This window comes from Anser brachyrhynchus (genome assembly GCF_964034855.1).
Source record: "Anser brachyrhynchus genome assembly, chromosome: 25".
NCBI lineage: Eukaryota > Metazoa > Chordata > Aves > Anseriformes > Anatidae > Anser > Anser brachyrhynchus.
This window is the reverse complement of record NC_137718.1, coordinates 2,565,193-2,836,266: the sequence shown is the minus strand read 5'-3', so window position 1 is coordinate 2,836,266 and position 271,074 is coordinate 2,565,193. Positions and strand designations below refer to the sequence as shown.

The following is a 271,074-nucleotide window of genomic DNA, read 5'->3' as shown; positions in this document are numbered from 1 at the left end:
AAGGGACCCAAATCTGCTAACGGAGCTAGGAGCTGTCTGCCAAGCCTAAAGGCTTTGTCTGACGGAGATGTTCCTCCTTCCCCCGGGGCCAGGTCTTCCAGTAAGCCCTGCAGAGAGCAGCTCTCCCATCCAGCTGCTGTGTGGGGAGAACCAGCCTTTAAAACCAGAGCTTTAGTATCACATCTTAAATCACATCTTAAATCTTAAATTATCCACTATCTTTAGCAGTCAGTATAGCTTACAGTTATACAATTTCTAGCCATCAGCATAGCTTATTATACAGAAATTCTAGTAATCGGCATGGTTTTACTATTATCTAGAGTTTTTAGTCACCTCGACCCTCTGCAGATCAGGTCAAATTATTAATAATCAGCACTCTATACAAAAATCATTAGCTATGTACAGAATTGGGTGAAAAGAGCACGAGTCACCGTGTCCTCAGATGGATGCTGGTGGTGATGCTGTCCGTGACCCGCAGGGGACTGCAGGTCTCCTGCAGCAGTTCTGGTTGAAGTCAGACTTGCAGCTGCTAGATTTTTATAGACAATATTTCATGTGCAGGTGTCCCCACATCCTGGACCCCCGGTGCCTGGCCTTTGACAGCTCTGATGGGGAAATGCCTGTGGGGATGCTGGCAGGAGGCTTTCCTCTTCCCCCACAGGGGTCACCACGTTCTGGTGACAAAGCTGGTGGGTGAGTGCTCCTATTGCAGTGCTGAAAATGGAGGAGAAGGGGGTAGTATGTGATTAGCCAGCTTCCTTATAGCAGCTCTTTGCCTTATAAAATGGCAGTGGTGGTTAACCACGCTGGCAGGGGGCAGGAGCAGGGGGTGCTGGTGTCACCATGATGAGCAGCAGGGGTGCAGCATCCCCGTGCTGGGGCATTGTGTGTGGCTGGGTGACACCAAGCACGGTGTCCCCAGGCCCTGCTGCCGCAGGAGCCATGCCCGCCCTGTTTTCTGTGGCTGTGCTGCACGCAGGGAGGGGGGGAGCGCAGTCTCCTCCACCCCTGCTCTGTGCAGCGGTGCCGCGAAGCCCAGGGGCTTCGTATCTGGGCCATGCTCCATATAGCATCTGCGGGGCTTCACCGGGCTCCCGGGGGCTCTGCTGTCTCTACAATCAAGGGCAAAAAGCTCTTCTGCAGCCTCCCTGTCTTTGTCCCTCAAAGACGGGGAGGGCAGGGCCTGGGTTTTGCAGGAAGAACCACACATCCTTCACTGCCTTCGCCAGCTCTGCTGCCATGGAGGTCACTTTTTCCATCTGTGCTGCCAGATTTGTTGGTGCTGGTTCTCAGATGCCCCCTCTCACTCTTCCATCCCTCCACTCCCCAGTTCTAATTACCCTGTGGAGGAGAGGATGCTAGGGCCTCCTGCAGCTGGGGGCTGCTGCTTGGGACAGGCTGTGGTGTGGGCATCCTGCTGGCAGGGTGTGCACCAGCCCCATGGAGTGCTGCTGGGCCGTGATTCATCAGCAGGAGGGAGACGGAGAGAGGGTTTCTGCCTCCCATGTCTGGGGGAAGGATGAGGACAGGGCAGAGATATTCCCCTTGGGAAGGCTGAGCACCCACCTTCCTGCGGGAAGGGCACCTCCTGCAGCAGGCTGTCTTTGGGGCAAGGCCAGCTTTTAATTGCTGCAGCAGCGCCGGACACCCGAGTCATGGTGCTCCTCGGTGCCTCTGCTCCATGCCTGCTGGTGTCTGCCTGCACTGCTGGGCTGCCTGTGCCTGTCTGTCTCTCTTCCTGCCCCCTCTCTGTCTGTAGTTATTAAATTTTTTCCTCCTCACCCCCTTCTTTCCTTTGGCTTTAATCTATAGGGCACCCCTGCATTAGGTGTGACTTGGGGACTCGTTTTCTCTGCTTTGTGGATGGCGTCCAGGCTGCTCTCTGCAGCAAAGGGACCATCCAGCTGGAGAACCTCTGCAAGGAGCCTTCTGCAGACACCTCGGCAGGATGCTTCCTGCCAGCGCGCTGCCCAGAAACTGCACAATCACGCCTGCCTCCACAGCACCGCCAGCCAGAGATTTCAAGGGAGCTGACTTCTCTTGCAATGGTGCTTGAGCAACTGCCTGACTCCAAAAGCAGCCCTTTGAGCCTGAGTTCCCTGGGTTCCTGTGCTCACCAGTGGAGGAGACAGCTTGGGGAGATGTGGGGCTGAATGTAGAAGGGATGCATGTGTGTGCACGCTGCTGTGTGCGCCCCACATCACAGCCGGGTCTGGCTGCAGACCTTGTGCTTGCATTTTTTGTGCTGACAGCACAGAGAGGTGCAGGTAGCGTTTGTGTGTCTGCATTGATCTGTTCCCAGCCCTTAATGGTGGCTTCCTGCACCACTTTGCCATGCTCCTGATCCTCCTCCATCAGTCTGTACCGTCCCACCTCACCAGTGTCACCGTGTTGATGTGCGCATACAGCTGGGTGCGGACCCGTGGTCTGGGCCTGTTCAATACCTGCCTGCCCCAGCAGCCAGGGCCAGGTCTTCACTCTGCTGCTGGCAGCACAGGGGGAAGGCTGGGACCCATTTGGGGCAGCGTGCCTGCAGCCTGCTTTGTGATCAAGCAGCCGGAGGCAAGATTTTGTGGGATTAGCAAAACCCCCCAGCACAGCCAGCTTGCAAAACCTCAGCACTTGAATGTCACCTGGGATCAGGTTCTGCTGGGGCAGAATATGACTTTTCATCTCAACTTTCACTGGGCCAGCCCTTTTTGCAGAGCCTGGCCAGGGGGAGTGGGAGGAGGTGAGGATGGGGCAGGCTGCCCTGCATCCCCTTCTCATTCCTGGGGTGCCTTGGACCCCAAACACCCAGGGCGAGCAGCTCCTTGTGCTGCTGTCACCTCCACATTGCCCAAGAGCAGGGAAGAAGCATTTTGCCAGGCTGCTTTCTGGGTCCAAAGACATTTTGCATGTGCAGAAGCAGATGTGTTTAGCCCCTTCCCATCCGTGTGGTGGTGGGAGGCTGCGTGGGACGAGTCTTTGTTTGCCCCACCAGCTGTGGGGCTAAAACACAAGGTGTGTGGATGGCCAGGGGCATCACAGAGAGCCCCATCCTCACCCCCTGCAGGGAGGAGAGCTGTGCCAGGGGGCTGTGGAGACCTGGTGCAGGGACCCTGACTTCTACACATTAGGGGTGGGGGATCTCTGCTCTTCCCCAGCCCAGGCTGAGCACCCAGCAGAGCACCCCCACATTGCAGGGGGGCGGCAGCTCTTCTGCAAAACGCAGTTCCCATGGCGATGGGGGTGTGCCCCCCCCATTCCCAGCCTGCAGAATCACCCACCAAGGGGGGGCTGCCCGGGGGGCTGCCCTCACCCCCAGCACCCCAACGCGGCGCCGGGATGCTGGGGTCGGGGGGGGGGGGGGGCGGGTTTGAGGCCGGGCTGCCAGAATCAGGGACCCCTCCCCACCCCCTGCACCCCCCTCAAAAAGCACCGCAGGGCCGGGGGCCGAGCCTTGGTGACGCCGCCCGGCCCTGATTTGCTGGGGCCGCCCGGCCGGCCCTTCCCAAACTGCGGGAGCTCCGCACCGCCCCCAGCCCCGCCGGGAGCCGCGGGCAGCAGCGGGCGGCAGCGCCGGGAGCAGCGGGCGGCAGCGCCGGGAGGCGGCAGCGGGCAGCCCCCCCCCCCCCCCCCCCCCAGGTAGGCATCGGCATCCCCAGCATCACCGGTACCGCCAGCATCCCCACCAGTACCGCCAGCATCCCCAGCAAGCGGCAGAGATGCAGCCCCCGCCGGGGGGGTACCCACCGCTGGTCCCCCGGGCGCGCCTTGGGCGCTGCGCTGCAGGGGTTTTGGGGGGCTGGGGGGGCGATGCAGGGGGGTGTGGGGAGATTCAGGGGGTTGGGGGGCGATGCAGGGGGATGCTCTCGGTTTTTCGCAGCGATGCTCGTGCCCCCACCCCCCCATCCTCCTTCTCCTTTTCCCCCAGCCGTCGGGATTGCGGCATCCCTCCGCGGGCACGCCTGCGCGCACCCACGCACCCACCCGCACCCCTGCAAGGGCGGCAGCTCCTGCACCAACCCGCACCCCACGCGGGGCCTCGGCACCCACACCGACCCTCCTCGCTCCTCCTCGCAGCCCCCCGTGCACCCCGCTTTCTCTGTCAGGTTTTTGGGGCTCGGGGTTTCCCGCGTCCCGTCTTTTCCCCCGGTGTCCCCACCCTCGCCATTCCCAGAGCCCCCTCTGCGACCCCACGGAGGTGTCCCCACGGCGTGGCCCCCGTTGTGCTGCGAGGGCTGGAGTCCCTCCGGTGCCACCGCCCTTGTGAGTCCCATCCCCGTGCACAGCCCCTGGGGTCTCGTAGGAGCGAACCTTGCCCATCTGGCTTTGCTCCTGCCGGGGGGAGAGGGGGCCACAGGGGGGCAAAAGGCTGTCAGACCCTAAAACTGGAAGATCTGCGTGCTTTTGCACATGGATGGGAGGCAGCCCTCCTCTTGGGGAGCTCATCTGCGCTGGTTTTGCGGCTGCGACCTGGGCAGAGTCCCAGGATGCTCTAGGAGGAGCAAATCTGAGCTGGGAAATGGTAAATTGAGGGGTGAGGGCCAGCTTGGAGGGTCCTGGAGGAGCCGCAGTCTCCTCTGTCACGCCTTTGTCCCCCCTTTGCAACCCCTTGGGTATCGAGACCATATAGAAGGGAATTTTTCTGCTTGGCCAGGGTTTGGGGTTGTAGATATAAAGGTCTTTCACAGCTATGGAATGAGCACATGATTTTGGCATTTCCCCCTTGAATGTTATGTGAAAGACCCGAAAAAATGCTAAAAAAGAAAAATCCAGCTGGCTGTGGTACAGGCACTTCCCAGCTCTTCCCTGGATGCCGAGCCAGGCTCCGATGGGGCAGACTGGGGCGGGTCTGCTCTCCCCCCCCCCCCCCCCAGCCTGGGGACCCAAAGGGGTGGCAGCTGAGCTCCCCCTCTCGGTCCTGGCCGCAGTCCCCACCCGGGAGGACCGACTGCAGGGCGCTCGGCGTGTCCTTCAGCCCCGGGTTCTGCTCTGCTTCTCCCCCCTCCTCCATCCCCTCCGCATGTCTGTGGCTGGATTCCCCATGCAATTGCTTGGCTGGGCTGCAAACCTTTAATTGATTCCTTTCGGCCGGATCAGACCACCGGCGGGGCTGTGGTTTGGACGGCACGTCCACGAGCCCCTCGCCCGCAAGCAGCCCTCAGGAGGATGGGCGAGGGGGCAGGGACCCAGAGGCTGGATGCTCCCACCCCAAAACCTTTCCAACCCAGTGCCCAGGCGGGTTCCGCTCGGCCCCTGGAGACTCGGTGCCATCCTTTGGCAGCCTGGGCTCCTTCTCGCAGCTCTTGGCCCCTTTCCCTCACTGCATCGCAGTGAGTCATCTCTGCTGAGCTCACCCGCGGGGGGGCCAGGCTGGCGCACGCACGAAGGGTCCCTCACCTGGCACCGCGCCGGGCAGGCACCGGGGCGCATCCTGCTTTCTGCCGCCCGCCTTGGCCGGGCAGCCAGCCTGGCGGGGGCACGGGGGGGGCAGAACATGAGGGGCTGGGCACGAGGGGGCTCCAGGCAGGGAAAAGAGCGTGGCGGGCACCGCCTAAGGACACGGGAAGGTGACGCTGGCGGTCACGCAGCGCTCAATCTCCAGCTCTTCCCTGTGCTGCCAGCTGCAGAGCATCATCTGTGCGGGAGGCGCGTGCCGCACAGCGCAGCCCTGTGCCAGGGTGGGGACCTCGCTGACTGCTTCTCTCCCCCTGCCCAGGCTCATCTCTCGCCGGCAGCCTCCCCCGGGCACCTCATCAGCGGAAAGATGAACCCCACCGTCGGCATCGCTGTCATCCTGACAGGTAGGGCTCTTAGTTCGGGTGGGATGCAGCACCCATGGGGCCGGGAGGCCCCTCGGGTGTCCCCGGTGCTCACCGTCCCCTGTCCCACCCCTGCCCGCCCGTCCCAGTGCTCCAGGCCGCCCAGTGCCAGATGATCAAGGACCTGAGTGCCTGCCTGCTGGGCCAGAGCCTGCGGGTGGACTGCCGCTACGAGAACAAAACCAGCAACCCGCTGACCTACGAGTTCAGCATCACCAAGGACAACAGGAAGCACGTCATCCACAGCACCATCAGCGTCTCCGAGAACGTCTACCGGAGCCGCGCCAACGTCACCATGCACAAGAACCTGGTGTGCCTCTACCTGCAGAGCTTCACCACCAGCGATGAGGGGGTCTACATGTGCGAGCTGAAGGCCACCAACGACTACACCGGCAACCAGATAAAGAACATCACTGTCATCAAAGGTGAGAGGGGCAGCGGCGCCCGGCCTCCAGCTCCTCTTCAGCCCCTCCTCCCCCCCCGCCCCTCGGTTTGGCAGGGCCAGCAAGGAAAGCCCCAGTCCCTGTGATGTCCCCAAAGCCTCCCTGAGCCCCATCGATGTTTCCTGAGCCCTTCCTCCCAGCCAATCCCAGCAGAGGGGGCTGCTGGTGAAGCACACAAGGGATGTGTGGTCCAGAGCAGGGGTGCAGTGGGATTTTGCACACTTGCATCCCCTGGGACCACCCCTCTAGCTGCAGAACCCTTCCTGCTGCCCACCCCCTTGTCCCTGCTCTCAGTTGCGGGCAGGTTTTGGTGTTCCCCAGGGTCTCTACATCCCCAAAAGCCTCCCTGCTCCATGGGCACAAGGTGGGAATGGGCACTGGGGCAGGCTGGGCTCGCTGCATTTCTGTGCCTGGCTCCCAGCCACCATGATCCCTGCTCCCGCGGGATTTCATCTCCTCTCTCCCCGTTCCCCATCCTCGCAGACAAACTGGAGAAATGCGCCGGCTTCAGCCTCTTGATCCAGAACACTTCGTGGCTCCTCCTGCTCCTCCTTTCCCTGCCTCTCCTGCAAGCCGTGGACTTCGTGTCCCTGTGAAAGGAAAAAAAAAAAAACCCGCGCCCCCACGGAGCACCCCAGCCAACCCGCCTCCCCCGCCAGAGCGCAGCCCTCGGAAAGAGAAGATTTGGAAGAAACGAAACCTCTCTCTATGTTATCTCTATGTAGCCGTATATCTAACGCTAACCACCGTCCTGTGCTGAGACCCGCCGGCACGCGCGCGCACGCCCCGCTCCGAAGCATGGTGGCTCCGCTAGGCAGCGTCGCTTCTCCCATCGCGCCCTCCCCGCGCGCTGGTTTTGCTGGTGCTGGGGGCACCGGAGCCTCAGCCCCGCACAGCCCGCTTCTCCCGCCCCTTTTCTTTTTTTTTTCTTTTTTTTTTTATAAATATTTTTCTTTGCCCTGTTCTCAACTGGGGAAAGACAGCCGGACGAGCAGGTAAGGGAGGGGACGGGAGAGCGCGGGGATGGGTCCCGGTGCTGGGAGGAGACGGGGAGGAGACCAGGTGCCAGCGGGGTGACTTGGTGGTTTCTCTTTGTTGCAGCCGGGCTGGAAGCGAGGCCCCCAGACAACGCCTCGTGCCCTGGGGCTGCCCAAGCCCGGGGCCCCCCTGGCCCTCCCCAGGGACCAGTCCTTAGCTGTGACGAGAGAAGTGCCGCCAGCGCCCGCAGCGGAGGCCCGCAGAGCCTCTCCGAGCTAGCCGCAGCCCGGCCAGCGCCCCGTGCCCCCAGGTGGGGAGGGGGCTCCCCCAGGGGACCGCCACTCCTCCGTCCCAGCTCCCCGTCTGCTCCATGGGGACCCCGTCCTTCCCCATGACACGTGCCCCCCTCTTTCTCTGGCTCCACCTTGCTGCTGGGAGGAGCCCATGTGTCCCCCCGCCTCCCCACTCCCTTCCAGCATCCCCCTCTTTCTATTTAAGTGCAGAAAAGTGGGGCTAAGTCAAGCCCAGCTCTTGGACACCACCTCAATGAGAATCACAGAATGTCCCCAGGGGTCAGCAAGAGTGGAGAGAGGGACCCTGAGCACAGCTCCAGCCTGTCCCCATGCCCTACAGGACCCCAGGAGCCTTTGGACCAGGAGACACCACGGGGCTGGCCCTGCACACCCCAGCCCAGGAGCGGGCAGGGGGCTGGGGAAGGCACTGACGGGACCACCTGGCTCTGTGGGGCGAACCGGAGCCCTGCCGAGCTCCCCAGGCTGTGCCGCGATGGCTGAGAGCCCTTCCCAGCAGCTGCTCCCTGCTCCTTGCTTTCCTCCGGACGCCGCGAGCTGCCTCCCACCCCGCTGCCCCTTCCTGCCCGTCCCTGCCCCTCGCTGCCTGCTTGCTTGCTGTCTAGTGCTGCCGAGGCCGTGCGCGGCGGAGGCTCGGCTCGCCCCGCTCCCCGGGCTGGCTGGAGTTCCCCGGGGAGCACCGGGGCAGGGCAGAGCCCGGCCGACCGCACGGAAGCGTCTCCGGTCTCATTTTTTTGGTGAACATTTGTAGTTGTTTCCACAGCTTGTCGTAAAAGAGATTCTGTTAAAAGGAGAAAACGAAAAGCCAACCCTACGAAAAGCAACAACAACAACAAAAACACCTGTCCTCCGGGAGTTTTCCTCCGTCTGCACAATAAAAGCCTAGGTCGTGTGTTGGAGCCGTGGCTCCCGTGTGTGTGGGGTGGGGCGGGGGGCTACGGGGGGCTCAGCACCTCCTCGGCAGCCCCAGCCCTGCGTGGAGAAGCAGGAAGAAGGAAGGCTTGCCTGTAGGGGGGGGGTGACACAGCCCCGTGTCCCCATCCCACCCCATTCCATCCCACCAACCCTATTGTGAGCTCAGGGCTGGGGCCGCCTGCGGTGCCGGGAGAGGGGCGAAGCGGGGTAGGTACCACCATGCACCCTGTGTCCGCATCCCCACGCCACGCACATGGGCTCCTCTGGCACCCCATCTCCATCCTGACCCCATCTCCATCCTGACCCCGTCTCCATCCTGCCTTGCCCGCTGTGGTGGAGCCGTGCCCATGGAGGCAGCCCTGGCCCCAGCATCCCGCGGGCAGGGACCGCGTGTGAGCGGGGCCAGGCGTGCGGGCGCGACCCGGAGCTCCCGGCCCCGGGGCGGTGAGCGTGCCGTGCCAGGGTCCTTCCCGCGTGCCTGCTGACGTGTGTGTTGCGTGCGCCCGTGTGATGCCCCTGGGGATGCCAAGGGCTCCGGCAGCTCCTAAAGCAGCCGGGAGCAGCCACGCGCTGCTCCCTGCACGGGATCCAGAGGCTGCCCCAAGAACCATGGACTGTGGGATGCGCTCACCCCCAGGTTTGGGATTAGGGTCGTGCCACCACCCCTCACGCCGCTGATGACCCCACAGCAGCCTCCAGGAGTCACACCCAGGTGCAGACGCCAGCCTCACGTGGCCCTCCCTGTTTCGGGGCTGGAGCCGGGCAGGAGGAAAATGCCAGCCTAATTGCATCCCGCCTAATTATCGTCAGCAGGTGCTGGCTGAGTCACAGCCACCGAGGTGCCGGCTCACCGCGAGGCCGAGCCGCCCTGGGTGGGTCAGGCGTCAGGGAGCGGTGCTGGGGGCTGTGCCCTGATGTCCCCCGGTGTCCCCCAGTGTCCCCATGGAGCCATGGGGGGCAGAGGGTGGTCCTGGCCCACTCCTGCTCTGCTGCAGGCCAGGGGGGCCTCTTATCCCCGCGGCTTTTCCCAGCAGGGAGCAAAACGCAGACTACATCCCCTCCTTCCTCCCCCTGCCCACCTTCTCCTCCTGGACCTCCACCTCCTTCCCAAAAGCCCCTCTCCCCGCGCTTACCCTCAGGCATCCTCTGTGCTTCCCAGAGCGCCCCGTGCCTCTCCGGCCTCCCCTCCTAGGCTCCCCTTGCCGTGGGCCACCCTGAGGCTCACGTCCCCTTTAAGCCTCGGTGCGGCTGGAATGCGAGAGGAGCATTCGTGTGCCCTGCGAGGTCAGATAAAGGCACTATATTTATCTAGCCGGTAACCTGAGCCCTGAATTTCTGCCGTGGCGTTTTAACGCGGCCCCGCAGCCCTCCGGCACGGCCCCTCCAGCCACTGCGCCCGCTCCCAGCCGGGTGGAGGAGCCGAGCCCCAGGGTGGCCTGACCCTGCCGTCGGCACCCCAAAAACCCCTCGCTCTGCTCCGGCCCCAGGGGAGCGCCCCGAGGAGTCAGCAGCGGCTCCCCCAGCTCGGCGTCGCCCCATGAGCACCACGCCGGCCTCGCGCCCCTGAGCGCACGCCCCGCTGAGCACACCGGTGAGTAGAGGGCCCATTAGGGGAAAATGCCATGGGGAGAGGGCTGTGAGATGACAGCGAGAACCCCTAAGATCCCCCCCATTCTCTCTTCAGCTGGGTGAAGCTATAGGGGAAACATTTGTGCTCTTGCTGTCCCCGGGGAGCGGGATCCTATGGGAAACCCGCAGCATGCCCGGCACCTCCCGGTCCCTGGGGTGGGCAGAGCCACGTCCCGCTCACTTCCCCCGGGTCCCTTCTTTTTTTCTTTTTTTTTTCCACCCGCAGACCTCAGAGCAATAACAGGCGTTGGGTCCTACGTCAGGGTTCCCCCGTGGGGTTGGGGTTTTGCTGCCCGGGGGGCGGCCCGAGAGCGGCGAGCAGCAGGTTCTGCAGCCGGGCGGGGATGTGTCAGCGGCGGTGACGCCCGGCCAGCACACGTGCACTGAGCTGGGAGGGTTCTCAGGTTGGGGAAACCCCCAGCCAGGGACATCCCGGGGGGCTCAGGACCCGCAGCCCCTCGGCCCCAGGGTGCCTCCGGCTGCCTCAGAGGGCCGGGAGCTCGCGAGTAACCCCCGGGCTGGGACATTGTGTCTCAGGGCACGGGGACACAGCTCCAAGCGTGCGTAAGCGAGAAGCAGCTGTGCCGCAGCTCCCTGCATGGAGCCAGGGCCGTGTAAGCTGAGCCTGCCCTGGGGCTCCGCGGCCACCCAGGGGGACAGCGGCCACCGGGGCCACCGGCACCGGGCCTTCAGGAGAGGACGACAGCCTTCCCCGCCTGCCTCAGCCTCCGGGGTGAAGGTTTGCCTCTCCAGCAGACCTGTCACCGTCCCAAATCGAGGCTCCCGTTGGGAGCAGGAGGTTGGGATGTGCTCCCAAGGAGCGGGCTCCCGGGTCCCCTTGGGGTTGGCTCCTGGCGCCCGGGCACGCGGCCGCGGACCGGACATTCCTGTGCCTCAGCTTCCCCGGGGAGGATGATGAGGGTGCAGGAGGCCTGACTCAGCCGTGCCGGCCCCAGGGCTTTGCCAGGCAGCAGGAAAGCTCAGCGTTATTACGGGCAGGGAGGGGCCCAGGAAGCGATGGGAGGAACCGGGGATTTCTCACACCTCCTCGGCTCCCCGGGCTCATGGCACGCTCTGTTCTCCTACAGCCCTGGGGTCCGCTGTGATGTGACATGGGGACGGCACCGCACGGGCACTCCTAGCAGACACAGCGGCCCTACATGGTAAGATTTCTCCTCCTGTGATGCCAGCGGGTTCCCTGCTGTGCCCAGGGCAGGTTCCCCCTCCCGAACCCCACATCCCTCCACCAGCTCCCCACATCCCCAGGGCACGCTGTGCCCTGCGGGGACCGGTCCCGCTGCCAGAAGGCACCCGTTGGAGCCCCAGGGCTCCAGCACCCTCACCCCAATTCCCATGGGGATGCCAGCCCTTGGCTGGGCCCCACATCCCATAGCAAACCCCCCTCGGTGTGTATCGGGTCCTGCCTGGCTGAGCAGCTCTGGGGTCCTCCCGGTGCTGGAGCGGGCGGGCGGCTGCGGCCAGGTCGGGGAGAGCCGGGTGTTCGGTGGCGCATTTGCCTGCGAGCACATTATTCACCCCTCAGCCTTGGTTCCCAAACAGGTCTGTGCGCTCCGGCTTGCTCTTGCTTGTAAATAGTTTCCTCCGCGCTGTGGGACGGCTGCTCCCCGGCAATGGCAGCAGCAGCAGCCCAGGGCCAGGCAGGGAGGATCCCGTGGTGGCCGGGCTCTGGTCCCCATCCCCGAGCCCAGCTGCACCCCACATTTTGAGGTCCGGGCTCCGTCTCCGTCCCCGGCACCTCTGCGCTGGCTTGGAGCGGGGCCAGAGCCCGCCCTGGCGGGGCTGGGAAAAGCCTCGGAGCTGGGGTCATCTCCTGGGTGACTGGGGACTCTCGGAGCCGCATGAGCTGCTGGCCGGACAGGGAAGGGACGCGAGGCACCCGGGGAGTGAGCACGGCCCCAGGACAGGTAGGGGACCGGCCCTCAGCCCGTGAGCAAGCTTTTTTCCAACTCGAATATCCCCTGCTTAAGCTGGTGCGGGTGGCTGGCCGCCCTGTCCCGGCTCCGGGCTGGCTCCCCTTTTTCTCCAGGTGCCTCCGTCCTTGTCCCCCCACGCCCCTCTCCTGCTCCACACATGGCAGAAGCCACCAGTCCCCACGGGGACCCGGTGCTGTGCTGTCACCCAACCCTTTGGGCTGGCTGTGCTCGGTGACAGGGGCCACGAGGGCTGGGTTGGCCTGAATTATTGATGGCAGGCCGGCTGGGCGCAGGCGTGGCGGGGAGACGGGCAGGCTCCTGCAGTGGGGGGACCCCTGGCTGTCCCCACAGCCCCCAGAGCCCCTGGGTGGGTTGTGGCTGCTGCAAGGACTTCGGTGGCTCCCTGACACCAGGCAGCACATGGGGAGCAGGGATGGAGAGCTAGGACTTCTGCGCTGACAGCTATGGGGCAGCGTGGCCGGGATGCCAAGGCTAGGGCAGAGGTGACGGCTGCAGTCCCCTGCCCATGGGTGCCCATCGCCTCCGTCCATGCCCAGCAGAGCCCCAGGGCTCCCTCCTGTGGTGCCAGGTGCCCACAGGCACCCAGGTGGCACTGCCGGCAGTGCCCTGCTGCCCCAAGCTCTCCAGGAGGGCTGGCGGGTGGCAGGAGCCGCGGCCACCCCTCACTCTCTGTCCCCTGGGTCCCCGTTGTTCCCTGCTTGCCCCCCCTCAGGGTCTCTCCAGTGGGTGCCGGTGGCGGACACCCCATTGTAGCCCCCCAAAACTAAGCCCAGGCTCTTCTCTTGCAGCCGATGCCTCCAGCCGAGCCCGCTGAGCCCCAGCCTCCAGCATGTCCCAGCTCTCCTCCACGCTGAAGCGGTACGTCGACTCGTCGCGCTATGCCGAGACCACCTACGGCAAGGTGCCCGGCGGCTACAGCTCCTACACCTCCTACGGCTCCACCCTGACCACGGCCTACGCCGACAGTGACAAAATCGGCTTCAAAGCCAGCTACCTGCCCTCCCCCCGGTACCACCACGCCGGGCTGTCCCCCACCAGCGGCTACGACAGCGGCCGCCTGCCCCTGTACCCCGACTCCGGCATCCGCCTGAGCCCTGCTTACATCCGCACCCAGCCCCGGCCGCCCGGTGGGGGGCTGAGCGGGGGCTCATGCTACACCTTCACGGGGACCCCCAGCAGCCCCCCAGGCTACCTGTCCACCGCAGCGCCCCTCAGCCGTCGCAAATCCATCAGCCACTCGGACCTGGCACAGGAATTTTCGGGGCTGCGCGCCTCGGATAACGCCTACGTGTCCAGCGCCGGTGCCCGGGGCCGCCAGGAGTTCGGCGCCCTGCAGGGTCTGTACCAGGCCGCCGCACACTCCGACTATGTCCGCGACTACCTGGAGAGCTGCGGGAGGAAGAGCAGCCACTGCAGCTTCCCCTGCAGCCCCCCCGGACCCCCCCAGGCTGCCCTCGGCTCTGCCCTGTCCTCTGCCGGCACCCGTGGTGCCAGCCAGCCCTGCGAGAGGAGTGACGGCTACGGCGGCACCTCTGGCCCCGACACCCCGGTACGTGGTGCGCCATGGGGGGGGGGACAGGGCTGGTGGGGTGCGTGGGCCGTGCGGGTTCGTGCTGAGCCAGGGGGCTGAAGGAAATCGTGCGCTCCCCTTTGGGGTCTCCGTCTGTGCTGCTGGTTTTGTGCCGTCTGTATGCAAACCCGCCTGGGTGCGTGCCCCATGCACCGCCACGTGCATGCGCCGTGCTGGAGCCGTGTCCCCAAGCAGCTGGCTGTGCCCAGGGCTGAGCAGGCCCGGTTCTGTCTGCTCCCTGTCCCCAGCGGCTCCAAGGGCCACCATTGGCAGCAGTGGCTGCTCCATCACACTCGGTGGTGGCGCTCGGGGCCCCAGGTCCAAATCGGTGCTGCACCATCCCCAGAGCCTCGGCCCGGGCCGGGAGCAGGCACCACGCACGCAGCCCTGCTCAGGCGTGCACAGCAGCAGCCTGGTAATTTTCCACTTGGCTTCCCTTCCAAGAAGCCATCAGGCTGTGCCCGTGCTGCCTCCCGCTCTCTTTCCACCCCACGCTGAAGGTCGGTCTCCCCCCGAGCAGGGTCTGACCTGCCCGGTGCTTCCCCGCGGCTCCATCCCACCGAGCAGGGAGGATAAGGGCTGGGGGTTCCCTTCCGCTCCCCAAGAGCAGGACGAGGGGCTCTGTCCCTTCCCACCCAAGCCCCCACATGCCCGAGGGGCTGGGAAAAAGGCTGTGGAGCATCCTCAAGGCCTGGCCCCTGCCATGGGATGGAGAAGTTGAGGAGCGAGCAGGGTGCTGGGCAGGGTTGCCATGAGCAGCCAGAAGCACTGGTGGGGCTGGGGAGGCACAGCGAGGTGTGGGGCAGGGAGGAGAGGCCACCGGGAGCTGCAGCTGGTGCTGTGCCGCCTCCTGGCAGTGCTCTCCCTTGCCTTAACCCCTCTCTGCTGCTGCAGCCCCCCGCCAGCATCTGTCAGTGCCCCGTTTTGGGTACCCCCTCCTCGTGCCCACCCTGCCCCTGCACCCCTGCCCACCCTGCCCCTGCCACCCAAGGGGTGCCAAAGGCGAGCGGGGCTCGGCAGCTGGCACAGGGTGCTGGGTAGGGGCAGGGCAGGAGGAAAGGCCCGATCGGTGACACTGGCTTAGGTTTCCCCGGTGCTTTAATGCATACACCTGCTATTTTCCATTCCTGTGCATTTTTCCCCCCCGTTCCCAAGCTGGGAAGCGAACGTACCGGTCGTAAAACGGGCTGCAGGTGCCCGCGGGCATGCCAGGTGCCGGAAACGAGGGCGCGTTGCAGCCCCGGCACTGCCATCAGTTCTGCCCCATTACCCGGCCCCGGGGGCAGCGCCGGCAGCACCCGATCCTGCTGGAGCCAGGGCATGGCAGGGGCTGGCCCCGTGCCTGCTCCCAGCCACCTCCTGCCTTGGCACTGCGGGAAGCGAAGCAGAGGAGCCTGCAGCTGGGACATGAGGGTGCCCACGGCCAGCTGTGCCCCCCCCATGGCCTCGTGCCTCAGTTTACCACTCCACAGGGCACAGGGAGGCTGCAGCCAGCGGCCGTGGTGCCGGGAAGGGTGGGACCGGAGCTGTGCCGCCCCATTAACCGCCCTGCGTGGATGCGGGGTCGGGAGGCCAGAGCCACCCACAGGAACACCGGCAGCTCTCCGCAGCCCCATCCCGGGCTGCTGACGGTGCTGGCTTGTGGCCAGCCCTGTCCCTGCCTTCGTGGTGCCAGCCGGGCCCGTGTCAACCTCTGCCCGTGGCAGAAGGTCACTGCTGGGGAGGGGAGAGCTGAGGACAGGTCGCCGGCTCCTTTGCTCTCCAGCTCCAGCTTGCCCCAGGAGCCCACACGCTGCTCCAGCTGGAGGGCACCGTGCTCCCAGGGCACTTGAAGTCACCAGGGCATGATTTTCGGCACGGGACACGGCCAAATGCCACCCCTCTTGTCGTGGAGCCGGCTCAGCCGGCACATCCCATCCCCGGGGAGCTCTGCACCAGCACCCACACAGCGCCCGGGGCGTGCAGCAGGCCCAATCCTGCCCCCAAGCAGTGCGCTGGGCTGCAGGGCCAGAGCGGAGCCTGGCGTGCACAGCACCCTGGGGTGCTGTGCCACGGTCCCAGGGCCCTGGCAGGGACCCACAAGTTGTGGGGCACCCACGCCACCAGCGTGAGCCCCGTGGGGTGCGCACGCTGCGTCCCTGCGTGTGTACAGCGTACACACCACGGGGGGGGGGTACATATATATATATATACATCTACCCGCAAGCGAGGATTACGACAAGCATCCTGTTGTGATGCAAAAAGCCCTGGCCCTGCAGATGAATAACGCTGCAAGATGCCTCCTCAGATATTTCTGCTGGTGCCAAAAATAGTCTCCTTCCCTCCTCCCCCCCCCCCCCTCCAGCCCCTCCACCGGCTGTGCCGAATGCGCGCCGCGGCGCACAGAGCACCGCTGGCTGCGGGCGGCACGGGGGTGGCACGGGATAAAGCAGCCCCCGCTCGGCGCCTCCGTCCCGGCGAGGCTGGAGGGCTCCATCCAGCCCCGGAGCAGCCCTGCTGCGCTCCCTGCCCGTGGAAATTTCCCCCCAGGACGCCCGGGCACACGCAGCGGGCGCTCGCCCGGCTGCGGTCAGCGGGGTGAAGCGGAGGCAGGCGCAGGACGAGGCCGCAGGAGAGCCGGGCTCCCTGCCAGCCTCCGCACCTGCCCTTGCTGCAGGGGCAGAGCTGGAGCCCTGCCCGCACCGTGCCTCAGTTTCCCCTGCGCTCCGATCACAGCGGGGGGGGGTCTTCGCCCCACGCAGGCTTTGCGGGGGTTTTGCCTCGGTGGAGGGAAGCAGACGGTGAAATACCTCCGAGCCCGGCCCTAAAGCAGCCCCCCAAAGCGGGGGGCTACGCACTGCCTGCTGTTCTCCCCGAAGCAGCACCGCGGGGAGCCTATTGCTGTCCCTGCGGGGAGCGCGTGTGCCCGCGATCCCAAATCCCGATCCCAAATCCCACTCGGCTGCAGCCCCGTTCCGGGCACTCTGGGGCTGGGGGCTGCTCCCCATCAGCTTGGGGAGGCACAGGAGGGGGGTCTGCCGTGTGATACAGACCCCCTCCAGCCCCGCAGCGGTGGCAGGACGGATCCCCAGAGCGCAGGGAGCTGTAGGGCAGGGGGCAGGGGGCTGCTCCCCGCGTCCTCCCCGGTGGTCTCGGCGTGGCGAGAGCGTGGCCGGCGGGCACGGCCGCCCCTCGCGGGCCCCCTTGGCTCTCCGGCTCGCTGTACCACGCGGTGCGGCGGGGGCTGGCCGTCACGGAGCCCTGCTGCTGCTGCCGCCTCTCCACCCATTTGATGTCAGAGCTCTGCTCAGGTGCCGTCAGCCCCGAGAGCCGGCACCGGCTCCGGCACCGCAACCGCGCGGCCACGGCGGTGCCCCGGCAAGGCCGGCCGCCTGACCCCGTGCCCCCGACCTTGGCCGGCCCAAGGAGAGGGGGTCCCCGCGGCCCCCCCCGGCCGCAGCCGCCCCTCGCCGTCTCGGATCACCCGGGAGGGGAGCCATGAGGGACTCGTACACGGTGACGCTGCCCGAGGAGCCCCCCGCGCTCCCCGACCTTCACAAGGAGCTGCGCCCCCGCGCCTCCATGCCGGGGTCCCTGCTGGTCTCCACCTTCGTCGGGCTCGTCCTCAACAAGACCAAGGTACGAGCTCGGAGCCTGGGGGGCAGAGGAGGGGGTGCCGGGAGGGGGTGACCCCTGCGCTCCCCGGGGAGCTCGGGTCCCCCTCGGCTGCCCCTCGGGGTGCCCCTTGCTGCAGGACGGGGGGCGCGGGGCTGGCACCCATGGGTGCCACCGGGTGCTGGCAGCAGAACTGGGGAGCCCGGCAGCCCCCGGCGCTGCCCCAAGCAGGGGGCAGGAGGGGAGGCGGCAGCACGTGTCCGGGGTCCCTGTGCCAGCCCTGCCCCTGCGGTGACCTTGGCCAAGTCCCGTGCCCCAGGCTGGCCGGTGCGAGGAGGCTGCTGGTGGCCACACCAGTGCCGTGGCGGTGCCACCGGGGCGAGCCTGGCTGTCCCCAGAGCCACGCAGCCCACGGTGGGTCCCCCTCCTTGGAGACGTCATGGGGCAGGGGGGCAGGATCTGGGCATTTATGTAAGTACAGCTGCCCCGGCCGTCCCGCTGCCCCGGCGGGTGCTTGGCAAGTGGATGGAGCGCGACAGCCCGGCCCCTGTCCCCCGTCCCCATCCCCTGCGCCCTGTCCCCCGTCCCCCTCCCGCAGTGCAGCCTCGGGGAGTCCCCAGCCGCCGCCGCCGCGTGAGCCAGCTCTCCTCCGCCGCCTCCGAGCAGCGCCGTGTCCTAGATAACACCCAGGCCGGGCGAGGGGGATTAGCTGGAGTTGAGTCACCCAGGGGAGGGAAAAAACTGAGCAGGGGCTGGAATCAGAGCCGGGTGCAGGCGGGCTGGTGCCACGGCGTGGGGGGGTCCAGCTCCTGGGGCTGCTCCGTGCCCTGCGGGGCCAGGCAGCGGGCAGGGGCATGGGGTCTGCGCCCACACCCGCACCCTGGTCCCTCCTGGGGCATGGAGCAGCGGGTGGGCAGCGTCCTGGGGGGTACAACCAGGGTAGCCACCACGAGCTGCTGCCACCCTGCCTGCCACCGTGCCCTTCCCAGAGCGGGGACAGGAGGTGCACAGGCACCTCCGCAGGGATTTAGGGTGCTGGGACACGGGGCCAGCACCCCGCCGGGGCACGGGGCTGCCCTGCAGAGCCGCGTGTGCCCACACAAGGCACCTGGGTGCCCGCCGGTGCCGGTGGCCCTGCGGTGGGTGATGCCTGCACCATCGCTAAGGCGCACGTGTAACTGTATCTGGGTTATTTTGGGCTGCTGTCAGGGCTGGGTGCTCAGCACCTCCCACACACGCACCAGCTGCTGCTATTTCAGAGCTGCTGGGCCCCCTCCTCTCCTCCTCCTCCCCCTCCTCACGCCCGGAGCAGGCAGCCCGGGCGGGCACCCGCGGGAGGACCCGCAGCAACCGGCGGGAGCTGGGTGGGGGGCACCGTCAGCAGGGCTGCCCCGGCACCGACCCGGGGGTGCACCCTGCAGCACCCTCGCTGGATTTAATCCCACAAAGGAGCCGTGCACAAATCCGCGTGGTGCTGGTATGGGGTGTCCTGGAGGGGATGAGCAACCGTGGGGCACCGTGGGGCGATGCCACCCCCAGCTTCCCGGGGCACAAAGGAGGCAGGGGACGGCCAGCCTGGCCCGCAGCCCAGGGCACGGGGTAGCGAGGGGGACTTTGAGCCCCGGGTGTCATCCCGGGACAGGGAGCTGAGCACCAGGACGGGTCCTCGGCCACCGTCCTGCACTCAGCCGGCGCCGGGAGCAGCCGCGGTGCCGGCCCTGCTCTGTGCCCACCTGGGGGCTGCCCCACGCGGGTGCTGGTCACCCCACGGGCTGGTGGCCCTCATGGCCAGCCCGTCTCAGCCCTGCTCCCTCTCTCCGCAGAGCTCCAAGGCGGTGCAGGGGCTGACCGGCCTGCGGAACCTGGGCAACACGGTGAGTGCTCGCGGGGCTCCTGGCTCGCACCGTGTCCTTCAGCGGGCACAGCTGGGGGGTGTCGGGCACCCCGTCCCTTCCCTCGCCCCCAGACCCACGTTCTCGCTCCAGGAGCTCCACACCCCACTCCCAATAGTGCTGGAGGACGGGGGGGTCCCCGCTCTCCGTCCTGCTTTGTCCCCATCCTCTGCCCACCCTCCCCGGGTGTCCCCCCCATCGCCATCCGCCTCCCTCCGCCTCCCGTTGCCATGGTTTTTTCTTTTTCCCTTTGCCTCCCCCAGTGCTTCATGAACTCCATCCTGCAGTGCCTGAGCAACACCAGGGAGCTGCGGGATTACTGCCTGCAGAACCAGTACCTGCGGGACCTCAACAACAACAGCCGCATGCGCACCGCGCTCATGGCAGGTAACGGCACCCCCCCCGCCGGCCGTGCACCCCCAGGTTTGGGGGGACACAGGGGACGGGGACATCCACGGGACACCCATCCCCGTCCCCGTGGCGCTGAGCCCCGTCTCCGCACGCAGAATTCGCCAAGCTGATCCAGCTGCTCTGGACCTCGTCCCCCAACGACAGCGTGAGCCCCTCCGAGTTCAAGACGCAGATCCAGCGATACGCCCCCCGCTTCGTCGGCTACAAGTAGGGGCTGTGGGCGGCGGGGAGAGGGTGCCGAGCCCCCTGCCCAGCCCCTCACCGCCCGTGACCCCCCGTCTCGCAGCCAGCAGGACGCGCAGGAGTTCCTGAGGTTCCTCCTCGATGGGCTGCACGGCGAGGTGAACCGCGTGCTGGTGCGGCCGCGGGCCAGCGCCGACACCCTGGACCACCTCCCGTAAGTGAGCGCTGGGGCAGGGGGCCGGGGGCTGCCCGCGGGTGCCAGCAGCAGCGCTCAGCACCACTCTGCCTCTCCACCTCGCAGCGACGACGAGAAGAGCCGCCAGATGTGGAGGAGGTACCAGGAGCGGGAGGACAGCCGGGTTAGCGGTGAGCAGGGCGCTGGGGAGAGGCGGGCAGGGATGGGTTGGGGGCTGGGGGTCTCATCCTTCTTCATCCCATCCTTCTTCTTCTCATCCTTCTTCATCCCGTCCTTCTTCATCCCGTCCTTCTTCATCCCGTCCTTCTTCATCCCGTCCTTCTTCATCCCATCCTTCTTCTTCTCATCCTTCTTCGTCCCATCCTTCTTTGTCCCATCCTTCTTCGTCCCATCCTTCTTCGTCCCATCCTTCATCCCACCCCTCTTCATCCCACCCCTCTTCATCCCATCCCTCTTCGTCCCATTCCTCTTCATCCCATCCCTCTTCATCCCTCTTCATCCCACCCCTCTTCATCCCACCCTTTTTCATCCCTTCGCCCCCAGACCTCTTCGTCGGGCAGCTGAAGAGTTCCCTGACCTGCAGCGAGTGCGGCTACTGCTCCACAGCCTTCGACCCCTTCTGGGACCTCTCCCTGCCCATCCCCAAGGTGAGGGGTCCCCGCTGCCCCCCCAAGCCCCCCGCCCTGCATTCCCTGCCCCTGACCGCCCCCTGCTCCTGCAGAAAGGCTACGGCGAGGTGACGCTCATGGACTGCCTCCGGCTCTTCACCAAAGAGGACGTGCTGGATGGGGACGAGAAACCGGTACGGGGGCGTGGGGTGGGGGCACGGGGGGGCTTACGGGGGGCAGGCTGAGCCCTCACCCCGCTGCTCGTGTTGTTTGCTGCCCGCAGACGTGCTGTCGCTGCAAAGCCAGGACGAGGTGCACGAAGAAATTCAGCATCCAGAAGTTCCCCAAGATCCTGGTGCTTCGTATCCTTTGCGCCGCAGGCCCGGGGTGGGGGGATGCTGGTGGAGGGAGGGGGCTTTTTGGGGGGGCTCCCCTTTGGCTCCCCACCTCCTTAACCTGCCCCCCCCCAAGACCTAAAGCGCTTCTCGGAGGCCAGGATACGAGCGAGCAAGCTCACCACCTTCGTCAACTTCCAGCTGAAGGACCTGGACCTGCGGGAATTCGCCTCGCAGAGCTGCAGTGAGTGCCGGGGCCGTGCCCGGAGGGGTCCTTGGGAGGGGGCAGAGGTTTGGGGTGGGGGCCGCAGACCCTCGGGGGGGGGGGGGGGGGCAATCCCGCTGAGCACCGCCCTCGCCGCCCGCAGACCACGCCGTTTACAACCTCTACGCCGTCTCCAACCACTCGGGCACCACCATGGGGGGACACTACACCGCCTACTGCAAGAGCCCCGTCTCCGGCGAGTGGCACAGCTTCAACGACTCCCGGTGAGGCCCTTGGGGGGGGACAACGGGGGGGAGCACTGCATGGGACCCCCCGCCGCTCATGGCACGTCTCCCGTCCCTGCAGCGTCACCCCGATGTCCTCCAGCCACGTCCGCAGCAGCGACGCCTACCTGCTGTTCTACGAGCTGGCCAGCCCGTCCTCCCACATGTAGCCTCCCCGGGCATCCCCCCCGGAGCTGGACACCCCCCAGGATTTTGGCTTTTCGCCCCCCCCTGGGTGCAGCTTGGAGTCTCGGAGGGGCTGCAGCAGGAGGCAGCCAGGAGCAAACCCCCCCAGCTGCGGGCTGAGGGCAGGACCCAGGCAGCTCCGGCACCCTCCCGGCGGTTGGTTTTTACCTTGGGGTAGGTTTTTTTTCTTTTTTTTTTTCTTTTTTTTTTTTTGGTCTTTTTTTGCTGTGTAATAAAAAGCACCGAGCGAGGGACTCGGTGGGCGTGGGGCCAGGAGCTGCGCTCCCACGGGGAGCACCCGGCGCCGGGGACCCGCGGTGCCTCCAGCACCCCTCTTGGCACTGCTCGTCCGCCCCGGAGGATCCGTGAGCTGCTCCAAACCTCCCAGCCAAGGACTCCAGCCCTCCGGTGGCCTCCTCCTGTGCTCCACGAGCAGCCCGAGTTCAGGCCCCAACCGATGGACCCCGAGGGAGGAATTTGTCCGGAGCGGTCGGGACTTTTTGCAGCCGGGGATGCTGCGGGTGGGTGTTCACCTGCCTCCTCATACGACGGTGCCTTAAACCATTCGGGGGGCGCCGGGGTGGCACGGGGGCATCCGTCCTGCGGGGGGGGGGACGGGACAGCAGCTCCCCAGGACCGTCTGCAACCGGGGCTTTCTTCCCCCCGAAACCAGGAGCCCCCCCGGGGATGCTCGTCCCCCCGCTCTGGCCCCGCTGCTCCGTCCTCCGGCTAGCGAACGCCAGTGGCCTTTTTTAGCCTTTTCTCTAATTTATTCTCCCCCCCCCATCCCGCCCTGCCCGAGGTCCCAGGCTGGGGCAGCGCTGCTGCTGGGCAGGTGGCTCGTTTACTGTGTAAGCAAGATGGGCAGGATGTGTCTCGTACAAGGGAGACTCGTGCAGGAATAAATTGCAGCTGGAACGGAGCGTCGTGTGCGTGTGCTTGGCTCTGCGCCACCAGGAGAGGGACGGGAGCAGCAGGGAAACTGAGGCAGGATGAGGAGCAACCATGAGCCAGCACCCCACGGGGACACATGGGGAGGTGGTGGCCCCCGGTTCCTGGGGCAGGGGGAGCCTTTCCTTCTCCTCCAGTCGTCCAGCACCCGCGCTCTGCCCCCAAAGCCGCTGAACAAAGGCCCCTTTCTGCCCGGCTCAGGCACGGGGCCGGCACCCGGGCATTAAGGGGCAGCGGGAACAGGGGTGCTGGGGCTCAGACATCCAGCACAAGGAGACGTGGGGGCAGGAGGGAGGTGCTCAGCCCGGGCTCCCCATCACAGCCCCTTTGGGGACAGCTGGGGGCACCAGGAAAACCAAGCAGCGCCTCCGTGCACCCCAAAACAGGCTCCCTAAAGGCTGTGGGACGGGCTCCCAGCTCCGGAGCGAGCACACTTTCCCCTTTAAGATGCTGGATCTCCGTGCCAGGGCCTGACCTCGGCATCCTCAGCTGAGCTGGATTAACGGGGCAGGGGGAAGGGGCCGGCGGAGGGGACGGGGCCGCCCAGGGCTCCCCGCACACGGTTTTGGGGTCTCCACGGGGCGCAGCTGGTGCAGGCTGCCCGGTGTGTGCCATGGGGACAGGCGGGGAGGCGCGGGTGGCACAACGGGTGGCCGTGCCTGGGGACATGGCACAGCAGGGAGGATTTTAACCGTGCTGGGAACCGCCTGCTGCCATGAAGGACTTCACCGAAATCACGCTTTGCCCCGAGGCTCTGGACCACAGCAAGGTAGGGCCGGGGTCGGGGAGCTGCCCGATGGGTCCCCCACGGCCACCTGCGTGTCCCCACAACGCCACCCCTGCGGTGCCGCCCGCCTTTTGTGCAGACCGAGTTCTGCAACCCCGTCTTCGAGGGCGAGGAGCCCCCGGAAACGTCCCCAGACAAGGACAGGATCAGCCCCGCGTCGCCCCGGGATGTCCTCGGTACCTGCCTGGGGTTTGTACGCGCGCCCGTGTCCATGGGGCCACCGGGAGCACCCGTGGGGAGCTCATCACCGGGGTGTGGGGCTGCTTGGGGGTCCCAGGGGGGACAAGAGGGTCCGAGGGGGGACAAGAGGGTCCCAAGGGGGACAAGAGGCTGGGCTCGGCCAGCCGGGCAGGGGGGTGGCAGGGTGGGGGCACGGCAGCACCCTGCTCTGCCCGCTCTCCTCGCCCTCCCGCAGGCCGGCAGCTGTGGGGCCAGGCGGGCTGGCGGTACCGGGCCGACTGCAGGTTCACCTGGCTCTGCGTGGCCCTGATGAGCGCCGTCCTCCTCTTCCTCATCGCCCTCCTGCTGGCCATCGTCATCCACCGTGAGTGCCGGGCCGGGGGGAGGGCGTGCCGTGTCCGTGGGGCTGGGGACACGGAGCTGGCTCCGAGGGGGCTCGGGGCACGGTGAGGACACCCGTCCTGCTCTGCACCTCCCCGGGAAGGGGGGTCCCCACGTGCAGGACCGGGGAGGGTCTCACCAGGACACAGTGAAAGCAGTGTGGGACCCGATACATGGGGCTAGGTGGGCTTCCCAAGCCCCCTCCCCATCCTGCAGCAATTCTTCCCCTGGGCGCAGAGCTCAGGTCCCCACGGCCACCCAGCTCCCCCGCCGCAGCCCTGCCCGCCCGTGGCACCGCCGCCACCACCGCAGCACCCACCCCAAGACCCCCCCCGGCCCCCCAAACAGCCGCCACCCCAACCCGGAGCCAGCTGCCTACAGCCAGCACGCCGCCACCGGGTAAGTCCCGTGCACGCCGGCACGGCGATGTCCCGTGGCGCCGGCTCACCGCCGTGCCGTTTGTCCCCGCGCAGCCTGCGGTGGGACCCTGCGGGGCCCCGAGGGCTCCTTCAGCTCCCCCAACCACCCCGGCCCCTACCCGCCCCACGCGCTCTGCGTCTGGCGCATCGAGGTGGCTGCCGGCCTCGCCATCCAGCTGCGGATGGAGGCGTTCAGCGTGGAGGGCACCGCGTCCTGCCTCTTCGACCGCCTGGAGCTCTATGAGGAGCAAGGGGCCGGCGGCACGGATCCTGCCCCGGCCCGGGGGGGCACCACCAGGTAGGACGCGGGAAGGGGTTCGGCATCCCCCCGGGGGGGGGGGGGGGGGCGAGCGGTGCCACCGCCAGCTGCTGCCCCCAGGTTCTGCGGCAACGTGGTGCCCCCGACCTTCAACACCAACTCCAACCTCCTGCGCGTCACCTTCGTCTCCGACGGCAGCGTGGGCGCCCCGGGCTTCAGCGCCCGCTACCGTGCCGTGGCCCCCGATGAGAGTGAGCACCCCCCCAGTGTGGGATCGCCCCCCAAAACCCCCGGGGGGGCTGGGGCAGGGGGTGCGCAGGGCACCGCCACCAGACACCCGCCTCCCGTGCCGCAGAGAGCTGCGCCTGGGACGAGCACTTGTGCGACCGGGGGCTCTGCATCCACCTGGGCTTCGTCTGCGACGGCTTCCACGACTGCGAGGACCGCAGCGACGAGGCCAACTGCAGCCTGAAGCACAAAGGTGGGCCGGCAGCATGCAGCCCCCTCCGCAGCACCGGGGGGGTTTGAGATGGGGTGGAGGGAGAGGGGACGGGGGTACAGCCACACGGTGTGTGTGTCCCCAGAGTGCGGGGGCCCGCTGACAGCCCTGGAGGGGCATTTCTCCACCCCGAGCCATCCCCAGCCCTACCCACACCAGCAGGTGAGAGGACGGGTGGTGGTGGGAGGAGGAGCAGGAGGAGGGCAGGCGGGGAGGAAGGCTTCCTCCCGTCGGGGAGAGCGGGTGCCCCTGCCCGGCTTCACGGTGTCCACGGCTGCCCCGGTAGCTGTGCCTCTGGCAGATCTCGGTGCCCGTGGGCCACGTCGTCGACCTGCGCTTCCACAACTTCAGCCTGGAGCCGCACGAGGACTGCAGCTTCGACTTCGTGGAGGTGCACGACAGCGCCGGCACCGGGGCCGCCAGCCTCATGGGCAGGTACCCCGACGGATCCACCTCCCGCGGCTCAGCCGGGGAAACCGAGGCACGGGGAGGGCTGGCGAAGACGGGCTGATAGCGAACAGGATTTGGGGATGTGCTGGCTGGCCCCGCCGCCCCTCTGACCCCATCCTTTGCCCCGTGGCCCTGCAGGTTCTGCGGCCACCAGCTGCCACCTGCCCTGACCTCCTCGCGCCACGTCATGACCGTGCTCTTCGTGGCGGACGAGGGAGTAGCAGACGACGGGTTCTTCGCCACCTACCAGGCCCGCAATGCCACGGAGAGTAGGTGGCACGGCAGGGGGCAGGCTGGGCGCTCTGTCCTCGGCGGGGTTTCAAGGCCAAGGCTGAACAAAGCCAGGGCTTTCGCCCCACAGCTGGCCCTGCTCGGGGCAGAGCTTGGGCTGCAGGTCCCCCGGGGCCCTTTCCCACCTGAATTACCCCCAAAAAAATATTGATCCTGATCACAGGGAGGGGCCTGGAGGGGCTGCAGACAGGCAGGACCCGTCACCCGCGGGCTGCCCCCAGATAACCCGGGGAATTCGGGATCCCCCTAAGCTGGCCCAGAGGTGGCCACCCTCAGCCCACGGCTACCAGGGGGCAGCCACTCATCTGCACGTCCCCCGCCGGTGACCGAGGGCAGAGACAGCAGCAGGCACGGGACCTGGCCGACTCCCAGCAGGGGTGGCAGCCAGAATCGTGCCCACGCCCTGTCCCCCTGTCCCCCTGCCCCGCAGAGACCTGCAGCCCCGCCGAGTTCTCCTGCGGCAACGGCGAGTGCCGGGCGCTGGAGTCGGTGTGTGACGGCTGGCACGACTGCCCCGACGGCACCGACGAGCTCAACTGCACTGGGGTGTCCTACCCAGCCTTCGGTGAGTGCCGTCCACGGGGATTTCACCCCGCTCCCCCTAAACCCACGGCCAGGGGACCCCCTGGTAGCAGTCCCCCCCACCGGTGCCGCCGCAAGCAGCGCAGCACCTCTCCCCGTGGCAGGCTCTGTCTGCGAGCCCGTGGAGGTGGAGATGTGCCTGGGGCTGGGCTACAACGCCACCTCCTTCCCCAACATCTGGCTGGCCATCCCGGACCAGGAGGGAGCCGCCGAGGTGCTGCAGGACTACCAGGTGAGCTGAAGGGGCTGGGGACGGGTGCCCTGCCCCGCGCCACGCTCACCGCCGCCGTCCCGCAGACGCTGATGGAGCTGGCCTGCTACCAGCACCTCCGGCTCCTCATCTGCAGCCTCTTCGTGCCCAAATGCACCCCGGACGGGGGCGTCCTGCAGCCCTGCCGTGCCGTCTGCCTGGCCGCCGAGCTGCGCTGCCAGCAGTCCCTCGGGCTCCTCGGCATCCTCTGGCCCATCAACTGCAACATCCTGCCCGACTCCAACGACCCCGTGGAGTGCTTCCAGCCCTGAGCCCGCACCGCCAGAGGAGCGGCAGCACGCCCAGAGCCCCCTCCTGCCCCAAACCTCCCTCCCACCCTCCTGTCGTTGCAAATGCCCAGCCGCAAGGTGTCTTTCTCTGGGGCCAGGGCATCCTCTTGGCGCTCAGTGCCCCAATGCCGTGGGATTTCCCGCAGGACTGAGTCCCTGGAGAGGGGCTGCCCCTTCCCAGCCTTGCTACGGGGGAAGATTTGTTGGGGGGGGGTCTGTGCCCATGGGTTGGGGCTGCGCCCGTGGGTGTCTCAGCATCTCCAGGCTCTGCCCAGCCTCTCCTGCAGCCCTCAGGCAGCTGCTAGCCCAGCAGTGGATGGGTTAATGCCCCCCAAACGGAGGGTCCCCGTGTCCCCCAGCCCCCAGAGCCAGCAGAATAAACAGTGTGAGCTGCTGAGGAACCCGATGGAGCGGGGGGGCGTTTGGAGAGGTCCTGCCAGATCCCCCTGGGGAAACCGAGGCGTGGGCCACGGGAGGGCAGCCAGGGCAGGAGGGGGTCCAGGCAGGAATAGCGGGGTGCAGGGGAGGCTGCCCCTGCTGCAGGGGGACAGGGGCTGCTCGTGTGCCCTCCGTGGGCTGGGGGTTTATGGGGGGAGAGGCGATGGGTGGGTCTCGGAGGGGGTCTCGTGCTGGCAGCCCCGCGGTGCGGCAGGGAGCTCCTGCTCCAGCCAGGGCTGTGGCCCTGCTGGCCGTGCTGGCCCCAGGCCACCCCGCTGGCCACAGGCCCGGCACCGCCCCGTGGCCACAAACCAGCTGCCAGCTAGCCAAAAACAACAGCCCCGTCACACCTGGGGGGGGGGGCAAGGTGCCAGGCGGCCCCCTGCCAGCACCCAGCCCTGGGCACCGGGGCCAGGAGGGGTCAGCCCGCAGTGTTACCCACCCTGCTGTGCCCGCTGGTGTCCCCTGGGTGATCCCGGTGCTGGAGCAGGTTAAAGGCAGCCGGGGGGCTCCCCAAAAAGCCTGGCATGGTCCCAGCACCGCTGCGTGCCCGCGGTCCCCTGGGGATCCCTGCCTGCTGGCACGGCCACCGCCTGCACCTGCCCGGCGCATCCCTGCCCGCTCAGCCCCTCGCTGCCCTGCGCCCCCCAGACGGCTCCTACAGCACCCATGGGTGCTCCTGGGGTGGCACTGCCTACTTGTGTGCGCCCTGATGCCCCACTTCGCCTTGTCCTTGCTGCCAGCCGGGGCACCGAGGGCTCCACCTCCCTCCTCCAAGCCTGCCCGCCTTCGCCGGGCTCCCCTCGCCTGCCCTTTCTCCTGTTCCGCTTTCCCTCGGCCGCTTTCTCCCGTCTCCCTCCCTCCATCCCGCTGCCCGGGTGCCTCCAGCAGAGGTGGTTTTCGCCCCGCGCCTCTCCTCCCCCTGCCCGGCCGTTTGTCTCGCCTCTCCCTTCCCCCTGCTCACCGCGCTTCCGACACCGTGGGGATTCTTTTTTCTTTTTTTCCCCTTGTCTTGTAGCTTTTGGCTCCCGGGGCCCGTGATTTCCTTTGGAGTTTGGGAGGAGAGACGTGGGGAGGAGGGGGGGGGGGGGGGGAGAGGCTGCCTCTCCTAGGGCCTTCGTCAGAGCGAAGAGCTCAGGAAGAGCCGCAGCCCGTCCGAGCCGCAGCGCAGGAGCCGCGGCACCGCGGTGAGTGGGGACCCTCGGGGGTCCCAGCTCCGGCACCGGGACGGAGGAGAGCCACTTTCCTCCTCCTTTTTTCCTCCTCGTTGCAGCCGTCGCGTTCAACAGGGGGAAGAGAAGCGGCTCTGCCAGGGCAAGGCCACGGGGAGAGAGGGCCAACGCTGGCCGCGGGGCTGTGCCGGTAGCCAAAAAAAAAAGGGCTGGGGGCAGCAGGGTGGTCCCGGCCCCAGGGTGGTCCCAGCAGCAGGGTGGTCCCGACACGGCCCCGTAAAGCCGGGGATGCTGCAGCCCCAGCCGGCCGTGCCGCGGGGAGCCAGCCGGGAGCGGAGCGGAGCCGCCGGCCGCGGGGATGCTGCCAAGGGCAGGGCCGCGACGCAGCCCCGAGCTCCCCGAGCTCCCCGAGCTGCCGCACCCGCCACGCACGGCCAGAGCCGTCGTCCTCCTGCTGCAGCACCCCGCCGGCACCCCAAATCTGGGCACGAAGCTGGCACGGCCACTCAGTGCCCACGCACGGAGCTGGCGCCTCCTGCGGGTGTCCCCCGGGTCCACCCCCCCGCCCTGTGCCACCCGCTGGCCACAGCACCCCCGGGAGTTTTGGCTTGCGGGTGGGCAACGGGGATGCTGCGGCAGGTGCAGCCAGCCCTGAGCACTTGCCGAAATGGTGAGGGGGGGGAAAAAAGGGGGGGAGCTGCAGGGTGGTGGTTGCCTGCCCGGTTTCGAGCCCTGCGCACCGGGGTCCGCGGAGCCTTTACGCCTCTCTGCCCCCTTCCAGCCCCCGCACGGCAGACGAGATGAAGCTGCTCCTCCTCCTCTTCCTCCTCGGGCTCCTCGGCAGCTCCGTGCAGATCGAAGACAACAAGATCCCCAGGCTGTGCTCGGGGCAGCCGGGCATCCCGGGGACCCCGGGTTTGCACGGGGGCCAGGGTCTGCCAGGCAGAGATGGACGAGACGGCCGGGACGGGGCCATGGGGATGCCGGGGGAGAAGGGCGAGATGGGCCCACCTGGTAAGGAAGGAGACATCCCACCAGGGGGGACCCTCTCTACGTTGCCAAACGGGGAGCAAATCCCCTAAAAGAGCCCCTTTTTTGCCACCACCACCCCCGCTCTGGTCCTGCCTGCAGGACCCGGTGCTCCGGCAGGAGTCAGCAGCTCCCCACTGCTGGCACTGCCGCATTTCCCCCGTCCCCATCCCTCCCTTCCTCCTCCCTCTTCAGGAACCCAAATGCGGGTGCCTCATCCGTTCTCTGGCTCCTGGGGGGGGGTTTCTCCCACCCTCTCGGGGGGTCTCTTCAGCTCCCCATTTAGCCCACACCCCGTATCCCCACGCAAAGCCCTGCCCACGGCGCGCACCCACCACCCCATACCCACGCGACGCCGAAACCCCGGTGGGCTGGGGCTGGGCTGGGGGAGCTGTGACGGCGCCCCGGAGCTGACACTGTCCCCATCCCCTGTCCCAGGAGCTCCGGGTCCCCGCGGGGAGGCAGGCAGCCCCGGCGTGGACGGCGTGCACGGCGAGAAGGGGGCGCAGGGCGAGTGCGCGGTGGCCCCCCGCTCGGCGTTCAGCGCCAAGCGCTCGGAGGCGCGCAGCCCGCCGCTGGCCGACCAGCCCATCCGCTTCGACGTGGTGCTGGTCAACGAGCAAGGCCACTACGACCCGGCCACGGGCAAGTTCACCTGCGAGGTGCCCGGCCTCTACTACTTCGCCGTCCACGCCACCGTGTACCGCGCCAGCCTGCAGTTCGACCTCATGAAGAACGGGCAGTCCGTCGCCTCCTTCTTCCAGTACTACGGGAACTGGCCCAAGCCCACCTCGCTCTCGGGGGGCGCCCTGGTCCGCCTGGAGCCCGAGGACGAGGTGTGGGTGCAGGTGGGCGTCGGGGACTACATCGGCTTCTACGCCAGCGTCAAGACGGACAGCACCTTCACCGGCTTCCTCGTCTACTCCTACTGGCACAACTCCGCCGTCTTCGCCTGAGCTCGGGGACGGGGATGGGGACAGGGGGTGCGCGCCCCTTCCCCTGCCGTGGGCACCCCCGGGGGGGAGGTGGCAGGGTCCGGCCAAAGGGGAGCTGGGACGCTCAGCATCCTCACCCTGCTCCGCTGCATCGCCTTGAATTGGTCAGGATGCGGCCCCTGGTAGCGCCGTGCAGGATTTAAGCATTTTCCCGGGCACCCAGCTCCAGGGCACGACGCACGAGCTGCAAAAAAAGAAAAAAAAAAGCGTGCCCTGCGTTTCCTACCATCGCCCCCTCGGCACGCAGCACCCCCCCGGGGCTGGGCTCAGCACCCCGGCCCCCTGCTGCCAGCTTCTCCCTGCGTGCAGGGCGAGCCTGGGCTGCCTGGCCGCTGGCACGGCGAGGGGCCCATCCTGCCACGGCCCTGCCTTGCCCCAGGGGTGGCAGCACCCTGCCCGTCACCCCGGTCCCCTGCCCGTCACCCCGGTCCCCTGCCCGTCACCCCAGGTCCCCTGCCCTTCTCCGGCCGCCCCTCTCCTCCTTCCCCCGCAATAAAAGGCTCCTCGTCCCTGCCTGTGCCTGCTGCATCCCTGCCTCGGGGGCTGCCTTGGGGGGGGGGCTTGGGACCCCTCCGGGGGGGGGCTGCAGGGGGCTGCGGGTGGTGCTGAGCCCCTCGCAGGGGCCCAGGAGGGGCGCAGAGCCGGCGGGGAGCCGCTAGGTGGAGGCATCGGCGCCGCTTTGCGCCCTGCGCTCCCTCCGTGCGCCCTTGCCCTGGTCGTGGGGAGGGGACCGGGGTGGGGGGGGCGCATTTCCCAGGCAGCCCCCCCCCGGGTCCCGGCTGCCCGTGGGTCGGAGGAGAAGCCCACCCTGCCCCCGGTGCCTCGGGGGGGGTGGAGGTCGGGGGGCGCGTTGTGGACACCCCCCCGTCCCCCCCTCCAAGCCGGGATGCAGTGGGAGCGCGGTGACCCGGCGCCGGGAGGGGACCCTATTTTTAGCCGGGGAGCCAAGGGCTTCCTCATTCCTGCCCGAAATCGGTCCCGCGGGGATGGGGGCGAGCCAGGGAGGGGGCTTCTGGAGCGGGGGGGCCGACTCCTTCACCCAGCGGGACGAGCAAACCCACGGCCCTACAGACCTGGGGGGCACGCAGGGGTACGGGGTCGGGGGCACCTCGCCCCGCGTCCCACCTGGGGGTCGCACCCCCGGTGGTGCCCGGGGTGTCCCCACCCCACGAGGGCTCGCGGAGGCACTGGGGCCGGGGCTGAAGGCTCCATGGCCGCCCTGCAGCTCCCCGTCCGGCCCCGGAGCAGGACTGGGTTGCGGCGGAAGCGTCTGTTTGGGTTGAAGTTGGCCTTTTCTGTAAGCGGAGCCGCTCGGGGATAAACAGGGCGGCTCGCTGGTCGGAACTGCCTATTCTGGGAGGAGGAAGATGATTTTTTCCTTGGGACCAGGCCAGGGGAGGTTGGGGGGGAGGGGGGGGCTGGGAGCATCCTCTGGGCCCCATCGTGATGGGGGGAGCGCTGAGCACCACGCTGAGCACGGCAGCTGCTGGGCTCTGCTCCCCTGGAGATGCTCTCGATCCGCTGGGAGCTTTGTGGGGTCGGGGGGGACCCCTAGAAACCCCCCCCCCCGAGGAACACAAGGGTGGCGGGGAGGAGGATAAGGGAAGGATTGGGATTAGGGGAGGGGAGACACAGGAGGCCCTGATTTCTGGCAGCTCCTAACGAGCACCCCCAGCTGCCCCCGAGCAAGGAGCGGTCGGAGCCCCGGTCCCAGCTGAGCCCGGGCTGGGGAGGGACCACCACCCCTTTGGCCAGGGCGAGGGTAAACCCTATATAAGAGCCGGGCTGAGCACACAGGTCCTGCAGTGCAGCTGGCAGAGGCAGCGGTTTGTGCAGAAATGTTTATTTAAAAATAAATAAGGAAAAAAAAAAAAAAGTGCTGGCAGCTCTTCCCGGAGCGGCTCCTCAGCTGTGGCGGTGGCACGCCAAGGTCAGGGTCCCCAGCAGGTGCTGGAGCAGCTCTTCCTGCGGTGCTGGGGGGGCTCAGAGCTAGCAGGAGCCCCCCAAATCTCAGCCTGAGAGGGGTGTGCGAGGAAGAGGCCAAGAGGATCACCTCTGAGACCCCGCAGTGACCAGATCCCAAATCCTCACCTGCGGAGAGTGGAAATGCCCCCGATGGCAAAGGCTGCGCCGGTGCCTCCTGGGACCGGGTAAGGAGAGCTTCAAGCTGGGAAAATGGGGGGATAAACCTCAATCGGGTGGGGTGGGGTGGGCCAACAAAGCTTTTTGGGGGGATTTGGGACCGTAGGGACAAAGCAGGGCTGAGGGGGGGGCCTGCAGCACGTAGGTAAGGGGCTTCCTGCACCGGGGTCGTGGGTGAGCTCTTGTGGCTGTGCTGGGAAATGGGCACACGTGGGGGCATCAGGAGCCCCTGCGCAGCGGTGTGGGGCCAACTGGGGGGAATCTGGGGGCTCTGTGCCCCTCCAAGGGGCTGCAGTCGTGTTGGGATGGGGCAGCCAGGAGTTGCCTGGCCAGGGCCACCCGCCTTCCTCATGTGTCCGGGCTCTGGTGCTTTTGGGAACTGGAGCCGCCTCGATGTGTGGGTGCTGGGGAGCACCAGCTGGGTGCTGCCAGCTGAGGAGCGGCGCTCTGACGCCTCGCAGACCCTGATGGATGGGTCAGAGGAGCTCAGGATCCCAAGAGAATGGCACAAGACCAAAGCAGGACCCCAAGCACGGACCTCAGAAGAGCAGACACAGGGCTCTTCAGTGATCCCATTGGGAGAACCCCAATGTCCTGGGGAGAAGAGAGGTCCGAGAGGACTGAAACCACCTCCTCCAGGCTCAGGTGGCCCACCCTGAGGAGATGGAAACCCAAAGGGGCGGCAGGAGGCCTCCACCCGCGGCCACATCCCCGACCCAGCTGGACGCGGTGCTGCGCAGCCTGCTCTGCTCTGCTTCCCCGCGCCGAGCCCCTGACGAGGGAGCAAAGCTGGTGCCGGGGAGCAGCCCAAAGCCCCCCTGTGGTTCTGCTGCTGATCCTCACCTGCTCCCTCCCCGCCGGCCCGGGGTCTTTATCTGTGCCTGCCTGCCGTGCCAGCTCCCCGCTGTCACACGGGCTGCGGCCGCTGTCCCTGGGCTGGCAGCTCATTAGGGCCGGGGCGCCGCAGCTGCGCTGACAAAGGGATGCCGGGGATTTTCCCCAAAGCCTGGGGGGCTTCATTTCCAGCAAGCTGTCAGCCTCCCCCCCCACACACACACACCCAGTGCTCATGAATGTAACCCAGCAGCTCCTCCTGCCTCAGGGTCTGTGTGCTGTGACGGGCTGAAACCATCCCTCCCTCCAGGTGCGAGGCTCCGGAGCAGGGAACGTCCCCAGAAACCCCAAATTTTGTGCCCTGGACGGGTCTGTGAGCATGGCAGCTGCCGGGCAGCCAGGCCCGGTGCCAGCTCCCTGGTGTCACGGCAGTCTCCGGACGCTGCGGCTGCCCGTGGCCGGGAGGTGGTTGCATTTCCCTCCGGTAATTGCTCACCGCTCGGCCTGAGAGCGAGCCAAGTGCGTGCGGGACGGCTCCCGGGGGAAGGCTGTGTCCTTCATGTCCTGTCCTCGCTCGGCAGCACGGCCGCAGCGGGCTGGGGTGGCCGCAGAGCCTCTGAGTCCCCTGTTTCGGGTGGGCTGGGACAGCCTGTCCTTGCTGGGGGCATCTCCTGCCAGGTCCCATCCTGGTCCCCAGCATCTCTGGGGCAGGCTGAGGGTGCCTCAGTTTCCCCTGGTGCCATCCACCCGCGGCCAGACCCCTGCAGGGCTCGGCAGCCCCGTGCTGGTGCTGAGCCTGGCTGGGCTGCGCTCCTGCAGCCTCCCCGCAGTCCCCCTCCGTGACTTTGAGCCAGGACATGAGAGCCTCACGATTAAAATCGGCTCGCCTGCCAGCGTGGCCCTGCCAAGGCAGGTGAGTTCAAGGCGAGGCGAGCCAGAACTCCCAGGGTCTCTGCCCATCGGGGCCCTGAAACGCTTCCCAAGCAATTTGCGAGGATCCTGGAGAAGCCGAGGGTGCTTAAGAGCAGACAACGGCCTGCCAAGAGCTCAGCTCGTGGCCAGGGAACAGCTCGTTACGCAGCAAATCCATCTGCTCACCAGGAGCCCGCCGCGGCTGAGCCTGCCACAGCCTTCCTGCGAGGCAAGGCTGCCCCTGCGCCGCCTGCTGCATCCGTCCCGGGGGAGCCGCGCTCCACGGCAGCCTCCGTCGCGAGCAGCGGGACGTGGATGTGCCAAGGGCACGGCGGAGCAGGGATTATACATCCCGATAAGCGGTCCTGCCAGGGATTATACATCCTCATCATCCTGAGGAGTGGTCCTGCCAGGCTGGGAGGGCTCAGCCCTGCTGCTCCAGCTCTGGAGAAGCCGAGCATGCGTCCCTGCGGCCCGGCAGGGAGAGGAACTGCTCCTGGAAAGAAAAGCTGAGAGCAGGAGCCTCTGCGAGCAGCCCTGGCTTCTCTCCTCCTCGCTCAACAGCTCCTGGTGACTCCCCAAAACCCCACGTGTGCTGTGTCTTCAGCTGTGGATTCAGCTCCTGCTTTTCTGGGCGCAGGCAAGTACCCCTGAGCCTGCTGGGGTCAGGGACAGGCTTCCCCTGACCCCAGGGTGAATGCAGAGCCCCCCAGGGAAACCCTTCCCAAGGACGAGGCAGCAGGCAGCTCTTGCTAAAGGAGACTTTAATCCGCTCAGTATCTAGCTTGTAGTGCAAACAGTTAAACTTAAGGCAAAGCTTTCTCTCTTCTTATAAACAGGCAGCAAACAAACAGGCCCGAAAATAACAAGCGTGACTGCTATAATAATAATAAAAAATAAAGTTTGCAGGGAGGAACTGCAGTCCTGGGAAGGCGCCCTTCCTTCCCTGAACATTGTAGGAAACGTTGCACCCCAAGATCCAGCGGCTGGCCCCAAAGTTCTGCTGCTGCTGGGAGCGTGGCCAGCGCTCCTGTCCGGAGCTGCGCAGGGAAGGGGCTGGGAGCTGCTGGGGGTGGTGAACGCCTGCAGGGCGCTGTGTGTCTGGGGAGGGCTCGGGCAGGGAGCTCTGCAGCCCCCCAAAACGAGGTGGATGTGTCCAGGGAGCCCCCAGCAAACCCAAACAGCCCCGCAGTGCCTCCCGGAGCTGCTCTCAGGCACGACTGCATCCCGCCACAGCTCAGGTTTGCAGCGCAGAGGCGTCTCCCAGCCCGGCCCCTCCGCTGCCTCTGTTTTGGCTAAAATCGCCGATCGATTATTTGTTAGCAGGAGGATGGAGCAGACCACGCCAGCCGCCCTCAGGCTCCTGGCTCGCAGTCGAGGAGTCGAGGCTCCTTCCAATCTGGCTCCTGCCAAAATTGGCTCTGGCGCGCGGCTGACCCCAGGCAAGCAGCTGGAAAAGGAAAAGCTTTTCGGCGCGAGGCTCTCTTGCAGCCCAGCAATTCCTTGGAATGGTGCTGGCTGGCTGAGCTGGGATGAGGCACCTCAGCCCTCCCCAGCGAGGTGTGGATGGCCCTGTGAGACTTCGCGGGCCCCTTTGTAACAAAACAAGCTGCGTTTCACATTTCAGACAGGCAGCAAGACAAAACAGAAGCGTAACCCGCCCTAATCAGATCTAGCTGTGGTCCTGGTACCGCTCCGCGCACGTGGCTGTAGGTCCGCAGCGCTTGTGCCTGGTGCTGGAATGTCTCAGGGGGCTTACAGAGGATTTGGGAGCCCCCTTCCCTCCCAAAGTCACCCCCTGGGAAGAGGCAAGCGCACCCAGCTCTGGGCACTGGGAGCCTGGAGGAAGGTGTGTTATCTGTGTTATCTAGCCAGGAAAGCTGGAGCGTGCTTGCCTAGAGCCTTGCACAAGGGGCACGTTGTTCCCTGCACTGGGAGCTGCCACGCTTTAGTGGCAGAAGGAAGAAACAGCTGTAAATGCAGTCTGCCAGGTAGTTTTTTGGCCAAATCTCAATAGAAAAAAAGAACAACAACAACAACAAAAAAATTCCCTTGCCTTGCACTAGTCCCAGTGATTCCCAGGAGGGCTGAGCCTTTACCCTTTCCATCAGTTTTGGCTAGGAGGGACCAGAGCATCTTTTTGTGCTCTGCTTTGGATCTTGGACCGCTGCAGGCTCAGGCAACGGGCCCTGAAACAGCAAAAGTTGTCAACGACAAAAAAAACCCCGCTCTTAGTTTGCTGCAGAGATCACCTAGTGCGCTTGCTAGCACAACTACAACCTAGTCACGTACTAAACGTGGGTGACAGACGCCCCTGACAGCCTCCTGCTTTTCAACACCCCCTTAGTTCTTTGGAAACCGCTCGGGGCAGCCCTGGGAAGAGCCCTCCTGCATCTGGCCAAGAGGCAGAGCCAGGGGTGCCCTTGACCTCCTGGGAAAACAACCCACACCACCCTCCCCTGGCGTTCACAAGTACACGTTGAGTGTCTGGAGGATCATCTGGCGGCACAGCGGGCAGTTGCGCTGGTAGATGGCCTGCTGCAGGAGGACTTCTGTGCACTCCTGGCACAGGCACAGGTGCCTGCAGGGCAGGAGCAGCACCGTCTTTGTTTGGTCTTGACAGATGACGCATTTCTTACGTTCCTCTTGTTCTTTCAGGAGCATCCAGGGGTCGTCGTCCGGAGCGCCGTCCCCAGCTGCCACGTTCAGCTGCTCTCTCCTCGGAGCTTTCCCCCGGGAGGTGCTGGGCTCCTCTCTGGGTGGCTGGAGACGTTGCCCCGCCGCAGAGCTTCGACCCAAAGCCGGGCGCGCTTGTGGGACCTGCTCCACGTCCGGCTGCTCCTCCTGCCCGGCCACGGCCAGCATCAACCTGCCCAGCGCCGCCGGTCTCGGTGGGGGCACGGCCGCCCCTCGCCGCTCGCTGTCCCGGTTCGTCGTTCTCCCTCCTCGGCTCCAGTTGGTGACCTGCAGGCTCCAGTCCACCATCCTGCGCCAGGCCTGGGAGGTGAGGGCCATGCCCAGCATCAGCACCGCCACCTGGTAGAGCCTCCACGCCTCCCGCTGCAGGCGGCGGTAGGCGGGCAGCGCGTGGAAGTGGCCCGTCAGCACCCACAGCACGCCGGGGTTGAAGACGACGGCGCCGACGCCGATGATAGCGAGGAGCAGCCCCAAGCCGTAAACGTTGACGAAAAACACGCCGACCAGCAGCTCGGCGAAGGAGGCCAGCATCTCGCAGGCCAGCTGGCAGGGCGACCAGAGGAGGATGGAGAGCGCGATGGCGCTGCTGGAGACGTGCGCCAGGCAGGCGGCCAGCAGCTCGGCGAGGCGCAGCGCGGGGCTGACGACGGCGTCCCAGAGGGCCAGCAGCAGGGCGACGAGGCTCTGCGCGCCCAGCAGCCCCATGTTCACCGCGCTGTTGACCAGGTAGGCCAGCAGGCTCCCCGCGATGGCCGCCCCCTCGCACGCCTGCCTCAGCGCCGCCTGCCCCGAGCCCAGCAGCCCCACGACGCCCTGCCTCAGCGCCTCCCTGCCCCGCAGCGCCAGCAGCTGCCCCAGCGCCTTCGCCCCCTCCACGGCTGCCCAGCACCCCCTCAGCACCCCCGCGGCCGCCTGGGCCAAGCCGCCCGCCGCCAGCAGCAGCCCGTGCCAGCAGGCTGCGGGCAAGTTGGCGATGGCGGCCAGTAGCCAGAGCAGCGCGGCGAGCAGCGAGGAGACGAGGAAGAAGTTGAGGTCGAGCAGCAGCAGCAGCACGTCGACGGCCAGGCGCAGGCCGCGCAGCAGCAGCAGCAGCGCCATGGTTGCTAAGGGCCGCGCCTCAGCGGGACGGGGGCGCCGCCATCTTGTTGTAGGAACCGCCGCCGGGCCCCCCGGTGCTGGGCGCCGCCATCTTGTTGCCGGCGCCGCCGCGGGGTCTCTCGCCTATGGGCGCCGCCATCTTGTCGCCCGCACCGCCGCCGGGCCCCCCGGTGCTGGGCGCCGCCATCTTCTCGCGCTGCCGGCCAATGGGAGGGGAGGGAGGGGGCTCGGCTCGCCTCCCATTGGGCGGTTCGTGGGACGCGGAGAGGGGGAGGCGGCTACGATTGGATGGCGGCGGCGGTTGGGCACCTCCCATTGGGGGGGATTTAAAGGGGCACCGGCGGTTAAAGCGGGCAGGCCGTGGGGCCACCCATTGGTGTGATGAGCGCGGCGGTCTCAGCCCTGGCACCTGGTGGCGGTGCCCGGGACGGGGCCGGGCATGGCAGCACCGCTCCCTCCGCACCCAAGGGTCCCCTGCAGGGCTCCCAGAGTAACCTCAAGGCCATGGGGCTGGGCCCAAGGGTCTGCTTTGTGCAGCACGGAGCGGATCGTGCCCTCACCGCCAGCCCCCGGGCTGGGCACCCGCCGTGTCCCTGTCCCTGGTGGTGACAACGAGCCCAGCCCGCAGCCCTGGGGCTTTTTAGGGAAGGGGACCCCATGACCCCAAAGCCATCCGCACCCCGAGGCCCCGGAGCGGGCTGGGGTGGCAGAGCCCTGTCCGTCTGTCCGTCCCCAGGGGGGTCTGTCCCCTCCCAGCCTGGTTGTTTTTGGGGTTCCGGCCCCAAAAAACACCCTGCACCCCCCAGCGGGGTGTGCGCGGTGCCCCACGTGACGGAGCCAAGCTGCTTTGAGCATTTATGGTAATGTTTGGGCTTCTTATTGCCCGGCCAAAAAAAAAAAAAAAAAAATAGAAAAGAAAAAGGGCAGAGCGGAGGGGCCGGGCGGGCTCCATTCATTCCCCGCTGCGGGACGGACCCTGCGAGCCCCATGCACCTGCGGCCCCCTCCCCATTTCCCCTGGGGGCAGCTCCGCAGCCGGGTGCCCCCACCCTTGGGTGCCCCCATCCTTGGGTGTTCCCACCCTCGGGTGCCCCCATCCTTGCCCCCCTTTGCTTGGGGACGTCTGGTCCCAAAGCAGCCCCCTGGGGAGGGTGCAGGGGGTCAGAAACACCTTTTTTTTTTTTTTTTTTCGGCTGTGGCACCCGATATTCGCACCCTCAGGGTGCGGGATCGGGGGCTTTGGGCGCTCCCCCCCACACGGGTGCTGCTGGCGCCCAGCCCTGCCCCAGGGCCGCCGCTGCATGACGGTGCTGAGCTGCATGACGGTGCTGAGCTCACCGCTGCGGGCAGCTGAGCCCCGCGTTTCGGGAATCGCAGCAGCCGGCGTCAGCGCTGGTGGCTGCTGTTATCTGGAAGCGGAGGGACGGAGCGTCCCGGGGACGCTTGTCACCGTTGTCACCGTGCCCGGGGGGGGGGGGGCTCAGCACCCCGGGGGGCGCAGGACCCCGTGCCGGGGGGCCGTGCGGAGCCCTGGCTGGAAGGGGCTGCGGGGGTGGAGGAGGACCGGGAAAACAGGGAGACAAAGGGTTTGGCAGCCAAGCCTGCAGCTGCGGAGGGGGGAAATGGTGCCGGGGGGGGGGCCCCCACCTCCGCAGCGGGACCTGGCCCCTTCCCCGGGCGCTGCCGGGATGCAGGAAGGGTGTAGCTGGGGCGTGGGTGCTGCTGGCACCGTGCCCCCAATCCCAGCCCCGGCCGGGCACCTCCGCAGGGTGCTGACCCCAATCCCGCACGGTCCCACGGCGTGCTGCCCCCAGGTTTAGCTCGGCCACCCTAAATAACGCCCCCTCCGACGGTGATGTCCCCAGGTGATGTCCCCAAGGTGTCCCCTTTCCCTGCCAGCCCCGCAGCCCATGGCGGGGGGGATTTGGGAGCCCGGGGGCTGCCCGCGGTGCTCGCAGAGGGCTCGGGGCTCCCCACGGAGGGAGCTGGGATGTCTCCGGCCCGCTGGAGCCCGGCCAGGCGGCCCTGGGAAAAGCAAGTCCCCGTCCATGGGAAAGTCCTGCGAGGAGAAATCCCTGCCCGGCCCCGCGGCTCCCCAGGGTGCTGCCGGCCTGGCGCCTCCCCAGTGCCTCGGGGACGGGCAGGGGGGTGCCACGGGGACCCCCGAGCAGCACAAAACCCTCGCGGAAGGGCCCCCCTAAATCTCTCGAGGTCCCCCCCCCCCAGGGACATTTCCCCCCATCCTCGCCACGCTGACGTGGGACAAGGGGCAGGATGAGCGCCCCGGGGCCCCGTTCCTCCGGGGTCTGCGGTGTTAGCAGGGGGTGAGGACTCAGCGTGGCCGTGCCCCGGCTGCCGGCCCTATAATCCACCCCATTGTTGGGGCGGGTGCCCGGCCCCGGCCCATCTGGCTCCGAGACAATGGGGCCTTTTTCCGTCCGGCGAGGACGACGACGACGACGAGGGGGGGAAGATGAACTCAGCATCTTCCGAAGGAAAAGGCCAGTTTATAAAAATAGCCGCCCCGAGCTGGTGGCCCCAAAGCCTTCCCCTCGCCGCCGTGCGTGCGTTTGGGGTTGGGAGGGTTGGGAAAGGAGCCTCGGGCACCGCCGGGCCCGGCCCCCGGGCTGGTTTTTGCACAAGTGTGAGCGAGCGAGAGGGCAGGACGTGGCTGTCCGCACGCCCCGCCGGGCTGCACCTGCCCCCGGGACACCGGGGGCCCCCGCCCCACGCCTCGGAGGTGGCCCCCCGGCCGGGTAAGGTTTCCCCCCCAGCCTGTCCCAGCTGTCCTTGTCCGTCTGTCCTGCTTGTGGCAGGGGTCAGGCCCCCGGAGCAGGGTGTAAGGGGATTGCTCCGTGCCCCGCAGCCATCCCCGGGGCTGCCCGGCTCTCCTTTTTGGGGCTTCACCGCCGCTCGGCATCCGCCGAGCCCCCGGCACACAAATCCAGATGTCACCTTCCTGCCCCCCTTCTGCTCACGTCCTTCCTTCCTCCGGCCGCCCGGCCCCTCGCCCGCTCCTGCCCCCCCTACGGAAAGCCCCGTAGCCATGGTTAGTAATCCCCACGGGAAGGAGGAAGGAGAGGGGAGACACAAAGGAGCCGCTGGGAGCCCAGCCCGGGAACGGAGGCGACATTTTCCTGGGACGGGGACATGGAGTAGGGCTCCTGGGGGGGGCCAAGACAAGGTGCAGGTCCCCCCGGGGCAGCTCTGGTCTCCCGGCACAGCTGATGCTCGTCCCTCCCTCATCTTCCACCCAGGCAGGTGCCCGAAATGTGCCCAAACCCTGCCCCCTGCCCCCGGGCTTCTCCCCGCAGGCAGCGAGCCCCCCACGGCCCAACCTCCCGGCCCCGCGCCGGTCCTCATGGTGCTGGGCCACATCCCGGCCATTCCCCAGGGAGCGGGGACCCCTCTCGGCCCTGGCGGTGTTGTGTGAGGAGGAACAGCCCCGGGCACACGCGGCAGCCGGTTTCCATCCCTCTTTTTAGCTTCCTTTTATCTGCCCCGAGCTGTGCCAGCCGGCAGCGCATCGCCCGGTGCGCCATGCACCCTAATCGCCCTTCATCGCCCTTCGTCGCCCTTCGTCGCCCATCGCTCCCCCGGTGCGAGGCTCACGGGGGGGCAGCCAGCACCCGGAGCACCCCACGCACCCCCAAACCCCTCCCGAGCCCCCTGGGCTGCTCTGAGCCCCCCCCCCCCCAGCACCACGGAAGGCCGCCGGGTCGGTGCAGGCACTACCCTCGGCCCCACGCCTGGCCCTACCCGCTGGCCATCGCTCCAGCGGGGGCCGGAGGAGGAAAGCAAACCAAATTTCACCCCGCCGGGTTGTCCCTGCAGCCCGGGGTGCTCAGATAACACCGAGCTGCCCCCCCGGGGTTGCCCCCCACGGCTCGCAGCAGGGGAAGGGACCCGCGCGCCCCGCGCGCCCCGCGCGCCCCGACCTCCCCGCCCCGGCGGCGCTGCCTGCTCGGCGCTGTTTGTTTGCACAGCAGTGAGAGGGGCTGGAGCGGAGGCCTCTCGGCAAGAAAATAAATAATCATCAGGCGCGAGATGAGGCAGAAGAGGGGGCAGGCGACAGCATCCAGCCTCCCGCGCTCCCCACCGAGAGCCCGAGCCCACCAGGTGCCGGGTGATTTCACGCCCGCTGTGAGGCCGGCCGGGCAAACCTTTCAAGCCCTGCCCGTTTTCCTCAGAACCATGAGTTCGGTGGGAGAAAAAAAAAAATAAAATAAAATAAAAAAACTTTTTTTTTCAAAGCAAAGAGCTCCAAAAAACAGAAGCTCCCCAGCCCGAGGCCCGTTCCGGTCACGGGGCTGTTTTCTCCGAGGAGCAGCGTCGCCCTGCCCGAGGGCTGGGAATTTTCTGCGGAGGTTTTCTTAGCGACGTTTCCCTTTCTTTTTAACGGGGATGAAACGCCGGCGGCGGAACGAAATGCAGCAGCAGCGTGCCACCCGGGCTCTCCAGCCCGTCTGTTTGCCTGGCTGGGCGCTTCCTTGCGGGAAAGCGGCACCCCTGTGCCCTCGGGGGGGGGGGGGGGGGGGCACTTATGGGGTTTGGGTGATGGATATCCCAACCCCTGCTCCCAGGAGAGCATCCTGCCTGTAAGGGGGGAGGAAAACGTGATTGTGCCCAGGGCCGGGGGTCCCCGGCTGCCAAAATCCCCCCCCCCGGTGCAGCCGTGAGGCCGGGCAGCGTCTCGCCAGCGCCGTGCACTTGTTCCCTTATCGCTGCCCAGCGTTGCCATTTTAAGCAACCCATCTCGCCGGGGGGGGGGGAATAAATAAATAAATAAATAAAATTTAATCATTTCCGATGAATCATCAGGTCCATTTGGCTCGGAAAGTGGTGGGGTGGGGTGGGGGGTGGGGGGTTGGTCCGGCACGGAGCCAAGGCTGGAGGGGGGCACGGGAAGGGTCAGGGCATGGCACCAAGGGAACCGGAACGGGGATGCCGGGGGGGGTGGTGGCATGGAGAGGGGCTGGGGGTCCCCAAAACGATGCCCCTGCCCTGGGGACACCCCCAGCCTGACCCCACGGGGGTTTGGGGTGGCCTGAGAGGCGCAGCCCCTGCTTGGGGGGGCCCCGAGCTGCAGGAGAAGCCAAGGGAGGAGCAGCCCCCCCCCGACTTGGGTGGACAAAAGGGAAACCGAGGCACGGCCAGGCTGCAGCAGGGGATGGGGGGACGGGACGGGGGGGGGTCCTGAGTGCCTGGGGGGGGGGGGCACCCCGCGGCACCTGGGGTTGTGCTGCTCCCCCAGGACCACGCCGGGGGCTGATCCCAGCAGGGGAGGCCGGGCTGGGCGACTTCCCCGGGGTAACAGCAGCCTTGTGCAGCCCTGGGACCCCCCCGGACCCCCCCCCCAGGGCAGCCCCCACCATCCTTTTTTCCACGGCCGCCCCACGCAGCAGCAGCTGGGGGGGCTCGGGCTGCAGCGTGGCGGGGGGCCCTGCGGCGGGGAGGGGGCTGCAGGTGGGTGCGGGGCATCCCTTGGGGGGGGGGGCGCGACCCCCACATTGCTCACGGGGGGGGTGGGGTGGGGGGGGCTGCTTGGGGGGGGGGGTCCCAGCACTGCTCAAAGCCGGGTGAAACCCACCCCCCCCCAAAAAAAAAGTTTGTGGGTTTGGGGATGGCGGGGGGGCTTTGGGGCGGAGCGGGGTGAATGGGGGGGGGGGGGCTGCTCCCGCATGGTGCCCCCGGGGGGCTGCCCTGCCCCCCCCCCCCCCAGCATTCCCCAACCCCCCCCCGCACCTCTGCCCCCGGGGCTGTTTCCACCTCCAGCGCCTGGCTGGCGGCTCGCAGCCACCGCAGCAAGCCCGGGCAGGCGGGGCCGGGCAGGAATGCACCGGGACCGGCCCCCCCGGCCCCCGGTGGGTGTCGTGTGTCCCCCCCCGGACCGACCCCTGCCCACCCCCCCCTACCGGGACCGGCACCGGGATACTGGAGAGGGGGGGGGGGGGGGACACAGGGAGCGGGGTCTGGGCAGCGCCCTGCGGGGTGGGCGGCAGCCGCTGGGGGGGGATAAGGGGTTGAGGTGGGGGGGGGGGGGGAGGCAGGTCCGGAGCCTTCCTCCTCCCCCGCTCCTCCTCCTCCTCCTGACGTCAGCCCGCGGGTCCCGGTCAGTCGCGGGCGGGCGGCGGCGGCGGCGGAGGGCGATGGCTGGGGGGCGCCGGGGGGGCCCCGCCTGGGGCTGGGGCTGGGGGTGCTGCCTCCTGCTCTGCTGCTGCGGTGAGTCTGGGGGGGGTGGGGGGAGGTTTTTTGGGGAGAGGGGGGACGTTTTGGGGCCGCCCCGGGCTGGGGGGGGAGCGGAGCACCTGCGGCACCCGGGGGTGCGCAGCCGCTGCGGGGCCGAGGGAGGTTTTGGGGGGGGGGGGTTGGGGTTGGGGGGTGCTGGGGGGGTGCTGCTGGACCCCCAGGAGTAGCTGGAGGGGGGTAGATAAGGGGGGGGGGGCACACGGGGACCCTTCCCCTCGTGTGTCCATGCGGCGGCTGCACCCGTGGAGCTGCTGCGCCCCGTGCCCAGCCTCGTTCAGCGCCCGGGGGGGGGCTGAAGGCACTTTGGGGGCGCTCCCTGCTGAGCCCACGACCCCCCCCCCGACCCCCTCCCGGTCTCCCCACGACCCCTTTCCCCGTGTCCCCCCCGTCCCCGTCCCGTCCCCGGGCGCAGAGCGGAGCTGACGCCCTTGGGGCACCGCCCGGTGGGGGCCAGGAGTGCCCAAATCATGGGGGGGGGGGCGGCCTTGGGGGGGAGCAGCCCCCCCAATAACCCCCCCCCCCCCACCCAGACACCCCCTTCCCCAGCCCTGCATGCCCCCAGGCTCCGCTTCAGCCTCCGGGCGTGGAGCTGGTGCCACCCTGGGGGTCCCTTTGCAGCCTCCCCCCCCCGCCACCCAAAAAAAAAGCGGCACAGGGCGAGGGGTGCTCCCTGCTGGCCCCCCGGGGATGCCGGCCCGGTGGCTAGCAGCAGGCGGCCGGCACTAGCCAGGCTGCCGTGGCCACGCTCCGTGGGGCAGGGTGCCGGGGTGCCCCCACGTGCGCTCGGGGTGCGGTGGTCAGGTTATTGGGAAGCATCCACCCCTTGCCTTCTAAGGAGTTTTTCCCCCGGGCGCTGTGTTTCTCTTGGCTTTTCACGCTCTTTCTTTTTTTATCCTTTTTCCAGCCCGTTTCCCCCCCCCCCCTCCCCGCCGGGTAAGTGGGGGGGGGGGTGCGCTTCCTGCCCCTCGCCGAGCTCCAGGGAGGGGTCCCGGTGCTCCGACAGCTCCCTGCCTCCCTCCCGCCTCGTCCCTGCCCTGCGGAGGTGGCCCCCGGTGCCGGGGAAGCCCGCTCCGGCCGAAGGCTCAGCGCCACGGGGGAGCTGAGCGCCGGCTGCTCCCACCCCCGGCCGGAGCTGGGATCCCCTCCTCGCCGCACGCGTGCGGAGCCAGGCGCCTGGCGGCTGCCGGCGGCGCACTGCTTGCAAGCTTGGCCACGGCGAAGGGCTCGACGCTTTCCAGAAGCACGAGGGGCTGCGGCCGAGCCCTCCCCGGGCAGGCTGGGGGGCTCGCCGCGCGCCCCCCAGGGCAGGGGGTGCAGGCAGCGGGGCTGGGAGCTCGGACCGGGGCCGCCGGTGCAACCCCATGCCCCTCGTGCACGGCTCGTGGAGGGGGCTCTGCGGGTGTTTCCACCTGGCTGCGGGGCTGGGGGCTGTGGGGTTTGCTTCTTTACCTGCGCACGGTTCGGGGGGGGGGGGGGGGGCTGTTGGGGGGCGTGGGGTGCCGCAGCAGAGCCTTGGCCCCATCCCCAGCACGGCGAGGATCTGCCTGCAGCTGCTTTCCCCGAGAGGCACCCAGAAAAAGCTGGGAAACCTCAGGCATCCCGCGTGCGGCTCCAGCCCCCTGCGGTGCCCCCCTTCTGTGGCTGCTCCGTGCCGGGGCGGGGTGGGGTGGGGGGACATGACACGACCCCACACCACAGCCACACTTCTCCTTGCCAGCTTCTCGCACACCTCGGCTCCGCGGGAGGCTGGCGGAGGGGGGGGGGGGGCGCACTGCTCCCCACCCCTTTCCCCGGCTCTAAAAGCAAAGCTTTGTTCTCGCGGAGCCCTGGCTGCCGGCCGGCTGTCCGCCAGCCAGATGGAAAGGCGCAGGGGGCTCTCCTCCCTTCCCCGCTCGCTGCCTGCAGGCGCCCGCTCCGGATCTCCCCGCGGGTCCCCCGCTGGAGCTGTGCCAGGCGCTCGGCGCCGCACTCGGGCTGCTCCGCGCGGGGCCAGCGGCTCCCAGCCCTGCCCCGGTGCCCCCCACGGGACTGCAGCGGGGCGTGAGGGTGCGTCGCCGTGTCCCCAGAGCCGAGCCGGTTATCGCGGGGCGCCCGGCGCCTCTCCAGCTCGCCCACGCACGCCGTCAGCTGCGGGTCTTGCCCGGGGGCTGCACGAGGGGCGCTTGTGTCCCCAGGGCTGTGTCCCCCCCCCCGCCAGCTTCCAGCAGCACTTTGGGGGTGTCACTGGGTGCTCTCGGCGGGGCTGGTGAGCCCTTCTCCCTGGTAGCCAGCCTGCCCTGGGGGAGCAGGGAGGGGGCTGCAGCCCCCGTGTCCGCCTCCTCAAGGGCAGCGGCCGGGTAGGAGGGTGCCTTGTGCCAGCCGCGGATGCCAGCCATTCCCCAGCTCTGAGCTCATGGTTTTGCTGCTTTGCCGCCAGGACGAGGGCTCGAGGGCTCCCGCTCCGAGCGGGTCAGCTCTGCGGGCCGGCAGCTCTCATCTCCTGGGGGTGGCTCTGCCCGGGACTGTGCTGGGGGTCTGGGAATGGCGGGCAGCAGGGGCAGCAGCCGGGGGGCGCCCCAGGCGTGCGCGGGGCTGCGGGTGCCCGGCGTCGTGCCCAGGTGCCTCCGGTGCTAAGTTGTTCTTTCCCGTGTGTGCCTGGTCCAGTTTCCTGACCCCGCCGCCTGCTTATCTCTGGGGCTTTCACCTGTTTTTCTGCCTCCTCCTTTCCTGCGCTGCTTTGTTTTATTGTCCCTCTTTGCTTGGTGCCAACTGTGCTGGGCGCACGCAGAGGTGAGGGCCAGGAGCCGGCTGTTGGGGTGCCCTGGCGGGGCTGGCTGCGTGAGCCAGCCCCTTTGCTGTGGCAGAAGGGCTCCCGGCTGCGTGTCGGGGCTGTGCCACCGCGTACCCACTTCAGATAAAGAGCATTTCGCAGGCAGGGCACTGCCCTTTGAAGTTCCCTCCCTGGCGAGGCTGAGCAGCCGATAGCGGCGGCGCTATCAGGGAGCTGTTGACACAGCTGCCTTCCTGCAGCCCTCTCGTCCCCAGCTCCCATACCTGGGCTGGGCTGCGGGTGCTGATCTGCCGGACCCCCCCCGTGTCACCGTCCCCTCCTGGGGGGGCTCTGTGTGGGGCGTGCAGACCCCCTTAACTTAGCACCCGCGGTGCCAGCGTGGAGGCGGCGGCGCTCCCGGCCGTGCCATGACGCAGCCCTTCCCTGCACCGTGCCCGGCCGATGGTGCTCAGCCCCCAGCCCCAGCGCAGGGCAGCTGCTGAGCCTGCTCCCCGCCGGGGATCGATAGCCATTACCTCCCCTGGAGCGTGGCCAGGCGCTCCATTACGGGGCTGCGGGTCCCGGTGCCACCCGTGCTGCGGGCAGGCAGCGCCCGCGCGGCTCGCTGGGCAGAGAGGCGGCGAGGGGCTGCCCTCGGGAGGGAGCTGGGCGTCCTGCTGCTGGGCTGGGGACGGAGCCGGGGGTCCCAGGGTGGTCTCGGGGATGCGGCGGTGCCAGCGTGACGTGCCCGCCCCCAGGTGCAGCCAGCGGGCTGCAGGTCTCCATGCCGGAGGTGGTCGAAGCGGAGAGCGAGTCCACGGCCAGGATCGAGTGCAGCTTCTCCGTCCCTGGGAACGGCTCCTACGCCTTCATCGACTGGTTCTACGTGAGTGCCGGCACGGTGCCGAGGGTCGGGGTGGTGGTGGCCGTCCCCGGGGCCCTCCGTCAGCCCGCCCTCGTCCCCTGGCCCCGCAGGTGGACCGCAGCAGCCGGGTGAAGCTGTTGCGCGTCGTCGCGGGCGGCGAGGTGCTGGAGGAGGAGACGGGCTACAAGGGGCGGCTGTCGGTGGGCGAGGACAAGGCCCTGTCCATCAGCAAGGTGACGCTGCAGGACGCCAGGACCTTCGTGTGCCAGGTCGGGGCGGGCAGCCAGGGCGTGGGCGAGAACAGCACCGAGCTCCACGTCTACAGTGAGTGGCGGGCAGCGTGGCCGTGCCTCCGCCGCGCGGGGACGGGGGGGCGCATCCCGGCCCCGTCGCTCCTGACACGTTGCGGGGGGGGCTTCTTCCAGAGGTCCCCGAGACCCCTGAGATCGAGGCCAGCTCGGCCGGCATCCCCGTGCACAGCAGCACCACCCCGCAGGTGAGGAGGTGCCCCCCCGAGGGTCCCCGGCCGTGCCGGGCTCTCCCCTCTCCCCGCTCCCCACGGGGGCCCCCCGGGGGCCGTGCCGTGCCCAAGGCGCTGTGTGCCGCCGCAGATCGCCCAGTGCGTGAGCGAGAACAGCTTCCCACCGGCCAACATCACCTGGTACAAGAACGGGAAGCAGCTGCAGCCCGAGGAGAACAGTGAGTCGGGGCCGGGGCCGGGGACGTCGTCCTCCCCATCAGGGAGGGACCGGGGCTGCCCGAAGGCGCCCTCCCCGCGTGCCGCAGCATCCCCGCAGGCTGGGAACAGCGGCTGCGTCCCCTGCAGAGGTGAAGATCCTGGCCACGCTGACCCGCAAGTCGAGCGGGCTGTACACGGTGAGCAGCAGCCTCTTCGCCACGGTCACGCGGGAGGACCGCAGCTCCTTGTTCCACTGCGCCGTGCACTACTGGCTGCGGGGCCAGAGGCGCTCCAAGGATTCCCGGCGGGTCAACATCACCGTCTTCTGTGAGTGGGGGGCCGGGAGGTGGGCTTGGGGCTGGGGGGGGGTTGGGGATGACACCCGCAGCCACCCTGCCCGCTCCCTCCTGCCCCAGACCCCACGCAGCACGTGGAGCTGCACATCGTGCCCGCCGCGGCGCTGGTGAAGGAGGGGGACGACGTGAAGCTGGTGTGCGAGGCTGACGGCAACCCGGCGCCCGTCTTCAGCTTCTACAAGAAAGTGGTGAGGCACCTGGGGGGGGGGGGTTGGGTCCGGGTTCCCTCTCCCCCCCCCTCGGCGGGCAGCTCCTGGCCTGCCCGTCCCTCGTTTCGGGGTGCCCGCATGGGGCTGAGGGCTGCGCGCTGCCCTGCCCGCAGCCGGAGGAGTGGCAGGACGTGACGTCCCTGGCCGACACCAGCAGCGGGGTGCTGAGCCTGCACGGCGTCAACAAGAGCAGCAGCGGCCTGTACAGGTGCCAGATCCTGGACCTGGATGACATGACGCAGATGGAGAAGGACGTGGAGCTCGTCGTGAACTGTAAGGCCCCCGGGGTGGGCGGACGGACCCGTGGCGGCGGGTCCCCCGTCCCCCCCTGCTCCCGCTGCCCTGCTCTCCGTCCCCCCCCCCCCCCAGACATCGAAGGGGTCCGCGTGCAGATGGAGCCCTCCTCGCCCCTGCACGAAGGGGACAGCGTGAGGCTGAGCTGCAGCGCCCACAGCCCCGTGGACCTGGACTTCCAGTGGAGGGACGAGAGGGTGAGCAGGGCTCGGGCTGGGCAGAGCCAGGGGCTCCTCCGGGGGGAGGGTTTCCCCCCGGGGTGTCTGCTTCTGCCTCCTCGCCTCGCTGCGGGGGGGTCCCGCCGGGGGGGTTCGGGGGTTTTGGGGGCTCAGCGCCGCGGGGCGTCCCTCCCCAACAGGGCAGGAAGGTGGCGGAGGGGAACCAGCTCTTCCTGAGGAACCTCACCTTCGAAACCTCCAGCAACTTCAGCTGCCGGGTGGTCGCTCGCAGCGTGCCGGGGCTGGAGCAGAGCAAGCAGGTGGCCGTGGCCGTTCAGGGTAAGAAATAGCCCGGGGCGAGCCCCGTGCCGCCAGCGTCAGCCCCGTGTTTTCCCCCCCCCCGCCCCGGGAGCCAAAGGGGCTCGCTGTGCCGTCCCCGCAGGGAAGCCGCGCATCGTGGCCATCAGCTCCCCGCTGTACGTGCGGCAGGACGAGGTGGTGAACCTCACCTGCAAGGCCATCGCCTTCCCCCGGCCCTCTGTCCGCTGGAGCATCAACGGGACGGTGAGAGCCGGGCGGGGGGCTGGGGGGGGGGGCCGGATCCGGGCCGCGGCGTCTCCGGGGTGCTGCGCACGGCCCCGGGGTGCTGAGCCCCGCGCCGCTCGCCCTCCCCGCAGGCCCACGAGTACGTGGAGAACCAGCACGTCGCCAGCAACCTGACGGTGCGCGTGAGCCACGACCTGCTGCGGGCCGGGGCCATGTGCAGGGTCTCCAACGCGCTGGGGGTCAGCGAGAAGCACATCCAGCTGCTGGGTGAGCCCCCCCCCCGCGGGACCGCTCGGCGTTTTGGGAGCCTGCCGCCGGCGGAGCCGTGCTCCTGGCTCCCGCGGCTGCTCCGCTCTCCCTGCCAAGCCGGCAGGCCCCGTCTCCACCTGCTTCTGCAGGGCCGTGGAAGCCTCCTGCTTGGCTCAGCCCCGTGCCCAGCCCCGCGGGGAGCCGGGGAGGCAGCGGGAAGGGGAGTCCCCACGGTGCCTCCCTGGGGAAGGGCTTTCCGAAATAGAAACGGGAGGAGAGGCTGGAGAGCACCGGGGCGGGACGCGCAGTGACCTCCCCTTGTCTCGCCCAGATGAAAAGACCTCGGAGAGCAAAGGCGTGATCATCGTGGCCATCATCGTCTGCATCCTCCTGGTGGCCGTGCTGGGCTCCGTCATCTACTTCCTGCACAAGAAGGGCAAGATCCCCTGTGGCCGCGCCGGCAAGCAGGACATGTAAGCGCTGCCGCCCCGAGGGGCTGCCCGTTTCTTTCTCCTGCTGCCCATTTCTTTCTCCTGCTGCCCATTTCTTTCTCCTGCTGCCCGTTTCTCCTGCTTCCCATTGCTCCTGCTTCCCCCCGCTCCTGCTTCCCATCCCACGGCACTGGCGGGAGGCAGCCGGGGGCACGGCGCTGGGGCCTGGCTTCCAGCTTCCCCGCAGCCCCGGGGTCCGCACGGCTCAGCCCGTCCGCGCAGGGAGGAGAAGAGCAGCCCCGTAGAGCAGCCGAGGGAGCCCTGGCAGGGAGGGCCGGGCAGCCCGGAGCTTCCCAGAGCCAAATCCTCAGCCCCTGGGCACCCTCTGCCCCCGAGCATCCCCCGGGACGGAGCCTCGGGGGCTCGGCCGGCCCCGCTCCCCCAGCCACGCGCCCTCTTCGGTAGCGCGAGCACGTCTCAAAGTTGTCACCTCCCTCCCCTAGCACAAAGCCAGAGGCACGTAAAGACAAGAATGTAGTTGAAGTTAAGTCAGATAAACTCGCCGAAGAGGCCGGCCTCCTGCAGGGCGCCAACGGCGAGAGGAGACCTGCCGCTGACCAGGTAGGACCTGGTGGCCCTGGTGGCCACGGGGGCGTCGGGCGCTGCCAGGGCAGGGCTGGGAGCGGAGCTGAGGAGCCCAGGGGGTGCCCGAGGTAACGCTTTGCTCCTCGCCCAGCGCTCCGCACCCTGCATGGGCACCGTTCATCCATCGGCATCGCTTGGGGCTGGGGGGGGGGGACGGGGAGGCGACGAGGGGAGGCTCAGGGGGAAGGAGGCGGGGGCCGAGCATCGCCGAGCCCAAGCTCCCGGCGCAGGATGAGATGGGGCTCACAGGGTCGAGAGCCACCGGGGGGGCTGCAGAAGCTGTTCCCGGCGTCCAGGGCTGCGGTTTCTGCTCATACCCGCCCTGCCGAGCAGATTTATTCCCCCCAGGGGACAGCCCCGGCCCCGGTCCTGCTGCCCCGCACCGCCGCCGCCTGTCCCACCTGCCGAGGAGCCGTCTTTTATCCATATGCTCCCCCCTAACTTTATTCCCCCCCCCCTCTTTTCTATTTAAGAGCGAGAAATACATCGATCTGAGGAACTAGCCAGGGGATCTCCTAAGTGCTTTCTCCCCTCGACCCTTCCCTGCTCTTGGATTGCCTTCTCCCACCCCTGCTCCAGCCCCCGGGGAGCGCGGCCGGAGGCGAAACCCCGCGGGGGCGCCCCCGGGACCCCCCCCCCACCTCCGTTACCTCAACCGCGGGTTGTCGGCTTGGCAGCAGCGAAGCTGGACTTGCTTTCTGCTACGGGGAAGCCAACAGCAATACTCGAAAGAAATCCCCCCCTCAGCTGCCCGAGGGAAGGAGCCGAGGCTTTTTCAGGAAATCCGTCGCGTGCGGGAAGGTTTCGACGCGTTTTTTTTGGTTTTTTTTTTTTCTCCCCCAAATTTGCTCAGAAAAGCTGGCGGAATTTTTGCTTTTTCGCAGCGGGGCGGCGCGGGCACCTCGGGGGTAGGGCGTGGGGGGGGCAGAGCGGAGAAGGGGGGCGCTGGGGCTTTGGGGGTTTCCCTCTGAGCCCCCCCCCCCCCCCGGGCCTTGTTGCTGAGCCCTGCCTGTCCCCGGGGTGCTGCAGGCAGGGACCCCCCCGAGGGGCCGCGAGGGCAGGGACGGGGCTCTCAGGCCCCTGGGGGATGCAGGTTCTTAAATCCTCCCGGTTGAAGGCTTGCTGCCGAGGGGGAGGACGAACTGAGTTGCTTTTAGGGAGGCTGCGCAGCTGCTGGCACCGCTGGGTCGTGTTTAGCCGTAAACCCGAGGAATGTCAGGTCAGGGCCAGCCGGCGATGTCTCAGGGTTGGATCTTTTTTCTTTTTTTTTTTTTGCTAAACATTTATCAGCCCCAGGGAAAACTGGTTTCTTTCTTGCTTCAGTGACACCTCTGCCCACCCCCCCCAGGAGGAGGCAGCTCGCCCTCCTGCCCCCTCGGGGAGGGGAAAAAAAAAAACCCCGTCCCCAGCCTCCCCCCGCCGCCCCCAGCCCCTTCCCGCTCGGCACCGGGCCCCGCTCGTGAGCTGCAAGTGTCGTCGAAGCAGAAGCTTTGGTTTATATATATTTTTGTTGGGTTGTGTGTACATTTCCGGGAGTTTTGTCTGATATTTGCCAGTTTGTTTTTTTATATATATATATATATGTGAAAATAAAGTACCGAGGTCAAAGGCTGGGCGTGAGTTTGTTGGCGGCGCTTCGCTCCCTCCCCTTCCCCCTCTGCCCGTGTAGCTGCTGCTAATAAGTGTTAATAGGCAATTAGTGGCAGCTAATGGGAGGTACTGATAGGAATTAACGGGAAATTCTGTTAAGATCCTAATAGATGATGGATCAATGTGGATAGTAACAGGTAATTCTGTACAGAGATTCTAATTACAAATGGTGTTAAGAGCTAATAATTGATAACAGATAACTCTATTAATAAGGATTCCGATAGATAATCCTAATATTAGATTGCAATACATAATTATGTTAGTGGGGGCTGCAGATACTAAAAGCCAACCTGTTAATAGAATTTAATAGACCCCAATAATAGAAGCTGTTAGGTAATTGTATTAATAGCTGCTAATTCCTGCTCAGAGGTAACTCGGCAGTAGGCTCTAAGGGGTAAGAAATTAAAATAGCTCCCTGTATTGATAGCCAGTATTAATTAACTATTTATGTAATAGCTAATTAAAGTAATAATATATAATAAAGTAATAATATATAAAATAAAGTTATATATATATATATATATATATATCTGTATATAAAGTTAGACATAAAAGTATATATAAAGTTATATATAAGAATAAAGCTATTAATAGATATTTCTCCTAAAGGATCCTAAGGGATTATAACTGGTGGTCATATCTCAGCTTCTTCAGGTAGTAGCTGATAATTCCTGGGGATAGGGTCTGATACACTTTAATAGCTAACTACTGATAGTAATAATACTAAACTAGAGTAATGTGTTAGGTTTCGCAGTAACAGCTTTTAATAGCTAACTGCAGTAATAGTAACAGCTATTAATGGGTAAACCTAGTGAAAGATAGAGGGAATTTTAATGGGGTGGAGTTAATTTTTGTCACAGGCTCGCATGTGATGCAGGCTCTGGGATTTCTGATGGAGGTGGGGGCAGCACGGGGTGTCACAGCTGTCACAGCAGCACCCCCACAGCGCCCCGACTGCCCTGCCCCTGGCACTGCCCTGCCCCGGGGGTGCTTGGGGTGCACCCAGAGCGGGGAGGGGACCCGGCCAGGACAGGTGCCCCCACCCAGGACATCCCCACCCCACCTGGGGACGTGCTCAGGGAGGACAACGGGGGGGTGAGGATGGGGGAAGGGGGACGGGGGGAGACCTTTGCAGCGCCTCGGAGGCGCTGGGCACTGACGGCACAGCGCTGCCCCCGTGCTGAGCGGGGGGAGGCCACTGGAGGGGGGCAGCGGGTGGGGGATGGAGCCCCCCGATGGGGCTCCTGCGGCCATAAGGGCTGGAGGGGGGGCCCAGCTCAGACCATGCCGCAGCCCCCACGGGACCCCGCTGAGGCCTTTGGGACCATTTCATGCACCTGGAGCCACCGGAGACCGCCGGCCTCAAGTGCCTCCAGTACAACCCCAGTACAGCCAGCCCCAACTGGGAACCAGTACAGCCAACCCCAACGAACCTCGCTCGGCTTCGGGCGGCACGCCACCAGAGTCCACTTGACCTCGGTTGACCCCCATGACCTCAATTGACCCCGGTGTCCTCATTTGACCCCCGTGTCCTCATTTGACCCCCAATTAACCTCATTTGACCTCTCAAGCCATTTTCTTTTGAGTCCCCTTGACCTCAGGTGACCCCGGTGTCCTCATTTGACCCCGGTGTCCTCATTTGACCCCAATTAACCTCATTTGACCTCGCGAGCCATTTTCTTTTGAGTCCCCTTGACCTCAGGTGACCCCCGTGTCCTCATTTGACCCCGGTGTCCTCATTTGACCCCAATTAACCTCATTTGACCTCTCGAGCTATTTTCTTTTGAGTCTCCTTGTCCTCAGATGACCCCGGTGTCCTCATTTGACCCCCGTGTCCTCGTTTGACCCCAATTAACCTCATTTGACCTCTCAAGCCGTTTTCTTTTGAGTCCCTGTGTCCTCATTTGACCCCCGGTGTCCTCATTTGACCCCGTGTCCTCGTTTGACCCCCAATTAACCTCACTTGACCTCTAGCACCACCTTGGTTTGAGTCCTCTTGGCCTCGCTCAACCCCACGGGCCCCCCCCCCCCATAGCCCACCACATGCCCACGGGCCCTGTACGTGCCCCATTACTGCAGCGTCCGCCTCCCCCTCCCAGGCAGCCCCTGCCGGACCCCACAGCCTCTGCCAGCCCCAGGGCCCGCGGTCAGGGCCAGCGGGGGCCCCGAACCCCATCCCCAAGGCTCACAGCTCCAGCAGGGGTCATCGGGCCCCAACAGGGTCTGACGGGGTCGTGCAGCCGCTAACGGAGTACCGGGGGTGTGTTTCGTTATGGATGTGTCAGTAACCTTGAATTCGTTATAGCTCCAATATCTATAAGGGCATGTATTGTTAATTCTATAACGTGATGGATTATATTTTATGAATTATATTCTATATACGTCCATAAATGACAGGCAGTAATTGTTAGCCTTTTGGAGCTGATTTTCTGCCGGGCAGACGGAGGCTAACGGCCCCTCGCAGAGCAGGATTTGGGTTTCAGGAGCCACTCGGCACCGTACGGGCCCTGCAGAACCCAGCAGAAGACGCCTCGGGCCCCTGTCAGGCTCTGTTAAGGTTTGGTAACAACCCTCTTCACCTGAACCTCGGCCTTTAATTATTTCTTTTGGATTACGTCAGCCCTCGGTTGGCTCCAGCAGAGCATGTTGCACTCTAGCAGTAGACTTCCGAGCACAACCGTCATGTAAACCTTTCCTGCTCTCATTTTGTGAGCATCCCTGACGTTAATTAGGATTAGGTAATGGTGCGGAAGCAGGTCCTAGGTCAGTGACATGTGTAAGGGACGCGGGGGATGGACCGAACGTCCCAACTTGGGCACTCTGAGCGAGGTGACGAGCGCGACGCTGCTCCTCCAGGGCTCACAGAACCACCACAACCCAGCCGCTCTGCTACGACAAAGGAAATTTTATTTAAAAATAAAACTTTGTTTTGTTTTCTTTGTACTGACACAGGTGAATGAAATCCCAAAGAAGCTCTTAGTGGGCAGCATACAAGGATGGAAACAATTAATAAATAACATTAGTATAACCTCTAAACATTAACAATGCATTTGCAAACAAAATGAGGACTTTAAACCAAGTGAACCTTAAAGCTCAGCTACTCTCTGTAAGAATATTTACCTTCTGTTTTTCCTTATTCTTTACAGATCTGAAAGGATTAAATACTGCTATTATACTTTATATTAATGACACTATTATATTTTTTTTAAAATATTTTGTGAAAATCTCAACATTTTTAACACTGACATTATACAAATCGGTGTTTGTCACTCAAGAGACGGAACGACTGCTCCTCCCCCACCAGAAATTCCAAAAAAAAAAAAAGATTTCCAGCAGGAACTTTAAAAACACGCGTCCTTATTCCCCAACTCATTTTTTAACGTGGCGCCTTCGGGAAGGCGCCCTGGGAGTTGCATTTTTTCTTGCTCAACTGAAAAAAAAAAATAATAAAATAATAATAATAATAATAAAAAAAAAAACATTTACAGTAATGGCCCTGCCTCAAGGTTTGGCTACAGTAACGAACTCCGGAGGCGACATGCTGCGCCCCGAGGCAAGGCTCAGCCAGGGGCATGCAGGAAAGCGGGTTATGGGGAAAGCAAATCCGCTGCTCGCTGCCCAGCCACCCAGCCTCCCCCTCGGGATACGTCTCGCTGTGGATCCCGCTCGGCCGCGGCGGCTCCGGGCGCCCCGAGACACCGAAACCTCGAGCGAGGCGGCCGCCGGGCGCAGGGACGCGGAGCGGTGCCCGCGTTTTGTGCCCCAGCTCCTCCCGGACCAAGGGGTTTGCTGCTTGCTTTGCGTCCTGGCTTGGCAGGTGAGGGGGTGGAAAACCAGCTTTTTTTTTTTTTTAAGAGCAGAACTCGTATTTTGTTACGAGCCAAACCACTCCCGTCCCACGGCTCTCCTGTCCTCCGCACCAGCCCCGGCAACTCACTGCCGGCACCAGGCCGAGAAGGAAAGCTCCGCAGCCACAATGCTGCAAAACCCAGCAGGAGTGACAGCTGCCCGTCTCTCCCGCCCCTTCCTTTCGCACCTTTCGGAGGCACGCTTGCAGCTGCCTGCTCGGGCTCTTCCCTTTCGCAGGGGGTGCCCAGGCGCAGCCCGGCGGCGCGGCATTCCCCTCGGAAAGGCACGAGACATTTGGCTTCGGCTTTTTGAAAGAAGCACGATCAGTTTAGCTTCTTCAGAATAAAGAGCAAGGAGGTGAAGGGGAAAAAAAAAAAAAAAGAGAGAAAATCACATCAGGCTCACCTTTCTGAAAGAAAAACAAGAAGAAAAATACGCTGCGCAGTGCCTGGGCAGAGCCGGAAAACACGGGCAGACCCCGCTGCACGCCAGCGGTGCAAGCAAAACGCTCCCAGGCCTAAGAAAAGCCAAGGCTTAAGCTTCTTAAATTAGTTCGAGGACCAAATGGTGCACAGACAGGACACATGCAGGGAAGTTAGCGACACACGCCACGAAGGTTGCTCTCCCTAATTGCCAAGACCTGGACAAACACCCGCGGGGACGCCCCAGAGAGGCGGACGAACCCTGAGGGCGGTCCCGCGACAGCTCTGCGAGGCCCGGCTGAACCGGGCACCCCGGGGCTCGCATGGGACAGGGCGCCGCTGCTGCGGGCGCAGGCGCTGTGCAGACCACGAGCTGGGGCTTGCTAGCTGGCCGGACTTGGCTCTTCTGCACGACCCAGCCTCACGCCACACTTGAACTCGCTCGGGCTGAGCTTACGCGGCAAAGACGGCGCCGAAGCGGCTCCGAAAGCAACGCGGAGCTTGGGGAGAACGCGGAGGAGAGGGGAAGGAACAGCAGGGCTCCCTCCCAAAACGACAAAGCCGGGAGCTAACTCGGATACGCTCGGGGCGGCCGGACAGCCTGCAACGCGCAGAGCTGCCCAGAGCTGCCCTGAGCTGCCCCCGTCCCCGCACAGCACCCCCGGTGCTGGACACACCAGGGGCCGAGGCTGCCAGGGCACTTGGACAGCAAGAGCAGGGCTGGTGCGTGATTACTGCCGGCTGTCGGGGGCAGGAGAAAGGAAAACCCTTCCTCCCCGAGCGCAGGATGCGGGGACATCACCTCGTCTGCAGCTCAGCACCTCCAAAAGGCCGGATCCTGCTTCCGGCAGCTCTGCACCGCTGCCGAGCCCCGTGTTGATGGGCAGAAACCTCACCAGCGCGCTGCAGTTGCACGTTTCAGCCCTGGCCCTAAAATAGCAACAGTAAGAGCTGCACTTAAGGGATCTCCTTACAGTTTCAGAGACCGTTTTATTACAGAAAGGAGGGGAGCGAGGAGCCAGCTCGTGCTTTTAAACTGCCCGGACCCCCCCGCATCCATTTACAAAGCTGCAGGTTTAGAGAGAGACCCACGCTGCGCATCAAACAAACGTTTTAGGCTTAATTTCCTTGCTAATATTCTAAGTCCCCCCCCGCCAACCGCGAGCTGTTTCCCCGAAATCTGGGCCCAGCTCCTGGATTCTTTAAAAGGGCTAAACTGCATCCAGCTGCCCCGAGCACGCCGGCAGCGTTTCAAGCTGCAACCCTTCGCCTAGTGACTGCTGCTGCCCTGGGAGTGATGCAAATAATGCAGGACACGCTTTGAAAGGCTGGCAGCCTCGCGGCGTACCCAGAGGGCCGTCCGTCTGTCAGGCTGGGATCTGCGTGTCCCTGCTCGATCGAAAGCCCCTCCAAAGGCACCACGCTGCTCACACACAAGCATATTACGAACAGAGTTAAGTAGCTGAGTATGCTGGTCAGGTTTTGTCCGAGGAACAGCTGAGTCCTGACTCTCAAAGCCCAGTGTGATTGCTTTACGGCTACAGAAGCGTCCCAGATCCGCTCTAACACAAGCTCTGGCGACTCCTCGGAGAAATGGAAACGGAAAGAAGAGCCCCCCCGTGTTGTTGCGACAGCCATGCAGAGAACCGCTGCGTTTATTTTGCTGCAAAGCAGGCACGATACCGACGACGACATCAGCTGCACGCACCGGCTCCACGGGACAGCCTGGCACAAAAGACAACTGGCTCCCACGAAAGCTCTCTGGAGGAGACGACGGAATGTGCGTGAAGGCCACTAGGCTGCGACAGCCACCATGCAGTTAAGATAAATAAAACACCGCGCTTACCAGGTGCAACATTCCTAGAGAAAGAGAGCATGGGAGTGGCCGGCGGCGGCTGCTCGAGCCCGGCAGGGCTGCACTCGAGCCTGAGCACCGCAGCACAAAACGCTCGAGGCTAAAAAAAAAAAAAGAGAAGCAGCAGCCAGTTCTTTGCTCTCCCTCGAATTCTTCCCGCCCTCTCCCACCCCTCAAAGACACGCGGGACTCGCAGCACATCCAGCGCCCTGGAATCCGACGCTGCCGGGGAGAGGACACGTGCGACAGAAATCCAACTCCCAGCGCTGCCGCGAGCAAAGCGCCCTGCAGAAGCTGGGCACGCTAGCTCCAGGCGAAAAGGGATGACATAAATCGTGAGCAACAAACGCTATTATTACAGGTAAGAGGGCAACGCCACAGCTAACGGGAAGCAATCAGAAGATTTCTTCCAAGGTCTCCTGTTTATTCCCAGCAGAACGCGACCGCTCGGCTGCTCCGAAAAGCCTGAGCCAGACAGCCAGCAGCCAGCAGGTCCAAACCTAGTACCATGAACCACAGGACACACCACACTGACCCGGAGACTCGGTTTCTCAGAGCATTCACTTCGAATTCACAGCACAAAACACTCCCCCCAGCCTCCAGGGCATCGGTTCTGGGATCCCTCGTTGCAACACCTCTCTCTACCAGCACCCCGGAAACAAATCCGTTCTCTCAGCCAAGAGGTCGGGGGGAAAGGACTCCAAGACACACACTGTATAAAACACCGCTCCGCTGCGTTTCATCCCACTGCTTTGAAATCTGGAACCACAAAAACCTGATAACTGATTCGGGAAGAGGCAGGGCTGACCTCCGCACGCAGTCTCTAAAGGAACCCCCTTCCCCTTCGGTGCGCAGCCGGGCTGCGGCCGCCCGGGCAGCTGGTCCGCAGAAGTTGCAGGCGTCGGAGGTGATGTGCTATGTGGCCACGTGCGCCGGGGAGGAGACGGAAACAAACTCCCGGAGAATATTCTTGGCCATTTCAATATTGTTATGTGCAATGAGCAGCGCTTTCTGAATGTCCTGATATGAGTAGCCTTGGTTCATGAGGTTCTCGATCTCGCTGGAGAGCTGCAGCGACGCGCTGGTCCCGCTGCCGGCCCCACCTGGCTGGCAGCTCCCGGCTTTTCGCTCTGAATTTATTCTCCGCGGCAGAGGCTTGGGCGGCCTTTCTGGAACTTGAGAGCCATCCGAAAAACCTGGAAGGAGAAATAAACGCGTCGCTTCAAGGAAGGGCAGGGACTCTTTTTTTTTCGGAAGAGAGCAGGACTGACATCAGACTGATAAATGGCACTCGGACACGCGCCGCTATCTCGACTCAGCCCCATCCTCCCGCACCATGGCACCGATCAGCACACGCACAAAATGGAGTTTATTAGTCACAGCTCCCCCGCCACAAGCTCTCCAAAAACCGAGTTCTGTCTCAGAAGGGAACGCTCCTCTTCCTCTGCCAGCCCCTCGGCCAGGGCCACCCACACGAGCTCCTGCTGAAGCCCACCCTAGCCTCCTGGGGAACAAAAAGAGCAGCCAACAAACCAAGCGGGACACCAAACATCGCAGGGATTTAACTAGTGCCTGGCAGAGAAAATGCATTATTTACTGTGTTAATCCGACGTCTGATAATTTTGAGTCCTGACCTCCCATACCACTGCAGAAAACATTTTTTCCTACTTTGCACATGACAAGAAACCCTTCTGCGTGAGTATTTGACATCACCTTAAAGCAAGCTGTGTTTGTCTGCTGGAAAAACCTCTTCGAGGTACTCAGGATAGATTTTCTAACAGCTGAACTGGTGTACAACACGCAAATCCTTAAGCCTGGGAATGTCCAAACAATCGCCCTTTAAGACTGGCACCGCAGCCCCGTTCAGAACAGCAGCAGTCATCGTGGGGCCTTCCTGAAAAACCTCACCAAGAGCGCTAAGCTGGAGAAGGCTCCTCAGAAAACAAATTCATTGAGGCTTCCTCACCAGCCACAAGGCAGCTCATCTCCCCGACCGTCCCAGAACAAGCTCCTGACACATAAAAAGCTTTTTGTACGTTTGAGAAAAAGGACTACCCACTCCTCTCCCCCAAAGTGTCTTTCGAAATAGCTGTTTCAGCCTGAACCGGCTCAAATTTCAGAGACCACAGGTCAATTTGAAAGGGCAACTACCAGCTCAGCTTTTTTGGTAAATGATTAAGAAACTAAATTGTAGGGCACCATGCGTGAGAACATAAATCTGCCAAAAGGCATCCCTCACTAGCCAGGCTTCGACAGTGGCCAATACCCAAAGTTTCAGAAAACTGCAGAAGCTTCCCAGGGCAGTAACAATCAGCATTTCCTCAGCATTTTTCGTTAGCAGATCTCCAGACCCTACAAAGCAGGACAAAAGCACTATAATTTCAGGGTTGTATAAACAAAGAAGGGTCAATGATTAAGCTCCGTAGTTCATCTGGGAGCAGGATGTGAGCTCCCTCTGCCCTCCTTATCCCATATTCTACAGACACACTCACAGAGTGAGGCAGGGAGGAGTGGCAAAAGCTAACAAATCTCTTTGAACTGATAAATTCTTCTCTGAGCTGAAGAAGAGGAAACTTTGGAAACGGGAATCGGTGAAGCAGGTGAGCAGAAGACTCCGTGGGACGAGCAGGCCTGGGTACAGGAGGCTCTGCCTCCTGCCAGCCTCCAGAAGGAACGAGAAACTCGCTCCTCTCACTTGGCAAACGGCCGGACGTTGAGACGTGCTGAATCCTAAAGCCCCCCAACAGGAAGTTTCAGAGCTTCCTCTGGTGCCCCTGAGCGGTTGTAGGGAAGAAGTCAAGCGTTATTTGGAAAGGCTTTCGGAGAGACGAGGCTTTGGTTGTCCCCTGGAGAGTGTGTCTCGCAGCCAGAAGGACAAGATGTCCCCTGCTCCCCGGGGACAAAAAGCTGACCTTGCCGAGCCGCCGTGTCCTTGCTCAAGGAAGCCCAAAGCACCAAACGGGACACTTGTGCCATCTGCTGGCAACAACCGCACCCGAGACAGAAAGAGCGCACGGCCAGCCATCCCGCCTTCAGCTTGAGCAGCGATGAGCGGTAATATCGCCAAGCTCTGTTCCATGCCCTGGCACAAACTCCGGGCTATGCCCTGTATGACACGATGGCCTAGGGAACATCCTTAAAGCTGAGAAAAGGTTTGGCTAACTGTGATTTAAGTGTGATTTACTAGCTCAGTGATTTAAGTCAGTAAGGAAATGTAGTACAAGTCGCAAACCAAACTGAGCAAATGAGGACCAGTGTAATTCCGCCTTGCAAATCTGATTTTACAGCCTCCCCACAAAACCCTGAGTCAGAGACACAAGTTTCAAGCCATCAGTGCGTGCTATAGCATCCGGAGTACAGCTGTTCTCTAACCTGTTACAGGGTCGTTCTCCAAAGACATTCGGCTGAAGGCAGGCGTGGCGTTGGAGATATCAGACAGTGTGCGACGAGCAGTAGCAACTGGTAGTGGTGGTTTGGGGATATCGTAGCCATCTTCTTCATTTTCTGATTCTTCGGGGCCATTGCTGGCAGTGGCTGCAGCCAGATCCCCTTCATCTGGAAGAAGAGACACAGTCCGAGCTCTGGGAGTGAACAGAGCCCCGTCTCTCCAGGCAGACTCTGCTCTGCAGTCCATAAAAGCACTGACAGGACACAGAACTGCTGGCCCTTGCTGCCAAAGGTTCAATGGAAGCTCTTTCCAGAAGGCAGCGCTAGATAAAAATTTCTTACCATAGATGTGGGCTGACAGCTGCTGCAGCTGCTTACAGCAGCAAAGCCCAGAAAACAAAATCTTCAAAACAGCCATTTTTTAAACAACTGTTGAGTATTTTTACAGTGCATTCCAGCCCGGCTGCTCACCAACATCCCCACATGCAGCCTGCAGTACACAGACACAAATGCTTCCACATACACCCTAGCTATTTCGACAACAAAAGCAACATTTAATTTAGCCTAAAATGCTATTCCAACTGGCACTGGGACCAATGCATTGTGTCCCAGGTTTATTTGTTGATGTTTTTGTGTCTTTTTTATCAGCACACCCACTCACCAGAAGCGCTGACAGTCTCAAAAGCAGAGGACACTGCTTGGGAGTGAATGTTGTACATCGCTTCGTACATGCAGCCATCCGTCTGCTGGTCGCACTCCAGAACTCTGCGGGAGAGAACACACATCTCCCTTCACACAGGTGACAGTGGTCAACCATCGCCCAGCTTCTGTCACTGAGATTATCCACAGACACCTGCTTCAAAATGAAACCACCGCTGTTCTGAGAAAGAGCATTTGTTTCTCTAAGCGCTCTAGTGATGTCTGTTGCAAGACAGCAGATCGGCATAGAAGAGTTTAGCTGATACCACCAGAAAAAAACCTTTTCACAGAATTTTGCGCTTCAGGGGCTGCTGCCGTTATCAGCAGAAAGAGGTGGAAGCGGTTATCTAGCCCTTTTAATACTGCGTAAGGATTCTGCAAAAGAGCAGTAGCCACATCTCATTTGCAGTTCGCTACGTTAGTCTAGATCTGGTGAGCATCACTGGGGGAATTCAGCCAACAGAGCAAGCAAAATCTCCACCCTGGTAAACAAATATGCTTCCCCAGAGCTGCGAGGAGGAAGAACAGTACATGCAAACAGCGTCTCACCGCAAACTCTGAGTCATTTCCACAGGCATTTTGATCTCTGGTTTTTGTACAGCAGGACCTGGAGGCACCACTGGCAGAGAGGAAGGTGACATGTATTCAGTGTCTTCGTCGCTTTCAGACTGTTCCCCAGGAGGCAGTTTTGGTACAGGCAGTGGTCTGGAGGCAGGAGAAACAAGATATAAACACCAGAAAAGCATTTACTCTAAATCTAATTAATATCAAAGTGGCCTTTCAAACCCACAGCCGAGGTAACAGTGCTAAATTGATACTGCCTAGAGAAATAACCTGGCTTCAGTACTTGCAGCAGCCCAGCTGCAAGGTCAAGCTGGCATAAGGTCACTATGAAGAGGCAGTTAACAGTATCATACGCATCACCTGCTTCACAATGTACCTTTAGAAAGACCAACTCAGAATTAAAGTTATAGAAGAGCTAAAGGTAACTATAGCCTGATTCCTATCGCCACAGCCAAAGGTAACTGTCACCACCATCCACAGATCTTCGGGATGCTGATTTCATCTACTTTCATCTAGACTGTGTGCTTTGAATAAATAATCCATCCGAGACTGAAACTAAGGCTTGACAGAGTTACACCAAATTCTGTCCCCGGCACCAGCATGCACAGAGACCTACAATGACCCGCCTAGGGAACAACATACCTGGCAGCTAAGGAGTAGATAGCGTTGGCAGAGGAGGAGGGTTTAATTTTGGGGTGCTCACACTCTGAGGTTGCTGGTGGACCACTGTTCAAGCTCTGAAAGAAAGAAGTCCACAAGAGGAATTAGAGGCACCAGGTCTGCCCGTGTAGTTACAAAACTGTTTGCTGGTCATCCAGCTGGGGATGGATGTCAGCCAGTCAGCCAGTTCTTGGGGACGAAGCATCTTCATTTATTCAAAAGCATTTACTGACACCTTAGAAATCCAGAAGTTCTGATGCTTTTCCCTCACTGACAGCACAGGCACAGTTTTTCTCCTGTTGCTTATTGCCTGTTTACACAAGAACTACAGGAACTCTTATCTTTGAGACTCTAATGACTTTGCTAAACTCAGCTGAAATTGGCCAAGAGGCCAAAATGTTAATAGGGAAAAGAGGAAAAGGATGCAGACAAGCGTATATACAGAGACTGAATGACAACTGTGCAACTGTCAATTCCTTAGACGATCTGGCTAAAAATGTACTTGCTTTCAATTTTTCAAGAAAGCTGGGGGTTTTAAAAGGAAAAGATAGGCAAAAGGGATCAAGGAAAGCAAAACTGCCTGTGATTTCTCTTAGAGAACAATATGTTGGGCTACTAAGTTACACATCATGATATTATTAATAATAACAGACCCAAATCTAACTCAGATTTTACCACGTTAAAGTAATCATTGTTTCTGTGTGCACGTTTCACAGGACTGAATCCTGAGAGGAGGAAATTATACTTTTTCAGCACACCGGCTCCTAATGCAAAACATTCTTGGTTTTTCAAAATTCAAAGGTGAATTATGATCATGAAATTGTGGCTCCTGACTGCTCAAAGGTAACTGGCAGATAAACCGAGATTTCAGCCTTGCTCCCAAGAGGCAGGAAAGTACAGCCCTATGAAGTCCTCCCATTATTCTCCCTTGCCTGGCATTCACCAGTTCCTCTCCATCTCTCCCTTGGCACAGGAATGCCCTATTCAGATGCAAATGAGAACAGGGCACCTTGGAAGACCTAATTCCTTAAAACCAACCTTCACCCCCATCAGGTCTACTCACCACTTGGTTGTCCAGGCTGAGCGTGCTCCCAAGCCGATGGCTCTCAGCCCTGGAATCCATCTGAGAGGGCAAGGAGAAGGGAAGCGAGTGCCTGTTCGACAGCTCCCTCCCTGTCCAGTGGTCACCGGGGCTGAGAGCTGCGGAGGGGGCTTTCGGAATCGGCCGGGAGGGCCACGGATCTCCCTGGCGGGTGGAGGGCACGGGGGGCGGCTTGTCTCTGGAAGGACAGTCCCCCGGCGTGCAGGGCAGGGGCCGTCTCTGAGGCCGACCCTCGGTCCCGATGGAGTGGGGTCTGTCCGGAGGCGGCGGCGGCGGCAGGTCACGGAGCGTGGGTGGGATCGGCAGAGGCTTGTCCTTGTGAAGGGTGCCAGGAGCAGCCTGGGAAGCAGAAGAACGCAAAAACATGGCTTAACAAAGGGAGTCCAGCCACAGAACACAGAAAGGTGGGAGGTGGGTGGCAGAAGGGTGAGGTCTGTTTTTGTTTCATCTGTTTTTTACGAGAAATTATCTCAACGGATGTGGAGTGATGCCAAGCTAGCTCTCCAGGGACACCTTCCCTACAAGCTTGTGGAGAGAACACAGTAATTACACGCAGCTACAGCTAGGCACTAAACACCCCAGATTATCTTTCTTGAATTAAAAAAAAAAAAAAGAACAACTCAGGGCATCATTGGATTGGATTCCAAATAAAGGATACTAAGTGTTTCAAAAAACTTCAACTGTGCATTATTTACACAAGTCAATAAGTCATAGGAATGGCTATTTTGCCATCAGGGATGTCACAGAGAACATAAAGGATTTACCAAAGCACTCTCCTTTCTAACTGCCCCACCAAAATCCCACCCGAAAGGGCAAGGCGTGTGTTTTACCTTTGAAGAGGTCCCAGGGCTGGAAGCCCCAGGAGGGTTGGACACTCGCTGCTGCAGAAGATCCAGTCGTGGTGGCACGGGAGGGAGGGTGGCCTGTGGAGCTACCGAGAAAGGAGAAGGAGGACGTTCAACCTGAAAAAGACCAGGAAAATCAACAAATGACAAAATCCAGCAGAGCTCCTCTTCCTTGGAGAGGCTTTCAGGTTCAGTGACTTGTGCTGGCTCCAGTATCACTGCTGGTAACAAATGACTGTATTAATGCCAACCACACAGCAGTAATTTAAGGTAATTTCACAGCACAACTGCATTTGTCTTGCAGCAAGCCTTGAGCATCACTAACTGGCTTAACTGTGGCACAAAACCACAATTGCACACTTAGGGGCACAATAAAGGACAAGCCGTTTTGCTGGAGTAACAAACCCGCCCTGAGCAGCAGCAAGCTGCCTTTCTTTTCGACACGAGAGGGCGTGATCTGCTGCAAATCCTACTCATCACTGCAGGCACCGCTGTGCAAAGTACCTTGACTGGTGTCATGGCTGTTGCAGCAATCATTAGCGTGCAGCAAAACCTCCATTTTTGTCCCTCTTTTTCTACCTGACAGAACTGTGCCTCTTCTCTTTCTTATAAAGCTTATTTCACGAGAAAGGTTAGCACTACGTAACTTTGAAAACCTTTACACACGTCTGAACTCACTGATTGCCAGCAAATACGGCATGCTAGCCCACTGCAAACCACAACAGGATGTCACAGCAAGGAAACTGTGCTTTGCTTCCCCAAGTTATGTATACAAAAACAATCCCCAGGACTACAGTTTACAGTATTTCACAGGGTGGAAGCTAAAGAGAAATCTGACCATAGGTTAACCAGCGCAGAGCATTCCTTGTGACCAGACAAAGCAGCCTATTTTAGTGGATTCAACTATTAAAAATTAGTCAAATTCAAAACCACTTTCCCATGCTGTAAAACAATGCTAACTGTAGATGCGCAAGAGAAGCAATGAGCATTTAGAAAAAAATGTGCAGGGATGCACAAAGAATGCCTGTCACTAATGGCAGAGAGTTATCAGACCTCTGTTTATCAGACACCATATAAAAAGATGACAGACAAACTGACTTGCTCAGCAAAATACCCTGCCCTCTACCCAGTTACTCATCAGGACCTTGGGAAGACCGTACCTGGTTGGCTGCATTCACCGCTGGGGAAAATGGATGAGCTTTTGCCAATACGAGTGAAGTATGGCTAATAAGTGAAAAGCAGCATTGCTAAGCATGCAGAGAAGTGTTCCAGACCCAGACCTTACATTTCAATAGATCAAGGCAGCCTTTTCACCCTTCTAAAGGCCGACAAACACCCAGTCTCTCAAGGCAACGTACAAACGATCAAAGCGTGCTCGCTGCTGCTTAACAGAACAGCGTGAAGTGCACTGACAGCACTGAACCTGAATCCCTATTTACTTCACCCTCTCCATATTGATCAAAATCCCCCGTTATAAGGTCTGCCAACCCTCGCGTGCACAAAGCACTAAGACCACATCCCCTGTGAGGGAGAACACGCGGTCTTTGTACACACTGCCGCATCTCCTAGCACACAATCAGGCGCCCTTACTTTGGTACCAGCGAGTTCTTTCATCATGAAGAGGGAATCATCGGCTCTGTCGTCGTCGTCATCATCATAGTTGGGTGAGGGAGTTCCTTCTGCCCCTTGCCGTGATAATCCTCCTCCTCCTCTGGGGTCAAACGGGTCTACTACAATCGGTTCCGTGCCTTTGATTTCACAGCGGCAAAAAGGGCAGCCCTGGCCTTCTGATTCCTTCAGGGAAGAGGAGAGATCTGTTACAACCACCCCTGAGATGCAGAGGTTAAATACACGGGTAATATACAGAGAGGTTTAGGCCTGCTTATAGGCAGGTACCTTTCAAATGAGGGGAAGAGAAAGACAAACTGTGCTATAAATATGGAAGATTTTCTGTCTGGAGCAGAGGAACAGCTTTTTAGCAAGTCCTTGCACTTCTTGCCTGTTCCTGTACTGAGATCAGGCATCTGACCACCTTCTCCCTGGGCAGGAGAAACCAGCATTTGTATTTCTGAACTACAGGCTTATGTCCTCGGTCACACTCCCTCACCTCCATACCTGAAGGAAACTAAACAGTTTTGGGAAGAGGATATACTGCTTCTGTAAAAAAGCAACTAGCCTCACTCAGATAAACAAGAGCCAACGCCTCACCTGCCACGCAGTGAGACAGGACGTGCACATCAGGTGGCCGCACGGTTCAATCTTCACATCCTTGTCGTTTTCAGCACATATTTTACACAGCTGGAACGTGGAGCCCATCTCACAATACAATTCATATTGTTCCTTGGAGAAAGACAGACAGACATTGTTGATACTGTAAAACAATACGCAAGATTTATCACAGCAACAGGAAATCCAACGCAAGACATGCAGGACAAAATAAATTCCAAACACTAGAACACAGTACAAAAGAGAACAGAAATCTGCAAAAACTTCGTGATTTTAAGTGCTAGATACATCCACCAAGCTCTGAAAAATAAGTGGGCTTCAAGTTATCCCAGATTTTTATTTAGGTTTCCCAAGAACAGCCTGGGAACGCAGGGTTCAAGGGCACAGCCATGGTGGAGAGCACAGGAGAATGAATATTTTGCAGACCATTGTACAACAGCGCTAAAAACAAGCCTCGAAGCCAATGAGCGTGACAGGATAGGACAGAAGACTTTGCTCACCTGCGTAACTTTAATGTGGTCCTGAGGTGTGGGCTCACACAAGCCAGTCAAGTCAGGATTCTGATTCCGGCCATCGGGAAATAAATAACTGTAAGCAGTCGGGGGAAAAAAAGATCTCTCTCTATATATGTACACATATACACACACAAATAAACGTGCATATAAGGTTTCTTTTGGGGGTGGGGGAGAAAGGAAATAAAGAATGAGGGTGAGAACCAAGAGGAGGGAATTCAAGGTACTCTGAGTTCCAAGTAAGTTTTGGAAGAATATTCCTATCAGGCAAAAAACAAACATGCCATTCTTTAAAATAAAAAGAAGCTCGTTTTCCTTCCTGGGAGTAATTATTGTTTTAAACATGAGGTTATCGTCCTAGTTTACTATTCTAAAATCATCCTGCAGTGAAATTGCCATGTCCAGAGTAAGAAAACTGAGCCTGTAATAGTAGTTGTGCTAGCACAGGTTAAGGATCCGACTGCAGAAGAATGTATGACAAGGGAAACGCAGGCATACACTCATCGTCTGCTGCTGCAAAGCACAATGCAGATCTCCAGTGCAAATGATAGCTGAGTACTCTTGAGTGCCAGAACAGTTAAGCATATGAATTATTCCACTGACATCAATGGGGCTATTCACTTGCTTCAAGTGTTTTGCTGAATCAAGGTCTAAATAAAAAGGAAGAGCCGAGAGATGTCCAAAAGGGGGCTCGGTGATGTCAACAGCGATTGCTTGACCTCTGCAACACGCTGCCTCTCCTGAGGAGGAGACAACGTGTGATGAGCCCAGCGGGTGTATTTTACCATTCAAGTGACTTTCAGGCCTTACCACAGGATTAAGATGGATAATTCACAGGAAAAAACGGCGAAAGGACAAAAACCTTGCTATTGATAAGCTACTTACAAGCCTTCCCTGAAGCCATCGATCAGTGCTTGAAAAAGGGGTTTGTTGTGGGGGATTGTCTGAAGGATGTTCCCATCTGCAGTGACGTAGCCAATGGCCCACTGACCGAGTCGTGTGCAGCTCAGCCGGAAAATGTAACTGAAAACACAGAGGAGAAGAAATTTCGGTTCAGACTGGAACGGGCAGAAAAGACTAAATGTCAAGCAGGCAGCCTTTGTCCGGATATCTTAGGACATCAAATAAAAACTAGTAGGAAGAGCTGGATGATTTATACCAGCTTTTCTCACTTTACCCCCAGGCAGATCAAAGGAGAACTTTGCAATCTGATACAAAGTGAGAAAAGCTTCCAAGCACCGGGCTCCATGTGAAATGAAACCCAGGGTCCACAGCAAGAGAACTCAGCATCCTCATAATCATTTGTTTCAAATTATCTTAAGGAAAATAAAAAAAAACAGACCACACAAGGATTTAATTTTTAAAAGCAGCACAGAACTAGAGGTGCACTCTGGTGCACGCCTTGTTCAGGGTCCTGGCCAGCCCCCAGGTTAGGCTTGATCCGGCAGCGTCTGCCTCTGCCTCCTGCTCAAGCCCGAGGCGGCAGCCGGGACGTTTGTGCGGTGGGCTGGAGGTAAGTTGTGATGTGGAGAAGAATGTCTGAGCGCAGGACAAGCTAGAGTTTTTCTCAGTTTAAAATTTCTGAGGAAGGAGGACAAAGACAAACCCAAACCCAGTCTCCTCCGTCAGTGAGTAATCCCCGATGTTATCGAGAGCCATCAAAAGGGCCACTGCTGCCAAGCACCAACCTGCCAGGTTTGTGAATGAATTTCTGAAGCCGGGCTTTCACCTCATCATAGGTTAGGAATGCCATATAACCAGGGTGAGTCACCGCGAGGCTATTCCAGTTCCTGAGCAAAGAGGACCATGGCTATAGAAAGAACAAAGAAGTATATTAATAACACCACACGCTTCTAAGAGGCATCAACACACACAATGTTCCTTAAGAAAAGGGGTCGGTTTTTTAGTTAAAGCGTCACGTTCCTTATCCCACCCTAAATCCTGTAGAGGAACTAGAACCTGTATTTTCCTGCAGTGGCCTTAACATTTGAAATTCTCTCGTCAGTGATAAAAATATCACCGAAGACAGAAGTTAATCAAAATCCCTTTAAAAAACGCCAAGGGAGAGGTCACTGAGGTCACAAAAGGACGGCTCAAGAAAAGCTACCAATATGTGCTGCTTCTGCAGAGAAAATTACTCACTGCTGAGACGGTGATGGAGACAGGAATTGTCTAAGATTATGCACAGGACCAGAAACCATGACTAGTCGGCTGCCTAACAAAAACTTCCTACGTGGCCTCAGGAAAGTGATCTCCCCTCTCTGTCTCAGTCTCACCGTGTGTAAGATGCTTGTGACTATTCCTGAGCCACCTAACCTCACTTGGGTGTGGCAAGGATTGCTGCTTAGGCTGAGGTTTGAATAAATAAACCAGCATATACAAGTTAAATATTCCCAAAAACAATGCCTGAAAAGTCGTAACAACAGTTTGAAAGCTTTCAGTTCTGAGAAGTGCTTGGGTGTCTAAATTTCATTCAATTTTTCCAAATTTCTCAACTTGCCTAAGGTACTAGCTCTCCCCAGGAAGTCTGTATCTCTTGGAAATCACAGCGGCTCTTAACTCGCTCTTTGTGTACTATAGCTGGAAAAAGTGCTGAATGAGATCAGATGCATTGCAACACCAAACATGGGAATTTTTCATCTAGCCGTATCTTAATTACAACCCACCCTATCACAAGGGAAAAGGCAAGTCAGAGCCAAAGAAGTAAGTGTTCGTTCTTGTAAATACCCAGTTGCACCATCAAAAGATGTGTTTTAGAGCTCAGAACTATTAAAGACCGTGGGTTACAATTTTACCTACTATTAATATCCCCGCAGTAACACAAACATTTCTTGCACACGGAACACAGAATGCGTCTGCGACATCCTGGCTGTGTCAGTTCAAAAGCTAGGAAGCACAAATTTCCATGCTCCTCGTGCTCCATCCTGAACATCCCCCCACGGAAAATAAATCTAACACGAAAGAATTGGACGCAAGGAAAGGCAGACTGATAAACTCAGCTTCGCATTTCCTGGCTTACAGAAGTTGTGTCAGGACTTCAGTCTAAAAGTGACCTTTGAAAAGGAAAAACTGATTCATGGGAGGATGCTGGATGTGCCTTACATGCAGTTGCAATTTATATTTAGACAACGTTTTCTTCTTCAACCAGAAGTATCAAACGCCCTTACTGCAAAATAGGGTTCTAACTATTACCAAAACTGGCCAGAGGATGAGGGGCAAGAAGACCAAGTCCTGTACAACATAAATAATGTCATTTTAATGTGAAAAATACGGTTCAGCCTGGGAAAAGAGTCTGACCTGAGGCACTAAGATCCATTCCAAGTGATTCGCATTCCTCAGTTCTTACCTGAAACAGTCGTGTGAAGATATCAAATTCAAACACTGAAATGTAGTCATTGCACGTCAAGTCAATCGTGGACTTCAGGGCCATGGCTTCCAGCCCCGAGCTGATCGGGTGCACCTCATGCAGGGCTTGACGGAAGCTCTTCCAGGGAACGATAGTCCTGGGGAAAACCGAGCCACCTGTAAATGCGGTGTGTCTGAAGAGCACCGTCACGTACCCACCTTGTGCGTTTTATTTGTGAGTATACACCTCATGATAACAGAGGAGAGGAAAATCAGAATTAGCCGCAAGAGGTTTACTCACGTTACGTGAGCAAAACGCTTCTTGGCACTGAAGGAAATTAACAGCCCAGCACACTTTAGCCAATTTTCTCTGCATACACACAATTCTGGGAGCTGATGTCCATCTCTGCTTTCTCCTTCCCCTTTTTCTGCAGTGCTATCACGTCAGTGTTTACATAAACCACGGGCTGTATACGGCACTATCACTTGATAAGAGTTTCATAACGTTCCATTAAGTAGAGAAGGAGTTAGCAGTAAGTAGAGCCCTAGACAGTTAGAACATAAAATAAAAAAGCTGCAAGCAATTCTCTAAACAGGGATTAACTGCAGAAGTAAGATAACCAGAAACCGAAACAGAGGCTCCTGTTTAAAGGAGTAATTTCCTTCTTTTAAAACATCAAGTGGAGTAGAAACCTGTTATGAACACACCTAGCTACAGATAACTATAGTACCCGTGAGTAAATATATCACTGCTTTTTGTTCTGACAGCTCCTAATTAAACTCTGCATGTGAAATGCCTTAGCTAGAAAGCAGTGCCCAATTCCATTAACTTTCATCCCCCAACACTGCTGGGGACACCTCTGAAGTTCATTTAGTCAGCGTTTTATTAGATACAAAAAATTGAAAGTGACATTTCAACAGTTTGCACCTACATATACGTTGCACTCAGCCTTCTCCTTCATTCTATCTTACCAAAGCCATTATGCAAACTGACAAAAGTTCAGAGAAACCAGAAGAAAGGTGACTAAGTGATTGGAAAGACTAATTGGAGGGAAGATGAAAGAATTTAATCGAACGGCTTAGCTAAAGGACAGCTAATACTGGGGGCATGGTAACCTTCGGAAGAAGAAAGCAGATTATTTTGCAGAGCTCGTGGAGCTCACTTAGAAGTTAAGGAATTAAATTAAGGAGAGGAACATTTAGGCTTAATAATCCAGGGAACCTTGTGGCAGTACCACAGTCTCCTAGGGAAAGTGGAGAAGGACCGATCGCTTCGCACATTTAAAACAAGACAGGACAAAGAACTGGAAAACAGAAAGTAGGAACAATCCTGTACCCCACCGGAGAGAGTGGACCAAATGACCTAATGGGTCTCTCCCAGCATTAATTTCTCTGATTAACCTCAATAATGATTCTTCTGAGTCACAAAACAGCACTTCTAGTGGTGTTACATCCGTAACGTCGAGCACAGCTAGAGACTTACTTCTCCCCAAAAGCTTTTCTCCAAAACTCTGCAGCGTCTGCCTTGGTGATCCGGAACGTGTCTCCTTGGAAGAGGCCGCTCGGGAAAATACCTTTGAGTTCTGCCAGCATGTGGCTGAATATCAGGGATAACTTGGTCAGGTTACGCCTGCAAAGGATCACAGAAAGAGAAGTTTCTTTTAGAAAAGACGTGCTTTTGCACCGTGAACAAGCCGGGCAGAAGCAGCCCAGCCTAAAAATCCCCTCCTATCCACTTTTCAAGTGGTCACCCAGCATCCAGGACACATCCAGCACACGGAGCTTATCAGCAAGGTCGGCGTTTGTTAGGGCATTTTCCACTACGACTGCCTTGCAGAACCTCTTTGAGGCAGCCAGGTTATTTCCAAGGCAAATTCCCCCCGTCAAAAGGAAACAAACTCAGAGAAAACATTGAGAAACATCACTCAGACCCTGCCCGTTAAGGAAGAGCAGAATCAGAGCCTAACGCTCACCAAGGCACCTTTGATCTCAGGTCTGAACGTTCGTTCTGAGAGCACACACGACTAATATATTTGACGTCAGGTCTGAAAATTCGTTGTGAGAGCACACACAACTAATACAATCACACCTGGAACCACACAAGCTGAGCATCCTCCCAAGCCCCCCCGTGTCCCAGCAGTACCTTTGCTCAGAGAAAGTCTCCCAGTCACAGAGGGCCCAGCTCCCAAGGGAAGGTCAAAACCCCTGCGGTTTCCTCCCAGAACACCCGCGGTTTCCTTCTAAATGGGTAGTGACCCTCCCACAAAAGCTTGAGGGTCAGGGTGCTGAACCGAATGGCGCTGGCAGGTCCCTCTGCCCGATGAGATCCATGTACCAGGAGGGCTCTGCCCCATCGGGACAGGTCCTTCCCTACACCGCAGAAGGAACCGGTACCTCGGGGAAAGCAGAGCTGCTTCTCCAGTACATCCAAAGCCCCGATCTGGCCAGAGGACTGTCAAGACACCGAGCAACGCGACAGGTTACGTTTGCAGGCTGCAAAACACTGAGCTGCTGAGAGAGGGGTCGGAAGCCCACCCCGTGACAGAGCAGTTTCCCAACACCTCGCTTCCCAAGCCCTCCACCTCCCCGAGGACAGGGAAAGCTGGCAGCAAACGCAGCTCCCCCAGCCCCGCTCCTTCACCAGTTTCTAGCACCCTGCTTGGTCGGTCCCAGCTTGCTTCATCTTGGGCATGTTTCAATCCCCCTCGTGCCACACGCGCCATTCCTAGCTGAAATACCTATCCGATAACCTGCTCCCAGCCTTTCTGCAGCTATTTCCTGGGCTCAGGCCCCCTAGCTCCCTGCCACGCTTCCACAGAGCCTAAACCCACCTGGAGGTGACTTTGCTCACTGTGATATGTGACCATCCACCGCCAGCCCTTTCTGCACGCTGTAACCCAGCCTGGGTAACTAGAACAGACTTTTCGTACCCTACAAAAGGCACACGGGATTCGAAGGTATAAATCACCTCCAGCAGTAGCTTCCCTCTCTCACCCTCGCTTATTCAAGAGCGTGTTGTTTTGTGGCTCAGCACCGAGAGCTGCTCAGTGCTCGCAGGAGGTGCCAGCCACGCAGCGAGGGATCCTGGTTTGTGTTATCTCCCACGTGTCCAACACCAACAGATGCTGAAAACGAACCCAAGTGAAACCACCCGGACGCCCTTCTGGAGGCTGCTCCATTCGGCAGCTCTCCTGTGGACACACGACGTGTTGTACGTGTTGTAAAGCAGCCACAAGATTTGGTCCTTTGGCTCAAACACCGCCAAAAAGCTTTCTTTGTTGTTCACCGGTCTGCGTGAGTTAACAGGAGAGGGGCTGTTAGGAAGCCCCGGTGCACCACAGCTCCAGTCCTACCGCTTCGTCAGCCTGACCTACGGATTGCCAGCGTAATTCCTCACCTGCTGCTTCAGGGAAGTTTATTTAAATACAAATCAAAACACCAGACAGGGACCTGCGTGGAGGAAACGCTACGCAAGTCAAGGAACTGCAATGAGGACAGCGAGATGCCAGCTCCCCACGTGAACACGACCGCACCCGAGCGGCGGCACGGACCCGAGCCGTTCCCTTACCGGGGAACCCGGCCCCGCATTACCCCACACTGCTGCAAGGCCGAGCAACTCAAAGTTTCCTATTCCTCTTCCCAGTAGCAGCAAGCAGCTCTGCATTCACCACGAAGGCTCAGCTGAGGAGGCACAGCCCCAGCTCATCCCTCGGACTTGATGATTTAGTGGTAAGCTCGCAGCCCAGCTGCCCCACTTGGAAGCCCGCATGTTGTTGTCCCAGTCATTGGGTTCCCCTTCTTGTCCCCACAACACATTTGGCTGACAAACACCAGAAAAATTGCAAATCGGAGGTCCCAGCTGCACAGCTCGCTCCCCCAGCCCTCTTCTGAAAGTTCTCACTTCAATAAAATGACAGAGGAGAGGACAGTGCGTGGCCACGCGAGGAGGAAAAGCAAACAGCAGGCTGGTTGGAGTCATTTAATGCATTCGCAGCTCAGGCAGCGAGAGAGAGATGGGAGTTGGATGTACTCAGTTTATAAACATGGAGCTAACATCGCAAATGACTTTTCCGCACTAACACTGAAGCACTTCGCAAGAATTAAACTCTGAACAACCTCCTTGAAGGGCTAGCGGGCAACGTCTGTGTGCAGCCTCAGCAAGGAAAGGGGCAGTAACGCAGCGCTGGGGGATGCCCAGCGGCTTCCACAGCACCAGCCCGCCTGGCATCCTTTCAGTTAGGCAGGCCAGCACTGACACAGTACTCCAGGAGGTGAAAAGTGGCTTATTTCCTCGAAACAAGTGCGTGCAATATCCGGCAGAAGGAAGGAGAGCCAGAGCAGGTAGTGACCCCCCTGCTGCTGCCCAGCACAGCGCGAGGCCCCGGGTGGGATGGGGACACGCACTGAGGAGCGCCGAGCTAAGGGAACACAGCAACCGTGAGCTCTGCAGAAGCCAAAAGGAGATTCCTGGGTTCGGCTGCACATCAATTCTGCCTCGGAGCCCTCCTCCTGCCTGCGCCGTGGCTCAGGAAGCGCCTGCAGGGAGCTGAGCACAGCCCCACACACGGTGAGAGAAGCGCCGACTTCCGCAGCCTCACCGGGGATAAACAAACGCCTCGACGCACACACGCCGCGGGACGGGGTGCTGCCAAAAAGGCTCCCAGTGCCCAACCCGTTTCGGTTCTTCGCTTGAAAAGTCGCCGTCACTTTGTGCAAATACTGAGCTGCATCTACGTAAATAAAAACAGGAAAGCAGGGGGTGTCCACGCAGAAGAGCACGTTGCACAACGCCGTGCGATAGGAGCTGGCTTCCTCATAAAGCATCCAGTTGCCAAGCCTGGGCTAAAAGAATATTTTAACAAGTGCGCTCCTTTATTTTAATGAGCCAAGTTACACATTTGTTAATGAACACAGACCAAATAAACGCTTCCAGTTACAGTGACATTTACAGCCTGCAGTTACAGACACCATTTTTTATTGGCACATCAGTTCGGTTATTATGATGCTATTTTATGTTCAGTAACATCAACCGTCCTCATCCCCATTGCTTCAGCCATACAGAAGCAAGCGTTTTCCAGAAAAAATGGTAATATTTCCAAAGAATGGCTAAATGACCAGAGATTCCCAAATGTTTTGAGCCACCAGCAGCCTTCCCTGTTTCTTACAGACTGCAGTTTGCCCCCTTGGCAAACTTGAACAAGCAAGAACACAAATAACACAAACACCGGCACCGAGAGCTGAACCACAGGCTGGGAATCGCTGACCTGGGCGCCTGAATCCCCCTGGCAGTCAGGACTCAGACACCCATCACACGAGCGTTTTTGGTAACGTTACCCAGGGACCACAAGCCACATCAGTTGCTCCCCTCGCTGCTCGCGACCGAGCCGAAGGCGGCACCTGCAGCAGCTTCAAAGGCGGACCGGTGGCATGCTTCTGTGTCGTGCTTCAGTCCGCAGATGGAGCAGCGGCTACGGTTTGGGTGGGATTTCCTCCGTTCCCCCGAGCGCTTCACACGCACATGCTAAGCACTCGGCACCTTGGCAGATACCGAACCAACCACACACAATGAGGGAAAGCTCAGAAAGCCAACCGTTTTTCCACTCCATACAGTAACCAAATACTTTACTAAGAAACATCTGCAGCCCTAGCACGGAGGCACGATTCCGTCCGCACAGGCGATGTAACGGAGCCATTTCTTCAGCAGAAACACCTCCAGCTGCAGTGACAGCAGCCCCCAACACCGTGCTGCCTTGACACGGGTCTCAAGGAGCTGCCCCAGGGAAGGCGATCCAGCAGGGCTGTGTCTTTGGGTACCCAGCGCTTCGTTGTCAGCTCCCCAGGGTGCGTGGACACGTCCCTCCGTCCTCCCTCTGCTGCTGTGGTCGTGGTGCTTCGCTCCTGGCCGGCCGTGGGCCGTGCTCCACGCGTCCTGGTGAAGGCAGGAGCCAGCCGGGCGCTTCCACTTGCCCCCAGGCTCCTCGCTGCTCTGCTCCTCCCTCCCCCGGACCCCGAGCTGATTTTTCTTTTCCCATTTCCTGTTTGCTGGACAAAAGCTTTTTTTCTATGTACGGGCTCAGTGTTGCAAAGCCGTTACCGGCAGAGGACGGCTTGAATCGCGGCACTGGCTCCTCCAGCTGCAGCGATGCCATTAGTTAAATGGCTTCAAGCAACCAAGTCAGACAGCACCCAACGGGACTGGAGCAGGACTCCAACACCATCCTTACCTCGAGGCCATGGGAAGACAGCGCTGCCACTTGTGCCACCGCCAGCCACAGCTTTTGTTTTCTTCCAGCATCCCTCAACTCATCCCCAGGGCAGTCCTGCTCTTCACATATAGCGAGGAGGAGAACAACCGGGAGATTGATGGGCACAGCACCATGTCATGTGCCACGATTCGAGACGCACCCCACGGCTGTGAAACTGTTTTACTGAAAGCATGCTACAAACACCGCTGTACGGAAGGAATGAGGAGCTGCAACAAGACAACCAACTACGAAATGCTTCACTTTTTTGAAGTTGCGGTGCACACTCCTTATTCAAGACCAGGTTTTCAAATTGATTTTGTATTTGCGCTCCTGCTGGCTTCGGTAAAACCTGTGAACGCGGGGTCTGCACTAATAACATTCAGCACCCCTAGGGATAGGCTGCTGTCAGCAAAGATTCTTCAAGGGAAGCTAGGACTTGAACACAGCCACACCTCCACCATGGCCCTGAAACAAACAACATCACTCAGCTGCCCTGGTTAAAACACAAATGCCACATTCCATACAAACAGCAGCACACAGAGTTAAATTACAAGTCAGTTATGAAGACTAAGAGGGTAAAAAACTCAAATCAGGACACCTGAGTTACTGTAAAACCATCCTACCCGAAACTTAAGTGAAGGCTCTCTATATGTAAACTTGGCTGCTTTAAAGGGCACGACCCAAAGTTCATCTCGCAGCAAGAAATGCAATCTCAGTACGTGGAAAAACGACTACGAGCATTTTTTAAAAAAATGCAAAGCACGCTCATTCAGTCTCATGGAAAATTAAGGAAAAAAAAGCATTAGAGAGGATGTGGGAGGATCTGACAACTTAACACTAACTCATTGACTCAAAGTCAGGGCTTCTAAAAGCGATGACGCACTTTCTAATTGTTTTTGTTTTCACAGAATTAACACATGCACCTCGGACAACGCCGATACACCACTTCCTTTCCTCAGAAATGCTACATTTATATGGTAAAAGAAGGACAGATGACTGCCTTGGAATTGAGACGATTACTCAGACTGAGGTAAACCACCCCAATGCTGTACTATTCCTTGCTATTGTTGAAAATTTGTGTTTTTTCCAACAAATCAGGACCCAAAACAGTTCTTGCAGCACCGCAGCCTTATGCCCCTGTGGCACCCCACGCCGAGCTGCGAGCACACCATAATTATTTCAATAGCAGAGCAATTAATGCTTGCTTCTCTGTAAATCCCACATCAACAACCCTATTGATGGATACAACTTCCTTCAGGACCTGGACATTCTTCTCAATATGAGATCATATTAAGTCTCCTAGAGGCAAAAAAAACAGTAGGTTATTTACTTTATTTTACAGGTGAGGCAGCTGAAGCATGGACAGGCAGTGCTGGAAAGCAGAATTACAGCCAGGGAATTTCTAATCTCCTATCGTGTGCTCATCATTGCAGAATGCCATTCGCTAAGTACTACTGCAAGACATCAGAAGTAAGGAAATATAAGTTTCCTACCCTCTCACTTCTAGGGTTACTGTGTAATTATACAGTTACCAGATGACATTTAGGAGACAGGCTCAGTATCCATACAGGTAACTGGAAGCATATGCTCCCAGTACTTAATAATTTGAAACAAACAAAAAAACCCTCAGCTTTTGGGTTCTGCAAACAGCCAGTATTTTTTCCTGCAACCACTTTCCATATTTGAGTTCAAAAAAAGTCAGCTTTTTTAACAAGCCCCCAACAAGTAAAATGCACGTTTCAGAAACCACAAAGGCAGGAGGTTATCACATAACACATGCTCTTCAGATGTTACCAGCTATGCACCAGACATTAGCAGTTAGCCTCAATTTGAGCAGATAGGTGGCTGCACCTGGCTCCAGAAAGAACAACTGGATCTGATATCCTACAACCACACCAGCAAGAAGTTTGCCGTGTGCTCTTCATGTTAACACGAAACTCCAGCCTGCTCACATCAGCAGCGAGTCGAAATGCTTGAGGTGATCCCAAGCTGACTTTTATAACGCAGACAGCTTCAGAGTCCTCTATGCACAGTAATCAGCTTTAAAAATAGCAACAACGGAACTACTTTCAACAAAACGTGCAAGACAGGAAGCGAATGAAATTCCATTTAACTATTGCTAGCTCAACAGAAGCCGCCCCACAGAGCGGCGCGGGGCCGCTGCTCGCAGAACGGCTCCTCACCGCCTGAATTTGCACAGCAGGGACAGGAGGAACACAGGGGCTGTGGGACGAGGTATCCTCAGCCCTATGTACCCCACAAGAGCACCCGGCTCGAGGCATCGGGAGGCACGATGGCAGCACAGCCTCGTCAGGAGAGCCTGCAAACACCATCTCAGATCCTCACCTGCTCAGCATCTGCTCCAAGCCCATGCTGCTGCTGCTGGGAAGACTCTCCCTTTTTTTTAAAACACAATTAAGTCTTATATTCACTGCCAAAAATGCAATAGTTGACTACTGAAAGGCGGTCTCTGCACCTCTGCATGTAGTATGTCTTTCCAGTCTCTCTTTCCTTCCCATCAGAACCGGTTGCACCTATAAAGCAGCAAGAAATTCTAGAGGCTAATTCCTTTTTCAGTGCACTAGATTTTACAGGTCAAAAAACTATTACATGAAAAATGCTTCCTTACAGTCTTCTGAATCCTGACACCTGCCAACCAACATACAGAGACAGTTAAATACACCAAATTCTGCAAGCAGAGCGTGACGGTCACCTTCAGATGTCACGCACAGCATGCCGCAAGTGACCAGAAAACCTTGGCAGAGTCACACATGGCTGCGATTGATCTGGAGCAGTGACCACCACACTACAGCAGACTGCCCAGGAGCACCAACCTGCCGGCCTTTAAAGGGTCTGCACTTCTTACTCCAGGCACAAATGCTACTTGGACATTTTTAACAAACTAGATGTCTGTCAGCATTGGGAGGGTAAAAACCACCCATGTTTTCCTGGATTTATGTATTACAGAAAGTACTTAAAAGAAAATACTTACTTTGACCTGATTAGTGGTTTTTAAAGAGCTCAACACATCTGATTAGTGGGGTCTTGAAAGCGCCCTGAGGATTGACAAGACAAAGGACAGCCTCGCACCCACGTACCAGCGTCATCTGCTGACCTGATTATGGGGGCTACACAGCAAGACTTCCTGGCCATATATCTGTACCTGGGCTCTTCACACTGGAGTTAAAAGTGCATATTTCTGCAGCTATGTGCTACAATCAAAGGGAAGAAGGAGGCACAAAACCCTCATCTCCAGCCCAGGGGAGACTCCATACTTCGCATTCGGTCTCCGGCCTCAGTTATCACAGAGCAGCCTGGGACTCCTTGGAGGCAGCCTGTGAGCTCCACCATTTCACCCCCAACCAACATCCTGTCGAAACACCAAACCCAAGATATTTCATGACACAAATACCCCAGTACAAACAGCCAACCCCAGAGCAGGCCTGCTCTCCAAGCTGCAGCCACCAGGCCCGCAGCAGACGGCAGCGCTGGCCTGGAGACAACCGAGAGCTGCAGCCAGCTCCCCCCTCGTAACCCCGGTGTCCCCTCCATGGGTGGCAGCGAGTGACATTGTCCCAGCATGTGGGTGACATGTACCGGGGGGGGCAGCCCAACCCTGCTGCTAGACGGGACCAGGCACTGCCAGCAGCTCGCACCAGGCCCCACCACAACACACTGAGGGCCGTGACTACCGTCCCCTTCCCATCGACAGAAACCCAAAACGTGGCATCTTGGCCCTTGGCACACAGGCCAGGCACCCAAGAAACACGGCACAGTTGCCAAGAAGCAGAATCAGATTGTTGCCAGCTTCGAGAAATCTATCCACGCTTTAAAAAATAATTACTACCAGCTAAACAATGCACTTGTACTTTCATCCACAAAAGCAAGTCCGCAGAGTTAGCCCTCTGTACAACTCTACAATTCTATAAGGTCTGAAAGCAAAGAAGCTGACAGGAATAAAAAGTTTACTGCACAATAAGGAAGTGATCTGGAAGGTTACCTTTGTCCATAAACTGATTTTCAAGATAGTGGTCCAATTGGATGCAAAGGCAACTAAAATGAATATGAATTTAAGCCAATTATGTTAAATCTTATCTGAGTTCCATAATTATCACCTAAACCAGCAATTGAAAGCCAAATTAAAGAGAAATAATTTACATTCCTCTCTCCAACAACATTTAAATGATAATGAATTTCTTCTTGGGTAATAAGCAGTTAGTGTTCATATGCTGGAGCCTGGCAAGGAAACCTTTCTTGTGGGCAGCTTTGGAGCTTGTTCTTTTCTTTAAGATGTTCTAATTTAAATGCAGATGCAGACTTCACACTAATGGGTTTTGTTAATAAAAAAGTCCTAGCTGCATTAGAAGGAAGTGACAGAAGGAGGACTCGCATGCACAACTTCAGTTTCATATTCTGTCACATCTTTTTCGCTGGGCAGAAGTGCGTGTGTGTGAGCTCTCCAAAATACACAATCAGAGCACCAACCTCCCCCAGAGGGCATCCCTAGTTCACGCCATAATGCAAGTGTTTTCCAACTTTTTCTCTTTAAATTCCAGTATTTTTTTTCCAAGTCATTCTTCATGCATTTCCTTCCCCTTCAGGGATATGCACGGTCATTTCCAGTAGGCATTAAATATTGGTAGCTTTTTCCTGTGTAAATTAGTAAGTCTTCATACTAGAGCTAGAGAAGGATACGAAATCCTGCTGAGCCAGCATCCTTTTAAGACTGTTGTCAGAAAGACAACAGCTAAATGCAGACTAGCTTCCCAAAACCGTCTGCACTTCCACGTTACATGGAGAGGGCTTATGACATTCCCTGCCTAACCCCATTTTCTCCTCCGCGGATACATTAATTTTGTTAACAGTTTGTTTTCCAAAGTATGCAAGCTGAACGAGCAAAATAACTTGTGCTATTTCCTAAACATCCAGTCTACATCCTGAGTAATTACTTCTTCTCAGCCTTTCACCTACCCCCACCCTCCCGCTTACATAACTGCATTCTCACGTGGAAACATTTGCAACGGGCTGACCTTATTTAGAAAATAACTTCTGAATTTTCCCTCATAACAGGCTGCGTTAACATCCTCAGTATAGTTGATTCCGTGGTGAAAACGAGGTTCTCCCCCCTAATTCATCCTCTCCCAAGGAACAGAGGATTCCTCTCCCAGTCTACTTAAAGCAAGTTATTTCCCTGCCCTGCCGCGTGAAGTATAAATAATCTATCTTGCAGTTTTGTAAAAAGCTGCTGCTATGAGTAATTTATGTAGGGGGGCAAACTGACAAATGGCAGCTCTTCTCTGCAAGTAAGAGATCTGGAGAAATAACAGCTTTCTGTAGCAGACACAAAAAAAGGACAACCACCGAGTCTCTAAATTAAACTGCAATCAAGAGTTTAGGCAAGTTCAGCATGGTCAGAGTAGTGCCACAGCACTGTCAGTCAATGGAACCATCACACTGCAGGAAAAAAGATACACATGTTCGACCAGTTTTTGCTACCATTATTTAAAAAGTAAACTCAGGAAATTCACGGTATTTACAGGGTCACAGAAGTCACATTTACCACTGTAGGCAGCCCAGCAAGCTACTCAGAGCTAAGCTTGGGCACCTTTCTCCTTTGGATACAGACCTGTTAACTGTCCTCTACAGAATTCCTTTTATTGCACTGCTCCAGCTACACAGGCTACAAACGTCACCTCTGGGTGGCATTTTATTTATTTTAAAGTGACAAGTCTTATATGCCTCCTGCATTAGGCAGCAGTAAAGAATACGAGCCAACGGTTTCCGAAATGTTTGTGCTCCTCGAGAAAACCTGCTATTTACTGAATGACTTACCTTTGGCTCATTGCAAATATACGACAGAATATTAAGAATGCTTAACTCTTGAAATACCACTTGCTTCCAATACCAAGCCCTGCAGATGGCCTACCAGATGCCCAAATCTACAGTCTGGTTTTTAGAGCGCACACCGCCATCAGCAAGGGCAACCAAAACAAGCTCCCAAACCGTCAGTGCTCGGAAGAATAACACAGTACCCCCACCAAACAAAAGCTCTACTCGGAAGTCACCAAGTTGAATCATATCTGCTTGCCTACTCGGTCTATAAACAGAAACCAGAAGTTACCACATGTACTTAATTAGTCAGGAAACGCATGCATGGCTTTAGAAGCACCCTCAACAGTGTTAATTTTTAAATAGAAATGCAAGTGAGCTAAAGCAGAATTTGAATAGCATCTGCAAAGCTCTCCTGATACAATAAGCAGGCAGGTTCCCTTCACCAAAACTGCAGTGTGAGTTTGTGCAAGCTCATAGCAATTTCAGGTGAAGGCCTGCACATCAAAACCGCACTGCTACAGAGCCAGCGCGGCCGTTACAGTCCCAGGAAAAGAAAGCAAGCCATCGAGTGCTGACGGCGTTGGAAGTCGTGCTAACTGTGATGTTAGCCACAACAGGAGGACGCTTTCAGCACAGTGACAGTTAAGGTATTACACAGGAGAGCTGAATTCACTTCTAACAGCCCTATGATTGCAACGAGACTCAAATTGAAGGAACAAAGACTCACCCACATCCGCGAGCGTTCGCACGAGCCTCTCCTAGCCCTGCTCTCAGCACCCCTGCTTCTCTGCTCTAGTTTCAACATCAGAGGGTCGTACATCCAGCCTTCTGTTCTGCTCCTTGCAAATACACCCTTAAACTTTCAATACGCAAACGCAATCTTATTTGTACTTCTGGGTTTTAAACTAAGCCTGCCTTAAGCAAACACCAAACAGCATCCATATTACGCTCCCACACAGCCTACCCTGAACACACACAACACAGTGTACCGAAACACTCGACACTGACACACATCTTGCAGCTATTACAAGCTCTTAGGGCAGCACAAGCAGCTACGGGACATGGTGCTCTGCAGCCGTGCTCCAGTTCTGCCTTCGTCCACCACGGAGGTGCATGCTGGAGAATCGCTGAGAAGTTTAAGAGGAAATGCACACAGAGATTTAAAAATAATAAAAATAAAAGCTTGATGCTCAAGAGATCGGGACAAACCTGATCCTACAATCTAAGGAGACTTCAATCATTTTTAATTGCTGGTGTGTTTGCTAGCAGCAAACACCTGCATAGCTTGCACACTAGTTATGCAAACATCAAAATAGTGACTTTTCTTTACAGCAAGAGACCTTTGGGGGAGGAAAACAACAGCACACACAACAGGAAACAAACTGAATGCTAAATCTGGAAGACAGGAAGAAAGAAACTTCAAGGACAACGGGAAAAATGTCAGAAAGTCAAGAAAAAAACGATTATTCAGTACACCAAATTAGATTTTTAAAGGCATGTTTTCAAAACACTGCAGACTAACATTAGCAGTAAGCTTGCATAAGATCAAGAGCAAAACAGATTTTTTATATATACATAAGCGCACACACGCTGCCATGAGTATATTTCCAATGAATACCAGATTCAAGTTATATTTGTTTGCTCTACAGGCTGCTGACAATCTTCCAGAAAGTTTCTCCCACGCTTTGGATATTTGAACTCATTCATTCTTACAAAGCAAAAAAAAGTTTTCCTTCAACTCCTAACAAGGTGAGAAAATCTGTCAAGCTTATTCACTTCTTTATAAACATTTTAAATCTAAAGGTGCATTTATAGCAAAATTTCTTTTAACTAAGTTTACGAAGAAAGAAACAAGTAGCATCTCAAGTCATCAGGTGCCAAAAGCCCACACAAGCAAGCAGCCTGATGCTGGACGTGCTGTAATTATCGGATTCCCAGCTGAAGCAGAAGTGTCATCCTTGGTGCAGAGGTCTCTCTTGAATCAGCATATGATTCATACGCACAGCCTACCCTAACCTCTTCCTTTTCTACAACAAAATTAGAGAATTGAGAAAGTTACCATAGTCATTACCAGCACCGGGAACGGGGCGTCTCGCCCTTGGTGCCAAAACAGTAACTGCTAATTCCTGGGCTGAGCGAAAAGCAAAGGAAGATGGAACAAGACTAGCTGGGATGTGATTCTGATTTCACGCTTACGTTTATAAGTCTCACCACAGTTGCTTCCCTGGTAAGCTGTTTATTCATAAACAGTACAATTAGAAATTCTCCAAAGCCCCGTCACCCCTGTCAGCAAGCATCCTCTACTGGAATCCTCTTTAAGCTTATTGATTTGGATCCCCACCCTCCTCTTTTCACTCAGTTTGACTGCAAACTGAATAAGGAGTTTTTCCAGGGTGATTTAACTCTCCGGAAATATTGCTCCTTGCTCCGCTCTGAAATAACAAGGGAGACGAGGTGAGATGTTGAACTTACTGACACGGCTATCTACCATTTGCTCATCAGATGTTCCTTGTTTATGATCACAACACACACACAGCTAACCAGAACAAAGCTCACAGGCAAGGGTTTCATATACCCTCTTAGCCTATTTCTGGAGGCAATAGTCAACGTTCCAGAAAATAACATCACCTGTATTATACGGGAGCAATGTAGAAATCATGAGTGATAAATGCTCCTTAAACTATTTCAGGAACAACCTGTTGCACTGTAAAATTATTGCCTTCAGTGACAATCTGTGCTGTCACTATCTCAAAGGACAATCCCATAGAATGACCAGTTCCAGCAGAAGACGCAGAGATCAATTTTAATTGGTTTAATCAATTCATTCACAGTAAAAAGTGCTTTTCATACTGTAGCTCACTTGGACCTGAGCGAAGGCACAAAACCCCTCCACAATTTTCCACTAAATATTGCCTCATCCCCAAAACATAGCAGGTTAATGAAGTCTTCCCCCATACTTGTTACACCCATGTGATCTTCTATAATACTCGATGAGAATTCCACCTAGCACCATCGCCCCCAAACTCACCCAAACTTGCAAGAAATGCGTGAGGAGCCAGTTGTGTCTACAGAAACCACATTCTCCCCAAAAGGGGAAAAAGAAACACCCGCCCCACACATCTAACTCTTGGGTCTGCACATTACGCCAAACCTAGTTCCTGAAGGCCTCATACAGAGAACTAAACTTCTTTTAAAAGAAACAAAGATACCGCACGAAGTGCTGTATTTACACTCCCAAACCCTGCCTCAAACAAACTAAGAGGAAGTCTAATCTCACAAAGCGACGCTAAGCAACAATGCAGATATATATATTTATATTTATATATATATATATTTCTTGATTCGTTCTTGAACAGTGGCAGTGAGAAACAAGGCAGCATTAACAATGACTTCCATACCCACTATCGCAGGCTGTTGGAGTTCAGCATTATAGAACAAGCTACAGGGAGTTCAATGCTATACCAGAAACATGTGCCAGCACTTCTTTTTTCTTCCCCCCCGAAATAATTCAAGCAAGTAGTTGCCAGGGCGTTAACCACATATTCTCCCCAGGGCAATTATGCTCAGCTACTGGGTTGTTTTCACTTTCTTCTACTGTTTTTTAATTCGATGCCTACTGCAAAATCCTGAAATGAGTTTAAAATTACAAGCGCATGCTTTGTATCTCTGTCCATTACACCCGGCTGCCAACAGTTAGACAAACACGTTGGATCGGCGTTTCCCAGAGCCTTACCCTTCTCCTAAGCCACCCGAGCTTGCCTTTCCTTAAACTTAAAGGAAGGGAAGCGCCAGCTTTTCAAGTACAGTGTAGTGCTCATCCAATTCACGCTATTTTGAATCAAGCAAAGCTTATTTCCAAATACAGTTGCAGTCTCCTTCTCCACCTGTCCTTTTCAGTAAGCATTTCGCCTTTAAGATATGACTTCTGAACAACAACAAAAAAAACACATTCACAAGACTGCTCGCGCCCTGATCTACCTTAAATAGCAAGTTTTCAATGTATGAAGGTTTAGGGGTTTTAGTACAATGCCTTATTCGCACAAATTGAGGTTATTTTACTTCCTCCCCCTCCCTTGGAAACAGTTTCTAGAAAAAGGAAAAATTCCAACAAAGCCTAAAGATGATTCCTTTGCTACATATAACATAAAATATTCTTCTGTTTCCTAAAATGGCCACAAAGGTTATTCTGAACCTTATCATCCTCTCTTATAAGGTATTCCCTATGGGAGAAGGCAAAGGAGTGCAAAACCTTTCCACAGCAGTGCAAAACCTTTCCACAGCACACTTTATTGTGCTTATTTATATTGTGCTTTATTTATTTTATTTATCAACGGAGCACACCTGAACCAGACAACAGCTAAGGCTACGCAGGCTCTGAACGCTTACTCTGCACTCTGATTCCAATGCAGTTACGTATATTTTACTTAAGACTCCACACTTAGCCTTAAATTTATGCCAAGCCTGCTCTGACGTGCAGACAACATGCCATCCTGCACACATCTGTTCAAGCCCTTGCTCCCTAAAGCAAATTCACATCACGGGTATTTGAAACCATTTCCCCGTTACCTAGGTTGAGAGTTCTCCTCGTACATCCGCTCCTTCCCTTCCTTGAAGAGGCTGATGGTCTGCTTGGTTTTCTTCATCAGGTTCTCCATGAACACCCGGAAATACTCGTTTTCTCCCAAGGTCTCCATCTTCCCCTCGTAGCGCGACAGGATGGTCCGGAGGTGCTGGTAGGTATCAGGCAGCAGGTCGAGGATGTAGGGCGGGCTGTTCTTCAGCGCCAGCTTCGGGTTCTGGCACAAACGCACCACCTACGGTTAATGGAGAACACTCATTTTTAATACTTAAAAAAAAATCAAGCAGTGATCAGTCACTTAAAGACAGCTCAGGGTTACTGACGAACGCAATACACCGAAACCTTCGCTCCCAACAAGCCGCGTTTGGTGCTCGAGTCCAGGCAGGGAACCCAGCCACCATCATATCCACAGAGCAAAACCCCCAGCAGACAGATGGCTATGTTTTATGAGGTTGCTTTTCACCCCACATTCATCTTAAAAAACAAATTCAAGAAGATTCAGTATATTGGGTTTGCAGTGGCAAGGACGTAGCTGACCACCGGCGTGCCTATGACTTGCTGCCACGGGCTCTGAGCACGTCCACAGGCCGAATTTCACCTCGCCAGCTGCCCTAACTTTGGCTACCAAAGCAACCTCTCACCCTGACCCTTATTTCAGGAGGAACACACCCACACAGCGAGGTCCCACTGCTACAGGTAGAGCAGCACGCCAAAAGTTTCTTGAAGGCAGCAGCGCTCGAGGAATCTCCTCTCCTTGCCCTTCAATAGTGCAAGGACTATGGGGAACAGCAGCTTTTCAGGGATAATTATGGCCATCAAGGAAGGATGAAGGCAAAGGAAATCTTCTGTGCAAGAATGAGAAGGAAGCTGTAGCACGATGGACGTGATGTAGGGGAAAGCTTGGTAAAAATTTAGCTCATGAGGATTTCTATTCCCACTTACGCATCAGCCTGGCTTCAAGTAGACAAGCCAACAACTTCAAGTAGACAAGTCTCATAGAAAAACGGAATTCTTCATAGTAATTTGTGCCTTTTTTTAAAAAAGCACAGCATATTCACAGCTCTTCTGGTACGAATAATTAGGTTAAAGGGCCATTAGATGACCATACCCTGTCTGCTGCTTGGCCCACAGCTAAATATCTAACTCCTCTTCCTTCCCAGCCCCAAGTTCTCCTTTTTTAACGCAGTCAGATCACATTCTCAAAGAACCTGAATACGTCAGCCCAGAGTTTTGCCATCTAAAGAGAATTTTTAGGTTGACTGACAGAATAACTGCATTTTTAGGCACTTCTGCATCCTGCACTTCAGGTGTAAGTAACAAGGAGAATACTGCTGTTCAGACCTCACAAGCAAATCGAGATCCAAGCCGAACTTAGCACAGGTCCTTAATGGACACACCAACAGCTCAGGATAATAAGTTTCTGATTGGGGAGGGTAGAAGAAGCCTCTTCACCATCCTGCATTGCCAAAATTTTCTATTACCTACCACAAAAGACAGGGAGAAATGATGGCACAACGGCAGTTAATAACATCACTGGTGCACCGTCGGTTGTAAGAAGTACTGAAACTCTTCTGCCATCTCCATCAGGCTCGAGAGGAAGGCCAGTACAAAATACCCATATTGCTCCCTCAGGTTCATGTTATCTGGCAGCTTAATACCAAAGCACACAAACGAGGTCTCAACTAATGAGGCTTGCAGGCACAAGGGCATCGCGGGTATCGAACAAGGCGGTCCTTGCGCAGCGCGCCATGGCCACCAAGTCCTGCGAGGCCTGCAGGAGCAGTCAGCTGGTTCCCTACAAGGCACGCTTAAATGCCCACTTCCCTTAAAAACCCAAGGGGCGTTGGAAAGTGAAGTAATTTATTCCAAAAAGAGAACTTCAGCATTTCACTCTGTCACTCGGGGTACATGCAAAAAGCAACCTCGTGGGGTTAAGTGGTGGCTGACTCCAAGCAGTGCCCGTATTGAGAGCTGGGGGAGAAGGGAAGGGCACCGGGCTGCTAAAAAATCAAGCAGAAAATCTGCCTGCCCTTTAGGAAAGTCCTTGCTGAAGAAGCCTCCCCAAAAATAGACGGAAGCACATCTACCAACGAGCCCCTGCCCTTGGAGGAGGCGGACGTGCGTTCGAAGTCCCGACCAGGAGACGGGTGGTCACGCCATGACTTATCCGATGGATTTTGGTGCCTCGATCGCTGCTTCCTCGGAGCCTGTGAACACTGTAGAGCCGACCACATGAACACGTCTGTCCCCTGCACGAAGCCAGTTCCCCTGCACAGGGCAGACAGATCCCAACCGCGCCCCTCAGACCCAGCCGCGCTGCGTGCTGGAGGGCGAAATCACTTCTCCCACCGAGGCCGTTTACTGCCCGGTGGGTTTAAAGGCTTCGAAACAGGCGGTACGAGGAAGCCACATAAAACAAGCGTGCAAGTCCTGCTCCCGGGCTCCGTGACAGAAATGGGGTTGGCTGCTGCCCCCAAGCCCCCAGCTGCGGAGGCAGACCCCGAAAGTCAGCGACGGGCCCAACCTCGGGAGCAATCCGAGGTTTCCTCGCAGCAGAAGCACGTCCTGCAAGCCACTCAAAGCCTCGACCGAACGTTTCACAAGCCGTGACTTGCAAGGATACCTAAAATAGCTCGCAGCAGGGCCAGAGCAGCTTTGATTTTATTATCAAACAAGCTTCTCGATTTACCAAGTCGCCCCAAACCAGCTCAGATAAGGGTTTAAACAGAGCTACTTCACAGGAACCGCTGCCTCGTGAGCCCGGCCGCTTGTTCCCCCAGCGGCAGCGGCCCCGGGGCCTTGTGTGCGTCCCTCCAGGGGCTGGCAGCAGGGTGATAGTGCCCAAGGAGATGTCCCCAGCCCCAGGAGCAGCAATGGGGAAGGAAATAGAGCAAGCAGCACATGTTTCGTTAGGTGTGACGGCAGCAAGCACAAGCAACCCGTGGTTTTAAGCTGTCTCAGCTCATCCAAGTTGCCCTGGGTTCTGCTTCGTGCTCTCAGGAGCAAGGCTTCTACGGAGGCTTTGGGGTTTTCAGAGACACCAAAAGTGCTTCCAAAGCTCCTCAAGTTTAGCAAGAAGACTCTAAGAAGGAGACCTGGCAAGAATCCTAAACTTGACTTCAACAGTTTTTCATTTTTCAAAGTGAAGAAGAGAAAATAATAAAATCAGCTTCGGTTCGTTATTGTCCCCATTTTCCCCACAGTTCGGACAAGCTACATTTCTTCCCTGAACAGCTCAATAACCAAGTTCTCTGGAAATCCCATCTCATCTCGAGCCGCCAGGGGAAGGGAAGCCGCCCAAACTTCCCCATCTCCTGCTGAACTTGTGTTTCACCTCCTTCTGCCGCAGCCCAAGTGACCTACAGTGGCACTTGCCTGCATCCGTCCCAGAAACGGAGCAACACCAGGCTGTGCTCAGAGAGGCTCAGCTCCCTATCAGCTCCTCTTCCTCCTCCACGTCTCCCTACACACGCTCCACCAGCCCCTGACACCCCCCGTACCTCACCCTGGGCGTTTCGTGACCACCACCCCTGCCTCAAACACCACCCCGAGCTCCGGCGGCCTGCAGCGCCCGCCGCCCGGATCCCGTTTGCAAGAACTGATTCACAGCTTCAGCCCTTCCCTTAAAAAAAAAACACAAATTGGTTTCAACAGCCGATACACCACCAGTTTTCTGACACCAGGCACCGCTTTATTTGCTGAAGACAGCGATAAGATGAGCGAGCACGATAAAAGCAAACCAAGAGCAGCTGAACCAAGCCGTGCGCTACCAGGTTCCAGCCCAGAAGGAAGCGAGTGCCGCTCTCCGCTGCGAGTTCGCCGGCTCAGAAAACATCTGGACTGCCGTGTCAGAGCTAAATCCATCACCTCCACCCAGCTGAGAGGAAGGTGAGCAGCCTCCTGCAGTGAGGGAGGGCTACCTGCACTACCCTACCACGCGCCACGGCAAGAGCGGCGCTCGGCACCACCAAAAAGCTGAGCTTCGGGGGGCCGAAGGACAGGAATGCGTCAGGCAGCTTAAGGAGAAGATCCTGAGGAGGATCTGCGCGAGAATCAGCTCGCATGGGAAATTCAGCAGGCACATCCTAAAGCGGAGAGGCACGAGCGCTTTGACAACACGGGCTAATTGCGCAGACTAACGAACCAGGTCGCGAACGCACCGTACGCACACAGATACGGCACGCGGGTCTGCGAGGCATGCATCACCCGTCAAACACACACACTTGGTTATTGTTTGTTTGTTGTTTTTTCAGTTTGCACCTGTAATTTCATTTAATTGGCCCAGAAAGCTAGCCCAATTCCGGCTGCTTCCACTCATTTATCCTTTCTCATCGCTACTTCCACAACCACTGTCTAGAAGCCTGGCAATTTGCTCCGCTATTAAACGGATTTCGGATCCAGACGTGTTCTAAGCGTGCATAATACAACTAAAATTAACCGAAATCAGGGGGGCTTCTCACAGTCACACCTTTCCTCCCGTACAAATCACACTGGACAACCTCTCTAGGACGGGAAGGATTAAGCCTAGAGCTGGACCTGTCAGAGGAGCAGAGCCGGGAAGCGTGCGCACGTTCGGATGAGGTTACTTTGACCCGTGGCAGACACAACGGTAGCCCTGGCTCGGCTTTTCTGCTGGTGATTTCATGGTGCAGAGGGCGGACAGCCAAGGCCCGGCTACGCAGACGCGATGTGAATGCATCCCCCAACCACGCCAAGGGAATCAGAGCTTTCTGCAGGCCGTCTGCTCCGGACGGCCCAGCTGACGGAGTCAAATAGGGGTTGACATCCACATCCATCACGTCCACGCAAGAACAAAGATCTGCGTTCCTACAAGTTGCATCTGGGAGTTCGTTTCCAAGACAGGCGCGTTCCTGAGCTCATCTCCAAGCCACCCGTCCCACGTTAGCACCCCTGCTTGCCCTCCGTGCGTATAAGGGGCAGCCACCGGCGCTTCCCAAAACACCTCGTGCTTTGTCCCCACCTCTCCCTGCGAAAGGTGACCAAAGCTCATCACGAGCACGGCAGGGCGCAACTACAAGCCATGCCTTTTGTTGAGCCAGCCAACACAAAGTGATTTCTTGGCACGGACGTAATTTAATACGTCTCGAAGAAACATCTTGAAGGAAAACCTACGCTGCCTTCCTCAGCGTTTGCTGCAGGAGGTTCAGACGCTGCGTGCATAAACAATGCGGGGAAAAGAGAGAAAAAGTTGAGATGCCTGAGCCTGGGGGGTAACGGGATGAGGAATGCCCACCAGCCCTGCTTGCCGTGCTCCCAGAGGGGAAGGAGGGGAGGCGACGCTCCCCAGGGACCGCCTGCAACTCGGGCGTCGCTTTTGGGCTAAGCCCTTAGGGGCCGTGCTGCCCCCAGCCCAGCATCACAAACCGCACCGCGCTCCCCGGCACATCAAGCCCAGCCTCGGATCTCGGGGCTGAGCAGTGACAGCACTGGAAGATCAGGCAAAATCCTAGGGAAAACACGTCAGAAGGCTTTTAAATTTCTGCTCCTTTCTGGATACCTCTGCTCATATCACCGGGTCATTCCATAAATAACGTCGGGACCCGGACAAACCAACCGCTCGCCGGGATTTCCTAAAACAAAACCCTTCACCAGGCCACTAAGCCAAGGGCCATCTCTCCCCACCACCAGGCCCCGAGTTTCACCGTCCTGCCCCCGGAACAGCCATTTCCTGGCATTTTAAAGCGGAGGAGGGGAGGGGAGGGCAGGCAGATGGCCCCCAGCTCCACGGCTCCTTCTCCTCGCACGGCTACACCAGGGGGCTTCCACCGAGACTTTTGGGGTTTATTAAGGAGCAGGAGCTGTGCTGAGCCCGGCCCCAGCCACACGTCCCTGGGGGCTCAGGGGACAAAGCTCTGCGCTGCCCCAAAGCAGGCTCCCAGCCTGCCCACCCAGCACAGGCCGAGACCCCCCGGGGCACCCCAAAATTCACCTGCAGCCCCCCAGGGCTGGCCGACAGCCAGCCTCTGCCCATAGGATCATCATAGGGTGACCCCCCCACCCCAAATCACCTCCCTCCTCCCCCCCCCCCCAAAAAAAAAAACCCTCCTTAACCACCACCCCCAAACCTCCCCCCTCCCCCCCCCCCCAAAACCTCCCTGCTCCCTCCAGACCCGGCCCTAAAACCTCTCCCTTCCTTCCCCCCACGACCCCAAAACCTGCTTCCTCTTTACCCCATCACCCCAAAAACCCACCCCCCCACACCCCAAAACCTCCCCAATCCCCCCACCATTGCTGCCCACGGCCCCAGGGACCCCATTCCCCCCCCCCATCCCCAAAATACCCCCCAAATTCTCCCCCTAAACACCCCCCAATCCCCCATACCCCCCCCAAACCCTCCCCAAAATACCCCCCAAACCCCCCCAAGCCCCCTCCCAAACCCTCCCCAGCCCCCCCCCAGCCCCATCCCCGGCCCCACCTTGTCCATGAGCTTCCAGCACTTCTCCACCATCTTCTTGTCCACGGCGCCGGGCTGGTGGGGGCCGAGGTGGTGGTGGTGCGGCTGGAAGGCGTCCTTCATCAGCCCGATCAGCCCCCCGGGGCCCTTCTTCAGCGGAGCCGACATGAGCGCGGCGCGGGGGCGGCTCCGGGCCTCAGGCCCTGCGGGGAAAGCGGCCGGGGAAGGGGGCGCTGCCCCGGGCCGGGCCGGGCCGGGCCGGGCCGGACGGGCGGCGGCAGCGGGAGCCGCGGAGCCGCGGGCGGTGGCGGAGGCGGCGGCGGCGGCAGCGGGGGGCGCCCGGCTCCGGCCCCTGCCCCGCCCTCCGCCCAAGTGCCGCCCTCCGCGCGAGCCACGCCCTCGACCCCTCGGCCACGCCCTCCGCCGAGCGCCCATTGGTCGTTACACCCCCCCGCCCGCCTCGCCCCGCCCACTCGGCCGGGGAGGAGACGGCGGCTATTGGTCAGCGCCCGCGCACTGTTGCCCCCTCCCGCCGGCTGCGCGCAGGCGCGCGGGGAGCGGAGGGAGGCGCGGCGGCCATGTTTAGTGAGGGCGGGAGGGGGGCGCGGGCCGGGCGGGGCGGCGTCGCCATGGCAACGGTTCTCGCTGACAGCGGGCCGGCCTGCGGGCCTGCTGGGGCCAGGCCGCGCTGGTTTCCGTGTCTTGCAAAACAGAATTATTTCCCCTTTCTGAGGGCCAGCTTCCCTTTTCTCCACATGAAGACGCGCAGAAATCGGGAAGCGGGCGGCCGCGTTGCGGCAGGAGCTGCAACAGACCCTGCTCCTCGCCCCACAGTCACCCCCTCCCACCCAGCCGTGTTGTGCTCCTGTTCTAATTCCAACAATAAAAGCTCTTCCCGCAGCCTGCTCCTCGCCTCAGGGGGTGTCCCGGGGTGGGAGCGGGGCAGGGAGGCCGTGAGACCGCCCCTGAGCTGGCAGCAGCCCCTCGGAAGCTGTCGCCGCGCCGCCTTGGGATCCGCTTTTTGGCCGCCCTTGCCCAGGCAGAACGCGGCTTTTGCGGAAACCAACCGGGGCTGGGACAAACAGGGGAAAGAAAGGGGGAAAGAAAACACAAAAACAGCAAATGCTGCGGTGTGGCCAACGTCATGTGTCGAGCACAAGCACCCAGGGACAGCGGCTGCAGGCTGGAGGCAAACCCCACAGCGGAGCTCGCTGTCTGCACCCCCTGCTGCACCCAGGCACAGGGATCCCCCGGGGGCTCCGGGTGTGCAAACCCCCCAAAAAAGAAAAAAAAAACACTGTCCTGGCACACCCCCTGCCGCAGCAGGGACGAGCCACGCTCTGCCGGTGCTGCTCAGCCCCTGCCGTGGCCGCAGGGCTCTGTGCTCAGGCTGTGCTGTCCCTCGCCTCCCACCCCAGCCCCAGCTGCCCACACACGCCGTACCCCATCCTCCTTGTGCCACCGGGCTGCTCTGCGCCGCCCTGGCTTCAGCAGCTTCTTTCCACCCCAGTTCTGCCCCGGACCAGGGCTGTCCGTCCGCTGCTGGCTCGTGATGAGCTCCTGCATGGAGCTGCGGCATCGGATGAGCAGGACGGCGGCATCCAGCACCAGACGCAGCGAAGTAACCCCGTATAAATCGCTTATAAAACTCCCCGTCTTGATTTTACAGCCTTTGGTAGAACTTGGTAAATATTTCTGGGACAGGCAGCTCCTTGTCTGGCTTTAATTACCTGGGCAAATTTTCCTAAGGATTATATTGACCTCAAATATGTCAACGTTTATTGAGGCCGTGTTCCTGAGGCTTTTCCCATTAGATGCTAATGGCTTCTGGCTAATAGTCAAGCCGGATTGACCACCGGAGGGTGCCCTGGCCAGCTCCAGGATACCACAAGTACCCGGGGAGAGGGCTGGGGAGGGTTACACCAGCTTAGTGGAGCCAAGCATAAAAATCACCGTGGCCCCAATCCAAAGAGATCAGGGAGCGTGCTTGAGCAATTGCGCTCCTGCCTATCATCGGCTTCTCTGGGCGTGATTCACGCCAAGCCGCGGCTGTATTTACGTGCGGGACCTCAAGCAAAGGTTGCTTTCCTTGGGGACTGTCTCCTCCCTGCGGAAGGAGGAGCTGGGCACCCTTTGGGACTGCCCTGGCGGCAGCAGGGGATGCGGTGTCCTCGCCCAGAGCCGCCAGCTCCCGCCGCCCTGCCCACGCAGCGGGGTCTGCATCCTGCGGAAGAAAGCACCTACACACTCCTAGCTATTTGGGGTTAATCGCGTCCCGAGCAGAAACGGCGGCCTGAAATCCCCTCCCTTCCTTCCTCTCCTCTTTTTTATAAAGAGGGTCAAAATCCAGCCGCGGTCCCCAGGGCAGAGCTCGCGGCAGCGAGCAGCAGGGTGTGCCGGAGGGGAGAGCCGGGGCAGGAAGGGAGGAAGGCGCTGGGCTCGCCTCGGGCTGCGACCTGGGAGCGTCGCCCTCCCTGCCCCATCCCCACGGAGCCACCAGGCTGCCGTGGGACCAGGGCTGTGGGATGCATTTGGGACGGGGGCCAGCCGAGCCGCTGGGAGCCGCGGCCAAACCCAACCGGCTCGGTGCCGGGAGCGGGGACGGCCTCGGACCACCCCGGCGCTGCTCTGGGTGCGTGTGGCCCACGCCTGTGTCACGGGGGAGAAACGCTCGGCTGCTGCGAGGCGGAGGCAGGCGCGGGGCCAGGCGACAACCTGCCCTGGCTGCGGACACAGTTGCTACAACAGCAGGGGCTGGCTTCAAGGCGGCCGCTGCGCCTTCGGGGACCCAGGTCCGTGCTAGCGGCGCTGCCGGAGGATGCCTCCGAAGAGCAAAGGGAAGGGGAAAAGAGGAGTGAAGCAGCAGAAAAAGAGCAGCGCAGCGGGTGAGTCTGGGGTCTTGCCTGCCTCAAGTCACCAGGGATGTAACCCTCCAGTCCCGCCTCTGCTGCTCCCGATATGCTGATGAGAAAGAGGAGGCAGCAGGGTCCCCAGGGCAGTGCGCAGCATCCTGCGCCCCGCTGCACCCTCCGGCCCAGCGGGACCTGGTTTGGGAGGTTCAAACTGCCAGGCCCCAGCTTCTACAGACCTCTGAGAGCGGAAGAACACGTGGAGCGGGGTTTGGGAAGGGTCCCCAAACCTCTGTGCGCCAAGGACCCTGGCTGCTGCCCCGGCTCCACCGTGAAATGTCAGCCCTCGGTCCTGCATGAGCGTGCATCTCTCCAGGGAAGCCGCTTCAAGTAAAACCGGCTGCACCCTGACTCCGTGTCTGCACGAACGCAGCCCGGGCGCCAGCCTTTCAGCTGGGGGTGTGCCCCAGCCAAGCTTTCCCGGGGGCGAGCATCCCGAGGCAGGCTGCCCCTGGGCCACCTGAGCCACGCGCGAGCCCTCGGTGTCCCTGGGCCGAGCCCCACCGGCGGGCTGCTCCTGACTCCCTCTCTTCTTTCTCCCCTCTGGCTGCAGAAAGCCAAGCTGAAGCGACGTCCAGGAGAGCGGCACCAGAGGCTGACAGCCTGGGAGAGCACCGGGGTAAGGGCTGGAGGAGCCAGGGGCTGGGGCAAGCTTGGGAGCAGAAAAAGGGTTGGAAAAACTGGGTGCTGGACATGGCACCGAGCAGGGCACCCAGTGGATAGAGCCCCGCGGCTCCCCGTGCTTGCACGTTGCTCCGTAGCTGCTCCAGGGGTCGGATCCCCATGGGTCACCCCCCGGCGGGCACACAGACCCCACGGCAGCCCCGTGCCTCTGCCCCGCAGCTCCCTGGAGGGACACGGCCCGGTGGGCGAGGGCGGACAGCGAGGGGCTCCGGCGGAGGCTGCGGGAGCTGGAGCGGGCGCTGGAGCAGGCACGGGACGACAAGAGAGACATGCACGAAGGTGAGGGAGAGGCGGGAGGGGGCAGACACAGGGACCCACACCTTGGGATGCCACCGAGCTTACCCCGCCTCTCCCTTTGGCCCGTTCTGCTCGGCCCCACGCCACCCTGGTGCTGGCCAGCCCCGCTCCCACCCCTACCGCCAGCGTGCGGAGGCTGCGGCCGCGCACCCAGCTGCAGAGCAGAGCACAGGGGAGACTCCCCGGGCTGCAGCAGCCATGGCCGTGCCGCTTCCTTCAGTGCTCGAGCAGGAGCTGAGCTGAGCAGAGGTGAAAAACCTCAGCCAGAGGTTTGCGGTCTTCGCCACATGCAAAACTCCGTGCTCGTTTTCGCTCTCCCACGCTGGGCGGAGAGGCTGAGCGTTCCCCCGACAGGGCTCCCTCCTCCCCGGCCGGACACGGAGAGGGGGCACGGCCACTGCGGGTGCACCAGCCTGCAAGGGAAATCCTCAAATCCCACCTTGCCGGAGCCCCCCCGGCCGCAGGGGCTGGGTTCCCAGCTCGGGGACCTCCTGCCTGTCCCTCCTATCGTCCCCTTCTCCTCTCCGTGGCTCCCAGAAATGAGCCGGCAGTACCGGGAGCTGCAGAGGCAGACGGCAGCCCACAGCCAGCGCCTGGAGGCGAAGGTGAACAGCCTGCAGGAGCAGCTCGGTACAGCCCCGGCACGCTCCCCCCTTGCTGCTGGGATGGGGACGGGTTAATTCCAGGGCACCGAAGCACATTTTGGGGGGAGAAGCGGGAGATGGGAGCCACTCGCCCTGTGCTGTCTGCCCAGCAGGAGCTGAAGGCAAAGCCTGACCCTGCTCCCAGCACATCCCCGAGCTTGGGAGGTGCTGACTGCAGAGGGGATGCTGCGATCCCACCCCGACCCCAAACCCTGTGCCGCCCCATCCCCAACCCCTGTGCCAGCCCAGGAGCAGGGGCAGCTCGGGCAGGGGCTGTGCCACACTGCCCGCTCCGTCCCACACCATTCGTGCAGTGCCAGCCTCCTGCACCCACGTGCTCAGTGTCCCCTGTCCCCAACCCCGCAGCCACCAGGCTCCAGGAGAGCCAGCAGAGCCACGAGGCTGCCACCAAGGCCCTGGCAGAGCGGGACAGGACCATCGCCCAGCTGCAGGGCAGGATGAGCGCCATGGAGAGGGAGTACGAGCAGATCCTCCACGTGAGCGGGGACATTTTCGGGGTGGCTCCCCCTGGCAGCACCGTTCCTCCCCCCCTCACCGTCCTTTCTCCCACCAGGCCAGCCTGGACCTGGTGCTGGCCAAGCTGGCAGGGGCCAGGCAGCACTGGGAGGAGCAGGGCACGGCCATCGCACTGCAGCACAAGCAGCGCCTGCAGGAGTTCGGCCTCAACCCCCTGGAGATGTAGCGCCCTGGGCACCCCCAGGAGGGGGTCATCAGCACGTGGAGGCCCCCCCAGCTCCACCTCCACCGCCGCACCGGCTGGGTGACGGATCCTCAGCGCCAGAGCCTCCGTTACACCACCCACGTGAACGGCGGAGTGGATTCGCGTCCTTTAATCCCACCCCAAAAGGGTGACGCGGGAACGGTGCCCTGCTGGGGGCAGATCCCACCCGGAGTTCGCAGAGGGCAGGAGCACAAGGAGATGTCCGTGCGGGGGCAGACCCCAGCCCGGCTCAGAGCTGGGGGGGTTCCTCCAGTGCCCCGTGGCCTCCGCTGCTCCTTCTCCCCTTCGCCCGAGGGCCAGCCCTGGGCTGAGCCGAGCTCCAGGCTCCCCATCGCCCCGGGTCATGGCGTGAAGGGCAGTGCCTCGGCTCTCCTGGGGGCAATCCAGAGCCTGGAGCTGGGCGAGGGCTCGAGTGCCGCGTCCCTAAACACTCCCGGAGGCATCGGGGCCGGCAAAGGCGCAGCTCTGCCTTCAGGTTGCCACTAATAAAAGCCCGGGGCCAGCCTCGGGCAGCGGAGGCGAGTCCGTGCGAGGTGCGGTGCTGGCAGCCCCGTCCCTGGCGCAGAGGCGTAGCGTTGGCCATCCCGAGCAGCTCCTCTGCTCTCCGGGGGCAGCAGCAGCCTGGACCTGGTGGGGCCACAGAGGCTGGGTGCTCCCGGGCCACTAAAACGCCTCGCGCAGCCGCCTCTGCTCCTCCTTGCGCGGGCTCTGCGGGGACACGGCGGGGACAAGAGGGCAGCACACGTCCACCCACCCCGCCACACTCCGCGGGTGGGTTCGGGGGGATCTTTCTGCTCGGCCCCCGTGGCCAAGGGGCCGTGCAGCCCCTTCCCACCAGCCCCGCGGTGCCAGGGAAGGGCCAGGAGAAGCGGGGCAGGAGGATGCCAGCCTGGGAGCAGCGCGGCGAGGCGGGTTACCTGCGTGATGGTTATGCTGTTGGCAGCAGCCACCAGCCAGGAGCCGGGTCCCTTTGGTCCCACGTCAACGTGGCAGAGCCCAGGGGAGCCGTGGGGAGAGGGCAGGGAGGGCGTGCAGGAGCCCGAGGCAGGGTCGCCGTCCTCGAGGAACAGCAGAGGGGACAGCCCCACCTGGAAGAGCCCCACAGGTTAGTTGTGCGGCTCGTGGAGCTCCACGGCAAGCCAGGAGCCCTGCAGGGCCCTCACCACGCAGGTCTGGGGCTGAAATCCACCCCGTCACCCAGCCCCGCAGCACCCCAGGGGTCCCCGAACCGTACCGAGCGGTAGAACTCGTCGCTAGCGGGGTCGATGACCAGCAGCGTCACCCGGTCCTCGTGGGCACGGATCCTGAGCACCGTCTCCTGGTGGTCCAGCCCCTCGATGCTCTCGCCGTTCACCGCCAGCACGCGGTCCCCTTCCTTCATCCCCGCCTGCTCGGCCGGCAGCCCGGCATCCACCTCCCACAGGAACTGGCCTGCCGCGGCGGGGACAGGGCAGGGAAGATGCTCACGGAGCCCGACGCTGCCGGACCCCCAAATGCAGCTGGGAGCAGCCCCCAGAATGGGCACGGGGCTCGCCGCTATCCCCAGATCTCCCCTCACCTATAGCCCCCGCACCGTAGTCGTCCTCCTTGAGCAGGAACCCGTAGCCGCCGGGGCCCTTCGCCATGCGCAGCTCGCGAGCTCTGTAGGGCAGCCAGGAGGTGTCTGCCGAGGCGGCTGGGGCCTGCAGCCCCCGCAGGCGGTAAAACTCCTCCACGGCGCTGGATGCCACCAGCAGCGTCATCTTGCTGCCGCTCTGCTTCAGCTGGAGGAGAACCACGGGGTGCTCGGCACCACGGGACGCTCGGCACCACGGCCGGCCCCGGCCCCGGTCCTGCACCCATCGTGGGAGGGCAGCACGCACCTTTCGGGCGAGCTGGGAGCGCGAGCAGCTCCTCACGCTGGCCCCGTTCAGCTCCAGGAGCCAGGAGCCCGTCGGGACCCCCGCTCGGTCCGCCGGGCCGTCCTGCCGCACCGAGAGCTGGAACATGCCCTTGGTGCCTGCGCGAGGGGAAGGAGCGGGATGGGGCGAGCGGGGCGATGCCACGGGCGGGTTTCCATCCCCGTCCCCGTCCCCGTCCCCTACCTTCCGGCCCCGACACGCTGAAGCCGAAGCCGCTTTTGTCCCTCTTGACGTGGCAGAGGCGCGGGCGGACGTCAGCGGGCAGCAGCTGGGCCAGGTCCCGGCCCAGGGCTTTGGCCGCTTCGTAGGAGTCGCCGTCCAGCACCGCCAGCAGCACCTGGTTCCCGCTGGCCTTGATCTTCTGCACCACCTGGACAGGGCCAGGATTTGACCCCGGAGAACGGGACCTCTCCGGCAGGGTCAGGGGGCAGCGGGGTCCCGCACCCTCTGCGCCCCCCCCGGGACGCTCGGGGCTTACCCGCTGGTGGTCCAGGTGGTCCACGAAGTGCCCGTTGACCTGCAGGAGCCGGTCCCCGTCCTGCAGCCCCCTGCGCTGGGCCAGCCCCCCCAGCTCCACCTGCCGCACGACGTGGCCGTGGCTGCCCAGCTCCTCGTGGAGGCAGAAGCCGAAGGTCTCCGCGCTGCCTTTGCTCAGGAGGTAGAAGCGGGGCTCCCCCGCGGCCTCGCCATCTGCGAGGGGGGCACGGACCGTGAGCGGGGGCCGCAGGGATGCTCTGTGGGACGGGGACCCCCTCCCCATAGCCACAGGGGGGTCTCCATTCCCCTCTGCCACACGCGCCCCGGGGTGCCCCCAGGTGCCCGGCCCCAACGCTGATGGGGGAACCCGCAGGAGAGGGGGGGGTGTTTACCCGTGTCCTCAGCCAGCGACAAGGCGGGGTTGTCAATCCCATCTTTGGGGTTAAATTCAAATTTTCTGAAATGACAAAGGGCGGGAGAGGCCACGTTAGCGCAGCCCCATCGCCTTCCCCTGCCCTCCCCAGCCCTGCCACCACGGGAGCCTGCCGGGACCACAGCTCCAGCACCGTGGGGCTGCCCCTATCTCTCCCAAGCTGACAGCTCAGGGAAAAACCCTCCTAGGACCAGGACCCACGTCCCACACCGCCTCAGCACGGCCCCGTTACGGGGCCACGAGCCCCCCGGCCGGGGGGAGCTCAGCACTTACATGATGGACGTCCTGTCGCCCTCGAGCCCTGCAGGGGGAGAGGAGAGGTGAGCGCAGGAGGCAGCGAGCTGGGGGCAGACCCGCAGCACTCGGGGCTTGTCCGTGCAGGGGCCGAGCGTGCCGCGCCGGGGCAAGCGGGCTTGCAGAGTCTGTGCAGCCCCCCCCGGGACTTTTGGGTGGGGGTGAGGAGGGCAACGAGGTGCCCAGAATTGATGGAAACCTCCCCCCCGCACGCCTCCCCAAATGAAAACCTCCCCACCTCTTCCAGCACAAGGACCCCCCACAAACCCCTGGAGAGGGGATTCCTGCCAAGCCCCCCCCCCCCAAAAAAGCCCAGCTGCGTTTTCCTGGCTGCCTGCAGCTCCTTCCCGGCGCCTCCCCGGGCTCCGACGCTGCCCTGCAGAGCCTGGGACGTGCACGTGCGGCAGGGGCTGCGCGGGACGAAGCCCCGCTGCCCCGGCACGTACCTTTCATTTGCTTCATGGCTGCAGCGAATGCGAGGGGGATCAAGGTACAGGGTGAAGTGGCAGCGAGGCCAGCGTCCCCGCCTCTCCCAAGACGCCCCAGGTTTAATGGTTAAACAGCCCCGACGTCTCCCCTGCCCTCCCAGCCCCGGGGCACCGCTGGCCCTCGCCCAGCAGGGCTGGGAGCCGGGACCAGCACCCCGAGGGGCTCGGCGACAGCCCCCGGGCGTCCCAGCTTCCAGCCGCCCCCTGGGGCAGCCCACGGCGGGGAAGAGCGAGACCAGGAAACAAAGCGGAGCGCTTTAATGCCACCGAGGATTTCACAAGCAAGCCGGAGTCCTGCCCCTGCCGCGGCTCGTCTCCAGGCCGGCAGGGGCTGGGACTCTCCAAGCCCAGAAGAAGAAGTCCCGTTTGTTCCTGGGCTCCAGGCGGTTCTCCCACATTTTCAGCCTCGCCCGCGGATCAGGGCTGAGCCCCACGTACCCAGCGCCTTGGACAGCCTCAGCAGCACCCGACCGCTGGGCATCTCCCCCCGGATAGGGGCACGGGCACCCCTGCAGCGTCTCCTCCCTGCCTGGACAGCAGCTCACAGGGTCCCCTGCTGGAGCTTCCCCAGCATCCTTTTGACCTCGCTCTCCACCCGCAGGAACTTGGCTTTCCTCCAGGGGTTGGCCGTCTGTCTCCGGCTGCTCTCCAGGTCCTGCAGGAGGAGGGCGAGGTGCTGGCGAACCCGCTCGCGGTCCCAGAAGGGCAGGTTCCTGTGCACGGTGTTGAGGATGCTGGACCAGTAGTCGGAGACGTCGGTGCCCGCCGTGAGGAAGACGAGCGCCCTGACGCCGTCCCGGTCCATGCGCAGGCTGTGCAGCGCCCGCTTGCCCTCCTCGCTGATGTCGTTGAAGTACAAACTGCGGGTCGGGAGGAGACAAGGAGACGTTGGGGGCCAGGATACGCGGGCAGAGAGGGGTTCCAGCCCCTGCTTGCCGCCACCGGGAGGGACATCGGGTGGGGAGCATCGCCCGCGAGCGGGCGGGCTGAACTCACTGCACTTTGTCCAGCGTGGCGTGCTTCTTGGCCACCTCCACCACGCGCAGGGCGGCCGCGTCCGTCAGGGCGTTGTAGCCCAGGTTGAGCTCCTGCAGCTGCTGGTTGTCGGCCAGGCGCCCGGCGATCTCCTCCACGCCCCGGTCCCCCAGCGCGGCGTGCAGCAGGGACAGGCGGCTCAGCGAGCGGTTCCCCGCCAGCGCCTCGGCCAGGTGCCGTGCCCCCCGCTCGCCCACCGGGTTGTTGGACAGCCTGGGAGGACACGGGGTCAGGGAGCTGCCGAGGCTGGGAAGGGGGTCCCGGAGCGGGGTGGGCAGCCGGGAGGGTTTGGGGCGGGGACGGGGGCAGCACTCACCGCAGGTCGCTCACCGCGCACTGGTCGTGCAGCAGCAGGGCGCGCAGCTCCTCGCAGGCGTCGGGGCCCAGGCTGTTGAGCTGCAGGCTGGTGCAGAGCAAAACGCGGCGGGTGGCAGGGCCGAAACGCCGCCTGGGGGGGGGGGGGGGGGGCGTTCACCCCGTCCTCCCCATCACCACCCCACCTGGGCTCCCCAGCCGAGGACCCTTGAGGTTTCCTCCCCAAAAAGGAGCACATGGCAGCCCCCCCAGCGCAGGGGCAGTGTCAGCCGACAGAGCCAGCGCCGGCAGGAGCGAGGGGAGGGGAGGGGGACCCAAGCCCTGCCGGGGGGGGCTGAGGGTCTCAGGGGGGAGCAGGACCCCACCAAGCCCTCCCCAAGCTCCAGAGGCAGGAAGCGGCGCCCAGCCCCGCTGCACAGCCGCGTCCATCTCTGCGAGCGCTGCTCGCCACCCCCTGGGCGACGGGAAGACTGCAGTGCCACAAACGGACTGCGACGGACCCCGGGGCCCCCCCCCGGGGCTCCGCATCCCCCGCCTGGACCCAGCGGGGCGAGCTGCGGGGCGACGCCGGGTGGCACCGAGCAACGGGATGGAGCCCGCGGGCACCGGGCGCTGATCGCGGCCCCACGGGAGGCTGCGGAGGGACTGCGGGTCCCGGCATGCAGCGCCCGAGCCAGGCTGCACACAGGAGCGGTGCACGACGGGCGCTGTAGTCCTCGGGGACCGCTCTGAGGACAGACAAAGCGTTCCTGCCCTTCCCTGCCCGCTCCGTGCCCCGGCAGAGGCGAGGGGAGCCCAGCCCTTGAGCGCTGCCCAGGGGAAGCAGAAGAGGTACTCACTGGAGGACTTTGCACCGCAGCAGGACGGGGAAGAGGGTCCTCAAGCTGCCGGCGTCCAGGTTGCAGGAGGTGAGGTTGAGCTCGTCCACCTCGTGGCACGCCGTGCCCATGACGGACGCCAGCACGGAGCACTTGAGGGGGGTCAGCTTGACGGACGAGAGGTTGACGGTCCGGAGGGATCGGACGGCCTCGGCCGTGAAGCGCTCGTTCTGGAACTCGTGCAGGAAGAAGAGGTAGTCCATCAGCTCCGAGGGGGGCAGCCCCTTGCGGCTGTTCCTGATGACGGTCTTCTTCATGGCCTCGGCGATCTCGAAGGCCGCCAGGTTCTTGATGGAGCAGCCCAGCTGCTCCAGGATGGCGCGGTTGCGGCGGGACAGCAGCCCCCCCATGAAGATGGGGAAGAGCTCGAAGACCTCGTCGTCGGGGGCCTCGTCGGGGTGCCGCATGGGGCCCTCCACGCCCAGGATGCTGGAGTTGATCTGGTCCAAGACGTCGTCGTTGTAGTAGTCCTCCTCTTTGAAGAGCTCCTCCGCCATGGTGCGAGCGATCGTGTCCCGGTCCTTGCCGCTCAGCCGCGAGAAGAAGCGGGGGAAGATTTTGAGCAGGTTGAAGAGCACGGGCAGGAAGCGCAGGGGGAGCACCTTGGAGACGATGCCCAGAACCACGGCGGCGTCCTCGCTCACCTTCCCGATGAGCTCCGACAGCTCCTTGCCCACCTTCTGCGCCAGGGTCTTCTTCTCGCCCAGCACCACGTAGAGGGCGGCCAGGTACTCCTGCATGGCGGGGATGGTGAAGACGAAGGTGTGCTCCTTGCCCGGCTGCACGCACGGCGTGAGGAAGAAGCGGAAGACGTCGCTGCGGAAGACCTCCAGGAGGTTGAGCTCGCTTTCGGTCTTCATCTCCACCTCGAAGCACTGCCGCAGGTCCTCCTCCGAGAAGCAGGTCTTGCGGGACATCACCCCCTCGTGGGCCAGCTTGCCCACCGTCTTGGCCACGTACTTCATCATGGAGATGTCGGTGGGGTCGGTGCTGTCCAGCACCTCCCCGCTGAAGTTGAGCCGCAGGAAGCTGGTGTAGATGCCGGTCAGGGTCTGGCTGGGCGGCACCGTCCGGGTGAAGTAGAGGAAATGCAGCGTGGTGCACACCAGCCAGCAGTACGAGGGCAAGAAGCAGGCGGCGGCGATCTGGTTCTGGCGCTCCAGGTTCCTGGAGAGCATCTCCACCAGGTTATCCTGCTCGCCCGAGCCCTCGCCGTCCCCTCCGCCGCAGCCGGGCTGGCTGAGGCGCATCTGGAAGTAGAGCTTCTGCAGGTTGGTGTCGGAGAAGCCGCAGATCTCGGCGTAGCGCCCCACGTACTTGCCAGGGATGCGGCGCACGGCGGACGGGCGCGTGGTGACGATGATGCTGGCCTGGAAGCGGAGGGCCGGGTGAGCTGGGAGGTGTTCCCTCTTAGCCAAGCTCAGCAGGACCCCAAGCCTTCACCCAAGGGTTCGAGAAGCTGCCACCCTAAGTTCAAAGCTTGCCCAGGCAAAGCGCACAGAAGAGCTTTCCCCATCCCCTGCTAGACATAAATTAAATCTGGAAGGGCACAGCCCAGCAGGCGGGCTCCCAGCTGCCGCCTTCTTCGTCTCACCAGGCCTCCCCAAAGACCCCCCAGAGACAAATCAGCATGAAGCCACCTCAGGGAGTCCCTCCAGGGACGGAGGCTGCCCGTTGACTCACAGCCAAGCTGAACAAGGAGCAATGCACACGAGAGCCAAGCCTGAAGCATCCCCGGGCTCTCCCCCAGCCTTCCTGCAGCACGGAGGAGCTGGAGGGGGACACTGACCTCTGGCAGGAGGTACTTTCGCAGCAGGTTGACCACGATGGCAGAGGGAGCTATGGGCTCGCCGGGGTCGCAGCACAGCTCCGTGCCAGCCAGCCGAAAATCCAAGTTGAGGCGCTCCAGGCCGTTGAGGATGAAAAGCACCTTGAGGTTGGAAGTGCCCAGAATGGGCGCCACGTCCCGGAGGTGCTGGTACTTCTTGGTGACGAGGCGCCGCAGGGAGATGGGGACGCGGCTGTGGGACAGGTCCTCGCAGGAGAAGGGGATGACCAGCTCGAAGCGGGGCAGGAGACCGTGGCACCAGTCCACCACCATCTTCTTGATGAGGGTGCTCTTCCCCGTGCCCACGGTGCCGTACAGCACCACGTTCTTCACCTGCCGCCCGCAGGCATCCACGTCGAAGAGGTTCTGGAGGCTGATGACCTGCCTGGAGGACCGCTGGAGCTGGTGCTGGACGGTCAGCTCGGGAGAGGGCTTCAGGATCTGCTCCAGGGAGCTCTCCCGGATCACCGGGTCCACGTGGACCGCGTCCAGCGAGAAGGAAGGGCCGAACTGCCTCTCCTCGTTGGGCTGGTTGCTGAACCACGCAGCCAGGCTCTTCTGGTGCTTCTTGATGGCATCTGGGGAGAGAAAGGCGTTGGCAAGAGGAGGGCTTCTCGCTAGCAGGGGCCACGCACAGCCCTGGAGGGCAGCAGCTCTGCAGGACCCCCCCGTCCTTCTCCACGAGGCCGCACGCTCACCAGAAGAGGCCACGGTCCTCAGGTGGTCCAGGCCGTGGCGGGAGGAGCCGCGCTGGGCTGGCGGCCCCTGGGAGCCTCCTTGGTGGCGAACACAGCTCCTGGGGCAGGAGGAGAGCGTCGGGAGGAGGGCAGGGGCTGGCAGCCCCGAGGGGCAGCGCGGGCAGGTGACGAGGGAGGGACGAGGAACCCAGGGACCCCACGGGGCTGGGGCGAGGCGGAGAGGCTGGGCTGAACTGGGAAGGGGGCAGGGGGGCGGTTTCCAGGTGGGGGCAAAGCAGCGTGCGCCTGGGGAGCCCCGATCCTCTGGGGGCACCCAGCTGCGTGCTGCTGTACCTGGGCAGGGAGCCGCTGTCCCCGCTGAGGATCTTCCCGTGGAAGGAGCCGCCGGCAGCACCTGCGGGGACACAACATGCTTGGGGGGTCACGGACAGCGTCCCCCAGCCCCACGGGGCTCGCGGCACCCCGCTCACTGCCTTGGCACCCCGCGGCGGTGCCCCACGGACACCCCGCTGTGTGGCCGGGGTGGGCGTCCGGGGGGGGGGGAACGAGGTGACCCCAGGAGCGGGACGGATTCGGGGTCCCAGCCCCAGAGGCGCAGCACGGGCTCACCTGGCAGCGAAGCAGCTCGCAGGTACGGCCCCAGCCGGGCCCAGGGCAGGCAGCCCCGTCCCTGCACGGCCCGGGACATCCTCTGCGGGAAGAGAAGGGTCAGGCAGCGAGGTGAGGTGGGTGCTGGGCACGGCAGCCCCCCCCCGGGCCCCCTCCTGCCACCTCCCGGCCCTGCAGCCGGCAGTCACTCGCCCGGGCTCAGCCCTAGCAGCGTGGCAACACCCGGGGGGGGGGATGGCAAAAATGTTGGAAAAAAGGGGAAAGGAGAGGGGGGGGGGGGGCTTCCTCCTGCCGGACCCCCCCGCTGGGCTTTTTAGAGCTTTCCCATTAAAACCCCAAAAAGCCCCGCTCCCGCTGCCCGTCCCCAGCCGCGGACAAGAGGCTCGGCAGCCCCCCCGAAACCCCAAATCCAACCCCGGGACCCCCCCCCCTCGCTCCCGCAGCACCCCAAGGACCCCGCACCCGCTGTCACCTCCCTCGGGGCTCCCCCCGGGACCCCCCCCCGACGGCTGCCCCGGCTCGGGAAAGGCTCGGCGGAGGGCGTCGGGGACTTCCTGCGGCCCGGCCCCCCCCCGGCCCGCCCCGTTCCGCCCCGTGTCCCCCCCCCCGGCCCGCCCCTGTCCCCGCCCGGCCGCCGGGAGCAGCGCCGGGGGGAGCGCGCCCCCGCCGGGAGCCGGGATGCGTCGGGGACGGGGCTCCCCGCGGGGACCGGGGGGGTTTGGAGGGGATTTGGGGGGTCCGGAGGGTGCTGGGGGGGTTCAGAGGGTGCTGGGGGGGGTCCGGGGGCGGCTGCAGGACGCGCTTGTGCGGGGTTGTGCAATGCACGCGTGTACGGGCACGCAGCCTGACGCGGTCCCGCAGGGCGCGGAGCTGCTCCAGCACCCCACAACGTGCTGCAAGATCCCAGAAAACACCCAGAAAATCCCAGCCTGCCCCCCCTTCCCCCCTCCCGTGGCTGTACTCGCCTCCCAAATGTCCCCCCCAGAGCCTACAGGTGTGTGGGTGCCCCCCCCCCCCCCAGCACCCATGGGCCACCCGTCCCCGCCCCGTACGCAGAAAGGGGAGGCAGCCCTACAAATACACCGTAAACACACTATAAATATAGGTTTTATTGATGTGCGAAACCCCACGAGTACAGCTGGCAGCCCCCGAACACCGACACACGCCGCGACGCCTCCGCCCGCTCCACGGCCCTCCGGACACCGCTGAGCACCGCTGGGACCCCCCCACAAGCTGTCCCCATGGGACACTCACCTGCAGGCAGCCCCCCCAACTCCCCCCAGAGCCCGGGGGCTCGCTCCCACCTCGCCTGGGTCCGGCCAGGCCGCTGTAGGGGTAGCAATGCCCCGGCCCCGCTGCGCAGCCTCCCCCCGGCGAGGCAGCAGGAGCTGGGCAAACACCCCCTGCGCCCACCTCCCTTGGCCTCCGCGCTGCTGTCTCCACGCTTTTTTGGCAAATGGCCCCAGGGAGCACGGATTAAAGCTGCCCCCCCCCCCCTTACCAACACGGCACAGCAAAGGCTGGAAAAGCAGCGGGGTGCTCGGTGGTGGAGGGCTGGGAGGGAAGGTGGGCACGCACGGCGAGAATGAAACGCGTTTATTGCCTGATCGGGGTGGGGGCGAGACCCTCTCCGCGCTCCCCGCTGCCCCCTCCAGCAAACCCAAAGGGATGAGGGGGCTGCTGCTGCCCCTGTGAGCGTGCCGAAGGGGCCTGGCCATGCGTGGAGGCGAGGGGCCAGATCCCTGCGCCCCTGCCTTGGGGCTGGCGGAGCCAGGGGAAGGAGCTGAAGCAGGTTTAGAGGGGTTGGAGTGCAACCGGCGCTCCCCAGGAGCCAGAGCCACAGCCGGATCCGCGTCCTCGTCCCTTCAAAGTGCATGGCAGGGGCAGGGAGGGTGCAGGAGGGGAGAGGAGGCGTGGGGGAAGAAGCCTGCTCTTCTCCATCGCGCTCCTCGCGATTATCCAGCCGCATTCCCTGCGGGGGTGCCCGCAGGCAGAAGCACCCCCGGTGCCGTGTCCCTGCTCTCATAAAGTGCATCCTTGCTGCTGCGTGCCCCCCACACCGCTCAGGACAAGCCAAGACCCAGCTCAGGGACCCCATCCCCACACCCCAAACCCCCCGGCAGAGCCGTTCTCCAGCTGCAGAGCTCACACCAGCCCTTGTCCTGGTCGCCCTGGTCCCCGTGCTGCGAGCAGCAGGAGGCAGGGCCCACGTGAAGCTGCTCCATCAGCACCTCCTGCCGCCTTGGTACCCGCACCCAGGGGAGAAGCCCCAGCCCAGCAGCACGCACCCCGTGCTGGGCAAGGCTGAACGAGCCCCAAAAAGCAGGGCCGAAGCGGGGCAGCAGTCCAAGAGCCCCCCAGAGAGTGAAATGGAGATGGGTGACAGCCCTGCAGCTCCGCCACCCCCTGGTGACGGAGGAGACGTGGGGACGGGCCCCCTCTCCCCGTGCCCCCAGTTAGCAGCATCGTGTCCAGGAGGCAGCAGCGCTCCAAGCCTGTGCAGCGTCACCGCAGGACACGACACGGGTCAGGGGTGAAGGAGGATCCAGGAACCGAGGGGAATTTCAGGAGGGACAGCGATAAGTCAGCCGAGAGCCCCTGGGGAAAGCCCCAATGCTCAGCAGGGGAAGGGCACCGGGGCAGGTCCTGCTGCCAGCACCCCTCGGTGCAGGAGAGCCCCGTGGCTACCAGCTCCTCGTGTCTGTGCTGTCCAGGCAGGGGAAACCCAGCCCTGCCGCGTGCCCGTCTGCATCTGCCATCCACCCGCCCGCTGCCAGCTGGCCCCCGCGGCGCGGAGCAGTCCCAGCACGAGCCAAGAAAAGCGCAGGAGAGGCTCGAGGATATTGCTGAAGTCCGTCCTTCGCTCGGCGGTGCCCTGCTGCTCGGAGCGTGCCGGCAGCAGCCTGGCACAGCCTGCGCTTGGAGCCAGGGCCGAGCTGTGCCCTCCCGTGTCTGTGCTCACCAGAAAGCAGCGGGTTTCTGGTGGCATCAGCGCAGCCCCGTGTCCTGGTGCCAGCACAGCAGTGTGTGCGCCCCAGCCTCAGCTCCGTTCCTTCGGCGAGCCAGTGAGGTGCCCAAATGCCTTCCCTCCGCAAGGGGTGACTTCGGAGGAGCCGCCAGGGACCCTTGCCAAAAGGGACCTCATCCAAAATGAACCTTATCCGGACACCAGTGCCCAAGTGCAAAGCTGTTCCCAGCACCAGGCTCACCCGACGCGCACAAACCGCTCCAAGACCTCACCTGCTTTCCAGCCCCGGCGCTGCTGGGACCCGTTTCTGTGCGCTCCTACCCCAGGAGGGTCCCGCTGCGACGGGGCCGTGTCCCATCGCCTCCTCGCGGGCAGCACGCAGGCGGTGCTGAGCGGTGCTGTCCTCCCCGTCCTACCGAGACGGCCGCAGTGGGGCCAGGGAAGGAGAGGAGGGAGGCACAAGGGAAGGGCTCGGGGCCAGCTCCAGCAGCAGAGCTCCAGCGACGGCACGGTGGGGACCCAAATCCTCCGTGCGGGGTGTGGTGGGACCGGTCACTTCTCTCCACGTTGGTTGCTTTTATCCTCTTGGCTCGGATCCCAGAGACAACAGGGACCAAACACGAGGCTGTCTGAGGTCTGAGAGCCCTGTCCCAATCCCACAGACCCTACACCAGGTCCCCAGGTCTGCAGATCCCCTCTGAGGATGGATCCAAGCAGCAGCACGAGAGAGCCCCAGCTTCTCTGCCTGCTGACTCCCCTCCTTCCCCTCCATGCAGGCTGGAAGCAGGGAGGGTTAAAACAAAAATAAAAATAGGAAAAAAATAAAAAGAGGGGGATCTAGGCCGAAAGGAAAAGGGGATGCAGCAATCTCTGTGGCTACGGCGGCAGGAAACACGAAAGCCTTGTGCAACCGGGCCTGTTGAATATTCGGGCTCCTCTCCATGCTGATGCACGTGCTGCTGGCCTGGTGCTCCGGGGGCTCGTGATGGCTCTGCGGGTGTCCCCTCCTGGCACGGAGCAGCCCCCCCTTGGCCCCGTGGGACCGTCCCTGGTGCCCCTCGGAGAGATGCAGGGTGGCCGGAGGGGCCCCAAGCTCCGTGGGGTCCGGCAGTCCCCGGGGGAATGAGGGTGGCAGGCGCCAGGGCTGTACAAAACTTTTGCGATGAAGAGTGCGTGGAAAGGTTAAAACAGTTCCGAGATGTCTCAAAACCCTTCTCGACTGAGCCAGGCCTGGCTGGCACCCACCGACGCGGCCCGGGGCGCCGGGTCCAGCTGTGTCTGTCCCCAGGCCAGGCCCGGGAGCGGCACCGGGGCCCTGTGGCCCCTTTATCTCTCCGACTTGACCTTGTACCTGAGCACCAGGTAAGCCAGGAGCCGCAGGATGACGAAGAAGATGCCCAGGATGAGGAAGTCCAGGTAGAGCTTGGCCTCCTCCACGTCCAGCTCCTGCAGGATCTTGATGGGCTTTTGGAAAGGGCAGAAGTCCTCGAGGCACTCCAGGTCCTCGCGCTCCATGGCGTAGATGGTGAGGATGACGCCCTCGAAGCCGTACCTGGGGCAGAGCACACCCCACGTCACCTCGTGTCACCACGTGCCCCTGTTCCCCCCCCCCAGCCCCACGGGGGGGCAGCTCCTGGCCCCAGCGCTGGGTCCCACCTGACGTAGGAGACGTAGGAGCTCCACTGCAGGTAGGTGGGGATGGTCTTGAAGCTGACGAAGAAGCCCGAGAAGAGCAGGACGGGGATGGCGGTGACGGGGCCCACGAAGGTGGCCACCTGGGGAGCACAGCACGCTGGGTGCCCACGGCCACGCCGCCCACCTAAGGGTCCCCAAACCTGCTCGTGGGACCCCCTGCGACCTTCCCCCCACACCCCAGGTAAAGCCAAACCCCCCGCCTGACCTGCAGCGAGGTGGAGGCAGCTCCGATGAGGAGCCCGAGGGACTGAGCCACCAGGGCCGTGGCGGTGGCCAGGGCGGAGAAGAGGAGGAAGCGCGTGGCTTCGGGGGGCTGGCCCGTCATCCAGTAGACGATGCTGCAGTAGGCGATGGGGCAGATCACCTGCGGCGGGGAGAGAGCCCTGCTGGAGCCACGGACCCTCCCCGGGGGACGCAGAGCACAGGGACCCCCCAGCCCGGGGCGTCGGGGCCGCGTTTCGGTGCTCACCTGGAAGGGCACGTCGGCCATGGTCTTGGCCAGGTAGTAGGCTTTCAGGCTGTACCAGTAGTTGAGGTGCTCCCGCAGGAACACCGACATCTCCTGGGGAACTGCGGGGAGGGAAGGGGTCGGCAGAGCCCCGGCCCGGGCTGCTGCAGCCCCTCTGCCCACCCCGGTGGGGGCGAACGCCACCCCCCACCCCCAGCAGCCGCCTGCCTGCGGGCAGGAACCTGAGCGGCTTCACCGGGGGAAAAAAAGGAGGCCGAGTGGGGAACTTGGTGCGTGGAAAAGTCAGCTGAGCTGGGGGGTTTCAGCCAGGCTTTTTGAGGAAGTGAGAGGGAGATGCAGCAGCGGGGAGCACAGCTCCACGGACCTTCTCTCAGCAGGAAGAAAAAGTCCTCAAGTCTGCTTTGGGCCAGACAGCAAACAAATGGCAACACTGCAATACACCCTGGGCGATCCCGAGGGAAGTTTTCCCCTTTTCTTGGATTTTTTTTCCCCTCTCCTGCCCAATTTCCCCCCTTTTATCCAGCTCAGCCCTCCCCATCATTCAGCACCCCCGCCCCCAGGGCCGGGAGCTCCTTACAGGTGAGGATGGTGGGCATCAGCGCGGCGAACATGAGGAAGAGCATGGAGAAGAAGAGGAAGCCGGTGTTGTTGAAGACTTTGCCCGCGTCGTTGCCGATGTGCAGGTAGAGCAGCCCGATCAGCACCCCGATGCAGATGTGGGACATGAACCGCAGGTGGGTCAGCACCTGCGGGCACGGGGGGCGCGGGGGCTCAGCGAGGCAGGGCCCCGGCCCCGCAGCACCCCGGGGAGGCAGAGGACAGCCTGCCCCTTCCTCCAGGGAGAGCCCTGGCTGGACTCTCCCCGCCCGCCCCCCGGCAGCCCCCCTGCCCTCACCGTGTCCCGCAGGATGCAGATGAAGGTTCTCTTGAAGAGGATGCAGAACTGGGTGGAGGTGCTGGTGGCGAACGTGTGGCTCTCGATGTGGTCCACGTCCTGCGAGACCACGGGCAGGTCACAGACGTGGCTCAGGGACAGGGGTCGTCTCCCAACAGGGGGACCCGATGCCCGTGGGGCAGGCAGGACGGAGGTGTCCCCAGCCGGGCACCCCGGGACCTGCGCCCCCCCCCACGGCTCCAGGAGCCTGCTGTGCTCCCCGCTCACCGCCACGCAGTGCGCCGGGCACGACGGGTCGGCCTTCTCGGGGCTGCTCTTCTTCTCGGCCATGGTGCACATGCCGTTCTGCACGGCGCGGAACAGGACCGGGTTGAGGTCCCCGTACTCTCCCGAGGCCACCTCGATAACTGCAGAGGAGGACAGGACCCCTGAGTGGTGCTGAGCCAGCCCTCCACGTCCCCTCTCCTCCACCACAACCCCCCAGGGCAGAAGGTGGGAGCCCCCTCCCCGTGGTGCTGTGCCACCCGGCAGCCCAGCACCCAGCGGGGGGACGCGGGCAGCCCTGTCCCCTTGGGGTTTGGACCTCGCCACCCCAAAAAAAACACGGCCCAGGCTGGGCGGGGGGGGGGGGGCACTCACTGAAGTCGGCGGGGTTGTGGTACGTGGGGCAGTGGAGGCCGAGGCCCTTCAGGTAGGGGATGAGGTTGGTCACGACGCCTTTGAAGATGCACTGGCCCTGGCTCAGGATGTACAGCTGCGAGAAAAAAAAAAGCAAATCTGGCAAGCACGGAGCAGCGGGGGCACCTCTCCTGCTCCTCCCCACCCATGGGACACCTTGGCCAGACCCCCACCAGATACCACACACCGCCAGGGTAAAAACCTGCAGTCCCCCCCCCCTCCCATGGCTTCCCTCCCTGGCCACAGGGGCCCCACAGCCCTGGGGGGGGCCCCGTGCCCCGTCCCAAACCTTGTCGAACATCTCGAAGAGCTTGGCGCTGGGCTGGTGGATGGTGCAGATGATGGTGCGGCCGCCCTGCGCCAGGGAGCGCATCAGGGACACCACCTGGAAGCAGGAGGCGCTGTCCAGGCCGCTGCGGCCACGAAGGGTGAGGCAGAGGAGAAAGAGAGAAGGGGAGAGGTGAGCGGGGGAGAAGGATGTCCCAAAGACACCCCCCCCCGCAGGCACCCCTTTCTTTCAGGCCCATGGAGGAGAGCACCCCGCTGCAGCCCCCCTGGGGGTCCCACAGCCCCGCTCGGATCCCGAGGGGTCCCCGGTGTCCCCCGGTGGGGCCAAGCAGCGCTGGGAGCCCCGGTCCCTGTGGTCTCACCTGGTGGGCTCATCGAAGAACATGACCGGGGGGTTGTTCACCAGCTCCAGGGCGATGGCCAGGCGCTTGCGCTGCCCCCCCGAGAGCGAGATGGTGCGGGTGTAGGAGCACTCCAGCAGCCCCAGCGCCGTCAGGATCTCGTTGACCTGGGGGCACAGCCTCCTTCACCGCGGTGTCCCGGGGACCCTCGCCCTGTCCCCGCCACCTGGGGGTCCCTCTGCCCCCCCCGGTGCCCTCAGGGCTCCCCCATCCCCACTGCCCTGCACTGGGGCGAGACGAGAGGCCCCGAGCCCACCTCCCTCCGCGCTCACCAGCTCCTTCTTCACCTCCTGCTTCTCGCTCAGCTTCAGGTTAGCGGAGACCTGCGGGGGGAGGACGGGCAGGGCGAGATCAACATCAGGCCCAGGGGCGCCCCCGATCGATGTCGGGGGGCCACAGCTCACGGTGAGGAAGCGAAGGCGAGCAGGACCGGGTCCCCACGTCCCACTGCCAGCGTGGAGGCCCCGCAGCCCCCCCCGGCGCTCACCATCATGGCCTCCAGCACGGTGAGGTGCGGCAGCAGCATGTCGTCCTGCATGATGTAGCAGGACATCTTGCGGAAGGTGCGCAGGTCCCGCGGCCGGCCGTTCACCAGGATCTGCCCCTTCATGCCCGTCTCCCTGCGGGACGGAGGCGCCCGGGGACGGATGCAGCACAGGACCCCCGGCCCCCAGCCCCGCTGCGTCCCCCCCAGCCTCACCTGTAGCCAGCCAGGATGTTCATCAGCGTGGACTTGCCGGCGCCCGAGGGCCCCATGATCCCGATGAGCTCCCGCTGGCAGAACTTCCCTGACAGGCATTTGAGGAGAGTTTTGTACCCTGGGGGGAGAGAGCAGAGCAGGTCCAGCTTTTGGGATCAGCGCAAGGGGACTGCGAGAGCATCCCGGCACCGGGGGGACCCCAAGACCTCCACGTGCTGTGGAACAGCTAACATCACTTCTAGGGGGCTCTCTGCCCCCGGTTTTTGGCCGGTCCTTTCCAGCACTTGAAAGACACGTGCCCTAGACGATACCACAGACCAGGAAACCCCCGGGTCAGGGAGTGCAGCCTGCTGAGGAAGGCCACCAGGCTGTGACACGGTGACACGTTGCCCCATCCCGGAGGAGGGGGTGCCACGGGGCAGGCGGAGCCCCCAGGCCTGCCGGCTGCTGCCTTCATTGGCATTCATGCCGTGGCGCCCGGCAGCAGCCACCGCTAATCAGACCTGGAATTATCTCTGCTTTAAGGCGGCTGATTAGCATTTTGTGGCAGCAGGAACGCAACAACAGTGTCGGGAGCAGGGAACGAGCACAGCCCCAGGCTCTAAGGAAATGCCCCTAAATGCAGCCCCAGCAGGGGAGCTGTGGTCTGCGGGTGCCGGGGCTACGAGGAACCACGGACCAGGTCCGGGCACCTCCCCGTTGGAAAAAACACCCACCCCACGCCCCGTGGCTGCAGCTGGCTTTGGGTGATGCCAACACATCCATCCCTGCCCGCAGACCGGGGCAAGCCTTGGGGCCAGCCCTGCGCACGGTCCTTACCCCACAATAAGGGGGCAGCCCCTCTCCTGGAGCAGGGATCCGGCACCGCCAGCCCCCCCCCCCGAGCCCCTAAACGCACCCCTGGGGTCCGGGCCGCCTGCGCCCAGCAGCACCCCGGGGAGAGGCGCAGAGGGGCGCGGGCAGGGTGCCGTGCGTGACGGCAGCGGGGCGAGCGAGCGGCCCCGGCGGCGCGCATGCTGCTCACGTCGGCGCCACTGCAGCTTGCGCAGCGGTTACTCGCGTTCATTGACTGCCAGTAACCTCCAGCTTCAGCACCCGGGGCCGGATCCTGGCCGACGGCACCGCGCTCCTCTGCGCGCTCCAGGGGCGAGGAGCATCCTCCTCCTGCCGCCCCAGGACCCCAGCACCCCTCGGCGTGCTCCTCGCCGCCCCAGCCCCGCCGGTGTGCGCCCCCCAGGACCTCTGGGTGCTGCGTCCTGCTCTGCCCCAGGCACCCTCAGCACCTCGGTTCAGCCTCCATCTTGTGCTTCCCCAGCATCCAAGAGGCAGAGCTGGCCCTGGGGCTGGTCCCGCTGCCGGGCACTGCCTCAGTTTCCCTACCCGCAAACCCTCGGGGCTGAGCAGGGACCTTGCACCCTTGGTCTGCGCACCCCAGGACCCTGCTCAGCCCTGCCTTCCTTCACCTTCCCCAGATCAGCTCCCCCCTGTCTCGCGGGGCTGCCCGATTGGCATCCCATTAAGTGAGAGCGCTAATTAAAGCGGACTACCACCCACCAGCTGCCATCTGCCTCCCCTTTCCCCTCCCTGAGCTCTCGGCCGGGGTCACACACGGGGAATGGGAGCACGGCCCCGGCTGCGCAGGGGGCTGCCGGAGAGGACCCCCCCCGCACACCACGCACCCCCTCGCCAAACCGGGGCGCCCCTCGGGGTCTCCTGCAGTTGGCACAGCAGCCACCACACCCTGAACCGCTGCGCTGGGGAGACTCAGCCATCCTGGCTGCCCCCGTGCCGGGAAAGCGCCCCGCGTGCCCCATACAGCCCCCAGGATGGGGTCTGGTTTTGGGGCCAGGCAGCCACAGGGGACAGCAGGGTGAGCGGCTCCGGCATCTCCCGCTGCCGAGCACAACCTCCCGCAGAGCTGAGGCGCTCCTTTGGGGCAAAAAAGGGCCGGATCCAGCACAGACGATGATGCTGGGGACCTGGGAGAGGTCAGGGAGCGGGACAGAGGTGTGACAGCCCTGGGTCCCCTGCCCGGCCGCAGCCCCTACCTCTCTTCCTCCACCAGGAGCCCTCGCGCACGGAGTAGGACAGGTCGATGAACTCGATGTTGACGGCCGAGCGCTTCGGGAGGTGGGAGAACCTCTGGGCCTCCGTGATGTGGTTCTCCACCTTCTTCAGGTGGGTGGTGAGCAGCGGGGCGTCCGGGGGGCTGGCGTGGCACACCGTGTCCTCCAGGGCGATGGAGACGCAGGCGGGATCCATGCCCTTCTCTGCCATCGTGGCGCTCTGGGGGGAGGCGCACGGGGACGGGATCGCCGTGGGCCCCTTTTTTTTGGGACCGGGGACCCGTTTCACCTCCCCGTCTTTTGCCGGCACAACCCCAGACGCCAGGCCAGCACCAAACCGGCGTCACCACGGTGTCACCGGCTCCATCACCACGGTGTCACCGGCTCCATCCCCGCTCGGCTCCAGGGCTCTGCGGTGCTCCCGTCCCTCTCTGCAGCATCACGGGCCGGGATGCCGGGTCCCCCCCGCCCGAGCGGGCCGCGCTCAGCACCCCCCCACCCACGGGGCTGGGACCCCGAGGCTTTGCTAACCTACATTTTGCTGAGCCGCAGGCTGCAGGCGGCTCCCGGCCGCAGCTGCAGTGCACACACGCAGCCCCTGGAAGGCGAGGACGGCCTCGCGAGGAGCTGCGCCGAGATCTCCCCGCTGCAGGCAGATCCCTTGCAGGGCTGGGGTGGGGGGGTGGGAAAAAAAAATAATAAAAAAAATACCAGCCCCAGCCCTGGGGGAGGAAAGGTGGGTGCGAGGGCTGCACGATCCCCCCGCCCACCCCCTGCAGCCTCAAGCTTTGTGCCCCCCGTGCTTAGGGGGGGTCCGTGCCGGGGGTCTCAGGGATGGGGGGGCCACGAAGCGCCCTCGGGCTCACCTTGCCTCCTCCTCCCGCAGCGCTCCTCGATCCCCCAAATCCCCTCCGGGAAGCTCCGCGCAGGCACAAGGCGGATGGGGGCGGCAGCTCGGCCGAGGACCTTCCTCCTCCCTCCCGGCCCCTTCCCTCCCCGGTAGCCCCGAGCCTTTGGGGGACCCCCCCCCCCCCCCCACCCCGGGGTCTCACCTGCCGGGCTGGGGGCTCCGTTCCCAGCGGCTCCGCCGCTCCCCGCTGCCGCAGCGCCGCCGCCGCCGCCTCTCCCTCCCTCCCCTGCGGACAAAGGGGCGCTGCCCGGAGCCCAGGGGGGGGTGGGGGGGCTGCGGGGGGGTTGGGGGGGGGCTGCCGGTGCTCAGCACCCGGCCCCGGGCCGAGCCCTGCCCCTGCGGGTCCCCAGCCGGGGTCCCCTCCCCATCCGTCCGCGGGGCTGCGATGCGCACGGATGGGAGGCGGCGGGAGGTGGGGGGGGGGGGGTCGGGGGGACAGGGGGGGTCGTGGCAGCGCCACCCGCGGCCGTGTCACCTGTGCCCGCGTCTCCCGTGGCCGTGTCACCCCGCCCGTGGCCGTGCCGCAGCCCCCGGCCCCGCCGAGCCCCCCGCCGCCAGCGCTGCCCCCGCTGCCTGCCGCGATGGGCGGCCGGGGGGGGGGGGGGACGGCGAAAAAAAAAAAAAAAAACCCTCTTAAAGGCACCGGCCCCGCTTCCTCCCTTCCTCCCTCTCTTCCCGCACGCCCCAAAGGCCCCAGCATCCTTCCCCCAGCTCGCCGAGCCCGCAGTTTGCCAGCCCCCCCCCCCCGGTGCACCCCTGGGTCACCCCCCCCCCCACTCACCCCAAAATCCACGCCCAGGACCCCGGGGGGACAGCGAGGCAGAGCACTGCTCAGGAAGCTCACAGCACCCACCAAGGGTCAGGGCTGCTGGGGGCACAGCTGGCCCCAAATTGCGTGGTCCCCCCCCCATATCACGGCTTTGCCCCCAGCACGCGCCCCCCCCCTCCCCACCGTCCCCACGTCCCCAGAGCCTCACCTGGCTCCCCACCAGCACCTCGCACCAAAACGTGAGAGAGACGTACGGAAACGGGTGGCACTGACGAGGGTGTTAATTAAAAAAAAATTAAAAAATCTGTTGAGCTGAGGAAAGCCTTCCCCCTCCCGCAGCTGGGACAGAGCCGGGGGGCAGCGAGCGGAGAGAGCAGGGGCAGCTCCAGGAGGTGGCAGTCCCGGAGCCAGCTCCAAACGGGGGGCTTCTGCCATTTCCTCACGGAGCCGAGGGCTCCCTGTGCTCCCCCAGCTCGCTCCCCTTTCAGCACGCCCGGCACCATCCCCAGGGCGCTCACAGGTCCAGGACGGGACCCGTGGCAGAGGGAGCCTGGCCTGGCCCCGGGGCGCGCGCCCAGGACAGGTCCTGTCCCTCCGGGGACAGAGCGGGCAGCAGGATCTCCCCGCACAGCTGGAAAACCCATGTAAGTGCCGCTAATGGGTTTTTTAGCTATCCGTGGTGGTGGCGCTGGGCCTCCGGCACCCCTGGCAATCCCATCGCACGTCCCTACTTCTTCCCCGGGGAGTTAAAATACCTGCTCTTCCTCTGCTGCTTCGGAGGGAGCGCGCGGCCATTCCCGGGGGTGCACGCAGGGAGCATCGCCCCGGCGGGGCGCGAGGGGAGAAAGAAGGGCTCAGGGAAGGGAGCCCGGCCAGAACCCCAGGAGGAGAGACGGCCACCCACGGTGGCTGCAAGTCCCAAACCTCTCCTCTCCGCCCAGGTGAAGCCTCGGCGTGGATTGAGCTTACGGAGAGAGCCCAGTGACGGAGACACGCGGCCAAGGGAACGGCAGACGCCAGGCGCGGAAGCCTCAGCCCTACCCAGAGGAAGGGGTCCGGAGAGCAGGAGCAGCAGGTCCTGAGCCGCTCAGCAGCCCCCAGCCCTCAGGACCACCGCCCCTCCCCAAAAACCAGCACCAGACCCTTACCGGGGGCGGGCGGCCGCTACCGGGACTCCCCGCAGGGGACGTGGCAGTCGCACTCGCAGAGGTCGCAGCGCAGGAACCAGCGCGCCCAGCCCGAGCGCTTGGGGACGCAGGCGGAGATCTTGACGCAGCCACGAGCGAGGGGGGGTCCCAGGTGGCTCAGGGTGCTGCAGGACGAGGAGCACCTCCCGGCGACGTCCCGCTCGCTGATCTCAATCCGGCCTCGCAGGCAGAGCCCTGCGCGAGGGCAGGACCGGAGCACATCCCTCGGGTGCCCACCAACCCCTTTCCCCCCCCCTCCCACGGCGGGTTGGGGACAAGTGAGACCCCCGCGGTACTCACGGAGGCAGGTGGGCTTGGGCGTCCAGCGGCCGTCAGACTGGCAGGCGCTGGCCGGGTCCCCCAGCAGCAGGAACCCAGGCCGGCAGCTGTAGCGCACCACCGAGCCCACCCACCAGTCGTTGCCGTACACCACCGAGTTGAAGTCGGCCTCGGGCCGCCCGCAGTTCACTGGGGACGGGGAGGGTCCCGTGGGTGGGGTCCGGGCTGCCAGAGGGGCTCGGCACCCACGCACGGCCCCGATCCTGTCCCCCCGCGCTGCTGTACCTCGGCAGAAGGACTTGTAGCCCAGCCAGCAGCAGCTGCCAGTCCCGCACTGGCTCCTCTTCAGCTCCTTGTGCTTCCCCTTGCAGCCCCCCAGGCAGATGGGCGCTGTGCCGGACCAGTAGGTGTCCTGGTCTGCCCGAGGCGCGGGGAGAAGGGCAGAGCAGGGCTGGGGGGGCTGAGGACCACCCTGCCCGCCAGCTCCCCAGCCCTCAGAGACCTGCGGGTGGGAGGTACGAGCCCAAAGGCTCCCCTCAGCCCACCCGTGAGCACCCGCTCGCCCCAACTCTCCTTCCTGCCAGCTCTCCCTTCCCCAGTGCCGAATTTCAGCCCGGGGCCGTGGCGAGGGTCTCGCTCCTTGCTGGTGCCAGCATCCCCGGGACACCCCGAGAGCCCCGCTTTTATCCCGAACACCCCGTTGTTACCTCCCGGGTACTCGCAGGAGCCCAGCGTGGCCAGCACGGTGAGGAAGAGGAGCCCCAGTCCCATGGCAGTCCCTGCCCTCCTCCCCTCGCCCCCGAGCACGGCCCAGGGGAAAGTGAGCTTGGTTTCCATACCCGGGGCGGGATGCTGGGGCGTGGGGGCAGGGAGCAGAGCTCCCCGGGACGCCAATCCTCTCCCCATCGGATAATCCCCAGCAGATTACCCTCCCTGGGCCCCGGAGTTTAAAGGGACAAGTCGGGCGGTGCAGGGATGCTGCAGTCCGGGCAGCAGAGCCCCGAGGCCCGCAGGGTGGGGAAGGAGAGCCAAGAAGCAGCGCTGGGAATGCAAACCTGGCAGGAGGCCCCGCTCCTGGAGGTGTCCTCGCGGCTCTGCCGAGCGCCAGCGAGAAGACGCCCGGCGGGGAGGGCTGGGCAAGACCCCGGGCACGCTGCGCGCCTGCAGCCCGGGGACGCTCTCCCCAGGGCGAGCGTCCTGCAGCAGCGTGCGGTCGGAGCTGCTGGGAAGCGGGGGTGCCCCCCACCCTCGGATCCAGCCCCAGGAAACCTTCCCCACACAGCCCGGGACACGCAGCGCTCCCTGCTTCATCCCCGCTTCCCGTCCAGCCCCCGTGCAGCGGGTGCAGAGCTCGCAGCCCCGCGGGCAGGGCATGGCCGAGGGGCCGCTCGCGTCGCCCCAGCCCCAGGGCTCAGCCCGGGATCACACCCGCGGAGCTCGGAATTAGAAAGCGAGCGGACGGCCGGGGGTTCAGCCTGATCCCCTCCGTTAACCTCGGGTTCCGGCAGCCTGGGCTCAACTGCTTGAGAAAGGAAGAGGGAAAAGTCAGCAGCAGCCCCGCCAGCCCCCTGCCAGGGAGCCCAGCTTGGCCCCGTCCTCACCCGAACCGCTCACCAGAAGGCACGGGGCTCTGCTGAGGGGCCCAGGCCGCTCTTCAGATTCAAACGACGGCCTTGCAGGCAGCCGGCAGTCACACCCCGAAGGAGGCAGCAAAAACCCAACCCACGCCAGGAGAGCGGCGAGGAGGAGAGCCTCAGCCAAACCCGGCCTTCCCGTGCCGCCTGTGGGCACCTGGGGCACCACACGCTGCAAGGCAGGGGCCGGCGGCCCCAAGCAGCGGCCCCAAAAGATGCCGAGGGGTCCTGGCAGCTCCGTGGCGGGGCTGCAGACCCCGGGCAGCTCGGTCTCACCTCGCAACGCGCTGCGGCGGGCAGGGACAGGGCCGAAGCAGACACCGGACGCCAGCTGGCCTGGCACGCTGCCGTTTATTCGTCTCTCCAAATCACACCGCCCAACCGGGAGCCCGAACCCCAACGTGGGGAGGAAACCCGGGGGAGAACAGAAGCACGAAGGCAGCTCCAAGCCCCCGGCGCTGCAGGGGAGCAGAAGCCTCTGAGGGAGAGCACCTGCAGCCCTCTCCTTCCCCCCCCCACCGAGATGGCTGCAGCGTAATGGGATCAGCAGCGCACGACGATGCGCGGGGAAGTGATGATGAGGGCAGACGAGGAGCACGCTGCCCCTGGAGCACAAGGCCGGGGGAGAACGGGTCTGCAGAGGGCCTCACGCCTCCCCGGGTGAGCGATTCTGCCGCACATCGCCTGCATGGGGAGAGCCCGGCTGAGGACCGGGCTCAGCGCGGGCCCACAAGGGGGCCGCGGCACCAGCGAGCAAACCTGGGTCAGGCTGAGACCAAACCCGGAGGCGTGAGAGGTCCCCAAAATAGAGAGAGAGCTCTTTCCAGCTAATTTTTGTGACCCACGGCCAGCGGACACCAGTCCCTCTCCCCCGCCACGCCGCCCGGGTGGGTGGGAAGCCAGCCGGCGGCACGTGGGAGAAGCCACCTTCAACTTTTCTCCCCCGGGTACTTCCCAACCGCCCCCCGAACCCCAGCGGAGGCCCGGGACTTCCAGAGGCAGCGAGGCAGGCGAGCTGCTCACACGATCTGGATGCCCAGCTCCTCGGCCGTCTTCTGCAGGCGGTCCATGACGTTCTCCTCCAGCTCCGCGGGCAGCCCGCCGGGCTCCGCCAGCCGCTCCTCGGCGGCCGCGCCGTAGTACGCCGTCTCGCTCTCGCCGCGCTCGTCGGTCCGGCTCGCCGCGCGGACGACGGGGCTGGCCGGGGCGCCGGGCTCCCGCTCCGGGGACGGAGCAGCTCCCGGGAAGGCGCCGGGCGGCGCTGCCTCGGGGCCGGCAGCAGAGCGAGCCGCGGCGTGCTGCGGGGCCGCCTGCCGCTCACCCGCGCGGTTCTCCGCCGGGGAAGGCTCCGCGGGGGCCTCCAGGACGATGCCCCGCAGGTTGCCCTCGCCTTCGGACAGCACCACGCAGTCGGGGGAGCCATCCAGCGCCTCCCCCCGCTTCTCCCTGTCCTTCAGCAGCTGCTCCGTCAGCTCCACGCTCTCGTAGCGCACCAGCTGCAGCCTCATGTAGCCATCCTCGTGTTCCTTGTACCTGAGCGCAGATGGGGAATGGGGGGGTGACGAGCTGGCCACGCTGCAGACCTCCCCCCGGAGAAGGGCAGCAGCCTGAAGCAGCAGCCAAGGAAGGAGAATCACATTTTGGGCTCCAAAGCCCGGCGCTACGAGGGCTGTAGCAGCCAGGAGATGGATTTCTCTCTCCAGGGACACGTGGCCCCGCCGAGCTCGGAGGAGTCCCACGAGGCGCGGCTGCGGCGGCACCGCGCTGCCCACGCTCACCTCTGCCCCGCTGCTCCGTCACTGTGCCGAACCCCACCGAAAACTTGCCGCCCCGCGCCTCCCAACCGCCGGGAGACGGGGCTGGAGCACGCCACAGGCAGGTGCCAGCACCCAGGTGCTGTCGGGTCACCTTGCCGGCTCCAGGACGCAGCCCGGCTGCCTCCTGCACTCGAAGGGAGCTAAAGGTGTGCGGTACCTGAAGCGGGGGTGCCCCGAGGGCCACTTGAACTGGTGTTTCTTCCTGAGGTGGACGGTGAGGTTGTTCCCACGCGTGAAGCACTTGTCGCAGACGTGGCACTTATAGCGGGGCTCCGAGTCACCCTGAAGGGCAGAGAGGGGGACGTAACCGCCCCGCGAGCGAGCAGGGAGGGAGGAATCGGGTTCCCCGACGCTGACACGAGGCGGCACCGCAGCTAGAAAGAAACGCAACCTGCCCTCACGCTCCTGAAGGCTGGGGCTGCGTGTGAATTTAGTGGGTGTTTTGTTTGTTGTTTTTTTTGTTTTTGTCTCATGCTTCTGGAGAGCAGGGCCCTACCTCGTGGACCTTGCGGTAGTGCAGCTTGATGGAGCAGAGGGAGCGCGCGGTGAAGCTGCACGCCTCGAACTCGCAGCGGTAGGCTGGCTCCTTGCTGTGCGTGTCCAGGTGCTTCCTCAGGTCGATGAGATTCTTGCAGCTACAAGGAAACGATTGAAGGAAGCAGGCTGGGTACCGTGCAGGGCAGAGTCGGGCCTCTGGGCGCTTTTCTGGCACCGGGCTGGGAGGACGGCAAAGCCCCGGCCCTCACCTGTAGTCGCAGTAGTCACACTTGAACGGCCGCTCCTCGCTGTGCCGAAAACGGATGTGATTGCGCAGGGAGGAGGGCAGCGGGCACGTCATGTCGCACAGCGGGCACTTGTAATGGTTCACTGCGGGGAGAGACGGGGGGGAAACGTCAGCGCGGGGCGGGGGAAGAGCGGGCGCTTCGGAGCTCGGCTGGGAGAAGGAGCCCTCTTCTCACCGTGGTTCCTCATGTGGTCGCGGAGCAGCCTCTCTGTGGCAAACCTCTTGGAGCAGTGAGAGCACTGAAACCTCTGCTCTGCAGCGTCAGGGCCGGGGAGGAAATGGAGGGGGCGGTGAGAAACGAGATCAAAGCACAGGGAACAGCCCCAAGGGCGGCACGCGAGACAAAGGGGTCGTTACAGCCGAGCTGGGAACCCTCCTCTCCAGCGAGGAACAGCAGACACAAAGACAACCCAACAAACAAACAGACAAAACACGTGCAAGGACCAGGCCGCCTTCCTTTTGCGCAGCCTCTGGCCGGCCTCCAGCCCTCCTGCCTCTGCCGCACGCCGCTTCTCAGGCTCTTCAGTGTCTTAGCTCCCGGTCCACAGAGAAGGCAGGCTGTCTCAAAGCTCCCCACGCCCGACCCTTTTGCTCCCCGGGCCCAGGCAGCCCCGGCAACCCAACCGCCTGCCCAGGGGGCTGCTCCCCGCCCGCAGCAGCTTACGGTCCAGCGCAGTCTGACGGCGGATGTGGTCGAAGAACTTGGTGTTGTTGGCGAACATCCCGCCGCAGGTGGGGCACGCCACCACCTTCTCCTGTGTGTGGCTGCGCAGGTGCTCCCGCAGCTTGCAGCGCCCTTTGAAAGAGCAGTCGCAGTCTGCACAGAGAGGAGAGAACGCCGTGAGGGTCCCCCACAGCAGGGCTCAGCGGGGTAAGCGTCCACAGCCCGGCTGAGCGGCAGGCTCCTTGGAAGACGCAGCAGGATGGGAGTGCTGGTGTCCAGCTGCCGCGGGCCCCCTGGCACCACAAACATTTAAGGCAATTGCACGCACGCAGAAGCGAGAAATTATTTTAAAAATCTAACTGGAACCTTTACTCTTATGTAGCAATTAACCTTAAGTGAAAAGTTCAATATCAAACACCCTGATAAATCCCCTGAAGGAAACCTTACAGGAGCATCATTAGGATTATACAGGCGCCCTTTAGGTTTCAGAGCTCTCTGAAACCATGAAAGGCACACAGAGCCCTCCTGCACAACCCCTGCAGCCCAGCCCCACGCCAAGCTCCCCGGAGCGGCCCCGCACGCCCCCGATACCCTTCCAGCCGCAGAGCACCACGTGGTTCTCCTTCCCGGCTGCCTTGTACTCCGAGCAGAAGCTGTGGTCCTCCACGTGCCGATAGAACCACTCGGGATTATCAAACGACCTCTGTCGTGGAGGAGGGACAGGCAGAAGAGGGTGAGATGATCACGCTGGCCTCAGCCCGCGCGCAGCAGGCCCTCTTACACAGGTACGCGCAGAACCAAGGGGCAGGGGAATGGCAGCTCCCCTTCCCTGGGCCGCCGCGCGGTGCCCTCACCTCACAGTACTCCCACAGGCAGAGGAAGTTCTCCTGGATCTCGGGGATGATGTTGCGGCTCTGGAAGTCCAGCTGGCAGCGGCTGACGTCCGGCTGAGCCCGCAGGGCGCGCAGCCCCCACTGCTTCAGCTTGGTGTGGTAGCAGTGGAAGTAGACGTGGCGCACCAGGTCGGCCGGGCTCTCGGGGGAGCAGAAGCCGCACTCCTGCCACAGGCACGTGTACTCCTCTATAAAAAAAGCCAGAAAACAGAATAAAAGCTTAACAAAAAAACCCAAATACGGACGTTTTCGGACAGAACCCCCCCGGGGCGGCCCCTCACCCAGCGGGTCCACCTCGTCGCGCCGCTCCCCGGGCAGGTGGTGCCGCAGGTGCTGGGCCACATGCCCGCAGAACTCCTCCATGGCGGCGGCCGCGTAGGAGCAGGCGGCCCACTCGCAGCGCAGCACCACCGCCTCCCTCACGGGCGCCATGGCGGCCAACCGCGGCCCAGGCCCGGCCCCACACGGGGGGCGCCGGAACGCAACGGACCGCGCCCCGACGGCCAGCCAATGGAAGCCGCCCGCCCGTCAGCCGCCGGCCAATCGCAGCGCGGGGCGCGGAGCCGCGCGTACTGCCGAGGAGAGGGGGCGGGCGGGAAGCGGAGCTGGGTCACGAAGGTTCCGGGCAAAAATCCGCCCCCCCCCCCCCCCCCCCCCCCAAACCCGAAAACCCAACAGGGCCGCGACCCCCCGGCACCGGCCCAGGGCTGCCCGAGGAGCCCCTCAGCACCGTCATCGTGGGCAAAAAGTTATGCATGTCTGCCCTCCTCCACACATCTCTCACCCCCCTCATAACATGGATATAGGGCAGGATACGGCCCTGTGCAACGTTCACCCATCATCACCTTGCTGGCTCGTTGGCATCGCCCAGCTCAGACCCCAGTGGAATCATTAGGGTTGGAAAAACCCTCCGAGATCACCTGGTCCAACCATCCCCTACCACCAATGTCACCCACTAAGCCACGTCCCTAAGCACCACATCCAACCTTTCCTCAGACACCCCCAGGGATGGTGACGCCACCACCTCCCTGAGCAACCCATCCCAACGCCTGACTGCTCTTTCTGAGAAGAAATGTCTCCTCATTTCCAACCTGAACCTCCCCAGCTTGAGGCCATTCCCTCTAGTCCTATCGCTAGTTACCTTTGAGAAGAGGCCAACCCCCAGCTCCCCACAGCTTCCTTTCAGGCAGAGATCAATAAGGCCTCCCCTGAGCCTCCTCTTCCCCAGACTAAACAACCCCAGTTCCCTCAGCTGCTCCTCACAGGACTTGTGCTCCTCAGTGTGCAAACACAAGCCCAGACCTGCACAGGATGACGAGTGCAGTCCTTCGGGACTGCAGCAGGACCAGCTCACACCTGGGCTTGGTAATCTCGTACCCTAGGCTCCATACCTGGCATGTTAGGGTTTTTGGTGCAGGTCCTGGCTCTTGCAGCAGCAGAAGGCAAAGATTGGCACAGGCTTTGCAGCTGCCACAGATTCATTTCAACGCCTCCAGGACAAATGCCGCTGCCGTTGTCAAAAAAAACACAAATTCATCTCAGTGCACACGCTTACAATCTAAATACACACATCTGGGCATCCTGGCCAAACACAAAACACAAAACCCATGCTATCCATCGGTATTATGTTGCCGCTGTGAGACAATGTGACATATTCTCTTTACCCATTAATGAAAAGACAGATTGAAATGACAGTTTGAAATAAACAAATATGCATTGAGTATTGCATCTGCTGCTCCAGGCTTTTGTAGTAGAGAACAGAGACGCAATTCTTAGAACGGTTTGCTTTGGCACAGGTAAATACCATGCTAAAACAGAATGGGACTGTATAAAACGTGCCATAAAAAGGTGCCTTGTCAATACACAATTGCTTCCATAACTCCTATTGTACACACGGTACATGCCTAAATCCACTAAATAATATAGAAAATCTGGATCTGATGCTTTTTCAATGGAAAATGCAAGTTAAGGGATGGATTCCCTCTAAAAGAAGGCTGAGTTTTTATTTTATCTCTGTTTAATTATTTTCTGCAGGACCTGTTGTTGTTTTCAGTGTAATTGTTTTGTAATCAGTACAGAAAACACCTGGACTGGCTAGATAGCACAAAGCTATTAGCTTGAACAGGGCTTAGCTTTAACTTGTGAATCCTAAAGTATATAAATATCTGGCACAGGAGACAAAACTGGATGGGAAGCCTGCCAGGAAGCAGGTGGCAAACTAAGCTTATTGCTGACAAGGCAAAGACAACTCTTCTGTTGGGACCTCACATCTGCCCACGCTTCCCTGCCCTGCCTGGTGCCTCCTGCCCTTGTAACACCTGTCAGCACCGCGCATACCAGGTGGGGGCAGCCAGGGACAGTCTGGCCAAAATAAGACTTGTCCATGGAGAGGGCGAATATACACGGTCTAAAACTCCGTTCACAGGAGCTAGGGTTTTCCAAGAGACTGTGGAATGTCCTCTTGGTCCTGAGCACTGCATCTGAGCAGGCAGAACACCCGAATCGTTCTGAAAGTTGGGAATTCTGTACATTGGGAATTACCTGTGATGTTATTTCAGCTCTGCCTTCCCTACTTTCCTTGATGACCTGATCAGATCAGCCTTTGCCAGCTGCTGCCCTTTATATTTTACTTTTCTTCTAAAGGAAAAGAATAATTACACTTAATAGTAATAATAATAATAATAATAATAATAACAACAACAGCCTTCCTCAGGAAGTCAGTTCACGTGACAGGCCAAATTCATCTCTGGGCCAACGCAAGGGAGAGCACACAGAATTATAAAGAGAGACAGATCTTACCTAACAGACCCGCAAGCTGGCAGCAGGCTCCACAAGGAGGAATATTTAATTATGAGGAATCCAATGGCGCCAGTTTTGCCCTGCTCATGTAAGATGAGCACAGTAATGCCATGTACCAGCCCACTCTGCGCACAAAATGCTCCAGAGATCATCTGCCTCACTGCAGCCTGTCCTCAACGCATTGCTAGGCTGTGCTAGCTGCGTCGCAGGAAAATGGCTCTCAGAGAATTTGTGTAATGCCCAGGCTGGCCTGTGAGGTCCCAGACAGACAGTCCTACTTCCTGAGTATGGCTCGTGTGCATCTTCACCTGCACATGGACATTTCAGATTTACAGACAACACTGGTTTCCAGCTTGTTCTCCCACCCATGAAGGGATGGCCCATCACTGCAAGACTTACCAGCCTTTCACCTGAACCAAACATTTTCCACTGATGAACTCAGCTCAGTTTTCATCCATGAACTGTCAGCTCAGACAGGAAAGAGACCCACTGAGAATGATCCACACTGACCATGCAAATCGGAGCGATACACACATCAAGAGATTTGCATTTAAGCAAATCCCAAACAAGGTATTGTGGAGACATCACTAAATTGTAGAAAATATATTTCCATCAGGCTCAGCTGGAACTTTATCAGTGGAGAATGAGCACTGACTTCACTCTGCTCTGGGAAGCTCATGACAGCCCTTCTCCAAACTCCTGCAGAATCTGAGAGCTGGGACTCATCACCAGTGATCGCAATGGAAACAGGTGAGTCTCGGCACCTTGACTTTCCAAAAGCATAAAGATGCAGCAGCACGATGGAAGTATTGGGGAAAGAATATATCGTGCCATCCTTGGGCTCAAGTTAAAACAACGCAGAAAGGAGAATTGTCTAAAATCAGCATATGATACCTTTGCTATTCCAAAAAATTAACAATATTTATTTGAATATTCAGCCTTCCCTAAACCAAATTCAATTTTATTTTCAATATTTTTTTCCAAGAGGCAGTTATGCCAAAGCGATGTGAAATACAATCTAATTTACTTGAAAAATTACATCAACTCTGGCCTAAATTAGCATTTTCTTCCCTGATGCTGCCAAGAGCAGGATTATGTGGGGTTCTAATAGCTCGGCATCCGATCCTGCTGAATAGCACGCCAAGTTATTTTACTTGCATGTGCTGGGCTGCTTTGTTAAAAAAGGGGTTTGAGGACAGACAGAGCCCTTATATTGCTTACTTATTCTTTGTCTCAAATTCTTATAACTGTGGGTGTATGAGTGAAGAAACTTCAACAGCACAGCACCCTTGTGTAAAGGATGTATGGAAGTGTTTTTGAAGTGTTTTTAGACTGCAGTAAAGATGTTAGGGAACCAGGACTGCAGAAGTGCAGAGCATCGGACAGCAGCTGGAAATGGTCACAGAAGCAAGGTCAGTTAACAAAGATGTTGCAGGATTTGGCAATAGCAGGCTGATGAACAAAGGAATGAAAGCGGGCCATGGCTTTTCTAACAATGCTATTTTAGAGGTATCTCCATTCTGAAAATTAAATATGAGCATACTCATGGCTGGGGTCCCTCTGCCAAAGTTCCGTGCTGAATCAAGGCCTGAGTCTTCCACAGGACGCAGCCAGCAACAGCTGCCCGAGTTACTGGAGGCAGCAAACCATGGTGGAGCCCAGTGAGCTGTGCTCTGCAGTTCTGGCTCATCCATCAAATTGCAGTGCTGTATCTCTAAAGGAACTCACGCAAAGATCCCAATGCAGCAAGTATAGCTGTTTCTGCCACTTAATGCCTGCTCTGCCAGAGATTCGGAACCCCAGCTGCCAGCACGGGTACCCCTGCTTCCAACTCCTCTCAGTAAAAAAGAGCCCAGAAAAGCGGCTACAGGAGGGACGCTTCTTTGGGCCACAGACAAGAGCCAGTCTCTGTATACAGACAAATTTCTTTCAACCTCAAGAGTATTATATCCATTGCTGGCTGTGTCCTGGCTTACCCAGAGATGCTGGCTGGTCAGCATTCAGACTGTCTTCAGCCCTGTTTAGACTATTTTGATCATAAGCTTTTTTGGGGCAGTGTCCTTGAAATGTGTTTGCCTCGTGTCTTGGCTGAAGTCTCTCTCTGGTCAGTATTCAAACACCAAAACCAAACTGCAGTTGCCCCAGAATTGCAATTGCTATGCCCAACAGAAAACATCTGGGGTAACCCCAAGCCAGCATTGAGATTGTGTTGCTTCCACCCTCTTCCTCTTCCCTTTGTAAGCTCTCTGTATGTATCTTAGTGATATGGTTTAGTGGAGGTCTTGTTAGTGCTAGGACAGAGGTTGGACTAGATGATCTTGGAGGTCTCTTCCAACCTAGACAATTCTGTGATTCTGTATGTGCACCTGGGGATACTGTGCCTCACGAATCAAAGTGATAAATGGAGCCAAATGGCACTTCCTGAAAAGCAGGCGGGCAAAAAGATAAATCACAATTTCAGACAAACATCAGCTGCAGAATGGCTGTTGGTGCTCCCTCGGGAGAGCACAGCTTCGTGTTTTCCAAGGGATTAACTTCAAACTTCAGTTTTTCTCTGGAAGACTCCAATAAAAGCCCATCTGGACACTCCTCCCTGGCTCCGCAGGTGTGAGCTCTGTGCGGCGCAGCCCGTTGGCCGGGATAAAAGAGCTCCCCTGGAACTGCTCCCCGTACCGCTCTGCCCTCGCTTGTGTCAGAACACCTGTACACAAGGCAGATAGACCTCAAAGCTTTTTCCAGGCAAGGGAAGAGGACAGATGCTTTGCACCAGAAGTCACACAGACCTTACGTACAGGTTCTGCTGGATTCCAGGCAGCTTGAGAGAACAGGCAGGACTGCCATCAGGGTGACATGGCTGAGACCGTACCCTTCTTTTCCTTTCATGGTATCTTCACAACCTAATTCACATCACCAATTAGAGAGGTCAGTCCCACCATTTGGGCTACTTCTGCCTTTGCTGCACTGAGATCAAAACTATCTCAGCCCCCAGAGCGATGTGCTGAAAGCCAGCAACTCCAGAAGGGCACCGAGGAGCTAAACCACAGCATCTCTGCTGGAAGCAAGCAGGGCTGTACCACTAAATCAAATTTTGCTGATCCAAAGGGGAAATGTAGGAGCCCCCAGGCACTCTAAAAAAAAAAAAAGGCTAAAGGCTAAAGCCATCAACCAGCCTGGCACTGATGGAACTGCACATAAACCTCATGGCACCCAGTGCTAACTGCAGGGCAGGGCACCTCAGTCTTTGTTCTCTGCAGACGAGCAGCCCTCACTGCGGGGTTCCTAAGGGATGGTTTTGCATGAATAATAGCAGTCTTACTTGCTGCCTCCCTAACTTGGTATAGAGGCAGGGAATTTGCTTCTTCCATAACAACCTCTTCCGCCTACTCTCTGCCTTTGCTGAACTCCTCTAACACTTCTCTCATTCACTTAGTTACTACAGATTTTGGCAAGCGAGTGTACCAAGGAGTGCGAGTGAAACACACAGTCAAAGACCTTCTTGCTGAAAAGCGATCCAGGCAGAGCAGTGGCTCCTGCTTCAGTGTAAGTCAGCTTTGTTTATTTGTTTGTTGTTTGTTTGTTGTTTTTTTTTTAAAAAAAACAGAAGTCAGTCCATGTAATCCTCTGGTTTAAAGAGCATTTGCATTGAGTGCAGGGCACTGCCAACATCAGGAGGGAATGGTGAAAACGTTTACACCACTGTTTTCCCCCAAGAGATCACAGATGGTTCCTTGATTTTTCCACATTGGTGAACCTTTGAGGAACTGAAGTTGCAGCGTATGTATATTTAGCAAATCAGTAACGCTGAATTTCCCATTCCTTTCACATCCTGCATATAACACCTTCCCAAGTCAGCTTGCTTTCTCACCAGCTACATTTGAACAGCTGAGCGCCGCAGAAATAGATGATCTTCCCTGAATGTTGTGCTCCTTCCAGCTCCTCTCTCTGGCATACCCAAGTGCCAGGGGAAACGCAGTGATGTTATGGTCTGGAAAGAGGCCAAACATCAGCTTGTAAGAGGTGATGTCTTTTTCAAGTGGTTCTATGGCAACAGGAAGCCTAAGTGAAATTATAGTACGCTATGTTGTTTTTTTTCTGGAATAGCCATACAAGCAATGGTGTCCCCAGAAGGGGCACAATACTGCAGGTGCCAGCACGGGGCACCCAGAGGCACTGTAAGCCACTCGCTGGGTGCTTGAGGTCTCACCTTTATCAGGCAGCAGCACCTCGCTTCCAGGCTGACCGGCAGCAGCGGGGCCTCTGACAGAAGAGGAGATGTAGCCAAGCTGCTGAAACTGGGTCCTGCAAGGAAAGGGTGGGAGCAGAGACCTGAATTACTGACAGCAGAAAACAGATTTTAGGAGTTCTGATGCTGTTTGCATTCACTGAACAACCAGATCCTTGTTGAGGACTATCATGCTTCACTTGCTCCCTTTCCGGAGGCAGCAGCTTTTTTGTTTAGCACCTCAACGTGTCCAACTGCCGGCCCTAGGGACTGTAAAACACACGCTACTTGCTTTATTGCCCTTTGCTTTATATTCCAGAGCTAGGTAGTTGTGTGTCTATCTAATGCAAAATTCACCCTATTGCTAATTCCCCGTGATAGACAAAAAATTATTGTGCAGGGCAAACATCCGTATTTGCTGGAACATATCATGAAAAGAACAACTGTAAGAGCAGCTCTTTATCTGACAGGTAACATAAGCCAGAATCAAAGCAAACAGCAGATGACTGAACACCCCTTTGTATATTTATGATGCGGTGTAATTTAGCTGCATCTTTTGTCTGAATACGATCTTTGCTCTGAAATCAGTAAATCCTTGCCGTGCAAGGGAAGGTCTGCGGAGCTGAATCAAACTTCTGAGGAAAGGTCGTTGCCCATCAGAGGGCAGCTGATGGGCTGTTTACTGAGGCAGCAGAACCATTTCCGGACATTCAGGCGTGACACACATTAAACGATAGAAAAACAGTTTGTACCATGGTGAAAACCACGCAGTCTGGGCATCTGAATTCCCATCAACTGCAGGGCCAAAGGACTCAGCCCTGGGCTCCGGGGAGGGTCTGACACTTCTCCTTTGGCTCACTGCGGACAGAGGCATGACCCAGCTGTCACCCTTTGTATGATAAAAGACTTAAACCACATTCTTGTCTCAGGCAAGGACACTGGTCAGTGCACAGACGAGCACAGCAGCACTCAGAGGCTTGTGGCCAGCAAAGCACTTTTATTAACCCAGGGCACCTGGGCTCCCCATTGCAGGGCCAGGGCCATAACACTCTCAAGTTGACCTGCATCCTTTTTACCCCTTTTTTTCCCCTTTTTACTGCCCCAAGGCAGCCCTGTAGCTGAACACGCCTGAGCTCCCGAGGTGAAGCAATGCAGCTGGGGGCCAGGCTTATCAGCAGCTGAACATGCTGCGGGCTCAAGTGATGCTGAACAGGCGCGCTGACGTGTTGCAGAAGACCCAGCTAGCCCAGTCCCACAGCGCTGAAAGGAAGTAATGCAGGGAGGAAATGGACTAATGGGCTTAAATTAAGCCGAGCCATTCATCACCTGATAAGGAGCCAGGAGGCAATGGAAACATAGGGCCCTGCAAGTCTGCGGGTGCTTGCTACAGAGAAAGCCAGGGGTGGGCAGCTGCGGAGGATCTTGTAATTGAATTAAGGCAGGTAAAGCCCTCACAGCTAACACCAGCTCTGCAGCTAGCCTTCACAGGGGTGTGCCAAAAATGCCTGTGACACTGTTTCAGTGGCTGCTGAACAGGCATGATCAAGGATTTACTCAGACGCACCACAGATTTGAAATGCTCCATAACAGAGGATGCCCAGGGACCTCCCCATTCTCGCAGCAAAACACCCCAGCTCTCCTCACCGCAGCCCTTCTCTGCTAGCTGCACCTCCAAACGCAGGCAGGGCACAGCGCTGCTGGTCCCTTACATCTCAAAGGCAATATTAGGGGTGCCAGGTGACAGTTCTGGGAATGTTTCTTGCTAAGACTGGGGTCTGAACACTTGTGCAGGGGGCTGCACCATCACCTTCAGGCAAAGATTCCTCTCCAGTGAACGCAGCCAGCCAGCAGCAGGATGCTGTGGCCACGGGCAGGCAGAGGAAGTGGTGGGGAAAACGCCCTGGAGCAGGAGAAGGGATCACCAAAACGGCACGCATGCAGCAGGAGGGGTGTCTGCTGACACCAGATTTGCATGGGGTGGCCTCAGCTCCGCAGGGCACTGCATTGCCAGCGAGGATCCTCGCTGAGGTCTGCGGCCAGAAGAGGCTCAGCCTTAGGCAGGTGCAAGCCCCGGCCCTGCAGGATGAGCGCTCATCTGCCCGCAAGCCCAAGGGCTCCTTCCTGCCACCTCCTGCGCCCCAGTGACTCCTGTGGGCTCAGGGCTCATTTCCATGACGGAGCAGGGAGCAGCTGCAAGCCTCCCCTGGCAGTAAAAGGAAGTCTTAGCACTGGCAAATTTAATTCAAATCTAAACCTCTAAATTTGGTTGCTTGCTATGGCAGGAACCTCCTGTTTGCACTATGCAAACTGGAAATAGCATGGCACCATCGCAGCCATGGGCACCGCGGGTCCAGAGGGCTGGAGGCAGACCTTGGCACTGCCCCGTGGACGAGCTCTGCCCCAGAGGAGCAGGTGCCTGTGCCACAGTGCCCTGTAAGGAATTAGCCACGCCGAGCACCGGGGTTGCTCAGGGCTAATCCTCCCTTACCTTGGGGCCAAGACACTGCTGTTATTATTGTTCTCAGCATTACTGTACCACCCAAAGAGGAGCCAGAGACAGCTGCCTTCCCTGCACAGCTCCCCAGGAGCCAGCTGAGGAGGCTCCATGGCAGGGAAGCACAACGGGGCAGAGCCAGGCTCGCATGTGGGCAGCACAGAGCCGGCCTGTTTTGACCAGCCAAGGACCTGTACACAAATTTTTTGGGACCTGTTTTACTCTGACACCAAAGTAACCGCTCAGCATTGTGGCTGCATTAAGGGACGGTGCAGTACATGAGAAAGAAGTCAGTTATCTTGGTATTTCTACTGTTATCAGCTCTGTCCAAGACCTTTGAAATCTCTTCTTAGCCTACATCTGCTAATACCTCAGAGGCCCCAGGCTTGAAATCTTGAAGTTAATCTCTTCGTACTGATAACGCCAAGGCTCAAACAGTACATCACAGCTATGCCAGCACCTTCCCAAACTACAAGCTCAGAGAACTACCTTACTTTGAAAATATTTGTTTTTAATGCATCTTTATGTTTTGCAGGGCAGCACCAGCACACCACAGTCATCTTTTGTCCAAATGCCAGGTGAGGTTTTCCCCTACCAATAAATACCTTCTGTGGGGGTTGGACAGAAGATACTGCTCCTCCAGAGGTGAGAGGTGAAGAAAGGAGCACAGGAACATGGCCACCCCTTTGAGAAAGCCTAGGAGGAAAGTATTTGAAAGAGCCAACACACGAGCAGTGGTCTGCTAGAAGGCCCCTATAGTCTTGCGTCAAAGTCCCAAAGGGAGGCAGAGGTAATTACAGCAGCTCCACATCTTTTGATGGAGATACCACTTGGTGAACCCCCTTCTGCCAATCTCTGCACCTTCCAGTTTCCACTGGAGCTGAAGAGAGAAAGCACAAAAGCAGGAACTGACCTGTGCTGTTTCTTGAGCTCCTGGGCAGGAACAGGGAAGCACACCTGGAACAGAGGCAGGAGGTTTTACAGCCTCTAATCCACTTCTTCCCCCCTGCAATTGTGGCAGAACAAGGAAAAAACAAAGACCTCATATTTAAAGCTTCCCCAAACACGTTTGGTTTGCTGCAGGTGGAGGTGATCTGCTGGATCAGGGGCAGCCCAGGGTGCTAAAAGCCTTGGGCAGGTACACCTGCTTCACATCAGGGTTGACTCCTACCTGGGGAGGTGCAGGAGAGGACAGGGCTCTGCTTGGCACCTATGGAGGTGCCCGTGGCTCTGCAGCTCCCCAGGTGCTGTTGGTGTGGTTTCCCTTTAGCCATCCCTTTTTTTCTGACCGCCACAGGTTCCCCTACCACGGCTGGTTACTACGGAGTCAGGAGATCCTTCACAGCTGACTTGGATTTCCACAACACAAAGCAGTTTGTCAGTGATGCCTATTCGTCCCCGCTGGGGTCCAAGCCCTTCACGTGCGATTCCTCCACCACCCAGGGCTACCCAACGCTTCTGGACCCGTATCTCCCCGAGCAATACGGGGATTTCCGTAGCGCTCCCCTCACGCCTGGTACCAGCTCCTTCTTCAGCCCTTCTTCACTGCCCCCTCTCCTGCCATCCTTCCCCAATGACACAGCGCATTTCCTACTAGTGAGTGACTCTGCGGTTCTCAGCCCCCCCATGAGCAATTACCCGATTGAAGCTGGGGTTAAGTCAGGGGGTCCCATGTGGGAAGGAAATGGCCACTGCACGAGGCAGCCCCAGCAGAATACACGGCGGATGGGGCAGGGCTGAAAGGGAATGATTTTTCTCTTTGTTCCCATCTCACGGCCCCTTTCCCTGTTGGAGAGTGGCTGCTAAATACATGATCTTCCCTGCTCCCAAAACAACAGCTCCGTTAAGCTCCTGAAATTTTCTAGAAACATCCTTTGTTGGCTCCAGACAGCTGCCTACCCCTTCCCTATTTCCCTACCCCAACGCCATCCCTTTCCTTACCCCATTCCTACCCCTACCCCTATCCCCATCCCTAACCCAATCCATGTCCCTATCCCTATCCCTGCTGCTTCCCAGGAGCCAGCTGGCTCACGCCGCAGGGCAGAGCTCCTGGGCGCTGTAGGATCAGGGCTGGTCAGTGCACTGGGAGCCTGTGCCCAGCTTGGCCCACCGCTCACACCACGGGTGTTTCCTTCCAGCAGTTTTAACACTGGAAACCCTTGTGAGTGTTCCCAGCCAGGCTTGGGGCGGGGGGAGTGTGGCATGGTGACGCCGGGCTAGGTATGCCATCCCCTCCAGGACAATCTTTAAACCTCACAGGTCTCCCTCGCCTTCTCTCCCCGCTTCCCTGCAGAGAGAGCCGTGGGAGCAGACCTCTCCTGACAGCCTGGGCCAGTCGGATGCCGCATGCTCAGAGCCTCCGCAGGCGCTGCCCGCAGGCACCGGGTGCCTCGCCTCGCACGAGCCCGGAGGCTCTTCCCCATACCGGAGCTCGGGCTGGACCCCGGCCGGCCCCGGAGCCCAGCCCTACCCCCTGCATCCCCTTGAAGATGCCCACTACTCGCCCAGCTACGCCGCCACCTCGCCCTACTCCTTCTCGCCCTTCGTCACCGCGGCAAGCGAGCTCGCCTCCAGGATGAGCCACCTCTCGCCGGAGCCGCCCGCGGAGCTGCCGCCCCTTCACGATAACTCTGCCTGGGCGAAGGAGGATGGAAGTCCCGTCTGGGGCACGTACGAAGGCCGGAGAACTTACTGAGGAGAGACGAGAGCTGGAGGGAAGGGCAGGCGCTGACTGTTATTGAGGCAAATGAGCTACTCGCACGCTTTTTCCTAGCAGTTTCCTTCAGACAGAGGATGCTAACAACACGCAATGCTTCATGCTCTGGTTAGAGGTCACTGGATATACCACATCTAGCTTACAGGGGTGCTCTGGTGCCTTAGGAAAGCCATAGCTCACAGTCCCGCTGTGCTACAAGTAAAATACACAGCCTGAAAAATACCTGCACATTACTGGCCTGTACTGCAAGGACACATCTCAGGTACTCGCCTTCAGATGCTGAGAAAACAGGTCTCGCCGAACCTTAAACTACACCCACAGAGCGGTGTCACCAAAAGAGGGTTGGGGAGCGAGGCAGGGGCTGGGGGAAGCCCTCATCGATAGCATAATGGTGCCTCGCCTGCCCCAGGAGCAGCGACCAAAGGCTCTGTGGGCTCCAGGAGCTGCCTGCACCTCGCAGGGCTGCCATGGGGACCCAGCCGACCTGCAGTCCCGGTGCCAGGCCGGGCTGCCACGGCCACTAGAGGTAGCTCTGCACACACACAAACACGGTCCCGCACAGACACCACAGCCTTCTGCACCCCTTCGCCCCCATCTTGCCCCTCACCACCAAAAGCCTCCCTGAGGGACCCAGGGCCTGAGAGGGGGCGGTGATGGGGTGGCTGAAGGCGCTGCTCGCCCCTTCTCCTCAGACCCTGGGGCTGGGTGGGCACTGGGAGCCCCCCGGCCCCCTCCAGGGACCAGGGCACAGCCTGGGGTCACAGGCTGCATGCCCTACAGCCCCGAGCACCCCTGCACAGGGGACCTGGGGACACGGCGATGCACCCACAAACAGGCAGCGGTGTTGGACCCCCATCAGCAACACTGCGTGGGGCTGCCAAGCGGGCCTGGCTGGTCCCTTTCCACAAAGCCCCCCCCTTACAGCCGCACAGCCACCCCCACCAGACAGCCCCCAGGCTGCTCAGAGCCCCTCCAAGCCCCCCCAGGCCGCACTGTTGGCACCGGAGGACGGGGTGGGAGTGCTGCAGCTTTCAGGTGCCACCACACCGCCGGGCACAGCCCAGCCCCACCGCTGCACCCCAGCACCCTCCCCGGGCCGAGCCCCCCGCAGCCCCCGGCGTGCGGCCGCAGCCGGCCGGGAGCACCCAGCTCCAGCCCTGCCTTGGCTCCGCTCCCTGCTGCCGCTTCCTGATTCCCCAGCCCTGTTCAGACCCGTCCAGAAAAGCAAACCCCCGCGGCTCTGCGTGCCCCAAGCCCTCACCCACCCACCCCGCGGGCTGCACCTTTCTGTTTGCCCCGAGGGGGCCAGCAAAGCCCAGCCCAGGGATGGAGCCAGCAGCCAGGGCAGAGGCGCTGGAGGTGTCAGACCCACTCTGGCACTCGACTCCTCACTGAAGCAGGGGCTCTGGAAACACTCCCAACCCCAGTCCATGCTGGAAAACCCCAAACGCCGTCCCTTCAGGGGGCTCCTGGCCACACTGGCTGCTGGTGGCCTCCTGGGGCTCAGCCCCCTGCCACCAGCGCTCCAGGGGGAAGCATCCCCAGCATGGTAGGAGCTGAGGGACCCTAACCCCTTGGTGCAGGCAGGCCTGCATTGAGACACCCCCTAAGCCCCCCCATGCTGCAGCACAGGACAGGGAGAGGGCTCCCCTCCGGGGCAGAGCAATGCTGGCCCCGCCACACGAGGGAAAGGATCGCCGCCGTGCCCACTCCTCCCCGAAATCGAGTGTATTTGTCCAACTTCAAGAGAAAGAAAAGATTCAGCTGCAACAATAGCCAAGCTGAGCAGCTGGTAGATTATTAACAGCCTGGCCTGCTTTCTGCCATCGGCCGGCGATTCCCGAGGCACGGCAGAGACTGCGGTGCCCAGGGAAAAGTTTAAGTGTGACCTGAAAAACCAAGCCCCCAGCTACACGGGTACCGTGTGGTGATGAGGGGTTGTCCAAAATGCGGGTTGTCTCGGCGGCCTGCAGCCCCACTGCTTGCAGCACACGGGGCAGGCCTGAGCTGAAGCATGCGACAGAGAGGCCACTTTGTGCAGCACCAGCAAAGAGCCCGAATTGGGGGAAAAAACGCATATAAACACCAAGACAAGGCCAGCATCTGGCAGAGGGGAAGGGGCCCTGTGGGAAGCAGTGGGGTTCGGGTGCCTTCCACCACCCTGGTGCCCAGGGCGGCCTCTTTGCTGCGCCACGCCCACCCCGTGCCATTTTGGTCTGAAAACCTTCGTATTTGCCCTTAAAAAGTGCCAAATTGTGCAAAAAGCCACGCCGTCCCTTGCAGAGTCCTCTCTGCAGGTAGCAAGTGAAATATGAGAGGGCTGGAGCCCAGCCTGGGCGGCTGAGGGGAAAACACTGAGCAGGCTTCGAGGCGTCTGCTTCGTTTGGGGAAAGATGGCTAAAACCCTGAAAATGTCAGAAAAGCAAGGGGTGGGGAGGGTGGCCCCACCGAATCCTGTTCCCCCAGCCCCTCTGCTAGATGGGGATGTGCTCGGTTTCACAAAAAGATAGCCCATTTTGTGGAGCCTTTGAATATTCAAATTGAAAGTATCGCGCAATCATTGATTGTCAAATCATTGGTTTCTAGAGGTTTTAAATACTTGGCATTAGGAGAGAAAAACTCAAACTTTTACCCGGGGGTATAAAACCATAATATTTGCCCGGCCACCACCTGCCACCGCCGCGGGGCCAGCGGGGCCCTTCGCCCCCAAACCCCGAGCCCGCCGCCCGCAGCCCCCCGGCCCCGCTGCGGGGCCGGGGCCGGGGCCGGGGCCGCCGCCGCCGGGGGTCGCCCGTGAGGGGGCCCCTCCGCCGCCGCTCGCCATGTCCGGTAAGAGCCGGGGGGACCCCCCGGTGGCCCCTTTTTTTTGGGGCGTTTCGGCGGCTCCGCGGGGTCATTTCGCCTGCGAGGCCGAAGCTCGGCGCCCGGGCGGGGAGGAAGCGGCGAGGGCGGGGAGGGGAGGAGGAGAAGAGGAGGAGGAGGAGGAGGAGGAGGAGGAGGAGGAAGGAGGCAGCGAAGGCTCCGCGGAGGGCACGGGCAGAGGGGGGGGGAGGCCGGGGGGTCGCGGTCTCGCCCCCCACCCCCCCCACCCCCGTCCCCATCCTGTCCCGGCCCCGGCCCCCAGCAGGGGGGGCTCTGCCGCCAGACCCCGGCCCCTCGGCGGGGCTGAGCAGCGCCGAGCCCCCGGCCCCCGCCGCCCCCCGGGGGGTTTGGGGCAGGCTGAAGGAGGGGCTGGGCGCCCCCCACCCTTCCCCGGCCGTAGGGTCCGCTAAAAGGGGGTTCTCAGCAAGCTCAGGAGGGCAAAGTCCCCTGGGGACCCGTCAGCATCTCCCCGGGGACAGGCAGCAGCGGGGAGGTGCGGAGCAGCCCCCCAGCCCTGAAGCCCCCAGCCCTAAAGCCCCACAGACCCCAGCCCTGCAGCCCCACAGCCCCCCAACGCCCCAACCCTTCAGCTCCCAAACCCCGCAGCTCCCCAACCCCGCAGCCCCCAGCCCTACAGCCCCCCGGACCCCAGCCCCGCAGCCCCCCAACGCCCCAACCCTTCAGCTCCCAAACCCCGCAGCTCCCCAACCCCACAGACCACAGCCCTTGCAGCCCCCAGCTCTCATCCCCCAGCCCTACAGCCCCCCGGACCCCAGCCCCGCAGCCCCCCAACGCCCCAACCCTTCAGCTCCCCAACCCCACAGACCCCAGCCCTTGCAGCCCCCAGCTCTCATCCCCCAGCCCTACAGCCCCCCGGACCCCAGCCCCGCAGCCCCCCAACCCCATCTTCTCGCTGCAGGCAGCAGCAATAGGGCAGGGGACCCGCAAGCGGCCGCGCCACTCTTTGTAGGGTCGGCCGCTGCATGAAAATACCAGCAGAAAGTCAGGACGGAAACCGAACTGCCAGAGGCTTTGAGTATTTCGGCATGAGCGCGGCGAGTGAAAGTGATTTTTCAGACTAGATAAATTCTTTGCCGTTTCCTGTACTAAAAATCCCTCATGGTGATAGGTATAGTGGCTGCTGGTTTTGTTGGTTTTGGCTGGATCGAAGACATCCTAAACGCTTTTTTTTTTGTTTGTTTTTGAAATAAATGGGAGTTGTACAGAACGAGCAAGACAAAGAGATAATCTCGGCTTTGCAGAAAGTGATTCATGAAAGCAGTCATTTTATTTGTGTTTTATTTAGCCCTCTGAATAACCACCCACATATTTGCATTGTTTTATTCCTGCTCTTCATCTGCCAGATGAAGTGGTTCCCACATCTATTTTCAGGTCCTAAGAGCGGCAAATATGACAGGAATTTAAATGGATTCAACAGTAGCACCAGATGGAGCTGGGTATTAGGACACCTGGAGGGGGGGAAAAAAAAATAAAGAGATACTGAAGAATAGAACACGTATGATTAATACATAAAATCCAACACCAACTGTTTCATAAATGTCTGCTTGTCACGAGCTTGAATAGCAGGTGTGAGAGAGGGCTGGGAACTCTGCTTACAAGTAACATCCAGAGACCGATAGCTGTCAGCTCTAAGTTGGTTTCTCGTAGAGCGTGTCTGAAAATACGCTGGATGTGCCGTGTGCTCTGAAAGTCTCCCACCCCGTAAAGTGTTTTTCCATGAATTTTTCCAGGAAAGCCCAAGGTGTACCAAGGCGTGCGAGTAAAGATAACAGTTAAGGAGTTACTGCAGCAGAGGAGGGCACGACAGGCGGCCACCGGTGCGACGGTAAGTGAAAAACTTTTGATGTCTGCTCTGTCTCTTCCCCCTTCACCTTTTATTTTTTGGCCAAGCCAGTCCCACTTGTGCTTCTCACAGCAAATGCGGTGTCACTGCTGGATGAGCCCCGTTTAAAATGTGGCGTGGCCGGGCTGAAGCAAGCTGGTGTGCTGCACCAGGTGGAGGATGTGCCCCTGGTACTCCTTCAGCCCTCACCACGCAGCTCTGAGGAGCACCCAGGGCAAATTTCTGCCCTGCTAAAGCAGCAAAAGGCGGTGGAGACGGGCCAAAAAATTGGGACTTAGCAATTGTCCCAAATTTTGGCTGGCAAAAAGGAAGAAAACCAGGCCTGGACAAAGAGCCCTTAAGCAGGGCTCTGTCCTGCTCCACAAGGGCTCCTTAGTGCAGGATGAGGGGCGCATCCCAGTGCTTGGCCAAATTCGGGTCTCCAGCATTGTCCAGCACCACCTGGGCAGCTCCGAGCCCCTTCTGGGAGGGGAAGGAGATCGGATCCTGGGCGCACAATGCACGCAAAACCATCCAGTCTTTGTAAGAGCCCTCCAGCTCCAGCCACGCTGGGGATTTGCATAAAAAAGGTTGGTAAATCATTACTTCTTCCTGGTTCGTGACACCGCCGCTTTGGATGGTTTTCAGATTTCATCTCCCACCTCCTGTGCCTGGCGGCAGCTGATTGCACAGAAAGCTGATCAGCCTGCAGGCTGGACGGAGAGGCTCGGGTGATCCGAGCACAGAGCTGCTGGGCTCTGGAAATGGGTCCCTCCTCCCCACCGGCAGCCACGGGGCTGCCTGGATCTGGTTTGTGCTTCCCACTGCAAGTTGATGCCCGCAAAGGGATAAGGGAGAAGGTGGCAGTGCAGGAGGCTCCCTCTGTGGCCTGAGAAGGTCCACGTTGTCCAGGGGGGGATCAGCTGCTGCCTGTTGGGGAGCTGGACTCGAAAAGTTCTGCCGCGGTGCAGGTCTGCAGCCACAGCGAGCAGGGGGAGCCCTGCAGGCGCTGTCAGAGCCCAGAACAGCCACTGCTTAATGAATTCAACCTGGGGATAGGAAGCTGTTAGCAGGGAAATGAGCCATCAGCCGGAGAGCATTTTGAATAAAGGAAATGAAGTGGAAATCTGTGTGAATTAAAACAAGGGGGGGAAAGGATTGACGTTTGCAGAGTAGATTCTGATCCCAAACAAGCATCGACCCTCCTGTTGCTTTTGGGTGGCTCTCTCCCCTCCGGCAGGTCAGGCTCCTAGGACAGATGCCGGCCTGTCACCTTCGGATTCCCATATCCCTCCAAAAATGAGCCTGTCCCTTTCCGCGGGGGTGCAGAGCTGGATCCCCAATGGGCATCAGCATCACCACCGTGAGCCAGCCCAGCCCTGGGGCTACCTGCAGTTGCCCGTGGTTGTGTTTTGAGACCACTATGGCTACAGTTGTCAGTGGCTCGCTCTGAATGATATTTATCCCTACAAGTTCTTTGGGTTTTCTGCTTTGCACCAGGTTGGTGCTGGGCTCCTCCAGCACCGTTATCTCCATAGGCTCAGGGGAAAAATCATGTTATGTGGGCTAATGTTGCTCTGTCAATACGAGGGAGGTTTGCACTGCCACAGCCACGAGGTAAATAAAGTTTACATACATAGCTTGAAGCGAAACCCTGACTTACCTCCGCACGCAGAAAAATGCCTCTGTGTTGCAGCATCTACAAACCCTCCTCTTCGCTTCTCTTTGGCCAGGTCTCGTGGGGCAGCAGCAGCATCCAGTTTTCGGAGTCTGTGTCTCCTCCTCACCCAGGTTGGTACAAAACCCATCCGCATGTCCCTTCCCAACTATTCCCAGAGCCCAGAGACCTTCCAGCCCTCGGTGCAGGCAGGCAGTGCCAGATAACCAGCAGTGCAGCCAATCAGCACCTGAACGGAGCCCATGAAATGCAGATGAGGATGCCGAGAGGCCGGCAGGGTACACATCACCCTCTACACCAGCACGCTCAAATGCTCTCAGTTTATGCAGTTTATTTTTCCCACGGCACGAAGGGAGAGCCCCTTCCAGGAGGGATGCTCATCCCCGAGGGAGCAGCGCTGCTCTCCTGGGGGGCCGGCGTGCTGTGCAGCACCGTGCTGAGCCCCAGCAGCATTGGCTCTTCTTGCTCTCCTGGCAGCCTTGGCAGGAGCCAGAGGAGTGTCAGGTTCTCAGCAACACAAAGAGTTCCTTCCTCCTGTAGGTGAACATCCAGGCAAAGGGGGAAGGGCTGGGGGAACAGCCCGTTGGGCTTTCAGAGCCTTCAATCGTTTTGCAGCCAAAGCAAAGAGACCTGAAGGGTTTGGCAGGTGTGAATATATACATTGTGTGGACAAGGAAATGAATAAATCATCAATAGTTGGGAATCAATTTGCTTATGTTAATACAGAAACGTGAGCCACGCTAAAGCTCTTCCAGGCTGGTAAATCGCCATCTGTTTACGTATTTTGGGTGCCTCTCACTTTGTCCCCCCCCATCCCACTAAACGCTCCCACCCTGAGCCTGCATGCGGTTCCGACTGAGTGACTCTACCCGTGTGCGGCCCCGCTGCCTCCAGACCTCGCCCCTCCATGTGCTCAGGGCTTTGCTTTTACCCACATTTGAGCACAGCACGAAAAGGTAATCATTCTGAAGTCATTTCTGCTCTACTCGTGCTCTCGCCTCTGGGTGCAAAGCCGCGTTATCGCCAGCTTGCTCCATTCCGCCTGCCCGGGGGTTTATCTCCTCTCTGTTTGCTTCAGTGGAGGCTAAAAGGGTAAATCACTCGTCTGTTACCCCGCTCTTCCTGCAGACGCAGCCACCCTGCTTCTGGGGGCTGGGTGAGGCAGAAGGGCAGGGTGCCTGTCAAACCCCGCGGCACACATCGCTGCCCGGGGCTGTGAAGTGCTCGCCTTCAGGGTGAAGCCAGAGGGCAAGAGCTAGAAGGAGCTTCCAGCCAGATCCCTGTCCGAAACAGCTGGGTGCAGGAGGGTTTCTGGCAGTATTTAAAGACATGGAGCTTTCCAAGGGGACTAAACTTCCCAATTATTTGCATATTTTTGAGTATCTTCCTCCTAGTGTCAGCTCCCCTAGAAAACGCAGCCTGAACCTGAGGGACCTTTGGCCATATCTCACCCGTATCTAAATCCAAAGGGCTACCGAACGCGTGAGAGTCCTGAAATCTCTGTGAAAACAGGCACCGAATAACCTGCTACTGCTTGCTTTACCTTCCCTCCTAGCGCCTTTCGGTGCAGAACCCATCTCTTCTGCTCCCAACTGCTGTCCATCGTGGCAGTTTTCCAACTGCCCCTCCTGCGAGGAAAGCCCGAGCTACTTGGAGCAGCTGGTCGACTCCTACCTTCAGACGGAGGCAACCTTAGAGCCAGCCCTCGGCGCTCTCCAGACGCCCTCGCACTACATCTCGGACTCCTTCCAGCCTGTCCCGCTCTGCTTCAACCAGGGCCTGGTAAGCACGGCGTGCAGGTGTGCTCAGGGGGAGGCTGGGGCCGGGGGGTCCCGTCCCAGAAGATTTGCAAACTGCTTCAGGGGCGTGGGGCGCAGCCACAGCAACACGGGCTGCTGGCGTGGTCCTCTGCCTGGGAGCAGAGGACAGGGAGGGCACTAGAGCCTAAAGAGGCTGCAGAAGAGGGGATGTCCCTTCTCCAGATCCTACAGATGTCCTGTAAGGAGTAGCCCAGTTCCTGTTAGCTGTTTAATTCGCGGGGAAGCCGCCCGTTAGCACCAGTGTCAAAAGAACTGCCAGCTCCTGGGGTGGCCAGCCCCTCCCGGGCAGGGCAGCAGTGCAGAAGTCCTGCCCGTTCCCCTGGTGCCCGCAGGTTCCCCAGATCACATCCTGAACCGCCCCGTTCTTTTTTTTTTTTTTTTTTTTCTCCTTTCTCTCCCCTCTCCACCTGCAGGCTGCCGGACCCCCGAGCTCGGCTGACCTGCCCAGCCCTCTCACCTACAGCTGCTCTCCCCCCCAGCTGCCTCCCTTCACCCCGCTGACCCACAGCCCACCCTCTGCTCTGGACACGGCGACCCACGGCTACCCGGCAGAGGAGTGGCCCTGCCACCCCCCGTCCCCGTACGCCGCCCCTGCCTGCTGCTGCGCAGCCTGCGGCCCCCAGCACGCCGACACCAAGGGCCCGCAGTTCTTCCCCTGCCCCAGCACGGACTGCCTGGACTGCCTCCCGCCCGTGGCCGACGACTTCTTCCGACGGGACAGGAGCTGGGACGTCTGCTACAGCTAATGGGAGCGGGGCCTCGCGCTTCTGCTCTGCCCGAACCAGATTAATTGCCCACGAACTCTGCAAAGTTGCACTGCCTCGCACGGTCCCATTCATCCATCACTACTCACACATCTCCTACACGATGTTGCCACTACATTAGTCCTCCTGTCTTCTACGGGCAGCTTTTTTAATGTTGTTTTCCTTGTTTTGTTTTTAGGAGATCCCAAGCTGCCTTACCAAACACATGTCATTAAGCCAGCTCTTTTAGTACAAATAAATCATTTGGTACTCACGCTGAAGCCCGTTTGTTACTCGCGTGCTTTTCTCCTCTGCTAATGACGGAGGATCCCGGCCCTGTCCTCACAAAGGTGAGGGTTTGACTTGAAGTCATTGAAGTCCTCCTGCCCCTGCCCAGCAGCGGGTCCCTCGGCACCCAGCCCGCTGCCACACACAGCTCTGAGATTTCCCATAGCTGCTGCGATAATTCCCGGGTGGTTCTTGCAGAGCCGGAAAACCGATGTTTTCCAGGCAAGCTCCGGGCTCAGCGCATGGACCACGTGTGGGAAAAAGCCCCTTGGGTCCACGCAGGGGTACAATCCAGCACCAGGCACCTTCGGCTGCTGCTCAGCACCGGCTTCCCCAGGAAAGCAGAGTTTGCTGATAGCAGGTCTTCTTTCACCACAGCCAGCTGAACAGGAGCTAAATGATTTATTTTTAAGTGTATAATGAGGAAGTTATCACAACTGAGGGTTCCCTGTTTTCCTGCATAACCCCAGACGTTTCCAGTCCTCTCCCTCTCACATCCTTTCAGCACCACTCAGTGAGGCAGGTTGCCAAGCCATTGGTTTCTCAGCTGAGCACCCAGGCTGGAAAGCAAAAAGCATTTTCCCATATTAAATCCACACAGAAAAAAAAAAAAGCAGCTACATCTATGAAGGCAAAGACCCGGTTTGGCTAGCTGCATGCTCATCTTCTCCCCCAGACACGTCCACAGGGAATTGAAAAGCTTTCCTCCCCCCGAGCTGACGTTGCCCAAGCGGCTGGGGATGCGAGACACGCACAGCTTGCCTGGCAAATAGGGAAGTTTCCTCCGTTCTACCAAAAACCCAACCACCAGTACTTCCTCACCCCGTGAAATCTATGAGGAACTAAGAGCAGAGCAACAGCTCTTAATGGAACTTTTAAAACATTTAGGTAATGCCAGTTAATCCAACCTTGTCCCCCACCCTGCCTCGGAAAACAGGTCGCTGGCAGGGGGTGTCAGTTTTGCCATGCAGAGATTACGTGCACCCAGCTGAACCTTCCCAGCGTCCGGGTCCCTTGCCTTGTGTAAGGTAGCAGCCTTTTATTTTATTTTTTTTTCCCTCCAAAGTTTGCTTTAAAATACTTTGTCACAAAGCATTTTGCTTTGACTTCTCCTCTCCCCTGTTTTTACCCAGCTCATCTCAGAGCTGGCCCAAGCGTTAAACACGTTTGGTCACAGAAAGCTTATAAATAGGAGTCAGCAGCTGCATCTTTGCCGCAGTTAGAGGTGCGATTACCCCTGTGCAGACACTGGCAGCGTTATTTTAGCAGTGCTCGAAATGCTCCAGCCCCTAAATGTGGTCTCAGGAGCCTGCAGGGTTTCCCCGTGCCCCCCCAGCTGGCTCCACAGCTTGCTCCTGCTCCCGCCCGATGCTCGTGGGGTGGGCACGGGTTTAGCTGCGCACCAAAGGTCGTTATCGCCAACATCAAACAGCCCCAAGAGGATAAGGCTGAGGCAAGATATTTGAGGCCACTACTGGAAATGGTGCGACCACATCCTGCCCGTGGGCTGGCAGCGGTAGCCGGAGCTCAGCGGGACCGGCAGGAGGGGTTCTCCTGCAGCCTGTGGAAATGGGTGAGCATCAAATGGGTAGTGAGCATCAAACGAGGAGAGAGCCTACGTTAACAGTTCACGACAAGGCCAGCAGCATCCCAACCTGCCAAAAAACACCAGCAGGGACGTCAGCGGAGCTACAGCCCGATATCATCTCCCTCACCTGCACGCGGGGCGGATATCTGAGCCCGATACGTTATCAGCAGTCGCACGTTTATCAGCAGGCGGTGGCCGAGACGTGCACAGCCAGCAGCGGTTTCCGTGCATCTCCCCGGAGGACCGCTCAGTGCAAAGCCTCTGGCTGTGCCACTGAGCCTGTGGCTGGCTCTTTAGGCTCAACCACTTGGGAATGGCAGGGCTACAACCCCCCGGCACCCCCGTCCTTACCCCTGGCTCTTTAGATGAGGCCAGAACCAGGCAAAAAAGCAGCCTCCCCGGGAGGAAGCGGCCTCCAGAAAGATCGAGCCGGGCTCGCCTCTGGGCTGCCACGCGTCTGCGGCAGCAGGTGGCTGAGGTCTGCGCCGGGAGCCTGCCGTGTGCTCGTAGAGATAACAGATACCGAACAATTACTGGCCTCGTGCCGCATGGGACCAGCTGCTCCGAATTTCCAGCTGCCCCGATGCGACAGGGAGATTTCCATCAAAATGTCTTCATGCACCTGGGACTTCAACAGCTTGTATCGCTGTCCCCCGTCCCTTGCAGCCACTTCCCATTTCTCTGCTGCTCCTTCTACAATTGTTTTGCAACCTCCCATGCCAGGGACTGCTAGCACGGTTTAGACGCTGTTCCCCGGCTTTGTGTCAACAGCTCCAGGTGACACGTGCAGCGCAAGTTAAAGCTTGCTCACTGTTGACACAAGAATTCCTGGACTGACTACAAACAGAAAGGAAGAAAACAACAGAGGAGGGCTATTCAAAGGCTGATTGTGGATTTTCTGGCTATGAGGGACGTATTCTTTCCCCTCTTTCCTCCCCTCTACCACTTCCCCCCCCCCCAAAAAAAAAAAAAAAAAGATTAAGTGACAATAGCTCATGCCGTATCTCTAACAGAACTGGCATCGCACTACCAAAACGCTGCCCTTTCATCAGTCCCTGCCAGGTGAATTTCTGCCAGCCTACATAAACATGCACTCACACAAAAGCTAGGATCACCCCATTCTTAGAAAAGCCAGGAATCACTCCAGAAGCTGCACTTACAGAAAAAAAAAAATAAAATAAAAGGTTCTTATTCTCAGGTCCTTAACCAGTTACGCAGAGTATTTGATCACAAAGTTTTCCTTGCCAACCACTGGTGACTTTTCCATGGTGCCACTTGAGCACGTTTGTTTAGTGATAACGAGCCTTTGTTATTAGCAGCTTACCCAAAGCCACAGGTAGGAAGAGATAAACTGGGGAAATAAAGCGGTATCACGCCGCCAGTGCTGCTGCGAAACTTGTACAAGGTACATTCCCCTTAAGCAGTCACAAAACGTTTGAAATACGAAGATCCTACTCAAATCAACAAAATTCACCCCAGCACAGACTTAACACGGAGGCCGGTTCTGAGCCCCCAAATGGATTTTCTTGATGCGCAGGCCGGGAAGGGGCTGGCTGGGCAGGGAAGGGGAAGGTGCTTTACGTGCAGGGGGAGGCAGCAGCCGCCAGCTGTCTCGTGGACCCGGTCCAAAGACAAGAGGAACGGCCTGGTGATCGTGGGCGGCTTCAGAGCAGGTCTCTGGATGTCTGCAGAGACACTAAATCCTTCCTGCGGCAGTCAGGAGATCTTCCCTCTGCAAATCTCATCGATCACCTCCGAGGGGCACAGGGTGCTGCTCTGGGAGAGGCCACATCCCTCCCTCCGTCCCCGGACTGACATTGCCCTGATGTTCCGCAGGTGGTGCTCACACAGCCCCTGATGCATTAAACACCCAACGGCAGGCAGGTGAAACAATAAAGACGCAAGACAGTCTAGAAAACAGCTCGTGTATTTATTTTCTTGCTACAACAGGTCACCTCCCAGGCAATTCTAGATGGCAAAAAGCTTTTTACATCTTCCTGGGTGCCTCAGTTGCCAAGTACCAGTCACGGTTTTACAGTTCCATTGCTAGCGAGATCAAGAAAGAGGTAATTTATTGACCATTTGTCTGGACAATCACCAATGTAGTTCTCACTCGATTTGGGGCTTGTTACAGCATCCCTTCAATGTAAGAAAGCACATGCTTTGGATGGCCTGTGCCCAGATGCATGCAAATTTATGCAAACACATGCAAATACGTCTGCTCTTTTGTCAGAGGATGTTGGCAGGTTTGTCGACGTGATGTAGTGAGAAGCAGTAGCAAAACAGCACGGAGGAGGGCTGGGGAAGTCAGAAGATCTCTAATCAGGATACCTGCGTTTCTTAAGAGCTTTTGTTCAAGCCTGAAAAGCAGTTGTTTGAACAGACCAGGTTTGCACGACCCACAAGTGCTTAAGAACCTTGTCTCTTTGAGTTAGTCAGATCAAGGAAATCACTGCAGTGATTTAAGGGATTTGCCCTTCGCCTTATTGTTCAGCCCTGTTAGAAGAAAAATAACTTGTGCAAGACTAGGAAAGCAGCAAAATTCAGAACGTGCACTGGAGATGAGGCACCCTCTGCGCAAGGGTTATCGAAACACAGCTTTCACTCCCTTGAGGCATTTACCTCCACTCCTGTTGACCCGGCAGAGACACTGCTGCCAGCCGATTGCACAGCAATTTACAAATCATTTCACAGAAAGAATAAGAGTTTACTAACATGCCCCCTTAGGTAGGAGTGGGAACAGGAGAGCACTGGCCACGTTGCCCCCTGACCCTCTGTACAGCCCCACGTGGCTTAAGGTTTTCTGCCCTGTCCCCCCCAGAAGCTGCTGCAGATCCCAGAGGACGACTCCGTCTCCAGGACAGGCTTTAGCTCCGGTGGGAGTTGAGCTTCTTGCTCTGAGGTGCTCTCACAACGTTATTCTTTGCCATTCTGGGATCAGATTGGACATCTCAGAGGCATCCCTGCCCCGGGAACCTCTCCGGAGCCATGCGGACCTGCGCTGCTCAGACCCTGCCCCAGGTGCTCACACTTCAAGCATCTGCTTTCCTTTCTCGGGGTGGGGCGAGAGACAGTGGCAACGGGCAGCTGATTCAGCTTTCTTCCACAAAGTGCTGAGAAACGGGATAGCAGCAGCTTGCAGGAACCCTCCCTTGGAGGCCTTGAGCTCAGATGCCTGTTCCCTCAGGGGGAATACGGCCGTGCCACGCCGTGGAAGCTCTCCAGGCTAGCTTGACCTCCTCCATCCAGTCCTTTCCCTCCCCCAGGTTCACGCATTCCCAGGTAGCAGGAATAATCGAGGTAATTGCACATCACAAAGGCTTCAGCATTTCGCCCGGTACCTCTGTACAGGACCTAACAGGAGGCACAGGGTGAGCCTGTCTTCGATCAGCATTTCTCAGCCTTTTACAGCCAAAGGACCACCTTGTGCTCTGCCACCACCATGGGGTTTCAACCACCACCAAGCCAAAGAGTGGCTGTACTCCAAATCTTTGCTAAGTTATGGAACAGGGTTATTACAAAATAAACTTCTCAACCATTTCCAATTTCAACTCTTGATATCTTACGTGCTACTCACAGTCCCCAGGCCACAGGTTGAGAAACGCTGTCATCCCACGCGGGGTTAAAGATTTTAGGGGCACAGACACGTTGATTAACCATCCTCACAGGGCTTTTTAAGAGGCTTTCTGCGATCAGCAAGCTGAAGTTGAAACCATTCCAGAAAGTGCAGGCAACCTAGGACCTGGCATTTCGGCGGCAGGAAATAAATGCAGATGCAATTTTCCCTTTCTTCAGCAAATGCCTGATCTGCCAAAAAATGTAAAAGTTTATAATGTACCAGGTGAAACTGTGGTGGGTGCATGCATGGGCTGCATGCAGACGCCCAGATGCATATACACACACAATTATATACATGTATATGAATACGTACGCACATATAAACATTTTGGAGACTAAAGTGAGCTCCAGGAGCCTTTTCAGACCTGTAGGCATGAAACTTGGTCTTCATTTGAGTCTTGCTGCCATTGTGAAGGAACTATACATCGATATCTCCCCAGATGTGCTAGGAGTACCCGCTAATGCCCACTTTGGGCCCCTTGATTTGGGATTTGGTGAAGTGGGGAGCCCCCAGCCTATACCCTCAGACCCACGTCACACAGCTTGGCCAGGACATGCCCTCGGTTTCCCCGGGGAAGGACAGACAGCAGACGTGTCGGGAACGTACCTGGTCCCCGGCTTTCCCAGAAGGAGCCATGTGGATCGGCTGATCGTTGTCCAAGTTTCGGATGCTCGGGTCTGCCCCGTGGTCGAGGAGCAGTTGGATGATTTCCATCTGGTTCCTGTCGCAGTGCAGTGCAGCTGCCATGTGCAGAGCTGTGTTGCCATGAGCCTAATGCAAGGGGCGAAGAAGAACGAGTAAGAGAAACCTTCTGAGAAGCCGTACCACCTGCTTACAACTGCCCTGGGAGCGAAGACTTGTGAAAGAGATGAAGAAACTTCACGCCGTTTCCTAACTGAAGGTGAGAGAGTATCCCTGTTCTGTGTTTCCCACGTATGGCTGCTCACGGAGGAAATTCAGGGATTTAGATTTCTGTGTGTGATAGAATAGCACAGACTGGGGAGCTTTGATCTTGGGTACAGCTGCTTGGCCACAGCAGCACCTCGGGGCTAACAGGCAGCCCCGTACCAGCAGCATTCCTCCCCACTCAGCCCCTGCTGAACTCTGCATCCCCAGGCATCCCCTTTGACCGTGCAAGCTCCCCCAGGTCCCCAGACCCCCAACGTTACCCAGAGCCGCTCCGAGAGGTGCCAGGCAAGCGAGCAGCAAGGCCGAGGAGCAGCAGCCGTGTCCCTGCATGGCCCTGTGCCCCAGGCCAGCTGCGGAGCCACCAGAGGGTGCGGGGCACCCCGCGGGGGCTGCAGCTGGGGCACCCCAAACGCGCGCCCTGCCCACTGGGGTATGACCCCTAACGGCTCTAAGCAAGGAGGAGCTCGCAAGCACACGCAGGAGGCGAGGTATTTTTAGTCTGCACCAGGTCTCGCTGCGGCAGCTGCGTGTTTTTTCCTCTCCGAGGCGATCACACGTTCCCCGAGCGCTTGGAAAGGCTGGGCGCAACCTGCGCCCATAGTGCTGAAAGGGCTGCCTGGGGTTTCAGGGTCTGCTTCCCAGAGAGACGGGGGGGGGCATGGAAGCACCAAACAAAACAGGACATTAGGATGGAAATCTTAACAACTATTCTCAGTCAAGGTATTTTTACAAGCCCTGAACAAGCAGATCCTTGTCGATTTTACTATCCCATAAAGTCCAGGGGTAGTTTACAAACTCTTTATAGGATTTCTTATTAAAAAGGAAACATCTATTTTACTTTTTTTTTTTTTTTTTTCTCACCGCATCTTTGTGGCAGAAGCATTTGATGGCTTCCAAATCCAGGCATGAGGCTGAGACCAGGGCAATCTGGCAATGCCTGAGCTTGGAGCCTCTCCACTGACTTTAATGGGACTTACGTGAGACAACGATTCAGAGCACTAACATCTGGGCTCTAGAAACCCTTCAGGCAAAAAATACCCTAAAGCCCTCAGTGCTTTTCTCACTGTAAAATCCCCAAGGAATTGGATTTGGAATGAGACAACCACAGCAAGCAGAGGGCGAGCCAGGGAAGCCAAAATACAGCATCCCCATTTTCTTCTCCTTGTCATACTTGGAAGAGCTAAAACGCCAGGATGGGGACCGGCCAGCCTCGCCGTTACATTTCTCACTGTCCCAGGCATCTCAGCAACAAGACTGGAGACTCCACGCGATCCTATCGCAGCAGGGAGCTCTCACAGGACTGTGATCAAGAGACAAGAGCAGACTCCCACGGACAAGATAGCACCTGCCTAGAGGGTCTTAAAAGATACAGCAAGAATGTAGTGAAAGACAGCGTAAGGCCTTTCACCTCGCAGAAAAGCAAAACTCCAGTGCAATTACCCCCCCGCCCCCCAAGAAAAACATCTTTTCTCTCCTCCAGCCCAACAGAAATCTGTAGGGGGAAAAAAAATGTGAAGCTGCCCAGTTTCTGCCTCCTGGTCAGAATGGAGTTGGATTCCTCTCTGTCGGACACAGGCGTGTGGATGCTCTGGGGAATGCAAGGCTGAGAGCCCGCGAAATTCTTGAAATGCAAAGCAAATGCACTGCCCCCTCAGCGCAGGGAGCCCCGGCCTCCTCCTCTCCCTCTGTGCTCCCTGCTCAGGTTGGATTTTTTGCCAGCAGCACCCTCCGGTCCTGCTGCGGGGGGCAGCTCAGCCCGGGTGCAGGGCGACGGCTCAGCCACCCGCAGGAATGTCAGGATTTCTGCTCAGGAGGAGCCGATGCACCTACAAGATAGTGTCACCGCTTGCTGTTTGCTCCGAGGTGAAGCGGGGGGCAGCACGGGTGGTAACAGCAGCGCCGGGAGGGCTTCGAGCTTGATTTCTGCAACCTGGGGATGGCTCAGCAGGGACACCGCGCTCAGGGACCGACACGGACAAATCTTCAGGTCTGGAAGTGGGGCTGTATGGAGTGCCTAAAGCCAAGCATTTAGCATCTTGAGTTCCCAGAGCCAGAGACCTTTCACTTGCCAGAGCACCCAGGCTCCTGCCTGCTCTGCAGGGGTCCTGGCTCCCCCTGGGGAGCTGGTTTCTCAGCTGGCCCAGGTCAGCCCCCGCCTCGCTGCCAGCAGCATCTCGCTGTCCTCCCTCACTGCTCCCGACAGCTGTTAGAGTTCTGTGGGCCCTGTAAATATTTGGCTTCTCCCTGCTCAAACCTAGAGCCGTCACAATAACCCGTCTGTGTCCCGGCACAAACAGAGCCAGAACACTTGCGAAGAACGAGGCAGAAAAGTCCCCATCTCCCTTCCCTGGACCGGAGCTCTGTCCCTCGCCGCGCATGGCACATGCGACAGGAGAGGTCACCGACGCGCAGCCCTCAACAGCCGTCTCTCGCTGTCATTTTGCTGCCAACAGCAAGCCATTGCATCACTGCAGATCTGTCTTCTCAATCTTCAGCCTAGCGTAATAAAGTTCGCGTTCCTCCTCAAGTAACCACTTCCCACGTCCCTCTCCTCCCTGCCTAGCTGCTCTCCTTCTGTCAGCTTCTGCTGCTGGCAGAGGCGCCTGTGTCTCATGGCAATTAAAGCACATTTCCAGGTGAGGTGCCCATTTACTGGAAAATGGGGTTTGAGGGCAAAAAACAAGTTCAGAATCACAAGCTGTTGCTCTTTTCCCTCCAGAAAAATGAGTGTGGGAAGAGAGTGTCTAGTTTCTGCAGGACCCCAAAGATCCCCCAACAGCTCCATGAGCTTGCAGCCTCCCACTGTGAGCAGCTCGGTGCTCACAGCACCTCCTCTGCCCGGACATTGGCACACAGACCCCGTCCCGGCACCTCCTGACTCACCTTGCTGTTGACAAAATCCCTGGACTTGAAAGCGTTCAGCTCCAGGAAGTACCTAAGCAGGGAGATGTTCGCGTCCTGGACTGTGTAATGAAGAACTGTCTTGTTGCTTTTCACATCCTAATTACAGACAGCAAAACAAAGCACAATAAACATCCTGCAGAACAACTTAAAGCCATTATGTAAACCCCGCAGAAAGGCGTCCAGGCCAGCTCTGCAGCTCACGGGCAGCACCGAGGAACCTCCTTCCCTGCAGGGGCTGCCTGAATGCCCAGCCTTCGGCTCAGGCTGCGGGGAAGCAACCCCAAAAGGCAGAAGCTGACCCTGCAACCAGTCCCTTGCGAGGGAAACAGGCTTGCTCCTTCCGCCAGCAGTTCATTCCTCCTCCAATTCGATATTTTGAATGCAGCACGAGGCTCAGACTTCGTACAAACGAACAGCACGGGGATGAGTGAGGGACAGACAGAAGCGATTCCCTACCCGGCTGTAGATGGAGGCTCCCGCCTGCACCAGGAGCTGGATGCAGGTCTCCAGCTCCTCGCTCTGGTGCTGGAGACCTTCCTGCTGCTCCTTCGTCACCCCTGGGTGCCCCTGCTCCCGCAGCAGGGCGTTGTGGGCCAGGACGGCACAGTGCAGGGGGGTATGGCCTGGAAAACAGGGAGGGAGGGAGGTGACGACAGCCCCAGCGAAGATAATGATGTAAAGAGAGGATGTAAGGGCTCGCAGGGGCAACGTATGTAAGTGTATTCTTAAGGCCCTAGATCCTTCTCTGATCCCTGATTTTTTTTTTTTTTTACCATCACGATAAAATACTTGTACAAAGAGTCTCACCTTCAAAATTCTTCATTTCTAAATCAAGAGGAAAACCTAGCGACAGTATAACCTAGAAGTGACAGAGAAATGGAAAAGGAGAATTTTAGTTCAGCAGAACATTGTCCAGGCTAAAATCAGCTAGATCTAACAGAAGCTCTGTGTGTGTGTGATACACAACAAAAGAGAAAATTATGATTTAACTGCAAGTTAAGCAGTTTGACACTGGATTTTTGGCTGTGTGAATCCCATTTCCTAACAGGGACATTCAAGGTTGCACAAGATGATCACATTCCCTAGTTCTCGAAGATCCATCTACATACAAGATCCTGTTAGATCCTATTAGATTCTCAATCCCTAGTAGTAAAACTCAGCTCAAGGGTGTTAGTCTCCTCATTTTCACCCTGGATTAAGCAAATGTATGCCTTCGTAACACCAATTTGTATTTCTTCTGAGTTATTCTTGGCAAGGATAAATGAAAATCTCTCCCTGATATGTACAGTAAAACTTTATTACCTAAAAGTTTGCTGACAGTGGAAATTCTCAGGCTGGGTTTACTTTTCATTCTTATTTTTTTTAACGTGTAACAGCGCGACAGGCTGAAGCTGTAGCTTGTTACAATGGCTGCTTGGGTTTTGCAGAGTGAAAAACTTAAAATCTCTAACTTCAGAAACTTATAGACCCGGTGTGATGCAGGCAGGTCGCTCCTTGTCTAAATTATTACAGAGCAGCACTTTTTGCTCTTGAGTGAATCAAGCGAGTTGCTCCCATTGCAGCATCTTGGCTGAGGATGCCGCGCCGTGACTCATCCAGAGCCTCGTCAAGTTGGACAAGGTGCAGGAGGATTATCCAGGAACGTTAGGGCTTGTGCTCTCTTATCATAACAACAATATAATATATCCAGATCAAATATTGACAAGTAGCTTTGGGCTGCCTGATGATTAGAGATTAGATGCTTAAGCCATTAGAAAACAAAACAAAACAAAAGAAACCCTGTAGCACCGCATGGCTTTGACCCCAGCGAGAAGCAAAGCTGTGTGTATTTTTCCTTGTTCCCTCTCATTCCCTTTCACAGGTATTAAAAAAAAAAAATAAAAAGATGCATTTCTACCGTAAGGCACTCCGGGAGGCATTGGTGGAATCATCTGAATGTAAAACACTTGTCCCCGTTGAACGAAACACCTGTTTTCCAAGGAACTCGTGACGTTACACATTAACTGCCTACTCGGGACTTAGTGCAGGATGTGTGCAAGGCAGAGCTCATGAATGCTGGAGCAAACCTCCAGCGTGCCAGGGATCCTGCGGCACCTCCACCGACACCTTCCTCATCCTCAGAGGACCCCGTGCCCTGTGCCCAGCCCGCAGGTAAACTCCTCGGCAGCCCTGCTGCTGCACTGAAGCTCTGCAATGGCAGAGCTTACAGGCGGCCCTGACACGAATCAAGGCTGGTACATTTTCTTAATTCTATTTTATGGCCAAAAGCTACACAATGAAGAGACACACGCCAATACGCTTAGCTGCGCTACGTAATCCCTCCCCAAAATGCCCACAGTGCCTTTTCTACTGTGCCAATTTGCTCTTGGGGGCTGTCAGAGCCTGGCTGGCACACTGCTTAGATTTAGACCCTGTCCATGGAAAGATCTGGGGGGCACTAAGGGTTACTCGAGATGATCATGATCCTACAGGTATGGTCATATGTATGTCTCTCCCTCTGGTCAGGTAGCTTGTGAAAGCTCTAGAAGATTCTGCCTGTATAGGAGCAGAACAACTCTTGGTTTTGGTTTAAATGTGAACAAAGTGCCTTATTTTGTGCCTGCTCTGGCTCCGTCTCCAGGCTCACATCTGCTCTTCCTTCAGCTGGTTTGAACCTGGACATGGTTTGTTGCTCGCCCCTGGATGACACTGGGCTCACGGAGAGGGTTTTGGCCTGGCGTTTGTGCTTCTTCTCCCCACAGCCCACAGCTGCCTGCAGCCCCTGGGGACCCTGCTCCAACACAGGCACCAGAACAGTGCTCAGGGCTCAAGCCCAAGCCCACTGTGCCTGGCCTGCATCAGCAGGCTGAGAGCCATGGTCTGCAAAAAGATCTTATTTCCCTCCCGAAATAAACTACAGCTACTCCCTCCGTAACAGAGGCTGATGTTAGCTGCAAGCATAGTCCTAAAACAGGAATATCCTAGGGAGACAATTCCTAACACAGCGACGGAAGCAGAGGCTTCTGTATGTCTTCGTTGCTTACTGACACCTTCTGAGATTGTTATTTAAAGACACCGCTATTGAGACTTTAATGTAGGCGTATATTGCTAGCAATTAAAACCATAAAAGCTTTTCCTACCTGCAGGACCTGGGCATACCCGTACGTTGCAGCGAGATGCAAGGCTGACTGCCCCTTGTTGTCTACAGCACTGACATCTGCTCCTGTCTGGATCAAATCATAGACAATGGCTGGCTGCCTGGCGGTGACAGCCACCAGCAGAGGAGTCTGAAAATAGCACAGCAGATAAACTGTGAGAGTCTAGAAGCAGATGTATCATTAAAAGAAAAAAAAAAAAAGAAAGAGAGAGAGAAAGGGAGAGGCAGACTGGGCTGAACGGTATCTAGAAGGCCAAAGGTGCACAAGCCAAAGTTTGCTCACAGGCAGATTCTGAATGCCCTGCATCAGGACCCACGGTGTCATGTCAGAGGGGACATTTCTCAGCTCCTCAGAGCTCCCTCTAGTGTGCTGCAGCCCTAATTTGGCTGACAACCCGAGCCCAGCATTTTCAAGACATTATTTATGCCAGGTGCAGCACTGCTGGCATTAATCAGTTGTTCACAAAACCTGCAGCCTCAGAGACTGCTGCCAACGTGCTGGCATCTTCCAGGACCAGCGTTATCTTAGATCACTCAGTGAACCACGGGCTGGAAAGAAATAATGCCCGTCCTCATCCCACCTAACCTGCAGAACCTGCCAGGGGCGCCTAAGCAAGGCAAGTCACTGCCCCAGGCTTCCTCTGCAGTACCAGAGAGGCCGAGGTGGATTTTCGTGGCATCACTTGCTCTCAGGCATGCAAAGTCTGTGCCCATCCCAAACACTGCAGTTTGCAGGAGAAGACGGTCCGCGTTACCTTTCCTCGGTGTTCCTTGGCATCGAGTCTTCGCAGCTCTTTCATGCGCTCTGCAGCTGCCAACGCAAACGCCCTCATACCTTTAGCTGCATAAATATGTAGAATTCTAAGACAGTAAATAAAGACACCGATCACTGCTTGGCCCTGGGAGCAAACGGTTTTACAGGGTATCATTGCTGCTTTGGGGGGGTTATGCCCAGAGTGCCCCAAAACCATGCCATAAGCCCCAAGGGCTCGACGCTGAAATCACCCACTCCCCAGGAAAGGGCTTCCTACCTCAAAATAAGTGCTGCTTTCAAGAGCCCTCAGCGCTCCTGAACTTGGACGTGCTGTCTCCTTTCCACTTCAGCACTTCCGTGTGAGATTTGCCCCTGTGCCAGGAGGTACCCGAGTCCTCCCCAAAGCCCTGTGCTGGGGCCCAGCGTGCTGTATCACACGCTCTCACTTGTTTGGGGTGATGCACTGGCAATATCTCACCACCCAGAGGTACAAACAGCCTCTTCCTAACAGGGTATTCGTAAACTGAGCCAGTTAAACTCTATTAAAACTGCTGTTGGGTGGACCAGGTCCTTACCTTGTGCATAAGACACAGAGCTGTCATGTCCCATAGCAGTGACAGGCTTGCTGGTGACATGGCGATGTGGGAAACGCTACGGCTGGAGCTGCAGAGAGCTGCACAGAGCTACGTGCCACTTCCACCTCTCCAGGGCCCATTTCCAGGGCACCAGGCACGCCTGGCAGCACGGGGAGCTGTGCACTTCCCCTCTGTCCAGGGGAAAACAACGGGTGATTGTTTGGGGTGATTCCCCAGGCGATTTTGTAGCCCAGAGCCGTACCTGACAATTTCAGGCAGTAGAAAGGCAGCTTTCTGGCTGGTCTAGCTTTCAGTCAAGCTCAGCATCAGCTCTGACTGCACACTCACATCCCCAGGGACACCGATGGAGGGTAACAGGGATCAAACTACCACCCGAGCAGCAGGAGTGCTTGTGTGAGTAATGACTACGTGAGCAAATACTGCTTCCAAGCCACACTGGGACCATGGGGTTCCTCTTTAGTCTGCCTTGATGTGCAAAATGAGCAAAAAGCCCAACAGCTGATCTGTGGCTCTAGCCTCTACATAGTTCTTGAACTGACTAACTGCTGAACCAATGCTGGGTTATGCTTTTGGACAGGAAATAAAACACTCTAGGCATATGAAAGTTACCGTAGATCTTTATTGGAAAAGATTTTGTCTTTTTTCTAAACCAGAACAACCCAGAAAGAAATTCTGAAACAGTTCATCTTTGTTTTATATCCACACACAGAATTTACATACATTGAAGTGAAAGAAATTTAAAAGCAATCTTAGCAACCACAGGCTTGGTTCACAGCTGCATTACCCCAGCTTTACCTACTGAATGTCTCTGTGCTTATAAAACTGGAGTAACCAGTGGTGAACCAAGCTCCTTCTGATTAATTTCTTTGCTGGGTTTTTCTGCAAATGTAAGCCACTAATGTCAATGCGCCTCAACTACTGCTATTTCCAAATGACTTTACGATCACTTACATGATCTATTGCTCATGTCTACCAGATTTGTTAATATTAAACAATGAAATATGCTTACAAGTCCTCAAGACTTTTGTTGTGAGCTTGCAAACCTCACTCAGGCATAAACCGTAAAGTTACTTGAAATACTGCCTGGGTGGGAAGCGGAGTGCTGGGCACCAGGTAATAAACAGTGCAATAAATTATTTTGCATAGTCTTGCAAACACTAAAATCACCTACGGATCCTGGGCTTTAGAAAGCAGAAAAACCCAGAGAAATTGTGTTCATCAGTCAAGACTCCCTCATTTTTAAAGAAAACAATAAACAAAGTTAGAAGGGGGTACATCTCCTGCAAGTATGTTTGTTTGTGGCATGGCACTCCTGAACATCAGCAGTAATATTTACAGTTGCATCAGAGGAAAAGGTAAAGCTACTCATTCTCCAGGAAAGAAAACCAGAAAGCCATAAAGCAAACGTGTGCACCTGTGAACCTGGGAAACTACAGCGGAGAAACTTTCCGTAGCAGTAAGGCACAAGAGAGGTCACTAAGGTCCCCTGTCTCAGCACATCACCAACTTCACGCTCAAATGCTACAGAAGAAATGAAAGTACTGCCAGCTAACAGTAATGCCATGAATTCGTTATTAGACCGAAGGCCAGATTTTGGAAGACCCTGTCTTCTCAATCGTCTCCTGACATGGGGCCATGTCTTGCAATCCTGACTCAGGCAGAACTCCCGGTGAGTTCAGTGGGCCGGGACCTGTCCGTTGGTGGAACACGCAGCATTCCCAGCCTGCCACAGAACCAGCCCCCCGTCTTGAAGGTGGATAGGTTAGAGTCCAAAAACATTCTGCAGCTGAAAGACAAGGACTCCAAAGCACTGTCCCACACCTACGTGTCTGTCTTGCAGTAACAGACAAGGTGAGACCTTCAAGTTTCACCTTCCTGTGAAATCAGACGTTTCACCTAGCCCGCTTTGGGTTGCTCTGTGCACAGGGCTGTCCACCTGCACTGCCACTTAGTTCAACTGTACTGGCTTTCCATCTTCAGACTGACGCATCTATCTGCACCAGTACAACAAACGTTCCCTTCATATTTTCTTGTTTTTCAAAGGGACAATTCAACTTGGACAAGAAAAGTATCAATTCAGGCCCCCAAATTATTTTCTAGTCGCCTAAATCAGGAAGAGGTTCCTTCATGGACAGGGCAAAGACACATACAGGGCATTACACTGAGCTCTAGAAAGCGGTCCTCTGAAAAAGGTCTTGCCAATATTTACAGGCAAGGTACCCTCACCAAACACTACAGCTGGCCATCGCTACGCTACGGGTTATTGATTTTAGGCCATGCTCTGTGTCTGAGGATGAAAGTCACCTCGTGCTGAGGCTGAGCACAAGAACTACGCAGCTCTGGAAGCCTGCCTGGGAGAGGTGGCAGGAGCTGTGACAGCGCAGACATCTTGTGCCAGGCCCCAGGACAAAGCGAGTTTCACTTCATGCGCAAGTCACGGCGTGCTAGAGGTGGACAACAAAATCCCAAGCTAAGTTCCCATCCCCACCCCCCGGCCTGCTTTCCTCTGTACTCAAAACTCACTGTGACACCAAGGGGAGCATTGAGTAAGCGAGGATCAGGCCCCAGATGTGCAACTTAAAGCCCTTCAACAGAGAGAGCGTGGTTTAAAACATACGTATCATTGTCTTCGTCTTCTAGGAGCAGCTTCTCAATGGGCAGCGTGCCGATGACCCGTCGGGCGTCCTCCAGCTCCTGGGGGGCCGGCTCCGGGATGGAGATGGGCAAGGGCACAAACTGGGGCCCAGGGAGCGTGGAAGAAGCCGGCTGGTACTGCAAGGTGGAGGCCGGCAGCGCGGAGAGGGGCTGTGCCCACGGGAAGTACGTGAGGGGTGGCTGCTGATCCGACACCTCCAGCTGCGGCACCACGGCTGGGGTGGCGCTTCGGGGCTGTTAAAGTGGGAGAGAAATTAAACAAGATCAAACAATTGGTTAGGTGGGGCAGGGGGAGGACGCAAAATGAGGTGAAGGACGCTCGGTCTCACTCTTAACATCCCTTTTCCTGTCCCTCTGGGTGAAGCTTTACACCAGTGTGACAGTTTTCCCACGCTGGCTCCCATGAGAGCGGTGGCTGTGGGTGTCCCAGGTGCTTTCAAGCAGCAGCTCACACTCACGACAAGTTCCCTCTAGCTTTCTGTTCCCGCTCCCACCCTCAGGGTAAGCCCATGAGACAGCTACACCCTGCGCTGAACGCGGCCTTCGCTGGCAGCACCTCTTGCAAGGCGAACGCATGGGCACAAGAACATTGCTGCCGTAGGACTGAAGGAATTTAATTCTGGCCTCCGTGAGCACCCGTGCTGAACAGCCCATCCATCAGCTAACACGGGGCCAGGTTTGAAAAGACAACCCTTCCTCAACAGTGAGGGCCACTGGCAGGGCCATTTGCTGACTTGGTGTGCCTAGTTCAGCAGATGAGCCGAAACGTTAAAGGGGAAAAAAAAAGCTGCTTGAGTTTGATTGTCTGTCTCCCCTAATGAAGAAGGAATTATCTTGGGTCTGCCAAACAGATTCTGTCCAACCTGAAACCGATTATTCTGCTACATGTAGGTGCTATTTTGGCCTTGCTCTTTCATCTTTAAATAGCAAATTTTCAGAAACTTATCACCAAGTGATTTTCCTGGTCCACCCAGAGGATGCTTCCTAGAATTCCATTTACTTTTTAAAAAGTTTGTTAACTATTTAACTTTGTTAAGAGTTAAATAGCAAAAAATTGCCTGAAAACTGCTCAGATCTCTGGAGAGATTGTGTCCTAAGTACTCGTCCAGTTGACAGCATTTATCAGCTATTGAGTAAACCCAGCCAGAACTAGTGCTTTCTCAGCAGTTGCAAAATCGAGCTGAAGAACACCTCCTCAAATTGGAATTGATGACAACAGTAAAAGTAACACGTCTGATATTCCCCTACAGTAAATAACTGTTCACAGAGCTGAACAAACGCAGTGCAATGCCAGCCCTGCCGCTGACTTGGTGGGAGAGGACTCATTTCCCAGGAAAACAGCACAAACGTGTGTTAATAATGTGGATAGTGCTGCAGGAGCACTCCAGAGAGCTGGAGAAATGGCAGTGGGGTCTCTGATTTTAATACAACTGCAGCTTTTTGTCCCCCTCAAACCACTCCGATACCCAGCACAGAACAGAAGGGCTTACACTGTAACTACGTGGCACGGATGCAAGAACAAATGATGTTACAACAACTGAGTTATACAGATTACATCCTGAACTCTCCATGACATTTCTTGGGAGGTGGGGACTTGGCCATCATTTATAGCTAGGGATTTTGGACTTACTGCAAAATTGGTGATCAGCGGCTGAGAAGTGTAAGTCAGAACAGAGGAAGGTCCAACCAGCGTGTAACTGGGACACATCGGCTGCACGTACATGTCGGCGGTGTACGGACAGCTGACTGCTTCGTGGGACACGTAGTCAGGGTAAGGGGTCCACTGGGTTAAAGGCTGCAAGGATGTGGGAGAGGGCTGGGAGAGCCAGCCCGAACAGAGTGCTCCTTCATCTGTCACAGGCAACGCGGGGGCAGCACCGTCCATATCGATGCAAGGCTGGCCTGAAAAACAGGAGAGGATCGCAATTCAGTCCAGTGCTTTCCCTGCAGCAGGGCTGACAGACACTTAGAAAGGCAGGAAATCATTACCCATTGGTGAATAGGAAGGGAGCGTCTGATGGGGCAAAACAACCTAGAAAAGAGAAGAAAAACATCCAGGGATTAAAACCGTAAACATTAAATTCAAGTCCTTCTCAGACGGGCTGTGTGTGCTTACATCCCAAGCCACCTTCTGCTCCTAGGAATTAGAACCTGCCAAGTGCAAAGCACTTTCCCCCTTCAACTAAGTCAATGGTGATTGAAGCTGCTCAGCACCTTACAGGTGAAAACATATTTTATTTGCATTAAATTTATTTATAATATTTAATTGAAAATCTGTTTAATGATATTTCCAGGTAATGTGAGGCTCCACTACCTCCTAGATTTCTCTCATTGATGAAGTGTTGCCAGCTGGTGCCAGGGCTGGTCAATCATTTAGCTACCAAAGAAAAACTTCCCTCCTGAGTTTGTTTCTTCTCCTACCGTTGTAGCTGCCGTTGTACTGGTGTTGTGAACATTTCCCCGTTTCCTTTTCAATAGCTCCTTCACTGGCTCTTTGACACGGACACCTTGGTAGGGGCGAGGCTGCGGTTGTTGTTCTGGAGCAGAAGCTGAAAAAAAAAGATGCAGGTGACGTTTATTTTCCTTTCCTGCCACTCAAAAGGCCAAAATCCCCATGGCAGCCCCTTGTCTGCAGGGTGCTCTCAACACGGCAGTGTACGTGCACATTTCTTAGCTCGTGATGTCTTTTTGCCAACAGGTGAAGTACGAGGTCTCCTCTCTGCCTCTGCTGCTCAGATGCTGCAATCACACGGATGGATCATGAGGACAACCCAACCTGAATTAAGTAAGCTTGCAGATCTTTCCAGCTGTGAATTGGCTGCAGGAATACTGAGGGATTCAGCCCCTTTGTTGCCAAAGGGCATTCAGAAAGCAGAAGAGCTGGGGACGGTCTGGAAGCAGACCGCGGTGTCCCCACCACACAGGCAGGTGTTGCCATGGTCTGCAGGAGCTGGGCCCCATCAGGTGCAGGGTGTGATGAACACGCTCTGATAATAAATAGCTGCATCACTCTAGACGTTTATGAAAGCCAGGGAGGATGTAGTGCACAGAAAAGGGATCACTTGCTCTGCAGAGGACAATGCTCCATTCCTGAAAGTGATGGGTATCAATAAACCTACACCTCTATGCGGACACATTTCTTATGTGTGTGAAACACGAGAGTGGTAGTGGTGAACCACACACTCTGACGGGACGTGCACAAGGGTGTCCCTCTTTACAAGTTATCAACCAGCTAGATTAAAAAAATAGGAGAGGGGCAATGAACAGTCGCTGCTATTCCTCAAACTGTCTCTAGACTGAACCTTTCATTCTGCTGCCTTCAGTGAGGCTGCAGTGTGTTAATTTTGATTTTCCACTTTATTTTTTTCCCCCTTAACTCCTGAGCACAATATTCTGATTTCTTCAGGCTTCTGGCAAAAATAGCTTCCTTGTCTTATTCCTCCTGAGACTTCACTTTTGTCTATCTGCTTTCCGTTGCTTCAGTGCCACAGATTCGCAGCGCAGTGATTTACATCCACTTGAAGGACAACTCAGACTGACTTTATCTGACAGGCACATAATAATGATCGGTCAGCAGATACCCAGCATATTAAATAACTTAAATGCTGGCCAGGTAGATGCATAAATGAGTAGAGATCAGATATTCAAGAGAAATACATTATAGTCTGTGCTCAGAAGCAAGCTACAAGCACAACCAAATCAGAGAAGCACCCTCATTTCAAAAGCCATTTAACCCATCACTAGTTTGATGCCTGCACGTCTATTTTTTGGGAATAGGCGGGTATACCTGTGCCGTCCTGGGCCAGAGTCATGCCTCTGTTCCACAGAGCTGTTCATCGCCTGCCCAGCAGGTTTGTGGCCTGGCCAGCTGGGCCAGCACACAGCTTCACGGACAGCTGTACTGACAGCACCTCTCAGACCTCGATTTGAAAAGTAAAGCTCAGAGCCAGCTAAAAAGCCCTATCGCAAAGCCTTGCGGCAATGAAAGCAGAGGAAGCCCAGTTCTTCATAAGCCGGTATTATTGAGCCATATTTTACATCAAGCATTTGGAGGCAGTTAACAGCAGGAGGAGGCCAGAGGATAACAAAGCTCAGGAAGGCCCCGTGTTTGTAAAACCACCGATAGCAGGACTCGCTACCTGCCCCTTTTAACTGCACTTTGATTTGTAAACACGCTGGTTGATAAGTCCCCATTCCTAAGGATCGCAACAGGCCTTTGGTCTATGAAGTACAGCTGGATATCTGGCTCAAACCTTAAAATTCAAGCATTATCCCACCTTGGAAGTATTTATTCCAATTTTTTGATTAAGATGTGGATGCTTCGCACCACAGAACAAGATGAATCGCTTTAATTCTGATCAGCTCCTCCAGTTACATGCAGTCATAAGGACACTTAGGTATTTCTGTGACACCTTCCTGGAGGGAGAAAAACTGAGTCTAAATATAAATATTTTAAGTGAACCTCAAAAATATTTAACGGAATAAACTTTTCTGCTTTACTTTGTTCCAGAAATGAAATACTTATTTTCCTTCAACTGTGCTGTACTACTGCGTTTGCTCTTTCTGCCTCACTACATACCACTTAATCATGAAATCTTGAAAGGCCATTATAAATACCTTTGGTGGTAGATAACCCTACAATTATGTGTTAAACTGTTTTCTTTGTTTGTATGCTAAAATATGTTTAAGCATATTGGGAAAATTCCACGCTTTAAAGCAGTAGCTGGAGGAGATGGCCTTTCAGCCCTTGCATGATCTGCGTTTGCTTTCTCTGGACATTCCTTGTGGGACTTCACCTTGGGTTACTTGCAGTCTCATAGAGCTTGTGGCTTTGGAAATGCAGTTACCAATGGGAATGAAGGTCACTAATTCTGCATGCAAGAATCCACAAGGGTTTTTAACACAGTTCACATTTTGCTTTTTAAATTTTAATTGATATTAATTTATCTGAGTGCTAATGAAGACAGTGCTAAAAAGTGTTGTGGCACGAGCTGTACTGATAGCTCTGAGAGTGAGCTCAGGAGGTCTGAAATGAAGACCATCCCAAAGGTGCTTTCCTGGTCTTATAGGGGATTTATTTACATTTGGAAATGATTTATCTGTACTTTACTGAGAACATTTCAGAGTCAGACGTTGCTGCTGCTGTTTATGCTGAGCAAAACCATCAACTCTGCCAAAGCAAATAGGAGCTGCAGTGCAGACTGCACGGGAGGCAGAAGCGTCCCTCTCGGGCAGCGTCCTGTCCCTGAGTCATCGCACTGACTGCAGAGAGCCTCCTTGCAGAGATAGGGTGGGGAGGGATGGCAGTTTCTGGCTCCAGGTTTGGGGGATGGGGAAGAAGAAATTTACTGTAAAAGCTGACAAATATACCTATTCAGAGTTTCCGGTGTAAGCAGAGTAACCAAAAAAAAAAAAAAAAGAGAGAGAGAAAAAAGAAAAAAACCAAAGTCTGCAGAACATATTTCGGTTCCCCCCAAGCTGACCTCCAGAAATAAAAATAATGCTAGCACAGCTGCTTTTCCACTGTTAAGTGTATACCATGTCTGAGTATTACAGAAGAACCACAGCAAAATGACTCTGGGCTTCAGTGGACAATTTCTCATACAGCCAAAGAAATGTGATCTTTTAAAAATGAAGGCATTTTGAGAAATAACAACCATTACAACAACAACCTTATAAAGAATGTACCTGGATTTAGTATTCTTCAACTTCTTACACCAGGGTTGTCATAAAATAAACTATCAAGCCTGTCTTGAACCGACTCTCATTAAAATCAGGCTGGTACATTGTTATTTAAGTTATGAGCTGCAAATGCACCAACATCCGCATGCCCAGGTTCCATTCCGACAAATAAACACCACCATTGTGTTTTGGTGCTCAAGTGCATGCTGTGCTCTGGCTTCTTTTACACTTTGTGCACCACGAAACAGCCACATGCCCTCTGTAACAGGCACCAGGGCTCGATTTGCAACCGCTCTCTGAAGCTGGAGCAGTACAAAGCATCAGGAGTCGAGAAAGAAGGGGGGGAATTTAATGCAGCCAGTAGGAAGCTTTGCAATAGTTTCTATGTGTAAATATGTTTTAGTTCATTGCAATGCTTTTGTCAGGCCGCCTTACAAATCCACGGTGTGTGCACATGCCCAGGCTCCTTTCATCAGCGTTATCTCTCACTGTATTTGCTGAACATCGACAAAAGCCTAGCACAAACCCTGAAGACTTCTGAGTAATCCTTCAAAGTGGATGGATAACACAGCAGCTAATGAAAAGTTCCCAAACACGGCAGTCCCACAGCTCTATGTACCAAGTGACAACGGCAAAAGCCCTCGGCGATGGTTGGAGACAGACCCCTGAGCAACCCAGCCCCTCAATCCAGCCTCTGCAGAGAGAAGCCTGCAGGCTGCCGCTTTCAGTGGGCTCTGGCTGAAGATTTGATGACTGCAGTAGTGTTGTTATTAATGTCAATACACTTCTCTCTCCACATATTCTTACCAATTCGTTTGCACCTAGGAGAAAATGGAATTTTGTCCCGCTGAGTATGGGGCCAGCTTGTGCTGCACGCAGCAGGCACGGCCAACGGGGACCTTGCTGCTGGCCTTTTGGGGAGCAGCTCCAGCCCCAGCTCAGGGGCTGACAAGAGCTTCGGCAAGGTACTGTACAAGACTTGCCCAAGGGGAGCAAAAAGCTGAGCAGATTAGTGCTTTGGGCAGTAATTCTACAAACTCTGGCCTTCAGTCGTCTGTGCGTTGGAGAACATAACAGGGATGTGTCCATAGCATCGAGAGTACCTATGTTCAGACACAGTCTTTTGAAAGATGTCTTCTTCTAAATAACATCCAGGAAATGTTGGTCTGAGTAAAAGATCAGATAGAGAAAGCATGCAAAGACATTGCCAAACAATTAAACCAAGCACCTTCAAAACGCATCTTCCTCTACATTTGTATTTAACCATTGCCAAAATTGGAGGGAGGATAATGGCAAGCAGCTGTTGGAAGGCTACAAACATTGAAGCGTGACAAGTTTCAGATCACTAAACCTATTAGCACCGCTGGCCTTCACACCCTCATGAACTGCAGATCAGTTTAAACCTTTCAAACAAGTCGGAACCATTTCCCCTCAGGCCACTTTTCAGTTTGAAATACACTGCTAATCTTCCAGAGCTTGCATGACTGCCTGCCTGCCACAGCAAACGACGCACTTGCCACTGCCTCAGAAGATTTACTTTTTCTTTGCTCACACACTGGTGTGTGATAAGCTTATCAATTGATCAGAGTTACCAGTGCAAATAGTTTTCTCTTTTCCTCTTTCACCCCCAATATAATAAAATATTGAAAAGAAACACAATAGAAATCTTTTTTCTTATTTGCAGTAACATCAAAAAGCAAACAGTTACTCCTGGATAACAAGAAAAAATTAGATTTCAATTAAAAGACTAGTGATTTTCTGACTTCAATCTCGAAGAGCAAATTACATAAGGCAGCTGCTGACACTTTTATTGTACACTGTGAACTTTGGATAATAAAAAGAAAAAAAAGTGGCTTGGCTTTGGATACACTACTTGGATGCTTTGACTGCAATCAAAACCTTTTCAGAATAAGACACCAATGCTCATTTAGCAATATTTAAGTGAGGGACTAAAAGCTGCATTGTATTTGTCCACATTTCACATTTAATTTAGACAGAGAATCCTAAAAAATACTTTTTAAAAGTATTATAAAGCATTAATCTAATAATATTATTTTGAATCTGTTGCTTTGGAAATGGATCATGTGATCAGAGCCGACAGCAGAACTGAAACGGCTGCTTTTATGGTATTGATAATGTTCCAAAGTACATCATGGAGCACCGTGAAAAGTATTTTCCTTTGATAAAACGCAGCTCCTAGCAGCTAGCCAGGCAACCCCTCCTGCGTGTGTTATTTAACCAGCTCCCCTTGTACCGACATCCAGCCTACCTGACCGCGCACAGCAGCAGAGCAAGCAGAAGCAAGGAAACCTACGTGCAGTTCCTAGCTCTGCCAGGATCCCTGTGCAAGGCCGAGGACAGGGTCACTGAGAGGTAGATCCCCAAAGCTGGTCGGCTGCCCAAGGGGATGTGCTTTACACAAGTGGTAAAAACACTTTCCAGTGGTTCTAAAACTCCCGGTAAAGGAGGGTCTGTAATTCTTAGGCAGTCAGATTCCCCTAGAAAACTCAGCTTGTTACAAACCTATACAACCAGGAGAAAACCAGCCCTTATCCCTTTTGGTTTTCCTGGGCTCGCACAGCTCCTGTAGCAGCACCCTGCCAGGCCCCCCAGGGGTATTTTGGCACTGCTGGAGCCGTACGCCAGCTGCATCCAGAGCAGTGCACGGCCCGAAGGCTCCAGCTCCACGCACAACCCCCGTACCTCTTCATGCAAGGGAGAAAATGGTCTAATATTTGTTCAGGTCTCCGTGCTCCCTTGAGCACGGCCACCCAGCTGGGAGGCTTACAGAGCACTGGAGAACGAGGCTTCCCTGGCTATGGCCAGAGAAGACCACCCATCTTCATTCGCTCACTAATTAAATGGTTTCCTACAATATATTACTAAAAGTGAAAAAAATGGCGACCCTTCTTTGTCTTGGCTTGGTGGTAAGTCCAGGGTAGGGAACCAAAACACAGAAACCCCTTGGACTGCCCAAGATCCCAGATGGCAGCCAGACAAGGAGTCACTCAGATGAAAGGATCTTCACTTCACCTTCATCGCTAGCCCTCAGCATCCTCCGGGGCGTGTCCCTGTCCTAACCGATCAGATCAGTCAAGGGTGAAGTTCCCTGAAGTGACCCACCTGCAACCCATGCCTTTTCTTGCACCTTGAAAAGGAAACAAAACGCAGAGTTATTGCTACCAAGACCCATTTTAGGTGCTGTGTTGGTGCTAACAGATCTGGAAGGCTAGTACCAGGCGGTAATGACTAACAGAGCTCTCTGGCCAGCACTGAGAATGAATAACCTGCCACACTGTGCTCAGATACAGAACCATGCATGCATTGCCAAATAAATCACAAAACAACTCAAAAATAATATTTATCTGTATTGCATTCGGTTATTGCTTGCTTTATTATCTTGTCAATAGTTTTCCCCTCTGAAATGACACGTCTCAGGACCCCATGCTTGCACGTCATCATGCATTCGAAGGGCTGAACACACAGCACTTTGGGCATCTGACACATCCCAGATCTCCTTTGAAGTGTTACTGTTTTATTTTATTTTTCAGACAACCCTGACAAGGAGAACTGAACCAGAGTGGTTTTGTCACACTAAGGGTGGGTATTTCAAAAAAGATTTAGCTAAATGCAAAGCACTAAGCAAACATCTGATCGGAGAATCTGCTCTACACTAAACAGAAGGACTCGGAGCAAGAGCAGAAGAGACAAGTGATGGTTCATTGCTCAGCATAAGGAAATGAACTCGGGAGGGTTCTTAGCATAATTAAATCAATAGACTAAATATTTCACTTGCTGACCAACAACTCGGTACAGCATTTGGCTAGTTCCCTCTCTGCCCAGTTACACAGCACTGTAACTACCAAAGTTGGTGAAACAGATTCGTCTGGCAGCCGTGTATTTCAGCATTATGCCCGGTACCTTTATTTCCAGCTGTTTATCTGCAGCTGGAAGATTTCCAAGACTAAAATTAACCCTGGATCCTCGCAGATCCATAGGCCGTTGTCCCTGCCTGGGTCATTCTTGTAAGCAAAGCGTGCGTTTGCACAGCGTCCTCCTGAAGCAGCTCTCCTTCATCCCTCCAGAAGATCCAAGTCAGTGGAGCACCGTGCAGGACCTGCATTCTGCTCCAACATGAGGAAGATGTTGCAGATTGGCAAACAAGCTTAACTTTGTATTTTTTCCACCTGGATAATCTCTAAATCATGGGGGAGATCTGAAGACACTTGGGAACCAGTATGAAAGGGCGGTTAATAATCCCTACTGCTTCGATTCCCCTAAGTGAAATAAAGAGCTTCCAAGCGCCCAGTAGAGGTGGCTGCATTGGCCATGTAGTGGCAAGGCTACTAAAAATGATTGGTTTCAGAATAAGAGAACCCCTGCTACAAAGGGGAAGCTGAGATAGACAGAAAGTGTCTTAACCATAAGTCTCACCCGCACGTCCTAATTCCTCCCAGCCCATAATATTCTTTCCATTTTAGTAATGCAAGCTTTCCATTTAATTGCCTATGTGGTCATTCATAGAGCCTGACACCTGCTTTGTAAGGCATGGATGGACTCAGCTTTCATACTATCCATCTTTCCCATTGGGGCTTTACCAAAATTAAGCCTCACAAGATGCAACATATTGCAGTTTCACCTCTCAGTCTCATTTTCTGATACTTTCAGAAGGGGTGTATAGAGCCCCACATCTGTTGCGGGCAGAAAAAGGCTTCAAGGACTTAAAAACCATTTGGGAAGAGGTTCTCAAAGGTCCACATTGACATATCTCAGTTGCAGGGGAATCCAAGCAGCCAGTGGGACAGCTAAGTGGCTGAACATCTGCCTTATCTGCACAAGTCCCGCTGGAGCTCACGAAGAGCTGAGTGTCCAGAGCGTTTTGCCTTCACCAAAAACACCTCCAAAATGTGAAACACTTAGAGAATTTCAACCTGCTTGCCTACCCTCTCATAACAGAAATCATTTGCATGGAAAGCATGCTCGTTTTGTCTCCAAAACATAACACGAGGTAACTTTCTGCATAAAGACACACAAGGGAAGAGAAGCCCACGGCGCCGTGCGTTCGAAATTTCCCACCTCTGCGGGGCGGCGGAGCGGGCCGGCTTCCATTCAGCAGAATCCTGCCAAAAGCCGGGAAGCCCCTACCAGTCACTTCGCTCCTGCCGTGGGAGGGGATGCTTTCGGGCCGAGAGCCTCTCTGGGGTTTTGCTGAGCGGAAGCTCTGGGCCCCGCTCCTGCAGAGAAGTGCAGCGTGCCGTGACCCTGCGGGAAGGATTTCCAGCGCGCAGAAGCAGCCATGCGAGGCTCCCCGGAGGACGAGGGCCTCCGGCCACAGCAGCTGAGGGCAAGGCTGGCCAGCGGGCCTGCTGCCCCTGCAGGGCTTTCCACAGCAGGGTCCCCTCAGGAGGTGCCAGCGAGAAATGCCCTCCGAGGGGACACCTATTTAAATTAGCCTTCTTGTGTCACTCTGGTTTTCAGTTGGTTTGTGTTTCTGTTCTTTGGTTGGTTTGTTTTCGTCTAGTGGGGAAAAACATGGAAATGACTGCATTCTTCTGAAACCTGCTGTTGTGCCAAAGAACAGTTTTAATCCATACCAAGGCATCCTGACGGAAGAACTTCTATTTAGTCTCCTTTCATGCAGGTACAGATGGAGCAAAGATTTCGGCCCCTACATTTGCATTCAAGCTGGCACTGCCCGTGAGCTGAACTGCAATTACAGCTCTGCCTGGGTAACCAGCTCTGCACTGCTAAGGCAGGAGCATCCAGCAGGCCCTTTGCTCCCTCCAGCACCATAACAGTACACAACCTACATGGATCCCCGCGTTCCCTAGTCATCCTGTTGATTAAAATATGGTGTTTAAGCATGTAAAGCTGGACTTACTAATTGCTGTTTTTGAATCCAGCCTCCTCCGGAAACCAGGGACATACTCCAGGATTTGCAAAGAAGTCTTTGGAAATTAAATGCCCGACTCCAGTTGATTTTCACTGACACCTCTTTGTGCCTCCTTTTGTTTTTCTTTTGGCTCAATTCATCCAGCATCCTGCTGCCTCAGAACCCCAGCAGGATAAAGGTCTCTTTTACTTGTGCACCTGCGGGTCCTATACCTACGTCCTATACCCCTGTACTGTGGTTACTGCATAAAGCAGCACCTTAAAGCACAGGGAAGTCACTCAGCTGCCGGGTGAGCACTGTCGGATCCTGACATCCGTGCCTCCAAATGCATACCTAGGTGTCTGCCTGGGGCACATTTACCTGGCTCTTCAGCCACACGGTACCACAGGGCTGCAAACAGTTGCTCTTGCCAGGAACAGAGCCATCTGCTTCTATACTGAGTATGGGATGCTCCATCCAATACATGGGGAAAGCTTCTCCCACACCTCAGAAGCTACCCACGGACTTATTGCCCATCTATCTGTTGGTGCCCTTTTGCTAAAATACACGAATAACTCATTTTAAGTCTAATTATACTGAAACTCCCTCCATGGCAGAGGAAAGCTCTTCCTATTTCCTAGGTGGGGAGCAGAGCAGAGCAGGGCAGCACTTTTACGCTATGACATTAGCCCAGGGCTCATGCAAGCAGAGACCAAGCTCCCTGGGCACCCAGACTGCCTCTGCATCAGCTGATAGTCTAGGACAAGCCAACGGCTCGCATGTGGGCACTGGGACTTGGTCTGGTCCCAGGTGGTTTGAGCCAGGTGGCGCAGGAAACTTGAGGCCACAGCTGGTAGCGCTAAGAGAGACCATAGGACCAGAGAGACCACATGGAGACTCACAGAGCTACTGAGAAATCTGACTTCCACTGAAACCACTGAGACCTGGCACGTGAATACCTGCACGGGCCTGAGCAATCTGTCTGCAGTTGCACAGGGAGTCTCCAGTAGAGTGGGTAACTGAAGTCAAAGTAAGTCATTACTAATGGTACAAGAAAGAAGCAGGATGATAGTTTCATGCTAGAAAAGTAATCCCATCTTTAGGTTTAGCTAAAAAAAAAAACTAAAGGTCCATGAGATTGAGGAAGCCCAACCATGCCATGACACAGCAGACAAAGACAGCAAAGACCAACAGCGAGCAGAGTCACCTAGACAGCCACCTACAGAAATCTCCCCTCGGCTCCTTCTGTGTCGTAGTAAACACAGGGCCAGGCTGATCTAGCAAGCAGCCCAGGAGTCAGGGACAAGTCTGGCTGCTTCATCTGACTGACGTGAAAAGGGCTTCATCAGCAACAGACGCCAAATCAAGGCAGCTGCCATGTCTCATGCAGTCTGTCAAAACAGCAGAAAGCATTGCTGTAACAGCAGACTAGCCTTGAGAAGTTCAGAGGGCACGGAGGGACAGGCAGGTATGGGCAGCTGTTGTCTGGAAACTCTCACAGGGGAGGTGGCTGACTTCAAAATACGGGGATTTTATCTCCTCTGATGCAGGCTTGTAATTTCTGCTTACCTTTGAAAGCACTGCATGTATCAAAGAACCAATGCAAAGGAAAAATATCGTATCAGTTACCAATTTGGTTCTACCTAAGACATCACTTTGTTAGTATTGCTTTGTCATTGCAATAAAGAAAAAAAAAATAAAGACTTATACACCTCTCAGATAGAAGATAACATCTGTATCTAATCATCTTGCAGTATGTTCCACATCGTATACCTACCGATTCTGAAAACAGCCCGAGATAATAGGAAACAAGGTGTGTTGCCATAGCGCTCCTGCTTGCTGCTTAATACTCGTCAGACAAATTGAAACACGATTGAATAAGCAGTCAGAGCTTATTTCAGGATCTTAGACTGTACAATGTCATTTCACAAATATACATTTGAGCTTCCAGTTTTCAACTGAAAACAGTAACAGAAGTACATAGCAGAGAAAACGGGCTTTATAGTTAATAAGCTCAGAACGACACGCGTAGTAAACCCACCTCTGTGTAATTACAGGCTATTATATAAAGGAGAAGAATATTAATGTTAGTTCCATATTACGTAAGTCAATGGCAAATGTTTAAGAAATAAGCTTCTTCCATTCAGATATATTATATTATTCCAGGCTAACTGAGCAGCATGGTGAAGTGCAAAGGACGGCAGCAGGGCTGCAGAAAGGCACATCTACAGATCCATGCAGTGAGAGCAAGAGTTGCACAAACAGGGCAAACACCTACCTGTATCAGGATCGGTAAACTACTTGAGCAAAGGTGGGCCAAGAGGAGTAAAATGATCTTGAAAACAAGAAAACTGATTTCCTGTAAACTCATAACTGTATTGCCTTCAACTGCATCAGTCTTTAGCTTTATTATTAGTTGAAAAAAAAAAAAGTACATATCAAAAAAGACACAGAAATAAGATTTCTCACAGGTTTCACTTTTAAAAAGGAAAATTCTCTGGTATGTAACCACTATAACCTTTGATATAATACCTGCATCCTGTTATTGTTTTTATGAATCATAGTCTTCCACTTGATTCATAATGACGAATGCCAACAAAGCAGCGATGCTGCCCTGTCTTAATATCCCTGCTGGAAAATTAGCATCATGCCTTCTCATTTGCCTCTCTTGAGACATGCAGCTCTTCAAGAGTACTGTCTCCCGTGCTATGCTAATGCTCGCTTATCCACTACAATCTTCATCTTTTACCGCAGTTAGGAAAAACAAAGGCAATCAGAGCTCACTTACATTTTTGCCAGTGCATATTCTGTGGCGGGACGGAGTCTTTTTTCTCTTTGATGAAGACAGTTGGGCTTTCTAATGGCTAACGTGTGTTTGACTCCTTTACGGGGGATGTGATAACTGACTGTCAGGATGTTTCTTTCAGCTTTTTAAAAGCCCCGTGTTCCCGCTGAAGTCTGTGATGTCATCACATCCTCCAACCACAACCACTTCTATATTTTCCCTTGCTCTGTGTTGTTCTTCATGACGCTGAACAGTTCCTCCAAGACCAGGGCGCTCTGGAAGATATTATGCGTAAAACGGCACTTGGTATCACCAAAATTTATTTAAACAAACAATCAAGCCTGGAACCTGCCTCTCACGGGGTTTTTGCCGGAGATTTTTAAAAAAACAGGTCAAAGGGTTGCACAGCAGAAAAAGCACAAGGGGCTTTTAACAGGATCGTGACCGTCTGTGGCACCAAGAACGGCCTCGTCTCACGTCGGACTGCACTCTCTGCTTCAGATGGCATACCTACAGGCTCCAGACACCTCCGCGAGCCCAAACCTTTACGTACGCCAGGTCTGCATGGCCCTTTAAATGCTCAACACTTCTAAAATACAAAACTTGTGTGTTTGCCCCTGCCTTATGAGAATCTCAACTCCCTGGGGCCACTAAATTTGAACTTATGAGGAAACACCTGTAAACACTTCAAGCCTCATTAAACGAGGACGTCCTTCATTTAAAAAAGAAACCCCTTCTTTTTCTGTTTTGTTTTTATCAAAATACGACGCTTCCTACTAGGGAAAGCTGGCCCGTCCAAAGCAGCTCGTGGAGCTAAAGGGAGGCCGAGACACTTGGCATAGGAGCTCGAGTAAGTTCTTAACGTTAATCATAACAGGATCATTATACCTGACCTATTCACACCACTCCACGTGCACAACCTCTTAAACCTCTTACCATTGTTTCCTCTAAAATTCAGACCGTCGCAGTGACTATTCACAAGCAACAGTGACTCTCAGAAAAATATTTGTTGGGGGCTGCGCAGTGGGTTTAGGATTCTAACGATCCTAACTCCCAGCTGGTTTTTAATCACTGAATTGCTGCGGCCCTGAAGTTTGCTCTCTCAAATTTCTCTTCCTATAAATTTGCCCAGGGTCTGGGCAGTCCTTTTGGCCAAGAGTCTGTCAAAAGGGTGCCAAACACCCCTCAGGAGCGGGTCCATACTGCGAACCATTCTGCAACACAACATTGGCGTTGAATTTAATGAAAGAAAGCAAAACCAAACAAAACCAAACCCAGAAAAGCAGACTGATGAAACAAAGATGAAAACTTTATTATTATATTCCCTTTGGTTCAAAGATTTGCCCCCAAACCACAAAGACCCAACCTCCAAAACAAGCAGAGTGAAAAGAAATGAGGCGTACGCAGCTCCCCATCGCTGCCCTCTGCGTTCCCAGGCGCGAGGGCATTGTTCTGCCGCGCTTTGCATATCTGCATTAATGCTCACTACCAGCCACACATTGTAATATCCTCTCTGCTGTTAAAGTGCTTAGTAATAGCAGGCAGCCTGTTAGCTAACACTGCACAGATGGACAGGTGAGTGTAAATCACAGCCCAGTGTAGCCGGGTGAATTGAGGAAGAATATTGAAACTGGCTTTGGTGGCATTTCACTTACACCAAGGCAGGAAGAATTTGTGGACTCTCGTCTCTCTGATACAAACACAGTATCATATTTCTCCTTAAAATAATGACATAACAGAACTTCATTAAAAAATAAAAATAATAAAAATAAAAATAAAAATAAAAATAAAAATAAAAATAAAAATAAAAATAAAAATAAAAATAAAAGCTGCAGCCTCTTAAACTTGTAAAATTACAGGTAAATGTTTCTAACAAGGGGAAATGCTTTCCTGACAAATGATGTTCTGCAAAAACCAGGGCTCAATCATATATTCAGATTCATTTAAGGCTTATGGCACAAGGCAATATCAGGAAGCACGGGGAGAAGCTACAGGACTTTGGCTCGAGTCAGTGCAAGAGACAACGTGAGAGCATCCAGAACGGTGCTCTGCTGCAGTTTGCTGCTGGAAATGTCTATTTCTGACATCACAGAGCTACTGGGAAGCAGCATGGTGAACCAAGGCCTTCAGCAGGTCTCTGCCAGGAACAAGATCTCTATTTTTAAGTGTGAGAACACACCCTGTGTACATCTGTGCTCTCCAGAGCAGCACAAGCACAGTCTGAGACTTGTACGCAGCAGGCTGTGTGTATATGTGAAGGCAGACTGCACGACATCAAAGTAAATATACAGTCTCGTACTAACTTAGAGACCCATCAGCTCACATTTAACTGTACTTTAGTCATATTTAGAAAAGCTGGGGGTAACGTTGACTTACTCAGGATCAAGCTCTTTCTGAGTTTATATCAATACTTTAAAAATATGAAAGCAGGCAGATATAGTAATAAATATCTAAAATGAGGAAGTTGCAAAAAGGGGCATGTTTTCCACAGATAAAGCAAGCAGCACTATTTTGGTGGCAGATAACCATCCTTTTCCATATTTTACCCACAGTTACTCGAAAAACTTTCAATGTATTAACAAAGAATCACACTCTCCAAAACAACTTTACAGGTATACAAGGTAAGATATAAAGGAGCGTGTGTATATGGTGAGCCAACACCATACCAGGAAAAGACAAACTCTGTCAAATATGGCCCTCTTCTCATTTTATGTCTTTCACAGAGAAACAATTTGGCTAAGCACCATTTTACTAACAAAGTCCAAAGGAAGAAACACAAGTAGAGCAAAAGATGAAAAAGATTGCTCAGCAAGTATCGCCTTTGCCTCTTCCTCGGCCAACTGTTCGCAAACCATGATTCAAGTCTATAACCACGGCGCGAGCTCAGCTACTACTAGATGATCAAACAGCACCGACAGCAGGAAGGCTGCTTGTGGACAGCTGCTCCTTTAAGAAACGCTCAGAAAATGAGCTGCAGCCTGTCTCAAGATGCAAATCCAGCTGCCTCCCAGTCATTCCTTGACCAGTTCACCACGAGACCAAAGCAACAAGCTCTACGTCAGGCTACGGCTCAGAGGCAGTGAAACCTTGGTTCGGCACGGAGCATCTCTGCGCTAAGTCGGGGTGCAATTGTCATGTTCCTGGTGGCCACGCTTCGAGTCCACAGACCAAAAGGTTCAAAGGCAAATTTTGTCTGACCGCCACACACAGCTGCTCCAAGGATAACTGACAAAAGCTGCAAAGCCCTATGACAGAGCACCCACGCACTGCACGCAGCGTAGAGCCGGAGCTGCAAGCAGATCCCAGCGGATCCCTGCAACCAAACTCAGCAAGGATGGAAGGAGCACAAAGCAAGGACGACACAGACTGTGTGTGCCTTGTCCCCAGTTCCAGGCAAGATGACATGAGGTGAAGAGGAGTGCCCAGCACTGATCTTCCCTCCGTTAGGACTCGGGGAGCTTGCACCCCACCAGGCAGCACCGTCTGGAAAAGCAGCGCCATGGCCACAGTGCCCAGTGCTCCTGGGCAGTGGGAATAAAACCAAGCACGGCACCTACTCTGTCTGCAGGGCTGGCTGCAACACGGCCCTGCAACAATTTTCAGTATACAAACGATATAAAATCGGAAGGGTATGCTGCGTTTGACAGTCTGAACCTGAGCTTTACCTTAGAGATTATGAATTAGGCACTTCCTCCCCTCATCTCCTTATTATTGTCTTATTCCCAGGACAGGAGTTGAGATCATAGGTAATTTTCTTCCAAAACTGGATTACTGGATTACTGCTGGTGACAGATACCTTTTTTTTTTTTTAATTAAAAAAAAGAAAGTGTCAATATTAGCACTTTAATCCTACCATACAATGCAAGAAGTATGAATAAGCAGTAGTCTGACATTTCAGAAAGCTTTGTGGTCTGCAAATACAAACATTTGTCTTTGAGGATACAATAGCTAAATTAATATGAGGATCTCTACCTCAGAGGTCTGAATGAGCTTAAAATACAACCACGTTTAGAAAAGGTTCTTTCTCATACTTCTTCCCTACGCAGCCAAGAGAGGGAACAGAGGAAATGAGAAGTTGAGCCTCATTTGAGGCAGTAGCAACTGGCATCTGTCTGAGCCAGAACAGACTTCTCAGCCTACAGATTCTATGTCCCACATCTTTATTTTGTTGCATGACACTATATGTGAACACACAGCAAAATAATCCAGGATCAAAGCCCACAGAGCATGAGGCTGGGATTTGTTCCAGCAAGCTTATGTAAGTCGTGTCCTTCAGCGTAGGAGCACCCCTACCTCTGTTGAGCTCCCTGGGCAGAACCAAAAGCACGGGCGCCTCCAGAGACACTTTGTGGAGACACTTGGGACATTTTTGGAGACCGCAGAGCAGGACTAGTACAACGAGCACCCTGATTCTGGTAGTTTGATTAGGCTTCAGAGGAGTGGGATGTTTAACCTCGCAGCTGAAGCCCTTCCCCGCAGCCCAAGGCTCCGCTGGACGCGGAGCGATGCCGTTGCTGCACCAACAGCAAGGAGCTGACTGCCTTGAGAAGTATGAGAGATGCCAGAGCTGTGGTGAACAAGGGCAGAGGACACAGGCAGCCAGCTGCACAGCGTGTCACTTGTGTGTCACTCACTTACTGATGGCTCTGCAACCTTTTGAGTTGGCCCTGCCCAAGAAAGAGGAAGAACGGGGACAAATTTTCACTTTACTCCAAAACTCCCCCCTGTGATTACACCAAGGACTTCTGGAGTTTCTGGTTTGGTTTGGTTTCCACAAAGCATTTATACCACAGAAGAAAATCCTTCCTAACCAGGAACTTTCACCCTTCCCAATTGCCCCGGCCTCACAACCACAAAATAAACGCCTCGCTCTTGCACAAACACACCCAAAGAATCCCCCCAGGGGATATGAACGTCTCAGGGTGTCCCCAGGTAAGCGACTTTTCATGCTGTACCTGCCGTACATTTACCAGAGAACACTGGCAAATCCTCACACACTGCTAAAGCACGTTTGAAGCAAAACGTTACTTCGGTCGACAAGAAAAAAAATAAGTCAAAAAAGAAAAATAAAAGGTTTCCCATTTTCAGCAGAAGCTGGTGCGAAGGTTACCAGGACATCATGAGTCACAGCAGGAGGGAGATGATAAACAACCCGATCAGATAGGTTTACAAGGCAGGGCCAGAGAGACTTGATGAGTGCTGTAATAAATCTTATAAAGACGCTCAGGATAATGCCAGAATTTACTACATGCCCCACTGTGGAAAGGTCTAAAAGGAACGAAGACAAGTTTCCGATTCCACACACACTCAGGAAGTGTCTGATGCAGGTAGAGAAGATGGCATCTCCTGCTGGCAAAGCCTGTTCCATCAGCTTCGGAGGTCACAGACTTGGAGAAACACAGAGACACACTCATTTTGATGAAAGGTTTCTGCAATAGCCATATACATGTTTTACCTTGGAGTTCTGCCCCTCTAAAGGCAGGTACACTGCAAGGCTGGGCCAGGAACGGAGCTGAAGGAAGAGGAACACACACCTCACCGTGCTACGTCTCATTTCAGGATTTCCTTCTCTACCTATACGGCTCTAGTAATGCCAAGACCCCAATGAAAACAGCTTGCTGCAAAGTCAAGAGACAGTAGACAGCTGCTATCTCCATAAATATACCTTCTAAACAAGGCAGAGAGGAGAAAGGAAAAACTGACCTTCTTCTTGAAGGGGGAAACTGAGGCAGCTAAGAGGAGGTTCAGTGCTTTGCTCAGGGTCACATAAGAAGTCTATAACAGTCTAATAACAGGACTAGGAACGGGGCACAGATTTTGGGATAACTTTATGCACAAGACCACTCAGTCATTATGTGCTTCCTTAAGACAACGTCACCTTTTTTTATAATACTACACACATTAAAACAACTATAGCACAATACACTCCAGGTTAAGCAGGGTTCGGTAATATTTTTATTTTTAATGTGAGCCTCACACCTCCCACTTCGCCCTCAGAAGCAAGTTCTGATTCATACCTCAGTTTTGATAAGGAACAAATGAGGCAGCCTTCATACATGTTCAGTGATTAAGTTCTTGGGCAGTGTAAATCACCGTCACCCTCATGACCTCTCAGACGCTGAGGATCTGAACCTGGGACATTCCACATCCACTCCCTGGTTACTACACACAGTTTTTTTTCACTAGGAAATGCCCCGTGCTGCTCAGGCCTAACATCAGGCACAAAGGAGAGCATGAAAGCCTTCAGAACTGCATGCAGGCACCTAAGGGAACCCCTTTCCCAGTAGCCTCAAGAAAGTTCTGAGTTCTAGGGTAGAAAGAAAGTATATATATATATAAAAAGTGAGCCAACTGAGACCACTCTGCACTTGGAGGCAGAGGTGAGTTCCCCATGAACAAGCACTTGCATTTGCTGACACACATGAAGTCCTAGAACAGACCTTTTTAGGATTTCTTTGTACTTTATACCCTTTAGAGATCATCTGGCCTGCTCCTGAGCTCCAAGATGTGATCTGTTTCCTCTCCAAAGTTTTCCTGACTGCTGATACTTGTCTAACAGACTCCTTGAAGCTGAATATTCGAGCTGTTTGCAGCAGGTACACACAGACTGTTACAGCCCTCCTGTCCTTGCCTCTCCCTTCCTGCTGCTCACACACGCCACGTTCAGCACCAGCTGCTCGCAGCCTACCCGTTCTCCTCAAACACTCAGGGGTTGGTCTGTGAACGAGCAGCAGTCACGTTTAGTTCAGAAGTTTCCAGCGCTGAGTCAGGCAGGGGGAACAACAGCACGTAACACACACCGTGACCGTACTGTGGCTGCAGGCACGATGCGAACCAACCTTATCCAAGATAGCAACATGACCAAGAACAGTGGCAGTGCTAAAAACATGGGCTTCTGTGCTTGCTGGGACCACCACGGTGCAGCTGATGTGCACTGAAATGCCCGTCCCTGCAGCTGCTCTCTGCAGTTAGGTGCTGGAGGAGTTTGTGTACGCCCATGCATCTTGCAAGCTTGCCTCTGCCTGCGGTGCTGACAGATGATCTCAGGTGAGCTAGGGTTGGCAGCAGTTGCACAGCCTTTCCCCTTTCGCATGTCGCAGTGGCTGATAAGGCAGGTGGTGTTAAGGGCATCCTTGTAACTCCCCCACCTACAGCTACACCACCTTGGTGACTCGCTGGCTTCCAGGGTTGGCGCGCACCGACACGGTGGAAAACCACCCGTCCCATCTATCTGTTGAGAAATTACCCACAGAACCACCCCCAAAATAAACCTGAAAATTGGCAGAAATCACAAGAAGATCTCAAATGATTCACGAAGAGAAAATACAATCAAGAATGCCATGGAATGTTACTCACATAGATGGCATGACTAGCTCTGGAAGCTGGCAAGGTGAGGCAGCAAGAAAGCTGGGGCTTTCAGCAGTTACGAAAGCAATGCAGCTTGTCCCATGTTCCCACTGGAGTCTCAGTGCAGTCTTAGGCAGTGGTCCAGCACAAAAGCCAGTAACATGCTGCAGTAAAGACTTTGGTCCCTCTTTACTGAGTCTGTTGAAGAAAAAATATTTTGTTAAGGAGCTCTCACCAGCACATTTTTAAATAGCCTCTCTTTCACCCCACAGAAGCAAAACTAAAGGTCCACGGATGAACACGAAAACAGTGATACTTCTTATGACCTATATTCACCATTTGTAAAAGTTGTTTTCATTCAAAATCCGTGTAAGTGTTGATGTGAATTTCAGATGAAACCCACTTTCTGAGAGTCTCTCATTTGACTGGATGCAAACGAAAGCAAGTCCTAGAAAGGCACCTTGCTCATTGCTCACAGACGTGCTCAGCTCTCACCATGGAAGGAACCCTTCCCAAACAGAATTATTAATGGCTAAAAAAGCCACATTCAGCCAAAACATGGGCCTGAACTCAGCAGAGCAAGCCAGGGACTTCGAAACTTCCTTTCACATTCAGATTTTGGCCCAGGCTTGCCAAAACCTAAGTGACCAGCATTTCTTCAGGTTAAGGGCTTTGAATGGGTGCGAGACATTCTTATCTCAGCAGATCAGATCTGCCAGGAACCGCACCAGCAGGCTGGTTCACTGTGAACATGAACCCAGGCACTGTTACCAAGGCAAAGGCTCGAGCCCAAATTGTGTCACAAGGAAAGTCGAATCACCTGGTCCCCTCTGAAAATCACTCACACCGAGAGCTCTGAGCACCCATGTGGCCCCAGAGTTTCACAGAGAAACAGGACTCAGCAGCTTTGGCAGCATCCTCACCCCGAAACCCGCAACGTACAGCTGCAGAGGAGTGGGTAGAGAGTTACAGAGAACAATAGGACTGAAGCAGGCTGTGAATCTACAGAAAAGTTCCTACTGCTTCATTCAGCATTTACTTTTCCGCGGTCTCCTTCAAACATTTGGGAAACCCCCTCCGAGGCGCAGCTGCTTCTGAAATCTCAGGATGTTTGCCTGGGACGTGAGCAGCATGGGAGGCTGGACAGTTTTCTGTGCCACCTCCATTACCACCTGCAGACCTCACCTCATCTCTTCATTAATTCCCTGCCCAGTCTGAGAGAAAGGAACCCAGCAGGAAGCCTAGGGAAAAATAATTAGGAAAGGGTTGGGGCAATTCCCTATCAACAACGTCCCGCAGGATTGTCTCTTTGGCTCACTTCCAGATCACACTTTTGAATACAGTTTTCCTCCCATCTTATTTGGATTCTTGCTTTTCTATTTCCCTTGGCAGCTTCTGTCAGTACTTAATTAGACCTTTAATACTTTCACCCTGACACTTTTGCTTTAGTCCTTTGCCCCACTGGAAAAATTCCTCCTCTTCACTGCTGGTCACTGATTTTGTATAAGGCCATTCAAACCCTGCTCAGTTTAATGACTTTAACTGAAAGTAGCATTTATCTGTCTCTTTTCATCATCAACAGCAGGGATGGAGCAGTGTGACCTACCTCCAGAGCTGCCAATGGGACCCTGGGATAGTGGAAACACAAAAAAAGAAAGCTTTGAACCCAGTTCAGAAAAGGGCACCTGTTGCATCTTCATTTGGCCCCCCTGTTTAAGAGGGGGCACAAGATGTTCAAACTGATTTTATATCTAAAGAAAAAGGAAGTAAAACCCACCCCTTTACCTTATCAGCTCTGGTTCCTGGCCAGACCACACTCAGAAAACCTGACTTTTAGTTTGCAGAGTTGCACCACGGGGCCTGCAAGGAGAACTTCTGCCAATTTGACAACTGATTAGAGAGAACGGGAAAACAAAAAACAACCAAAACAAACAACCAACAACCAGACTAAAATGCAGAAATAAAAGCTTGGTAAGTGGAAGCATGACTGTCCCCATAAAAGAAATGTGTAGAGCTGAAAGCGCTGCACTGGAAGGGCAATTATGAATGTTGACTGTGGTCTGCAGAAACAGAAGAAATTGGGATTTCTGGTCAGTGCCAAGGGAAAAACAACCAGCATCTATTATAAAGTGAGAAGAAACTCTAGGATTGATTGTTGGGATTCTTTCTGTGTCCTCGTGCAGAATTGCCCACAGGAACTGACCCTGGGTTCTCTGCAACCAAGAGCTCAAAGCCTCTGCTATAGGCAGGCTACCCTAGAACTGCCTCTGTGGGGTTTCCTCACCTTCACGGGAAACACGGGGCTCCCAATCACTCTGAGAAAAGGATCCTGGCATGACTTTTTCTCAAGTCTACCGTTGTTTCACTGATATTTTATTTCCCAAGTGGCAACAAGATTAAAGACTGGTTTAAAAACATCATACCTCGAACTAGAGAAATTCTGAAGACTGAAACACTCCTAGGAGAAGGCACATTTATCTGGCAGCTGAGAGTTATTAATTACATGCTCCAGGAATCTGGATCTGTGTGTCACTAAACAGGCAAATCACAATGGAAGGCTCAAAAAGGAGTGTAATTATAAGATCCAAAGGCTCATACTCTCTCTCTCTCCCCCCCCCCCCATTCTCCTTGCAACACTTAATACTACGCTCGCTGTTCTCCACATATATACCCTTTCATTTTTAGTGTTATTATGACAGTACAAAATTAAAAAAGCAAAACGTTGGCATTAAGAAGGGCTATGTCAGAAAGCGTGAGCGACGATTTTCTCTGCCGTCATGCAGTTAGTGAGATAAGGGCTTCGTGTCCTGAAACAAAGCTGCCTTTTTCTGGTTAAAAAAAGCCAACAATCACTTTGGGAAGAACGCTGCGGTTGCAGCTCTCTTTCAGGACTCAGTAAGACACAGATGTCACCTGCTGCCTCTGCAACTCGGTGGAAAGATTTCCACTTTCAGAGAGATGCCCAAATGTACGCTAGCCTTTAGATCCAGAGGCATCTACCAAACATTTCTCGTTTGCTGAAGGGAAACAATCCCTGTGATGCTCCGAGCAACCCTCCCCTGAATGCAAACCGCTGGGTTTGGGTCCAGCCCCACTCCCCTGGCTCCAGCAGGAGCTGCGTCTGCCGCTTTCTGGCAGTGGCCCTTGCCTGAAACCGTCATCAACAGCATCGGAGGGGGCAGTGGAGCACAAGCAGAAGCTGGGATTTAGGTAAGAGCAGAACCCGGCTCGTGCAGCCGGCGGTTAGGCCCCGTCCCCCCGGCGGTGCTGCCCGGTGCCATTCGCTGGGTGAAGCTGCCACCTGCCGGGCAGCCCCGCTCCTCCTCTCGGCTCGGAGGGGGCCGGCAGGGCAAGGAGGAGATTTGTGAACGCAGGCACCAGATCTCGCAGCTCAGCCTCGACAGCGTGCTCCCCAGCACTCACCGCAGCCAGGACTCAAGTTCACAGCCCAGAGGGAAGAGAGCACCTTGCCTGACGGCCTGCCCCAGCTGCGGCTCCTCCGGTCTGCCGGTGCCAGCTGGTATCAGGAAAAGCGTCCCCAAAGGCAGGTAAGAAAGTCAGAAAGGTTGTCTGGAAACAGAGCAGAGGAACTGAGGTTACCAGCAATTACATGCCCCAGGACAGCATTATAGGTGTTGCTGTTCAGGAAAGGACGATGAAAACAGCACGGCTGCTGTGACCGTCAGCACTGTACATCTCATGACGGATTGGATTAGGGAAAGAGAAGAAAAAAGGAAAAAAAAACGTGTTCATAACAGTTCTCGGGGAAAATGCAATGCTTCCAGCTCGATGTTTGAGGCATGGCTTCCCGCAAGGCCCTCACCAGATTTTATAGCACAGAAACTGTAGGATGTGAAAAGGCCACACCGCCCTGCAAGCCTCTCTCGTGCCCAGCTGCTTTCACGAATTACTGTGAACGCTGAGTGCGTGCGACAGGCCAGCTTCTTGCTGTCCTGCAGGGGGGAAGGGGCTCAAAAGCGACAAAGCCACGCCAGGCGTACGGTTTGGGCAGCCGCGCACCTCCGGCACGGCTGGCGGCTCGCAGCTCACGTAGCCCGAGAGCCAACGACAGCCCCAGGGCCAGCCAGCAGCTGAGAACAACGGCCGCTCTGTCCGGGGCACGGCAAGAAAAGGGCTTCTCACAAGGGAATGAGCTGGGAACGCGCTGGAGACACCGCATGTGAGGCAAGGAAGCAAATCCACCCTTGGCAAATGAGAATTTCTGAATCATTTCAGAACCCCTCAGGCACAGGAGATTTTCCATTAGTCTCACAGGCCGCTGCCAACGCTTGGGTAAGGGAAACAATACGGCCCACTGCTGCGGCTCCCGCGCTGAAATCCAGGAACAAGCTCAGATTCTAATTCAGAGATAGCCTCTTTTGTCTCCCCAGATCCTGTACTGTACGTGTGGTAGGATCTGAAGCCACCATTTCCAAGACGAAGCAATGCGGCAGCAGGCTTAGCCAAACACGGGTATGGCAGCGGCAGCATTCTCGGGCAGACTTCTTTGATGTTCTGCTCTGATTTTTGTTGAGAGCAGTCAGCTCAACAGCTGTGTCTCCGGGCAGATTTATGGCACGCTGCTATGAAACAGAAAAACTATTTGCAGCCCTGAATTTTCTGGTATCCATCTCTGTCTATAAACCTTTTATTTAACCCTGATAGAAATGTAGATTTAAAATAGAGCAGATGTTCAGAAATTTCATCAGCATAAGTCATGTAAGCAACATACCAGCAGCACTCAAAAAACGCATCTAAGAAGAAATGCTCGAGCCATACATTTTCATTTAAAACCCAGCACTGACTGCCATCTAATCATCTCTGCTACATATTTTTGAGTAATCCCTCGCCGATAGCAGAGCAGAATGATAGGCCATTTTCTTTTACTCCAGCTGTACAAAATGCATTTAATTAATATTCTCAGTTTCCTGGAAATTCAGGGACTTTCCTTCTGTAGGGCTCAGTTGTGAAAACTGCCCGCTTTTTTCCAACTCTCACTGCATGGCCTTTTATTATATTAAATGCAGGTGCCAAACCAGCAATTATTGCGCTTGAGGATTCTTGTGTAAATACCAATAGCGGCACCGAAGTTTCCACTGTAGCCTCTCCTTCATTTCTCTTTCACTTACCTGTCCGCAGTTTTGCACTCACTATCTTTGCACTTTATTTTTAACACAATTTCACCTCTATGTATGCTTTGAACCAGGCAAAAACTAACTCTGAATGTTTGCCATGCGAGGAACTCAGTCCTGAGGAATCCTCATCCATAACGGGAGGCTCCGTTGTCAACGTTTATTCATCTCATACTCTCTTCTCTAACACCGGTCCCACAACCTGTTGCTGTATGACCCAACAGCTTTGCAGTAAGACACTGGTTACTACAATTCCACCTAGCTTTTATAGCTTACTGCCACAGAGGAACTTTCAATGCCTGTTAGGAGATTCAACTGAAGGCCAACAAAGTCTGATGAACTTCACTGGTTACACTCTGTGTGAGATCTAGAAACCTCAGGTGTTTTGACTACCGCAGTTACACTCTTACGTGTATTTTTTAGAGTAAATAATACAAGACTGCAACAAGCCAAATTCAAATTACTTCAATTTTTCCAACTAGAAAATCTCACTTACAGAAGAAAAATACCACTTGCAGGATTTTCCTGCTTCTGTCTGTACCCTGTAATGACTTCACAGGGGTATCAGCACAGCAAGAACACAAGAAGAAATAACAATGCACGCAATCACAAATGGAAATAACTTCTGTATTCGGTAAAGCTCTTGCTTTTTTCTTTGCAAGTTCATGAACTGGGTCACTGCAAAGTTCCAACACCTGATACAAACATCAGACAGCAACAAACATGCAGAGTCTGTCTTCTTACTGCTCTGGACTATGGTAGGACCTGTCTACTTCTGCACCAGGCCCACCTGTAACCATTCGGAAGACCTAAACCCAGACATCAGGTTCACCAAACTTTAAGAGAGTCCATCGAGTTTCCTTTTCAGACTAGACCAGGCCAGGTGATTTCCAAAGAAATATTTTCAAGTTGCTTTTATGTTTACAGAAGGGCTGGATTTTCATACTGGGCAGAGCTCAGCACAGTTTGGATTAGACATTAAACTACTATATTAATTTATTTCCTTACAATTGCAGGTAACGATGGCACAAAGCCTGGGTGTCTCGGAGTTAAAGTGCATCACACAGAAGTGTGCCAAACAGAGGCACACCACGGCCAGGCGAATAAATTCACAACTTTCAGGCAGAAGTTGCCAATGCTGACCTGAAAACTAAATCCAGAACTTTGCCGACCTGAAGACTATGGGAAACGCTCGGCTATAGATCACGTTTTCTACGCCTGGCTTCCTCTGCACTCTTGGCCAAAACCTCGATCTTGGCTCTGCTGCCCATCCACAGGACTCCAGCAGCTTCTCCTCTCACGCCCTGCGTGCAGACACGCTCCCCTGCCGCCCCGTGCAAACCTACAGGTACGAAGGCAGATGCTTGGCTCTCCTTCCAAATTTTGCACATTTATCATAGTCAAATATCCTGCCAAGGAAAAGGGGAAAAAAATATAATCACTGCAATCTGCAAGACAAAAATGTGAACTTTGTGCATTTTACCAAGAATGAATTTTCTCTGCGGCCAGCAGCAGGAATCAACCTTTTGAAGTCACAGCGTCGGTGCAGGACACAAACACGCATTATGCTGGAGGTGCTTTGGGTTCTCCTGTATTTGCCTAATGTTTTCTGTTGTATCTGATAACATCAGAGAAAAACGAAACAAATCAGATCATACTGTTCCAATTATGAGTTGCTGCAGTGAAGTTAACTTGGACTTTCCCAGCTAAACATCTCAATATTGTGAAAATATTTTGACTCAATTGTTCTCATTTGTTTCTCCCAACTTAACATCTAAAAGAAACATCTGAAACAAAAGAACACACACTCAGATAAAACTAACTGAGAGGCTCAATACTTTTATAGAAGGAAAAACATTGTTTTCAGTTTCACTTGCAAACTTTGTCAATCCTCAGTGTAAGAAAAGGCTTTTAGTTTTGACTAACAGCCTTAACAAATGGGACATTTCGGCCCTGGAAGTGAGGCACAAAGACCCAAAGCACAAGAGCAAATCCTGCTCTGTTATTAAATCACCAGATATTCAGAAATTAAATGAACTTTTTGACTGGCCGTAACAAAAAGCAATGACAGCAACAACAAAAACACACCGCACCCAACAAATGCAGGCAGAATTCCCAGGTGCAGGGTATCACCTTCTGGGGTCAGGAAGGAAGGGCCCCTTTCAGTTCCCACCCTTAGCAAAAGTCACTTCTGAAAATGGTTTAACTTGCCTTTTTTCAAGTTTCTATTGTCTGGTTTAACATCATCAGAAAGGCCCCAGTACATCTGGGACAGGCATTCTGCCTTTTGGGAAAATCAGTCCTTTTCAGATATTACAAAGCAGGCACCCTGGAAATCATTTAACTCATGTGACAATCGTATGCAATAAAATAGGTGTTGCCTAAACTTTTTTAAAACTAGCTTAGTAATCTGTGCTCTTGTGTCACATGTGGTCCTTGTCCAAGGAAATCTCAGTCACCACAATAAGGTTTTGTTGCGATACCACATGTTTTAACCCTTGCAATTCTTCACAAGCTTGAAAAGTCACTACTGCTGCCTTCCTCCCTAAATGATTATGGGAAACGAACGATCAAAAGATGAAAGTACCAATTGCTTTATTGCATTAGCACTAATTTTGAGCTTTATTTTGAGCACGCAGTGCTTGCTGGGATGAAAGCCTACCCCAGCCCGTAGTGTTAAGCGTGTGCTTAACTTGAAGTCCTGCTCTCCATAAACTTATTCTGGTCTCCATCTTCTGCAACAAACAGCAATTTTTGGTTTGTATCTTGCCCTTCCTACTTTGGGAGAAGACTTAAACAAGAACATTTCAAGAAAATAAGCTTTCCGAGAAGAAAAAGTACCCAGCGTGGCTGGACCCTAGGAAATCTACCTGTCCAGGAGGGTTCGGGTTAGTTTCATTCTCCCTGACTCAGACAGAAGCCCCACTGCACCAGCTGTTGCCTCTTCCTTCCTACACAAAATTTATCCCAGGCATCAGCAACTAAATAAGGGGAGACTTTTTGTGTCTCATGTAGGTTCTGCTGGGGAACAGAGAGTTAAATCTCCAGTAATATTAACACACGCCCCGGGGCCGCTCAAAATCATCTATTTTAGAGCTTTTGCAATAACACACATCACCTTAGCAGATGAGAACCTTGCTGGTTAATTAACACAGCCTAACGAGGCATGCTGCATGCTCTGTGCTTTCCAGGAAGCGTCTCAAAGCTCTCCACTGGGAGACTTCTGCTTCTGGAGTCACTAAAGCACAAATCACTGCAGCAAGGCGTGCGGAGTATTCTGGGTATCTCCAGGCATTAAAAGCCCATGCAAAGCCAGCTGCTGACAGCAGAAAATAAGTGAGGTGGGGAGGAAAAGAGGCTGAGAACAGACTGTAAAGGCAGAGGAAGGGCCAGCTCACTTCACAGCACGGTTCCTCTTTCCTCATCTGAGCGTACTTGTGGGTAACACCTCACCTACATCCCCCACCCCGGATGCCTTCAAGCCTCGATGAAGATAAATCCAGTCACCCTCTAATGCTGGTTTCACATTTACATCAGCTGGGCTTGTCTCCTGCGAGAGGAAACCCACTTCCCAGAATATCCTGACAGCTCCTTTTGCAATCAGCCTAGGAAGATGGCAGCCAGCAGCTGGGACGCCTGCACGGGAAGCGCAGCGGGGCAGGACACGGCATGTTTTATGGGGACCATTACATTTCTCTGACCCTTTGGATTTGGCTCAAGGCATAAGAAATAATGCTCCTACTGTAGCCTAGCTTGCTCTTGTTGACTCATGCTGAAGATGACCACTTGTCCTGCAGGAGGAGGAAGATTTGCTTAATCTCAGGAGCAAACTGGCAACTCGCTGAGACAAGTGGGCGAAACAGTATGAGCGAGCAAAATGTCCCTTGTGGTACTTCAGTGCCAGGTCACAGGTGTCAAGAGTTTTCATTGTTTTTCCTTTCCAAGTGTTCTGGTTTATTTTGAAATTTGCAACATTTATCTCAAAGATCCTGCACCTGGAACTGAGTGGCTAGGAATGTATCGCCATTTAATTAAAAAAGGCCACCCCCAGGACTTCAGGCGTGAAGTACTTGCAAACATGAGCCTGAGTATACTTAAGATCCAAAAATAGACTACAAATCTGAAGAGCCTGAAGTTTATTCAATCCTGTTTTTCTCAAACCAGTCTTAGAGTTTTGAGGATCGGATTCTGGATGTTTTTTTAGTACGTACAGCCGGTGACGTGCAAGAGCCGGGTACGCTCCTCCAAAGGCAATCAAACCACCTGGCACCTCGTCACCAGCATCCAGAGACTGCCCCTCGCGGGCTGCTGTGGCTGACAGAACAGCACTGTAACCACATCCAGCACACGGCACAGCAGCAGGAGCAGGAAAAGGATTCAACAGCAATGCAAATGTCACCCCTGGGGACAAGGCAGCTAGCCTCAGGGAGGAGAAGTGCAACTCCCAAGACATGCACATGGAAAAGGAGAGCAGAGTGACTAATCCCAGTCTGTGGTTTACAGAGACCTCTGCCTGCTCTGAGACTCTTTCTGTCATTCCTCCCATTTTGTGTGTTACTGCTCCCTGGATTAGAATTCTCATGAAATACCTGGCAGTGAAATAACCACTGTGCAAGTATGCATGCGTATAGATAGTTGTGGGAACAGAAGGCTTACGGTCACAAAGGAGCTTCCATGCCTCATCCTCTCACCTGTATTCCAGGAGCCAGTCTTTCATCCCCAGAAATGCACAGCCTGGGTCTAGTTAGTTTGTTCCAGGGCTGGGCTGGGGGCAGAGTATGTGCTTGCAGACAGAGGCTCAATATACATCCAAAAGCAACTCCAACCTCTATCTGCTGCAGAAGCGTTCTGGATTTCCAGGCCTTCCCTCTGAGGTCAGACCAGGTACACGCACAGCACGCTCAGCTGGGATGCCCGCGGGGAGGCTGGGGTGCACCCGGAGCCGGGAGGGGACACGGCCAGGACAGCGACCCACACTGACCAAAGGGACATCCCGTCCCATCTGGGGCCGTGCTCAGCAGGAACAGCTGGGGTGAGGATGGAGGCAGGGGGACGTGGGGAGTGATGGCGTTTGTCTTCCCAGGGAGCTGTCAGTGTGATTTCCTGGGAGAGGCTGAGCACCTGTCTGCTGATGGGAAGCAGCCAACGTGTCCCTTGGTTTAGTTTGCTTGTGCACGTGGCTTTTGCTTTACCTAGTAAAGCTGTTTGTGTCTCAACCCATGAGTTCTTGCACTTTTACCTTTCTGATTCACCTTTCTGATTCTCTCCCCTATCCCACCTGGGGACAGTAACTGAGCGTCTGCATGGTGCTGAGCTGCCTGCCAGGGTTAAACCACGACAAGCACAAACAGTAAGAGCATTCAGTAGCATGCAAAACACCACATAGACATCATTCCTCTTCTCGTGGGTTTCTCCCACGGGTGACCAAGATAACAGCTCACCCATTGCCCTAAAGCACAGTTGGGTCTAGCAGCATCCCCAGGAATGCAAAGATTCAAAACCCAGAGTAGTGTCTGAAGGTTACAGCTCTGACATTTTAAGGAGCAGCAGGGCTTGGAATGAAGCAGTTTGATGGTATCATATCCACTTTGTTTTCAAGCCTGTAAACTGAGAGCACAAGTTATCCTATTGAGCAATACATACACGATCGTCCATTGCTTTGTTAAACTCTTCTCTCCCTGGGAAGAACAAACACAGCAGCCAATGCAAGTTACAACCTTGCAGAGTTATTGCTCCCAGGACTACTGATTAAATCAGCTGCCATTCAGTTTGCTGTAAAAACAAAAACAAAAACAATTTGTCCTGGGAGAAAGCAGCATGTACAGAGAGCTACAGAGCGCAATGGGGTACTGGATGAAGCTCCCTGTTACCGAGAGGCGTAGTGTTACCCCCCTGCCTGACACTAACACTCAGCTTAAGTTTTAGCAGAAAAACATCTGTCTCTTACAGCCTGCCATGCACACCAGCATTCATCTGCCCTCTGTTTGCATCCTCAACAGAGAGGGCACAAGCTACACAAACCGAAATCCACTTGTACCTGCAAGTGGCCTTTCCCCATGCAGCTAAGACTCGGGTTATCTTGTTTTCAAGGGAGAAACAATTTTTCCACCCACCAGCTCCACACAGAACAGGGACAAGAGTCTTGTTTCCGGGTCACTCTTTAAAATTCAGTCCTGCAATGAAATTTGACATACCTCGCCCATACCTTAGGCAGGTCCCATTTCCGAATGGCATTATCAGGGTTGGGACAGGATGTTTCTTGCTGCGCATCCCACAAGCCATATCCAAACAGTACTGCTAATCTGCTCCTCTCAGTCTACCTATGTAAATACAAGTGTTTAATAACGTGAGATGTAACAACCAGCTCCCTTCGAACTGCGAAGGCACCCAGCAAGAGAAGCCTCAGCAGTCTCCTTCTCCCTTGTGCTCACTGCTTAAGCAGCAAGAGCCAGCCTGCCAAAAGTGAGGCCAATTAATGAGAACCACGTCTGACATCTGATTTCCAGAGAAACTTCACTAAACGAGGAGTCACTCATTAATGCACAATATTAATCACTCATTAATGCACAATATTAAGGAACAATAAAACTGGTGTGAATTCAAAAAGGTTTATCAGCAGATTCTAGTCTAATCTGCTGAACACAAAGTATTTCCGTTTGGTTTTGATTAATCAAACATCCAGCTAATGATGCTAAATGAGCAGTTCTTATTTGGACTGAAAAGCACTCAGCGCCATCTGAGGCACATGTCTCCAGAACGTTTTATCTAGACAGAAAAAACGTTTGAGGCCACATCTAGGCTCTTTTCACTGATGAGCTTTGAGATTTACCCAGAGATTAAAGCAGCAGCCACAGATGTGAGAAAGGGCTGAAACCACAGGGTAACTTCAGAAACAAAACCTAGAGCACCCACCATTCACTGAAGCTCAAGCACACTCGGTGCTGGAAAAAACTTCTGTGGTTCATAGGCACATGTCCACCAGGACCCGCCTGTATTTCCTGGATCTGGCCAAAGCTAACAGCAAAACCATCAGAGATGTCACCTGCACATTTGCTCTAGTGACCGTAGCATCAGGCTCACAAGTCTGTCCAGGTCCCCCAAAATCAGCGTGGCCACGTTGGCCAGGTCTTTCTCAACAGAGGAATGACCCTATACTTTCATTACCTGACAAATTAGGTATTTTGGTTCCTTTCATGAATTCCTTTGGTACGTACAAGAGGCAAGAGAGGCAAAAATGAACCTGAAGTGGAGAAGGACGCAGACAGATTGAGTAACAACCGCAGTGCTTGCAGGGGCCCTGCTCCCTAGGGAGGCGCAGGTGGCAGGTCTCGTCTTGCTCCGCACAGGTGGAGGCTTGTACCAGGCTTTTGGTCCCCCTCTTAGCTCCGACTTTTTGTTCTGCTGGTATTATTGGAATGATAACAAAGAGACTACATATTTAATCTGCCAATTGGCATTTCTTTCGCTAGGTAAATATTTAATTCTTTTTTTTTTTTTTTGGTAAGACCTCCTTGCTTGAGTTGTACTTCCATTAGCCTCTTGACCCTGGATAAAGAGGAGTAAACTCCAAGCAACCTGTATTTTTGCATTTTCTCATTTTCCTACACAAACTTACCCCCAAGTCAGTTACATACCCCAGAAAGTTGCATCATCTCCCACCTCTGCTCCTTGATGGATGTTTTTTTGGAACGTGCACTGCAGCAATACAGCACCTGTGCTGTGCCTTGGCTCCGCTAGCAAAGCCTTGCTGGAAACAGTGGAGCTTCCCTAATTCAAAGCAGCTAAATGTGGTCTGAAGGGAGACAAATTCACTTTCTGGAGATAAAACAACTTCTTGTGGGCATTTCCATCAGCTGGTTCCTGGTCTCTAAGGGAGTGATCAGAATGACCCTCAAAAATAAAAAAAAGCTGTGTACTGTACTATGGAGTCATTTGCTCCTTACATTTCTCCTGTGCCTGCGTTATTCTTAGACAGAAGGAGTTGCTGACAGAGGTAAGAACTCTGGCACAAAGAATGAAATCTTTTAAAAGCAGAAATTGCAGGGGCGCTAGCTGCAGCATAAGGAAGTAGTACTGGAATTTACCTTGCAATACAACTGACAAAGAAGAGTTAGATGCAGGTTTACATTTCGTGGAGAAATTAGGTCAGACTCCACAAAACGTGAAATGATTTATGTTAATGAAACATTAACTCACAACAAGGGGGAAGACATTGGTGCTTTCATGGGAACTTATTGCTCAGGAAAAAAATAAACGTGGCAATAAACCAACCCAAACAATCACCGAGCTAAACTGGTTTGGGCTGAGAGTCTGATCCTCAAAAGCTGTCAGATCATTCACTTATTTATTCATGGCTCAAGCAAATGACACGAACTATAGCAAGAACAATCCTATGTACATATCGCCTACCACTAATAAATATGTCTCTGTAAAATATACCTACTCAGGGGCAGCAATTTTCTCATTTGTCCTCTTAGACAAGTTTTCAGGAGACGTCAGCTCCACAGAACGCAGATTTATTCACAGACTTCTCGAAGGGCTATGAGACGTGTGGTGTTCACCTCCTTTGCCCTGTGGGGTGTGCTTTGCTCAGCTCTGGACCACTGCTCCACATTTCTGCCTGTTTCACAGCTGCAGCCAGATGTTGACAAGCTGTAGGTGCGTTGTCGTTCAACAACTGCTGTGAGGATTCAAGAGTTCAAAGCCATACAACTGCTAGAGCACACATCCACTCCTGGAATTCTGCTATCAAATACTTCGCAAGCTGCATGCAAAAGCTTTTAATTCAGCCCTCTGTGTTTCCTTAGGCTAGGGTTACCACCAACATCTCCGACCACCTTCAGGCTTTCCTTGCCTCCAACATAAAGGGAATGCAATTCTAAAATATCAGGGGGAAGCAATAATTTAAATGCTTACTGCTTCAAGCACATGCTGTCTATAACAACAGGAATAGACCTCAAAGATCAACAAGAGTTCTCTTAAACTTAAGTGCTGGACTGAGACTAACATTGCCTTTACCATCTTGTATAACTCTGCTCTTCGGCCCCTGTGAGATTCCTTGTACGTCCCCATCTTATTGTGGTATTTCTCCAGAAATTTAGTGCCTGAGCTTAAGAGAAAATAAAGGCTTGGTTATTAAAGCTATGTTACAACTGAGATGTGCACTCACAAAACTCTTAGAGATCAGGCTATTCTACTACAAAGGAACTGGATGCAGCTGAATATATTTCTTAGCTTTGTTGATTAATAAGGTGTACTTCCTTATTTTTAGATAAATACCAGATGTCACAATTATTAAAGGAAGCTAAAGAGCAATACTGTACACAACCTTGAACAAATAAAGTAGTTCAATACTCTCCACGAAATTTTACAGAGTTGTTTTTCAAGGTTCTGCTCTTATTCATTGTGTTATTATCCAGAGATTAGCACAGCAATGTCTGGATCGGGTTTCACAGTGAAGTGTTAACTTCAGATATCATGAACTTGATTTTCTGGGATAAGAGGGGTTTTGTTTGTTACGTCCTCTCAGCCAGAAGCTTATGAAATTTCTGATGTTGATTTCTACAGTTAAAAAAATAAATAAAAGAAATGATTTCCCCACTTGTAAAGTGACTGGTTAGGTCTTTAGTAAGAGCCCTTGAGATTTACAGATGGAAAAAAAAATAAATTTAGTTACTATTATTACCTGAATGTGAAACACTTCTCTGTGTACCACACAGAGAAAGAAGCATTTTCAGATCTGCATGAGACCACCCCTTTCTTTTCTTATGCAGCCATGGTAGGGCTGCACTAACTGACCTCAGTGGGAGTCATTTCCCTGGTGCTGAAAAAAACCTGGATGAAGTCCACTGGGAGCAAAATGAAATCTCAGGGTATGGGAAAAGGATGCTGAAACCTGACCCCAGATTACAAGCCATTGTTGTCCGCGACTTTCACTGGTTTTGTTCAGGAGGGAAAAGTGGATTTAGGGCCTTTATTTACTTGTCTCCACTTATGTATTATTTTAATTATTAACCTTAAATAAGTAAATTGTTATGTAGCTAATTTGCAGTTAATAGGGGAACATTTGCTGTTCGGTCCATCTCAATTCTTTTGTGACAAATCGGCTGCCTCTCTCTTTACAGCCTCCCCAACACGCAGATGTTAAGGAACACTGTTTACGTGGATTTTATTTGAGATGAGATGTTCTCTGAGGTTGTGGAAGCGTGAAGTTTCTAACCAACATCTCCAGTTAACATTAAAAGGTTTCGGAGGTCCTTTCAAAGGCAGTAGAAATCAAAAATCAAGGGACTAAAGTATGCTGGAAGATAGTTGTGGGCTAACAGAAGCGGCATTTGCCTCACAATCATCATTAAACTGAGCAGCTGTATTCTAACACAGAAATGGCACTTTGAGCCTTACCTCCCTTCAGCCCTGACCTGAAAGAGCTCGTGCTCTTTAGATGCAGAGATGCATTTGAAAGCACATCTTCAGCCATCCCACAGACAATTACAGGCCTTACCTTCATGCTTACGTGCAGCGCGTTATGTACGTGAACATCTCATAGCTACCCAAAATTTCCATTTTAGTGTTTTCTCACCTCACTGCTGCCCTGTTATCAGACCAGATGAGAACCATCAAATCCTTGTGCGTGCCAGAACCTAGTCCATGTCAAGCCCAGCCAGATGCATTCGGCTATTCACGCATCGCACATCTCTGAAGAGCAAACACGATACCCTTGTGGATAAGCCTAGCTCGATGTGAAAACTGATGTACCAAGAGACTTCATGGAATATTTAACCACCATAAACAAAAAAAGTGGAAGGGCCCCAATTCAAATAGCGCATGTTTATGCTTAATGTCAGGCTTGCACTTAATTTCCTAACTTAAGTGCTTTACTGAATCCCTGCCAGAAAAGGCAGACCAAAGACAGCTACAAGATAAAACACAACAACGAGTAACCTTGTATCCTGAAATGACATTCTCCACTAGATCACCATCAAGTCTGAGCTTAAGCAGAGGAATAAATAAATAAATAAATAAATAAATTAAGCATTTTATAACCATATCAGTCATGACAGGACAAGAATAAAGAAAAAGGATTTGCAAATAAAAGTATGAAAATAATCTTAAAAGTTAGTATTTGGGGGCTCAATTTCTCCACCTTTGTTCACGTGCAGTAACTCACTTCTCAATGTAAGCAAGCAAAACTGTGCAAGGAGCAACATATGGCTGTGTCTGTCAGGGACAGGACTTAGAAGACAAGAGAGGCAGCGTTATGAAAGAGTTGGAGAAATGGAGTATTTTGACTGGCTGCCAGCCATGTCATTGTATTTTAATAACTAAGCAAGTAAATGATCCTTTAAAAAGAAGACTGTAAATAGAGAAGGTGGCTCATGTACCCTGTGTCAAAAAGAATACGTGTTTGTGGCTCTAGCTCACGGACACAAAATATTAACCCTGACTGTGCATCATGAAATTGAATTTATCTTCCGCAGAGCCAGCAAAAGGCCTCTGTTTTCCTGAGGTGCTCCTTCGGTCTGGATGCACAGGTCTAAATTAGATTCATACCCAGCAAGAATCCCTAAAAGATGCAGGGAAACAAAAAGGAAAATTTTAAAAGGCGTGAACCCCAGGAAGCAGAATAATTCAGTCTGGAGATTCAGAAAAGTAGAGATGGTATGAAAATTGGGGAGCAGCTACGGTATTTATAGCAGGATATTACAGAGACGGAGTGAGAGGCAGCTGCCTTGCCATGCAGAGATGCCTTGGGTTAGCCAAGACACCCGCAGGGGGCTGGTAGGTCTGTCACAGCACCCGCAGGAGACCTGCACTGTCCCGAGAGCTGTGGGGCGCTCAGGCTCTCTAAAATGACACAACGCCAAGTTCAGGCATGTGAGTCGAGCTCACGTCAGAATCTGCACCACAGGCCCTTGTATCCTGCAAAATTCACATTAAACGAATCTTTTATCAATCTTTTTGAGATTAATAATTTCACCAGAGCTTCCATGTAGGCTGTTCTGATTTCCTATCTAAGATCAGCTGCATTTTAGAGAGCACTGTCCCTTTCACCCTGACTTCTAGTTACAGTTCACAGTGAAACCATCAGCCAGTTCAGAAACTAACACAAATATATGACAAGTCTAAGTCAACAATTTTACAAAGAGAAATTAATAAAAATGTTATTTCTGCCATATTCCTCACTGATGTATATTCTAAAACAAATGGTTGAAAACAGGGAAATACATCAGTTTGGTGTCAAGATGGGATTCGGAAACCCTCCTATGGATTTCCCTTTATACTTCAGAAATATTGGTGCTCCTTGCTGATCTCTCTTCTGTTTAGGTGGCTTTGTTTATTTATTTTTCAATCTGATGCGTCTTGTTTGCTAGGGAGGGATTCCTTCAGTCTAATTCACAGCACCATCTAGTGACACAAGCTAGGATCTCAGGAACAAAATTTGTATTTCTCTTGCTTTTCTCAGCTTGGTTTTAATTCTTGGAAATGACAAGGATAGAGAAAAATACAAATAAATTCTCAGTCAGTGAGTAGAAATGAGGGAGGCTGCACCGAATCAGCAGAAATCTGGGCTGATAACTTACTGGTTTAGCTGCCTAGTTGCACCAAGTAAGTTGAAGTCGCTTTAGGGAGTTCACTGGATCAGGTCTAAATGCTTTCCTGAATTTGTGGATTCTGCACAGTATGCCAGGATAGTTCTAATAAGTGAAAACCACAGTAAATCTAACCGCACTAGAAGTCTTGAGGCTACAAACGTGAACCCCAAATTCCTGGAAGCAAATGGGCAAATAAACACTGGCCTCAGTAGGTACAGAGCGGCCTTAACAGAACATCAAAAGTCTTTTCCACACAAAGATTCACGATCTGTTCGTATCACAGCGTGTCACTGCTCAAAATACCTGCTCATGCCTGCAAACATGGATCAGTTTTTGCTAACTCCTGTCAGCCTGCTACAACACATAAGCTGGATCGTTCCTCTCCAGAGCTCAGCAATGGTTTTGCCTGGGTCATAAGCCTGTTCTTCTTCATCAGCTACAGGTAACAACAGACTATGATGTATTTTATTCACTAGCCCTAATTTAAAGCCCTCAGGGAAAGCAACCTCTTTCTCTTACCAAACCAGCATGTGGTAGTACTTTTCAGCTGAGAAAGCAAATACAGGCTTTTTAAAACAGGCTTCAGAGCCCAGATCCATTCTCTACAGGTCCTAAAGGTTCACCTTGGCAAAGAAAACAGAAAAGAAAAAATTGAGGAAACATCTGGAAAACCTTTCTTGCAACAGTTTTCTAAAGTTTGTCTGAATAAAAAAGTTTTCTTATGAAAAAAAAATGCTTAAAAGGAGACGCACCCAAAGGCAGACCCATCACAATTTTTCAAATAACAAGATTTTCCTCTTTTCAGTTTGTATTTATGTAGGCCCCTAAGTTTAAACTTCTGCTTTCAGCTTTGCTGGGTAGTTGTGATGGATATAGGTTGGTGAAAATCCGTGCCAGAAAACTGAGGAACGAACAAGGGTTAGCCGCATCTGGCTGGTTATTCAGAAAGCTTGGGATTAGGTGATCAATTCCATAATGGATTTGTCAAGTGAGTAAGACAGAAAGAACATACACCGACAGCTCATCTTTGCCCATGGGAGGTCACTGTTGCTTCACAGAGTGGATCAGATGTGCTAACTTTAGGTTAACAGCACAGTTCAGATCAGAAAAACCAAGAAACCACTTTCTCTATAAGAGTTCTGAGTTTCTCTCCTTAATTACCTTCTCCAGAAATACACCAGAAAGCAAACATACAATTAAACGCTTTTGAGTCAGGAATGATATTTCTCAGAGCTGTACTAAGAGGAAACCAAATCACATGCCCTACAAATGCACTGAAAATAGAGATACCAGAAAATAGCTTCTTCATCCTCAACAGCCTGCAATTCTTTGATATCTGTCCACACAGCTCAGAAGAGAGCTGAATACCATCAGCAATTAGCGGCATCCGATCGCTGCACTCAGTGACGCTAGAAATGAATGTCACACAGCATCAGCAGGAGAAACAGCTTAACTTGTCACGGTGTGAAGAGGTGCAAACAGCGTGAGAAATTTCTTGGTTCCTAACTGTGGGGGACTGAGTCAAACCGGCAGTCTAACAGGAGAGAAAATTCATCATCGTTGAATAAAAGGTATTTCAGGGAAGTAAAAATAGTCTGAACATGCCATCCCTGTCAGTGCTGGGGAGCTCTGAATCCAAGGAAAACATTTAGAAGTAACCATGGGTCATCATTAAAGATGAGTCATTGGCAGGCAATTATTGGGAATTTACAACAAATATCACGCAAAAAGTTACAATGACATCGTCAATTATGCCTTCAGTGGAGCTGCAACCCACTTTTACTCTCCTGCCTTCGCTATAAATGTTCACCTTCCGCAGCACAGACTGCTCTGCAGGCCAGACTTTCACAAGCTGGGGTGCCCTCAGCCCTCACGCATGTGGCAGCGGGAAGCACGTGGGGAAATAACTGCGATCTGCACAAAGCAAGCAGCCTCCCTTCTTCGGGACTGAGTCAGGTCTGCTGGAACCGAGGAAATGAGCAGGGACCCTTCTGGTACCCTCCCTTCCTAGGAAGGGTTGTCATTCCAAGGGAAAGCATAGAGGAGATCACAACACGCAGTGTCACTAAGGAACGGCAGAAAGTACCTAGAAGATAAAAGATATGAAGGTGGACCTTGTCCGTGTCATCTGAAGGCAAAACAGAGCGTGAATGCTTACCGAAAGACAACAATCACTGAGTGCAAACACACCATCTGTCATCTAAAGACTTCAGAGCCCTAAGAAAGCAGACCTCAGTTACCAGGGAACGCATTTCTAGCAGATCTGAGCGCCTTTGCGACTGGCAAGGCAAATTCGTTTTGTTTTGCAACCCTGTTTTGTACTGCAGCAGGAGACAAGGTGAGTTCATACTTCATGGTCACCAACATGACTAAGAGCTACTCGGGTTCGGTTGCACGGCCCTGACCTCTGTCATTAAAAGTTTCTTTCTTTCTGAAGCATCATCTCCCGGCTGCCGTCAGCAGAGACCCAAGACGCAATTACCCAGTGGCCTGTCCCAGCATGGCAAATCGGGTATTCCTGTTTGCTACAAAAATGTGAGACTGAGACCGAATAGCAATGTCACAAGGCCATTCTGTTGCCGGCACGGATGCAAGATTTTAGAAATATGCACATTTAGAGCACAGCATAACTTAAACTTGTCACTGAGGGCATGCAGACGGCACCGCTGCATCACAGCACCGATTCCCAGGAGGGACACTCGGAAGGAAAATTCCAAGCACGTGCTCTGCACTGCTTCTGAATATTAAGGTCGTTATTCAGTGATTACCTGTTAAATTACTGGACAACCATTAAGTTCAAGGCCTACTTGCACAGTACAATGTTCACCCTTACCGAGCATTATGTGCAGCAGCTATGTTTTATTTACATTCTAATCAGACCCTGAAAGCTCGTGCAGGGAAAAGCCTTGTGCTTGCTTTCTGCACTAGTGCAGATTCAGCCCACCATCCCCGATCCCTACACGCTTGAAAGAGAGCATTAATAAAGGAAACCTTTGCAACAAGGGAGTTCTTAGTTGGGTGAGTTAACAGTTGGCAAAACAGCAGCATGGAAGGGGAAAGACGGACAAAAACCTACCCTAGCAAATGCCGTTAAAGTGGGTGTGTGCAGTAAAAAACATGTAGCAACAAGGGATGAAGGAAGCTACAGAGCATTCATCCTGCATTGAAAGATATAAAAGGAGCTGCACCCACTGGCAGCATAACCTGAAAGTTTACATGGAGAGAGGTTGGCAGAGCTGCCCATCGTAAACCAATTAGACAGGAACTGCCGTAACTACAGTTAGCCACCGGGAACTTCCAGACGGTGACGGCCGTTTTTCTGAAAATATGGCATTAGCACACTCAAAAAGGAAAAACATTCCCCAACGCAAAGATCTGGCATGCCATTTTTCCCCCAGGGGAGGGCAAACAGAAGACAGGAGGCACAAACCAGTCTTTCCTAAAGGCTCATGCAGCTGTTTATGACCAAACCTGTGTCTTGACCTCATCCCCTGCAACCATCACTGAGGACCTTCACCCAGACGCTCATACTCGTGCCCTCATTCCTTACATTCTCAATGCTTGAAATTTTCTCCCTCTCTTCAATAAACTGTAAAGAGTAGGTTAAAGGAGCAGAAATCACTAAAGATACCGAAGATGATGAAAACAGTCTATGCCCTGGCTAGAAAATACTTTTTCCAACGGGGGTTTCATTGGGCTATTTGCTAAACGGTTCTGTCCATAGCTGTGGGAATCGGGAGGTACCAACTGAAGTAGTATCTACAGATCCTAGAAAGCCTTATTATCAATCTCTCTACTTGCTGTGCATGCTTAAACTTGCCTTGCCTTGATGTCTGCAGGAGGACATGACTTGTGGCATTCTCAGGGGGTCCAAATTTAAAATTGCCATTGACAGAACAGAGATGCAGCTGTGAGCAGACAGCTCATTTCCAGTTTGGTCCGATTCTAGTAACATTTGTAGAATAAGACTCATAAGAGCTATTTAAAATTACAATGCTAAAACGTTTGCATAAAATATCAGATACCTGTAGAATTCAGAGGCAAAAGAACCACAAGATTCCCAGTTAAACAAATGCAAACCCTTGGAGTCAGTTTCTTGTAGGGTCCACATTCCAAGGTTTTTGTTGCCAGTTTTGCAAAACTGCTTCTCTTCTCATGGCTACAGGAATGCACTTTGGTCTTTTCTGTACCAAAAAAATTGAGGTTAATTCCTGCTTTCACTGTGAATGTAAGAGCATATTATAAACAAGCAGTGAAATCTGTTCAAGATATGGGTTGGATTACAGGAGAGAATACAAGGATGAGAAATCTCCAGTGCAATTTACAACCCAATAAACGCAATGATTCATTGCAGCAATTTCCTGTGTGCAGTGGGCCAAATTCTCCCACCTCTACAAGCGTTGAGTAGTTCCCTAAGCGACGCCTCATCCTACCGAATAGAACAGTAACATTTACAGAAAAACACACTGCTTCACGTCGCTCTAAGGAAGGCAGGACTGAACCCTGGCTCCAGCTTGTCCTAGACTCACGCAATCAACGATGCAAACTGGGCGAGACAGGAGGAAAGTATTTATTGAAGCAGAAAAGAGTATGTCCTTCATTAAAAGCAGATCTTCTTTGTGGCTTGTTAGAGAGAGAAATAATCTTCTAACCCCTGAAATATCATTTAACCAATCACTTCCCTTGGGCAAACTGCTTACAATCCACTGTGGGAGAAACGGGAACATTAGCTCTTACGTGTCCTTAATTTCCAAACACCACCTACAAAGCCCTGTGCATTTCCCAGGATTGCTCCCTTGGGCCTGGTAGTTGAGACCATTGGCAGCCATGCTAAGATACGGATGGATTAGCCATGTCTCTCCCCGTGCCTTCGTATTTTGGGATCCAAACGCAGTAATGTCACGAGATCCTAGGATCTGTGGGGCAGGAAGCCAGGTAACAGCCTGCCCAGCACTGCTGCAGCGTAGCTTGGTACCTGACTCTACCCTCATCTTGCAAGCATCAAGTCTCCTAGTTCTGATCCATATCTAAATAATTCTTCCAATATTCCTGAGACTGGAGTTATTAAGTGCAGAGAAAATGGGTCACGGGGATTGTGCAGGTCTGCAGAGAGGAGTCAGTACCAATTTAAACTAAAACTGTTTTAACGTTGTTCTTAAAACTTGGTCCAGAAAGTCTGGCTGCTTTCTGGTCAGGCATACATGAGACTATGCTGTTTAGGAGTAACCTGGGGTGCTTTCCAAGACAGATATGTGAGTTGCTGCATTTGATAAGCTTTGCTATCTTTTTCCAAACAAGGAACTTGAGAGAAATACCTGTTTGAGCTCAAGCAGGTGTGTAAAATGAAATATATTTCCCAGGGACACGAGAAAGGAGTTGAAATCTGGTATAGAAGTCTCTCTGTGACAAGGAAGCATCTCCTGCAAGAAGAGTGTCCATCCACACAGATTCTTACTGGGAGCTTTAATAGCTGCACCTGCCGCAATATTTAAGCATCATTCCTTGCTATGAACAAAGCAGACAAACAAAAACCACACAAACAGAAACACTTAAATCCTTAAGTTAAATCACTTAAATTTAAAAGTGTTAAAACACTTAAATCCATATAAGTTCTCTCTCTTCACAGACCCAAAACTATGCAGCAAGTAGGGGATATGTTTCCTTAGCTGAATTTTTGTGCTTAAGGGAAGATTATTTTTGCTTCTTGAAGGCTGAGCAATAGCCCTCCTCTTACACAACCTTGAAAAAACTGCTTTTTTTTTTCTTCCCCTAACACAAGAATTGACAAAACATTTGTTTCTGGATCCCTTTCTCATTTGCACAATCCAATCTATTAGTCTAAGTCAGAGGTCTCTTTCCCTACCGGTGCTATTTGCAGTGAATCTAACAGCTTAATTGTTATGTTTTGTACCTAGGGAAAACGACTTTTCAACTCATACTCGGTCTCTTCATGGGAAAAGTCATTTCTTCATCAGCTGCTGCTGCAGTTAGGAAAGAGGGTGGGGCCTTCCCAGGCTGACGTCCTTGAGGCCATACCTGACTATAAAGAGCGAGGGAGGGTTGCACCAAGAAACTCTCAAAAGCAGTTTGCAGTGACTGCCGGGATCCCGAGGCGGGCTTTATCCTGCGACTGCTGCAATTTGCTGGGAAGAACAGGGGAGCAAATTTGGACCCAGCTTCGAGTGGCTAACTACACTGGAGAATTAAATACAACTATCATGTGCTTGATGTGAAACTTGATTTTTTTCTTCTTTTTGCAACCAAATAAGCTTTTTTTTTTTTTTTTTGACTTGAAAAGGCTCCTTTTTCATCTTTTCCTACACACACAGAGGTAATGCTGCAAACAGTCTGCATGAGTCCTGAACTACTGGTCAATCAAAACAGCAGTGAAAATGAAACCTGTGGCTACAGCCCAGGCCAGGGATCTCCACTGCCTGGAGAAACTGCCAGCCCCAAAAGCTCTTTTCAACAAAGCCCATCGTTGCCAGACTCTGGATTAACTGAACTTAACATTGCGAGCCCCGAGATCTACCCTACACCTCCACGTAAACCACAAGAGATGTTTGCTCCTGCTGGTAAGATCAAATCTTTATTCACATTTTCTATTGTATGCTGCTTTTGCAAAGTGAAAAAGTACAGTGCCTCGCAACTCCTTCTGTGCCAGCTGAGAGCTGTACTAACAGCAGCACACGCTGAGTTTCCGTGCCAGTAATGTCAAACAAAGATGCATGGTGCTCTCTCCTACTCAACTCTTGTTTTTATTTTGTTGTGGTCTGCTGCTGAAGTCAGAAATTATTCCCTTTCGTAAAGGGTTGCTCAGCAGTCCATTGTTTCGGTCTCTCTCTAGCATTCTGCTGCTCGTTTACAATCTGAATTGCAAGTTTGGTTCTGAATTTAACACCAATCTAATAGATATGACCTTCTGAGTTATTAATATTACCAAATCATATGAAAGTGTGTGTGATGAATCATTGCCTTTGCTGAGTTCTTCACTTTCAAGGATACATCTGGGCATGTAATCTAACCCATCATCTAGCATTTTTACTGTAAAATAGCTTGGAAGATAATAACGTGTTAGCAATTTAGCCTTTTCATAATTCTTTTCGCATGGGCCTTTAAAATGCTCTCCAAAGACTAAATCATTCTTCTTCAAAACACCAGTCTAAACCAGAAATTATTCCCATTTCTAGAGCAGTCTGAGAAATAGCCTACATTTTCGAAGTCCCAGTGTTTTAAATATTCAGCGGTAGGTCAGACATTCACAAAGGGCAGCAACCTGAGCACAGCACAGCAGCTCCACGCACATCCGTAACGCGCTGCTGGCTGCTTGGGATCCGGCACCCGCCTGCCGAAGGGGCGTCAGCCTCCCATCGCCCGCAGCAGGGAAGAGCAACGCCGCCACGTGATGCGAAACCACATCTCGTGCGGCTGGTTTCCATGCCAATCCTGCCTGCTCCGAGACATCCCAAGGCTGGGGAGATGCACCGTGCACATCTGCTGAGCTCCTGCGCTGCACCTAGCCTGCCAGATGCCAGCAGCTACCGCAGGGTACCGCAGGTTTTTCTTACCACCGACTGTTCCTGTAACAGAAGCTGCCTGCCTGCGCTGCACACACCTTTTCACAGCCTGCTGCGTTGTTTAATTGTTGAGTGTCGTGACCTGCACGAGGAGGGAAGCTTCTCCCTGCTCCAGCACACGCTGCTGGCTGACCCCTCAGCAGCCTGCACAGCGACCCCAGCGCCCGCCTTGTAATCGTGCATCGTCTCTGCTAACGAGCTGGGAAGATGCTGAACTAACGCAATGAAGCTATCATTTATGACGATGATAGCTGCTACTGGATGTGTTTTATAGGAAGAGGATCGTGCTCAAGGAGTGGGGGGCGGGAAGCAGCGTTACATAAAAGGTATTTCAAAAGCGATGCATTTAAGCTCCTAATCTGGGCAAGTCTTTCAAGTCTGGGGATTCAAGTCTGAGATGCAAGAAGACCTAACACAAACAATTACAGAGCAGCTTGTTTTGACGAAGACAAGCTTGTTTGGACAACTATATATATTCTCAAATAACCATTTCATTCCACTACAGAAAATCCTTGCTTCCCTTTGAATCGCGCTGTATTGACCTCGAAATACACCAAGAAACACTGTAGAAAGACTTCGGACATGGCATCACTGTCTCAGCTCTGAAACAACTCTCATTTTTCACCCCTGTCAACATAAAAAAGCACAGGACAGAGGTTCACTGCAAGAGAAGTAAGACATGGCTAAGAGGAGCACTGACCTGGACGTGCCTAAAAGCAGAGCGATGTGCTCTCAGCCAGTCTGGCAGCCCTGAGATGATGGGCAGCTAGAGGAGCTGCCCGAGGCCAAGTCTCAAGATAGCACCTTTATTTCTGCACTGCTGAAAGTGCCAAAACAGAAACATCTGATTCTTTTCCTCCTTTTTCCCAACCATCCATCTGAATTTCCTTCTGCGCTGCTCCTTATTGTCCCGCTCCCACCGCCAGTGGCACGCTTACACGTGGGACAGCCTCTCCTCTTCCTTGTCTGCAGACTGAAACCACCCCTGCTCGCTGAAGCCTGACCGTGGCCTTCATGTGGTAACGTGCAGGTTAACTCAGCTCTCTGCCTATGCCCTGAGACTGAAGATCCCACAGCCAGCTTTGGGGTTTGTTTTTGTTTGGTTGCTCCAGAAAAGAATTCCCTTTGTGAGGCCGCACAGGCGCTTGTAGCCTGAGAAGCAATGCATTGGGGTATTTGTGCAGCAGGAAGTGTTTTAATAAAAGGCCAGAGCTAAGGGACACACAGGGCGAGGTGGAAGTTTCCCACAACCGATGATGAGCATCAGAATCACAGGCTGCCTCCCAGGGTGACCTCATCCTCCCACTATTCCAAGCAGCTCAGAATTATGTTACTTTAAGCATCGTGTTATGCCTTTTCCAGAGCCTGCACTCAGCTCCAACCCCCCTCAGAAGCGTTATATGGGCGTGAGGGTGAAGATGCCGGTACGGGAGCTACTGAAAAAAATCCGGCTTTCCAAAGGCCTGGAGCCAGCTCAGAGCAAGGTAAGGACGCTGCTCGAGGTCAGGAAGGTGGCTCAGAGCTGTAGCATCCTGTACACACACGTCCCACTCCCACCCTGTGAAGTTCTGGAGAGGTGACAGCTACGGCTGCTGCTTCTTCCACCCACCAAGTTAATGCTCTTAACGAAGGTGGAGAACATACCAAATTTTACACAGAGCCTGTGCTGGGAACATCATTCCATAGTGACATTGAGAACCCATCCGTGCTCTGAATACCGTAATCCAAAGACAGCCTGAAAACAGCAGAGATTTTGCTCTAGCAACCCAGACCTGTGAACAACCTGCAAAACCAGCCCACGAAGCCGGTAGGCTCCCAGCCACCTGGTCTGCTCAAAAAGGCTATGCCGCTATCTTTGTACGGCTGCCATGGGTTACCCACTCATGAAAATTCATTTGCTTACAGCCTGCTGCGCAAAGTGCATGGCGCAGGACAATTTACAAAGTTTCTGTTACGCTCTTCGCCACTGTTTCACTTTCTCTTATGTGCAAGCATCTCAAAGAGAGTTGTATTTAATAGCTGTTTTTTTGTGTGTGTCCTCAGGAAGCCTCATTAGTGAAGATGGCAACCAAAGGATCCTCAGGAAAAGCAGGTTAGGAAGCTCCTTCCTCTCTTGGTAACAGCCCCCTTCTGTAACGGGGACATCCCCGTTAAGTACCCAAGAGCTGAGCCACTTCTCTCCCAGGGTCAGTGACCCATGCCAGCTCCTAGCTCCCCTTAAATCACAAGAGCAGGACAGCTGTGTGCCAAAACCCTGTACGTTACCGGTTGTCTGGGACAAAATTCCTGATGAAAACACCTTCTGTACACTCCTCCCATAACTCAAAATAGCTTTTTTCTTCCTTTCTCTCCAGCAGAAAAGAGAAGAGTTCACCCTTATACAGAGAAACAGCTTAGACAGGTATGCATAACACCTTCAACGCCGTGCTGCCAGCCTCCCCAGGCGTATTTCATGTTCTATCACTGAGTGAGAACAGGACATTTCATGTCTGATTTCCCTCCCCCATCTTCCACCCTCCCCGTTTTTGTTGCTGTTTCAGAGCAAGCAGAGCATTGGGCAAACACTGAAAGGCTTAGAGGACCTTGATATCCTGGTAGAGGTGCTGCAGGAAGACTTGAACAAAAGCCAACTGCAGAAGGAGTCTCTGTGCTCGGTGCCCGATGGCTTTGGGCAGGGCTTCTCCACGGACCTGCAAGCCTCTCGGTGGGAAAGCAGGGGAAGCAAGCAGGCGGCTGGTGGCCTGCAGGAGAGGCGCCACGGCTTCACCAAGTTGCAGTCCCAGTGCTGTTTTAAAGAGCACAGCTCAGCCGTGCAGGAAGAGGTACAGACTTCTTTTCACGACGGTCAGAAAAACGTGCAAGAGCCCAGCTCGCAAGGAACCTTCCCAAGGACAAGTGAGAAAGAGAGCAGCTGGTGGGTGCAGGACACACGTGCCAGTACTCAGAAGGATTTCTGGAGACACCCTGCACAGAACCCATCTCCCTGCTTTAACCCATCAGGACACTACCCGGAGGCATTTCTGGAAGCTAACGCGGGCTCTCCAGACGCTGGGGGACATGCGAAGTTGCCCTCGACTTCCTTCACACAGCAGGATCTCTCTGCCATCTCTTTCTTCCAGTTCCAGCTACACAGGGAAGAAAGTTTGCTGAGAAACATTCCAGCCGACAAACTGCTTGCACCTGATGGAAATGGCAACAGGTCTCCACTTTTTCCTACAGAAATACATTGCTTTCTATTTCCTGGGGCCTCGCTTGTCCTGAGGCTTTGCTGTAATTTCAGCTGCTAGCTGAGGGCACACCTGCAGCAAAGGCTTCCTTGCTTCATGGGAGGCTCAGATGTGCTTCAGCACCCACAGTTTTAGACAGAATCAAAATTCAATTATGAAAATTAGAATCCAAGTTAAGTTAGTAAAAATAGGAAGACTTCATTTTTGCAGTAGTATTGCTAGACTACAACCGACATCAGGAAAAATTCAGTCTGAACAATATTCAAGAGTGAGTTATAAATTATAGGTATTCATAAGAAAATTAAATCAAGCGAAACAAATAATTGCTACAGAAAAAGATTTGCAACAGATCTTTTCCAAGCTGCAGACACTCTCAGGAAAATTACCTTTTTTTTTATTAGTTGGCAATAAAAATGGGTGGGAGGATTACACCTAAACATACATACGCTGCCAGTTTAGAGCACAGACTTCCAAAGAACTGGGAGTGGCTGTTTTGTTAGAAATTAATTGAAAGCAAAGGTTTTATTGATCTCATTTTGCCCAGCATGGCGTCTTTATTTATTTTTTTTATAAACAACTACTTGCTTCATATCTCTTATTGTATTTAATGAAGTTCAGCTAGTTTGAAGATATTACTATCAAATCAGACTGACGGAGCATGTAACTTAATTTATAAACTGTCCTAGGCTTGGTGGAAAAGAGATTCATTCCTGTTCATGTAGAAAATTCTGTCCCCAAAGTATTCACAGACTCCACAGAAATGAACAAGGACTGCAGCGAGTTGCAGAATTATAGAGAGGTCATCAAGGGTACCTTGCTACAGGAAAAGAGAAAGTAAAAATAATAATAATAAAAAAAATCAATGCCTCTATCAGCTGCATCAGTGTTTCCTCCAGGAGGAAAGGAAGATGTGCCCACATTTACAAGAACACAAGTGTTTTCCGGTATGAAATTCAGGAGAAATGTACTGTTTTGAGTAGTTCAGTGAGACTGAATGCACAGAAGAAATGGAGCTTTCCTACCTAGGACTGAATTATGGTTTGGAAGTACTTATGTTAAGTGCAGGAGAAAGGTTTCCCTTCTCTGGGTTTTTACCTGTCTTTTACCTCTTTTCCATGTAGTAAAGGATGCAGGTAAAAAAAAAAAAAAAAAGAAAAGAAATGGAGATTGGTAGCAAAAATGAAGCGTGGAGTAGCTCTTGGACAGGCAGGAAATGGGACAACAGCAAGAACTGAGGAGCAAGAAATCCTGGCAGATAAATTCAAACAAAGCTGCAAAACCAGCACCTCCCTCATTCATACAGAAACTAAATAAACGCTTAAATACCCCAAGCTTTTGGCCTTTATGAGCCTTAACATTCCATGTTTTAAAATACACTCCCACTGTTACTTTTGAGTAATTTAACCATTCCTTTATCTCCTTCCCACTTGTTTAAAATGGTGTTTTATTCCAGGCTGCTGCACAAGGCTGTTGCACAAGGAAAAAGAGCCCTGACTTACGCACTTGCACGGAGATTTGCATCCCTAAATAAAATTGACGAGAAGGACGCAGAGAAACGGGTAGGATGCTAACTTGCAAAGAACGGGGACATTTTCTATCACACACAAATGTCTTTCAAACCCTGATAAACACCAAGCATCCCCTTAGGCAAGGAGTGGCTATGATCCTTGTGTAGAGGGGAGAACCAAAATAGGGAGGAAGTGATCTGCACGGAGCAAATATTAACACAGCTGGGAACCGAACCCAAGGTCCCAGCTCCCCACCTCATTCTCCAGGTATTGTGGAAGGTGAAAATGTCTTTAAAGCAACGACGAATTTCTCTCATTCTTCTCTTCTCAGACTGCATTACATCTTGCCGCAGAAAAGAACCAACACCTGATGGTCAGTGACCTTATATCCCTGGGAGCTAACGTCAATGAACAGGATGGTCTGGGGAAAACTCCACTCCACCTGTGTGCAGAGAATGGCTACTTGAGAGTTTTAGAGGTAAACTGGTCATTTATGTTGTGCAACCGTAAGTGCAAGATAGAGCAAAGAAATCAAACGCATTTGATTTTGTTTAGAATACACAAGGATTTTACGTACGTGAAAATTAGCCTTGGTCTGATGTGATTAAAGCAAGACAGCTTCAATGGGGTATTTTGGCAGTGCCAAAATCAGAATTTATCATCTCAAAATCTTCTTGATTTCAGGTTTTGAAAAACTGCAAAGACAACGGCATGCGGGTAGAAGTGAACCTGACTGACCACTACGGTAAGAGGAAAAGCTTAGCTTAGCATAGACGCCAGAGGTTTCAAAGTACAGATTTTACCTAGGCCAAAGGATGATCAATTTCGTGTTCAAATTAAGTTCTAGGAGGCAAGCCAATCAGTCTTGACAGGGCCTCCCTCGCAAATAGCCAAGCGCAGGATGGTTCACTCCAGTGAGGTGTTCAAGTGCTGGATTTGCCTGACCTGCCTGTGCTGTTCCGTTCAGGTTTAACCCCGCTGCACTGTGCTGCTCTTGCCCACACCGTCTTAGCTCTGGAATCGCAGAAAACTGACATCAATACTGACATGGGAAGGTTTCTCAGGCTACGCAAAGATCAAATTCTTGAGGGAATTAACTGCTTATTGCAAATGGGAGGAAAGCTGGAGATGCAGGTAAGAATCAGCAACAGGCTGTTCATTGTGACTTGATGCTTTCCTCTTTGTTTGCAATCACAGGTTTCACTGTCATTTGCAGGTACTAAATTCATGTCAGATTACCACTCCCTATTTAAAAATTGAGGAGAATACTGAGCTGATGTGTTTGCTCCAGACCTATAAACCCAAGAGAGAGGATCCTCTTCAAGAGGTAAGTCTCTGTATAGTGACTTTTACGTAGGCTCTGGCATTTATACCCAAGAAACCAAACAGACATTACCAACAGCAATATAAGCCATACTGCTTTGTAAGCGGCAGTAGATAATGCTCCCAAGCCTTGCCCATGCTGGCGTAGGGTAGAGAATCCCTTCTTGAGGAGAAAAGCACTGTAGGAACGCTTACCGCACTCATTTGAGGGACTGCTACGTTTGCAGTATCTCCAGTTGCACGGGGAGGCTGCCGGCACACTGCTCACACCTCCCAGCAACAACAAATTCATTCCCAACGTTTCCAACAGAGGCATCTCGGCAGCAACACCAAGGGAATTCCCCCAGTCCCACCAAGGGAATGCCACCGTCCCAAATGCTGCACTATATTGCTACTTTCAGAAGCTTCTTAAAAGACAAAGAGCTGAATTTTATCATTTCCTCCATGCCTTAGCACACCCGTTCCACACCAACACCAGCCAAAGCCTGCATGGACAGAACCAAAAGACAGACGGGCTCTCCTGTGGTATCAGCATCTCTTGCTAAATTTTTGGCACAGGAATCAAGGCACCAACACTGAAAAGCAGAAGCTTGAGTGCGTAACAGAGGACTAAGATTCTAGGATGCAATTCTGCTCTGCTGAAATAATGCAGAGATTAACCTCAAAGATATGTCCAAGATTAAACAAACATTCAGTGGTTAAAACTAACAACAGCTCTTTCACTTTTTCTAGTGTCTTTTTTGATTTTACTATCAGATAAGAGCTCTCACTTGTGCATGTGTATGGAAACTGGTATCACAAGATTTTAGGTAGGAATATAAACATACAGCCATGTTTCAGGTCATTTAGGAACCTAGCTTCTTAACAGTTGTGATCTGTAGGAGATAAAACACAATAGAAGCAATTAAAATAATTTCAAGCCAGCTCATCGCTGACTGAACTGACTGATAAACATGCCACCCCCTCCCATCTTCGGGTAAGGAGCAGAATAAGGGTTTCACATAGCAAAACCAGAACATGTTCTTAACACAAAGCACGTGTGACTTCTGCTGGAAATTTACTGTTCTGGTTTCTTCATCCACACAGAGTAACAGTTTGCTGGAGGTTCCAAGAACGCCTTGTCCCTCATCACCAGACAACTTTTCTGAACTTCTTTCCATTTCATCTTTGGACTTCATTGACATCGTTCTTAAAGGTATTTTGTGGCTGGAAAATGATTTTACCTAGTCGGAACCTTTGTTCTGAACACAACAGCTGTAACATAGTAGCCAGCTCCAGTACACTTGCTGCATTGCTATATAGCCACAATTCATCAGTTTCACATGAACTGATGGAAAAGATGCCCAGTGATTTATAATAGGCTTTGAATCAAGTCCAGAGCTCTGCACAGAATCTCTTTTGCTTGCAAAGCTCCTTACCCAAAACCAAATAGAAAATAGGGCACTGAGTATTTGGCATAGGAAAGAAGACTTAACATGTTGACTGAACTGAGTATTTGTTGGTTTATTGCCTTCCAGGGAAATGCTGATAAGGCTCATTATCTGCATCTCATGGTCCACGTGCTGCAGCTGTTGCTGAAGAACAGACCAAGAACAGACAGTAAAAGTCTTCAGATGTATTATAGCTTGAACTAACTGTTGAAAATATCTCCTCAGTACCCAGAATTAAAGAGTAAACTACTAAATAGGAAAAATCCTTAAGCCATGTTTTAACAGTATTAGGCATTCAGTGTTAGATGCTCCAGTCAATCAATAGGTCTCACTTTTCTCATGAAACTGAGCGCTTGCACTTCTTTTTGGAAGTCCCTTGGAGTTGTAGGTGTTCTACATCCTGAAGCTCTGACAAGGGTTTTTACACTGCTGCCTAGTTTGAAAAAAATAAATTGTATCCCTTCAAAGCCTAGTCCTGAGCGTACGAACGTACAGTCTCTACAGTCCGAACTTAATGTTCGGATGTGCTGAAAACCTCAGGCAACATCATTTTAGACATGAGCTTTTGGAAATCAGAATCTGATGGGCTGTGTTTAATGCTTTCAGTAGTCTGGCTCTCAATTTCTTCAAGGCTGGAGTTGTCACATTTCAAGGCAGTCCCATTGGAAAAAAAATCCCTCCCCCTCAAAAAAAAAAAAGAAAAACCACCCACACTGTTACTGAGCATGTTTTTTCAACAAAAGTCAAGCTCTTTATTTATGCAATCAGAATTTGCCACTAGTAATGGAATGGAGGTGAAGTCTGGGACATAAAACTTTTTGAGTCAGTTCATTCTTGGTGATCTAACACAGGAATATATCTTTATAATATCCAAACGTATAAAAACACCTCAAAGAATCATTTGTTGTACTGAGCAACTGTGCAAGTTAGAAGGCTAGCAGTAGCCTGAATTATTTTCTACTGCCAGATATGCAAGAATTCAACAGGATTCCTAGAAATTAGGTATTAACTGTTAAAGAGAAATCTTCCCAGACTTAACAGAATTTTAACTTCTGATTGTGAATTAGCTGGTTTCTATGAAACTTCACTGTTTGCTACATATGGAGCAATCTACATTTACATAATCTACAAAATGATTGATCCAGCAATCAGCTCACACACGTACCTCCCATTAAACTGGGAGGTTTTTCACGTGTAAGCATTGCAGGATCCAGTATTAAGTACTCAGCATGCTTGGGGAATTTATCTTTAATGATCCCTTCAAGTTTTCTTGTTGTAAAAAGGTTTCTTTTCTCCTGTTGGATATCCTTAAGTGTTAAGCTCCAAGAGCTATGTTGCACAGCGTGAATCAAGTTTTACTGAAAAATGGCAGTGTTTAAGTTAACTCCAGTGGGACTTGGGTCGTATACTGTTTCTCATGCCCTGAGCAGCTAAACAGTGTTCTTCTGTATTGCATTACTCTGCATTTATTTTCTCTAGTGCGAATGAGACATGGTTCATCAAATTTCTTATGTATATTGTAAAATTTGTGTTGTTATTCACATAATGAGTTGTAAAACACTGGAACATTCATCCACCTCTTTCAATAGGCGTTCTGCATGTTGTAATCATATAAAGTCTTTCCTTTCCCCTTTTGGGTTTTATGTTTAAGTACAAAGATTTTCCTCTAATTTTTTTCTGTCCTCCCTATTACCACTCATTCATGTTTGCATTTTAACTCACATCTGAGCTCACAGCTCTTTTTATTCATCTGAAGAGAATTAATGAGGATCTTCTGAGTTACTCAGCCTCCATTCGTGAGATTTAAGGATCAGATCCAACATCCATTGAAACTAAAGACTTCCTGTGTTCAGTGAAAACTAAGAAATTCTGTATCACAGACAAAACCAGGAACGAAGCGGTACAGTGAACAAGCAGGGAAGTGCACCAATAAGCATTTTAAGTGAAAAAATGAATTGGTTAATGGGGTATCTTTAAGAAGCGTAGAAAACTACTGTGTATGAACACAGCATAAATCAAGTTCATTTATTCACATGGACTCCATTCAGGTGAAAGGAGGACAGGAACTTTAACCTATTAGTCTGTACCATTTATTCAACATACCTAAAACTGAACTAGCCTGTGAAGTATATTCTACGAGTTATATCTTAATTGCATTGCCATTAGTAGGTACGCTTTACATTGTTTCATTGTTCCTTCCTGCCAATAAATACATGATTTCAAGCAGTATGTAACTTGTTTTTATGAACTGGTATTGCCATACTACACTCACAGCAGCACTCACTATCACAGAGCAAATCAGGAAGAGTTTAAAAAAAACTGACAAGCATAAGGGTTGGGTTTTTACTAGTTATTGCTGGGGGTTTTGTTCTTAGGGTACAATCATAATAAAAAAACTTCTCTTCCAGGCATATTCATCAACCCACTACCTCTAGCTAGGAACTAGAATACTATTGTTTCAATGAACTTGAAAAATAATTCCCAAAATTTTTCAGCACTGGAATTTTTGTCTACAACTGAAAAAAAAAAAAAGACCTAAGGAGATTAGCAATATAAGAGTTTACTCAAAAGGCCATAGCTTTTCAGCCATTCGCTGTGGCTAACTGCAAACTCTTCTATATCAAAAGAAAATAGAAGAGGGCTTTGAACAGGAATTACTCTACATAAAAATAATTTGCACTTCTACAGCAAGATTTTTCAGATTTTTTTTTCCCTTTGCGAAGAGAGAGGCCTGTTAGCATTCAGACAGGGGCTCTGCAAGTACTGCATTTTCCCTACTCCTCACGCGATTGCTACTGCAAGTGATACACCAGCTCTTTACAGACAATTGGTCTCAATAGCTGGGCTGAAAGTGGAAAAATAATTACAATCAAGTGAAAATTGTGGGGCTAATGCTTTCTAGCCCAGTACACGCTAACGGATATTGTAATTGTGGCAGGGCCCATTACCTACTCAAGACTGTCTCAAAGGAAAGGATAGCACTCAGTGAAGAGTTAGTATTACTTCCTTCAGCCCCCACACGCCGCAAGGCTGCCCACAAATCTCTTTAGACAGTCCCAGCTGAAAGCTGTTAGCAATGGTAACAAGATCTTAGCAAAAGATTTTACAATACTCAGAATACACAGAAGGCCTCACCCACAGCTGTCTTTAACGTGAGATTTGGAAAAGGCACACATGAACACCAGCCTCCAGTTCTGTCATACCCCCTACATGAAATCCTTTTTACCATCAGAAACTGTTTTCCATGATAAGTTCTGGTGCCTACAAGGTTCCAGGTCACTGAAGTCCAAGAAGCAACCTCTTGACCTGAGCACCTATCCTGTGCTTTACCCACCCAGGGTGCTACCACGCCAGTAGCAGAGGTACAGGAGTTACCGTTCTGTACCTGCAGCAGGGTCCAGGGGGAGCAGCCCAGGGCAGAACCCGTCCCTCGCAGGGCTGCACTGACATTGTCAGCCCAGCCCCAAACCCCTTCCGAGAGCAGCCACACAACGTTGGAGGCGCACAGCCAGCCCATGGCACGCCTGGGACAGAGCCCCGAGCTGCTGACACCCAATACCAGTTACGGTGACCAGCCTGGTTTTTGCAGTGTGAGTCCTCCAGCTAATTCATTCCCAGGCAGCTCCCGTGTGCTCCCACAAGCTGTGGTCATGCCTTTGAACTGCGGCACAGGCCATACTTAGAGGAGCTGCTTCGCTTCTTCACCTCTCTTCTCATCCAGCATTACAAACTGAGTGTCACTCACTGGCTTGCGTGGTTATTTAGGTTCCCTGTTGCTTTGAAGTTACATGAGCACCGTCACGCATAATTATTTTTAAGTGCAGTGTAAGAGCTTTGTCGCTCAATTAGCAGCAGTTCAGCACAGAAAGATAAAAATAAGTAATAAAATAGACCAGATCCAGTACTTGCAGCTGTTCTCAGGGATGTTCCTGATCAGTAAAGAAGAAACGCAAGAGAGATCTGCAGTAGATTTGCAATGGCTTTAAGGTCCTGGCAAGGAGAGAAGCTCCGCGTTACTGACAGGGCTCTCTGATGCGCACTGCACATACTCACCACCAGTGCTAATTGCGAGGCCACACTCCCTGCACTTATAAGTGAGTGACAGAGCAACCCTGGCCAGTCATACACCTGCATAGGATGTACAGAATCCTACAGTAATTCATATCAACTCTCCAGGCTTCCATCTCTAAGAATATCCATCCAGGCCTGGGTGAAAGAGAGTATCTGAGCCAGAGCCCTAAAAGGTGAAGTTACCTAGAAGACAAGTTGCAAGTTAGAGCAAAGATGAACAACTGCATTGTTACAACAGCCGGAGGCAAGGGAACAGGAACTATATCCTAGGTGTTACCTCAACAGGGCTCTGGCTGCATATTAGTCCTTTCTCAAAATCGACATCTTCAGGTTCCACGGGAAACAGCACTATCACAGGTGCTTGGATGCTGCTGCTACAGTCCTAAGTGCAGCAAGTCCTGAAAACAAAAGCCCTCGATAGTAAGTCATTGAACTCTACTGACAGCGGTTTTGGTGCACACAGATGTAGTACCAGTAGTTTTCAGAAGTTATCAGCCACACGAGTACTTACAGACCACTATAAAATGCTGTGAAAAAAAAGAAAGTACAAGCTTTGCTACCAAGCAACTTGTATACAACTATGAAACCTACACAAAATAAATTGCAGAGGTGGCAGAAAGCATTTGCAAAAGATGAAAAGATTAGGGAAGATATTTTATGAACATGAAATTGCACTGCAGACAGATGGAAGCTCTCTTAGGTATAATGCACATTGAACTAGCAGAAACAACACAAAAAGGAGAGCACAGCAGAGAATCTGGCCCAGATTTTCAGCAGCACAGAATCCCGCAGCCAGCAAGAGAGCGTGTTACAGACCATTAACTCTGGAAGGTGCGTTAAGCAAATGGCTCCTCAGGGAGCTGCTTTCAGTAGCTAGTGATGGCACGAATGCTCCACTATTCTCCTTTCCCAACAGTTAACACCAAATGGGACAGGAATGAATTCTTTTTGGCAGAAGGGAATCCCAATCTGGAGGAACCTGGCTGCTTTCCGACCCACTGCCCTAGCCTGGTATCACACCAAGACAGACCACAGCAGAAAATCCGCCTCCTGTTCTGTTTTTATCCTCCCAAATGTGGCCTTGAAACCATGCTCTGCTGCATAACCATGACCACTGCAGCAAAGGCTCCCTAAGGGTGCTGGATTTTGCACAAGCAAGCTATTATCTCCCAGATCCTGAAAACATAACTGAGAAGCACAAACTGTTGCCCACTAAAATAGGTAATGTCAGATACAGAACAATGCTGTGATTGCAAGTAACACACAAAAAATCAATTGCATTAGAAAATAAAATCCCTGTTACACTCACAGCAAGGATTTAAGCTTCGAGATGAATTAAAAAAAAAAAAAAAAGAGTTGGGGGAGTGGGGTGGAAGACACTGAAGAAAGCCCTCCCACAGCTCTTTGAAAATACAGATCAACAGCTGCAAGTCAAAAAACACTGACACTTCCTCTACGCCACCCTGCATCCCATTTCCCACAACTCCACATCTCTCCCTCCACGTGACGAAAACTAGGCTGAATTGCAAGCAGAGCTGGAGGAGCCAAGTTTCTGAGCCAAGCAAGAGGGAGAGGCTGAGCTCTTGGCTGATTCAGATTCTTTTAGAGCAGTCTCACCCATCAAGTTTTATTTTTCCTGCTTTGTTTGTGGCTGGAGAAACTTGGAAACCAAATGATTCAGTTCAAAACAAGACATGTTTCTGCAGCGGCGCTGAACAGGACAGATGAAATAGATGCAGAGAAGGGAGTCCAGGCGACTGAAAAATCGCATGTCAGTCACTGTGAAGAGGAATCACCGTGGAGAGAGACAGGAAAAGGAAAGAGGTCAGGACACGGGCTCCTGCTCACCCCAGACAGAACTCCCAAGCTGCAGTAATCGCTGTGACCCAGACAGCCCCAGCCACGCACACCCCAGGAGCTGCCGCCCGGTGCTGCTGCACGCTTTATCAGCCCGGTCACTCAGAGGCTTCACTTCTCCTTAGGAGGAGCACGCTGTGCAGCTCAGCATCCCGGAGCTTGCAGGATCAGCAAGTCCCTCCTAACCCCAGACAACCTAAGTGGGCTGGAGATTTGGGCATCCCAGCCCCAGAGCACCTGTGCCCTCAAGCACTGCACAATCAGTGTCCTCCCGTCTTTTTTTCCCCCAACCTTCATCCCACACTGTTTCCAGAAGGAGGCGGAAGTTTAAACTGAGATTATCAGGAAAAGTTTTTCCTGAAGAAAGACAATGAGGGGAAGGAGATTCTCACTGAGCTCCCTGCCATGCCCAAGACACAACGATTGCTACTGCTTCCCAGGCTACAATTTTTTCTTTGTCATCTGCTTTGAAGCCACTTCACCTTTATTTCAGTGGTGCAGTTTCAGGGTTCACTTGGTGTAGCAGCAAGAGATTAGGAATCAGTGGATAAAACATCATTTGTTGCGGGTAAAAACCTAAGATGTTAACCAGTTATCAGAAAGGCCTCAGGCACCGCTGTGCTCCGCACTTGGCCATACTTCACTGCTCTCTATACCCATGAGAAGCCTGTCTAGGTAGGTCCCGGCTCTTAATTATCTCCATTTGTCATCTCTATACATCATCACTGGCCCAATAAGTTTACAAGTAATCTCATTTTTTGGAACAAAACAAGATCGCCAAAGACAAATATTGAATTCTGTGTGGTGTGATAAGTACATGCAGAAATCACAATACCATTACCTGAGGGTTACTGTGTAAGCCAGAATAAATACTCACTTCAGATCTAATGGTAAACATGCAGCATGAATTAATACAAAAACACGGTGGCAGACTATAAACAGTAAAATTGGTTTGGTTTCGTTTCATTTTAAATAAAACCCTATGAATCCCTTTGCTGCTTCTGAGTAGCCAGTTTTTGAATCCTTCACAATTGCTTCTAGAAAACCATTCAGGAAGAGCTGGTCACCAGCAGAATGGAAACACAGAACAACCTGCTTTTAAAGGTCTACACCAAGCCCAAAAAAAATTCCATCCTCACAAACAATGAGACTTAACAAGGCATTTTACAGCCCGCAAAACACAGCCCCCTTACAACTTCAGCTTTCATTGTCCTTGGGGGACTTCTTTGCATCTCATTCTGCCACTTCCATAAAGCTGCTTTAGATAGCACAATTTAAGAGGTGTGTTTACAGTTCTACTCAGGCTGTCGTGAAATCACATTTCAATTAAGAAGTCTCTGCCAACTAGAAAGACTCTAAGAAATACCAGGGAACTGAAATTATTCTGCTAGGATTTTAAATGGTTTTAGTTTCTTATTTCATTTTGTAAAAGTTCCAAGGTGTACATGTTTTGAGTCCTAGTTAACACGACCTTTCCATTTCACTGGAATTATTACTCACACACAAAGGCAACCTCTTTTCTGATATAATACAAGATAAGCTTCTGCAGAACCCAGCAGTTCTTCGAGTTCGCAGCCAAAGCCTGTTTGCTAAGGTGAAACACATACATTGCTAAAGTCCACCGTGATGATATTTACATATGTTAGGGAAGTCACTTCGGTAGTGGAATTTTACTTTGTGTTCATAATAACCTACTTCCTACCATATACTCATCTATTTAATACTAAAGCCTCAGCTACATTCTCTTATGGATGAAATAAAGCTTTCCTGAGGAAACAGAAGCTATGGACCGCTGTATTCCATACACAGCCTCCTCACCCAGAATTAGAGCTCAGCTGCAAAGATGTTCATATATGTCCTCCAAATTGAATCCATCTAGATATAAAACACTGCTGTTACAAGAAATACGACTAAAAAGTAAAACCAAACCCACAATTTCTCTGCATTGTCCCCGGAATCTTAAAATTCTGGTCTCTCTTTGTCCAATAAACCTCATTCGCTTGGATTTCAGTTGTGATTCAGCGAGCTTTTCAGCGTTATCTCAGAACAAGCAGTCTTCAGGTTTTCTGCTTTCTAGCACAGCAATCAAGTCCCAAGTGCCAGAAGCCTTACGTTCATTTGATTCCCACAGAAGAACAAATCAGAACAGCAGTAAATGCTGCAAAATAAAGAGAAATGAATCTTAAGCCATGGAAACAGGAAGGAAAATAAATGAGAATCTTTCATGTTTGGTCACTTTCACCACTGCAATTTAATGGGTGTTGTTTGTTTTTATGATGATGATGACAAATAACCCTGGGAAGCTCCAGGTTACACGATCATGTTTGTATTCTGCGTGGAAGACGACTCCTTTCTCTTCTGCAGGGATTAGGTACCTTGTAGACAAAACAAAAACCAAAAACCACCACACACAAGCATGGGAAAACAAATACACGTTGTGTTGCACTGATAAATTTATGACTGTAGTATGTGACTACGGTCCGACCCGTGACCTACTGCTCCAGTCGGGGAGGATGTCAGCAGGACCCAGTTGTAAGCCTTCAGCTCGGGCAGAAAATTACCTTCAGCCTCCCCTCCCAGCTCAGCCACCCGTGAAACTGAAAGGGAGCACAACAAATATCCCACTTTTGTCACCATGTCCTCAACCTTTGCTAAATGGCGCTGTTCAAGGTACATTTTGGTTCTGAGAATAGTGATCCTCAAGAGTCACTCATGGGTAACGTAACCAAGAACCACCAAAATTACCTTGGCTTTGTCCCAAGGTAAATTTGTGAAAGCCCAGCCTTTCACTGGAAGGCTTTAAAACTATGTCAGCTTTCGCATAAGCTTCTCTTAAGAAAACCCACATGATTGTAAAGCAAGTATTATCTAAAAGCAAGCGGCCTTCTTTAGCAGAGTCATAGGCTACAGTAAGCATTATCTGGAGAATAAAGTTTATGCTGAAATATAATAGCACGGTACAACTATGGACCAGGTTGGTCAAATATTTTCCAAAGAATATACACCACCTGTGTCCGTGTGAACACAACCTTCCCTTTATTTAGAAACCTTTATTCAGTTTAACAGAAAAAAAGACCAACATTTTGCTTGACTGCCTTACTGTGGATTATAAACATATCAGTACCTGCTTGTTCAGATGTCACGTCATCAAAATAACAATGACTTCTCAAATCCCAATGATCAGAAAGAAAATTGCTAAGGATAACGTGAAGTTTGTAGCACAAATCTAGTGTGGTGTACACTGAAAACACCAGTGATTATGTTCAATGAGGGGAAGAAAACAGCATTCCTAACCAAAATACTTGCATGAGGTGAAGAGGAAAAAAAAAAAAAGAAAAGCACTTGTTTGTTCATCAGGTATGGTGAGTCCCATACCAGAGAAGAACACTTTGCTCTCCCTCAGGCAGTATTTGAGGTGTGAAATCTCTCACTTCTGTCTTCAATAATAGGCTTTTAGTCTTATTCATCCAATAAGCCTGCTCTCTTTTTAACTTCTTTAAGAATTCAATGGGAAAAAGGGGGTTGTACTTAGCCTCTCCCTCTTTTTTTTTTTTGTGTCCTTTTGATGAACTGAAAACTTAAGACAGGCAACAACTAAAAAGTTACCTGCCTTTGTCACCAAGTCAAACAGGCCTCGGAATGACTCAGGCACTAGCTATTCTTGCTCTTGATTACAGTCACGAAACATTTTATGGGGATGTTAAATTCCAGTCCCCGCCAGGAAAATGACAGCTTGACATACAGAGCAACATCACAGATGAGTTCTGTGGAAAAGGGAAGTGGTGTGGCTGATAACAGCAGCACCAATTACCACCCTAAGACTCAACAGGGAAAACGCTATGGCAAGCCATTTCCTTATTCAAGACCCATCCCCACTGCACACCAGTTTGTACAGCAAACAGCAGTCAGATGAAATGCTTCCTGTGTGAAGGAAAGCCGCTAACAACTTCTCAAGTTCTTTGCCTATGCAGCCTGATGTCTCAGGGAGTCCCTGGTGTCATTTCCACACCACCGTGTGTGCCGCGTGCCCGGGGCAGAGCTCTGTCTGATCCAGGACTGGGAAGCCCATCCAAACTAACCTTCCCTGGAAAGTATTCCAGCACCAGAACTTGCAAAGGAATACAGAGCTATGTAGCAGCTGGCTGGAGAATAGAAGTACTGTTGGAAGGAAGGAGCTGAATATTTAACCACACAACTATTCATCGCGTTCTCTAGAATACATTAGCAGCTGCGCAGCTCCAGCTGAACAGAGCAGTGCGATCAGGTTGTTCCTCTCTGCTCCCCCTTTTCCTCTCCTCCCTCTGCTCACAGATACTGACAGCAGCACGCTTGCCTGCAAGGTAAGAAATGAGGACAGAAAGCTCTGGAAAAGAAAGGAACTGAAAGCACATTTCTGTGTGAACATTCCAGCTCTGCAGAGGTCGGCTGGGAGATGGCTCTGGCTGTATCTGGGGTTAAGGAAAAAAAGGAGGAGGAGGAGAAATAGCTGTGTTTAATTTGGCAGTTCCCCGAACTCACTAGGTGTGCTCTGAGACTAAGCACCAAGGCAAAGCCCTGCAGGGGACAGAATAGGCAGAAGCAAAGCTAGTTCCTGCATTCCAGTCTGTTTCAGGCAGGACCTATGCACAGGATTTCTCCAATGGGGACAATTCCAGGCATGCTCAGAGACAGATCTCTGTGCTTGGGGAATGCAAACTCAAACAAGGAGGTGAGCTTAGGCATTTCCAGCATTAGGCAGCCACTGAGCGGAAACGCTTCGGTCTGTAATTTAAAATGCAGGCAGTTCAGATCTAATTAAATCGTACGTTAAGAACCAAAATATTTAATGGATATTCTATTGCACATCCTCCTATAAAGCACAACGTTTGGCTGGGGACTTCAGCCATTACTGTGTATAAAAACGTGAATACCAACTAATCCTTTCACTGTAAAATCGGAGATTGCCTCAGTAGTACCAACAACTTCTGGCAACCTGCACGTTGCCAATAAAGATCCAATCCTATCTTTGAAGAAAAAAAAAAGAAAAAAGAAATCTCCTCTACCTGAATGCACACCCTCCCCACCCTCATTTTTTCCAGGCTGCCTATCCAATAGTACAATGATTGCCTTTCAAAATGTATCTGGAAACCACTCTTTTACTGTGTCCCTAAAAAGGTGAGCCTCTTTGAACTAGTAGTTGTGGGAAATATCCTTCACAAATACATGGGCATTAAATAGCACCACAAAGGGTACGAGCAGAGGAGAGGAACGGGAGATACCATCCAGAAATGCTTTTGCATATTTATTTCACACGAAAACAGAGGTCTCTGCTAGACATATGACATCTCCTTCATGACACACAGGCAGGCAGCTGGGTTAGCTGACTCTTACTACAGGGGCAAGGGCTTCAGAAGTGCCTCAAACGCCTGTCCACCCGAGATCCAACACACTCCCTTCACATACATCTCATTACACTTGAAAAATCCATTTCTTATGTGCCATTGAGAAGCTTATCATCTCGTTGTCCACACCAAGAGGAGCGCAGCACACTTTATGAAGAAGGAACCCACTCAATTTTGGCTCCAGGCCTGCCGGTGCCCAGACAGCTGCCAAGTACAGGGACCCACAGTGCTGCTGCGCAGCTCCCTGGTGGCAGCGAGCACCCTGTTGTCCTCTGCCATATGGCACAGAGCTCTGTACCAGCACACACGCCTCCTGCTCCTGTGCCACTGCTCCAGAGCCACTCAGCAGCGCTGCAGCCTTTTACACCCCACCCCATGAAAAATGGGAAAGCAGAGGGTGTGCTAAACCAGGTCCCTGAACTGTGTCCTAGAGTCTGACACAGATGTTGGAAAACAGAGGGGACAAAATAACCGTGAATAGTTATATTTTCTATAACAAACACTGAAAACCACCTATGACTCACCATAGTGAACCATAGTGAACCAGGGGTTTTGTTTTACGCTCATCATAAATTATGCAGCCTATCCCCAAAACAAAACACAGCACATCCCACACTTACTGAGGATTCCTTATGGTAAATGAATTCATAGAATTTGTAAAATCACTGCTCTTATGGGGACCCTGAACAGTTCAGATTACAAAGTACAGCAGCAAATTGTCTATAATCCTGGATAAACATTTATCTGTGCTGCAACATTTGTATTTCATATGTAAATTCTTTAGATTGGACAGAGTAGAGCTTCTGTTATATGACCACAGGGGAATACAATAGGCTTAGGCAGCTGCCATGAATATTTTACACCAACACATTAGCATGTTTTAACTTTCACTCACCATTAAATATTCAGTGGCTGAAAAGAAAGCTCTCTCTATGCCTTTCTGTTACCCCCATTTGGCATTTCATGGCATTTGGTGCAGTAGGCGGATGGGATGGCCTTCTTCCTCTTCATTTTCACCATTTTCTCAAGCGTGGTTTGTGACAACGGGGAGCAACAACTTCCAGACAATGAGGACTGTCAAAGTGGACCTCACTGCAAAAGAAGAGAACAGAACCTGACAAGCTGTCCAGCAGGTATTTGGAGATAATATACTGGAGATTATTAGCTTCTTTAGGACGCTTTTCCATCATATACTGCTCAACAAAAACTGTAGTCAGACATTAATTTTACTGAATGATGCAGGAACCCTTAGATAATCAATTAGACTTGCAGAAATTCATATTGTAAAAGGTAAGTAGGCTTAAACAACACGTATATACCATTTCGTGTTATTATAAGACATTCACATATCCAAAGACTTCCTTTTTGTACTGCAAAATAAATCAATATTGAAACTGGGCAGTACTTTTAAACGAGGCAGCATTCCTTTAACTGATTTTGATGTTATGACGTAAATAAGCCATCCTTTCTTTAAACTGCCGAGACACCAACTCTATTTAATCTACATAATATAGCCACATTATATAAGAAAAATTGACAACGTCTTTTGGTTTTGTTGCTCTACAGGCTTTTTCTGCCCGGAAGGAAGCATCACACCAGTGCCATGTCCCCCAGGCACTTTCCGTCCCGAAGAAGCAGGGACATCACACAGCTGCTTGACGTGCCCAGTGGATTTCTTTAATCCCATGCCCGGCCAAAAAGCATGCCTTCCGTGCGGCTCCAAGGCAGCGCAGCCTGCAGAGGGGCAAGAGACATGCATCTGCCTTGGGAAAGGGCAGGTGTTTCAGGTAAAGAAGCAGTCCTGCAAAAGCAGTTCAATCCTAAGGCACAGCACTGTTGCTTCAGGCTTTGATCTTCATTGTCTTACCTCGTGCACTGCCCTAATTCAGCGTCTCTCGCTTTGGCATTGGCAGCTTTCAGTCCTACATCTCATTTCCAATTACACAGAGCCACTGGCGTGGAAACACCACACCAGATTTACACATGCTCTGAGTTTTAGAGCTACTCTGATCTTTCTCCTTTGTGGGAAGGTAAAGGGAATGTGCACGGACACGAAAGTCTCATCTGACCTCAGCCAAATAAGGCTCAATGCCTAATGCAGCAAGGTACAGAACAGCACCTGCGTGAGACTACAGGTTGCTAAATAAATATCTGGTTTTTCTTCCAGGCCCGTGATGCTCACTGCACATGCCCTCCAGGTTATCAGAGCTCCTCAGATGGTGGAAGACACTGTGTCAGACGAGCATACGATATCTGTCGGGATACAGCCTCTCGAAATCAGGAAGGACAGTGTTTAACCAAGAAAGAATGGGCTCATTATTGCGCTGAGAAGGTAGAGCGTTTTTCCACTAGTTAAATCCAAAGTACACGCAGAAACTGCCCTAAAGCAAACTCTCTAGTTCTTTCTTCACTGAACTCAGACAGCAGAACCAAGCGTTGTGACTGTTTTCACAGGAGGTTTTGCTGCTTCTCCAAACTGAAATAGGAAGCCAAACAAGAAGCCAGATTTCCACCCTCACTCAAGGAATACCTCGCTTCTGAGGTATTCTAATTTGTCTTCTAAGCTGCTATTTCACTCCTTTTTTCCTCCTGCAGGTTTGTACTGTCCCCAGGGATTATCAAGGCTACGACAAGGTTCTTGGCCTCTGCATCTGTCAAGGTGACACTCTGGAGAGTGTGTGCAATTCGCAGTGCAGAAGACAACAAAGAGAGACTCTGCAGGTCACTTGTACCGAGAAAAATCCTCAGCTTTTTATCACTTACCGAAATGGGAGCAAGGTAAAAGCTGCAGTTATTTTCACAGTCTACCAATTTTTGCTATACTTTATAGACTTTTAGTAATCTTTCAACAAAATAACAGCCTCATATTTGTTTGTTTTTTTTTCTTTGAAAAGTATAGAAAGCAACAAACAACCCCCCCAGACACCAGTCTATTATATGCAGAGCATATTTTCTCTACCTGGCCTTACATTGCAACCGAGTGAAAAATTCCCATAAATTTTCTGAGTTATTTTTCTTTTAGGTTGCTGTTGTCTTGGAAGAATTAAGAACAGTTCTACTAGGACCATATTTCCCTTTAAAAGATGTCTGCACTTCAGAACAAAGCAAATATTCCCATCCAGCATACATCGTTAAAACAAGTGGTAAGGGAAAGGATAACAAGAGCTATAGCGTTAGCTGGTGTAGAGTTATAGCTGGGTATTAAATGTTTTTCTATAAATAACTGCAATATCCACGTTATTTATAATGCAAACAAAAAACCTTGATACATGGTGATAGCATGAAGAAATACTAAGTCACTATTCTGTGCACCATTCACCCCACTCAATCCCAGAACAGTCATCCCAGATCTCTACATTTCCAACATTTTGGGAACGTACAGATGGATATTCAGAGACTCCCTCCCACTCCCATTTTCTTAAGAGATGAACACTATCTTCACATGTTGAGGGGCTCCCTTCTCACATCCTTTATCTGAAGAGATTTTCTCTTGGGCTTCAGATTTTAATGTGATTTTACCAAGTACAGTTAGAAGTAGGTAAACATTTTTATAGCATTCTAGAACTAAAGCCATAAGCGCTATTTATACAACCACATGAAAATTTAGTAGTAGCAATAGGATGCAATCATTTGCCCATGGTACCTTTGTACAGTTTCATTGACTTCAGCCAAGTTAAACCAGTTGCTGCTTAAGGAACAGGTCTTGCAACACCAAACAAACCCTAAAGCCTTTGGATAAGGCCCAAGTGTTTTTAAGCACTGCCCTAGAATAAGAAAAAATGAACTGAAAAGCATGCAGTTTGGTTTTAGGTTCTGTAAGCTTTATTTGGGGGGTTTGGTGAGCTGATACTCTATAAACTAAAAGAAAAAGCAAAGTCCAACTCGTTGATAAACAGAAGTGACCAATACTTTTTATACTGCTTCAGGGAAAGGATTTTTAGGAGTGTATAATCCTGACCCACAGCTATTTCACAACTTCATCATGCTAAACAAGGCTTCTTCACTACAGAGAAACTGGCCTTCCTCAGCAACAGCTCCAGGTAAGGTCTCAGAAGGCTACAGAGCATATATCTAAATACAGATTCTCCAAGATTTAATTGCTTCATCACATCAACCATCTCCAGTACTGAACTAAATAGGAAATAGCAACAGTTAAACAGACCTTACCATCCTCAAATTCCCAGAGAAACTGTTCACACTAAGCACAGGGAAGCGAAAGGAAAAGCTCTGACTTCTCTGCAAGTTAGAGCCTCTGCACTCACAGCTGCCAACAGGCTGCTTCCTCCTGGCCCCCGTCTCTCCCCCAGGGGCAAGGAGGAACAGCTGTGTGGCAACTGAATGCACAGCACCTGGCACACAGCCCCCTACCTTCCACCACATCCACGGGGCTGCAGGGAGACAGAGCCCAGGAGCAACTGGCAGGGCTGAGCTCTTCTCAGATCCTGATCCACAATTCTTCTCCATTCCTCAGTTCTAATTTATGCCACCGTCTCCACAGCTTTGGGCAATTCAGATGACTTCCTTAGTAGTTCCACTTGTGTTCCTCTTGGAGAGCAAGACTTGAGTTCCTGCATGTCTCCAGAGATATCCTCAAATCCATAGCCAAGCCAAATCTGACTAACGACAACAAGACAGGTACCTTACAAAGGCTGCAGATTTGCAAGAGGTGCTGCTTCTGCACTAGACATGCTTCAGCAGAGCCATTGCAAAAAGACACAAAAATGTGGTGCAAAATTAACCAATGTCAGGAAAATGCCAGTTGCATTTTTACGTGCTGTCTTAACAGTATGCCTTACTCTGGAAGCCAGACTTGCATCTATAAAGCTTAGTCATAAAAATGAATATATAAAAAGGAAATGCTGTATTCTGCAGCAGTTCTGTAGGCAGAAAATGATCGGTAATGATCCAAACCTGTGCTTTTACAGGTAATTCCAGCCATGAAGGATCCAGATCTCCCATGGTACAAAGCCTGAGACCTTCAAATTCCACATCAAAAATCGCATTTACTGGCATCTTAAATCCTACCACATGCATTAATGCTAATGTTACCATCGTGTTCATTGTCTCCAAGGAACATTACCCAGTTTATGATGTGTAAGTACAAAGCCTGAATGCAGAACTTAGCTAATGCACTTTTACTTAAGCTACAGAGAAAAAGGCTGCAGTTTTCACTTTTCTCAACACAGAACTAAGAGGAAACGTGACTAGGAAGACTAGAAGTCTCATTATTAAGCATACTTCAATGTCTTTTTCAAAGAGAAGACACTGTGGCACAGTAGGAAACAGCATGTAAGACTTCAGGAAAGCAACATTCACTTATTAAAATAAGCAAAAATAAATGTATACATGTTGTTCTTGATGTCCTGCTGGTGCTATTTCTGACCTTTTAAAAGGCATACTCGTGTTAACACTTTGCAGGATGACTTCTCATAGCTTATGCTGTATAATTGCTCTAGTTGATCCTGAGTTCTCTTCCCTTTTCTATAGTCATTGAGTTTTAGGATCTTATCTGAGCTAAGGTTTAGGTTTTGGTAAACTAACCCAATGGAAACAAGCAGTTTCTACTGCTCTGAACGCCTTGGGAGCTCTGCCTTTGCTGCCTTTATTTCTGTGGGTTTCTTCCCCTATGGCCTATTTTATTTCTGGCATTCATCCAGTTTCAAAGCATCAAGTAACACAAGGGACACGTAATGAATAACAAAACCTTCACATGGATTCCGTGTTGGCATCTGTGGTGTTTAAACACCTACAAGGGGTCCCCATGGCTATTTCTTCACTGCTAAATAAACATCCATGCTGCTTCAGGTTAATTCCTGCTACATCACATACAGCCTGAGGAGAACTGGTTGGAGCAGCCCAAACCAAAGTAGGGCTGAATTAACAGTGCCGCTGTGTGGACAATTAGAGGTCCAGCGCCTAAACGTGTGCTATCCTCATTTAATGACATAAATGAACCCTAAGCGGCAACTATGCCTTGCCAAAGCTCTGCTGTAGTTATAAGCCTACACAGACACACAAACCCTAGTGACAAGAATGGACTTTTGTACTTTTGCTCCTAGAAACAACCTGTACAACACGAATGCTGAATTTGACTGGGGGGATTTTCGAAGGCTCGCAGAGGAAGTGAGAGAGGCCTCCCAAAAAATCCTCTTCTTCCTTTTCCAGTTCCAGCACCCTGGTACCTATGTGTTACAGCTGAGCAGCAATCAGCACAAAAAAATGGTTTGTATCAAGGAATCTTCTATTCGCATTTATAATGTCCCTCTTAGCAAAGCATTTTGTGATCCATTTGATGGCTTGGAATCAAAGGAAATGTTAAAAATATGAATGAGGATTTTTCATTTTTGCACATCGTACTGCACAGGTGAGTATGACAGTAAACATGTGAGTTTGCCTGCATGAGCATTACATGTGTAACTGCAAAATGGTGCAACAGCTGTACAGTTCAGACTCATTGTAAGAACCAAAATAACACTTCAGATTTAAATCAGCATGCACATTTGAATCGTTTGCACTGACATGGCATTTCTATTTATGCTCGTTTCATTAAGTACATCAGGGTCATGCCACTTGGAGGACAGTGTTATGAAGAGGGGCCGTTCTTCCCCACAACTCCCAGATATGCTGTACAGGTGGGCATTGCAAAAAAACAAGACCTCCTACTGAAACCTGACTGGACAGCAGTTTTTGGAGTAATCACAGGACTTCTCACATTGCTTATTACCTGTGTGGTATTGACAGTAAGTAATAGACACAAACAACAACCAAAAAAAATCATTCTTAAAAGAATATTACAAGACCTCGCACAACAAACCTCACACAAAGAACTGTCCATCATTGATAAGTTTCTTCAGTCGTCATTCATGTGGCTTTCTGTTTTTCACTGCTTATTCAGACATAAGTCCCCAAGGCCACAACATTTCTGAGATCGGATGTGCTATTTCATAATAAACAAATGAAATGGTCCTTCAGACTGCAAATCCCCCGAACAGCCATTCTTTTGCATTTTTAGCGTGTCCTGAAATCAACAGGCTTTTTCTGCAACCAGACTACTGAAGTAATGATAGAAAAATGTGATTTATTCATCCAGCAGATCCAAACAACAGATAACTATACTTCCTTCCCCTTGGTTTCAGCCTCATCTGCTAAGATTGATAATTCTGTCTTAGAACAGACCACTCTAATGATGTACTTAGAAAACAGACCCTCAGGGTCTTTGCCTAACAGGTGATGATGCATCCTGCTTGTTGAGTGACTAACATGTGAATCACATAATAGAACATTTCAAAATAAGACAAGGAACTTACTTGTTCAATTTTCTTGTGTTTTGCAGCTTTTTTGTCAGGGGCTTAGCTGGTCACAGAAAGGCACTGCCTGTCCTCCATTTCGAAGGCAGCAGCTGAAGTATAATCTAGACAGATATTCTTCAAAAATATCAACAGTCTTTCCCATCAAAAAGTGTCACCCCTGTCTGCAGAACAAAGGTAGTACGGATGCTGACTCTTGCAGCACTGATGGAACAGGTCAGAAAACAAAAAGGCTAAACAACAGTGGGTCTACCCGGTTACTTGCATATAATGGAGTCGGGATCCCATGTCTAATGATGTGCGGTGGGCCCCAGATTTGCACGTATTCTTTATTCAAAAAACGGTTGTAAGTAAAAAATACTAATAAATGAGTATTCACATTTCAGCCTGCTTCCTTAAAAAGGGTGATATTTGGGAACCTGAAGAAGAGATAGACCTCGAGTCCTTTAATACCAATGTGTTCTTCGAACTTTTGCTGAGACAGTCACAGTCAGTCACAGCCAAACTGGGCCATTTCAAAGAAGAGGTAAAAGCCTAGAACACGTAACTTTGCCTGTTCCCATGATTTCATTAGCCTTTGGCTGTTAAGTGTGTACTTTATTTCAACTTTAGCCTTTTCAGAACATGAAACACAGATATGTACCCATATTCTTAATAATGCTGTTTATACCATGTGATATAGTGTGAGGAATACTGACCTTAAGGCAAACATTTTGGTTTTCTTATGGTTCTGCTTTGCACTGATACCATTTTCAGAAAGTGATTTCATCTCCCAGCTTCTATTTTTCATCTGTAAAATGAAAATAATATAGATTACCTAGTAAAACACTTAAGAACTGCAGATTAAATTACGGAGAACTAAACTTAAATGAGTATGCAGTTACACAGATATGGAGTCTCACTCATTTGAATGTTATAATAATCTCACAGCTGAAATCAATGGGGTAACATTTCACAGCCCTAGAATAATTATGATGAATTTATCTGTAACACTCATCTGACTGCATTTGTGGTTTAAAGAACAGTAGAGGGAGCTGACATTACAGCATGCAGTTAGCAGACAGGTCGCGTAAAGAGATCATTGTACCACAATCCAGGAAACCTAGCACGAATGTGTTTTGTATTGGAAACTCATTACATAAAGAGGCATCAATTTTGTACAGAAAATGCACTGTCTTCAAACCATATCTTACAGTCCTATTTTTTTTTTCTTTGCCTAAGGTGAAAATCGTATATCACAAGCTTACGAGTGAAATATCTTCACTGAAAAACCTTTGGATAATGACGCTAGGTATCCCAGAAGAGATGGAGTCTTACGAGAGCACAATGACAGAGAATTACATGAAAGCAAAACAGCAGGTAAGGCTCAGTTCAGCATTTTTTACACACGGAATAACGAATGACATCCATGGTAGTCTCTTTTCACAGTTTTGGCCCCAGTCATTTAGAACATCACTTTTGGAATTGTAAACACTTTGTATCTCATAGGCTGCAAAACAACATCGTAATGCCTGTGAACAACAGGCTAAGTCGCACCTTTAAAGCATTTGAAGTTGCTGCTATTGCTTCATGCTAACACAAACATCTCTTTGAAATTACTCACTTTTTTTCTTTTCTTGATCTATCTGATGGATCTATACATCCCAGCTCTTTGTTTGGGAGCTTTTGTCTCTCTGCTTCAGTAGCAGAGGTTTCTGCTTTCAAAACAGCACAGGTTTGTATGAGCGTGTTACAACTTTTTTCCACTTCAGAATTGTATTTGTTTACATTCTTGCAGAAGTTCTAAGGATGAAACAATTTCATGTCTTATAAACAGAAATACACTTGTCTCCCTTAGAAAAATGTGTACTCTGCACAGTAAGGAGTTGAAAATATGTCGGGTTTTTTTTTTTTCTTAATGACCTGGTAGAAGTTCTGCAGCACTTGTTAAAAGGATATCCTGAATTACTAGCTTATTCAGAGCTGGATACATGCTTATCACTTACAAGCTAGGTAACTACAACTCAGCATATTAGAGTTATCAGCACATGCATGCTCAAATTCAAATAAACAGATCAAGATTATATTTTATTTCAAATCTTTGTCATTTTTAATAAAGGGAGTAAAAGTTGCAATTTCTGTTTACATTTAGATAAAACAAAAGATGACATTTGGATCTTATATCCCACCTAGGCAGAAGAACAGATACAGCAGAGGAAACAGCTGGCTGCTGAATATGAGGAAAGTGTGAACAAACAGATGCACTTACTGCAGCATGACCTGAAATGTCAGGAAGAGCATTATGTCACGTTCAATTCTGCGCTGCGAGAGGCAGTGAGATTAGCAGAGATGCTGACAAATGAGGTGGCTTGTAGAGGAAGCCAAACAATGTCGTCTCAGCTAGACTGTACAAGGTAATAAACATACTGAAAAACTCTGCTGCAACTTTCTATTTGCTTGCTAGAAAGCATTGTGGCAAGTGATCGGGTGGCTTGTGTTTGGCAGTACTTGTATCCAGAAGGTGAAAGTTGATTCTTTATGCAGAAGATCAGATGATGCAGTTTATGATGTTCACATTTTTGTAAAGCAAGTCTAGAAAATCTCAAACAGAGATGTAAACTGAAGAGACTCCCATCAGAAAATAGGGGACAAGTATTTTGAGGTTGTTTTCTTCTGCTACCACATGATTTGTCTCTGGGATATCACACCAGTTATAGATGGTGTGCCATCCATCTTCTGGTAGGTTTTACAATGGTCAGAATCAGAATTGTGTGATAACAAGAAAACAGAGAAAAGACAAAGTGGCATTTTTTACTGCAGTAGCCAAAGCAAATACTCATCAAGCTCTCTATTTGCCAAAGTGCAGAGATCATTTATATGTCCTTCCAAGTTCTTCTTATGCTGCTCCCTTGAAATTATTTTACCTTATCTTCAGATGGCAAGTAACCATCTTTATCTCTTGACTTCCAGCCTGCTAGCCCAGATAGATGCTGCAAGCAGCAGGATGTCAAGCACAATAATAGCAGAGAGTCACCGCCTCAAAGCATGGGGAGTGCTGGGTGAAGGAACAGGAGCTCAGCTTCTTAACAAAGCTAAAACCAAGATCCTTACCAAGCAGGAGCTTGTGGGTAACTACAACCTCCAGAAATTCATTTCAAAATGATGTTAGCATGTAAGGAAGTATAGGCAGGCACGAGCAGGTATGCTGCTTTTGATGCTTTTGTAAATAGGTCACAAAAGAACCGATAGCAAAGTGAAGAGAGAATGCACTTAAAAAAGAAGTCCTTATTGAGATCCCAGCAACAACTCATAAATCGAGGAGTTGTTAACAAAAGCATAGTCATCAGTAGAACGTTTTTCTACGTTGTTTCTCGAAAAGAATGTCAAAGTTCATCAAGATCTTCAGGTACTTGCTAACCATCCCCTAGCAACAGAGCGAGGGACTGAATAGTCTGTAGCTGAGTCTCAATGAGTTAAAGTTTTTCTTATTTGTTTGTGTGCTTTATAATATTGCTGCATGTGTTTTGAGACGATAAAATGTAAGAGGTGCCCTAGCACAGAGAGGTTTCTTTCTTTCAGCCTTCTATAAGGAACAGGAAAAAAAAAAAAGACTTTGTATGTTTAAATGAATGCTGCAGACTAAGGCAATAAGATCTAAAATCCTGAAAGCACATTCATGAAACATCAGTCTCTTTACTGTTATGAAACTTATGCAGACATGGTAGAGAGAGACTCAAGTCACCATGTGCCAGGAATACTATGGACCTTCCCCCGGGGACAGCATCTGTAAAAGGCAGTAGAAAGATCAGTTTCTTTATTCTCACCCCATCTCTGCCCTCACGTGATTACTGATAAACTAACAACCCTTCTCCATGAGTCTCATGGATAAGTGGATTTCTGCAAGGGTTACTGGCTGCTGCTTTTTTCCCCCTACTATTATGCATTGCTTTTAGACTCAAATGGCACTGCTCGAGCACCTGAGGTTGTCTCCGTGGATCCTGTCACCGGACTGCTAACTCCCAACCCGCAGTGCACCGTGCTGCTGACCAGCCAGAGCTCTGGGCCAGTACCGAGTAATCATTTCCTGCATCCAGAGACTGGAAAGGTACTTCACGTAACTGGGAACGTCGGCTATGATCCCATCAGGTCTAGGCTGGTCTGTACTGTTGATTCTGCTTCAGGTAAGGTCGCTGGTGTAAAAGAAAAAAAAACAACACCTTTTTATAGTTGTAATTTAAACCTTAACAAAAAAAATAAAACTAAAGGAAATCTGAGAAAACTTCTCATTAGCATGGTACTAGAAGATATAAAGATATAAAGATCCATGGCCTTCATTCTGAGCTCCTATGCCTCCCTGCCATCAGCATTAATTAAATTTCTTCTGGTTCTACACGCAGGTGAGCGTCACAGGCCTGAAGTGCCCATATTTCCCTACGTTCCTTACCCCGTTTGTCCCGACACCGGCCTACCCGTGAAGACAAAACTTCCAGTCCTGTGTCCTGAAAAAGTGTTTGCCCTGGGAGGACTCATGCTAGATCCAGCGACAGAAATAGAAGTACCCGTGCTGGGGGTTACGATCCATCCTCACACTGGGCAAAAGCTGACTGTCGGAGGGACGTACCTCAACCCCATCACTGGCATGCTGACACCCCTGGAGATTGGGGGGCCTATGACTGAGCCAGAAGGAGGCAAGATTGTTCCAATACTCGGAGTCGGTTTGGACAGCAGCACTGGTAGGTGAATGCTTCACCAACCAGTAAATGTGGGACACGGTGTTCATTTTACCTGCCCCTAACTCCCTGACCGCAGGCATGGAATAGAATAAGCCGAAAGCCTTCACTTTCACCTTTCACCTTCGCCTTGTCTTGTCGAGCCAACTGCACAACTTAGCTTTTACTGACAGAACTCCTTTACTTTTCTGTAACTTTATAATTTATCACTTCAATGGTCAATAAAACTATCTAATGAAACCATGAGAGACATCTGAGGTGCTACATTAATGAATATAGCTATGACACAAATGACTGAAGTTGATTTGACTCTTGAAGACAGTCCAACTGCCCTATTAAAAAAAAAAAAAGTAGCAAGAAATACATTTTTTTGGGGGGGGGGGAGAGGGTGAGGTTCTAGATTTTTAGCAAGCATTCTCACATGCTTATCTTCTTTATAATTCACTTTAGAAGATACACTATACACAGAAAAAGGAGTAGGAGCCTTAATCTTCTAAAGTAGAAACTAGGAGACTTCATTTAAAAGCATTTTGTAAGCCAAACCATTTTACAACCAGCATCATAAATGTTTGTCTTTTATTTTCACGTGTCTCATTAGACCTATTTCTGCTTCCTATGTGCCTTTGATCATTGTGCCTTCTTCGTTATGGGAAGGACCTGAGCATAACAACCAGCTGTCTGGTGGTATTCTGACTCTTATTTCCCGTTTATTGACTGCAGGAGAAGCTATACCTCTAGGTGGGCTGGTGGATCCTTCTGGACACCTGATGCTTCTTGGAGATTACTTCACCGAACCCCTCAGTGGGAAAACCGCCCGGGTACATGGAGCTCATCTCCTGAGAGGCAAGGTGTTGCCCCACGGTGGCAGTTACCAAGCGGTGCTGGAAGCTGGCTGCCTGCAATCACAAACCCACGTGCTGAATGCCCTAAAGCAGTTTAGGGCATCAGTTTTGGAAGATACCTGTCTAGCAGCGGACAGATTGGCAGCACTAAAGGCTTCAGCAGAAGATATGAAGAAGTCTTTCACCGCTAGGTTTTATCATGCAATGTATTGCTTGCAGAACCTCAAGAAAAAACAAGAAATAGCTTCAAACCTCAAGAGTAATGGTGGTAATCTGGGTAGGTTTAAAACAGTCCATTTTAAGAGCAAAGGGGTGTCATTGTATTCATGGTGGCACCAACGAACCCATTTCCGTCACAGGATTTGGCCAACAAATTAGCAGTTTAAAACTTAGGAAGCTTTTGGTCAAAAGAGCCACTCCTATGTTGAACTCAGCCAGGTATTATTTGGAAGTAAAAATAACAGCATCCACCCAGCATTTGCCAGCATCTTTTCATCACAAAATATCTGTCTAATTCTGTCTAATATTTTATGTTTCTTTATGGTTGTTTTTTTTTTTTTTTTTTTGATTTCTTTGTGCAAACTAGGTATGATCAAACACCCCGGCACAGAGATGTGGATCCCTGCAGTGTTTGGAATGAAAATCCCAGATCCTGGTGGGTCCAGTTTGATGGTGCCAATTCTGGGAATAGACTTTGACTGGAATACAGGACAACCTTCCCCACTCGCAGGAACCATGGAAGATGGAAATGGAAAAGGTAAAGAAGGAAACTGAATTTGATAATGTAAACAATAAAGAGGCAGGGACTGCTCTATCCCCACCAATATTCACGTTATTTTCAGACCCAGAAAATCACCCTACCAATGTGGATTAGTTACTGCATCAACACTGAACGGAAAATATCAATTTACATGGTGTTTATATTCAAAACAAGCAAAACCAGAAAAATGGTGAAGGAGAGCTAGGACTGAGATGAAATCACACCGTGCCTTTCAGCCATTCAAAACTCTACTATACTCTTCAAGAGAACTACTCAGAAGTTCTTTTCAGTGATTGGGCTGTAAATAGATCTCTGAAAGGGAAGGTCCTTGGTCCTACACTCCTGCATTTGGTAAATAGCATTTACAACTCAGGAAAACTCAGTTTTTGTTAGGAAACTGGAAATCATTATCATTTCCTATTCAACTTCAAAACAAACAAACAAACAAACAAAAACCTAGTCACTAGGTATGCAGCTGGAACAGTTTCATTCACGATGTAAATTATAAGGATTATGTTTAATTTTTCTTCATCCACAGGCCTTGTCCCTATCACAATTGGTGCCAGAGCCATATGTCCAGTTACAGGTGAAATTGGACCTGTTATAGGTGCTCAAACCCACCCCTGGACACACAACGTAATTCCTATTGTCCAGCCCTTCAGAGCTTTACCAAGAAGAGCTGCAGATCCAGATCTGGTAATTACTGCTCCAACAAACCAGCTCTACTTACATGTGTGATAGCTTTGGGAAACTTTTTGCTGATGTTTTTCCACTACTGTGAGGCAATTTCACCTCTTCCTATGCCCCATAAATAATATTTTCTTTCCGTACAAGATGAACTGAAATATAGGTATGTCATTTCACTTATCTCCTCTTGTCATTATCCCTTTTTCTCTCCCTTCCATCTGTATCTTCTGCTGCTGCTTTTTGTACCTTCTCTTTTATATCCTATCCCGAAGTACACATTGTATTATAACTTTGAACATGAATTATGCACAGACCTAGCACTGCAAAGCACTCACGCCCCATGGCAACCAAGTTGGATACATATTCTGTTGTTGAAAGCACTGAATGACGATTTCATCACTAGCTTCAATGACATTTATAATCCACCTTCCTGCAAAATCTGAGCTATTATTTCTATCATTGCTTTTCAGCTGGACCTTCTAGAAAAGGAAATAAATTCAAGGCAAAAATACTGGCATGGAAGAATAAAAAAGGAAGAAGGGCTTCTTAAAGAACTGAGCTCTCTATTTCTTCACGTCATTCATGATGCAAAAGAGGGAAAGGCCCAGAAGGTATGGTGCATTCCTTTTGCAACTGGCTTCAGTAAAGTTCTTTAAAAAGGCTTGCCCACATGTATCAAATTAAAAGATATTTGATGCTGCACCCAGGATGGTGCTGATCTGAATCCAAGTGAGTTCCCTCCCCAGTATACCACAAACCCAGAATGTAAACTGAGGTGTTACTATTTCACTGCAGCCTTTCCCACCTTAACAGACTGGTGGCTAGTCTCATAACAGAATAATCACCAGTTCCAACTCAGAATGTGCCTATACATCAAGGACAACACAACTCATAGTAGTATCAGAAACGGGGGAATTGCAATCGATTTCTATGCAAAAAAATAAAATAAAATAAATTAAAAGGCTAGGAAAAAGCTACAACCTCTTGCTCTCATCTGTCAGAGGAAAGAGCATCACAAGGAGTTACCGTTGCACAAATTTGCAGCATTATCTGAAACACTCCTCCATTTCTTACAGATAAAATACAGGGAGGAAATGAAAGACATTGAGGAAATGTGCCATTTTCTTGAAGGATCCTCTCTGCAGGAAGCTGAGAGAAGAGCTTCAAAATATTTCAGCAGCCAGCTGGGCACCGAACTGCCCTTACTATTCAAAGGTACAAAAGGTTAGCTACAAACAGAGGAGAGGGAAGCAGGGTCATGCATCATTTTCTGTGATGCTTGCTTCCTCCAACAGGTTAGCTTAAACCTTAGAAACTCCTCACATCCTCCTGAAGCAAGACAATAGAGAGGTAGGATCTGGTTAACTGCGCTGTTCTAAAAGAACAGAGATGTGGTGAAGCACATTTAGATGGTGTTTTATTTCAGATTTGCTCTGCGAATTTCTATTAGATTATCAGATGGGTACTCCTGCTAATATTTGCTGTCTACAGCTGACAGAGATGAAAAGGACCAGGAAATACAGGTTCTGTCAGAGATCAGAAAGGCACTGGAAAATCTGATGCACTTCATTAAAAAGATGCAATTGGAAGAAAAACGAATGTGCATGCAGATGACTGAGAGAGAGAAGCAAAGGAGCCATGTGCCAAGTACTGAGGCAGCAACAAACCTGACCTTCAGACAGGTGAGGTCACTGCTGGGTTGAGCTGAACATCTCTGGTCTCAGACAACAGAGAACTTGTCAACCTTTGTGTGGCACTGTAAAATGAAAGCTCTGAAACCAGTATTCTGTGATATTTCAACTTTCAGGAACTCCTATTTGAAGAGTTTCTCCTTTCCCACCTGGCCTGCTTTCATTTTCCTTTGTTTTCTAGAGTGGGAAAGATCCTCCTTAAGTCAGAAGGCAAGCAGTCACTGCCAAAAAATGAATGAAACCTATCTTATAAAATCACAACTGTTAAAGCTGGAACAGATCTAGGAGATCATGAAATAGATCAGATCTAGGAGATCACTCGGTCATAACGCAGTGCATAGTCCCCTATAGGGCTGGACCCAGGTGTGATCCAGAGAGGGTATTGGTGCAGCTGAATCTCCCTTCCTGCAGTCCTCCCTGTTACAGGGAATGATTAAAAAGTGCCTAAAGTCTTGTAAGACTTCTGTACACATAAATCCATATTCAGCCCTTGAAAACGTGGATAGACCTCCTCCAATCAAGTGCTACCTAGCACTAAAGAGAATGCATCTATTTCTCTCCAAGCAATACCAGCTGAAGTAAACACAGAGCTTTTTATTGACCGAACAGATGTCAGGCAGACTTTATTGAAATATGTTGCCAGGAAGCTTTTTCTTTCAATTTAAGACTGTCTATTCACAATCTATTTGACATTTACACCTTTCAGACACAAACAAACTGCATCCCATGGTCAAACTGTCCTGTTTATTTCCTTCAGTATTCCTCTTACATCAGCCCTTTTAGAACTATTACCTTCGGGGTTGGGTTTTGTTTTTTTTTCGGCCCTTCTTTACATCATTTGCAGTTTTCATGACTGTTCTTTAGCATATAGCCAGATACCAGTGCTCTATAACCATTATACAGTCACGCCAGCTTTGTAGCTAGTGACCTGCCACATTATGTGTAAGAAAGAAAATGAAAGCTGGGACTTGAAGTACCCTTATATTTTGTATCATTTCTTCCAGGTCATCCTTGCCTTAGCCTCTGAGTTTCAGGAATGCATACTGAAACAACAAGCTAGTGTGGAGACTGCATACGCCAAACTGGAATTTTTGAGGGACTTGTCAAATATCCAGACCCAGCAGGCAAAGGTACTGACTTCATCCTCAGGCAAATAATAAGAGGTTAACTTACTTACTTTCTAACAAAAGCACGAACAGTTGCCATGTTCTGAGAATAATCCTTGAGAACACTGCCACAAGAAATCAGAGTCCTGTAAAATAACCAAAAACTTAAATGAGAATTTCATTTATAAAGTACACTTAAAAGATAAACAAAATTTCACTTCAAAGGCAGTTTTTCCCACGGCAGGGTTAGAAAAAAATTCTCAGCGTCTCTATTTCCATGGAGATTTCAAACACCTGGACACCTGAAGCTCTTTCCTTCCTAGGGAAGAAGCAAGAGATTGTATACTCCATAATGCCTGTGAATTTTTTTCCCCATGGATGCAAAAGTGATTTTCAAAAACGCTTGAGTGCAAAAGATCACAACTATCCCTGTGTTCAAAGGACCTTTCAAATCCCATCCCATCCCCTATAATGTCTAAAGTACTGTAGGCCTGAATCCTCTAGACATAAGCGTCTTTCCATCGATTCAACGGACTCGGGACCTGATACTTATATCAGTTGGCTTCTGTATTCTATTTTGGACTACTTACATAAAAATAGCTTCAAATTAACACATTTTTCTAATCTTCTTCCCTTTTCTTCAGTGTCCTTCCTTTAAAGCTCCCTTGGAGCTATCTCTGTCTTCCTCTTCTGCTCTTCCATCCCCATGAGACATTAACTATTAACTGAATTTCAGCTTATTAGTCTAAATGAGGTAGGATTATTAGACCACAACGTTGAACAGAAAACATTTTATCAGATGTATGGCACTTACAAATGGATTCCAGAGAAACAGAGGACGTTAAATACAAGTAATGCAGTTCAAATTGTTTGCCTTACAACATTCAGATCAGCTTGAAGGATGTCAAAAAATCAGAGCTGGGTGCTCTGGGACCATAACCATTGCAAAAGGCTTTTAAATTGCTGAGACCAGCTTGCGGTAGCATCTTATTGGGTCGCTAGTTTGCATAGGATGGCTACAAACCAAGATGGTAAGGTTTTCATGAGAAGGCAAAGAACACCAGGATGCTTTTCCTATGGGTTTTTTGACAGACATGAAACACAAGTTGCATGTATTGTCTGTTGTCTGCTTTGTGCTGTTTCAGATACTTTTCTCTGGGTCACAACAGTGCTTTGAAAACTATGAGACAACCAGATTTTATGGCGGTAGTAGGATCTCACATAGTCCATGCAAGGACATCCATCAAAATCTGATCCCTCTGCTCAAGTCTGTGGTTCAGATGCTGGAAGAAGAGAGCAGAAGTAGTGCATCACCTGAGACACCTGGTAAGACAGGAGATAAGGTACTGTCAGTTACCTTATTTCACTCCAGCCTTTTAGGACATATCGGAACCTTTCAACTTTGAAATACTAGAAAGAGGGATTCTCCCTTCTGACAGCTGGAAACCAGACTTCAGCTCCATTTTGAAAGTACTAAAAATCTCCTGGGACTTAAACCCTTTATCATCTGTGTATACTTGCTGCCAGGTGGGATCAGGCCTGAAATCAAAGCTCAAAGGTTCTCTTTCCAGGCCTCACAAAAGTTAATGCATATTTTGCAAAACAATCCATCTCTTTCTCCCCATGTATAGAGTTCCTATAAGAATAAAAGTGATTTCATTAGACTAACTTGTTATAAGCTGAAAGTCAGTTAAAATTCAAAGGGAAGACCGAGAAAATGGTGGTACTATCTGATTTCGTACGTTTTCTATGTATTGGAGCAGAGCTGGTTTACCTGGAAAACCTAATTAAGATGATTTAATCTTTGGAAATCAAAAAAATTCATTGTGTTTATGAACCTGAGTTGGCTCCATGTTTTTGGTCCAGGAACTCCTGCAGAACAAAAAACCTAACCTCAGTTTGACATCTGAAAACATAGTTCAAAACCTAGAAATCAATAGCAAAGCTTTTACTTTGCCTGCTGAGAACATTCAAATTTTAAATTACATCGTGACGAGGCTTTTAGGTCTACCTGCTAAGTATGAGCAAATGGAGATACACAATCTGTTCAACTGCTGAAGAGATTTCAGTATGCAAATTACCATACAGTTAATTTGAAGTACGTGACACAAGCAAAGTTTCCTTTCCCAACAAGCAATACAGACTTTTAGAATTCTCATGTCCAATTCAAGGCAACCTTATAGGAATTATTGATAAGCTACGCTTTTGATAAATGTATCTATTTTGGTAAAATGCTCTTTTGCAGAAATGTAACTAGAAAGGACTGATGAATGACCTTCCGAAAGGCCATTTGGTTTCCTTCCAGCCAGGAACACTGCTACTTTTACTACTGCATGCTGTAGAATTAAGGGAAAAAAATTCTAACAGTGCAAGAGGGCTTAACCGTACTCCAAAAATAATGATTCAGCAGTAAATATATTCCCTGATTTCTTCTACAGGGTACTCATCAAGAAGTACTTTAAAAGCATCTGCTGCTCATTCAGAGGCATTAAGGACTGAAGCAAGTCAGGAAACTGCTTCGGCTTCCACTGTATCAGCTCTTCTGCCCGTTTCACATTCAGAAAAGATCAGCCTTGTACAACAAGAAATCCAGACAAAGTAAGAAAACCTTATTCATGCAATGGTTATTACGCCTCGTTTAATTGCCTCTGCATTTTTACTTATAAAATATATATTCTACGTGGGCTTAGAGGTCTTTCCCCTGCCCCCAAATGCTTACATTTGGGTTTTATGGGTGACTCAAGATAAGGTACCTGTTACAACCCACTGTTTGTTCTCAGACAATATACATACGAATGTGAGAAGTGTCACATAGTAATGAGGACGTGTACACAGTATACAAAGTAGGAGTCTTTCTTCAGTCCTGTCTCATGCGTATCTGGTCACAGGTTTTTCTTAGAGAAGCATGCTTGTGAACTGGCACATCTGGAACTATCTTTAATGATGGAAGAAATAAGCGCATTTTTTTATGAATCATGCAAGACCAAGGAAAATGAATACCATAAAGGAAATGGGGTAAGGTTGGTACCGTATCAACTTAGAGTGCTCAGCTAATACACAAGAAAAGACAGTTTTCTGTTTTCTTTTTGAATTCCTTTCAATTTTCCCACATCACTTCAGAAAAGGAAATTAAAGAAAAAAGGAGTTTCTAAAGAATCTTCTGTTCTGACTACTGCAAAGCAGAACAGAAACAAAATTATCTTCCCTTCTCAATGTTAAGGCACAAGAATCAGTGGCTTTATTTTCAGTAACTTTTGGGTACATAATCCTACAGTAAATCTTTCTACTTATGTTACTTAAATGAACTTGGAGATCTGGTTTCTGGCTATTTTTAAAGCTCAGTGTGACTCATTTCTCATCCCTTTGATGCTCCTAATCATGAAGATGTTGCAGTTGGGCTGTCTGTGTTTTCAGGGAAAGACCAGAGGAACAGAAGCAGTCATCACCAAGGACTCACTCCTGAAAGAACTGTCAGAACACCACCACCGTACTGAACAAGTCCTCTATCAGAAACATCACGAAGAAATCAAACATTCTGGCCTCAGCTCACGTTTAACAGCACCCCATCAGACCTTACATTTTCTGGAAGAAATTCCAGACCAGTTGTCAATTTGTCATTCTGGTTTTCGGATCCCAGACTCTGACTTCACTGAACAAGAAGTAAGTTTAAGGCACTTTGCTTATGCTACTCCTACTATTGTCACTTCACTGCTTTGCAAGGATGAATGCAACCTTCACTGGAAGGTATAGGCATACACACTAGCTTTAGGCATTACATAGGTAGCTGTATTATCAGAGCAGCTACAAACACAACTTGAGCGTTTGGGTCTCCTTGTATTGGACTTCATATTTTACTGCTTTAGTATGTGTTTTTTTTACTACATATTTTTATTGCTTTTATTGCTTTATTGCTTTATATGGGTTAAGCTGTCTAAATTTTAAACTATCATTACACAAGAAAAAATAGTGACATTGCCAGTACAAAGCTTTTTCTTTTCCTTTTTTTTTTCTAAGCCAGTTTACTGCCTGACTTTGTTTTTCCCTTGCTCACATGCATGAATGTAGTTTTTCTTTTTTTCTTCACAACCTGTCTTTTGGTCTTTGCTGCTTTAATGGTCCTTGTTCCATCCTCCATTATCTGAGGATTTTATAACACTGAAAGTATCTACAATTACAACATGCTGGTTTTCCTCTAGTGGGCCCTGGGCTTTGCTAGCAGAGTATCACTAGTAGACAACAATTGAGGATTTGAAAGTAGAAAAGTTCCCTCTTATAATAACAATTTTTCCTCAAAATACTTTGAGTTAACATTTCCTTTATACTTGTTCACTTTGTAGAAGGGGCCACTGCCGTTTCTGCAGTCTCAGTGCCCTCCACCAGTGGTGCTCTCCTTTTAGCTTTTACAAGTCTACATAACCACAAACCTCATGCTACTGTCTGACAGGAAAACATTGGAGGGATAGCTTAAAAGATGGTTAGGTAACTTGGGCAAATGGCTTCTGTTGTGGGCAAGCTCCACCTTTGAGATGACCTTGTTTATACGCGCAGCCTTTAATATGGCAGAGTCATTCTCCAGTCAGACCATATCAATCCGTTCTGAGAGCAGATGTCTGTCTCACATCAAGCTAATGACAAACTTCTTGATCCATTGTCTGATTTCATCTAACTTTGCAGGGGCATAAAGAGCTCAGGAAATAAAGCGTCCGTATATTTTATGAAAACAAACAGGCAAGCAAGGGAGACACACAAAATTTACATACCCCTCTGAGGCAAAACTGCAACATGACTTCATGCCTTACTAGGTACACTCATCCAGCAAAGACCTATATGGGAAAATCTTCCCTGGGAGCCCCTGTAAACTTAGAGGAAGGACTACTCCAAACTGACCCACGTTTCCCACCACAAGTCCATAGGAAATTGGACTTCACTAGTTCTGGTGACTATGGTGCTATTTGTTGGTGTAGAAAATCCCTATTATTATTTTTTTTCCTCTTTCACTTCACAGGAACTACATTCTCGGGAAGTCAAGCTTTCTCCAGACTCTGTAACTCAAATACTACAAGCTTCTGCAGTGAAGATAGTAAAGCTGGAAGCTCTGAGGCAAGCATGTCTGTACAGAGTCCTGGATCTCTACAACAACCTTCAGGTAGAGGCAGTTCGCGCTTTTCACGCCTCACCCCTCGCCTGCAAAAGCCTCGTGGTAATTCAGAAAACCTGTAAGCTTGCAGCTGCCCACCCTGACCTACAGTGCAGTTACAGGAACCTCCTAAACAGGGCATCCCCACAGAACCACACTGTCAAAGCCTTTCCAGTTGTACCCACTACAACCCCAATGCAAGGACAAGTTCACTTCTGTACACAAAATTCATTTGCTCATAGCACTGTACTTTCCTTCTTCAGATTCTGACTTGGCCAGAAAGCGTGACAAGGATCCTGAACAGCTTTGACTACAAAACTAATGGTGAAGAAGTAGCTGAAGAAGTCGCTCAGACTAAAGAGAAACAGCAAATGGCAAGAGCTCTGGCTTTTCTCCAGAAGCATCATCAAGAAGGGGATTTGATTGTGGGTTTAAAGGAAGAGTCAGGAGCTGAGCTGAGAAACATGCAGGCAGAATTTAGACTGGAACTTCACAGACAGACAGAAGAGAAGGTACATCAGCTGAAGCATTCGTGTTTTCATTTGCTAACAGAGGTATGCGGCGGGATGAGACTTCAGTAAAATTTCTGGTTATTTTAGGTTCAGCAGTGTTTTATGTGGTTCACAACTATTCAAGTCATGTTATACAAGAAAGGATTTTCCAGCTCTAGCAGGACATGCTTTGGGAATCTTTTCAAAGTCCCTTTTAATTTGATGGACTCCATTATTCTTCAGGGTAGTTCACTGTTTTTCCCTGGACTCCTATTTGCAAACCTGCAGTGAGAATTGGAATACTTCCACACTTTCCAACTGTGCAAGTAAAGGAATCTATATGATTTCGTAATGTTTTCTTCACAGATACAAGCCAAAGAAATGCAAGTGATCCAAGAGACCGAAGGAGAAGAATTAGGGAATTTGGTGGCATATTTCATCCTATCTCAGAGACACCTGAGGCAAACAGTCGTAATGCTACAAGATTGCTACAGGCTCCAGAAGGCTACACTGAGGTCCCAAAAAGAGGGCACTGACCTGGAACAGCTTGCTGTAGAAGTAATATTCTCCTGATAGTTTGGTTTAGAATCCAGAACTCCTCCAGTGAGCTGTTACAAAGCTTTAAAGTTTATAAATGTCTCCTCCGGAATTGTTTCTGTTTATAGCAAATGGACAGTTTGCTCCAGATTTAAAAAAAAAATAATAACATACTGTAGCCTGCAACAGTTGTGTTTATGAAGAAATGGAAAATATCATGGGTTTAGCTACTAAAGATCGGACACTTCAAATTCATTTCTGAATAGAAATTTACTTAAGGCTCCTTTGAGGATCTTAAGCTTACTTTTTACAGTTTTTTTTATTTTTTTTTTTAAAACAACAAAAATAAAGGGTGCATGGGACTGCAAAATACTCTTACCCATTTTCCACTACCTTTGATAGCATTTTCAAAAACTCTGACTCTTAAGTCTGTCTGTTCTCAATGAAATGCACAAAAAGTAAGATACCCAGTGTGATTCTGATCACATACCATGCTATATTTCACATGACTGTTTTATCTTTCAGGAGTTACCAATTGATGATGACCTGAGGGGCATGTTGTATCTGCTGAAGAACAACACAGAGAATACGTTGTTAGTGCTTGAATATATACAAGCTGTAAGATTATTACAGCTGAGAGAAGCACAGTTTAAGGAAATAGGCAGAAGCCTAAAAGGCTACCTCCAGGAGAAGGTAAAATTGAAAATATGTTACCTACTGATTTTATTCAGAAAATGCTAATTTGCTTTGCTACTGTTACTATGCAAAGGACTCTGTTCTCCAAGTATCACCCTTTCCAGAACAATACCAGGATCTTACTGTCTTTTTTTTTTCCTTATGTATGATCTGTAGTTTGTGGATGAAGCTAACAACATAACCAATGAACTGAAAAAATTCAGAGAGCAGAAAATTAGAAAGCTGAAGGATCAACTGAAACTCTTCCTGGGAAATAAAAGAACGAAGAAGAATATTTCAAGTAATTTTGATCCATTGCAGGTTAGAAAACCTTAAATCCCCAAAGGTTTCAGATTGAACAGGCTGCATCATATGCACAATATATAAGATTAATGGTGTAATGCTAAAGAGACTGTGAATGCAGCTAGTTGTGTGGATTATGTTCTGTACTACGATAATCACAACAGATGTTTGAAGACATTGGTTGAATGTAGAGATTAGGAATACACTACTTGAAGAAGCTTGAAAGGGACAGGAAAAACACGCCTTTTAAAAAGTAGCTATCCTCCCAAGTGAAAGCATAAGGGAAGAAAGAGCTGGACAGTTTTCTTCTTAAGAGAAGAAAAAAGCTACCTTGAAAACAAAAGAAACATCAGAAAAAAAGAAAGATCTCTGGCAGACCTCCAAGAGAACTATCTGGACCTCAGACAATCGCACATATGGCAAGTACCAGATAAAAGAGCAAAGCTGCAGAATCACCTGCTGTGTGGAGAGCTGCAAAGGAGGATGAAGCACACGGGGTTTGATTCAACAGCACACCCTGAGCAGCATGATAGGAGGGACCCTGACCACATCCCTTCACATAACCACTCCACTCCACCCCGCAGTGTTTTTTTGTTTGTTCTGGGCATTGGTTGGCTGCCATTTTTGTTTGTTTGTTGCTTTTTTCCTGATTTTCAGTTATTTAGAGACTGAGGACTGGTACCCAGAAATGCCACATGTAGTCCAAAGTACTAATCATTGTACAGTCTGAGCAGTTTAACAGCAGAAGGCAAGCTAAGCAGCTAGGATCTGCCCTAAACAAAACATATACAGCCTGAAAAATGAGCTCCTTAAGACGAAAGTCTGCTGGAGGTCTCTGTATTTGCTTCTTAACATTTTTTTTTTTTGCCATTAACAATGTGAGAGAACATAAGTTTCTAATACACAAAGCCTAAATGTATGCCAGACAAGTAGTTAAAAATAAAGAAAACTGTAATTATCATTATGATTTTTATAGGCACTTTTACACCTCCTTACCTTTCTTTGTAGAACTTGATGAATAAATGCAGTGGAACAGAAGGGAAGGATTTTCTTCCAGATCCAGAAAAGCTGAGAATGAGATCTGAAGAAGAAAGAAAAGAGATGCAGCACAAAAACAGACCTCTGTTGTCTATCACCAAGTCCTTCTGGATTCCAGGGACACATCATAAGGCAGATGACGAGCTCTTAGAGTTCTTGACTAAGAGTAAGTTCAGTTTGTCATAAGAAACTCAAGTGACTTGTCATTCCTTTTTGATGTTCTTACATTTCCTGGAGGGCATTAATGCTTTGGAAATGGGAAGAATAGGGAAGAGGTTGGGTGGAAATCAGACAATAGTTAACAGTATAAGATGAGGAAGGCTTTATGTGTTTCTGAAAATAAAACATCTTTCTCCCAACTAACCATCCTAAAAACTGAGCAAACATGAAGATTTCACGTTAAAAAGGCATTTTACAGCTAGGACTATATGAGTGTCCTCTCAATTAACGGATATTATCAAAATTAAAGTATAAATCTGGATACTTACCTGGGTGATTGCTTTTTCTGGCAAGAATACTATTCTTACCTAATCTTTATACATCTTCAGAGCTGCATTTCTTCCATCCTTAGGGTTAAGCAGGTGTCCGGGGGTTCCCTTGAAACATCAGCAGCTATTTGATAAGTAGCAGAATTTCCTCCTCTTTGGACTGAAAAAAAATGTTATTGGGAGCAGGTGAACTATCACTTGTGATCAATTCCTAAGTGTTTAGGTTTTCCAGCACCTTCTCTGTGAAGCAAACAGCTATTTATTTACCCCTTATCTCGATGAAGTGGTATGTAACACAATCCTGGAATTCAACTAAACACAAAGAAATAAACCAAAAGAAATCAAGGCTAGCTTATGGAACAAGAGGAATGGCTAGGAACATCTGGAATTATTTGCAGTTATTAACTACTGTATACTGCTCTCACAGACATCAAGGTGCTGAAGCAGGCAGAACACCTGGTGGCATCCAGAATTATTCTTCTGAATCCACAGTTCACGACACCTCCTCTGTATGGTAAAAACCTTACATCATTTTATTGACTACTACCCCACAAATGGAGCTACACAAAACGATCTCACAAAACCCTTCTTTTCCCACTAACTACCACCTTTTTGTTTGTATAACAACAAATTGCGTGAGCTACACGTGATATCTGCATAAGCAGCTTGCCTACATCTGTGAAGTAGCAACGATGTGGTGCTCATAATAAACCAAAGACTGTACTTAAAGCACTTAGACAAACGTTGCATTCATTAGCTAAAAAAGAAATCCTACAAATTCAGATGAGATATGCAATAGAAAGCCATTATTTATAGACTCAAAGGCAGATAATCATTTTTTTCATCAAGAAAAATACACTGGAAACAAACACAACACCGTTAGGAAAAATTGCCAGGAGTATTCTGTAAGAAGTCCAAACAAAATCTGTGGGAATAAGAAGCATTTAGGTTTTGGTCTTGTTTTGTGGTTGTTTTTTGGTTTTGTTTTTTGGTGGGGGTGGGCAGGATTTTGAATTTTTGCTTGTTTTGATATGGAGAGTACCATCTTCCTGTGTAAAGATTTCCATATAGTATTTGAGGTACATGAAAAAAGGAGAGAACTAGCCAACTGGATATTGCGAAGTGTTTTTGAGAGAGAGATTTTCTCTGAAATGTTGACATGTCTTTGCCCAGACTTCAATATTGTGCTCCAAACAGCAAAACTATTTACCTGTTTCACCTTGCTTACATAATTCCTTTTTGGAATGATGGTAAGAGATGGACTGTTTAAGAAAACAGCATTTCTGTATTTCTTTACACAGGTGGTAATAAAACTAAGTATCTAGAAACCTCTTTTCTTCTTGGTCTTCTGAAAGATGTCAATGACGAGCTCCAAAGTCATGCGGCGGCAACTGGACTACTACAAAGCCAAAGGCCGGACAAAAGTAAACCTCATCTCTGCTCATTCTTACAAGAAATGTCAGAAGGTGAATGTAATGCAATGATTTTGGTTTCATCGTTCAGGTAGCCTTTGGCTGTTTTAATTGTGATAAGATTTTACTGGACAGATGACTTAGATTTACTGTCCTCTGGAGAAAGTGCTGTAACAACGGAAGACAGACCCAGAATCACTCAGACGTTGCTGCTGATGAAGTGTGAGGCACACGAGTCATCTCACTATTTAAGATCTTATCTGAAATTTCACAAGGAAGAGCGAAGTTTTGGGGGTTGCATGAGAATAAAGCATGGCATGACTCTTGAAAAAATTTTTAATGCATTAGAAGGGCTTAATTTTATATTGAAAAACGATGCAAGTGTTACAAGGTGAGAAATGCAGCATATTACATGCTTGTGTTGCAATGTTCCCTCTTGGACAAACAAAATGAAAACACAAACTATTTAGTTTAACAAAATGGTATTGCTCTTTGTAGAAACAGCAAGTTCTTCTAAGGGTGTACAAGATACCTTGATGGATCAAGGAGGAGAACTAATAGAAGTTGATTCTGCAACCCTTTCTACGAGGGAGTTTGTCATATATCAGTATGGCATCTCCATCCTGCAGTTTCTCAGACTTCACATGGATGTAAGTTTTTAAGACACGGATGTTTAGTAATCGGTGCTTTCAAAAGTATACAGGTATCCAAAAAATCTTTTACCAACTATCAAGTAAGATCAAGCAAAGAATAACCAGTCTGAAAGCATCAGGAAGTGAAATCCATTTGTTTTCTCCACAACGGTATAGGACTGTTTTGAAGTCAAGTCTCTGTCCCACAAGATCCACGGTCCATTCTTATATTTGCCGTGTCATCTTTCTTGAGCACATCACTTAATTCTTGCATTACCTAACTGCTGCATATGCATAATATTAATACTGCCTAATATTAGGATAAAGCTTTTCTTTTTTAGTAATTTGGAGCAAGGAGTCTCATTTTCTTTTTACAGGTCTTAGCACATTATGGCTGCAGTCAAGGTAGACTCTCCAGGGTCTTTCATAAAAATATCAAATAAATAATAATAAAAATAATAGTGACTACAGTCAGAGCTCCAGGGCAAGAGTACACTTTCATTTATTTAATTAGAAAACTGGCAAGATGAACTGCTGTGATATGCAAGGGTTTTTTAAACAGTCTCCATTTCCTTGTGGTATTTGTTGGCTCTGTGTACTGACTGCAAATCAAAGCTGACATTTAAATGAATTTATATCCCATTAATCCCTCTTACTTTGCAGATCTGATGTGCATACATACTTTTTACAGAAGCAATTTGCCTTCCCTTTACAGGCTCCAGAAATTAACCTGTATGTTGCCTCCAGCATACCTCTCTGTAACGCTACAGGCAATGCCTTCAGAAACTGCTTCTTTTATCAGGTTTGTCAACTTCACGTCTAACCAGTCTGCGTAATATTTTCATATCCATTAAATTAGAGAACTAGGGAGGAAATTGCAGACACGGTTCATATTTTTAAGTCATGGTATGCTTGATGCTTTCTAGGAAAACATCAATATAATGTTAATGCTATGCTTCAGGTATCTCTGAATGTAAACTTAGAGCACTCTAGGGTACAGAGATTTAATAAATGTTTTGTATGAGGGTCATACTCAAAGTGCGCTTTATTAAACAAGCTGTGGTTACCCAGTCTCTCATATTCAAGTTACACCAAATTATCTACAGGTCACCTTCACAGAAGTCAACAGCTTAGGAGCATTTTACGTGCTATAATTAAATAATACTAAATAGCCAGCTTCCATATTTCTAAAATTCCATGACATTGAGAGAGTTTTCTATAGTTCGCAACATACAAAGATAAAACTGTCTAGAAACAGCTAATGTGACAATGTGTTAAATTTCACACAAAGGAAAACAAAGTCTTATGACAACGCTGCTTTCTTTAGTATATGGATATTCACCAACATTCTCTATTTTGAGTCTTTTAACTTGTGTAAAATTGAGACCAACCCTTGGAGGAGTTGCATCAGCTGAGCTGACTGCTGCTGTGCTCCTGTCTCAGCTCTGGATGTTTGTTGATTCTCAGAATTCGGAGAACAAGCTGTTCATTCTAAGGGATTGCCTGGGTTCTGCTGGAAGCTTCGTCCTGCTCCTCGTGCACTGTTTAGCTCATATCACTGCTGCTGACTTCAGCCACGACACCAACCCAGTCTTTCTGAGGCTTTTTTATCAGGTACACCAATATGTTCCAAATGTAATTACATCACAGCAGTGTTTGGAAAAAAGCACCATTTTAAAAGCAGGTGTTTTTAACAGTTCTGTACAACTTCTAAAAACAAAAATCAAAGGTGAAAGAATAGATGGTTAAAGGCTGTTATCTGAACTGCCATTGCTGTTGCACAAAGGTTGTTCACAGAATGGTTCATATTCTACATCTAAATAATGCAGCTTCGCCTCAGCTGTAAGGCAGCAAGACAACAACAACAAAAAAATCCACCAAATACTGTATTCTCTTTTTCTAGGCATTAAAGACTTGCCTTGGTGAAATGTTCTCTCTTAGACTCCAGCTGTCAACAGTTCTCCAGGGTGAAAAATCCTCTGGAATAACTCAGATGTTGCTAAAGGAAGAACCATTCTCCAAGGAAGAAATAACTCTGATCTCCCAACTTTTTGAGGTGAAAGTGAAAAGCTTCACAGGGATGGAAGCATTTGAGAAGGTAATAAAGATCATGAGTCCTGGTCTGGTTGAAAGCTCACCATCCTTATTCTCATTTCATTGCAAAATTGCAATTCAAACGTGCTTATAGGTATCCGGACTCTTACATCTTCAGCTATAGGTACCCAGCAAGCATGTGACTGTTTGAATCTAAAAGCCACACAAATAGCATCAGAGGCTGTTATTTTTATCTGAAAAAACTCTTTCGGAAAGAAATTTTGGGCCTCATGCAAATCACTACAACAGTATATAAAGTAGTACCTTGAAATAATGTATTTGAAGAGTCTATAAATGGCTTTTAAAATTAACACTGATTTGCTCTCTCCACTTCTGTGCTTATTGCATGACAAATTTGAGGAACCACTAAGCGGCAAGTCGTTTGTGAAGAACAAAGAACATTTCCTTCATGCCTTAAGCAGCTATGAAAAGGGCAGCTTGGGACGGAGGACACGGTAAGAATGATTTCAGAGGATGTATTATGAACTGTTGCATTAAGATAGCAACAATCAAACAATCTTGGGGGTTGTAAATGAAGCAAATCATGACACCTCTTCATTATGACCTCACTCTACACTATAAAACCATTTTCCACAACCTGCTACATCTACTGACATTGTATAAAGGACAGGCCAAATGTGCTACCCGATTGTTACAAAGACTGATTGCTTCTGTCTAAGCTATCATCTTTTGAGTAACAGAAGTTAAATTTCTGTGAAATTGGTCTTTCTGGCTTGGTCTTGTGAAAAGTCTATAGATAACACCAACAGTGGCATTTTGACTGTCTGATTTTAAGCATTCCATTTATTTAGCTCAGCAGAGGAAAGCTGCACTTACTTGACCCCTTCAGAACTTGAGGATAAAGTAGACACGTTAACTGAAGAGCTGGTGGATATCATAGAAGGTGAACGCCACTTTTTGAACAGTAAAGGCAGTGAAGACTTGCTTTTTGACCACCTTGAATTAACTAGTTTGGAAAAAGACCATTTGGTACAACAAATAAAGGCATTAGAAGAGAAGATAGCCCTAGGTAAAAAGTTTTAATGATATTCAGAAGAAGACTTCATGAATTGGTTCTAAATTGGTCCTCTGCTTTTGTCTTCAGGCTTTACACCAAAATAAATCTTGTGTTTTCATTTTACGAGACTGTGTTTTTCCTCTTCATACCAAAGGCTCATTAAATTGAGAGAGAAAGCAATACAGTAATTTAAGTGACAAGATTTTAGCCTACATTACTACATCCAAGTAGTGAAATGACAAACACTGTTGTAAAAGCTCACTAAACCCCCAACTTTCAGGAACAGGAGCAAAAATTAGAAACAGTATTTAAGCCTCATTAAGTATATATATATATTTTAAACTAAAGTATCATTTTACTACGTTTTGAAGCCTCTACAGACATCAGCTGACATTTATGCTTCAGACCTTAAGACAAGGAAAGCTATAGACATAATCAGCCCAAGTAACTACCTACACAATCACACAACAGGAGCAGGAGACATAACCTCCACCACCAAAAGCAGCTTGCCCAGTGTGGACAACCTTCACTTTTCCTGATGTCACCACACATCGGCTGCTCCGTAGTGCCAACCATAAAGGAATGCAAACCCTGCACTGTCAAAGACTCACCCCGCTCTTAAGCTTAGAGATGCAGGTTTTCCTCCTCCCAAATTCAAGAGCCAAGCCCCGAAGGGCATAGGGAATTTGACATCCAATACTAAATAAAGTATCTGCCCACCACAGTCTCTAGTTTAGGTAACAAGTCACATGAGATCCTTCTCACCCCATCAGTACAACAATTTATGAAGGCAGAGGGCAAGAACTTTAAGTTATTTCATGACCCACTGAATAACCTCATACTAATGCTGTTACCTCATTAAACATCAAACATTCAACACTGAGAAGTGGCTAGATTATGACAACTTCACAAATTGCACATTCATTGTATTCTCTCAGAATTGGCACGTCAAACACACCTTCCCCCTATACAAAGATGCTTACTTGGATCTTGCTAGGAAAAACACACCAGTGATTACAATAAATGGATCAAATTGCTCAAATGCAAGCTCTATTATCAAAGCTGTAAGAATTAGTTGGAAACACTGCTTCTGACTCACAGTAATGAAGAAGCCTCCCACCTCACATCATCTCATTTATTTAGTTTATGCAACATCACAGAGATTACAGCATTCACACAAAGAGCAGACTTCAAAATGAAGTCTTTTGAAAAGGAAGTTCTCTATACTTACAAGCAGTGTAGGACTGACTTTTTGTATGAGTGATCTACTGAGCCCTATTAATAAAGTTTATTGCAAGGAGTCTTGTGCAAAAGTACATGTGACTCAGTAGTGTGGGTTTGTTCTGAAGAAATACAGACCAAGCCATGGTGAAGCATGACTGAGAGCACCTCATTACAGAACAGCATTACAAGAATTGGTCTCCTAATTATCCCCCATCAATATCATATGTACATCATAATAAAAAGGTAACTAAGATACAGTTTACTGAGCACCTGCGACTTTATACAGCAAGTATCTTCTACACTATGAGATTACCTGAAATTTACACAATAGTTTTAATCCTGTTTGTTTGGCTTTACTTATACAGGCAGCCCTCCAGTTCTTGAAGTGGCTCTAGCTGCCTGCTTTTACAGTGCCTCTCTCTTTCAGGACTACTACTTAACTGTTTCCATCACTGTTTATTAGGTAGCAACAGGTAGACTAAAACAAGTAGAAATAGCCACAGTAAGTAGGCATGTATTTACATGAGCCATTGGCTTTTGACACACAAGTTTGTTGAGCATTAAGTTTGTTGAGCATTTTCAGCAGATTAGCCAGCAAGACAAGCTGTTACCCTCAAGTCCCAGTTTAAAAAGCAGAGGGGTGGAATAGGAGACAAGTTGAGTCAGGAGGAAGAGATACTGCAAATCAATACAAAAGCAGTTGTGTTGAATGTGATTAGTACCAGCACTGAGCAAAAATAAGGAAAGATGTCTCAAGCAATATCCTAGAATACAGTTTAAGACTCCAGTATCTTTCCTACTGGGAGTGTAGACTCCATGTGTCCAGAGTTCTGGACTAGTTGGAAAACAGCTCAAGTGACTCAAGTTGTCCCACAGCTATAGGAAAAGCTTCCCGGGGGACACAGTACTGCAGACTGGCAAGCTACAATGCCACGTATTCATCCTTCTCCTGTCCAGTAGGCTGTGTTCTTCTGACAGGTAAGCTATAGGCTAAGAAGCAGAAGCCCAGCTGGAGCCACAAGGCAGTCTTTCACAGCTGCATATAGCAAAGCTTCACTCAATCACTTTGTGATGTGTAGACATGCAACTACGGAGTGTGCTTCTGCTCTTGCTACTTTTGCCAGAAGGAAGCAGACTACCTTTCAAAGCAACTTGGATTTATTTTTTATTTTTATTTTTTGAAAGTCTTCCTTGACTTGCTTGTGACTTCACCGAAAAGCTTTAACTGCCTTCAGGGCACTGATAGCAGGTCAGACGGCTTTTAAAAAAACATGATTAGATTTATTGGTATATGCATTTCCTTTTTAGCTTACAAGTAGAGTCTCACATTAATTTTCAGTCTTATGTTAACATTAATAAAACATTAAAAAGTTACATAATAAAACCCCAAAGTTCCAGATATACAGAGTAAGAGATAGGGAATAGACAGTAAGTGCTTTCTGTTTTTATAAAGCTTTGCAGTGCCAGCCTTCATCCCATACCATAGCTCAGTGCTTCAACAGCATCTAACGTGTGCAGCCACAGATCTACCGCTTGGTATTGATCCAGTGGTATCTATCAACACGCGGTCCTGTGAAAGCAGCTGTTGGCCTGTAGACTTTGTAACCCCTGTGCTGGGCATAGTATGAGCCATCAGTCACGTATGTCTTCCTATGAAGATACTGAGACCAGGGCTGTACGGGTGGCTTGCAGTAGTCACCAAACTAAACAACAAGAAATGAGATGAAGTTAAAGTGTGTTTAGGCAAGAGAGGGGGGATTAGTCTGGCCATCAGCTCTTAGTTTACCGTACTCCTCCACAACAGAACCTGCAGGGCAGGTGATAGCTCTGACCAAAAGCTACATACCATGACCATATTTACCTGGTAGACACTGTTAGGGTTACTGACAGTAGGGATAGCTTTTGGTTCCTTGTTGAAGCTCTCCTCATCAGAAGAGGTGCCAGATTGATAGTCTAGAGCTGCTCTGTCAACAGCATAGCTGATCTGCTGAGGGAGCTCTGGGTTCTCCTCTCCTTCAAAGTGGGCAATTGTGAACGGCCGGTTCTTCTCACCATACCTGGAAGAAACTGTATTTGTATCATGCAGTTCTGCACGAGCAGTACAGATATTTGCTACTACTCACCTGACACTAATACAGAAGTACACCTTGATACAGTTTCTATTAAGTTCATTAATAAGTTCAGCAAGGATCAAGCTGGTACAGAACACACAGTATGACCTTAGTGACAGGTTCTCAACTCACCTGCAACATACCTCAAATGGATCAACCCATAGCGTCATCTCTTTCGGCAAACCAAGATTATTGAAGTCCACATTACTCTCCACACAAGCTTGCTCCAGCAGCGGATCTCTTGTCTGATGTTTGTTTATCCTTATACACCTAGTTAAGAACACAAGTGCAAGTAGAACATTGTATTTTTGTATGAGCAGAACTTGCAAAGCCACAGCAGAATTCAATTAGGTTTACTACAGTTTATCTTAACACAGCCTGTTGATGCAAGTTCTGACAACCTCAAGAAGCAAGTTAAATTAACTAGCTGATTTATAAGCCCAACCAAGGCTTCTGTTACTTCTTGTTCATTTTAATACTTTATGCAGCAACTCACTGCAAAGGTCATTTCTGGAGACTAAGTTGTTACGATTATGAGTCATTAAGACCACTTAAGTTCTAAGTTCTGCACTCAACAAGTCAGACGGGTAGTCAAGACACTGTGCACACTGCCTTTGGTTTTCTACATTGGCTCTCTAGACATACCTCCAGATATATCCTATGAAACTGCTTTCAGAACTCACATTTTTTTTTTTAAACCAGTTAACAACTAGTTTCCATTTAGCTACATTTGCTACATCTTGAGTGTCATGTAAAGACTCCAGTCCACCTCCTCTTCTGCTAAGGATCCTCTTACCTGAAGGCTTGTCCTCTGGATGGATTGTCCAAGTACCAGTGATTCTTGTACTTTTCAAACAGTATTGTTGTCAACTTAGCTGCAAATTTCTCCATTTTATGCTTACTCAGCTTGTCTTCCCTTTTCACCAGCCTTGTGATGAAGAAGACCGTGGCAGCAATTTCATCTTTCATTTTAAATCAAGTGCACAAAGTGCTTTGGCTGTTGGAGAGCCATCAGTAGAAATGAGACACTGCACTAAATAAGTTCAATAATATTAAGGCAGTATCAAATTCCAAGGATAGATATTACAGAACCTGCATAAGCCATGTCAGATAAAGCCTAGATAAGCCCAGATGCTAAACAACCGATCACTTCAGTTCAGGACACTGACACCAGCTTAACATACTGCCAGAAGACTCCCACACTACACTTGTCAAAATATTAACAAGCGTAAGAGATATTATTCTTTATCACACATCACATACACATTTCTATAATGAAGCAGGAGTACTTACTTAGAATTACACAGTTCTTTTACTTAATATGAAAACGAGAAACATTACCTTCTCAGACCAAAGCTGTTGAAAATCTAAGATATACCTTATATACAACTCCAAATAGCCACCAAGGAAACAGATTTAATACTACAAGAACCTATGTAGTTGTTGGCTTTGCTTTTCTTTTTAACAGAAACCCCAAAAACACCCAATTTCTCCCCCCCACTCTTCTAAACAACACACCTTGCTTAGGGGTTTATATAGAAGAGGAAAATCAAGGGGCTCTGTGAAATTTAACAATATTCAGGTGTGCACCATTACACTTATTGACATGCTGGTTTCAAAGGTACTTCCAAGCTATTTGGTGTTATCCCAATATCAGCATCATCTTTTAAAGTGTATTTAAATCACCACTGTGTGCTGTTGTATCCACGAGCCCATCAGATAAACATCAGTTTAATATTTAAGTGAAATATTCACCGTGAGAAAAATAGTACCAGGCTTATTAATGAATTTTTAAAATTGGACTTGACTGCTACTAGCTGACTTTGCACAGCTACTACTTTCCCTATGAAGCCCTCACATTTGGTACTCTTCATTTTGAAAATTGTATGACTCTGTATTTATCATACATTAATCTTGCTAGTGATCTGTATAAACGTTCACATTATTAGTAAAGTTTTATTTAATTTTTGAGGCGTTTTATAGAGAGTGGAAATGGCTCTGTTAAAGGTTTTTTACAAAGGCAGTTTCTCAAATATGAATGCTTCAGTGTTTAAAACTTCAGGCAATAATTAGGGGGGAACATTCAGAGAAAAGCTGATGTGTTCTTTTTTTCCCTTTGCTGTCTCAGGAAGTTGTGCCACCAGTGTCAGATATCAGGAACTGTCAAGACAAAATGACAAATTAAGGTAAAAAGAGCTGAGCATTTAAACCGGCTCTTGATTTGATTGTAGATGTTGCAGCCAAGCAGTTCAAGTGCTTACATTTTGGTTTTGTGAATAGATTGTGATACAATACACCGGATAAGCACAATGAAGCATGAGGACACAACATCGCAGAAGTACACATCTTTGCAGAAGTGTACCACGATTGATGCATTTCTGGCTATTTCTGGACTCCCCTTCTCCTCCGCCCACACAGTTACTTCCTTTCTCTTTACAGTTTCGTTCAGTGCCACAAAACAGACTTACTAAGGCATTTAGGAGAAATTCTGGCTTTAGAGAATGTGTAATAAAAGGGAAAAAAACAGTGTCTTCCCCTTCCTTTTCTGACATATCAAAATACTTCCTCAAGCAACAGGAACCTTCCAGTAACCACTCAAATGAGAGGAAAATCAAAGGCTGAGATAACAAATCTTCAGGAAAAGCAAACAACAGTGCCAGGAATGAGATTTAATGTCATACACCAGTGTTTTGACCACAAGACAATCCCTTGTGTGCTCTGCACTGCATTCAGTCTCTTGTTACAACAAATGGGAATTTTGTTCCATACGCAAGCCATGAGTTATTTCTTCCCTTACATACGCAGCAGAAGAGGGCAATGGTAACCTGTTTTATGCTTCTGGAGAAAGTTGGGGGACAACAGGAAATCTCTGTTGGGCATTGCTGTAAAGAATTCCCACACAAGGTCTTTTCAGGAGTTGTTCGCCTCTTTCTGTGCAGCCTATGAAGATTTTTACATGCCACGGACTGTCTGCTGCCTGCACACCAAAATTAGCTCAGGGTAACAGGTGAGAATGCTGGAGCAAGCAAACTGGATTTTTACGCCTGAGGCTGGAATGTTATTTTACAGATTAAACTTGCTTTAAAAATGTCAGGCAGTTGATGGGTTTCTCTTTCTGGTTCTCATGTAAACCCTGAGGATGCAGCTGGGAACAACTACCACAGACCTGGATTCTTCAGCTCTGCTGACAAAGCGGTGTCTAGGAAAATATTAAATAAGAGCAAGATCTACCTCCTAAAAATGATGGATAATGCACATAATTATAGTTTAAGTTCTTCTAAATAACAGTTCAGTCCTCTCAAGGCTTCAAGCACAATCACAGACCTACAGATTGTGAATCCTCTAGGGGTGATGTTGTCCTTCTTACCAAAGCTTAGTCTGGTTTCTTTGTCTTCGTGTCATTTTTTCACATCATCATAATATAATCTAATAAAAGATATCACTTCTACCTATAAACCTCATTTTCCTTTTATTCTTAAACTACCAGGGCTAAAATAACATGCCCACTGCAGAACAGCGGCAGGCATCTTACAGAGTCCATCGCCTGCCACTGAAGGCCCTAATTTGATCAGTTTCCATGTGGGATCTGACACAGTGCGGTCTCGGGAATCATCCCATTGCTGTCTTTTCTTCAGTAAACGCCGAGCTGGTTTGGGTCAGTTGCAGGGTCTTTGAACTGTCTCCCGCCTTCCTACTTTCTCCGACTCTAACTTGCCCAGGCAGGCCCTGTGAGTTAGGAAATTCTGCGACAAAAGAAGTGACCAGATTCCACAAAGGACAGTCAAAGAGAAGTTTGAATCCCTACAACGCCTCCTTTTGTTGAGTTAGTTGTTCCCATAGCTAACACATAAAGCACAGGTCAGCCATAAACAAACTCCTCACCTGAGAAACCCGATGAAGTAGTGCAATCAGTCATGCAATAAGGTGCATTTCTTGGAAGCTGAGAGGCTGAACTACTCACTATACCAACTTTCTGCATCAGACAGGGAAAAAAACAACAACAAAAAAAGGGAAATTTAAGAAAAGATCCTGGCAACCCATCCAGTTGGCTCTAATTAAAAGATTCCCATTGAAATAAGGCAACGAGAACTTTTTAACTTAGTATTTTTAATGTGCAGGAATTCAGAAGTATTTATGTTAATGAAACAAATAGCAGAGTATTTCTGGCCTCCCATTTCACTGACAAGAAAAACCGTCTCTTTTAATTAGGCAGATTCATTGAACACAAATCCTTCATAATGCTGTCAGTCGTTGCTGACCTAAAGGAAAGGCAGCCTTGGGTACCCTATTTGGAAAAT

At 53.3% G+C, this 271,074-nt stretch overlaps 20 protein-coding genes and 2 long non-coding RNA genes across 57 annotated transcripts in view; 13 read left to right on the top strand and 9 right to left on the bottom strand.

The window, feature by feature from the left end:
- LOC308182789 overlaps positions 1 to 3,180 on the top strand; it is an 8,951-nt gene extending 5,771 nt beyond the window's left edge. Inside the window, exon 6 of the long non-coding RNA XR_013942075.1 lies at positions 1,813 to 3,180. This is a non-coding gene — a long non-coding RNA (uncharacterized lncRNA). The remainder of the gene's footprint in view (positions 1 to 1,812) is intronic.
- Positions 3,181 to 3,507: 327 nt separating this feature from the next.
- On the top strand, positions 3,508 to 8,438 carry THY1 (Thy-1 cell surface antigen). Of its 3 annotated transcripts, XR_013942074.1 has the most exons (5): positions 3,523 to 3,627; positions 5,705 to 5,789; positions 5,897 to 6,232; positions 6,734 to 7,245; positions 7,352 to 8,438. XR_013942074.1 is itself a non-coding variant. In XM_080567927.1 (4 exons), exons 2-4 carry the CDS (start codon positions 5,753 to 5,755, stop codon positions 6,844 to 6,846), a joined length of 486 nt encoding a protein of 161 aa, XP_080424053.1. In that variant the 5' UTR covers positions 3,508 to 3,627; positions 5,705 to 5,752; the 3' UTR covers positions 6,847 to 8,438. The 3 variants fall into 3 exon arrangements, 2 of the variants coding, with proteins under 2 accessions (XP_080424053.1, XP_080424052.1); XM_080567927.1 differs by having other exon boundaries at positions 3,508 to 3,627; positions 6,734 to 8,438; XM_080567926.1 differs by having other exon boundaries at positions 3,519 to 3,616; positions 5,703 to 5,789; positions 6,734 to 8,438.
- A 111-nt stretch (positions 8,439 to 8,549) lies between these two features.
- USP2 (ubiquitin specific peptidase 2) lies at positions 8,550 to 22,424 on the top strand. 4 transcript variants are annotated; one of them, XM_080567919.1, is made up of 14 exons: positions 8,550 to 10,045; positions 11,172 to 11,246; positions 12,827 to 13,587; positions 19,026 to 19,076; positions 19,358 to 19,481; positions 19,601 to 19,712; positions 19,792 to 19,902; positions 19,990 to 20,054; positions 20,428 to 20,531; positions 20,606 to 20,686; positions 20,776 to 20,854; positions 20,964 to 21,071; positions 21,196 to 21,316; positions 21,399 to 22,424. In XM_080567919.1, exons 3-14 carry the CDS (start codon positions 12,868 to 12,870, stop codon positions 21,484 to 21,486), a joined length of 1,764 nt encoding a protein of 587 aa, XP_080424045.1. In that variant the 5' UTR covers positions 8,550 to 10,045; positions 11,172 to 11,246; positions 12,827 to 12,867; the 3' UTR covers positions 21,487 to 22,424. The 4 variants fall into 4 exon arrangements, with proteins under 4 accessions (XP_080424045.1, XP_080424046.1, XP_080424047.1 ...); XM_080567920.1 differs by lacking the exon at positions 8,550 to 10,045 and having other exon boundaries at positions 10,053 to 11,246; XM_080567921.1 differs by lacking the exons at positions 8,550 to 10,045; positions 11,172 to 11,246 and adding an exon at positions 11,301 to 12,008.
- Positions 22,425 to 22,556: 132 nt separating this feature from the next.
- On the top strand, positions 22,557 to 26,955 carry MFRP (membrane frizzled-related protein). Its single transcript, XM_080567918.1, has 11 exons — positions 22,557 to 23,784; positions 24,039 to 24,200; positions 24,275 to 24,518; positions 24,600 to 24,730; positions 24,835 to 24,960; positions 25,064 to 25,140; positions 25,265 to 25,413; positions 25,567 to 25,697; positions 26,150 to 26,284; positions 26,406 to 26,533; positions 26,599 to 26,955. The coding sequence occupies exons 1-11, from the start codon at positions 23,169 to 23,171 to the stop codon at positions 26,821 to 26,823; spliced, it is 2,124 nt and encodes a 707-aa protein (XP_080424044.1). The 5' UTR covers positions 22,557 to 23,168; the 3' UTR covers positions 26,824 to 26,955.
- A 91-nt stretch (positions 26,956 to 27,046) lies between these two features.
- On the top strand, positions 27,047 to 30,988 carry C1QTNF5 (C1q and TNF related 5). 2 transcript variants are annotated; one of them, XM_080567925.1, is made up of 4 exons: positions 28,400 to 28,466; positions 28,553 to 28,641; positions 29,233 to 29,465; positions 29,919 to 30,988. In XM_080567925.1, the coding sequence occupies exons 3-4, from the start codon at positions 29,252 to 29,254 to the stop codon at positions 30,434 to 30,436; spliced, it is 732 nt and encodes a 243-aa protein (XP_080424051.1). In that variant the 5' UTR covers positions 28,400 to 28,466; positions 28,553 to 28,641; positions 29,233 to 29,251; the 3' UTR covers positions 30,437 to 30,988. The 2 variants fall into 2 exon arrangements, with proteins under 2 accessions (XP_080424050.1, XP_080424051.1); XM_080567924.1 differs by lacking the exon at positions 28,553 to 28,641 and having other exon boundaries at positions 27,047 to 28,466.
- Positions 30,989 to 35,112: 4,124 nt separating this feature from the next.
- RNF26 (ring finger protein 26) lies at positions 35,113 to 39,075 on the bottom strand. The gene has a single exon (XM_080567923.1). It carries the CDS (start codon positions 38,156 to 38,158, stop codon positions 36,830 to 36,832), a length of 1,329 nt encoding a protein of 442 aa, XP_080424049.1. The 5' UTR covers positions 38,159 to 39,075; the 3' UTR covers positions 35,113 to 36,829.
- A 4,833-nt stretch (positions 39,076 to 43,908) lies between these two features.
- On the top strand, positions 43,909 to 53,195 carry MCAM (melanoma cell adhesion molecule). 3 transcript variants are annotated; one of them, XM_080567916.1, is made up of 15 exons: positions 43,909 to 44,021; positions 47,914 to 48,041; positions 48,131 to 48,344; positions 48,446 to 48,516; positions 48,632 to 48,719; positions 48,847 to 49,026; positions 49,116 to 49,243; positions 49,378 to 49,537; positions 49,634 to 49,755; positions 49,917 to 50,055; positions 50,159 to 50,280; positions 50,394 to 50,529; positions 50,843 to 50,984; positions 51,446 to 51,563; positions 52,061 to 53,195. In XM_080567916.1, the coding sequence occupies exons 2-15, from the start codon at positions 47,940 to 47,942 to the stop codon at positions 52,088 to 52,090; spliced, it is 1,752 nt and encodes a 583-aa protein (XP_080424042.1). In that variant the 5' UTR covers positions 43,909 to 44,021; positions 47,914 to 47,939; the 3' UTR covers positions 52,091 to 53,195. The 3 variants fall into 3 exon arrangements, with proteins under 3 accessions (XP_080424042.1, XP_080424041.1, XP_080424043.1); XM_080567915.1 differs by lacking the exon at positions 43,909 to 44,021 and adding an exon at positions 44,236 to 44,379; XM_080567917.1 differs by lacking the exons at positions 43,909 to 44,021; positions 51,446 to 51,563 and adding an exon at positions 44,236 to 44,379.
- A 2,927-nt stretch (positions 53,196 to 56,122) lies between these two features.
- Positions 56,123 to 96,110, bottom strand: CBL (Cbl proto-oncogene). The gene is made up of 16 exons (XM_080567914.1): positions 95,796 to 96,110; positions 89,347 to 89,594; positions 74,187 to 74,333; positions 72,705 to 72,861; positions 71,047 to 71,168; positions 70,244 to 70,381; positions 69,347 to 69,434; positions 68,829 to 68,960; positions 68,211 to 68,414; positions 66,606 to 66,737; positions 65,737 to 66,114; positions 64,656 to 64,750; positions 63,999 to 64,154; positions 63,412 to 63,515; positions 62,736 to 62,918; positions 56,123 to 60,559 (listed from the first exon to the last, which is right to left on the bottom strand). Exons 1-16 carry the CDS (start codon positions 95,940 to 95,942, stop codon positions 60,279 to 60,281), a joined length of 2,712 nt encoding a protein of 903 aa, XP_080424040.1. The 5' UTR covers positions 95,943 to 96,110; the 3' UTR covers positions 56,123 to 60,278.
- A 1,668-nt stretch (positions 96,111 to 97,778) lies between these two features.
- Positions 97,779 to 101,181, top strand: DRC12 (dynein regulatory complex subunit 12 homolog; the record flags this gene model as incomplete). 2 transcript variants are annotated; one of them, XM_080567771.1, is made up of 6 exons in its annotated part: positions 97,837 to 98,659; positions 99,237 to 99,302; positions 99,527 to 99,646; positions 100,202 to 100,294; positions 100,675 to 100,805; positions 100,883 to 101,162. In XM_080567771.1, the coding sequence occupies exons 1-6, from the start codon at positions 98,593 to 98,595 to the stop codon at positions 101,009 to 101,011; spliced, it is 606 nt and encodes a 201-aa protein (XP_080423897.1). In that variant the 5' UTR covers positions 97,837 to 98,592. The 2 variants fall into 2 exon arrangements, with proteins under 2 accessions (XP_080423896.1, XP_080423897.1); XM_080567770.1 differs by lacking the exon at positions 100,675 to 100,805 and having other exon boundaries at positions 97,779 to 98,659; positions 100,883 to 101,181.
- On the bottom strand, positions 101,146 to 105,124 carry NHERF4 (NHERF family PDZ scaffold protein 4; the record flags this gene model as incomplete). The annotated part of the gene is made up of 9 exons (XM_080567574.1): positions 101,146 to 102,138; positions 102,285 to 102,481; positions 102,609 to 103,049; positions 103,135 to 103,321; positions 103,430 to 103,641; positions 103,821 to 104,007; positions 104,135 to 104,202; positions 104,602 to 104,619; positions 105,082 to 105,124. The coding sequence occupies 9 exons, from the start codon at positions 105,122 to 105,124 to the stop codon at positions 101,533 to 101,535; spliced, it is 1,959 nt and encodes a 652-aa protein (XP_080423700.1). The 3' UTR covers positions 101,146 to 101,532.
- NLRX1 (NLR family member X1) lies at positions 104,145 to 110,599 on the bottom strand. 4 transcript variants are annotated; one of them, XR_013942015.1, is made up of 10 exons: positions 110,479 to 110,599; positions 110,007 to 110,088; positions 109,731 to 109,791; positions 109,398 to 109,495; positions 108,661 to 109,277; positions 106,833 to 108,241; positions 105,995 to 106,081; positions 105,640 to 105,891; positions 105,082 to 105,503; positions 104,145 to 104,162 (listed from the first exon to the last, which is right to left on the bottom strand). XR_013942015.1 is itself a non-coding variant. In XM_080567712.1 (9 exons), exons 2-9 carry the CDS (start codon positions 110,083 to 110,085, stop codon positions 105,185 to 105,187), a joined length of 2,922 nt encoding a protein of 973 aa, XP_080423838.1. In that variant the 5' UTR covers positions 110,086 to 110,088; positions 110,479 to 110,599; the 3' UTR covers positions 104,888 to 105,184. The 4 variants fall into 4 exon arrangements, 3 of the variants coding, with proteins under 3 accessions (XP_080423838.1, XP_080423839.1, XP_080423840.1); XM_080567712.1 differs by lacking the exon at positions 104,145 to 104,162 and having other exon boundaries at positions 104,888 to 105,503; XM_080567713.1 differs by lacking the exon at positions 104,145 to 104,162 and having other exon boundaries at positions 104,888 to 105,503; positions 110,469 to 110,585.
- A 498-nt stretch (positions 110,600 to 111,097) lies between these two features.
- Positions 111,098 to 121,876, bottom strand: ABCG4 (ATP binding cassette subfamily G member 4). Of its 5 annotated transcripts, none has more exons than XM_080567729.1 (15): positions 121,858 to 121,876; positions 120,149 to 120,386; positions 118,101 to 118,218; positions 117,888 to 118,020; positions 117,673 to 117,723; positions 117,362 to 117,507; positions 117,001 to 117,124; positions 116,673 to 116,787; positions 116,301 to 116,440; positions 116,034 to 116,132; positions 115,716 to 115,884; positions 115,139 to 115,239; positions 114,875 to 115,033; positions 114,631 to 114,749; positions 111,098 to 114,526 (listed from the first exon to the last, which is right to left on the bottom strand). In XM_080567729.1, the coding sequence occupies exons 2-15, from the start codon at positions 120,375 to 120,377 to the stop codon at positions 114,301 to 114,303; spliced, it is 1,929 nt and encodes a 642-aa protein (XP_080423855.1). In that variant the 5' UTR covers positions 120,378 to 120,386; positions 121,858 to 121,876; the 3' UTR covers positions 111,098 to 114,300. The 5 variants fall into 5 exon arrangements, with proteins under 5 accessions (XP_080423855.1, XP_080423856.1, XP_080423852.1 ...); XM_080567730.1 differs by lacking the exon at positions 121,858 to 121,876 and adding an exon at positions 121,552 to 121,667; XM_080567726.1 differs by lacking the exon at positions 121,858 to 121,876 and adding an exon at positions 121,219 to 121,350.
- A 177-nt stretch (positions 121,877 to 122,053) lies between these two features.
- On the bottom strand, positions 122,054 to 125,154 carry LOC308182709 (protein lev-9-like). 5 transcript variants are annotated; one of them, XM_080567756.1, is made up of 3 exons: positions 124,367 to 125,154; positions 122,994 to 123,728; positions 122,054 to 122,113 (listed from the first exon to the last, which is right to left on the bottom strand). In XM_080567756.1, exons 1-2 carry the CDS (start codon positions 124,683 to 124,685, stop codon positions 123,010 to 123,012), a joined length of 1,038 nt encoding a protein of 345 aa, XP_080423882.1. In that variant the 5' UTR covers positions 124,686 to 125,154; the 3' UTR covers positions 122,054 to 122,113; positions 122,994 to 123,009. The 5 variants fall into 5 exon arrangements, with proteins under 5 accessions (XP_080423882.1, XP_080423881.1, XP_080423884.1 ...); XM_080567755.1 differs by having other exon boundaries at positions 122,059 to 122,875; positions 122,983 to 123,728; XM_080567758.1 differs by having other exon boundaries at positions 122,059 to 123,227; positions 123,333 to 123,728.
- Positions 125,155 to 125,277: 123 nt separating this feature from the next.
- HINFP (histone H4 transcription factor) lies at positions 125,278 to 140,023 on the bottom strand. Of its 7 annotated transcripts, XM_080567739.1 has the most exons (11): positions 139,532 to 139,624; positions 136,107 to 136,201; positions 130,495 to 130,610; positions 129,065 to 129,291; positions 128,802 to 128,913; positions 128,211 to 128,363; positions 127,722 to 127,799; positions 127,509 to 127,629; positions 127,259 to 127,397; positions 126,920 to 127,044; positions 125,278 to 126,478 (listed from the first exon to the last, which is right to left on the bottom strand). In XM_080567739.1, the coding sequence occupies exons 3-11, from the start codon at positions 130,583 to 130,585 to the stop codon at positions 125,965 to 125,967; spliced, it is 1,560 nt and encodes a 519-aa protein (XP_080423865.1). In that variant the 5' UTR covers positions 130,586 to 130,610; positions 136,107 to 136,201; positions 139,532 to 139,624; the 3' UTR covers positions 125,278 to 125,964. The 7 variants fall into 7 exon arrangements, 6 of the variants coding, with proteins under 6 accessions (XP_080423865.1, XP_080423863.1, XP_080423866.1 ...); XR_013942019.1 differs by lacking the exons at positions 130,495 to 130,610; positions 136,107 to 136,201; positions 139,532 to 139,624 and adding an exon at positions 129,385 to 129,621 and having other exon boundaries at positions 125,278 to 125,472; positions 125,596 to 126,478; XM_080567737.1 differs by lacking the exons at positions 130,495 to 130,610; positions 136,107 to 136,201 and adding an exon at positions 139,790 to 140,023.
- Positions 132,081 to 142,599, top strand: POU2AF2 (POU class 2 homeobox associating factor 2). Its single transcript, XM_080567759.1, has 5 exons — positions 132,081 to 132,652; positions 135,333 to 135,442; positions 139,154 to 139,196; positions 139,916 to 140,214; positions 140,912 to 142,599. Exons 1-5 carry the CDS (start codon positions 132,580 to 132,582, stop codon positions 141,311 to 141,313), a joined length of 927 nt encoding a protein of 308 aa, XP_080423885.1. The 5' UTR covers positions 132,081 to 132,579; the 3' UTR covers positions 141,314 to 142,599.
- Positions 142,600 to 144,015: 1,416 nt separating this feature from the next.
- On the top strand, positions 144,016 to 150,554 carry POU2AF3 (POU class 2 homeobox associating factor 3). 3 transcript variants are annotated; one of them, XM_080567765.1, is made up of 5 exons: positions 144,016 to 144,163; positions 145,948 to 146,042; positions 147,773 to 147,830; positions 149,273 to 149,499; positions 149,951 to 150,554. In XM_080567765.1, the coding sequence occupies exons 1-5, from the start codon at positions 144,157 to 144,159 to the stop codon at positions 150,281 to 150,283; spliced, it is 720 nt and encodes a 239-aa protein (XP_080423891.1). In that variant the 5' UTR covers positions 144,016 to 144,156; the 3' UTR covers positions 150,284 to 150,554. The 3 variants fall into 3 exon arrangements, with proteins under 3 accessions (XP_080423891.1, XP_080423890.1, XP_080423892.1); XM_080567764.1 differs by lacking the exon at positions 144,016 to 144,163 and adding an exon at positions 145,228 to 145,261; XM_080567766.1 differs by lacking the exons at positions 144,016 to 144,163; positions 145,948 to 146,042; positions 147,773 to 147,830 and adding an exon at positions 148,265 to 148,673.
- Positions 145,466 to 191,976, bottom strand: POU2AF1 (POU class 2 homeobox associating factor 1). Of its 3 annotated transcripts, none has more exons than XM_080567748.1 (16): positions 191,839 to 191,976; positions 190,201 to 190,290; positions 188,425 to 188,613; positions 181,072 to 181,343; positions 169,151 to 169,278; positions 168,719 to 168,761; positions 168,360 to 168,631; positions 166,692 to 166,963; positions 163,480 to 163,585; positions 162,708 to 162,854; positions 160,396 to 160,447; positions 160,045 to 160,211; positions 159,568 to 159,684; positions 156,382 to 156,546; positions 152,695 to 155,963; positions 145,466 to 145,665 (listed from the first exon to the last, which is right to left on the bottom strand). In XM_080567748.1, exons 4-15 carry the CDS (start codon positions 181,085 to 181,087, stop codon positions 155,892 to 155,894), a joined length of 1,557 nt encoding a protein of 518 aa, XP_080423874.1. In that variant the 5' UTR covers positions 181,088 to 181,343; positions 188,425 to 188,613; positions 190,201 to 190,290; positions 191,839 to 191,976; the 3' UTR covers positions 145,466 to 145,665; positions 152,695 to 155,891. The 3 variants fall into 3 exon arrangements, with proteins under 3 accessions (XP_080423874.1, XP_080423873.1, XP_080423875.1); XM_080567747.1 differs by having other exon boundaries at positions 190,201 to 190,275; positions 191,839 to 191,973; XM_080567749.1 differs by lacking the exon at positions 181,072 to 181,343.
- On the top strand, positions 191,827 to 194,702 carry LOC308182733. Of its 2 annotated transcripts, none has more exons than XR_013942058.1 (3): positions 191,827 to 191,963; positions 192,807 to 192,888; positions 194,564 to 194,702. It is a non-coding gene; the product is annotated as an uncharacterized lncRNA (long non-coding RNA). The 2 variants fall into 2 exon arrangements; XR_013942059.1 differs by having other exon boundaries at positions 191,828 to 191,963; positions 192,789 to 192,888.
- A 17,504-nt stretch (positions 194,703 to 212,206) lies between these two features.
- On the top strand, positions 212,207 to 225,672 carry LOC308182701 (uncharacterized protein). 2 transcript variants are annotated; one of them, XM_080567742.1, is made up of 12 exons: positions 212,207 to 212,715; positions 215,080 to 215,201; positions 215,761 to 215,809; positions 216,075 to 216,118; positions 216,258 to 216,916; positions 218,398 to 218,503; positions 218,784 to 218,930; positions 219,137 to 219,197; positions 219,420 to 219,586; positions 219,669 to 219,779; positions 220,862 to 220,970; positions 221,293 to 225,672. In XM_080567742.1, exons 1-12 carry the CDS (start codon positions 212,475 to 212,477, stop codon positions 221,301 to 221,303), a joined length of 1,827 nt encoding a protein of 608 aa, XP_080423868.1. In that variant the 5' UTR covers positions 212,207 to 212,474; the 3' UTR covers positions 221,304 to 225,672. The 2 variants fall into 2 exon arrangements, with proteins under 2 accessions (XP_080423868.1, XP_080423867.1); XM_080567741.1 differs by having other exon boundaries at positions 216,072 to 216,118.
- A 7,833-nt stretch (positions 225,673 to 233,505) lies between these two features.
- LOC308182704 (uncharacterized protein) lies at positions 233,506 to 238,770 on the top strand (the record flags this gene model as incomplete). Of its 2 annotated transcripts, XM_080567746.1 has the most annotated exons (8): positions 233,506 to 233,647; positions 234,081 to 234,301; positions 234,682 to 234,846; positions 235,110 to 235,292; positions 235,537 to 235,657; positions 236,441 to 236,554; positions 237,440 to 237,608; positions 237,701 to 238,770. In XM_080567746.1, the coding sequence occupies 8 exons, from the start codon at positions 233,506 to 233,508 to the stop codon at positions 237,720 to 237,722; spliced, it is 1,137 nt and encodes a 378-aa protein (XP_080423872.1). In that variant the 3' UTR covers positions 237,723 to 238,770. The 2 variants fall into 2 exon arrangements, 1 of the variants encoding a protein (XP_080423872.1); XR_013942021.1 differs by lacking the exons at positions 233,506 to 233,647; positions 234,081 to 234,301; positions 234,682 to 234,846; ... (1 more) ...; positions 235,537 to 235,657; positions 236,441 to 236,554 and adding an exon at positions 236,884 to 237,149 and having other exon boundaries at positions 237,440 to 238,770.
- A 2,185-nt stretch (positions 238,771 to 240,955) lies between these two features.
- LOC308182690 (uncharacterized protein) lies at positions 240,956 to 263,882 on the top strand. Its single transcript, XM_080567711.1, has 30 exons — positions 240,956 to 241,180; positions 241,994 to 242,214; positions 242,771 to 242,928; positions 243,754 to 243,981; positions 244,198 to 244,533; positions 245,251 to 245,649; positions 245,959 to 246,129; positions 246,671 to 246,828; positions 247,290 to 247,430; positions 247,896 to 248,034; positions 248,311 to 248,501; positions 249,515 to 249,640; positions 250,762 to 250,942; positions 252,055 to 252,214; positions 252,505 to 252,631; positions 253,031 to 253,276; positions 254,622 to 254,762; positions 255,017 to 255,265; positions 255,611 to 255,802; positions 256,307 to 256,474; positions 256,634 to 256,777; positions 257,768 to 257,963; positions 258,713 to 258,799; positions 259,587 to 259,751; positions 260,196 to 260,347; positions 261,045 to 261,131; positions 261,797 to 261,943; positions 262,233 to 262,427; positions 262,784 to 262,878; positions 263,236 to 263,882. Exons 1-30 carry the CDS (start codon positions 241,103 to 241,105, stop codon positions 263,465 to 263,467), a joined length of 5,310 nt encoding a protein of 1,769 aa, XP_080423837.1. The 5' UTR covers positions 240,956 to 241,102; the 3' UTR covers positions 263,468 to 263,882.
- Positions 263,883 to 265,537: 1,655 nt separating this feature from the next.
- Positions 265,538 to 268,295, bottom strand: BTG4 (BTG anti-proliferation factor 4). 3 transcript variants are annotated; one of them, XM_080567768.1, is made up of 5 exons: positions 268,155 to 268,295; positions 267,573 to 267,773; positions 266,909 to 267,046; positions 266,527 to 266,722; positions 265,538 to 266,368 (listed from the first exon to the last, which is right to left on the bottom strand). In XM_080567768.1, the coding sequence occupies exons 2-5, from the start codon at positions 267,743 to 267,745 to the stop codon at positions 266,192 to 266,194; spliced, it is 684 nt and encodes a 227-aa protein (XP_080423894.1). In that variant the 5' UTR covers positions 267,746 to 267,773; positions 268,155 to 268,295; the 3' UTR covers positions 265,538 to 266,191. The 3 variants fall into 3 exon arrangements, with proteins under 3 accessions (XP_080423894.1, XP_080423895.1, XP_080423893.1); XM_080567769.1 differs by having other exon boundaries at positions 268,070 to 268,292; XM_080567767.1 differs by having other exon boundaries at positions 268,118 to 268,292.
- Positions 268,296 to 271,074: the final 2,779 nt, after the last annotated feature.

Coding starts and splice junctions, on each gene's coding strand:
- LOC308182701 (XM_080567741.1), top strand. CDS start 212,475: ATGCTGCAAACAGTCTGCATGAGTCCTGAACTACTGGTCAATCAAAAC. Junction 212,716..215,079: donor AGAGATGTTTGCTCCTGCTG/GTAAGATCAAAT, acceptor TGCCTTTTCCAG/AGCCTGCACTCAGCTCCAAC. Junction 218,504..218,783: donor AGAAGGACGCAGAGAAACGG/GTAGGATGCTAA, acceptor TTCTCTTCTCAG/ACTGCATTACATCTTGCCGC.
- USP2 (XM_080567919.1), top strand. CDS start 12,868: ATGTCCCAGCTCTCCTCCACGCTGAAGCGGTACGTCGACTCGTCGCGC. Junction 20,055..20,427: donor GGAGGACAGCCGGGTTAGCG/GTGAGCAGGGCG, acceptor CTTCGCCCCCAG/ACCTCTTCGTCGGGCAGCTG. Junction 20,855..20,963: donor CCCCAAGATCCTGGTGCTTC/GTATCCTTTGCG, acceptor CCCCCCCCCAAG/ACCTAAAGCGCTTCTCGGAG.
- BTG4 (XM_080567768.1), bottom strand. CDS start 267,745: ATGAAAGATGAAATTGCTGCCACGGTCTTCTTCATCACAAGGCTGGTG. Junction 267,047..267,572: donor TCCAGAGGACAAGCCTTCAG/GTAAGAGGATCC, acceptor GTTCTTAACTAG/GTGTATAAGGATAAACAAAC. Junction 266,369..266,526: donor ACCCTAACAGTGTCTACCAG/GTAAATATGGTC, acceptor CTTGTTGTTTAG/TTTGGTGACTACTGCAAGCC.
- POU2AF3 (XM_080567764.1), top strand. Junction 146,043..147,772: donor AGGCGGCCACCGGTGCGACG/GTAAGTGAAAAA, acceptor CTCTTTGGCCAG/GTCTCGTGGGGCAGCAGCAG. Junction 149,500..149,950: donor TCTGCTTCAACCAGGGCCTG/GTAAGCACGGCG, acceptor CTCCACCTGCAG/GCTGCCGGACCCCCGAGCTC.
- MCAM (XM_080567915.1), top strand. CDS start 44,307: ATGGCTGGGGGGCGCCGGGGGGGCCCCGCCTGGGGCTGGGGCTGGGGG. Junction 49,538..49,633: donor CGTGGAGCTCGTCGTGAACT/GTAAGGCCCCCG, acceptor CCCCCCCCCCAG/ACATCGAAGGGGTCCGCGTG. Junction 50,530..50,842: donor GAAGCACATCCAGCTGCTGG/GTGAGCCCCCCC, acceptor TGTCTCGCCCAG/ATGAAAAGACCTCGGAGAGC.
- MFRP (XM_080567918.1), top strand. CDS start 23,169: ATGAAGGACTTCACCGAAATCACGCTTTGCCCCGAGGCTCTGGACCAC. Junction 25,141..25,264: donor AGCCCTACCCACACCAGCAG/GTGAGAGGACGG, acceptor CTGCCCCGGTAG/CTGTGCCTCTGGCAGATCTC. Junction 26,534..26,598: donor AGGTGCTGCAGGACTACCAG/GTGAGCTGAAGG, acceptor GCCGTCCCGCAG/ACGCTGATGGAGCTGGCCTG.
- LOC308182690 (XM_080567711.1), top strand. CDS start 241,103: ATGACGCTAGGTATCCCAGAAGAGATGGAGTCTTACGAGAGCACAATG. Junction 256,778..257,767: donor GTAATTTTGATCCATTGCAG/GTTAGAAAACCT, acceptor CTTTCTTTGTAG/AACTTGATGAATAAATGCAG. Junction 258,800..259,586: donor CACGACACCTCCTCTGTATG/GTAAAAACCTTA, acceptor TTCTTTACACAG/GTGGTAATAAAACTAAGTAT.
- POU2AF2 (XM_080567759.1), top strand. CDS start 132,580: ATGACAGCCCTTCTCCAAACTCCTGCAGAATCTGAGAGCTGGGACTCA. Junction 135,443..139,153: donor GCAGTGGCTCCTGCTTCAGT/GTAAGTCAGCTT, acceptor TATGTTTTGCAG/GGCAGCACCAGCACACCACA. Junction 139,197..139,915: donor ATCTTTTGTCCAAATGCCAG/GTGAGGTTTTCC, acceptor TGACCGCCACAG/GTTCCCCTACCACGGCTGGT.
- ABCG4 (XM_080567729.1), bottom strand. CDS start 120,377: ATGGCAGAGAAGGGCATGGATCCCGCCTGCGTCTCCATCGCCCTGGAG. Junction 115,885..116,033: donor TCTGCATCCTGCGGGACACG/GTGAGGGCAGGG, acceptor CCGTGCCCGCAG/GTGCTGACCCACCTGCGGTT. Junction 115,034..115,138: donor TGGCCGACGTGCCCTTCCAG/GTGAGCACCGAA, acceptor TCCCCGCCGCAG/GTGATCTGCCCCATCGCCTA.
- LOC308182709 (XM_080567756.1), bottom strand. CDS start 124,685: ATGCCCTGCCCGCGGGGCTGCGAGCTCTGCACCCGCTGCACGGGGGCT. Junction 123,729..124,366: donor GGAGCGGGGCCTCCTGCCAG/GTTTGCATTCCC, acceptor CGCCTCGGGCAG/ACCAGGACACCTACTGGTCC.
- RNF26 (XM_080567923.1), bottom strand. CDS start 38,158: ATGGCGCTGCTGCTGCTGCTGCGCGGCCTGCGCCTGGCCGTCGACGTG.
- THY1 (XM_080567927.1), top strand. CDS start 5,753: ATGAACCCCACCGTCGGCATCGCTGTCATCCTGACAG. Junction 5,790..5,896: donor CATCGCTGTCATCCTGACAG/GTAGGGCTCTTA, acceptor CGCCCGTCCCAG/TGCTCCAGGCCGCCCAGTGC. Junction 6,233..6,733: donor GAACATCACTGTCATCAAAG/GTGAGAGGGGCA, acceptor CCATCCTCGCAG/ACAAACTGGAGAAATGCGCC.
- CBL (XM_080567914.1), bottom strand. CDS start 95,942: ATGTCGGCTCCGCTGAAGAAGGGCCCCGGGGGGCTGATCGGGCTGATG. Junction 89,595..95,795: donor GCTGGAAGCTCATGGACAAG/GTGGGGCCGGGG, acceptor CATTAACCGTAG/GTGGTGCGTTTGTGCCAGAA. Junction 66,738..68,210: donor AAGAACTCGCTGGTACCAAA/GTAAGGGCGCCT, acceptor GGTCTTTTTCAG/GTTGAACGTCCTCCTTCTCC.
- C1QTNF5 (XM_080567924.1), top strand. CDS start 29,252: ATGAAGCTGCTCCTCCTCCTCTTCCTCCTCGGGCTCCTCGGCAGCTCC. Junction 29,466..29,918: donor GGGCGAGATGGGCCCACCTG/GTAAGGAAGGAG, acceptor CCCCTGTCCCAG/GAGCTCCGGGTCCCCGCGGG.
- NLRX1 (XM_080567712.1), bottom strand. CDS start 110,085: ATGTCCCGGGCCGTGCAGGGACGGGGCTGCCTGCCCTGGGCCCGGCTG. Junction 109,792..110,006: donor GCGAGCTGCTTCGCTGCCAG/GTGAGCCCGTGC, acceptor GTGTCCCCGCAG/GTGCTGCCGGCGGCTCCTTC. Junction 108,242..108,660: donor GAAAGTACCTCCTGCCAGAG/GTCAGTGTCCCC, acceptor CTCCGCTTCCAG/GCCAGCATCATCGTCACCAC.
- POU2AF1 (XM_080567748.1), bottom strand. Junction 166,964..168,359: donor CGCTGATCACCAATTTTGCA/GTAAGTCCAAAA, acceptor CCACTTTAACAG/CCCCGAAGCGCCACCCCAGC. Junction 159,685..160,044: donor GAGCCTCCATCTACAGCCGG/GTAGGGAATCGC, acceptor GTCTGTAATTAG/GATGTGAAAAGCAACAAGAC.
- HINFP (XM_080567735.1), bottom strand. CDS start 132,054: ATGATCTCTGGAGCATTTTGTGCGCAGAGTGGGCTGGTACATGGCATT. Junction 127,398..127,508: donor TGTGACTACTGCGACTACAG/GTGAGGGCCGGG, acceptor GTTTCCTTGTAG/CTGCAAGAATCTCATCGACC. Junction 126,479..126,919: donor TCGGGGCACCCCCGCTTCAG/GTACCGCACACC, acceptor ATCTGCGCTCAG/GTACAAGGAACACGAGGATG.